The 277852-nt window shown below is 47.6% G+C and overlaps 14 protein-coding genes across 27 annotated transcripts; 9 read left to right on the top strand and 5 right to left on the bottom strand.

Annotated features, from left to right (window-relative positions):
• Positions 1-21443: 21443 nt before the first annotated feature.
• On the bottom strand, positions 21444-37119 carry NUF2 (NUF2 component of NDC80 kinetochore complex). The gene is made up of 13 exons (XM_071564953.1): positions 36961-37119; positions 35956-36033; positions 34501-34577; positions 33774-33835; positions 32772-32869; positions 32267-32340; positions 30973-31069; positions 29986-30048; positions 28697-28834; positions 27572-27712; positions 26613-26788; positions 24085-24220; positions 21444-23091 (listed from the first exon to the last, which is right to left on the bottom strand). Exons 1-13 carry the CDS (start codon positions 37081-37083, stop codon positions 22942-22944), a joined length of 1413 nt encoding a protein of 470 aa, XP_071421054.1. The 5' UTR covers positions 37084-37119; the 3' UTR covers positions 21444-22941.
• A 1243-nt stretch (positions 37120-38362) lies between these two features.
• On the top strand, positions 38363-41519 carry LRRC52 (leucine rich repeat containing 52). The gene is made up of 2 exons (XM_071565551.1): positions 38363-39002; positions 41263-41519. Exons 1-2 carry the CDS (start codon positions 38366-38368, stop codon positions 41517-41519), a joined length of 894 nt encoding a protein of 297 aa, XP_071421652.1. The 5' UTR covers positions 38363-38365.
• Positions 41520-42700: 1181 nt separating this feature from the next.
• MGST3 (microsomal glutathione S-transferase 3) lies at positions 42701-48589 on the top strand. Of its 2 annotated transcripts, XM_071565884.1 has the most exons (7): positions 43267-43535; positions 43621-43725; positions 45354-45477; positions 46524-46597; positions 47242-47299; positions 47948-48020; positions 48376-48589. In XM_071565884.1, exons 3-7 carry the CDS (start codon positions 45361-45363, stop codon positions 48501-48503), a joined length of 450 nt encoding a protein of 149 aa, XP_071421985.1. In that variant the 5' UTR covers positions 43267-43535; positions 43621-43725; positions 45354-45360; the 3' UTR covers positions 48504-48589. The 2 variants fall into 2 exon arrangements, with proteins under 2 accessions (XP_071421984.1, XP_071421985.1); XM_071565883.1 differs by lacking the exons at positions 43267-43535; positions 43621-43725 and adding an exon at positions 42701-42808.
• Positions 48590-48800: 211 nt separating this feature from the next.
• ALDH9A1 (aldehyde dehydrogenase 9 family member A1) lies at positions 48801-56715 on the bottom strand. The gene is made up of 11 exons (XM_071565881.1): positions 56495-56715; positions 55643-55788; positions 54436-54565; positions 54006-54140; positions 53336-53532; positions 52427-52567; positions 51527-51715; positions 50905-50992; positions 50408-50549; positions 49783-49895; positions 48801-49678 (listed from the first exon to the last, which is right to left on the bottom strand). The coding sequence occupies exons 1-11, from the start codon at positions 56673-56675 to the stop codon at positions 49584-49586; spliced, it is 1557 nt and encodes a 518-aa protein (XP_071421982.1). The 5' UTR covers positions 56676-56715; the 3' UTR covers positions 48801-49583.
• A 125-nt stretch (positions 56716-56840) lies between these two features.
• On the bottom strand, positions 56841-76461 carry TMCO1 (transmembrane and coiled-coil domains 1). Its single transcript, XM_071565882.1, has 7 exons — positions 76324-76461; positions 74592-74669; positions 70824-70883; positions 67411-67457; positions 66770-66837; positions 62991-63135; positions 56841-57167 (listed from the first exon to the last, which is right to left on the bottom strand). The coding sequence occupies exons 1-7, from the start codon at positions 76391-76393 to the stop codon at positions 57069-57071; spliced, it is 567 nt and encodes a 188-aa protein (XP_071421983.1). The 5' UTR covers positions 76394-76461; the 3' UTR covers positions 56841-57068.
• Positions 76462-82035: 5574 nt separating this feature from the next.
• On the top strand, positions 82036-101916 carry UCK2 (uridine-cytidine kinase 2). Of its 2 annotated transcripts, none has more exons than XM_071565331.1 (7): positions 82036-82305; positions 92379-92538; positions 93525-93621; positions 94596-94738; positions 98927-99024; positions 100911-100959; positions 101472-101916. In XM_071565331.1, exons 1-7 carry the CDS (start codon positions 82207-82209, stop codon positions 101609-101611), a joined length of 786 nt encoding a protein of 261 aa, XP_071421432.1. In that variant the 5' UTR covers positions 82036-82206; the 3' UTR covers positions 101612-101916. The 2 variants fall into 2 exon arrangements, with proteins under 2 accessions (XP_071421432.1, XP_071421431.1); XM_071565330.1 differs by lacking the exon at positions 82036-82305 and adding an exon at positions 82441-82641.
• Positions 101917-108677: 6761 nt separating this feature from the next.
• KLHL20 (kelch like family member 20) lies at positions 108678-137202 on the top strand. Of its 6 annotated transcripts, none has more exons than XM_071564630.1 (13): positions 108678-108778; positions 110988-111048; positions 119092-119665; positions 124766-124924; positions 126485-126579; positions 127779-127894; positions 128729-128912; positions 130567-130710; positions 130962-131095; positions 131694-131902; positions 133508-133614; positions 135320-135400; positions 135485-137202. In XM_071564630.1, the coding sequence occupies exons 2-13, from the start codon at positions 111026-111028 to the stop codon at positions 135513-135515; spliced, it is 1857 nt and encodes a 618-aa protein (XP_071420731.1). In that variant the 5' UTR covers positions 108678-108778; positions 110988-111025; the 3' UTR covers positions 135516-137202. The 6 variants fall into 6 exon arrangements, with proteins under 6 accessions (XP_071420731.1, XP_071420730.1, XP_071420732.1 ...); XM_071564629.1 differs by having other exon boundaries at positions 108678-108782; XM_071564631.1 differs by having other exon boundaries at positions 108678-108786.
• Positions 136716-142137, bottom strand: CENPL (centromere protein L). Its single transcript, XM_071564635.1, has 4 exons — positions 141924-142137; positions 141563-141814; positions 139877-140419; positions 136716-139053 (listed from the first exon to the last, which is right to left on the bottom strand). The coding sequence occupies exons 1-4, from the start codon at positions 142077-142079 to the stop codon at positions 138982-138984; spliced, it is 1023 nt and encodes a 340-aa protein (XP_071420736.1). The 5' UTR covers positions 142080-142137; the 3' UTR covers positions 136716-138981.
• A 79-nt stretch (positions 142138-142216) lies between these two features.
• On the top strand, positions 142217-159288 carry DARS2 (aspartyl-tRNA synthetase 2, mitochondrial). Its single transcript, XM_071565568.1, has 17 exons — positions 142217-142375; positions 144556-144655; positions 145836-145902; positions 146551-146652; positions 147847-147942; positions 148633-148756; positions 149758-149804; positions 150497-150603; positions 151269-151338; positions 151819-151998; positions 152377-152484; positions 153699-153761; positions 153932-154084; positions 154929-155147; positions 156077-156187; positions 156402-156477; positions 157550-159288. The coding sequence occupies exons 1-17, from the start codon at positions 142306-142308 to the stop codon at positions 157735-157737; spliced, it is 1881 nt and encodes a 626-aa protein (XP_071421669.1). The 5' UTR covers positions 142217-142305; the 3' UTR covers positions 157738-159288.
• Positions 159289-160555: 1267 nt separating this feature from the next.
• RGS8 (regulator of G protein signaling 8) lies at positions 160556-204089 on the top strand. 2 transcript variants are annotated; one of them, XM_071565477.1, is made up of 6 exons: positions 160556-160835; positions 180759-180817; positions 184699-184800; positions 185716-185780; positions 195477-195643; positions 197344-204089. In XM_071565477.1, the coding sequence occupies exons 1-6, from the start codon at positions 160725-160727 to the stop codon at positions 197524-197526; spliced, it is 687 nt and encodes a 228-aa protein (XP_071421578.1). In that variant the 5' UTR covers positions 160556-160724; the 3' UTR covers positions 197527-204089. The 2 variants fall into 2 exon arrangements, with proteins under 2 accessions (XP_071421578.1, XP_071421580.1); XM_071565479.1 differs by lacking the exon at positions 160556-160835 and adding an exon at positions 180421-180511.
• Positions 204090-210657: 6568 nt separating this feature from the next.
• On the top strand, positions 210658-216955 carry LOC139676219 (regulator of G-protein signaling 16-like). 3 transcript variants are annotated; one of them, XM_071564956.1, is made up of 5 exons: positions 210658-210802; positions 212040-212141; positions 212786-212847; positions 214105-214271; positions 214545-216955. In XM_071564956.1, exons 1-5 carry the CDS (start codon positions 210723-210725, stop codon positions 214743-214745), a joined length of 612 nt encoding a protein of 203 aa, XP_071421057.1. In that variant the 5' UTR covers positions 210658-210722; the 3' UTR covers positions 214746-216955. The 3 variants fall into 3 exon arrangements, with proteins under 3 accessions (XP_071421057.1, XP_071421058.1, XP_071421059.1); XM_071564957.1 differs by lacking the exon at positions 210658-210802 and adding an exon at positions 211418-211461; XM_071564958.1 differs by lacking the exons at positions 210658-210802; positions 212040-212141 and adding an exon at positions 212531-212645.
• Positions 216956-222117: 5162 nt separating this feature from the next.
• On the top strand, positions 222118-228881 carry RNASEL (ribonuclease L). 4 transcript variants are annotated; one of them, XM_071564908.1, is made up of 8 exons: positions 222118-222464; positions 222761-222880; positions 223273-224743; positions 225118-225206; positions 225589-225779; positions 225886-226003; positions 226725-226885; positions 227618-228881. In XM_071564908.1, the coding sequence occupies exons 3-8, from the start codon at positions 223306-223308 to the stop codon at positions 227751-227753; spliced, it is 2133 nt and encodes a 710-aa protein (XP_071421009.1). In that variant the 5' UTR covers positions 222118-222464; positions 222761-222880; positions 223273-223305; the 3' UTR covers positions 227754-228881. The 4 variants fall into 4 exon arrangements, with proteins under 4 accessions (XP_071421009.1, XP_071421010.1, XP_071421011.1 ...); XM_071564909.1 differs by lacking the exon at positions 222118-222464 and having other exon boundaries at positions 222750-222880; positions 223276-224743; XM_071564910.1 differs by lacking the exon at positions 222118-222464 and having other exon boundaries at positions 222750-222880; positions 225889-226003.
• A 2738-nt stretch (positions 228882-231619) lies between these two features.
• RGSL1 (regulator of G protein signaling like 1) lies at positions 231620-256074 on the bottom strand. The gene is given in 24 exon segments (XM_071565658.1): positions 231620-231672; positions 231799-231861; positions 232180-232238; positions 234373-234497; positions 235100-235238; positions 235459-235624; positions 236582-236711; positions 237084-237297; positions 238162-238237; positions 238595-238741; positions 239331-239562; positions 241243-241305; positions 241876-242220; positions 242222-242838; positions 242998-243116; positions 243118-243151; positions 243462-243566; positions 244466-244595; positions 245338-245412; positions 245695-245777; positions 250974-251060; positions 253268-253410; positions 254365-254442; positions 255332-256074. Coding segments are annotated over 24 exon segments (4026 nt in total).
• On the top strand, positions 255471-262261 carry GLUL (glutamate-ammonia ligase). The gene is made up of 7 exons (XM_071564789.1): positions 255471-255577; positions 256705-256895; positions 258079-258240; positions 258516-258662; positions 259081-259208; positions 259380-259579; positions 260573-262261. Exons 2-7 carry the CDS (start codon positions 256730-256732, stop codon positions 260889-260891), a joined length of 1122 nt encoding a protein of 373 aa, XP_071420890.1. The 5' UTR covers positions 255471-255577; positions 256705-256729; the 3' UTR covers positions 260892-262261.
• The last annotated feature ends 15591 nt before the right edge of the window (positions 262262-277852 follow it).

Raw genomic sequence — 277852 nt, 5'->3', positions numbered from 1 at the left:
GAGGGCCCTCGGCCCCAGCCCGGGGGAGGACCACACGTTCTACATATCCCCACTGAACTGTAACACATTTCTGCTGTGTTCCTTCGACAGAGGACTCTGCTACCAGCGAGCGGGAGAGAAGCTGCCATCTGGGACCGCATGTGCTTTCCAGACAGATGGCTGACTATTCTAGTCGTGTTTTATTTCTAGCAATGGTTCATACAGCAACAGCGCTAGTGTGAAAATGGGATGTGACAAGATGTGTATTGCTTACACCTTCTGTAAAGTTCAGATAAAACCAAGATGTACAGAATGTAAAAAATCAATATAATTAGGTAATTAAGAGAAGTGAAGCCCCCTGATTTAATGCTGCATTGTGTTCACGTATATTACAGATTGTGTATATGTGTGGGATATGGAACATAACATATGTATGTTTCCACATTTACGCATGTACAAAATGCAAAATGAGGGGAAAATAATGGTTGTATACATCTAGCCATTAAAATAAACACAGCTACCTGTTCCAGCAGGCATTGCAGACAGAATTCCCAACAACCACCCACTGTTTCACCCTTTACCCTGAAGCTCTGCAGGGCAGGAAATTCCCTTTGTTTTGCTGGAGTGGGACACAGTGCAAGGTCCTGGTTCTGCCCATGTTCTTTAAACATTTTTTCCTGCATTCTGCATTGCAGAACAACAGCATCTAGAAAGGTTAGTAGTGAGAGCAGCATCACATGAACAAGTTCTTATTGGTTAAATTAGGATCATTGCCTTGCTTTCTGCAGAGACAAGACTTAGCTCTGAGCACTATAGGGTTCCACATCCACAGAGAACTTGATACATTCCAATGCAAAAGTGGTGAAACCCAGATATAAAACCCATTTCCAAGTTTTTTTGCTGCTCAGGTTGGAATGAAGGCCTGAACTGAATGTGTCAAAAGCCAGTGGTCACACATTTGGAGCCAACTAGAAGCAGGCTTCCCTCCCACATTGAAGCCCTCAGCAGCTCAGCTCAAGAATTCACATATCCCACACAGAGGTCTTCATACAAGCCCAAAAAGAGGGCAAGAAAAGTATTCAGGATGTAAATACCTGTCCTCTGGCTGCCCAAAGGAGCCAGGTCAGATGTAAGGAACTTCTGAAAGGGGCTGCTGCTGCACTCAGGTATGCCCAAGGTTGGTCCTTCCATTGTGTCCTGCTTCTTCAACCTCTAGAGCAGTGAGGGTCTGTCTCATTTGCACCATATGAGACACTGGGGGGCCAGACAGATCATCAAGTGAAAGAAAGCTATTAATGGCACACATCTCAACATACAAATGCCACCTAGCAAAGTCCTGTGCTCATGACCTCACAGCGCACCTCCTGATGGGCTGAAGAAAAGCAGAGAAGTCCTCTGAAACAGCAATGAGGAGCTGTTCCTATAATCAAAGATTTGTTATAACCAGCTAATGGTAAGAGATCCAAATGCAGTGTAGCATTCTGGGGTTATCAGCATATGAAGTCCCTGTCCTTGCAAAGTTATTATCAGGCAAGCAGAAGAAAAGTATGCAGCTCTCCTAACATTAAACTGCAGGTTTGTGGCTCAGTAAGAGGTGTGTGCCAGCTAACACAGCATCCTGGGCCTTGTGTGCACAAGCATCCTATGCAGGGACATAAAATTATATTCAATGATAAGCTTGGGCATGCAGAAAAGGGTAAATTCACTGGAAAAGTAAGAGATGAGCCAGACAGGTCAAATCATTTGCTACAGGCAGGGTTCCAAGCACAGTCAGACAGTCAAGTGAGAAACTGCCACCTCTACACCCCTCATGACTAACTCTGACTCAGCAAACAGAAGGGTTTGGGGTTTTTTTTTGCACTTTCAGGCCCCAAAGTAGAGTGAAAAGGACATTGCATAGACAGCAGACCGTATTTGGGGAGTTTTGGCAACTCTGTCTTTTTGTCACTTTTCAGCTCCCTGGATGTCACTCAAATTGCAAACCTTCAGTCCGGTTCCCGTTAGGTGTAGATGTGTTTTCACACTTTTGCCTAGCCAGGTACTTTTTGTACTGCTGATGGTTAATTACTAGAGGATGAATCACACTGCTCAGCAGGGAGGTGGGGCAGGCAGAGTTAGCTGAGCAAGTCATGGAGTGGGGTGGCAGGGAAGAAAACATCTCTGCATCAGGAGGGTGGGCACACGTGTACAGGATTTGAGAGGAATAAATTCAGAGAGGAATCTCAATAAATCTCCCAGCCTGGCCACTGGGGTGGGAGTTTCTTTCCCCCCTCCCCGCAACAGGGAAATTCTGTTCTTTCCGTAGGGGGTGGGAAGTGGCGCAGGGCTGCATTGAAATGTAAATTCACTCAAATTATTAAGCACAAGAGAGCAGCTCCTGCCAGCCCTTTGTTCCGCAGTCAGAATGTGTAATCTAGAAGAATAAATATAGTCAGATATCAGCTAAACAAAGAGACCCGGGGCCATGCATATTCAGCGACCCTCTCCCCCAGGACATCCCTTCCCCCTTTATCAGGGAGGTTCTTTCTGCAGTCAACAATTGTAGATCAAAATGCCCTCATTAACCAGGGCTGAGCTGGAAACCTCTTGCTGCTTCGTACTGAGAGGTGGGTTCCTTTATTTCTGCCCAGGAGCAGAGATCTCCCTAGCCCCTTGTTTTCTCCTCTGCCCCCTTTCCATCCTGGGAGGACAGGGCAGGGGTGTCCCTGAAGCCCATCGGTGTTGTACTTTCATTAGACAGGTGGGACAAGACAAGGTCCTGGAGTCCAGCAGCTCTTGTTGCTCCAAAACTGCCCTTCACGGCGATGTCCTTGCCTGTTCCAGCAAGTGGAACTTCCCCAGGAGAGGGCAGGCAGACCATACAAGAGCCCTAAAGAAGGCAGAAGATACTAAATATACCCCCTCTGCCCCCTCAGAATGTATTAGCTGGACAGATTGTTTAGCTGGAGACTCCTAGAGATGCTTAGAAAAAAGACCACCCAGAGAAACCATTCCAAATGTTTTTCCCTACAAGCTACTGACCTCCCACTGCCAGGGGGGAGCTGAAGCCACCATAGGAGCTCTGGGTCCAACAGGCTTTGCAGAGGTGCAAGTTCACACTGTGCTGTGATGACCAAGCATGTCTTACTACCTCCCCTGTCCAGTTATATGGGAGCAGGTGACCACACTGGCATGAAGCTGTGCTGGAAACTGGGTGAAAGGGACAGGCCCTCCCACAGCCATTCCAGCAGAAGGGAACAGAATATCAAGCAGGCAGCCAAGGATTGCCTCTGCCCCAAGCCACAAGAAGAGGTGGCTGGAGGGGAAGAAAGCACCAGGTGAAGAGAAGAGGATGCTCTCCCCACCCACGGCTGGGGTCGTTACCTAAGCACAGCTTCTCATCTCCAGTGCTGTCAGTCTCACACCTGTCACTACCACTAAGCCTGCTGCAGGATTTAAAAATGAGGTGGAGGAGGAGAGGGGGGGAAGAAAAAAAATCAATTTGGCTGGTTTTGAGTTATATGAATATAATAAACCCTGAGTGTCCTGCTTTTGGATGCAGTTTGCACTTCCAATAACTCAGCAATATATTCATTAAACAAAGAGAGGTAAAAGCAGCAAGCCATTAAAAATAAAGCACAAGGAGAGGGAAGGCCATTCAGGCTGTAAATATCTTGGACTCATTTTCAACCTCCATTTTCTTATCCCTGCTCATTCACTAATTGACTTCTGGATCCTGCTTTTCGGAACTGTTTCCATCACTGCACTTTGTCCTTCAACCACAGATGCAAAAAGGGATCTCAGATACTCTCTAAATGCAGAATAACTCTGATTATAGACCTCCAAAGCAGGGACAGAGTTCATTTTCCTCATCACCCTAGTGCTGTGATGCAACACCTCTTGCACAGGGCTACAAAAACTACAGCATCAAAGAGCAGGTGTTTCAGGTGAAAAAACACGTCCAGTTTTAGCCTCTTTATACACTGTGCACAGACCCTCTATACCAAACATAAGAAATTCCTACCTTCTGGTATTTCAGCTTCACTGCATGAAGTCCACCCATAGCTATAGAGACAGACTCTTCTTTCTCATCCATATGGAGGCATTCTGGCCACAGGGCACTGCTCCCTTGCCTGATCCAGGCAGGACTCTTAACTCCAGGTGGCAGCCACCACAGCCTCATATGCTGATCCAGACTGAGGACCAGCATGCATCAGCACTGAGCCATCTGACAAGGAGGGTGCCCCAGTCCTTGGGTTTCAGCACAACTCTACAAATCCTGTAAAGGTTGATCCTATCACATGGAGACCCTCCAAACCTACCTATGGGATCTCCAGCTTGCCAGCATGGCTGCTACAAGGTTGTCTCTGATCCAACATCTGCAGTGGAGCCTACCTTGCCCAATCTGAAGGACCACCCCAGTACCAGGTGTTTTAAATCCTAAATTGAATGCTAATTGCAATCACCTGCTACAGCAGTGATTCAGAAGACAGCACCTGGCTGGCTCAGCACCCTCCAAAAGTCCCCCTAACAGCTGGGATCCATCTCATGCTGATATGGAGGGAAGTGGTTACTCAGCAGGAGGCTCAACTCCATCTCTGCAGCATCTGGTTCTTCTTTGGAGCTCATCATCCTCTGCATGGCCTCATTTCTTCCAAGTTTTAGAAACATCTCAGAGCATCACACAACATGACAAAAAATAAAAAAAGAAACAGCAAGTGAGGCTTCCCTCACATTTCCTCTGATTAGCAAAAATGCTTGCTGAGGGAGGCAGTCTTCAATTTGGTAAGGGCACACAGGTTTTTTCTGCCCCAAAACCAAAGTGATGAGATTCCTCTATTCCTTGCCTGCAGGCATTCAAAATGCCATGTTTCCTCCTTTCCATGGGATTTAAAAGAGCAGCCTTCTCATGTTCTTAATCCCTCCCAAAGCTCACAGCATATGGCAGTTTTGAAGGAAATTGGGTTAAGAGCATAAAGGCTATTAGAGGAGTTTTGCTAAGTACTGGCTCTGCAAGGAAAGCTACAGGCTAAGGGACAGCCTGAGGATGTCACAGACCTTACTGAGCCTTGGAGAACAGAAAGTAAAGCCAGGAGCTCTATATTATTGCCCCTCTGACAAGTTACCTACATCCAGCCCCTGCCAATACTGAGCAGCAGAACAAAGAGATCAGACAAGCTCATCTCTCTGTTGTCTCTGAAAAAAGACATGTTTGGTGTGAGGAGGAAGGAAGGACAGTGCATCCTTCAGGTTCAAAAAGACTAGGTGCTGGATCCTGCACTTGAATCAGAGCAAGTCCCTACAGTGTTCCAGGATGGGGGCAGAGTGGCTGGATGAAAAGGACCCTAGATCCTGGACTAAAGCAGGTGAATATGAGCCCAGGTGTGTCCAGGTGACCAATGGCATCCTGGCCTGTATCAGCAATGGTGTGGCCAGCAGGACCAGAGCAGTGATTGCCCTCTCCATCCTGGAGTCAGTGAAAGACAGTGGGGTGTTGGAATGTGTCCAGAACTGGGGAAGAGTCTGGAGCACAAGTCTGATGAGGAGCAGCTGAGAGAGCTGGAGGGACTCAGCCTGGAGAAAAGAAGGCCTGGGGAGGATTCTCACTCTACAACTACCTGAAAGGAAGGTGCAGCCAGGTGGGGGTCAGTCTCTTCTCCCAGGTCAGAAGCAACAGGACAAGAGGAAACAGCCTTGAGTCACACCAGGGGAGGTTCAGATTGGTTATTAGGAGAAATTTCTTCACCCAAAGGGCGGTCAAGCACTGGAACAGGCTGTCCAGGAAAGTGATGGAATCAGCATCCATGGAATTATTATAAAAACATGTGGATGTGACACTTGTGGAAATGGTTTAGTGGTGACCACAGCAGTGTTGGTTTAACAGCTGGACTGGGTCTTAAGAACCTTTTCAAATCTTAATAATTCTATGATCCCCGAAGATCTTTAATCCCCCACATGGCCCCAGTCTGATGGGGAACTGTTCATGCAACCTCTCCCCTCAGAATATTAGTCAGTTCAACCCAGCCTGAGGAAGGAGAAAACCAATAAAAGCAGAGATGTCCAAAGTCATCCAGGTATCAAGGAACTGCTCTCAGCCATCCAACACCCATCTGTGTATCAAGCAGGTGATTAACACTACTGTTCTTTGGGTTAAATACAGAGTTTGAGTAGCCACCTCTGACTACCAATGTGCAGCAGGGAGGGGACATGCCACAGCCAGCAGCTTTCACTGAGCAAACCTCTTTTTAACTATAAATCAGTTAATTTAAAGAAAAGTGCCACCATTTTCCCCTATAACCACAGCTTTTCTCTTACTCTGATCTTGCAATGGTACAAGCTCAGCTGAATGTAAATGAGAAGCAAAAGAGCAGGATCTGGCCACAGCTACTTATATTTTGCCCCCTAAACAAAGCCATATTTGAGCAGGAATCTCCTTTTCCACCTGCTCATCACTGGTACTAGAAGACATTCTCAGAGCACAGTACTTGGATCATTTCACACATTTCTTACACTGCATTTTGCAGGAGAGTCCAAAAGTTCATCAAATGCTCCTTATCCCCAGATATCCCCTGATCCATACACAGGTATAAGAACTCACTCACAGATTTGACACAAAACCATTCAAGAGGAAAAAATAATTCAAGGCCTCTCAGTTTGGCTCATCAGTGAATATTAATTTCTATTGTCATGCAGTTGACTTGTATATCAACTGGATCATTAACTCAGACCTTTTGAGCAGTAACATTACATGATGTTGCGAGTTACTTAGACACCGCAGTGCTTCCTACACTCCCACGGTATGAATGCAGAATTCTGCTCCCAAGAGAAGGAGGGGCACAACTCAAGTCCACCCAAATACAGGTAATGTTCCATGTGACTGTCCTGCCTATCCCCCTGGAGTCTGCCAAAATAACCACACCATGCTAATCTTTCTAGCAAAATAGTGCCTTCGTCTAGATAGCTTATTCCCACATGTACTGGAATTGCTGGACTAATGGAACTCCTATTTCTGCCAAGACAAAGGTATCCACAATAAGTTTACAGGTCTAGGCAAAAGACTGAAGTTTTAACTAAGGATTTGTGGCCCTGCAGGGAATAGACTATAGTTTCAGGGGCTGAACAGATCTATATCGATTTACAACATCAAAAGGCTCAGACCTTGTCTCTTTCATATCTATAAATAATAAGTATTGACTATAATAAACCAATTGAGAACATAGTGCTGGATCTCAGGCTGCTGTGCATACTGAATTAGTGATGTGAAGCACAGCTTGTTTACTTCCCAGGCTGTTGCTGCCATGTATGTCCCATCTTGCCAAGCATTCCTGATCATCCTCCTGAAGAAAAGCACAAGCATCCATAGTCTCTGCTGGAAGCTCTCATTCACTTTTTCTTGGGAGAGAAGCAATGAAGTTAAAAGCCAAAGTGGTTTCAAGCAGTAAGGAATGCTGGCATAAGATGTGAATTCACCTGGGCAACTTGCAACAAGTTGAGACCTATGGGATTTTATGGAGATTCATAAAAGGACAGCTGAGCATTTCCATCCAGCTCTCCTTGTCTGGGAATGGTCTCAGTGCAGACATACCCACAGCCAGGTCAGGATCAATTGGGCTCCGTAGTTCAGCTCTGCACCTCCTGCCAGAGCCCTGCCCAGGAGAGAATGATACCCCACTGCAGGAACACACATGAGTGTAGCAGCAGTAGTTTAACCTCCAGAAAAGCCAAAAGGGGCTGAATTAGCCCATAAAAATGGGTTTCCCTGCAGTGCTGCTTCTGAGATCAAGTTTTATCCAGGACCCACACAACCATCATTTGCCCACTTAACAAGGCCTGCCTGAGGTGCTGCTGATCCAGCGGAACGTGGCTGAGATGAACTCACCTGCAGAGTCCATATGCAGGGAGGGTTCTGAGCCTCACCAAATCTCCTGCTTCGGGAGTCAGTTAAGTTCAGTTATGCCATACAGAAGGGCCATGGCAGAGCCTTCTGTACACCACTGTACGTCCCACCTGAACTCATACACTGAGTCTTGCTCCTGCGTGTGCTCCCCTCTCACAGCACCCCCTTGCCATGTGTGGCATCCCACCCTGAAATGGAAGGCAGCACACAGATGTGCAGATACTTGAGGTTGAACAGGAACAAGAAAAGTCAGTCTCCTGCACTTCTATACCACGTTACCCAAAGACCTGACTAGTTCTGACCAGCCTCTTTCCTCCAGATGTGCAGAGAGGGGGGAGATCAAACCCCCTACAAATCCATGGCTCTCTCATCCTTACACCAGCCCTATCACACTGCCTTGGCTGCTTTTCTCCTTTCACAGACAGTCACCAGGGCTAAAAGAAGAGAAGTCTGCTATGGACAAGGCTATGGCAGGAACCAGGAATAAAAGTAATAGGGGAGCTGCAGATTAAGGATATTTGCAGGACATGTTGGCAGGTGTGCAGGGCACAAGTGCAGAAAAACAAAGCTCGACCATACTGTCTTACACTCTCCTCCAGCTGCACCTCTTCAGCCCCTAGAGCTGTGCTTTTGAGAGTACAGTCTTTTTTGGGGGGGTTGGGGGGAAGCAGCCTGAGGTATTACAGAGCTTCGTGGGAGCTGGACACAATAGGAAGGTGGCCCTGGAGAGGCACAGGGGCTCCATTTACAGTTCAACAGCGACCTCTGCTCTCAGCAGCCTGAAGCACGGATGTCTCAGCTCATAGCTCAGTTTAGGGACACTTTCAGATAGATCATTTTGGTCTGTTTTATCTATGGGGAGTGAGGATACATCTTTCACACGTGGGCAACCACCGTGACCTTCAAATCCCATCAGATGGAGCCCAGGGCTTCACAGCCCCAGCAGTTGTTAAAGTATCCTAGGATTTACCTTCTCCTACTTGGCTGATATTTAACCAGATGCCAAGAGAGACAAGGACACCTGGTTTCTAAATGGATTGTTTTCAGCATGCCCCAAGAGGGAATATAGATATATGTGCGCTCACACACACATACAAGACTTACACAGAATCTCTTGAATAGAGCTGTGTAACCAAGACAAACCAAAAGGAGGGTGCAGCTCCTAAACCTACCAACTGCCCCTTGAAGGCTGGGGGCATTAGCAAGTGTGGTGGGAGAGCTGCAATTCCATAACACAGCACTCAGATACTCCATTCAGCAAATCAGTTTGAACTCTCCAGCCTGCAAAACCATTCCCAATATTCCAAGGCTAAAATATCTGCCTCAGCTCCTCAAAGCAGGGTATCCATCTCCGTCCTCTGTTGGTTTCAACTCACACTTCCACATCACAAACTGTGGGAAGCCTAGGACTCTCCCAATACTCCAAAAATATCAAGCCAGATCATAACTCCTCAGCTACTGGAGTTTCCACTCTCACAGCAGCTGAGAGGGGGAAGTTCCATAGGAAATCTAACCTATGACATGTACCAGGAGTCCAGCATTAAGATCCTCTGTCAGGCTGCAGAAATCAGTGATAGTTCTCACTTTAACAAATCACTCACAGACACAGGACCCTTGTGAATCTGGCACACTGCAAAATATCTGTGTGCCCTGCGTGGGAATGATCCACAGGAACTGGGATTCAAGAAGAATGGGATTTCTTGATCTTCTGAGGATGAGACTGAATGGTTTCTTCTCATTGGAAACTGAAGGATAAATGTGCCCCTGGTAGCCCCTCCCTGGGGCCACCCGTGGCTCTCCACACACCGCAGCAAATCCACCTCAGCCACTTTAAACACTGCAGTGCCCAGGAAGAAAAAGAACTGTTGCAAAAAGCCCCAAGCACTGGAAGACAAGTTTTGGCCTAAGGTAAGACAGCAAAGTGAGAATCCACACCTTGCAAACTCCAGAGAGACTTTTACAGCCCCTCAAAATATTAATAATAAGCTAAATATCCTAATGTATAACAGCTTTAAGGACTGCTGTCCTCTACATGGGAAAGCTCTACTCTGCTCTTCCTTTCTCCAGGCTCACTCACACAGTTGTAGTGCAAGTCATTGTGATAATTCTTAGGAAAAGCAGCAAAGAAAATGAAGGTCAGTTTAAAATACCTTCTGTGTTGTAGATTAAAAGAAAAAAAAAAGAAAGAAAGAAAAATCAAGCTAAAATAACTATTTTCAGTAAGACAGATCTATTAAGTGACTTTAAAATTGCTGCAGCCAGGAGTGTCCAAAGCTTGGACAGAAGCTGTCAGAAAACAGAGAAAAACGTCTCTGCAGTTTCTAAAGATTATATGTGATCACCCCACATATAGCTATAGCTATATATATTTAAGAAAAAAACCCAAAACATGTACAAACACCACTTTAACTCTGAATCATTGTTTGTACTGGTGTTTCTAGGAAGTACTTATACCAACTTTAACGAATACCTTGCAGGTTTGTCCCTTCTTTTTTTCTTCACAACTTTATGTGGCTTAATCACTGCTCTGTTTGTATTATCAGTGTAATCTCAGCTGTGTCCACAGGACTGCACTTGCATTGACAACCCCAATCACACAGAGCTCCAAACAAACATCGAGGTCAGAGCCCAAACAAGAGACCTGCAACAGATGAAGCTGCAGTTCACCCCAAAATGTTTATGTACAGACTCCTGTGCAAGTCTATATACCTGCCTATCTGAAGATCTTACATAAACAAAGTCATAGAATCATAGAATGGATTAGGTTGGAAAAGACCTCTGAGATCATCAAGTCCAACCCTTGGTCCAACTCCAGTCCCTTTACCAGATCATGGCACTCAGTGCCACGGCCAAGCTCAGTTGAAAAACCTCCAGGGATGGGGAATCCACCCCCTCTCTGGGCAGCCCATTCCAATGCCTGATTACTCTCTCTGCAAAGAAGTTTTTTCTCCTATCCAACTTCAGTTTCCCCAGGCAGAGCTTGAGCCTGTGCCCCTTGTCCTATTGCTGAGTGCCTGGGAGAAGAGACCAACCCCCACCTGGCCAGAACTTCCCTTCAGGCAGTTCTAGACAGTGCTGAGGTCACCTCTGAGCCTCCTCTTCTCCAGGCTAAACACCCCCAGCTCCCTCAGCCTCTCCCCACAGCACTTGTGCTCCAGTCCCTTCTCCAGCCTTGTTGCTCTTCTCTGGCCCCGCTCCAGCCCCTCAATCTCTTTCCTGAACTGAGGGGCCCAGAACTGAACACAACACTCAAGGTGTGGCCTCACCAATGCAGAGTACAGGGGAAGGGTCACTGCCCTGGACCTGCTGGCCACGCTATTTTTGACCAGACCAGGATCCCATTGGCCTTCTTGGCCACCTGGGCACACTGTTGGCTCATGTTGAGCTTCCTCTCAATTAGTACCCCCAGGTCCCTTTGTGCCTGGCTGCTCTCCAGCCACTCTGTGCTCAGCCTGGAGCACTGCAGGGTGTTGTGGCCAAAGTGCAGGACCTGGAAGTCCTTAAAGATGGGTATATTACTAAAAATTAGGACATTTAGCTTCTCTCCTGTTTTGTCTAAGAGATGATTTACCTTTCAGAGCTCCATAGCTAAGGTAGGATGTTCTGCTTCACCACAACCAAGAGCAGCCCGAGGTGGTTGTGCCCTTGTCTCAACAGCCCTCAAAGTCCCTAATGGGAACAGGTATAGGTGCATCAGCATCCATTCAATTTTCAGCACTTAGACTTCATAACTCTTCCTATTTTGTCACCCTTAATATTTTAAGGCATCTAGAAAATGATTGATTTTCCTTCGGACCCCTTGTCATTCACAGTTGCTTATCTCCTGTGTGTAGGGGGCACTCAACAGATTTATAACAGCACATAAAAGTTGTTACCAAAAGTACAGTTTCTTTGTGTGTGATAATTTCTAATAACTCTCAGGCATGATAGCAATTACTGACAAAAGTCAGCCTCTGTTAATAGAGTTTATCTCAGTTCATCATATATCCTTTGTCAGTGGAAGCATTTTGACAAGCCTGGGGTTAATTAAAACCAAGAAGACAATAAAACACACCTAATCAAACATTACAGGTACAGAAATCAATTAGCAGATTTATGGCACTTCAGAGCCCTCTATAACGTGCAAAATTCAAAGAAACTGTCAGTTCCATCCCCCCCAAGACAGTGTAATTGAATTTCTAATTGAAACTATTTTTCAATAGGTAACACAATCCACAAAGTTTGATTTGCATTAAAGTGGCATCTGCAGAGGACAGAGAAATCTTAAAAAAAAAAAGGAAATCCCTTGCTGGTCCTTTTATTACCAGCAATAATTATTACAATAATTATTATTATTATTTGCATATTTAAAATTTTGCTAAAGGCCTTTAGAATCAACAGAGTGTCCAGGTCTTTGCCAAGAGAGCTCTGGACACCAAGAATTCTCTAGGAAGAGTTCATTTGGATCAAAAAGGGAAAGAATAAAATTCAGGGTGGGCAGAAATAAGATGGGCATAAAATCATTTGGGCCTGGTGACCAGCAGAACAAAGTCCAAGCGATGGTCTGTTACCAGTGGCATCCCTAAGGGATGGACTTTGGGATCAGTGTGAGCATCTCAGCAGAAAGGGAGCGCCCAAACAGCAGGGCAGGCTGTGTGCTGGAGGGTGGCTGACAGGAACCCGATGACATTCAGAGACAAATACACTCACTGAGCTGTTTTATTTCTGTCTTTCGCACAAGCAGTACAGGTATTGCCAATTTAGGCACAATGGCCACACAGATCTTCATAGAGGCAGCACATTTCAGGTTAGAAAGGACCTTTAAGAACATCATCCAGCTCCAAACTAGTCCTTGACAAGAATAACAAAACAGATTATAAAAGGCCAGAGTGTCAAACCCCTGAGCTTGTTGTTTCACAGCGTTTCTCTCCGAAATGCGATGAGACAGAGCACAGACATGCACAGCTATACAGTCTAATTACATACAGGACTGCTCAGTATATATTATCTATATTTTACACTGCTTCATTTCTTCTGCTGCTCGTCAGATACAGCTAGGAGCTATCTCTCAGTAATTTACTGGGAAATAGGAAAGGCTAGAAATGAAAAGTCAGGGGAAATGAAGATACAAGGTCAACATAAAGCTTTCCAAGTACTTGCATCTCATTCAGTGTAGTGAACCAGATTAACTTCTGAGTTCAGCATTTAGATATCTAGACTCTGATGCCAACAAAATTATGTTGTTTAAAACTCAGTATTAACCGTTTGCTTAATTCCTATTAATATAGTCATTAAAGTTTTAATGCTATACAATGAAGAAAAAAACACATGAAAATTGGGCTTATTCAAATTGATGAAAGCAGGTCCAAATCATCTCACTGGGTCCTGTTTCATGAGAATCTCAGCAGAAATAAAAGATGATATTAGATTTGAAAAACAAAATTCTGGGCAAAACAACAGCAAAAAGAAAAATAAGAAGCAGTAGCAAAATGGGCCTTTCTAGTGATTTTCTCCTATTTTATGGAAAATGTGGGCAAATGGACAAAGCTCTCAAATTCCACCCAGTTTGCTACTCTCTCAGCAGCATCTCATCTGGAAGAAAAGCACCTGCAGAAAACACATCTACAGTAGCTTCATAAAGCACTGCACATTAACCCAGAGAGGAAGGGCATTCCCAGAGAGCCAGTTCTGTAGGATAAATCAACAAGCAAGGCACAGGGGCAGGATCTTCTCACAAGGACAACAGCCACCTGTAATAGAGATCTACTTTACAGAAGGAGCGATTCCCCACGTTAAAGACAGCTTTTCATCTGGATATCACTCGCTGTGAAATTAAATCCTGGCACATTTGGGAAATAGTCCATGGAGAGGTGATTAATTCTATTAGAGGATGTGGAGGGAACTCATCCTTATTTCCTCTGTTAAGGAACATAGAGTCCAGAATTAAGATTGTAGCAGTTTCTTCTGGAGCAGCTCAGTGAAACTGTCACAAAAATGATTAGTGTTGCCTTAACCTCCTCATTTTCCAAAATTTTGGAAATTTGAAGGCTTTACATTGGCTCTCCCTCCCCCCTCCAATAGTGACTCCATGAAGACATACCGGCAACTGGACATTTCCTGGTACTGCAGTCCTCACCTCTTATTTCAACAGGATAAAGCAAAGGGCTGGACTGGTTCTGCAACTTACTCTGCCCACCATTTAAAGTGTTCTAGTGTCCCAGTATGCCCTTTGTAAGAGAATTGATCCAAGATGCCATCAGCTATAGGAAAACAGATGATTTCTGCTTTGCTTAAGGTTTTTTTTCCACAATTGTGATTGTTTTGTGTGTTGTTGTTTTATATTTTATTTCCCTTCCTCATCTTCCATTGCCTTCTACAACAAGCACATCTTTTTGCTTCTTGTGTTCCTTGTGTGGTTACACACACTGCTTGTTCCAAAAGGATTTCTGGCATTGAGAAGTCAAACCTTTCCCTTTGTCATCATTAGAAGCAACTTTCAGTACCAGCCCCTGAAATCTGCTGCCAAAGTTGAATGAAACAGGTAGTAGGGAATAGGAGCTTAACAGGAGTTATAAGAGTAAAAACAGGTGGAGTTGGGAGGCCAAAGACACATCCAGGGGGTCCAAGGTCTTTTTCTGACAGGCTGATAGGTGAGCAGTGAAAGTTATGGTTAATGTTTTCCTGGTATCAGCTTAATTTTCTCCCTCTGTAAGACTTGTCATTACTTTTCCCACAGATCATGATTTCCCAGTTCCTCCCCAATTCAGGCTTCTGCAATGCAGCCTGCAAAGCTGGTTGCATTCTTCCAGCCTTCAGCAAGTAACAGAGAAGTAGTCATATCTCTCCTCCAACCCCACAACTTGCTCATGACACTCCTATTAATGCTTCCAGGAAAAAGATTTCTTTTTAAAGGCACATCCCTGACTCACTTATCTGTGATTCACTGTGAACCCAAACCCTTCTCTGCAGTACTGCTTGCCTAGGCAGCTGTTTCTCATTTTTTTAATCAGATGTTTCCTCCCTAAAGGTAGCATTTGTCATGAATTTCATCTTATTGATTTCTAACCATTCCTACAGTGTAGATAATATTGAACTCAAAGCCTTCTCTACAGACTGCTGGTAAACTCACACCCCACAGCATCTTCCTCAGGCGTTGTAAGGGATTCTTTCCTGTATGAGCCAAGGTATTCACAGAGGAGAACTGAGCCCAGCACAGAGTTTGAAGGGTTTTTTTGAGGGGGTGAATAATAATAAATTTAACCAAAAAAATCACTCTTCAACAGTAAGTCAAGAGCAACTGTTCCTTGAGAAAGGTCCTTCTAATAAGTGTGATCCCACTTTCTAAGCAAATTCAGTTTGTGCTAATTTAACAGGGGTGTCCTCAAGGATAATAACAACTGCAGTCAATAGGTATTGCATCAACTACCCTTCACTCACCCACCCAGCAGCCACACAGCCCAGAAGAAAGGGAATCTTTCTCCAAATGCTTCCTTGTCCCACTCAAATCATCATAAGCTTGATCCTTTCTATCCAGCATTTTAAAAGCTTTCAGAATCCCTATGGCACAGACCTTCCCCCACACTCAAATCACTCAGACAAAAACTCATTTTATTTCATAGAATCCCAGAGTGGTTTGGGTTGGAAGGGACACTAAAAATCATCCTGTTCCAACTCACCTGCCATGGGCAGGGACACCTTCCACTAAACCAGGTTGCTCAAGAGATCCATCCAACCTGGCCTTGGACACTTCAGGGATGGGGCAGCCACAGCTTCTTTGGGCAACCTGTACCAGGGCCTCACCACCCTCACAGGGAAGAATTTCTTTCTAAAATCCAACCTAAACCTACTTTCATTCAGTTTAAAGCCATCTGATAGCAGCATTAAGAGTGCCAACACAGCAAACCCTGACCAGCTGACACATCTCCACTGATACAGGGCAGGACAGCTCAGACAGAGCCAACACGTGCTCTGCAATATGTTCACTGCTGGTTTAAAGCAGCAGATTACACCAATGCCCCATTCAGAGGATGTCAGGCTGTGTTGGCACATGGTCACAATGTGTTGTTACATGGTAATTTTCCCCTCAGCCCAAATATAACTCCCTAACATTCTGGCCAGCCACTGCAAGGTAATCCCAGGCAAAAATAAAATCCCAAATTCCTTCTGTATTAAGTCTATGTGCAACATAAATCTATCCTTTTTTTTTACCCTTGTGTTCAGCTTTTTGCCTGGATGCAAGAAGGCAGATGTTTAAGAGAAATACATTAAGAAATGCTTTCTTAACACTAACTGTAAATTCACCTGTCTCCTCGGTGCTGATACATTTTCCTTCACAAGTTTGCATCCTTTGACATCTTTGCAGTCCCTCCATGTTCCTGCTGCTGTTTCTCAGCAATAGATAAGAAAACTTCAAAACCTTGCTCTGCAATAATGAGATTCAAAAGAAAAGATTTTTTCCCAATCTTTCTACATAAAAAGGCCTGAATCAGAGCCCAGCAGTGCACAAATATTACTCATGTCATTGACACGAAGAAAAGGGGAGCTATGAATAAAAAATGTTAAAAATGAACACAAGGAGCATTGTTTGCATATCAGAAAAATTAATCTACATAGAGAAGTGTAAGAGCCTGCAATTCAGAAAGCAAAGAATTAGGACAGCCCAGCTGAGAATAATTTTCTAGCCAGTTAATTTAATTGCATAAATCATTCCTTTGTTAGCAATAAAGAGATATAATTAAAATGAGATTGCTTCTCATTTCTATTCTCTGGAAACTAAAGGAATTGATTTTGGGGAAAGCATTCTTCCAAATACCAGATCGGCAAATTACATTTACCTTTTTAGAAAGGCTAAATTATTTTGCGCTAATATCATGGAGGGTTTAATTAATTATAGATCTGCCATATGATCTTAAAGAAATAATTTACTTAATGCCCACAGAACAGAAGTTTGTAAGTGCGTGTATCCCTCTGATAGATGGTGTGCAGATTTTTACAAACAGGTCACAAGTTGAACAGGTGGCTGTCAGGAGAAATAGGAGGAAATATAATAAATGTTGAAAGATGGGGGCGGTTTGTCAAGAGATATTAAAGCACTGCTTCCTATTTATTGGCACATACCTGCACTACTGTTCTTTGAACACCTCCAAATTGGTTTTCTTTTAAATATTGTAATGATGGTTGTTTTCTATCCACAAATCTTCAGGGCTCAATAACAGGTTAATAAGAGAACAAATCAGAGAGAAAAAAAAACAAACATGAAGCCCACCAATTAAAACAGAATATTGCTTTGCTGAATACTGCAGTTTGGCCACTGACAGGGCTTTAAGGCTGTAACACAGATCTAGATACAGAAATTTAGTGTACAACACACTCAGTAGGCTTCAGTCTCCACCCAAAGCCATCAGGCAGCACAGAACAAGGGAGATCACACAGGTTTGGATTCTATCTGCTGCACTTAGGGCCAGCCAAGCAATGGGTCTAAGAAAAGGGACTGAAAATAGCCCCCTCTGAACACCGAGCACACACCCCAGCACTGCACCCAAAGTCCTAAGACCTGTAGTAAAAACAAATGCCATAAAATGTGACAAAGCATCACTAGCACTCCAGCTTTCACCAACAGAAATGTAAGAGTGTTCCCAGAAATAAGTAAAGTCTCCCCAAATCTTCGCATGCCCTCAATGTTTGTACTGTGCTAGCAAGGGGTAAAACAGCAGCTTGCAAGCTGGTATCCAGATTACACTCCTTTAGAAGTTAAGAGCTCCATTAAACCCCAGCTACCATTAAACATATATAAACAATTTCATCAGGGATTGTAGTGATAGGACAAGGAGTAACAGGTTCAAGCTGACAGAGGTGAAATTTAGGTTGGATATACAGAAGAATTTCTTCCCAGTGAGGGCGGGCAGGCCCTGGCACAGGTTGTACAGAGAAGCTGTGACTGCCCCATCCCTCCAAGTGTCCAAGGCCAGGCTGGATGGGGCTTGGAGCAACCTGGTCTAGTGGGAGGTGTCCCTGCCCATCATGGCAGAGGCTTGGATCAAGGTGATCTTTAATGTCCCTTCCAACCCAAACCATTCCATGATTCTATGATAAGATACTCAGCATCATTTGGGATTCTCTTACCACCTTCTCTGTAAATACTTACTATGCAGCGGACCTCAGGTACAAAGGGGAAAAAATTCTCCTTCTTCCACTACCCCTCCAAGAACAGCCCCTCTTGAAGGCCTGCTCTGCCCTTCCTGCCAGGGGCTACACCTGAGACAGAGAGCAAAGGGTGGTGCTGCTATGGGCAGAAAGCAGGGAACAGAATCCATTCCCTCTCTGTTGCACCAGGACAGGTTCTTTCATGTCCATTCTCTCTGCTTCTCTCCTCAAAGGAAGAACAGACACTCCTTCCTACATATTTAAGACCAATAGCAATCTCATGGAGCTTTGTCACTCTGCCCACTCTCTCACTTGTCCTTTTTGTGACGTCAAAGCTGCCACTCTTCCACCTTCCTCCACAAGAAACCTCCACTGCCATCAAGGATTCCCATTCCCCAAATCTGAGGCTTTTCAACAGGCACAACACTAGCTGCAAATTTAAGTAAGGTACAAATTTAAAACAGGGCACTTCAATGAACTCTCCAAGTAGTTACAAGAGTTTTCTGCAGAACTCAGACATTAAGCTGTGTCTTTTCCAAGGAGAACACATCCTTATGCAACAAACCCTGCAGGCTATGGAACATCTCAGCAACAAACCTGCCTGGCAGGTACCAATTCTCAGTACCAGCTTAGCCCATCCCCTCTGGGATCTACAGGGAACTGAAGCTCCCCAGGATCAGCACACCTGGTAAGTCATTCCCACACACAGGTCATCACACACAAGCTGCCTCATAAGGTTTTCCTTTTCTATGTGCTTTGGAACAGGGGAACAGAATAGAAACAGCTGTGTCCCAGGGACATCATTCCCTATGGAGACCACTATGACACAGTGACAACACTAGAGAGGATGCTGTGGAGAACAGGTAAGTCAAGAAAGGAGAGAGCTCTGCATGCAAGAGTTAAATTGCAGATAGATTAGATCTCATCATTTGAGTTTTCCAGGAAAAGTATTGTGTTGCTATGGAAACCTCAACATAACCTGGGTTTTCCCTCCTTTTGTTTGTTCATTTTCTGCAAACACTGGCCTCTCCCAGTCCTCTCCATTTGGACTTACAGCTTGCAAAAACAACTTTTTTTTCTCCTCTAATGCCCATTTCTCTTTGTAAGCACATTTTTCAGTGCATGGCCTTGCATAGTATCACTGTCCCAACCTCCAAAGTTTTCTTTTGCAGTAAGTACCCATTTGGAAGCTGTACTCCTAAACACCTTTCTGCTTGGGAAAAAGAGAGATAAAAGCCTCATGGTAATAAAACTGATGCTTTTTTTTCAGTCAGAAACCACATGTACAACCTCCCTTCTCCCAGAATCAACAACATGCACCTCTGTTGATTGTGTTTTGGTACTTGTAAGGACCTGTCTCAACCCAAGGCATTGCCTGGAGTGCCTCCAAATTTCAACAGCTCTGCCCATGAATCTTCCATGTAGCAAGTGAGACCAACCCCAAAAAGCAGCACTGCAGGGCAGAGATCATCAGAGACTGTTATACAACACACAGCACTGCCAGAGCCCCTTGGCACTACAAAAACAAGAGTGACACAGGGGGATAAAAAATGAGAACAAACCTGACCCAATTCCCATCAAATCATGCTTTGTATTGCACCTCAACCTCGTGATTTGCACTCACTTTGCCCCAACACCCAAACACAGCCCTGTGCACATGAGCCTTTCACACTCACTCCTTCCTAACTTCTCTGCACAAACTACAGGAAGAGACAACCAAGTGCAGGCTCCATCTCTCTTCTCCAGAATAGCTCCTACTTTGGCAGCATAAATGGTCATATTCTTAGATACAAACATCTGTCAGTAAGTTTTAACTTCTAGTTTACCTGATCCTGGCTAGTCCTAGAATATAAGAGTGTCAAGCTGCAAAGCTGTATCCTGAAGCCGCAGATTCAGCAAGTTTCCTTTGGCTTTTGTGGCAGAAATGGAACATGAATCTACGGCCACTCTCTGTGCCAACATCCCCACCAAGTGGCCAACACAACAGTTCCTCTTCCAGCTCATCCCACTGCCACAGCAGGAGGGTCTCAGGTGAAAATACAGACCTTGCTCATCTAACTCAGCCCTACTCAGGCTTCAGAGACAGAGCATTGAAGATCTTTCCAGCCATGCTCTGGAGTAAAGGCAAAACAGGAGTGATAACGAGGCCTCTTTCCCTCCCAAGGAAAGCAGCAGCACACTGGGGAAAAGGTGTCACATGGCCTCTTAAAGTTTTGTGTTCATTTGCTGTGCTAAGCCATAATCTAAGCTGCATTTCTCCCATTTTACTCATTACTACTTTTTCTACTTGCAGAGATGCCAACGTTGGCAATTCTTGAAAAAAGCTGCTTACAGAATATTGTCAGTAACTCAACATATTTCAAACAAGTGTGACCAGCCCAAGCAAAACAATACAAATTTGATTGCTATTTATGTCATATTATATATTATACTTATGTCATATTATATATTATACTTAAACATATGCAAAAAAAAATGAACAGCACATTTAAACAGAACTAAAAAAAAAAGCCAAACACCAAGAAAGTTTTGGCTAACACTGCCCTCTTGAGGGGAACTGAGCTGTATTGCCATAGCAAAGCCATCCTCCCTTCACTGCTCTTCAGGTCACACTAAACTACTGCCACTGCCATATAGATCAAGGTGGGTAGAAGTTTTTGAAAAGCAGTAGACTCACACCTAGGAAACAACTATCTCTAGATAGAAATAAAACATAACCAAAACACATTTTAAGAATTTTAGGTACAAATACACAGGCAACTGTGAAGGCACTAGAACCTATAGGAAATACAAAAATTTGTCCCTGGAAATAAAGTTTTCTTTCTTCATGAATTGCAGCCTTTTATTTTACCCAACGGCCAGGGTTGCAAAACCCCTGAGGGCAGGAACCAGAATCCAGCTTTTCCTTTGTGCTGCAAATTCCTAATCACTGGGCTACACAAGCATCATTTCTCTAGCCTAAGAATCTTGATCTGCTGGCTTGAATAATCCCTTGCAATAGCTATTGGAAGCTTTTGGGAATCTTTTTCCCAAGAGCTGCTGCAATATCCAGGCTGTGGAGTGCAGCCTCCAGCCAGTCTTTATGTGAAAGGAGATATTACTGCAATATTTATACAATACCAAAACACTTTGAATCTTTGTAGCATCAGACAAGTCACACCCCAGGATTCTCAGAGAAGTTAAAAGAAGGAATGGTTGGCCTCCAGCAACTTGTCAAGCTGGGGTATAACTAGACTGACACAAGAAGCAGGGATATCACAAGAAAGTTCAGGTAAAAATTCACACAAGTCATCTGTCTTCAAATGTCATAGTATTCTAAGGCTGGAAATACCTAGAAATTACCACATCATTTTGCACAGGCATCAATCAAGTTCATAAGTACTGCAATGAGAAGCCATATCTTCCCAAACAGTATCAATGTTCCACTAGAATCCATGTTATGACAAAGGAGTAGAGCACACCTGCATGTGAAGAATAATGTTTTAATACATAGGATGTGAGGAGAAATTAATTTAAAACTCACTTATGACGTACAATACCCAAAATATCATAATTATTCCACATGTGGCCTAGACCATGAAACCTAAAAAGAACTTTTCTGTACCTTGTATGCACTCAACATCTTCAGCTCTTGGAAGAAAACAACCACCTTAGCAGTTAGACTTTACCTAATCTCTGCACCAGCTGCTTCTACAGAGCTGTTGGGATGAAAAGTACATTCACTTAAAAACAGACTATACTCAGTGGAAATGGGAAAACTATGAGAAGCTTTGTACTAGGCTGAAATTTGCAGGGTAACACTAACTTTGTCTGAAAAGTCAGGAAAAGTGGTAAGGTTCCTCATCCCTGCAGGTATTTAAAAGTATAGTTGTGGCACTTGGGGACATGGTTGAGTGCTGGGTTAATGGTTAGACTTGATCTTGGAGGTCTTTTCCAGCCTGAACAATTCTATGCTACAGTGCAAGAAAAACCTCAAAAGCAAAACCTTAGAAGGGTTTGATGCCTCAGTAAAAGCTTTAGAAGCAACAATAACCTGCTGTTTCTGTCTGACTTGCAAGCATCTCTAGTCAATAAGGGATTTAGAACAATTAAAACTAAGGCGGCTTGAATCCTCCTTTCACTATAAAAAAAACAGTGTAGCACATATTCCTACAAATGCATAAAGCAAAATTTTTCAGTTGAAATGTTATGCCAAGTCAGTTAGGGGAGTAGAGAGGGAAAAAGACACACGAGAAAAGGGGGTTAAATATATCAGCTACTGTAAAAATGAGCATTTTATTTTTCAGAACAATTAAAACCACTGTGGCACACTGGGTGCCATCACAACTTTAGGTACAAAATATCAATCTATAATTTTTTAAGAGGACCAAGCACCCTAATATAGACCTTTTAATAAACACAGATTGGGGTTCTGTAACCCACAGAGCAGAGATAATAAATTCAAGGATTGAGAGGAACTGTACTGTTAACTAAAATTGCACTCCTGAGTGTTTAGAGTTACCAATATTGGCAATGAGAGTAACTTGGCATTTACAAAGATGCTACTGCTCTGTCATAATAATGATAGTGGAGTATCACCTGTTACTGACTTAGCCTGAACAGTCTGTACATTCAGGCCAGACCAAGGCACCAGGTCTTCCCAGATCAAGGGCTGCAGAACAGTTTCTACAAAAAAAAAAAGCAAGATTCTGTCTAAAATGTTGAGCAATTTGGAGTTAGCAAAAATTGCAATATTACCACTAAAACCAAGTACTGACTGAAAAAATAGAAACTGAGTGCTTTCTCATCCATGTCAGTGAGCTGATGACATCAGGATCTGCCTAGAAAGCTAAACATGTTCTGACATGGTTTTTGAGAGCACTGGCTTTTGCCTGGAATCATTATCCATCCCACACAAAGCACAAGCTCTTGAGTTCAGGTATGAGGACAAACATAATGAAAGTGGAACACAAGTGCAAACAGGCTTAAGAACTACTTCCAGGAGACTGAACGCTAAGCAGCCATTTCTTTAGTTCAGCAGTTATTTCTTCTCTTGAGGCTGCATAACTCTTTCCTGACTTCATGAGAAATTCATGACACCTCTCCAATGCAGCCTTCAAAATTAAGTTTATTTCCTAGAAAGAGAAGAAAAAAGAAATCCATCAGCAAAGTTAAATCCTTATCAAGCATGTTAAGTGAGTGTCTTGTGGACTCAAGTGACTTCAAAAGTATCTCTCCATGGCTTAAGAAGCAGCACTCACAAATAACATGGGGAGTTACAAAACATCAGAAAAATAAGAGCAACCATAAACTGAAAGACTAGTGGTTACAACACTAAGTTGGTCAAGGAACCAGCACTAGCCCAGCAGTCACACCACTCCTGCCCCACTCGGTATTAACCTGTGTCACCAAGGTCTCTGCCACAGGGACTGCTACCATTGCCCTCCCAGCATGGACAGTACTTGAATAATGAACAGATGAGATGTGACAGGGAAACTGTGATCCCTCAGGCTCAATCCATCAGGATTTCTGCCTCTTTCCAAAGCTGAGTTGGACAGTCATCTTTACAAAACCCTTAAACTATTTGTGATATGGTAAGTAGGCCCTGGGTTTGAGGGATGCTGTTGAGAGGATTATTGCATTGCCCATGCTACAGCAGGAATGCAAAGCCTCACAGGTCAGGTCCCAGGGGCCAAACAAACAAAAGAAACAGACAAAAATCCAACTGCTTAGAACTGGAATGATAATCATGTTAAAACAGACAACACGGAACTAGCATAGTACAGGAACAGGTGGGAAGACAAGCTTAATTTCACCTCCCAAAATACTGGGCTGTCACACCATTCCAGAGTCTTTTCTCTCAGGCTTGCAAAGTTCACTTCTCCTGTGGGTCACCTGCCCAGCCTGCACAGAGCAGAGCAAGCCCTACCAACCCAGTGGACCTACAAGTACACAGTGTACTCCCATCTACCACCCACCCAAACCACCACTTGCAGAGCACACTTGTCTTAAGGGCCAAAAACTGTTCCTTTATCTACACAGTTCAAGTCAAAAATAAGTTCTGAGTTTTAACCAAACAGGATTCCCTTACGGGGGGATGGGGTGGGGGTGTAAAAAAACCACCTCACCGTCATTTTCATTGCTTCTTCTTTAGCATTCCCCTCCAGGTGATCAATTGTGGACCTTGTTTGTTGGATTTCCTTGTGAATGGCCTTCACTTTATCATATACAGCACCTCTCTTCTCTTGGACTTTATTAAAATATCTAAAGGTGAGAGAAAAAAGTTACTACTGAGCCATTGACTAATTCCATATTAACCTCAACCCCACCACAAGCAAAGCTTGCATTTTATGAGCATGAAACCAGCATCTTCCAGAAACAATGATGTATAGAATTTACTTGCTCAGAAAACAATCCAATTTTTAAACGAGAACAACTTATGTACAAGAAGTAAAATTCAAAGTGGAGCTAGAGGAGCACTTTGAAGATCCTCAGTTGCTGCCAATCAAGGCAACTCCAGTTGCCTCAGTGGAGCCAACCCAACAGACAGATGGGCATTGTCTTCCTGCCTTTGAGTGATGCAGGTTAAAAGCAATACAGATGCACTTGACGTTTCAGCATAACTGAATGTCACACGTTTTCCTTAGCCCTAGATCACATCCCACCAAGTTAAAGCTCTAATCCCATATATCTACATCTGTTATCTACAACTTCCATGCAAGTCCTATGGGAAGAGGCTGAGGGAGCTGGGGGTGTTTAGCCTGGAGAAGAGGAGGCTCAGAGGTGACCTCAGCACTGTCTGGAACTCCCGGAAGGGAAGTTCTAGCTAGGTGGGGGTTGGTCTCTTCTCCCAGGCACTCAGCAATAGGACAAGGGGACACAGGCTCAAGCTCTGCCAGGGGAAATTGGAGAGCAGAAAAAAATTCTTTCCAGAGAGAGGAATCAGGCATTGGAATGGGCTGCCCAGAGAAGGGGGTGGATTCCCCATCCCTGGAGGTTTTTAAACTGAGACTGGACATGGCACTGAGTGCCATGATCTGGTAAAGGGACTGGAGTTGGACCAAGGGTTGGACTTGATGATCTCGGAGGTCTTTTCCAACCCAATCCATTCTATGATTCTATGATTCCAGTACATCATTTCACTGCATCCCAAGGACCAAGTATTTCCCCAGCTTGCAGGTAAATCCAGATAGCTCCAGCTGTGAGCTGCCATGGCATCAGCAAAGGGCAAGAGTGGGAACAGAGGATCTACTCTGACTTCTAGTGCAAAAACACCTACTGGTTTATATTAAGCATTTGTACAATTATAGCTGGAATTGTAGCAGCAGCTTTCTGTAAAGAATGGCTGAAATACCTCACACTTAGCAAAAGCCCATTTACACCTTCCTGCCTCAAGGGAACAGTCAGGACACATGCTCATTCACCAGCAAAAACTCATCTTCAAACCAAGGCTACCTCCCTTCCGCTCTTGCTTATCAAAGCATCTAGTTTTATTACAAAGGGAAATACCCAACACATTAAAATCAGGAAGCAGCACCAACTTCTGACTAAAAGGAACATTAGATTATAATATTTTCATTCTTTAGTTAAAAGCTACTTTTCACAGAATGACAGAATCCATTAGGTTTAGTAAGACCTCTGAAATAATCAAGCTCAACCTGTGACCCAACACCACTTTGTCTACTAGACCATGGCCCTGAGTGTCACATCCAGTCTTTCCTTAAAGACCTACAGGGATGGTGACTCCACCACCTTCCTGGGAAGCTCCTTCCAATGTCTTATCAGCCTTTACATGAAGAAATTCACCCTAATGTCCAACCTATTTTTCTTCCAAATAATCTCCTTTAGCTGCTACAATGCACTAAATGGGAAGCAAAGGTAGCCAGGGAAACTTGCTGCCATCCTACAGACCACAAACCCTAAGCATGACCAAATCTTCCTCAGCTCTGTGCAAGAAGCTCTCTTCTGTCATAGTTAATTTACTCAGCCAATAATTTCCCACATTTTCTTTCCTATCCATGTTCAAAAAAATTTGTTATTAGTAAATTCTCTATAACAGTCCAGCTCTTCTAATCTGAGAGTGAAGCCACAACTTACAAGGCTGCAGGACTGCCTGACATGCTGCAAACACAGTCGTGCAACCCGCCTTTAGCATATGGTGGGAAGGAAAAGGGGCTGAGAGGCTTTGATCAAATGACACTTTTCCTTTTGTTTTAGAAGCCTCATGTCAGGAAAATGCTCCTTTGAGATGAGAGCCCCATTTCCCCATGGGTCTTGAACATCTTTGATAATGAGCAAAAGTGGCAAGGGAAATGATGAAAAATTCATGAAAGGCAAATGGGGCTTTGTTGGAAGTCTGATAAGTTGGAAAATTATCCCAATGTGACATTCTCTTTAAGAAGATAAAAGAATCAGGAATAAGCATTATAAATTAAATTAGTGCTCCAATAAAAGAACTGCTGTCAAGTCACATTGCAATTATTGATTTGAGACCCCAAGTCCCTGCCTGCAGCATTACTGGTCTTCATACAAAGCTGTCCCACACTGCTTATTTTCTTCTTACTGCTAAGCTGTGTGTTTGTACCAGACATGAACTTTGGCAGTGCATAACAAAGACATAAAGCAGCATAAGGCAGAAACATCAACTCATTCTTACTGAAGCTCAGTACTCTTATGCTGCTGAATCTCTTCACGCATCTTTTGCAGCCTCATCTCCAATGTAGGCAGCTTTTCACATTTTGCAGTGACCAGTCTCTTCAGGGATATTTCATCCGACGTCACCTTTTTCAGCTCTATCTGAGCACTCTCAGACTGGTCCTCCAGATTTCTGATCTAGAGTACATCAGTATAGAAATAAATTAAATGAGGGAAAAAAAAATCAAGACATTACCTGTTAGTGTACCAAGATTAGAACTAGGTTGCTAGTTTTTGGAGATCTGATTGCTAACGCATTCTCCCAGTGAAATAGCAGTTCTTTATCTGGTTATAAATACATCCAAAAGGACAAGATTCCATTACTTAGAATGGCTTTCAAAAGTTACTACGATTTCTGTTATAGGTCTTTGCCAAGGGTAATTTGAACACATGGTTTACAAATCCAAAAAAAGACTCCACAGCATTTTTCAAATGCTTCTAACAATTGCATTCTCCAAAAACCAAGCACCAAATAGCAATGTATTGTCTTGTGACAAACATTGCACAACAGAATGTCTGGCTTAGTAATATTAATAAAGTTAAAGGCAATTAGACATGACTCTCCCTGAAGTAGCAATATTTTGCTCTTAGTTCCCACTCTTGAGGCAGAAAAAACTTGATTTCACTTTTCTTCCATCATTTCCTACCAACAACCCCAAGACAGTTCAAATTATTTTAGGTCAGGTTTCTATGGCAACAAGGGCTTTGACTATTCCAAGTGGTCAATAGCTAGTGCCACACAGAAAAGCAGCAGCAATGTTTTACTGACATTTTAAAGAACAACATTTTGAAGTTACCCAAATTCTTTCTTTATAGGGAAGAGGAGATATGGAAACATTCACAGTACAGACATTTATTGATTATCACCTGTATTAGACATTAAATTCCCCCATTACCAGATATAATTTGGACAAGACAAACCTCTGATAATATACTGGCCAGTCTCCCCACATTTACTTCCTGTGTTTCCATCTTGTTTTGAAAGAACTGCAACTGCAACTGGAATGATGGCAGAACCCCAACTAGATCTCTGTAACCCTCATGTTTCCGAGTAATTTCTTCCTTTAAAGAGAAAATACTTTTAATAAACAGCTTTGGAGTTATTTTATATAGGATTAAAGCATATTGACTTTTGTACCCATTACCTCATTGTTTAACAAACACTTGAAAGTCTTATTTAACAGTTACTAAAATGAGATCTTCGGTTTGTAAAATAAAAATGGGAATTTATTTGGAAGCACAGAAGTGACTTGCAAGTGTTTTACACTGAACTAACCAGCTTTTTCCAAGAGCTTTCAGGACAGGAAAAGAAAAAGGCTGTACAGTGAAGAAATCCTGTACTGGTAAAACAAGTTTCATAAAGCATCAGAAAAGCAGGTACTTGGAATTGCAGCAATAAAGTGTACAACTTTGGAACAAAAAAAATACCTGTAGAGGCCAAGTTATGCAGACTTCTCTGATATATGAGCAATCATGAACCACAAAAATTTAAAGACTGGACATTCAATTAAAAAAAAAATAGAAAAAACCTAAAACTGCCCATAAAACTAGGACTGGAACTCAGTGATTAGCATATTAGTGGAGAGAGCCATCAATTCCAGAAATAGTGAATGACAGCAGAACAACTACTAAGCACGTGTTCTAAATCCAAAGGCATTTGGAAGCTGCCAGATTGTCACCTCTTGAGAACAACCAGCCAGACAGGTACAGTATAGATTCAAGACCTCTACAGCCAGCTTCACAAAAAAACAGTTACTCATGGAGGAAAAAGCAGCAGTGACTGCAATCCTGCCTAAAAAAACCCAAAACACAAGCACAAACAAAAAAAACCACCAAAACCCAACCAAACAAAAACCAAAAATAAACCACTAACTCTCTCCTGAGGCTTCAGTTTTCTCTGAAGCTGAGATTTCATTTCAGACTAACTACTGTTCTGTTGATGTTTTACTACATGTCATTCAAGAAGCATTTGTAGATGATGACAGTTCAGTAAAAGATGTGCTTTATCTAAGAATACCCCCTTGTGTGGACAGAGGAAGGTCTCACCTTGGTATTTTTCAGTTTCTTAACAGTCTCTTTCATCTGTTCATGGTAATGTATCAGTTGCTCTGGACTCTCCAGAGTTTTTGATTTCAGCTGCTCTTGTTCTTCTTTCAAAGTAGTCATAGCCACTTTAAGGTCATTCTGGTTAACAAGACAAACATTTTCAATATTAGCAATTAGGTGAACAAAAATTGTGTAGCATTGTTTGCCAGCATCTTATAACTAGACAAAATCTTTTCTCTGCAGTCACTTCTCATTAGGAAGCTTTAAAAATTAATTCCTCTAAACAGCATTAACATTTCAAATCAAAGCCATTAACAGTCCATTCTGCTCTCCTAACTTGCTTATATTAAATCACAAGAACCGCAGTTAACTAGTTCTCCACAAAGCCTGTCAGCTAATCCTAGAAGGGGTTGGGTTGGGAGGGACCTTAAAGATCACCGTTCCAACCCCCTGCCATGGGCAGGGACGCCTTCACAGATCAGGGTGCTCAGAGCCCCATCCAGCAACTCTCACCGTCAGGACACCTCACTTAGGAAAACCAAGGCAGTCACTGCAGGATTTCAGAGCCAGTTCTATCAGGCTGGTAAAAGAGCAACAAGTTTCCTGTGCAACTTCTCATAACCTTCAGTTTTGTCCCCACTGGGTCAGAGCTGCCTCATTAGCCCACTTTGTGCACTTAAAGTAAGCCCATGGCATCTCAGAAGTCCAAATTTCTTTATCAGTTTCCTGAACACACAGAGCTTGACATTAGAGATCATAGAATTGATGGGGTTGGAAAAGAACTCCGAGATCATCAAGTCCAACCCTTGGTCCAACTCCAGTCCCTTTACCACATCATGGCACTCAGTGCCATGCCCAGTCTCAGTTTAAAAACTTGCAGGGATAGGGAATCCACCCCCTCCCTGGGCAGGCCATTCCAATGCCCGATTACTCTCTCTGGAAAGAAGTTTTTTCTGCTCTCCAACTTCAATTTCCCCTGGCAGAGATTGAGCCCGTGCCCCCTTGTCCTATTGCTGAGTGCCTGGGAGAAGAGACCAACCCCCACCTGGCTAGAACTTCCCTTCAGGGAGTCATAGAGATGTGTATTTAAAATTAACAACAAAACAAGCTACTACAGTAAAGGTTCCGAGGGGAAAAAAATGAAGCCACGGAATTTTTTTCAGAATATTGATAATCACCACTTGAAAGTTAGCCATTTCCAGGAGTAATATGATCCTATAAGGAGAGATGATCTATTAGTTGATCTGAGATGGAAGCTACAACCTGCAGCTACACAGGGGTGCACTCACCAGTTTTCGGGTACACTCAGCAATAACTGTCTTCTTTTGTGAAATCACATCTTGCAGAGCTGTCTAAAAAAGCAAAAAGCTTTAAATAAGCATCTCTCCAACTGCTACCTGCTTTACCCTTCTATCAGATCTGTCTACAGTAGAAATCCCCTTTATGGGTCCTTTGGAATGCCATTACCAGAAGACAAAATTGCAATCTGTAAGATTCCAAAGTCAAGAAAGGAGAATGCTGTTGCAAAAGCCACTGGGAGCACTAGGGATGCAGCCAGCAGTGGGTAACTAGGAACAGGGATAAGAGGCTGACTGCCTCTATTCTTACTGACCCTGGCAGTATTATAAGCCCACAACCTTCTTTGTCAAAGGCTCTGTTCTTCAGGAAAAAAAATTAATTTAATGTAAAGTCACAAATAATATAGAAGTCAAGCACATGGTTAACAATATTAATAGTAGAGGCATGACTTGACAGAACCAAAAAGCCTAACCAAATTTTAGGGTTTTTTTTTCTCCCAAAGGAGATGAAAAGGTTACCTATGAGACCTTAGAGACAAGTTTCCATTGCTGAAAAGTTACCCCTCCAATTAACCCCACTCTTTTTGCCAGATATTCCTTTGGGTGCCCCTTCTTAGGCCTCATTTCTTGCCATGGCTCACCTCCAGTTCCAATTTTCTGAATTCAGATGGAAACAAAGGGAAACACACCCATCACACTTCCAAACAGTAACACAGGTATTTGCCAAGTAATTTCAAAAAGAGAGTCAAATATACTTTTGTATTCCCGATGTCTGATTTCATATGTGTTTCACACTCCTTACAGTGAAATGAAGATGGGTCAAACACAGCATTGTGTTGCAATGGCCTTTGTTTTAAGTCAGAAATGTCCCCTTTAATCTCTCTATTAGAGGGAAGGGAACAAAATCAACACAAGTGAGAAACAGCCACGATCAGAAGCAATAGCAGCATTTCAGAGAAATATGTAACAAGATCATACTTGTTTCTTATGATAGTCTTCTCTTAGCAGCTGCTCCAGTTCCTGAATGCTCTCTGTCAGCTGCTTGATCTCTTCCTGATGTTCAACTGGAACAGCGCTAAGTAAAAAACAAAGATATTGGACAGTTTCAGCATCATTACAGTCAAGTCAAAGTACAGTAGATACAACAATCACTCTTTTCAAAGAGTTTACAGCCAGTAACTTTATTCAGAACAAGAGAGTCTCAAATTAACACATCTTATTTTTCTTTGCTTGCAAGATTTTGAAGCATAATCTAAAGGGCTATTTTGGCAAGAAGGGGTACAAGCATAACAGAGGACTAAGTTTAAAGATCATGTTAAGCAAAGCACAATAGAACAACACTCCTACCAGTTTTAGTGGTGATTTTTATTTACGACATTTGCATAATATTACCTGTCATCGAAACAGTTTGTATCAAGGTAGATCTATATTAGCTAGAGAACCTCCCCTATGTAGCACACACTCAGAGCAGCTGTCTGAAAAAACTCTTTGTTTTGAAAGCTATCTGGAAACTAGCCATGTCTTCACCCTATTACCCACAAGCAAAAACAAAACTTAATGGTGCAAAGACACAGGCAGTAGGACTAAATGGTCTGAAACAGATTGTGGCAAACGTGTCAAATAACCAAGGAAGATGACTTCACCCATCTATTAAATTAAAAATGGGTTTCCTACAGCTATTGAAGAGATAGAGCCACATCACTAAAAACTAACTGTAACAGCCAAAACTTTCACCCTGGTCCCCAGTATACAAATACAGGATTCTCTCAAAGCAACCATATATCCCTAAGTCATTTTTATTCTCTGCTAGCAGAGAATAAGCACCCACAGCTCCTTCAGCTGGTCCTTATTAGTCTTGTGCTCCAGACCCTTCAGCAGCTCCATTGCCCTTACCTGGACAAGCTCCAGCCCTTCAATGTCTTTATTTGTGAGGGGCCCAAAACTGAACCCAGGATTTGAGGTGTGGCCTCACAGGGGAACAACCATTGCCCTGGTCCTGCTGGCCACACTTTTGCTGACACAAGCCAGGTACCATTGGCCTTCTTGCCTACCTGGGCTCATATTCAGCTGCTGTTGGCCAGCACCCCCAGGTGTCCTTTTCTGCCCAGCAGCTTTCCAGCCCCTCTTCCCCAAGCCTGTAGGATTGCACTGAGCTATTATGTCCCAAAAGCAGGACTCCACACTTGGCCTTGTTGAGCCTCACACAGCTGGCCCTGGCCCATTGATCCAGCCTGAACAGGCAACTCAAGCAGCGCTTACTCCTCATACTCACTTCAGTTCCTCCAGCTTCATTGCTGCCTCCTGATTCGCAGCCTCCAGTTGTTGGTGTTTCTCCATAGCTGCTTTCTGCAAATTAAATATTCAAATATTTTTTATTTTAGAGCAATATGGTTTTGCTTTGGGTTTCTGGTAGAGCCCTGCTCATCATTATTTCACATGAAATGCATCTCAGAACTACTGAGATATTCAGAAGAGAAGCCACCTACAAGTCAAGCTTCAGCTTCGCTGACTGTTGCATCCATCTTTTCTCAAAAGGATGTAAAGTGTCAATCTTTCACTTACCAGGCTAAAGCATCAAATAAGCTACTGAGAAAAAAAACCAACCTTCCAATAATAGCCTAAGTAATAATTGCTCCCTTTCTATATTATTTGGCTGCATTTAAGATTCCAACATTTTACAGAAACAAAGTTAAACCACAACCTTTATGCTCCCAGTTTTAGGTTAATATTAATTATAGCGAAATAAGTGTCTGGAGTAACACATCACCCAGTCTTACATAGCTCAGTTGTAACTCCAAGTAGATCTCCCGCCGGAATTCCTTGAAGTTTATGAAGTTGAGAATGCCACTCAGGAAGCGAATAGTCCTCTTTGTTTCTGAAAAAGGAATTGCAAGACATCACTGTGCTGGTTTCCATATGCTTTGCAATTGCTTGTGAAAAGTTGGGCAAAATATAATTCAGAGAAGAGGCAGAAATTACAAACAATTCAAATTAGTCCTCCCCTTGCACATCTTGGAAAGATTTCAGACTACACCAAAACTAGCACCAGGTTAGTTACAAGCTCTTAGCAATTCTGTGCCCTTGAGCAAATGAATAATGACATCTGGAAGAAAGACTGTTAACACAGCCTCCCACTAAAACTGAAGTCAGGGAGAAGGAGTGTCAATCTTGAACTAGAACTCTGAAGAGAGAACCTCTCTAACTGAAGGCAGCAATTTGAACTGCAGGGACTTTCTGGCTTTATTCCAAGCAAACTTCTTGAAAGATTATTTCAAAAGCTTGAATGTTTTATTCAAGACAGGTCCAGAAGTTAAAGAGTTCTTCAGAAAAACATTTTCCAAGTTGTTTGTGTTGTAGCAGAGTCACCACATCTGGGTATTGAAAAAGGTGAAGCAAAACCTCAATTGCTTCCTACACAGGCATCAGCATAAGAAAGCCTATAGAGTTCCAGAGTTGTCAGGGTAGTTCTCATTACCATCTATTCTTATGTTATTTAAAGTATGTCATAGTCCATTCACCAGACAGCAGTTCAGCAGACACACAGCATCCAGAACTGCCCTCCTCAGTTACTGACCTGGATCAGCTACATAAGGAATAAGAACTGCTCACTAGAACAACTTGTCTAAGGGTCACAGCAATGGTCAGAAGAGGAGCTGGAACCCAGGGACCACTGTCCATACCAGATGTCCACCTGGTTATGCCAAATAAGAAAAAAGCACTGGATATCAAGCTGCATCCACCACCTCAGGAAACCCGAGACTTACAATGCACTTGCTTACTTGGTTTTAAAATATCAGCGATTTGGAAATCATTAATCCGGCACCCTGGCAGCAGGCGCTCCCTGCAAGGAAAACAAAACAATCTTTTCTGTGATGACCATTACTCAGTTTTTGTGCTGCATCCATTTAACACAAAACAGATGTTGTCCTCTCATCCCAGGGCATTTGTACAGCAAGCACAAGACAAGTCAGTCTCAGGAGAGTAACACAGCAGAACTCCACACACTGATCAGCATTAACAGTTCGTATTCTTAGAGCATCTCAGATATTTCTATTGACAAAATACTTGTCTGTTGAACAACTTTTCAGCTTAATTAGGGAACTGCTACACCTCTTAATCAATACTTCCCTTACAACAGAAAAGGAGCTTAAAGTCTAACACTCACCTGATTCCAACAGACATCTACACAGAATTCAGACAGCAGATTTACATAACAGGAACATAAGATCCCTCTTCTAGGTGTAATGATGACCCTCCAGCCATTCCAAGTATGGATTTCTGCTCCATCTCGGTGAGGCTGTTTTATTTAAACACATTCATTTTGACAAGAGAGGAATTTTACTCTACTAAATATTGCTGCTCCCTGTTCATCTGCAAATTTCACTTTGTTTAAGCCAGCAAACAATGGAACCATCACCAGTACAAAGGCAGAAAAAAACAAAGCTTTTAGAAAATCAGACTTTTACAAGAAATAGCAACTGAGCAGATGCAGCATCTTCTACTTACATGTGACTATGCAAGTTGCAGACAGGTAGAAAACCGTCATATATCTGCGGATACATTATGTCAACCTTGACTGGCATCTAAAGAGTAAACAGTCAGTGCATAAGTAGAGAACACTGAAAACAAATTACACAGGTTTCCACAGCACAATTCCAATAGGTTAAACACACTGATGGTCTTCCCATGCACAGGGAACACATATTAAAGGCTGAGAAGTATCCTCAAGTTAATCAGCAGACTATTTTAAGTGTCAGTTTTGTCTGGAAAATATATAAGGCAATAATAACTAAAGCAGCAACATTACAAACTCTGGAATTCAACCTAAACTGTTTTAATTTGTTCAAAACTGGTGCAGGACAACAGTAGGTATTGCACACCTTACAGCAGGCAGCTTTTTCTTTTAAAACCTCAAAACTGACACACACAAGTGTTTTATGAGGAAGTCAAAAAGAGAAAGTAGTGTACACTGTCACCTTTTTCTTATATTTTAGATCTCATGATACACTATCCCAGCTAATGTCATGGCCCATGAAGAACAGTTACCTTGTGCACATAAACTGAAAGGGAAGAACATACCCAAAAAAGGCCACAAGACAACACTATTTACTGTTTCAAGGATCAGTTCTTGTCTAACAGACACAGAACACCAAGTAACTGTTAGTGAACAAGGTATCAGCCTCTCCTTACTTTCCTCTCAGTTGATGGAGAGGTGGAGATAATCATATATCAAAAGTAACATTTACTTTCCCTCTAGATCAGTCCAGCCCACTCCAGCCATGGCCAAAAGCAAATGCCCAAGGACACAGGATGTATTTCAAGGCTGGACATGGTGTCCCTTCATAAGCTTGTCCAGTCCTTCCTGAACCTTACAGACATTTCTGGCACCCTCAGCATGTCAGATAACAAAATTCACAGCTTAACCACAGAAAGAGAGGGCTCTCCAAAGCCTTTCCTCACAGCCTACAGAGGTAAGTGAGGTCCTCTTCACACCCACTAGTTCCTATAGTGAAGCAGGCAGTCCTCTTTCCATGGTAAAAGGAAAAACAAAAACAAAACTAGAGGCAGCACAGCCACAAAACCTTGAGCTGAAATTAATTTCCAGATGAGGAGCAATGACCAAAGCAACTTCTGAAGGCCTCATCAACAGCCCACAGCTGATGCTCCCAGGTTCATTTAGGTGGGTTAACGACCCGTGACAGTGGCTGTGCTGCAGTCCTGCACTCCCACTGCTGTCTAAGAAACTGCGCTGCACAGACTCACATGCCCGTGGCACCTCACAAACCATTTTTCTGCAGCAGAGGCAGAATTTCTAAGCTCCCGTTGCTGCAATTATAACACACAAACCAGCAGGCTGCTTGCCATTTGCTAGTGAGAAGGCAAGAGTGAGATACTTCAACATTTGTTAAGTGCAATATTCTTTTCCTTTCACATTCCATTACTCTGCCTCGGCAGCTGTACCATGTAGAAATGCTCCAGGCGGATCCCACTGCACAGTTTCTGCAGGACTCTCGAGTAAATCCGGTGTAAAACGTCAACCTGCAGGACAAAAGGACATGAATCAGTATTGCATGTGTTTCATTATTCAGGGCTTCCAGGACAGGCCACAAAATTAGCTCAAACTTTAACACACAGAGGCCAAATTCACTGAGACACCAAGACAAGTTTCACTTGCCAGTATTTTGTAGTTCAAGCATTAATTGTTCATAATTCAGTTTTAAGGAACAGCAGACAGCTCAGACAAGTACAGCCCTGCCTGTATATGTTAGGCATTGGTTTTCATTACGTTGCTGCTCACTGAACAGTTTTCAAAACAAGCAACACCAAAAACCTGAAACAAAGCCACAGAAATTAGAAACTTACAGCAATCTGCATCACAATATTAAAACGAAGGGAGAAAAACACCTATAAGCCCAAGAGTTTTTCATTTACAGCTCTAATCCACAATCAGTTTTGCTTCTTACAAACCATCATCCTGTCATTTCCTAAGCAATCAGGGCCAGACCTCCCTCCTTCTACAGGTACAAACACAAGAAATAGCGGCACAAGGAATCACTCCCAGGTATCAATTCGACTTTAAAGCCACTTTCCTTCCGCTGTGGACACTCACTAACAGTAACATTAATGGTCAGACTGCCACAGGAAGAAAAGCGGTGAAGCCGGGAGGGGTTTAAAAGGAGGGTTTGGTTTAAAGCACTAATTGATCAGCCAAAGTGCTGAAACTATGACACTTTACCAAACGCTGTGGCTATTTTAGCCTACAGAACCGGGAAGACGGGCCAGGTACTGTGATGACACCACCCCCTTTTCCTGGCAAGGCCCGAGAAGAGGGGAGAGCCACGGAACGTCGCAGCCCAACCCACCCAGCACGACGCACCCCGCGGTTACACGGGTCGGGCAGTGCCGCCTCACACACAGCGAGGGCTGCGGGGGGGACACGGAGCCGCCCCGCGCCCCCTCACTCACCTTGGGGTTGCCGAACACGTCGCCCTTGACCAGGTTTCGGGCCTCGGCCTCCGTCAGGACGCGCGTGCGGAGGTAACCGATGATGTCGTCGGTGCTGTAGAGGGGGAATGTCATCGCCTCCATGGCGGCGGCGGCAGGGGCGACCCTAACGGAACGCAACAGCCCGCCCGCCGCGCGCCCGCCGCTTAAATGCGCCGCGCGCCCCGCCGGCCTATCAGCGGCCGTGTCGTCACGAAGAAGGCGGAGTTTTGGGAAGTCCCGGCCTATCGGCGGCCTCGCCCGCGAGGGGGCGTGGTTTGGTGAGGCCCCGCCCCGCCGCGACCGTTGGGCGGGAGGGGCCGCACCGTGGGCGGGGCCGCGGCTGTCGCGGGCAGTGGAGGGTTACACACCCAGCACAGAGCGGTTTGGGTTGGCACGGACTTTAAAGACCATCTCATTCCACCCCCCTGCCATGGGCAGGGACACCTTCTACTATCCCAGGTTGCTCCGAGCCCCGTCCAACCGGGCCTTGGACACTTCCAAGGTTGGGGCACACACAGCTTCTCTGGGCAACCTGTGCCAGGGCCTGCCCACCCTCATGGGTGTGAGAAATGATCACATTTTACCAATAAAATTTAGAGGGGACAAAGTTGCCAAAGCAAAACTAAATTTTCATTTAACAAATTCAGCTGAATCGGGTGTGTCCCCCCTGGCCTAGGAGACAGACCCAGAACAAAACCAACTTTTTATACCCTTTCCTGGCCGAAAGGTCCCTGCCCCCTCTTCCTCTTGGCTGAGAAGGTTCTGGGGAAGGTTCTGGGCCCCAACTCCCTCACTCTGTTCCCTTTACCAGAGTTGCTCCAGCCCTCTGGCATCTTCATGGCCCCTCTTAGCCAGCTCCAACAGGTCCACATCTTCCTTGTGCCCAGGACCTCAGACCTGGACACAGTACGGGGCAAGAACCTCCTGGCTCCTGCAAGGAGATGATGCCAATCCAGCACAGAACTGCACGGGGCTCTTTCCTAATCAGTACCAGTGAGCACCTCGTGCAGCGTGACACCCTTTCTGACAAAATTTGGACTGTTCATGCTCTCCCTACACAGTTCCCATACTCTTATCCCACACACAGCTTCCCACACCTCCACTCAGCTGGAAGCAGGTCAGCGAGGTCACGGTGCTGTCCCTGAAACCAGGCAGCTTCTGCAAGCCACTGACATCACGGAGGTGTCACCTGGCAGGGATGCTCCAGCCACTGTTCCACACTTGCTGATGTAAAAACCAGGCTCGGTTTCCAGCTGGGCACTCTGCCAAGGGGTCAGATGAGCCACAGACACAAAGTGCTTCTCGACTTGTAGCTGGGCACCTCCTCAGCACAGCTTCCATAGGGCTGCTTGCAGTCAGTCCCCAAAGGACTGAGCTGCCTGGAATGTTTCAAACCATGTCTCCTCCCAGGAGACCGTGGCCCCTGAGCCTCCTGTTTCTTTTGGGGATGGGCATGGCATCAAAGAGGATCAACTGCCCAAGCAGGTGTAGCTGTGAGTACCTGGAAGTGAACTGCACCAGGCAGCAGTTGCTGGAGTTCCCTGCAGACATCCCTCTGGACACCAGGCAGCTGATTCTGGTGGCAAACAACATCTCATATCTGCCAGCAGTGGAATTGAGCTTCCTGGCTGATTTGGTGTACCTGGACTGCAGCAAGAACCTCTTGGGGGATGACTTGGATTTCACTTTCATTGGCGTGGCCAAGCTTGTCTATCTGGATCTCAGCTTCAACAACCTCACACAGGTCACCTTCAGCACCTTCTCACACCTCCTCAGCCTGGTGGTGCTGAAGATCTCAGACAATCCCTACCTTGTGGCCATTGAGAAGGATGCTTTCACCAACAACACCTGGCTGAGGCACCTGGATGTGAGCCGGACAGGCTTAACATTCCTGGACACCAGCACCGTCCAGGACCTGCCCAACCTGAGATTTCTGGGGCTCAGTGACAACCTGTGGCACTGCAACTGTTCCTTTTTGGACTTCATCACCTGGATGACAGAGAGCAACGTTCATTTTCCAGGTGAGAGCTCTGTGAGCAGGATCTCCCAGCTCCACAGATCTGTATTGAATGGAGTGAGTGCTGTTTTCTCTCCCAAAAGTTCAGCTTATGGGGCTGTACCACTGCATGTCATCTGTGGGTTCCATCTTCTGCTGTTGCACAAACCAGGGATGGGAGAAGTCCACACATGGACAGTCATACTTGCTCACATGCTCAGGGCAGTCAGGGAGGTGTAGCCTGTAGCTGGGAAATTGCTGCTGCTCTAAAACACCTGGATCCAACCTCAGGTGTCCCTGTGCCTGCAAGTCACTGCCCCCCATGGCTGCAGTGCCAAGAATGAGGATCCCAACACAGCCCTGGTGAGATATGCACTGGGAAAACTGCTGCTCTGAATTTCCTGCCTTGTCTCCATTCCAAAATCAGCTATTTCCCATCTTGAGTGATTCTACAACTGGGCTGTGGACACATCAAGGTAGGGTGATCACAAATTCCCTTTCACAGAAAAATGCTGGTCCCAAGGGCAAAGCTTTGTTCTGCAGCTGCAGCACGTGAACTTGTTTTTTCTAAATTGGAAAGAAACAACACAGCATGTAGAAAAGAGGAAAGCTTTGGTTTCAGTAATGCAGAACATGATGGTGAGAGGCAGCTGCAAGAGAGAAATTGTTTAAGAAAGTCTGTCCATTGAAAAAGAAAAGGCCACAAAAGAACGCAAGGGGAGAAAAGGGAAGGGCAAGTGGAAGCTGGTGGTAAGGAAGAACAAAATTAAAGATATCTTTGTGTCTTGATTAGATGCAGTAAGCTCCCTACACACAGTAAAATGGGTTTTCCTACATAGAGGTTACAGGCAGTTATGGAACAGTGTAATAAAGTACAGCTCTTTGCAATGAGATTAGAGATAACCCACTGAACCCTGCAACAGGAGATTAAAGCTCATTGCAGGCAGTTGGGTAGGGCAGGAGCAGCAAAAGGAAGTGGCAGCAAAGACTGGAGGTGTAAGTCTGGATCCCTACCCTTTGCTCTGGAAAATGTAAAAGCCAAAGAAACCAGGGAGCCCACAGAGGCTGTTTCTGCCATGTTCAGCTTTGCTGTGTCCCAGTGAGATGCTGTGGGACAGTCCACAGGAGGCTGTGTGTCTGGAGGGCTGCTGGAAAGTGTGCATAGGCTGGACACCCTGTATTGCAAACATCCATCTGCCTTGGGCAGAGAAAGGAAACTCCTTCTTCATCAGGATAGGCAGCCCTAAACTGAGGGTTGTTCTAGGGGCTGATAGCTCCAGTGCAAAGGGACAATGGGACAGAGCCCTGGAATTTGCTGCAAGCAGATCCCCACCCTGGCCTTCAAAAAACTACTGATGCTTCATGAGGGGCTGACACGAAGTTGCTTAAGTTTGGATGGATTTGGATAATAGAGAGATACAAGATCTCAAGTTTTACTCAGAACCATTAGACAGATCAGTGTGAACAGCAGTGACATCTCTCACATGCAATACAAAGTCATGTAATATAAATCTCCCCTCCTCTGCTCCCTTTTCCCCAGGCCCTTCCATCCTGAGCACCAAGCAGTGCCCAGCCTGTGTCCAGCACAGTGTCTGGGGGGTTCCAAGCCTGAAAATGAAGGAGAGGGCCATGGCTGAGGGCACACTCAGCTTCCACAGGCACCACACTCATCCCTCACTTACTTGAGGGGAAACGGCCAGCGTGTTTTATTACTTCAAGTATTCAATATGACAGGGTATAGTTGTTATTTCAGTGAAACTGAATCACTGATGAGTTGCCTCTGCCTCTCTCACACAGCAGGTAAGGCTGTGCCGAACTGCAAACCACCCTAGTTGTCAAATGAGCAGCAGCCTCATTATTCCAGAATAATTTAGACTGTATCACTTCAGAAGGTGCTTGAGAATAAGAAAACCAACACACACAGGTGTTCTTACATGAAGATGAAAGTGCTCAATCAGCAGAGATGAGCAGTGCAGGGGCAGCAGTTTGCCGCAGTGGCATAATCTAGTGGGAAGTATTTTCTGTGGAAGCAACACCACAGAAATCGTTCTGGCAACCTGGGAATTATGTTTTGGCATAGGTTTAGCATGGGTTTGGGACGGGTTTGGCTGTCAGATTTTACCCAAGCCATGGAGACAGTGGAGTGTGAAGACTTTTTTCAATCATTTAGCAAACTCCCCCACCATTTTTTCTATCAGGACTCGTGTTCACTAAAGCTTTAGACACAGGCTAGAGAGGCTTTAGACACAGGCTACAGAGTCTTACTTTTGCTTCTGCCTCTGCAGATGCTGACAACATCACCTGCTACAGCCCAGAAGGCCTGCGAGCCCTGAGGATGCCAGCAGTGGAGGCACAGCTTCACTTCAGCTGCCTGACCCAGCTGTACAAGCAAGACTATGTCTTTCTGTGCCTCATTGGCTTCTGCATATTCCTTGCTGGCACCATGACAGCCTGGCTGGCTGGCATCTGTGCTGTTACCTATGAAGTCCATTTTTCAAAGGGAGGGGAAGAGGAAGAGGAGGAGGAAGACACAGCCTCTTAGGATCAGCTCTTCTGAAGTCTCATTGTGGGAATCAAAGGCAGGCCCCTCCTGCCTGATTTCCCACATTCCAGATGCTATTTTTTAATTTTTTTTTTTGGAAGTGAAATAAAACTGCAAGGGGAGGAAGTCTCTGTGCTCCACTTTCACTTGCTGTGCTACTACCCCTACTTTTCTTCTGCCAGTGGGACTCAGGACATTGGCAAAATATTCATGGTGGGGGCGGGAGGGGTGTGAGAGGTGTGCACAGTGCCAGACATTTCCATTCCTGCTTTACCTTGAGACCACAGAAAAGCAGGGACATATGGACTGGCTTGACTGAAATACTGGTAAGGCCCTGGCACTGTGTTGTAGCCAGAGAGTTCACTAGGCTCTTTGTGGCCAGAAAGCCCATCAGAGCTTACTGGGACCAGCCTAGAGAGCTTACTGGAGTCCCAGGAAAGCCAAGAACTTTCTGCTGTGGAAAGGCAATGAAATCAAACCCAGGACTTTTATGGCCTGGGATCCCACTAGTTCTTGCTTTCTTCCCCATTACACCAGCAACAGCAGAAAAACCCTCTGTCTCTCTGCAGCTGGACCCGCTTTACCTTCTTCACCTATTTATGTGCATTTATGGAACTGGAAAGTTCAGGTCTGATTTTGTGTCACATAACCTAAAACTGGATTTTTTTTAAGTAAAAACTACTGCTTACACACTCTCCAAGTATTCGTGGAAATGGCTCGTGCGTCCATCCCAAAGTGCCAGATCTGAATCTACAGACTAGAATAAAGGGAGATGCAAATAAGCTCCTTCTTACCACTAGCACTAGAATTGCCAAGGGAAGTATCTGCTTACACGACCATGCACATTCTCTCCACACTTGAAACATTGGCTGCTTCATCTGTCCCTAACAGGGTCTGGTGAAGTAAAAGGGAAAAGCAGGAGATTGCAGCAAGCACGGAACAAATTACCAAACTTAGAGCCATTAAACTGCAGACTGCGAACGAGAGCTGAGATCTATCAAATCTATAACAGCTATGACAAAAAGGACGAGGAGCGGGCAGGGAAGTGCTGCGGGATAACGATGTTTGTGTCCTGGGGATACGTGCAGAGCTGGCGGAGAAGACCAGCAGGGAGGGAAAACGCGTCTTACAGATACTCTTCTCTCGCAGTGAGACTGATCGTGCCTGGCCGAGCCCCGGGGCCCCGCCTGCGGGCGGTGCTGCGGGCGGGCCGGCCCCGCTGCCGCTCCTGCTCCTGCTCCGTCCTCGGCTCCGTCCCCGACTCCAACTCCGTCCCGCAGCGCGCCGAGGTGAGTGCGAGACGGGGCACCCCGGGAGCGGGGTCGTGGGGGACGAGGGGATGCTTCCAGGGCTTGGTTACGCAGGTTGTCCCGATGAGCTGTGTGGAAAATGGAGGAAGCACCGCGGACATCCTCCCACCGGAGGGAGGCTCCGGGGGAAGGTGGTGCGGGACGAGCAGGGCGCGGGGCTCTGTCTGCCCCCCGAACCAGCGGCTTAGGCGGAGCCTGTCCCCGCCTGACTTGGGAGGGCTCTGCCCTGGGAGCGAACGGGAGGGGGACGGGACGACGAAGGGTTTTCCTGTCGCGAGAGAAAGGCTGAGATCAAATCGGGTAATCCTGTCAGAATCCGCGCGTGGGTCTGCTCGAGGAGCCTTAATGCGCTTTGCTGACTCACAGTAGCTGCAGTGTTATGGCAAACTTGGGAAGAACTCTTTTTCTGCAGCAAAAGCACCTCCGGGAGCACTTCTGCTCTGGCTCTGTGCAATGTCGTGCTCCAGTCTCTTATTCGTGTGGCTCCAGCCTGAAATATCGCTGCGTGGAAAGTAGAAATTGAGTCTTGTGCCCTAGACTGTTCTTGTCAGCAAACCCCTTGCAGCTGGGGACAAAGGTTGCTGAAATCCTCGGGGCATCAGCATCCGGAAACGACCTCGAGGCATGTCGTGGGAGAGAGGCAGAAAGTCCTGGCTGACTTTGCAGTGCTTCATACGGCTCCCAATTAGTAGAGCAAAGGCTTGAGGTATACTTTTTTATGCCATTAGTGTACGAGTTGCAACTTTGTAACTCAATTGTGTTAACGCTTTGCTGTGCTCTTTGCTCCCAAGTTAAACCCCCAGGTTATAATCTAGTACTGGAAGATAAAATGCCTGGTTCTCCAACAACCTTGTAATTTGAAGGGGGGAAATGTGACCATCGACCTGCTCTGCTGGGTAGGAACATGTTCTGTTTTCAGTATGTCATCTGTCAAGTGCTAACCTCAATTACAGGTGCATGCATTTGACTTTTATTACTTTTTTAATGTTCTTATTGATAATTGTTTACCAGACTTGGTGTGGACAAAGCCAGTTGTTGTCTTCACCTTGCTCCATCAATAATAATCCCTTTGCAAATGAGAAATAAAGCCCCCTAGTCCTCGAAGGTCCCTTGTGAGGGGAAGGCTGTTTGCACTGCTTCTGTGAGATGGCCTCTTTTTCCCTCCAGTGACAGATTGTGCTGGTGGGAGAGCAGTAGACACCAAAACCTTGCTATATCATGGAGCCACCATCTGGAGACAGGCGGCAGCTGGGTTTGGTTTGGAGAGGGAATTATCTTGGTGCTGGAGGGAGGTCTCTGCTGTCTTCTGCTCTGCTGTGTCACGCACCTCCCTCTTGGGTAACCCAGACAACTTCTGAGGCTTGGGATTGCGCATGATGATTGTGGGGAAGGACCCTTGAGTGCTCTTGCAGCTGGGAGGGAGTGAGAGCGCTCTGTGTTGAGCAGGGCAGGCTGATGGGAGGTCTGGAAGGTGGGGAACAGGAAAGAGGGAGAATGTGCAATGCAGGGCAGCATGGCAGAGGCTGCAGGATGTGCCTTCTGCTCTGTGCTTCTGTCCCAGGCTGCCTGAGGAAGCACAGAACTGTTAAACAAAAGCCACGCAGGCCCTGGTGTCCCCTGCCACAGACTTGCTTGTGCAGATGTTGGTAAATACCAGCAGCTGTGTGTTGTTGGGGCTGTTCACTGCTTTGTGACTGAGAGGACGCCTGGGAGCTGTGGGGCCGAGCATCGCTCATCTGGCCAGTGCCTCTTTACCCAAAAGGTTTGGTTACTATGGCCATTGTGGTGACTTTTATTGGTATTCACCCTAGCAATACAAACTAACCATTCATGTAGCCCAGCTCTTGTCAATTCATGGGATTTTAGAGCCAGTTTGTATTTCTCTGTATTATAATTCCCAATTTACCTCTTATTCCAAGAGCTTGCACAGTTTCCTGTTGAGTTCATGAGAACCACCTGCCTTCACAGTGTCCCTTAGCACAGAGTTCCACAGGTCTGGTTCGCACTGCATGAAAAAACACCTTTCTTGGCTTGTTTCCAGTTTATTCCCTAACTTCATTTGGTGGCCCCTAGCTCTGGGGTTGGAAGGGGCCATGAGCAATCAGTTTTTTGTCCATGTCTCCAGAGCATCCCTGCAGCACAGTGCTACATGAGCTGATGGGACACAACTAGCACAGTGCTGCATGAGCTGATGGGACCCACTGCTGGTTTTTGTCCTGCTCAGAGCCACAGGCTGGACTAGTGCCCTCCAGACACCACCTCCCACCAGCGCTTAGGTGATTTTAAGGCTTGCTTGACAGGAGCTATGCAGAGACCTCTTGCTTTGTGCTGCTTAATACTCAGCAGGCTCCAAAAGCTGAAAATTCCCCCTCTCACCATTTCTCTCTTCCTTCAGCCAGTCGCCATGCTGGGAGGCCTCAGGTCCACACTCAGCAATTCTTCCTTGCACACATAGCCATGCTCAGCGTGCTGCCACTTCCCCAGTCACACCCCAAAATATTAACCTGCTCCCTTTCTCTGACAGCATCAAGATGGCTGTTCTCTCCAAGGAGTATGGCTACGTCATGCTGACCGGGGCTGCCAGCTTTGTCCTGGTCATGCACCTTGCTGTGAAGGTGGGCAAGGCCCGCAAGAAGTACAATGTGGAGGTGAGTGCTCAGGACAAGGGGATGGGAAGGCTGGAGCCTGTCTGCTGGGAGTATTGCAGACAAACCAGGTGACACCTTGGTTATTTTGGGGTGACTTGCTGGCATTTCCTGTTCTACCACACGGATGCAGAAGGGATAAAGCTGCCGTGGCTCTCCAGAACCCATGAGAGAGCTCAGGATCTGGGACATCAGGCACTTGGCACCAAGCTGAGACAGTCTGGCAACACCAATGGGCAAGAAACCACATGGCTGCAAATATGGCTGATGCAGCATTGGGGGCAAAGGGGTTGTAGTGGAACAGACCATGAGATTAGCTCAGTTGGTTGAAATTTGGTTGTAATAAGGCCAAGGTCATGGGTTCAATCCCCTGTGTGGGTGATTGACTTAAGAGTTGGACTCGATGATCTTTGTGGGTCCCTTCCAACTCAGAATAGTCTGTGATAATTAGGCCTGGATATCAGTGGAAGTGAAAGGGGTGTTTCTTGAACTCAGGAGCATGTGAGTCCTGTCACAGGAAGTCTTTCAAGGTGACCTTCCCTCAGCATCCATTGAGGAACCTTTAAGCCAGGCAGGGCTGTGGGCTGGGTGGGGTCAGCCGGTCCTGTTGTGAGTCAGGGCGATGGCATGCAGAGGCTGCTGTGCCACTTGGCTCCAGCACAATACCTCGAGCTCCTCTGCCCTTCGACACGGAAGTGACAAGCAGGGTTGGGCACAGGAACAGCCCTGGGTGCCTGTTGGGGTAATCCCACTCCTACTGTGTCAAGTTAGGATTGTACCAAATGTACCCAACGTGTATGGTGCACCAAGGGCTGGCTTTGAGGCTCAGGGAAGCCTCTGCAGCAGGTCCAGCAGTGAGGAAGGCAGTGACCTTGAACACTGCTTTTGTGGGCCATGAGCAAGGCTCTAACCTGTCATTGCAATCAGTCTTGCAAGCACCCAGGCAGCCCTGGGGAGAGGTGTTGCAGGGCATACTTCCTGTGCAGAACAGGCTCCCAAGGTCTAACTGTGCTTGCTCATGTTTTGCTGCTGGTTCATTTTTTTGGCAGTATCCAACCATGTACAGCACAGACCCTGAACATGGACGCATCTTCAACTGCATCCAGCGTGCACACCAGAACACGTGAGTAACATGTATGAACACAGGCCTTGAGACACACAGGGCCGTGGAGCAGCACCTACAGGTAGAGAGGTGCTGCTGCCATGTGCTTTGGTTTAGAACCAGTGCTTGTGGACAAAACACAGCCCCTGTAATGCTTAGCAGGAAGGCTGTGCTGGCTCTTCCCCAGGCCTTAAACCATGAGATGGGGCTGTGAAGCAGCCTTCTCTTTCCCAGTTCCCAGAAAGTTGCTTCCATGGGTGTATCTTAGGACACAAGGAGTCTTGTTTCCAGCCTGTCTGGGGGCTGCTGATCTGTTGCACTGGGTCTTCCTGGGTAAAGGCCAAAGTTGACCCAGCTCCTGTGGGCAGGCTGCAACATCAGAGGAGTGCTGAAGGCACAACTCCTGCATAGTGTTTAGATGTGGCTTAGGGCACAAAATGGAAAGAGTGAGTAGGTGGCCTTGGAGAGAGACACAGGCTAGGGAAAGTCCCTGAAAATCTGTGCATGCTCAGATCCCTTCTTTCCTCAGCTACAGCATTGAGCTCAGAGACTCATAACAGGCCCAAAGAGCCCTTGGGAGGGGATGCTCACAGTGTCTGCCCTTCTGGAGTTTCCTCTTTGTAAGCAACTTGAGCACAACACAACCTCCTCACTTTTATTTTCAGATTGGAAGCTTACCCTGCCTTCCTGTTCTTTTTAACCACTGGTGGAATCTACCACCCGGTAAGTGACACTGGTGCAGGTCTGAGTGACAGAACTCTGCTCTTGCTGCCTGAGTTGGGCAGGAGGCCAAGGTAGCCCCTTCACTAGCCATAGCACAGCAGTGGCCCTTCTAAAAATCCAGTTGTGCAGAGGATTTCACAGGTATTTATTAAACTCATTACTGCTGTTTCACCTATTAAACCCCTTTCCTTCCCCTAAGAGTGCCTTGTTAGACAAAGCAAAGCATTCACAGTCCACAAGTGTGAAAGGTCCCTCCATCCTTCTCTGCCTGATTCTTCCAAGCCCTACCAAAGGGGGTCAAAAAAACCTGGAGTATTTTTAACTGAAAGACACAGACAACTCAGGAGGAAGCAGGTGTGTGTGGGAGAGGTCAAAACCTTTGCCACGAAAAGACAAAGCAGGTCCTTCCTTAATACTGGAGAGGGAAGGAAGCAGCATAGGCACATCTGGAAAATGGGAGCCAGGTTGCAGCAAGCTATAAATTAAGAGGCAAGGGGAAAGAAAGTCTGGAACACCTCCTGACTTGGGGCAGCAGCTGCCCTTGGTCTGGCTCACCAACTGAACAGTTGTGAAATGAAATTTGGCACCTGCCGCCTGCATGACTTTGCTCAAGTCTCCAAAGTTTTAATGCTTCTCCTTTCTCTCCAGAGGGTTGCCACAGGGCTTGGCATCACCTGGATCATTGGGAGACTCCTTTATGCCTATGGCTACTACACAGGAGGTAGGTCATTACCCTGCAGCACACAGCGGGTACACGGAAACTCAAGTCTCCTACAGTGACCTTGAGGCTCTTTGCTCCAGCTCACCTTGAGGAGGCAGCATAAAACTTCCAGTGGGGTGTGGAGGAAAGGGTACAGGTCCATAGGCTGCTAATGCTGCAGCACACTCTTCCTGCTGATAGGAAGAGCAGTCATCCAATAGGGATAGCTCTGCTATGAGGGTAGGTACATGCCCTGGGCCGGTGCCTACTGTTTCACTTTGGGATTTATCCAGTTCCTTCTCCCCCTTTAATTTCCAGGATGGGCAAGTCTTTTAGTGATGGGCTGCTGAACTGACAAAACCTGCCTTTTTTCCAGATCCCAAAAACCGAAGGAGAGGGGCCATTGGCTCAGTGGCACTCCTTGGGCTACTGGGCACTGGAGTGTATTCAGCCTGCCAGCACCTGGGCTGGGTCTGCCAGGGGAACGGCTGCCCAAGAAGCTAAAGAGAGTTTTGTTCCATTTTCTTTTAGAATACTTCATGTGTTTTTTTTTGACTTTTCTCATTCAATAAAAAGTTGTTGATTCTGTATTTTCATTCTAAAGTTATGGAGCCTTTTGTTTAAGCTCTGCAGAATTCCAGAGTAACTTTGTTTTTTCAGGACTACAGAAATCTGCCTGTCAGGCAAAGAGGGTTTTTCTAGATTTTATGATTTTAGTGACTGAAAAGCAACCTTTCAACTTGTTTAACCCACAGAGCAGAAGCCCCAGTTCTGGACCCCTCAATTCTTGTCACTCTGTGCTAAGATGTTCCAGAGTTAGTATTTATTTGATTGTTAAAAAAGGATGTAGGCAAACATTTAGGGTTGTGTCTTCATTATGTGTAAAAAGAACAGTAAGTTTACAGGAAGGAAGCAAAATAACTTTCATTATACAGTGTTGGAGCTTGCTACCACTGCTCTGTGGAGGTGATTCTCAGGGCCATGCCCGTCCCAGGGAAAATCAGCCAACTCTCCCCACAATATTTTGTCCCACTTGTAAGTAAGGTACAGATAGGAAAAACAAAACTCATGGTTATAAGGGGGCTAGAGGGAATAAACAATCCCTTAAGGCTTTCATGTGCTCAAAGAATAGACAGAGCCTATAGCTACAGGGTATCAATGTGTCCAAGAGCTTACATGTGCACTGAGTAGAGCCCTACCTGTTAAGAAGCCAAAACTGAGTTGACCAAGGGTGGAAGGAAATGGGAATCAAGGCACACAGCACAGGAAGCAACCTGGGCCAGACCTTGGCCATTGACAAGCTTCTGGTAACACCTACTTAGCTGCAAGAGCTGCCAAAAGCCATAGTGGTGGCTCCTGCTTTGAGGTTCCCCTTGTCCACCAGACAGAACAGAGCAGGCCCATGGGACTGAGCCCTATGTGTACGTTCCCCCCTTGCAGGAGTAGGGTCGCTGGATGCTGCTCCAGCACTGTTCCCCCCAGGCACTGACAATTTTAGAGTACTCTAGTGCTGATCTACATGATCTACATCCCTTGCTGACAGACAGGAGCTGGCTGATGCTCCCTGAGCAGGACTTAGGGCCTCTAAAACACAGACTCCACATCACCCATCTCCACGCACACAGTCTTCAGCTGCGAGTAGTACTCAATGGCTGCCCGTCCGTTCTCCCTGCCGAATCCTGCCGGGAAGAGCCAGAAGTGAGAACACAGCTCCGGGCAGTGCCAGGTGCCACTCATACCCCCTATAACTGGCATGTACCAGGGAAGGTCAGACAGAGCTCACCTGATGATTTGTATCCTCCAAAAGGCAGTTCCACAGGGCTGGCATTGTAGTTGTTAATGAAGCACATTCCAGCCTTGAGAGCAGCCACTACCCTGTGAGCCTTCTGGATATCCCTGCAGGAAAAGGGCAATTCAGTTGGATCCCTTCCAATTCATCCACTCCTTCCCTGCCAGGTGACATCTCACTAAAGACAGGCCAGTGGGGCCTGGTCATTTTTGGAGCCCAACCTGCCCTACTCGGTCTGCTCCAAGGATGGAGCACCTATTCCCAAGGACACTAAAACTTGGTTTGATTTGTGAGGGCAGGACAAGGACACCAGCAATGTGGATTAGGGCAAGTGGCCAAAAGCAGCATGGCAGGCTCCTGGTGCATCCTGGAGACGCAGGAAGGCTGGCAGCAGGCCAGCACAGGCTGGGAGGAGTCCAAAGACAGCTGGTCCCACCCATCACTTCAGGAAAAACTAGGAGATATAGAGTAATTTACAGATTTCCCTTTTGGCACTCTGTTGCTCCGGCTTTTCTAGAAGATGCCCATGCTAAGACACTGCAAGAGGAGCATCAAGTTGTTGCAGTATTTCCCATCTCCCCTCCCTTAGAACATTTCCAGCAATGCTATGCAGTCATACCTGGTGAAGACACCCCCTGCCAGGCCGTATTTGGTGGCATTGGCTCTCTCCAAAACCTCCTCTTCTGTGTCAAAAGGCAGGATGGACATGACAGGCCCAAAGATCTCTTCCTTCACACACGTCATGTCATCTTTGCAGTTCCCTGAAAGCATGGCAGAGCACATGTGCTTCAGGAGGAAGAGCTATCAGCACAGCCTGTGCATTTAGCAACCCACACAGCCTTTGAAACAGTGCTCAGTGTCCACTGCACAGCCTCCCTGCAGAGGTGCAAGCCCCATCCTGTATCTCAAAAGCTACTAACTGCACAATTCCTGTGAGACACTCCAACAGCACAGATTTCTTTGGATGCAGTTCTTGGCAGCCTCGAGTACATCCGAGTGCTTGTCCACATGGTGGACACACACAGAGCCAGGTTATCCTGAACAAAGTTTTCTCTGGAAGAAACTCAGCAACATCCACATCCAAGTCCAGAGTACCATGAGCAGGAGGGATCATACCTAACACACAGGGTCGCATGTAGTAGCCGTTCTTCAGCTTCGGGTCATCTGGCACATACAGGTCCCCACCACACAGAACCTCTGCCCCCTGAAAAAGAGCCAAGCAGAAGGTAGGCAGGCACATCCAGGTGCATCCCCACCCAGCTGCTGCAGCTCTGCCTGGCCCTCATCCTATCCCAACAGGCCCTGCTAAAAAGTTTGTCCCTGTTTTTCTTATAAACCCATTTTATGTACTGAAATGCTGCAATCAGGTGTCCCTGGAGCCTTCTATTCTCCAGGCTGAACAACCCCAAGACTCAGCCTTTCCTCACAGGTGAGGTGCTCCAGCCTTCTGATAATTTTTGTGGCACTCCTCTGGATCTGACTCCATGACTTTTCAAGTACCATGGAGAGTGGCTTGGCAACTATATCAACTAATTCCCTCAGGACCCTGGGATGCACCCCATCAGGTCCCACAGACTTATATGTCCAGTGGCCCAAAACACCCATCAAGTAATTCAATCATAACAAAAAACCCAGCTTAACTGGGAAGGCACATGGCAGGAAAGCAGCTGCCAATCTGTTTGTCTCACAAGAGAGAGAGACACTTCAGAGCAGTCACAAGGCAGCATTACAGTCTCACCTGCTCCTTCGCCTGCTTGATAAAGCCCTGGACACGGTCCAGGTGGGGCCGGTTGATGAGGGCTCCCATCCGTGTGTCTTCCAAAAGTGGGTCTCCAATTTTGATTTTCTGGGTGCGTTTCACCACCTCCTTTGTGAAGGTATCCAAGATCTTCCTCTCCACAAACACCCGTGTGCCGTTGCAGCACACCTGAGACACAGGACAGGCTGATCAGAATAGGAAACACAGCACTCCACAGTCCTTCCCTGCCTGGATCCTACTACAGAGGTGCTCAGAATAGCCTCTCCACAGCTGCTACAACAGCTAACTAGTCCCTGAGGACAAGGAACATGAGATTACCCTGTGGCCCATGGCTGCACTGAACATAGTGGTTGCTGGACACAGTGGTTCTGATGCCACCAGGTGGCAAAAACACATCAGGTTAGCAGCAGCAGAGACCTTGAACTGACTTCTCAGTTCCCAGAAATGACACCGCTGAGCAAATTTGCCAACAGAATTACACAAAACTTGCAGCATTTGTGGATATCCCAAATTTTGACAGGCAAAGGTCCACAGTGCTGCAGCTCAGCACACTAGAATGGAAACTGCTGCCCCTCCAGAGGACACCAGCAGTGCCAGACTGGATCCCAGGACGCAGGAGCAGCTGTGCTGAGCTGAGTACTAGGTGTAAGGGAAGCTCCAGGTCTGGGAAGGACCAGGCATTGGCTAAGACACACTCTGCTGGGACACCCCGCCCTGGCTTCTGCAAGGGCACCTCTTCTAATCCTTCTTGACACGCATGTCAAGATGGGAGCTCCAGGGCATCTCTCACTAGGAAAGGCCACAGGCTGGCTCCACTGCCCAATTCTGAAACCTCCCTGCCTCTCTGGGAAGGACCGTTCATGCCCCACGGACACACACCTCGCCCTGAGTAAGAAAGTTGGCCATGAGGGCTCCATTCACAGCATTATCCAGGGAACAGTCCGAGAAGATGATAAGGGGGGATTTGCCTCCCAGCTCCAGGGTGACTGGCTTGATCCCTTTAGCTGCCATCTCCATGATCTGAGGAAAACAAGGACAGAAGAAACAAGTGACACACTGGCTAAGAGGGGGCTGATGGAGAGAGGCGAGAGCAACCCAAAGGGAGAGTTCATGAAGGGCCCTTCGCCAAGAGAAGCAGCAGGAAGGGCAAGCTGGGTTTCCCAGATGAGCTTAGTTCAGACTCAGGACAGCCTGAGAGAGTCTGGGGTTTGTTCATTTTTAAAGATAAAACCAACAGAAACTAGGGAGTCATTTGCAGAAGTCTCATGCTCAGTGTAAGCTGAGGACTACTGTAGCTGCATCTGTCACTGTACCCCACAAGTACACATATTAGGGAGCATTCAAGGGACAACATTTCTCCTCCTTCAAATCAGAATTTATTTCCAAAATATTTTAATATAAAATTTAAAGTGAGAAATTCACAGAAACCAACCTCTTGCTTAAAAACAGTAGGTTGTATACAGCTGAAGTGAATTATTACTGCCAGAAACACTTGCATATTTTCCCAGTGCTGCTGTTTTACATACCCTTCTCCCCATGTCAACACCCACTTAGGCAGCTCAGAGACTTCACTGCAACCAGGGGCTAAAGAATTGAAGATGACCAAGGGGTTCCTCTGAAAGGAACAAGTACCCAAGCACAGCAGGCTAACTGGATCCCCAGTGGCATCTCCTTCCTCAGCCCCAAAAATGCCAACTCACATCCTGTTTTTACAAGCCTCATGCAGAAAAGCTCAAGGAGGTATCGATAACAGACCCCTTCTGTCTTGAAGTGCAATAGTGTCTTTACCTTCATGCCAGTTGGCACACTGCCAGTGAAGGAGATTTTGGCCACATCTGGGTGATGACAGAGGAACTGGCCTGTGGTTGCCCCACCCTGCACCACATTGAAGAGCCCCTTGGGCACTCCAGCCTCTGTGAAGATCTCTGCCAACCTCACCACAGAAACAGGCGTGAAGGGAGAAGGCTTGAAGACCATTGCATTGCCTAAGGGAAACCAGACAGAGCCAAGGTGGGATTAACACCCAAACTGCTTTAGGGAAAAAACAAAACAAATCCTCACCTGACACAATGAGTTTGACTCAACAGATCCCAAAAGTTTCCCCCAAAAGAGAGGAAAAGGCTTTCAGCTGATCACTGCCAACTAGGAAAAGGGTGCACTTCCTCTTGGGAAGGGCTGGGGAAGATGGGGCTGCTGCTCCTGCCCCGTAGACATTTCCAGAGGCTTTCCTCTTCTGGTACAAAGCCAAGCTATCATCATTTTTCATGATGCACTCCTGCCCTCAGCATCTGAGATATTCCTGCTTTCATTTCCTTTCCCTTCCTGCCAGAGCAACAGCCTGAAGGTTCTGCTGATCCTTCAACACTTCAAGGTAACCTTAGACTTTATACCCCAAATCATTCTCCCCCACAGGACTGTTTGGTTTGAAAAGATATTTGTGTGGGCAGGACTCCATTACCGCAAGCCAAGGCTGGGCCAGCCTTCCAGCAGGCAATCTGGAAAGGGTAATTCCAGGCTCCAATCCCAACACACACCCCGAGTGGTTCTCTCCGAGTGTACCCAAAGCATCCCCCAGGAAGCTGGATATGTTCACCTGCAAAGAAACAGTCAGAAGGTAAAAAAGAGCAAAGCCCCTTCCTCTTCCAGGGGTCAGATCTGGCTTTGCTTGGGAACAGAGTTTTACCCCAACAAGCTCACAGAAAAGGTGTGGGAGTGCCTACAGAGCATGGCAGAATCAGGTAGAGAACTCTCAAAATCCTTCCAAGATATTCAGAAAAAGGAATGGTTCATCTCTTAGAGAAATCATCAGCAAAGACAGCCTTGTGCCATTGGAGTTACCAGGGAATGCAGGACAGAAAGCAAAGAGGAAACTCCAGTAACATCCTCACCAGCCAGAGATCCTGCCAGCCCTGCATAATACTCCAGGCACTGCCAGGATATGTCGATGTCCACTCTGGCTTCAAAGATGGACTTCCCATTGTTGATGGTTTCCATGGTAGCAATTTCTTCTCTCTGCTCCTGTGAGAGGTACAGGACAGAGACAACACATTAAAGAAGCCCACAGCAGAACTCCACAAGGAGACAGCCGCTTCACAAGCATGTAAGTCCCAAATATGACTCTGACATGAGAAATTGTCATCTCCAAAAGGGACCTTCTCAATTCCTATATATCAATATCCCAGTGGTGACTGAATGCAGGGGAATGTCAAAGAGAAAGGTGCTGGGGTTCATTGCTAGTCCAGTCTTGCTTAACATCCCTGTTTATCTAAGACATGAACAAACATGAACTTAGAAGCTGGCTGGCAAACAATAATTAGAATTCACAGAACTAAATTGGGAAGAAGAGCAAACAGCAAGATCAGGATGGAACCAGATTTAGTGAAGGACAGACAAAGCAACATAGCTAGTGACAAGCCAGCTCCCAGGCAGAAATATTATCCTCCTGTGGAAGTCTGGCAGGAACAGGAAATTGGCAGAAAGAAAACAGTTTTCTCATGACATATACACACTGGGGAAAAAAATTCTGAGTTCTCACAAATATGTGCCTTTATGGAGACTAATTTTGATGCCCAAGCACATGTTATCCCACAGAGGAGTTTGTGATAAAGCTCATTTATGTGTATCCTCTCCCATGGTATTATCTGATAAAAACCAGTATTCCTACTTTCTCATATTACCAAGACACACTTCAGTCACATGACAACAGCCTCCAACAAGCCAAAAGTTCAACAATGCATGTTATGCAACTTCAGCTTTGAAATCATGTGCAGTTAATCTTTGGAGTTATTAAAAGAAGCACAAGCCCTGTAAGATGTCAACTTGATGGCTTCAGTTTTATGTCTTCTAACAGAATTAAGCTGAGAAGGCACACACTGGCCTTGAATCCAGTGATAAGACTGAAGTCACACAAATGGGTGCTGAATCCAGTGATAAGAGCAAAGCCCTGCCCAAGCAGTCTCCTGTCTCTTCTGGCCAAAGGTGGATTTTAACTCCTGAGCTCCTTTTGGAAGCCCCCAACAGCCACAATAACTCACAAGGAAGCTCACAGGCAGAATCCCTCCTCCTTAAAAGATGTGGAGAGCTCTCACAACATACCCGGATAATTCTGGCAGCCTCCAGCATCACCCTGCATCGCTCCATGCCAGACATCTGACTCCATATTTTAAAGGCAGCCTTTGCACTCTGCACAGCCAGATCAACTTCCTTCTCCCCAGAGCAGGGCAGCTTGCATAGCACACGACCTGGGCACATTTTAAACATGGAATAAGTAAGATGGAAGTCTCAGAAAAAGGGCTCAGAACGTGGTTTATCTTGTACCAAACTCCAAATACTTCAGTCCAGCCACCCATACGAGCTGCAGAACTTCCCCCATGGTTCCCACTAAACCCCAGTGATTTTTAATTTGCTATAAAAATGCTGCAATTCAGCTTGTCTGAATTAAAAGAGAGGGGCCATTTTCCGCAGCCCAGCTCTAGTTACTAATTAGCTCCAATTGTTACAAAATTCCTGTATTTCCCCGTGGAGTTTGTTACACTTCTACCACCATCTTCAGGACTCCGTTACACATTCCTTAGTGCGGTAAACACTCGAAGTGATCCCGCTGAACCCTACATACTAATAACTAAAAATAAATAACTTTAGAGATACATAATTCCTGGGGTTTTGCCAAGCTCAAGGCACCACTGGATTTTTTTGCCTGACCGACAATGAGAGCTAATTTCTGCTGTTAAAAGACTAACGATGGCCAAACGCTGCCGGCAGCGAAGCCACCAAAGCACGGTGGCTCAGGCGCAGCAGGGCGTGCAGGACACCTGCACAGGTGGCACCCAGGTGAGCTGTGCAAAGCAGAGCGCACCCAGCCCTCGCAGAGAGGTACCACGGAGGCTCCCCCGTGCACCGGCCCCTCAGCGCAGGGTTTCCCCCACTCCAGGCGGCTGCGGGCGGTACCTGTGGCCGGCTCATACACCTCCTCCACCTGGCCGCCGTCGGCGGGCTGGACGCGGGCGCCCGCCCGGTAGTTGAGGGGCTGCTGGATGGTGACGGTGCCGGTCGCGCTGCTCATGGCGAGGCTGGGAGCGAGTGCGCAGAGCCGGGGGAGGAGGGTGGGCAGCCGGGTCTGTGCCAACATCGATGGGATCCCGAGAGGCGCCGCGGCGAGAGGCACCGCCTCCTCCACCGACGCTTTTTCACCGTCAGGGCCGCGGGTCCCGCCCCATCCCGGGGCGTGTCCGCCAGGATGGAGCCGAACGCGCGTACCCGGGCGGCACTCCATCACCCAATTAAGACACATTAATTAACATGCCCATGCCGTTTATTTCTCAGAAACAAAAGGTCGAGTTATCTTCTGAGAGGTTTCTTGCTTTGATGAGCGAATAACTGCTGGTGGAATACTCCAAATGGATGATGATTTCAATACTGCATAGCCTGGTTTCGTACAGGTGATGCCTGGTGCAGAATCCCATCTTGTTGCCTCCCAAAGGCAGTCCCGTGCACAGGTCAGGCCTTCCATGAAGGCTGTGCTTTAGGAGAACTTCCCTGCCTGAGGTGGGGGGCCAAGGAAGCCTCCTGCCTGCTTGGTGGCAGCCCGGGAAGGAGCAAGACCGAGCATCTTCTGGATATTCTGCAAAAACAACAACAAAGAGCAGGATAGTGTCAGACCACAAAGAGGGAGACAAAGAGGAAGAAACCCCAATTCTTGCTTACAGAATCACAGAATTGGTAGGGTTGGAAGGGACTTCTGGAGATCAACCATTCCGACATCCATGTCAAGGCAGGGACCTGAAGCAGGTGACACAGGGCTGCCTCCAGGTGGGTTTGGAATGTTTCTAGAGAGGGAGACTGGGCAACCTGTTCCAGTGCTCTGCCACTCTCAAGGTAAAGTTCTTCCTCCACCTGATGAGGTGAAACTTCTCCTGTTTCACTTTATGGCCTTTGCTCCTCATCCTGTTTCTGGGCACCACTGAACAGAGTCTGGCACCATCCTCTTGGCACCCACTTTTAAAGTATTTATATGCATTAATGAGATCTTCTCTGTCTTCTCTTCTCCAGACTAAACAGGCCCACCTCTCACAGTCTCTCCTCATAAACGAGATGCTCCAGACCTGAAATCATCTTTGTGGCCTCTGCTGGACCCTCTCAAGTAGTCCAAGGAAAACCTCACCACCAGTTTCAACACGTTCAGGTTCTCACACACATAGCCTCATCCACCTAGCAGAGAGCCAACCATCCACAACAGCTACATTTAGAGCTAGGCCACTCTTCCCCACCTCAAAAAAAGCCTCTGATTACCAAATTTACATTTTGGCTGAGGGTTCTTTTCCACCTCCAGCTACACACCCCACAGTCATCTGGCAGGTTAATGTCTTTACACATGTGATGGTTTAAAATCAACTTAAAATATCTATGCAATTCAACTGCAGTCCACGCTCAGGAGCAGGTTCCCAACAGCTGCTCACTGGCAGAACCACACAGCCCTTGGTTTTCCCAAGTTCCAGAAAGCACTGTTGATGGCAGCCCTCAGAGCCGGAGGGTCTGCAAGCTGGCAAGGAAGGCTCTCTCCTAATGCAGCCGGAATTTGGGTCAGCAGCATGGCAACCAGAGTGTGTGCCAAGTCCAAGTCAGGAGCTTAGGCACAGAATTAGCATGAATGCTGGTGCTGCAGACAGAACAATGGGGTGGTGGAGACATGCAGGATAACACAACATATGTAGCAAACCCCAAAACCTGACTATTGAGATGACCTCATCTGCATCCGAGCAGGGTGTTTCAGTGGAAAACAACAGGGAAAGAATTAATTAGCAGAGCCAGGCACAAGCTAAAAAAAAAAAGAAAATCACAGCAAAATATTTAAATTTGATGTTTTTCTTGATTTTTGTGACATTTCTTTTAAATTTTGCAACAGTGCAACTACAAAGAGCCACCAGTTGTTTGGGTTTCATGCTTCACTGCAAGGGAACTCCAGCTCAAGAAGCTGCTCCTGCAGTGCTGGCAGAACAGGGACATCTGATGCAAGGGAAAGAAGAAAACAACTGTGTCCTCTTCATGTCACCAGCTGAGTCCTGGCTATTGAGACAACAAAAGGAGGAAGGAGGATTCTCTTCAAACCTGAGTGTCCTCTCCAAAGTAACTGTCAGGATAGGTCAGACAGCAAGGTCATAAGCTCTTGAACTTTTTTTTCATAGAAGGAGAATAAAGCAAGTAAAACAAACAAAAAAAAGGCAGATAGTTCTGTAATTCCACAGTGGCTAAATTAAAATAAAACCAACCAAGGAATATTCCAGGTAGAGACTATGAAAATGAAGGTTTCAGTCCACATACAAGCATGACAGTAAAGGAGGGGAACACTTGAACAAGAATTACATGAGGTTTAGTCCATGGCCTATGTAAACCAGCCACTGGCTGATGTTCAGCAGCTAAATATACATGAGGGCATTTAACTCCTTCATGAAGTTCCTCTTCTTGGTGCTTCCTTATTCAAGCCACGGACAGAAAGGAGGAAACAGGAGCAGCCAAGGGACAGATCCAGTAACACCAGAGGGTGCTCCAGAGCCAGCAGCAGGCGGGAACAGTGTCCTGTCAGCTTGCTACCGGCTCACCCGTGGAGCAAGATCCTAGCAGAGCACGCATGGAACCAATGAAGTGTGCTCTGCCTCCAACCTGTACCTTTTAGCATGGAGAGAGAGAACTGTGGTGCTTGAACAGTTCTAAGAGGAAGGGAGATGACAGTCCGTATGTGAATTCCAGACTATAGTCAGTCTCCAGCATTATCCTTCCATGTAGTCCCCTCCACACTGTGGAAGGCAGACAGAATCATGCACTAGCATGCAAGTTTTTCTGGACAGCAATCATGAAGTCTGCACAGCTGGAAATACCAAGGATGGGGCAAGGTTCAGCAGAAACCTTGTCCTGTCTGCCGTGGGCCACCTTGTACAAAGAAATCTGCAGGGTTTACTTCCAACAGAAACATGACTATTACCTTCAGGAGCACGGAGGAAAGACTAAAAATCCAAATTTCTCATCTGAGCTCTTCTGATCTTCCCTCAAATGACTGTAGGAAGAACAGGAGCTGCTTCTGCTTTTGTCTTCCAACCCAAACGAGGCCTCAAGGCAGGGGGAGGATAGCTAAGGTGTTAATTATTCACTGGCTGCTTGAGATTGTGATGGCTGTTCCTAAGAATAAGCTTATGATGAAGAATAATTTGGCTTGGAGGTTCATTAGAAGGGGAAGGGGCTAAACCATCGTTTTCAGGGTATGGGCCTGATAGCTGTTTTAGCTGAGACTACTTGGGTAGAAAATAATATAAGGAAAGTATGAAGGGGTTTGATCCCTTTTGTGCAGGTTCGATTCCTGCTTTTCTAAGTATAGGAAATAAGAGCATTGGCATACCTCTATGTTCACTTTATCACAGTGATCCTTGGGATTCAGGCACAGACCAGGCTCTGTGGGAAAGTGCACTCCTGGCAGTAGGGTAATTGCTGGCTCCCCTTCCCACTGGGAGCACATTTCAGTGAGAAGCAGCCTAATCTACAGTTCAGATGCGTGTGAAAAGGAAATGAAGACCAGCAAACACCCAAGCAACAGCAGCATATCCCTCTTCCCAAAGAGCACAGGTGAAGCCTGGGAGCTCAGAACCAGGAGCAGGGACACAGGATGTAACCCTGACATTAAACCTCCCACCCAACCCAACAGCAGACTTTCCCAGCTGAAATCCAGCAGCTCAAGGACCCTTGGAAGGCCTCTCCCAGCAGCCCTCCTCTCTCCAAACAGGAAGGCAGGAGGAACTAGGAGACAGGATTTACGTGCCAGGGAGAGCTGGGAACAGCGCAAAGGAAGTTACTCACTGTGAGGTGACTATTTTGGGAGATGCTGGCCAGGTCACAGCAAGCTTCCCAGTGAGTGTTTGAAGAGTTTATCACCCCCACAGGCCTGAGGGCCCCATGAAGAGACTGCCTGATGCTGCTCTTGCCTGTCCCACTAATGTCATTTTAATCACCATCCAGTTAAGTCTCCCACCCTCTTGTGCTCCCCTGCATTTCCCATCAGGTTTTTCACACACACAGCAGTTCCTCCACCTCTGAGCTCCACAGGAACATCTCTTCCCTGCCTTTGATCCCTTCACAGGCAACTCCAGGGAAGGCTGAAGGATGATAATCTCCTTAGTTTGTTTGCAACCTGTTCCCTGACTTTTGGTACATCTCCAGTCCTTCTCCATGTCAGCAGTATCAAGCCAGACACAAACTCCCACACCAATTCTCCTCCCTTGGGCTAGCAGCTGTTTTGAAGTCAACACGGTAAGATTTCCCCTTCTGAACACAGTGAAATACAAAGGATCACAAAACTTTCACCTCCAAGGTCATTGAATGCACTAACTGCAAGTCTTTGGCACCATTTTAAGCCCTTAATTACTTTCATGCCCTTTCCACTGGCCTCTCATCGGGCTTCAAAGTCCTCTTCCCAATGCTGTTATCACCTAGGTTCTTTCCAATAGCAATGAAGTCAGGAGCAGGATGCCAGCAGCAATCACAACTTTGGTTCCCATTTTTTGAGCAAACTGAAGTGTCCCTGCCCTTTGCTCCAGGTAGCAAGGAGGAGGAAACTGCCTGGCGGCTGGAGAACTGCAGGAATCGTTAACCGTGATCACATAGATAAGGCAGGACTGTGCAGCCTGCAGCAAACTTTGGAGAAAAATACCCTTCTCCAAAGCAATAAACTAACTTCTCTCCTCCACACAGCCTCCAGCATGAATTCTCAAGCAGAAGGACAATTTTTTCCCCAAAATTTCTCTCGAAAGCCCAACCCACTGCAAACAGCTTGGCATTTCTGCCCCTCAGTTCATGCCGTCCAATAATTTCACCATATGAAACACCAGGAAATACCCAGGACTAGAATTATATTTTTGGACAAAAATGGGGGATTTTTCAGTAAGGGAGTTCCCCAATCAACACAATGAGTGCAGAAAAATCTTGCTGGCAGTGGAAATGTTGCAAAATCCATGTAACAGGTGAGTAGCACAGAGCAGAATCAGAGAAGACTGCTTGAAGGAACAGCATCAGACCGTGGCATTCCAGAAATTCTGGAAGGTGATCTTAAGAGCTAAAAAAGCCTCGTGTCATTCAAAGCAGCAAACACTGCTCCAGTTCCTGAGTTACTGGGAAGTGAAAATTTGTCTTGCAGCAAACAGTGAGGAAACCCCTGGCCTTTGGTACTCTGAAGCTGTGCCTGCCTCGAGTGAGGGCTGGGCCAATGACCTCCAAGTGATCATTTCAAAATAAATTATTCTATGATTCATTACCTGCTTTTGCATAGGACCAGACACAGATCCATTTCAACACAAGCACCCAGTACAAAAGGCTATGGAGAATTCCACTCACTATTATGCACTTTGTGACTAAAGAAGTCTCTGTTATGGAGCTGCTCCATGAAGCTCATCCCAGCCTCTGGCAGCAGCTGGCATAACACATCACTTCCCTTTGCTGATCTGCTTTAAGTCTTTTTAAGTCCCTTGGCACCCTACAAAGTAAAAGCAACAAGTGGGTCAAGGAGAAAAGCAGCAAGAATTCAGGAAGCAAATCAAAGGAAATATAAATACAGAAGGCAATTTGCAGCTAGTTGCACCAGCATTCATCCAGTCCGCAGAATCTATTAACTGTTCCCAAGCACTCTGGGGAAATTTGGAAAACAAAGTAAATTTCTGGTTGCACTGAGAAGGCCCTCTTGTCCTCACCAGCCATTCTGCCACTTAAGCTGCCAGAGAACCTTCAGGAACAGGCACTTCTCTTATCCTCACTGATATCCTCACCCTCTTTCAAAAGATGGGACTACAAGCTTATCTGGAGAGCAATGTGGAGCCTACTCTTGGCTTATCATACCAAACCTCCCTCTCTGTGTCACGTCCCTGACACGGAGAGACTTGAAACCAAAGGTAAAGTTCTTCAGACTCTGGAAAAAAAATCAGGCAACCAGCAAGAACAGGAAGGATAAACCCAAAAGAGCAGGTTTAACTTTCCTCACTTTTCCAGCAACTTTATGGACTGATGAAAACTTTACAGAACTGCAAGTCACCAAGGAAGTTTCCCCCCAAATGCTATTGTTTGTGAAGAGCTACACATTACTGTAAAAGTCATAATTACTAAAAAGTAGGATTTAGATTGGCTTCTGATGGAGAAGTGTCTCGTTACGGCAATCCAAAAAGTTATCACACAAGTCAGGAATCCATTTCTGCCAACTCTGTCCTAGAGTCCTGGTGCAAGTCTTCAGTTTCTCCAAGCTAGGCCAGGATAGAGACTGTTTTTATGATCCCAACCTAGAATTGCTTTGAATATGTGGTCTGGGAATAAAGGCAAACACAGGAACCACAAGTGGATCAAAGATTATATGTGCAATACTGGATGTAGATGCGCTTTCTCTGCTCCTGGAACGCAAGAGAGACAGCAATGTGCTCACCTGTCTGATTGACATTGTGCAGAGAATGTAGAGGAAGATGAAGGAGCAGTCAGTGTAATCCTCACCCAGCAGGTTGCGGTGGGAGAGACCTTGGATGTACGAGAGGGGGATAAACGGAAGCTTTGCCACCACTCGGCCATCAAATCTGGAAAAGAGAGCACTGGATCACAACTGGGGACAGTAAAAGAGCATTCAGATATGGAAAGAACAAGTGAGCATCTTCAACAAGCCACCAGGGCAGATGAGACCATGTAGGAGGCCGAAAAGCCTTGCAGCTTTCTCCAGCCCACCTCTCCCTACACTCCACCAAGGAGACTAAATACACATCTCTCACCCAAACCTCCACAGAGAAAGAAGGCTTCTGTCAATAACAGTTTTGCCAGAGTCAAATTGGTTCATTAGTGATTTAAGTGATGGACTGGACAAGCTATTGTTTCATAAAATCTTAGCTGGTATTCTGCAGTTTTCTGGTGCATTTTATTTAACAGTCAAATTTAGCAGATCAGTTCCCAGAACAGTCAGCTCTTCAATAAAAGATGGATGACTGTCACCCTGCTGTGTTGCAATTACTGCAACAAACAGACTCTTCGCTTTAAGCAAAAGAGCATTTTTTAAGCAGAGAATAAATCAAAAGACACCTTCTTCTTTCCTGGAGCAACCATGGCCCTCAGCACAAGAACCCTGCATAAGAGGGCCATGAACAGAACACTTGTAATACCCACAGTCTTCTCTGCATTAGCTCTGAAGACGAGGCAGTGCAGAGGCAGGATGATAGTGCATAATCCAAGCAGCATGTCCTGCTCCTGGAATTCCTCAAGGTCCACATTCCAGGGCATCAGGCAGAGCGTGAATTCTGGCCAGTTTGCAAAGATTTCTCCCAAGCCAGACAGTCAACCCAATCTTTTGAAGTAAGTGTGTATGATGCCTCATCAGCATGTGCATATTTGGATGTTATTTTCTCTGCATGTGCTGATTTTCGAACAGGTGTTTCTTGTTTCAAGAGATCCTAAATGAGCCTTCTTTCCTGTGGAGATGCATTCACACAGCTACAGCTCAAACACACGCCAACTTTGTTTACATCTCACAGGCAGTTTGGCAAAAGAGCTTGGAACGGATGTTTATCTCCCTGTAACATCCCCCAGTGGCTTAAGATTCTGCGTTATTCCTGCTGTGAGAATGACAAGTACTTCAGCAGTACCACCCCGAGCTACCTGCTTTTAATTCCAGCAGGTTTCACAGTATGAAAAGGTACTGAAATGCACAACTCCTAGAGAAAGGCAGAGAATTGACTGCATTAAAAAGTTTCTGGCAATAGAGAATTGAGACACAGAGCACCTAATTTCTCTCCCAGAAGAAATGCCCAGTGGCTTGGAGGCAATCACTGCTACATATCTTGCTACCTTTTAAGCCACTACAGTCATTCAGCTGCTTGTCTTAAGCACAGAATTCTGCTATTCAGGTTTAAAACAGATTTCTTGACACTTCCTTCTAGCACCATCCAACCCGCTGCCGCAGTACTACTCACACTAAAAACAAGAGCAGGTCATCCCAGTAACTCCCATTCTGGCTAAGTTGGCACTTGGCAAACATGAGGTGCCCAGCCACAGAGTAGTGGCAGTTGCATAGCACTTGTCCAAAGGGTGGCACAACGTGATGCTTTCACATAATTCCTCCTCCTTTTGTCCCTTGTAGCCATGACCTCACTCAAGAACAGGAAATGCAGCAAAGATGGCTGCAGCCACTGGAGGCCTCAGCCACCCTTTTTCTCCTTTTCATGCCACGCCCACAGTGCCTCCATGGATGAACCAGCAGTAGGGAGAAGAAGAATTCCAGGAGCCTCCTGAATCCATAACTGAGCTACATTTCGTGCAACAAGCAGCTGCTCTTTACACTATGTCAGGGGATGGACAGTACATGAGAACCAGCTCCATCAAACCACTGCCAGCCTCAGACAGTGCAGGTACCACCCACCAAAATCACAGAATCAATTGGGTTGGAAAAGACCTCCAAGATCATCAAGTCCAACCCTTGGTCCAACTCCACTCCCTTTACCAGATCATGGCACTCAGTGCTACGGCCAACCTCAGTTGAAAAACCTCCATTTGATTCAGGGCCACTGGCTACTTTGTACTGACCTGGAGCAAAGATTTAATTATGCAACCTCAAAGGCCAGACAGCCAAATCTTTATATTTTAATTCCACAGCCTCAGCTATTAGCAAGAAAGCTATTTGAGCTCTAATAATCAGTGAGCTCTCTGGATACTCCTGCTGGTAATGCTCCCTCTAAAGAAAGAGGCAGTTAAAGGAAGGATATGCCCAAAGGTTCACATCCAGTCCCTGGCAGCATGATCTTTGTGGGCAGGAATGCTCAAAAGAGGAACAAGGCAAGTAAATGTGGTGGGTTTTAAGTTTACTGGTTACTTATTTTTATTTTTTTAGGTTAGTATCTATGGAAGGAAGAGACATATAGGATTTAACCCAAATAAATTCCTTCCTCAAGCTCTTAATAAACTCACAGCTCTGTAACACTTGTTAGGCACAAGTGCCTAACTCAAGAACTGCCTCTTCCCACTCCAGGAAAGTGGGCAGAGCAGAGTAAAGCCTTTCCATTTTGTTTTTCGGTTTGTTTCAGAGGCAGGGGTGGTGTTGATGTTTGTATTGCACCCAAATAGCAAGGCGAGCACTTGAAGGCCTCGAGTGGAGCACTGTAAATGCCACCTCAGACACTTTGTTGCTGGGATGTGACTCATGATGCACCTCCCGCCCTGCTCAGGGCTGCAGTGACATGAGACATCAGTGACTCAAGACTGTACCCAAATTTTAGAGTCCTTCAATGCTGTGCTGCTCTGCTCAGTTTCCCAGCACTCAAAGAATGCAGAAGTCTGACTGAATAAATAAAAATCCACACAGGGGCACTTCTGTTATTATGTTGCCCAAGGTTTGCAATTGATCCACCCACAGATCTCCAGTAAAATAATAACTGAGTGTATCCTGAGGACTGCCAGCACAGAGGCCAAAGGCTTTGGTGCCCAACAATGCACACTTCTACTTGGAGGTCAAGTATATTGCCCAGATATCAAGCAGCCTCCTACAGGTTATGCTAATCACATTCATGTCATCTTCAGATTTAACAGCCAACAGTTCACATTTAAGTGAATCAAGTTTTAAAAGTCAAGCACAAGTCTTTCAGATTTGCATATCTGAAACAAAGCTGTCTATAACCACGTAAACCAGTTTGGGATTTTTTTAAATTAGAACTATCCCAGGTCACTTTTAAGACAAAGAAAGATTGAAGCCCATATCTGGACCTGTTAATATCTGGACTCTGATCTCCTTATGTAAGGCAACAATAAACTCTGCAATTACAGCTCATTTCTAACGGCAAGGGAGCTGACTCAGTTTAGCTTGCAAGAGCATTCTTTGGTCACACTGTTACAGTAAAACCAAAGCAGCTGAAGACTGAAGCTGCTTGCCTGACACTTACCAAACCTGCCCTAATCAGGATGTTCCCAAGCAGAAAGTGTATTAGAGGTGTGTCTAGACTGAATGCCATTCGTTCAATTTGATTGTCTTCAGTATCCAATGTTCCCTCCGGAGCAGAATGTGTGTGTGGTGACCAAACCATCCCATCTTCATATGAAATATTGATCCATTTTATACAGATTAGTTATGGCTCTTGGCTGGACTCCATCACTGCAACACTTCAGGTGATAAAGGGAAGGTGGGGAAAATATTCACCATAAAAATTTAAGAAAAAAATCCAGGAAGCTGAAACTTACATGGAGTTAAACATTCCCATCAAGGCAGTGAAGCAGAAGCCAATGGCAAACATGGATTTCATTCGAACCTGCAAGCAGAAAGGTCAGAGATCACCAAAACAACAGGCCTACACTGAGGTCTTATGAGCTCACACTCCCATGAATAAGCTTTGTACAGATCACTGAAAGGTAAAATGATGACCCAGAAGGCAGAGGGATTATGAAAGCAACTGAAGAATTCCGAGAGATAAGTTTGGTCAACAGAGTTGGGCCACTGATGTGAGGAGTTGCTTCAAGGGGACAAAATCAGAAAGTGCTCAAGAATTGTCCTGTTACCTTTTACAGGCTCTTTTTTTCCCTTATAAAACCAATCAGCAGGGGATCATTACAATGACTAAAGTTACAGGAAGTCAGACAAATTAATTCTACTTTGAAAACATCATGGAAACTTATAAAGCTGAAAATGGCTAAGGTTTGGCATGAGATGAGGCAGTAAGTTCTGGAGAACTCTGAGGCTTGCACTAAAATCTGTAGCTATCAGAGAAAATCCAGAAGGACCTTCCGGGAGGAAAAGAAGCCATGTCTGCCATTTGAACAAAGTCTTTCTGCTGGAAAACTGACTGAAATCTTTAACAGTTTGAAACTGGGTTTAACTTTCGTACCATTGATAAGTCCCTGTTGTTATTCTTCAGCTTCTCTTCTTGTCTCTCTGCAAAGACAAAAACAACAGTTATAATCAGTTCTGTCAACCTAGAAACCACAGTGTTTTCATTTCCAGGAAGACTTAACCTTTTTGGCTCTGCAAACAAGTAACACTTCCAAAATCAACTCCAGCTCACTCTGGCAGACAGTAGAAAGTGAAAAACTGTACATAGCCAACCATTTCTCCACCACAGCAACGTGCAGCAAGGCTGGCACAAAAAGAGGAGGTGTCTGGAATCACACATTCAGCACTTTTGAAAGAAATGCACCGAATGTCAGATTTGCTAACTCAACCAACTAACACAGTAGCATGAACACTGTTGCCAGAAAACAGAGACACTGCCCCTATATCCCAGTTCCCAAAGAAAGCAGTCTCAGTTTGCTGCACACCACTGTATAAATGTTGTATAAGTAAAGATTTAATTTTGGAGGGACTTCAAAACCATACATGGAGCTGGAAGCAGCAACACCAACATCCTCCTGGTCTCAGTAACAAATTTGGGACCTTTGTCACATCTAGGAGATTCCCAAAGATGAAAGAGATTTCCTATATGAAATTCAGTAATGTGTGTATTACTGTGCTTTACAGAAAATACTTTAAAATACTGCTTTGGAAATTTAGTCTGTTCTTAAGTCACCACAAACTTCAAAGATACTCAGAGATCTGAGAGGGTGTTTTCCATGCCCTGATTGGGGCACTGCTCTGCCCTCAAGCATTATCCACCACCTGTCACCTTTCTTGTCCCTTGTTCCCTTGTGCTCCTCTCAGACTGAGGATCCAGAGGGACAGGCAGGGCTTGGAAGCAACAGCCAGCTAAAGTAAAGATGTGCATGATGAAGTAATATCCAAAGAATAGCATGAGTGAAGATTTGGGGATGCAGAAGAACTGTCAAGGGCTATTCAGCATGCGAGTTTCCAGGGATTCCACTCAAGTTTCAGTACAAGAGGCTCACAACACAGAAGCTCCACAATTCTCAAGTCCCTGCTATAAGCACAGAGACTCACAGTAAGAGTTATGGAAAGCAACAGCAACCCAATTTCTTAGAATCCTCTTTGCTGTTTTCAACCACTCCTAGCTACAAACCATCCACTCTGGCAGGAACTTTCCAGACACCTGCTTCCTGACCCAGGTGGAGAGTTTTGTTCTGGGACATTTCAGCAACCTCAGGCCAGTTCTTCAGGAATCACATTTGGCACAAATACTTGTTTTTTCCCCTCTGCTACACAACTAACCATCTTTTTAGGTAGGCTAAAGGTTACACAGTGAAAAGTACACAGCCCTGATCCCCCTGTCTCTCACCTATTTCTACAAATTCCAAACAAACTCTGGGTGTCCTACCACCTCACAGGAATAGCCTATTCCTGCCCAAGTCATACATAGATGGCCTGTTAAGTTCTTTGCTGTACACCTGGGTAATAGCACAGAGAAAGAGAACTGGGGCAACAAGCACCACCCCAGAGTCCAAAATCTTATTTTGCTCATTGGCACACAAACCATGAGGATCCAGATTTGCCAGCATTGTGGGTGTTTGTGCTTTCTTTCAGTTTTGCTGTTCATCCAGCACTCATGTGGATTCCTGGTAATGTCATTTTCCTTCATGGACACCGAAAGCAGTAGCAAAGTTTAAGCTCACAAATTGATTTCTTAAGATGAAGTGACAAAAAGCTACACCACCATGCTAAAGGTGTCGTGTTTCAGCAGTGTCAAAGGTGATTAAGACAGAATGTGACTGAATTTTTTAAGTGTAAATTGAACCAAAGTTTCATAAGCACCAAATTAAGCCTTCTCCTGTAACTTTCACCCTACCTCCTTGTGCACATGAATGATTCACCCCTTATGAAACCAAGAAATAACATCCACACACCTCCTATCTTATTCTGTGCACGGAACAGATGGCAACTGAGGCAGGTCTGCACCACGGCTGCTACTTAACCATAAAGCCTCAGTCAATATTTATTTTTTTGTTAAGTAAAATGGTAGAATTTAGAGGAACTCCAGCACAAGTCAATTTGCTGTTACAACAATGCCACATCTTGCAGAATGCTTTGACATCCAGTGCAGTTATTGAGATCAGAAGCAGTTAACAGCTGTGAGTCATTTTCTGGAAGTCCAGCTTGACATTAAGGCCTGATTTTTCAGAAACATCAAGAATTTGGCTTTGCCTGAAAACAAATGAGACACTGAGGTTACACAGCATTGGAAACATAAAAAAAATCAGTCTCAGTATCTTAGGCTTGGCCAGCAAGCATCACAGCAAACAAAATCAGTGGTCACTTCCTAAGTTCTGATCTCAGTCCCTTTGTGCTTTGTTCTTCATCTGCAAAACAAGATTATTTCACTGTATAAAAAAATTGGTGGAGCATCTGAGTTCCTCAGATTCTACTGTTTATTAGTTTAGTCCAAGCACAAGTAAAATATTGTCTGCTAGGAACACAGCTTGGATGGTGCCCTGCAAAAAAAGTCACTGTCACATATTTTAATATTATGTGCAGTTGTTACATAGGGCCACTTTCAAAGCTGCCTTGTCCACCAAGCAGAATTCATCCCACACAGGGATTATTCAAGATTAAGAACTGAAAATGCACAAGAGGAAGCATTTTGGCTCCTGTCCCTTCAGGAATCTAATGACAACAGGTTTTCTACCTAGGAAGAACTGTTTGAAGATGTGTTTATAATTCCCAAGCTTTGTACAGATCAAATGACTAATCCAGCTACCTGGAGTTACAGAGGAATGAGGAAACCAACTCCCAGGAGCTCTCAGAAGTGTTCCTGCCATGATTTCTGTAAGCACTTAACTGAGCTTTGCTGCACGTTGCAAGTCCTGCAGATAACAGAACTTCATAAAGTTCACATCCCTTAAACATCTATTTACCTTGTTACTGCTTAGTTCAGTACTTAAAGAGTTACCTTTACCCAGAAAGGCTTCAGCTTATTGACAATGAAAAAGAACAGAAAAATAAATCACTGCCTAAAATTGAGCAAAACTAGTTTATCAAACTTGAAATAAATCCAAGCACAGTTACAGTCAACATAAACACCTTCAGCTCTGAAGTGTTCAAATGAGGAAAATAAAAGATCCAAAAATGACAATCACAGAATCCTAAGGCTTGAAAGTTGGCAGTGCATTGCAAAGAGCTTTGACAACAGAAATTAATAACAATTATGGCTAAAATGAGAGAGAAGGTCAATGAGTTCAGCAAGAGGTGTTGCTTCTCTCAGTGATCTGCCCACGTAACCAACACCATCGGAAGGCTGGATGGCTCCTGCCTTGGAAGAGCAAGGCAAATGAATAAATAGTTCTGAAAGGAAGGAAAGGATCATCACTTCATTAGTTTCTCAGCTTTCCCCCATTCCTGAGGCACCAGTCTTACCTATCTTCTTTTTCTGCTGTCGGCCTGCTGATTCAGTTATCGTTTCCTTCTTCTTTTCCACTGTCAAATGAAAAGATATTTCACCATTTCTGCACAGTGACACCATCACTGCTTTTCCACACACCAAATAAAACATTTTGTTCCTATAGAGAAGAGGGGCACAAAGCACCTTGGTATGACTAAGAACATACTCAGAATCAAAAACTATCAGGGATGATGACACAAATCAATTAAAAATGATAATTAAAAAATTCAAAACCTGGATATCAACATATTTAAAGGGTTAATTCTGAACTCTGTCAAGAGCCCATTACACTGTAGACTGAGCAGTCTGGGGACAATTCTGGCTCAAGTAACCCTTGCTGATTTGTCATTAGTACTAGACAGTACTTTTGATTCAGCAAGTGCAATGAAAAAAGCTTTGTGGCAAGCTCTGCTCACGATTATCTGCAGTGGGAGGCAGAACACAGGAAAGGCTGTGCTCTCACACATCCCTTCTCAGGGGAAACACTGTCCAAGCTGTCAGCCACAGCCTCTCCATTCTTCAACTAATTAGTACTGAAGCATCTGCAATATTTTAAAGGAGAAGCCTAAGCTCAAAGGTATAAAATCCCAAAGACACTCACCAAGCATCTGTACTCAACCACCACTGCAGTGAGCAAGGCTAACACAGACCCAGCACAGTGACCTTGTAACAGGGTCAGTGTGCTGCTCATCTGCAAATCACAGAATCATGGAATGGATTGGGTTGGAAAAGACCTCCAAGATCATCAAATCCAACCCTTGGTCCAACTCCAGTCCCTTTACCAGATCATGGCACTCAGTGCCACGGCCAATCTCAGTTGAAAAACCTCCAGGGATGGGGAATCCACCCCCTCTCTGGGCAGCCCATTCCAATGCCTGAGCACTCTCTCTGGAAAGAATGTTCTTCTGCTGACAGAAAGAAAGGGTTTCCAGGAAATAAGAGGCATTTTAATTTAGGAACTATAACAAAAGTACTACAAGAAGTGAGGATGATAAAGTATGACCACAGTCCAACAACAGATAGCAGCCCTTTTTTACTCTATGTATCTATGCAAACTGCATGTACCCGGCACTCAGCAATAGGACAAGGGGGCACGATGGGCTCAAGCTCTCCCAGGGGAAATTGAAGTTGGAGAGTAGAAAAAACTTCTTTCCAGAAAGAGTAATCAGGCATTGGAATGGGCTGCCCAGAGAGGGGGTGGATTCCCCATCCCTGGAGGTTTTTCAACTGAGATTGGCCGTGGCCCTGAGTGCCACGTTCTGGTAAAGGGACTGGAGTTGGACCAAGGGTTGGACTTGATGACCTCAGAGGTCTTTTCCAACCCGACCAATTCTGTGATTCTGTGATATCTACTCCACCAACAAAGAGATTTGGCTCATTGTTAGCTCAGATACCTGAGCACTAGAACTGCCCTGCTATATAAAGTACCAGCTCAGCACAGACCTTCTAGCCCTGATTTCAAAGCACAGAAGAAATAAAAGACACCAGCCTTCCAAGCCACACAAGGATTTGTTGTGCTGCCTTCCACAATGCCTGTGAGTCAGTCACAACTGCCAAGAAAACACTGGCCCAGAGAAGTTACCAGGACATCATCTCTTCCATGGCAATGCAGTGAGACGGAACTGCTTTTTCCTAAGAACAAGCCTGTCTCTGAGGGGCAGGTTAGCACAAGGGGGAAAACAGGGAGCTTGGACCCCTAGGGAATACTGGAAAGAGGTGCCAGATGACACAATGCACCCAATGCTCACAAAATGCTCTCTCCATAACTTTCCTTATGCCAAACCCAGCTGAGAAAACCTGACCAGTCCACTCCTACCCTGGTCCACATAACCCCATGGCCTCCAGCTCTAAACTCTACACAACCTCATGACAACCCCAAGGAATAGCCCCAGTCCCCTTATGGTTCAAGCAGAACAAACAGTTGTCAGGGAGTCTCTACAGCCTGTCCATGGGAACATACAGGTCAACACAGCAGGAATTCCAGGGATAGCCTTCAGCCTTGCACATTTACCCCTACATTCACCCAGAACACTTACTACAATCTCTGCAGCAGCCTCGGAAAACTGTGCCTCTCCCTAGGAAGCAGAGCACAGGAAGAGATGAAACTGAGGAGTAACAATGTCTGCTTAAGCGCATTGCTTGGCCCCTTTGTTTTTGTAAATCCTAAGGATCACTAGGGCTCTCATGGGAGAGCTTAAAGACCTCGAATGTGTTTTTTCCTGTTTCAGATGTGTTAGATAACAGCTGAAAGGTGTGGCTCAAGTAGTCCACTTAGCAAGTTGTAAGCCATCAGGTCAGCCAGCTTTCCTCAGCACAGCAGGGGAAGGAAAAAAAAAGCAAAGTTGAATTTTTAGCCACTCCATATTTAGCTTTACCTTTTTTTGTTGGGGGTGGGGAATCAAACAAGGAGATGAGAAACTAATTGAGATGCATGAACCTCAGCTTCTTCCCCTTCATAGATGATAGCCCAGATACCAGGAGGGCCATAAAAACAAAAGCTCTTAAAGTGCTCATTAAGCCCCAGAGATCAAGCCCTGCTAACTGCTCTCGAAATTTAACCGCACAAACACACAAGGACACTAAGCTTTCAGCTGGGTTCCAACCAGTTCCCTAACTTGCTCTTTTGGGGCTAATTCCATTCTACACATAGGACAAGGAGGATTAAAGGGAGGCAGGCAGAGATGCAATCAACATCTGCTGCTGCTGTGGTGACAAAAGCCCCTAATACAGGAGCTGTGACACCAACATGACTGTACTTGAACTCCTCAGTTTATTTTGCCCAGGGGAAGACTGGAATGAGCTGGGCCGGCAAGAGCAATATGTGATAATATTGTTCTCTCATGCACTAGGAGCACTGACACCACGATGAAAGATTTTTAAGGTAAAACCAGTTCTGTGTTGGCTCCAGTTGTCCTGCAGTGTCTCTTTCTGCTGTAACCTGTGTAGGGTGTATCGAGTTGAGTCTGAAAGGTCAGATGAATTTCTCCTCTGCTCCTTGGCTTCCAATACAGAAACAATCCATGCTCAGCTCCTCTCCTTTACCATTCCTCTTAACACCCAATGCACATCTTCTGACTGCTCACCCTCAGCTCCCTCTCGCCTTCCTCCCTCATCCTTTGCTCAGCCCCTCCCAGGCCTCTCCAATCTCCTCTCTATGGAATGAGCCTGAGACTTATTTTCCTAATCAATACTATTAGTTTTCAGTTTACATTAGGATGATTTATTTTACATCAGCTGAAAGCTCACACCTTTCTACAATGACTTTGTCTTTACTCACCTCCCACCATTAATCACCACTTTTAATCTTCACATATAATGCTTCCCTCTCATATTATTCATTATTCACCCCCAGAACTTTCTTACAACAGACCTCAAATTCACCTTTTCACCCTTGAAAGGCAGAAACTGCATCTGTGAACATATTACAGGCATTTATTTCAGACACCAGCTACTCCTGTTCAATAAAAAAAAAGATGCCAGTACCAACCTTTCACTCCCTTCTGTGCTCCAGTAACAGGAAGGGCAATTCAGACAAGGCAAGAGGTCTTTGTGCTGAGCAGACAAGAATTAAGGACAGAGAGAAGTCCTCTCACTATAAATTTATGTAACTTGTAAGATTTGGTTTCTATGAAGTCCAAGCTGCAGCAATTTCTCAGAGCAGACATTCCCCACTGTGGCACCTGCTAAAGCAGGAGGTGGCAGGAGCAGCAGGAAAAGTTCTCTGATGTCTCCAAAGTACTTACATTTCTTGCTCTGCTTTTCCACTTCAGCCTTTAATCTCTTGTATTTGTCTGTCCGGTAAACCAGCACCCAAGTGATACCTGAAACAAACACTCAGCAAGTAAAGACCTCCTGCAACAGCCCTGATACAAGTGAGCAAATGCACACACAGAAATGGAACAGCTTGTCTCCAAAACCACGTTACAGCAGAGCCAAGGCAGCACAAAGCACCAGCAAGATGCAGCATCACTTTCCTTCAAATGGTCTTTTCATGTTCCTTGTAAAATGGGACTATTAAAAACCCCAATTAAATAAACTACATATAGAACAAAAAAAAAATTAATTTTTAATTTTATATATAAAACATACATCAAGTAAATGTCTTCAGAAGAGTCCAGCTTTGGCTCCTTCATGTTCATATTTACTAACTGTTGGTGACTTTAAACACCAAAGGTTGATTAAGACAATGAACATCCTTCTGTTCTGTATTTTCACAGCACCTAATTAAGGCCTGAGGAATAATTCCTGCTCCTACCAGGACCTGTCCATCAGTAGTATCACATTTTGAAAAGGCAAATTAAGATATTAGGGTAGAAGAGACCTCAAGAGCTTCTGCAGTCTAAATCCTTGCACTTAAACAAAAACAAGTGGTGTCACAAGTGCAGGACCACTGGTTTGTGAGCAGGTCAATGTCAGCCCCTAGAAAAAGATTTTGGCCCTTTTCTTTTGGCTCTTTTCCTTTTGGCTTTGTCTTTGACAGCAGGGCAGCTGCATCCCTGGAATCAGCAGCTGCAGGGAAGGGAATCCTGCAAACACTTCCAAGGTCCACACAGGTTTGTGCTGTGAAAGGCAAAGACTGTGAACACAAAATGACCCCAAATATCAGGAGGTGTCCCAGAAGGCAAGTGTCATATTCCTCCAGGGACTTTCCCTTGGATGCACAAAGATGGTGACCTCAGCACTGTCTGGAACTCCCTCAAGGGAAGTTCTGGCCAGGTGGGGGTTGGTCTCTTCTCCCAGGCACTCAGCAATAGGACAAGGGGGCACGATGGGCTCAAGCTCTGCCAGGGGAAATTGAAGTTGGAGAGCAGAAAAAAATTCTTTCCAGAGAGAGTGCTCAGGCATTGGAATGGGCTGCCCAGAGAGGGGGTGGATTCCCCATCCCTGGAGGTTTTTAAACTGAGCTTGGCCGTGGCACTGAGTGCCATGATCTGGTAAAGGGACTGGAGTTGGACCAAGGGTTGGACTTGATGATCTCGGAGGCCTTTTCCAACCCAATCCATTCTATGATTCTGACTTGCAGCTCTGGGATGAAGGTTTGGGGGCAGAGAGGATAAAGGGATTCAGGGATACAGCTCAGGAATAGGGCCTGTGACTTGTGACTACTCCCAGAAAGCATCTAGCCAAACCATCCTTTAAAAGCTGCACCTATTTCAATCACTTAAAAATAAAAAGCCTTTTCAAGCAGCCTAAGCCACCATCGTTGCAAGTTCAGGCAGTTTCTTCACATCCTTCCCGCAACAGCTACGGTGGAAAACCACCATGTCCTCCTCCCTCTTCCCCCCTCCTTCTGGAAGGCACAAACCCAGTTCCTCTGCACCACACTCGGTGCTGCCCGCGGTTTATTCGCGCTGCCCCCCGGGGTGCCCGTGAGGTTCAAGCGGCCCAAGTTACTGGGACCCGGTGCCCCCAGTCCCGCCCGCTCCCTCCCGGCGCTCGGGCAGCCGCCGCCGCACCCCCCCCCCCGCGGCTCACCCTCGGCCAGCAGCGCGGTGCAGACGGAGATGAACACGATAAGGAGGGTATCGGCGAACATGGTGCTCATGGTGGTGCCCCCGCCCCAGCAACGCCGCCGCGTACCCGGAAGTGGACCCGACACCCGGAAGCTGACTCTCCGCGTTGCTTAGCAACTACCGGAAGTGACCATCCACCCTTTCCGCCTGGAGGGGTCGGATGGGAGAGCCGCGGCGGGCGGGCAGGGGGCGGGGAATGCGCGGCTGACGCTGTTTGATTGGACGAGATGGCCGCCAATCGGAATTCACGCTGTTTGATTGGGCGATGCGGCTGTCAATCGCCTCGGGGCCACGCCCCCGGCTGGGCTGAGGGAGCGCCCCGGTGATGGCGGCGGGGCCGGGTGTGCGTGTGTTGCTGCCTCGGCATCCCCGAGTCCCGCGGGGTTTACAGCATCGCAGAATCAGTTTGGTTGGAAAAGACCGCCGAGTTCAGCCTGTGACCCAACACCACTTTGTCAACTGGTCTATGCCCAGTCTGAGCTTAAACGCCTCTGGAGAGGGTGATTCCGCTGCCTCCCCGGCATACCCTTCCAGTGTCTATTCGCCCTTTCTGTGAAGAAATCCCTCCTAATGTCCAGCCTCAGCGTCCCCTGGTGCAGGCTGGGACTATGAAGTCCCAGCACTGCCCTCCCTGCGCCCCGCTGGGATGTGGTGCCTGAAGCCACCCGGGGGGAAGATACCCAAGGTTTGCTTTTGTTCAACGTACCCCTCGGAGAGTTGAGCTTGGAACTGCCTTCCTGCTTTCTAAAACTCTGCTCTGGGTTAATTTGCCAGTGGCCTGAGTGGAAGTGTCCAAGGCCAGGCTGGATGGGCTTTGGAGCAACCTGGTCTAGGGGAAGGTGTCCCTGCCCATGGCAGGGGTTGGAACAAGGTGATCTTTAATTAGTCTCTTCAAACCCAAACCATCCTATGATTCTATGAATATCCTGTTAGGGAATCCCACCGGGAGGCATTTTTTGTGATCAAATCCTTAGGAATATTGCCTGCCCTTTCCCAGGGGCTGTTGCTGCCCCACACACTCCTTGTGCACCCAGCAGTGGAATACAGCATTCCCTGATTCACAGGGCTGGAAGCAGGGAATTAAATCTTCCATTGCTCTGTGTGCATAAAATATTCATGGTAGGATGAGACTAAGAAGAACATTAATGAGGACAGTGCAGTAACGGCGAGGATTTGGCAGAGACTGATTGACCTTTATTGAGGTTCCAGCGGTCACACCTGGAGCAGCAGAACTAGACCATGGGTCCTAAAGGGGTGAGGAGACCTAGAAAGCAGGAATACAGAAAAGGAAACAGGGCAGGTTTGTGCCTGTCCTTATGTAACAGAGGAATCTGCTGTCGGTGACAATGATGTGCTGTGGGATTTTACATGGGCAGAGCTGAGTGAAAAACAGGGAAGGTAAAAAGCCTTAAATGAAACATTTCATTCAGAAAGAGGGTGAGAAACTGCAGTTCAGAGAAGACAGTGCAGGCAATAAGTGAGATGATGAGATTGACAGCAAACAACCCCTCTGGAGTCTGGTGACGTGCACGTGAGGAAACAGGAGAGCCACATGTGTGCAGGTGGCTGCCAGTGAGTCAGTCACTGAAAGCTGTAGATAAACACCCAAGGAAAGTCCTGGTGCTGTCTCCAGGCACAATGAGCTTTCTGCAGCATCACGGGAGAACTGAGAACTGAACCTCGGCAACGGGAGTCCAGTGGGACTAAGAGCCATCAAGGAGATGGGGATGAAATTAAGGACAGATATTTCAATTTAGGGTGAGCAGTGGGAAGACTTTGACAGCTGATGATGTGGCAGGACTTGTAATATACAGAAAAAATTCTTTACTGCAAAGGTGATGAGGCACTGGAACGTGCTGCCCAAAGAAGTTGTGGATGCCCCTTCCCTGGAAGTGTTCAAGGCCAAGCTGGATGGGGCTTGGAGCAACCTGGTCTAGTGGAAGATGTTCCTGACAATTGCATGGGGTGGAATGATATGAGCTTTAAGGTCTCTTCCAACATAGGCCATTCTGTGATTCTCTATTCCAGAGAAGAGCAACAAGGCTGGTGAAGGGACTGGAGCACAAGTGCTATGGGGAGAGGCTGAGGGAGCTGGGGGTGTTTAGCCTGGAGAAGAGGAGGCTCAGAGGTGACCTCAGCACTGTCTAGAACTCCCTCAAGGGAAGTTCTGGCCAGGTGGGGGTTGGTCTCTTCTCCCAGGCACTCAGCAATAGGACAAGGGGGCACGGGCTCAAGCTCTGCCAGGGGAAATTGAAGTTGGAGATCAGAAAGAAATTCTTTGCAGAGAGAGTGCTCAGGCATTGGAATGGGCTGCCCAGAGAGGGGGTGGATTCCCCATCCTTGGAGGTTTTTAAAGTGAGCTTGGCTGTGGCACTGAGTGCCATGATCTGGTAAAGGGACTGGAGTTGGACCAAGGGTTGGACTTGATGATCTCGGAGGTCTTTTCCAACCCAATCCATTCTGTGATTCTATGAAGGTGTTCCTGCCCATGGCAGGGAGTGGAGTGATATGAACTTTAAGGCCTCTTCCAACATAGGCCATTCTATGATTCTCTATTATTTTGTGCCCTCCTGTGTGCCACCTCGTGCACTTCCCTTTGCTGTATGCCATCCTCCGCCCTTTCTCTGTTTAGACCTCCCAGGCTTTCTGGGCTGTGAGATGTATCAACATCAATGGAAGGCGTATTTTTTAATAATTTCTCATTGTGCTGTGGCAAATTATTCACACAGTATCAGTTATTGATACTAAACGTGGTGTACATGAACTTCTTTCCTCTCCTGTGCCCCTGCTTTGAACTGGAGGTAGAGGTGACACGGTCTCTTTGTAATTTCATCCTGTCATTCTGAATCACACCAGGATCCTTATCAGCAGAGTTTTATCAGACAACAGACAGCATATTACTCGCAATGGCATTTCCTTTTTAAAACAGCATTCTGTGCTTTGATCAACTTGTAAAGGACAGATGAGAGTTTGGTGCAGTTTGATTCAATGTAACAGCCTAGGATACAAGAAAAAGAAAAGTATTGGCATAATACACAGTTCTGGACCCATGAGTTAAAGGGCCAGCACAGTCTATAAACATTCTAGATACAGCAGAGGTATTTATGGAGGTAACCTTGAAACCAGATTAGAGAGGCGCATGTCCCAGTAGAGTTCATGTACTAAACTCTCCAGACTTAAACTGAACAAAAGATTCAGTTGCTTTGCACAGTGTCTTAGTGACCAGCAGTAGGAAAAAGAGTATGTAAAATTCACAATTTTGAGGAAAGGTGCCATCCAAAAGTAACTGGGACTAGGATTTGATTCACTTTCAGTTTATGGTCCTGGCCTGGTTTTGAAAGAGCTGTTGTAAATTCTTCTTGTGTTCCATATAAATAAGCCTTGGATATCCTTAGCTTGTGCCCCTCCAGGACCCACCAAAAGGTATTTACTCATCTTTCTCCTTGCAGGTGTGTCTGCTTCTGCCACTTGTCAAGCAATAAGAGGACCTGGAGGTTAAATGCCACAATGGGCATCCTACAGAGATGTTTGGGATGGACAGCACAGCTTGAGACAGCTGCAGCACAGCAGAGGGTTTGGTCTGTCCCCAAGCAGGGCAGCAGTGAGTGTAGATACAAGGAGGACCAAAGAACCTGGAGGTCTCACTGTTCTGAGGGGGTTTTGCCATTCAGACACGACCGTCTCAGTGCAGGGGTAAGAAAAATTGCTGTGAATAACTGCCACTGCCCAGTGGTGTGTGCAGGAGCTGTGCCCATGTTCGGCGCTTGGAAACTGGCATGGAGCCATGGGAATCCACTGGAGCTCATCCCTGCAGGAAGTTCTCATCCACATATAGCACTTCCTCCCCCGGCAGTGGCTGGCAGTGACACGCTCCCATGGCACAAGCCACAGTCTGCAGGGCACTGTTGGAGAGGTATTAGGAGTGCTGGGCAGAGAGGGGCCATGTCTTCCTAGGAGATCCTCTCTCGTATCCTCCGTGATGAGGGCTGGGATGTGGGACCTGTCTGGCAAACATTTCCACACCTGTTTCACTCAACTGAAGTGGAAAGTTATAAACCTAAATGAAAGTTCTGATCCTGTGAGCAGCACTGGGAGGAACCTTGGGGCATTCTTGGGCCATCTCCTGCCTCGCTGCAGGATCAGCTCTAATAGCTTTCCACACTGGAGCTTGCCTAAAGCTTTTTTTTATTAAATCCTCTGTGGTAGAGAGTTCTTACTCTCCCTAAACATGTTCTGGGATTTAACCATTCTCACACTTAGACAATGTCCCTGAATGACTATCCTGAATTGCCCTCTTACAGTGTTGAGCTGGCAACATTTTGTTCTAATCCCCGTGGGCAAGATAAAGGTATTCCCTTCCTGTTTGTGGAAGCCTTTTATGTATTTGGAAATGGTTATCATGTCGCTGCAGCCTTACAGCCCTGCAGAGACCTTCCCCAAACTAAACATGGATGGTTCCTGCAGTCCTTCTGCACAGCCAGACCCCCAGCAATCTCTCCATCAGGCCTCACCTTTCTCAAAACATGGTACCTGCCAACGTTTATATGCCCCAGTGAGATGTTTGCCTTTTTCACAGCACCATGAATTAACCCTTTGATCCACGTATTCTGCATCTCTATCTGTGAAAGGCCTGCATAGCCAGTAGGTTCCCATCTCGCATTTTACCAGATTGTTATCCCTACCTAAGTATAGTACTTCGTACTTGTCTGCATGGACTTGCACCCTGTATTTTGCCAAGCCTTTTTCCATTTTGTGGGGAGCATTCTGACTTTGAATCCTGGCCTCCAGACCACTCACAGCTCTTCCCAGATCCGTTTGACAAAGCCATGCATAATTTTTATTCCTTGTTTTGGGTCATTAATAAACATTTCTAAGTGTTCACAGGACCAGGGCCCAGGTGGGGTGGGAGAATCACAGGATCATTAAGGCTTGAAAAGATCTCTAAGATCATTGGGTCCAACTTTTAACCCAGCACTGCTGTGTTCACCACTTAACTGTATCCCCAAGTGCCACATCTGTGCAGTTCTTGAACACTTCCAGGGATGGTGATTCCACCATTTCCCTGGGCAGTCTGTTCCAGTGCCCAGCCACCCTTTGGTGAAGAAATTTTTCCAAATACTCAATCTGAATATTTAGAAAAACACCCCCCAGAACAATTTGAGGCTAATTCCTTTTGTTCTGTCTCTTGTTACCTGGGGAAAAAGGCGAATCCCCATCTGACCAGAAGCTCCTTTCAGGGAGTTGTAGAGCGACAAGGTCCCTTTGGTCCCCCCCCCTGCTGCTCATCAGACTTGTGCTCCAGACGCTTCCCTGGACTAGTTCCAGTACCTCAATGTCTTTCTTGTCGTGACTGGCCCAAAACTGATTCAAGGTGCCTCACCAGTGCCCAGTTCAGGGGGACGGTCACTGCCCTGTTCCCGCTGGCCACACCATTGCTGACAGAAGCCAGCATGTCCTTGGCCTTTTCGGCCAGCGTGGGGGACATACAATGGAGGTTCTGATGGGGACTACCGTGGTGAGCTCGCAGCGCTCCCTGGGATGATGGCGAGTGGTCACAGAGGCAAAGGGAGCGGGTGGGGACACAGAGCAGGGTCTGGCGCGCGGTGCGACCGCATCGCCTTTGTCCGGGGGCGGGGAGGGCGCGGCGCGGTGCGGGCCCGTGCGGCCGCAGTGCCGCCCGCCGGCGGGCTGGGCCGGAGCATGTGCAGCTGCGGCAGGCACCTGGCAGGGAGCCGCAGCGCCGGGGATGTGAACCAGGCGGGGAGGAAGGCCCTTGACTCATCAGATAAATCCAGCCCCGCACGGCGAGCGAAGGCGGAGGAGGCGCGGCGGCGAGCAGGGGAGGATGGCGGGGGATAGCGAGCAGCGGCTGGAGGAGCAGGGGCAGCCCAGCGGCGGCGAGCCCTTCCTCATCGGGGTCAGCGGCGGCACGGCCAGCGGCAAGGTGCGGGGGGCTGGCGGGGAGCCCCGCGGGGGCCGGGACAGCCCCGCAGTGCAGCACCCCCAGCGCCGGCCACATGGCAGCGCGGCGGGTCCGAGCGGCCGCCCCGCCACGTGCGCTCCCCGCGGCCCCGCCGCGCCGGCCGGCCTGGGGATGCGGGGCCGAGGGGGGACACGGGGATGGACGTGGGAATGGAGGTGGGGATGGGGGTGTGAATGGAGCCGCGTGGGCTCGCCGGCTGCCCGGGCAAGGGACGAGCTGGCGGAGGGAGCGCGGCCGCCGAGGCCTCTGTCCGGGCGGCGGCCGGAGCGCCGCGGACACGTGGATGGAGGGTGCGGGGTAGGTAAGGGATTTACCCGCTTCTTCCCGGCCGGGACACTGCGCCCCTCCGCCTCACCGGGGAGGGAAGGGGGGTCCAGCCGGAGGGGACAGCGAGCCGAGCTCGGGGCCGTTCTGGATGAGGGTGGCCCCGGCTCAACCGTGGGGGAGGCGGCATCCCCCTGCAGAATCCTCCCGCCCGTGGCTGTGGTCAGCGTTTCCGCGTCCCCCTTCACCTGGGTCTGGTCCCTGAGGGTTGCACGCCTCACAGGGGCGATGCAATTCTTTAACTTATTTTTTTTCATTATTATTTTTTTCAATGGTGTCGGTCGTTCATGGGGGTGCCCTTCCCTGCCTAACTTTGGGGTAGCGGGGATTCTGCAGCAAATGCTGACTCACAGCGGCAGAACGACCTCCTGGCTGCTGTGCCGGGAGGGGCTGGCCCTTGGCAGCGCAGGTGGGAGCAGAGTGGGGCGAGGGCTGCGGGGCCGGGGCAGCGTCCCCGCCGGGGCAATGCGGGTGTTCCCGGGAGGCTGCTACACCCAAACTGCAGCGCAGGGCAGCCTCACGGCTTCTTAGCATTTCATCTGAGTTATTTCACACTGTGGGGTTTATTTTATTTGTGTAACTTGAGCTAGAGCTAGGTCGTTTTCTCGCCCAATATGAAAAGAAAATTACTTTTTTTTTTTGTTTTATTTAAGAGCGGTAAAACCAGCTCCACAGCTCATCAGCCTTTCTGTGATGGGCGGCACGTTCCACCTCCGTTTTTAAGAGGTGTTTCGGAGAGCATGAATACATTTGGAAGTAGCCATACCTTTGAAATATTTCTTGCTAAGGAAACTGAATGTGGGCCGGCACAGAAGGAGGATGAGCCTTACATCTCTGTTTTGTTTCATGTTTAGAAGAGGGACCCCTTTTTTCCCCTTGCAGGATGGCACAACCAAACTGCTGTATCTCAGCCTGGTGTTTAAGCATGTGCCTCTGAGTACCCTATTGATTCTTGGACTGCTGTTGCTGCTGCAAGGGGGAAAAATCCAGCTATAACAGGGGAGAGATGGCGAGGGAGGATGCAAGCTTCTCCAGTGGGAACCGATGCTGGATTGTTCCTGCAGAACAGCTCGTGGTGACTCAAACACACTGGGTTTGTCTGTTCTCTGATGCGTGGGTCTGCCTCTCTGTAGTTGTCCCAATAACATCGTGTCTGGCGCTGCTGAACTGTTATGTCTCCGAACACGGTGTCTCAGGCTCACAAGGTAAAAGCAGTGATTACAGTACAATATGCTACAGTGGCTCTCAACTTCAAAGAGAAAATGCTTAATAGCAGCAGGCTGCCTTAGTAAAAAAATAGGGAAGTGGCTCTTTCTAGCAAGGGAGATGTTACTAACTGGCTTTTCCTGTCTCTCAGCTTTGGTTTTTGCCCCCCTCCAGTGATTGCTGGCTGCTAAAAACCTCTGGGCAGTGTTGCCCACTGAAGGGATCCTGCAGAACATTACAAAGTTGGTGGGGAAAGACTGCAAGAAATATTCTGGTGAAAAGAAAAAAAGCTTTCACAAGGAGAAGCAACAGGAAAAAAAGGACCAGGTGTAGATGCAAGGCAGGGATGCAGAGGGGCTGTACCCCACCTGTCCCTATGCTGGGCACCACAGCACACTCTGGGAGAGCAGTGGTGGGGCTGGATGTGCTTAGCCAAGGGCTTGCCTGCAGCTCAAATCCAGCCCAGGGACTACTGTGGGAGTGCGCTGTCTCTGGGTGAAAACAAAAGACTAGCAGGAAAGTGAAGCAGGCACCTTTCCCCCTGGGAAAGTGACAAATCCCTCCGACTGGCCTTGACACCAATTGAGGGTTGTTGTCACAACACGCCCCTTTGGCACCACACCAGCCCAAAGATAACGGGAGGGAATTTGCCTTCCAAGGGCCCCCCCCACCTCCTCCCACTGTTGCTTTTAAGTTTGAGATGGGGGCAGAAAAGGCTCCACAGCCCCCCTTTCGATGCACCAGCATGGTCAGGCTCTGGAAGGACAGCATCGTGCTTGTAGCTTGCCATGACTTGTGTCCTGTGGTGCCCTGGGGACGCTGGTGTTGGAAGCAGCTGGGCCTTCCCACGGAGCTGGATGGTGTTTGGCTGGTATTCCTTAAAGGCAAATCTTTGAGAACTCGAGCTCAAAGGCTGAGTGCTGTTCCCCAGTGAACTAAAGAGGCTTGAACAACTTTGGCCACTAAAATAGGAGGTGGAATCCTCAGTGCTCTCCTGGGTTTTGGCTCTGAAGAGAAATCTGGACTGTGTTGGGAGTAAAATGGAAAGCTGCAGAGGTCGTGGGCAGGCTGGGATGCCACAGCCTCTGTGAGGGCAGTGCCAGCTGCACTGTACCTGTTTTGAGTTAACTCTGTTGGGACAGCTCTTCACAAAAGCTTGCTGGGAGGCAGCATTTCTTGCACTGTCCTCTGAAATCCAAGCACTGTGCAGCCTGGACAAAGCTCACTGCTGTTCCCTGGGGTGAAGGAGATGACATGACGTTAAGACCTCTCCTTCTGAGTCAAAGCTGGAGATGACTGCAACTGCCTCATTTTCTCAGAGGGACTCTGAAGGCTGGTTGCAGCATTTTTTTTTCATCCAATGCACTTTCAAGTGCTCTGCTACAGTTCTTGTTTCCCTCTTACACCTTTGGTCTTGGTGCTAACAGCTTCTTCCTTCCCTCCTGCAAGAGATTCCTGACTACCTGGACTGCAGTATGTGAGGCAGGCAGCCAGGCTGTGGCCTGGAGGAAAGTTCAGAGAACTGACTACTGAGTTGAGATAGGAAGTGTTGGGATACCTCCTTCAGTTCTCCCTGTGTCCTCACTTCAGCTGCTGGGACCTTGCAGCTCTGCTGGTGGTGCTGGGGTGGCTGCAGGGGTGGGAAGAGCTCTTTCAGCTCAGGCTGAAGCATTAATTGCTGTCCCCGCATGAAGTGAGGTGCTGATTGCTTCCTTCTAACAGGAGCTTGTAAGAAAAGACAGATTTCTAAGGGGCTGCACGCTTTTGTTGGGTGTTCATCCCTCATACTAGTGAGGGCTGAATATGGATGCCACTGCAGCCCTGTGGTTGCATCATTTGGGTCTTGAGTTAGTACATCAAGTTACCAATGTCTGTTTGAACATGCAGCCTCAGAGTTTCCAGACTGCAGAGCACCAAGATTGCAGCCCGTGTTCAGCCGGGTGTGTTCTTCACTGTTACTCCACCAGGCACTTTGCTTTAAACACCAAAAAGGCTGGCTGAGGCTGAGCTGCCTGCCTAGAAGAGTGAGCCAGCCTGGAGGCTGAAGAAGGCTGGTATTGCCCAGCCAGGGTGGGACAGCCAGTGTGTTGGTCCCCAGAGAAGCAGTGTCCTGAGTTGGATGAGGCAGTTCCATCTGCATGAGGCTTTTTTGGTGATACATCTCAGTCCCCACCCCAGCAAGGCCTGAGGTCCCTCACAGCAGCCTGGGGGTCACTGCCACTATGTCACCACCTGGATGGCTGACAGAGAAGCCCAGGGGAGACCTGGGAGTGATCCAGGGGTACTAGCAGGAATTTCAGCAGCCCTGTGCCAGTTCAGCACCATTTCCTGGTGACGTTTGTTCTGTGGCTGGCAGGAGCCCTGTATCACAAGGTCTGACTTGTTAAACACTGGTGTCAATGTGTGCTGGAGACTCATCAAACTTTCTAGCAGAATGTTGTTCTGTGCCAGCCCCGATCAGACTGATACACAGGACGTTTTGATGGGTCAGCCCTTTCCTGTTACTGATGGAATATGTGTGAATTGGTTATGGAGCCTGGTTACCATAGTCTCGTGGGCTCAGCCAGCACTGGGCTATGGAGTTTGCAGCAGGGGCTTGAGAAAAATATCCTGTGCCTAAAACCAGAGGATTGGAAGGGATTGTGTTAGAGGGTTTATTTGCCTCCCCATGCGTAATCTGTGTTTAGAGCCTCTGTGTTTGTGCCTGTTTATGCTCCAGTCTGGGATTGCTGATCACATGCAGTGTGTCCCAGGAGGAGTGAACAGAAACCTGGCTATCCCACTCCCAGGCTGGTTGGCCTATGGCTCACAAAGGGAAAGGCAGGAATGGTGAACCTGCCTGGGAAAGCACTGGGTGGAGGCTCAGCCTTTTGGTACGAGAATAGCAAGTTTCCAGTCTCAGTGTTGCCATACGGATGTGCTCCTTTAGGACTGGAAAGGATTGCGTGGGTCATGAACTGTGGCAGACATTTGATAGATACTCTGGGACCCTTTCCAATTTGGTATCTGTTGTGTGTGTCACCCCAGTCCACTGAGAACTTCCTGGTACTCTATAATTACCATAACCTTCAGGAAGATACCAAAATCTGTAACTCGTGTGCTGCTGGAGAGTAGGGAAGCATCACCACAGCTCCTCATTTCAGGAATATAACTGAGTAATAGCCCCCTGTGATGCCTGGAAAGGGTACATTGGAGAAATGAAACAAGTAATTACAGTGGTCCCTGATGTTTGATCTTAGGGAAAAAAACCCCTGCTAGATCCCAAAACTGGTGACTGTCTTATATCCTCAAGGATGTGATGAGGACACCCCAACCAGGCTGCTGCGGATGCAGAGCCGTCAATAGCCCCTGCCAAGCCTGCTCGCATCCCAATCCTACAGGAAGGGCATTATGGCAGTGGTGCCCCTGGAGATAACCTCTGGGCTCCTCTCCCTGGTGGACTGTGACTGCTGCAGTCTGTCTTTGCTCACAGCTTTAGCTTTTGTCATGGGCCAAGGGCATTCCTCTGCTGAGGAGAACTGTCCTCATGAGCAGCAGCTTGGCTCAGGGCAAGCAGCCTGCAGTGGTGGCAGGAGGCTGTGCTTCTCCTTCTGCAATGGAGCCCAACACATGCCTCTCCTGGTAGGTCTTGTTTCTGGCACAGCTCTTCTTCACCTGCTCCTGAGGGGTCTGGCAGCTTTCAGTCAGTGTTTCTTAAGGGCTTGAAATGACTTGATCTTGGTAAGTCACTTCTGATGGGTGTCACATCTAGAGTCCCTGGGAAGATGTGAGTTTCAAGCTGCGGCTGTAGTGGGAACTCGGACACCCCTCTGCAGCGCCAGGCTCCCTGGGGATGGACAGACTGTTCCCAGCGAGGGTGTTTTAGCATATCTGCCTGCACAATGCTTAGGAGTTCCTGTCAGCCAAGGACAGGCCTTATCCCCCTACAGGCAGGAGTACTTATGTTGCCCTGTCTGCTGCAGCAAACCTGGGGCTGAAAGCATCGGCTGTGTGTCCTGCCTGGCACCTTCACATGGTGGTTCACAGTGGTTGACTGTGGCACTGTCCATCAGCTTTCTCCCTAATACCCATCTGAAGTCATAATTCAATGCCTGATGAGAGCTACCCAAGAGGGATTGTGGGATAATCTGCATAATAATGTTGGGGAATTAGTCAACTCCTGAAGAATATCTGAGCAGCTGGCTATAGGCCATGAATTAAATAGGTGATTAATGTGTTCCAAATAAATGTCAGGGGTAGGCCTCTGAACACCCATCTAAGTTTCTTCCTCTGTGTACCTTTTGGGAAAATATTCTGTATTTCTCCCCCAGGTGCCCTCTGCGTCTTCCCTCCCAGCAGAATAAAGCTGCACTTCTTCTTTGAACACTGTCTATTTGTGTGCTTGGTTCAGAGGACGAGTCCTGCAAGGGGAGCTGCAGCTGCTTCTGTTCAGGAATACCATCTCCAAGCTTGCTGCCTGTGCTGTGCAGATGCCGCCCTCCCCACCGTCTGTGTGTGGTGTGGGCTGGTTGGCACAGCTTTCCCAAGGAGCAGCTCGAACACAAAGCCTGGGGGAGTACAGCTCCGGGGGCTGCAGCCAGTTTGCTCAAACAAGGAGCCAAGTTCCCCTCTGTGCACCATGTGGGAAATCATTACTGATGGCAGGGGCCAGGGCTCCCTCCCTCCCTCCCTCCCTGCTTGGAAAGTCGTGCATTGGGTTTTTTGTGGTTAACCTGGAAAGGTCTGCTTGGCAACCGTGGAGGCTGCTGGGTCCTGGCTATATTTAGTTTAAACCAAGTTCTGGAGGAGGGGCAGGCTTTTGCTCAAGTAAGGTATCCTGTTGCCAGGAGTGCACTGTGGCTGAATTACTGTCAGTGTTCACCTTGGGTTGTGGTGAGGTGTGCATGGATGATGTGGGTATGGAAAAGCAGAGCCAAGGAAACCTGACATGGCTGTCATCTGCAGATGAGATGTCATGTAGGGCAGAGCTAGGGATGGGACACAAATCCTGGAGTTTCACTGTTGGGATTCATCTGTAGCATCATGTCATCTTCCTCAAGTCATCCCTTGCAGTTCTGGGCTTCTCAGAGAAGAAACAACTGTCTTTTCCCCTGGGAGAAGCAGATAGGAATTGTCAAAGGAAGGAATCTGAGGCCAGGTTGTCCATTAAATGGGTGCTGAGTGTATGTCAGCATATGTGTCAGCACATGTCACTCTGAATCCAGGCTGGTTACACCCTGGCATGGTACTTTGGAGTCCTCCTCTAGTCTTGGTCTTTCTGTGCATCTGCCAGCCTCCCCAGAGCCTGGATGTGGCCGTTTCCAGTTATTGGTGGATTTTTCAGTCATCTATGTATGCTGTGCTGCTTTGGGAGAAGAGAGTGTAAGCAGGGGAACATGCCAGTCATTTGGGGGAACACTTCCTGAGGCCAGGAGTTTCTGTTCCTGTTCTGTAGGGGAATTTCCAAGCTACATATTTTTGGGTTTTCTTCCTCCTCAACAGAAAGTGTTTATCAACCAAGGGGAAAAACTGCCTGTCCAGATGTGAGAGGTATTCAGCTGGCATCAGAGAATGTCCCTCATGAGCCATTGTTTCCATCACAAATGATAGTGAGAAAAGGAAAAACCATCACTTGGACCTTGCTGAGGTTTGCTGCACCACTAAGGCAAGCTGAACTCAGCTCTGGGATTGGAGGAACATGCCCTGTTCCCTGTTATCCCTCTGTCCTGCTGCACTTAATGTAAGTGTAATGTGTGAGCAGTGCCCTGGCCCACACCTGTAGGACCAAGGTGACATGTGTGCCTCTTCACAGAGCCCAGAGGTGACATCCCTGTTCACTCAGGTGATATGGTATGCTGAACCTGAGCATGGTCCTGAGAGCAGGGTGTTGTCTTGGGTTGAGCTGGCAAACCCAAGACAGGTGTTCTCATAGTCATCTTTCTCCACCACTTCTGCCAGCTCTCCAAAGCCCACCACGGAAAAGGGAAGAGTCTGTAGTATCTGTCTGGATGCTTTTGCAAGAAGCACCGTCCACCCCAGAGCCCTGATGGCAAATGCAGCTAGAATATGCCCTGATTCTCATCCTGGAACCCCAGAGGAGGGTGTGTTCCAGTCTCCAGTTGCTGAGGGATATTTTCTCCTTGGGTTTTTCTCACCATTGGGTGTCTTGAGTTGTGAGGCGTGAGACAGAGAGGTGATTTTTCAGGGCTGGTGGAGACTCTTCTTTGCTTTCCAGGATCCGTAAAATAGAGATTAGTGTGCCTAAGGCAGAAGAAAGAGTGGCAGGAACTCTTTGATGCTCTCAAATGATTTTATTGCCCATTTACATGCTGAGGTCCAGGGGGAGAGGGTGAATGCAATTGGTGTGTTGTTTTCACTGATCCAAAGTAAAGGTGTCCTGTTCATTCTCCTGGGCTGGGGAAAGCAGTTTCTGGTGCAAATCCACATGGAGCCTGCGAATCTACAGGCTGGGAAGCTGTGTGGCTGTGCTGAAAGGTGGTTTATTTCTAATGGCAAAGGGCCTGGGAAGTTTGGTGTCCTGGGCAGCTGTGGCCAAGGCTGAACCCTGCTGTGCTGCCTCTCCTCACTGCATGGGAAGGCAGCGGTGTCTGGGGGAGAGAGCGGGCAGGAAAAGTGGAGGAGAGGCACTGTGCATGCCCTGGCTTTGCGAAACCTGCGGGATACAGCTGCATAAGCACTAGAGCTGACCCAGGCTGCAGGAGGATATGGGGAGTGAGCAAACAGAGGAAACAGTGGGCCCTGGCTTTGTGCCTGTGTGTGCCAGGGGGTAGGTGACTGGCACTGACTTGCAGGGCTTTGCTCTGTGTGATAGCAGCTTGCTGCAGGGCAGGGCTGCCTGTGTGGGTTGGGAAGCACACCTTGCCAGCTGTGAGAAGCTGGAGAAGAAGGTGGGATGCTCAGGGAGACCCCATTCCTGACCTGAAACCTGGAGTGGTGCCCCAGACTGCCCGGGCTGCTGTTGGGCAGCCTGAGCCAGTTTGCTCCGCAGCAGTGCTGAGTGGAGGCTCTCCAGCAGGGCTGGGGCTGACTCACAGCCCAGCGTTCACAGCCAAGTCAGGTCAGCCTGGCCTGGAGGGGAAGAGACGGTCTCTGGAGACAGGAATGCCGTCAAATATTCCAGCTTCTCAGGCAAACAGCCTTTCCCTCTGCCTGCTGGGGAGACCTTCTCTGCCAAGCGTGTGTTCCCCTCCCTGCTTGCTCTCACCAGCACTGTTTTCAGCTCTGCAGCTGGAGGTTGCCAGCCAGGTATGGAGCAAATGGTTGAACCAGCCAGGGGGTGGGAGCATGGAAAAAGCCACTGGCAAGCTGGGAAAGGCAGGTTGGGGCAAGCAAGCCTCTCTTTGTAGAGTACAGGGTTCAGCAGAGTATTTGTTGTGACTGGGGCCAGGAGTGGCTCAGCTGGGCATCTGCAACCAGCGTGGAGGTGAAGCAGCTCAGTTTGGCTTCAGGAGCACCCTCTTTGCCCTGAACAGTGGATGCTGTGGGGCAGGAGCAGGCAGGACAAACAGGGCTCCTGCAGGCAGCATAGTACTCCCTAGGCAGCCTGACCTTGGCTCTTGCTGGCCAGGGCAGTGCCAGCTGCCAGGCAGTGCTGCAGTTATCACTGCTGTGTTACACAGTGGCCAAGGACTCCTGTGATTGAGGAGAAGGGACTAGAGTAGGCATTGGGATTTGTCCCCCAAGCTGTGCTTTGAGTTGTGTTGCAATGGCAGGGTCCAGTGTGACCCTGCCTTGTGTGATGCCAGCAGAATCAATGCTGGACACCCTCACCCAGCCCACTCTGTGTGGTGAGAGGTGCCAGTCCTGGTGCCAGCAGCGCTCATGGGGATCTTGCACCCACAGCCAGAGCCACGTGGCTCCCTAACCACTGACTTTGCAGTGCACTTAGGCTTGCTGTGCCAAGAGGCACCAGGATATGCTTGCACCTACTCCTCCCAACCCTGGGAGCTGTGGCAGAGATCCCTGATAAAGTCCCAGAACTCTCTTCGTGGTGTCTTTTCATCCTGGATTTTGTTGGCTCTCCTTTTGAGGCCTCTCTCCTCCCCTTGTCAGTGCTGTGGTGGGGTCTCTGGGTTGGGTCAGGACTGGGGGAGACAAGGCATTGGGCTGCCTCCCAAGAAGGAGGTTCAGCCTCAGTGCCTTATGCAGCTCTGCTCCATAGGGAGCTGCCTCGCAGGCTGGAGTGGCTGGGGCCCCTTGCCATGTAGCTGAACCCAGGCAGGAGCTGACTGTATTCTGCTGCCACTTGTACCCAGAAGAGGAGCTGTGGGCAGGCCATAGGGGTGGAGGAGAGGGAGGCAGGCAGCAAGCTTGGTGCTGCTGTCACACTAAAAGGCACCACAGTGATGCCTCTAGAGAACTTTTCCCTGGGCTGTGCCTTCAAGACGACCACAAACTGTTGGCTGGACATCCAGCAAGGAGTGCATCTTACTTGGGGACATCCTCTCTGTGCCTCTTAGATACCACTTGCCACTGACTTGCTCCCTTTGCTGTTCTTTTCCCAGTCCTCAGTATGCTCCAAGATTGTCCAGCTGCTGGGCCAGAATGAGGTGGACTACCGCCAGAAGCAGGTGGTGATTGTGAGCCAGGACAGCTTCTACAGAGTCCTCACCTCAGAGCAGAAATCCAAAGCACTCAAAGGCCAGTTCAATTTTGACCACCCAGGTGAATGGAGAACAGCACTGATGGTCTGTCACACAGTGTGGGGCGAGGGCTGGAGTGGGACCCCCAGCTCCACCAGCAAAGAGCCTGCATGGACACTGAGGCTCTGTCTCTGCACAGGGCTGAGTTGGCCAACTGTGTGCCTCCAGTACAGCCTCTTTCTCTCTTGGGAAAGAAACTGCTCCTGGGGTAGAGTGTTTGGGATGAGAAAGGGCAGGTTGTGAACCCTCAAACTCTTAAGATGCTTCTCTCGCTGCAAAAACACTCCCCAGTTTCAACATATTTTTTCATAGAGTAATGAAATAGTTTGGGTTGGAAGGGACATTAAAACTCATCTTGTTCCACCCCGCCTGCCGTGGCAGGGACACCCTTCACTAGACTAAGCTGCAAATTGGTGCAGCTGGTTCAGAGCCAGGGAGATCTGGCCTGGCACAGCCCTCTGGAGCCAGCAGCTCCATGTCCCTCTCTCAAGGAGGGAACCGTCTTTGCAGCTGCTCTGCAAACCCCTTGAGGGGGCCGTGCCCTGTTACTACAACAGGGGCTCTTTGAACTGTCTCCAGGCTTGGTGGGGAAATTCCAGAGCCACTGTCCCTTCGTCCCCATGAGCACAATGGCTGGAGGCAGCGAGCACTGAGCAAACAGAGCCCTGTCTGTCCAGCAGCTCAAGGCTGGAACACTGTTCCAGTCTCTCCAAGGGCTGGAGCCCTGGAGGAGATGCCCTTCTGCGCCTGGGCTGTCAGTGCTGCTGTACAAGGGTGGTATTGATCCCTGTGGGCTGCATCCCAGCCTGCTGCAGAGCCATGAAGACTCCTGGCTCCAGGAGAGCTGGGCCTTGCTATGCCCATGGGGAGGTGCAGGACTTTTCTCCCAAGCCTGTGTGTCTGTCTGTGCCCAGTGCAGGATGCCAGTGACTGGCTGGGCTAAGCTCAGCATCTGGTGGGTGGGAGAGGTTGTGAAGCTGCCTCCCGTAATGTTTTCTCTCTCCTCAGATGCCTTTGACAACGAGCTGATCGTGAAAACACTCAAAGAGATCACAGAAGGGAAGACGGTCCAGATTCCTGTCTATGACTTTGTCTCCCACTCCAGGTCTAACAGCTGCTCCTGCCTTGCCATGCCTCCGCTAACGCCCTGCGGTGCAGCAACCAGCCCAATCCGCCTGCCCTGCTCGTGCCTTCTCTTAGGCACCTAACCTGCCAGCCAAAAGTTCCCATCCTAACTGCTCCAGCCCCTTGGTTAGAGGATCAGGCAGATACAGGCACTGTCTGAGAGTCTGGAAAACTGCATAGCCATGCAGTGACATCCAGCAACATACAGGCATCAGTGCAGGGGGGTTAAGGCCCGCCTTTTTTTTCCCCTCATCCGCACTTCCTCTACCTAGAAACTTTGCAGCTTTAACAAGGATTCCAGGCTCAAACAGCTCAGCAGTGCCACTTGTACCCAGAAGAGAAGCTGTGGGCAGGCCACAGGCTTGGAGGAGAGGGAGGCAGGCAGCAAGCTTGGTGCTGCTGTCACACTAAAGGGCACCACAGTGATGCTTTGAGCACTTTTCCCCCAGTGGCTTTGGGAGGAAAGGAGGAGATTTCTTGCTCTTGTAACACTTCCCTCGCATGTGTTCAGCTTGTTTCTGCATGCCTGTGTTGGTCATTGATGGTGTGACCCTGCTCTGTTTCCCGCAAAAGTGCTGTGCAGTCAGGAAAGTACTACCTTGTTCCCAGGGAAGCAGAACTGGCTTTGCAGGTTCCCCTGAGTCAAGCTCCATGCATAGGCTTTCCTGGGCTTTATGGCTTGGCACGTAACACCTACAAGCAGCAGCTGGCTGAGGTGGGGGGAGCAGGGCTAGTGTGCTTCCTGCTCTGCCATTTATCCTTCCAGGAAGCGTACGTATGCCTTGGATTCCCTTCACGGCGGTGGGGTAGGTCTGCCCTCTCCTTGGTCACCCCCCTGGTGCAGCAGTGATGTCCCAGGGTTGGAGCAGTGCCTAGGAGCACCGCTGTTTTCCCCCCACCTCTCTTTAGTTTCCCACCCCACCAGCATGTTTTGACTCTCTTTCCCTCTGCCAGGAAAGAGGAGACGGTGACCGTGTACCCTGCCGATGTGGTGCTCTTCGAAGGCATTCTGGCCTTCTACAGCCAGGAGGTGCGGGACCTCTTCCGCATGAAGCTCTTTGTGGACACGGATGCAGACACTCGGCTGTCCCGCAGAGGTGAGACCTGAGTGTGCCTCGGGCAGCAGGGACAGAAATATCCCTTAACTGATCCGGGCAGCTGGTCACAGAGGCAGGTGACAGTGACCAGAGCAGAACTGGAGTTGGCACAAAGCTGTGCTGCTCCTGGTGGAGAGCACCTTGCTCCATGTCTCCTGGGATTTTTGCTGCCTTGTCTGGGATTCCTGCTGTGATGCATGCAGCAGTGTGACTACTGAGCCTGCCATGTCCTCACATGGCCTTGTGGCACCATCCCTGTGCCAGCAGCTGAGTGGCAGCTGCTGCCAGTCAGCAGTACCAGCAGGGAAGGGTGTGGTGGGCAAGGTAGAGCATCTGGACAGTTCAGTCAGAAGACAGTGCCTCACAGATCCCCTCAGGACCTGGGGTATGGGTCTCCTGGGGGAAGAGAATTGCAAGGGTAAAAGAAAGTTTGTGGGTTGAGATAAAGACAACTTAATAGGTAACATGCTTCAAGGATGGCATTTGGGTGTGAGAATGTCCATTGTGGACAGTGCAGATGGAGAGTCTGGTTGTACATGTTATTCTGTGCAATGCATCATAGAGCCTCTTTGTGGTACTTGGCACTGGGGTGATGGTTTGGGGGCAAAGACCCTTGGGAACCAGAAGATCCCTCTCTAGGATTCCCTGTGTCCAGCTGGCTTGGCTATGGGTTGCCAGCTGACATAGGAGGGACTCCAGCTATGCAGGGACTGCATGACTTGAGGTGCTGTTCGTTTCAAAGCAGCCTTTAGGAGTGGATCATTGATATAGCGACTCCTGGCTGACTAAAAATGCATTTGAGGACTCTTGAGGCAGAATCCACTTCTGTCTGAACTGTCCCTACTTCTGCCTGGCTCCAACAGGCTGCACAGGGTGTCTGGGGATGCAGAAGGAGTGGTTCCTTCCAGAGCTCGCTGCTGTGACGTGAGGAGCGTGTCTCAGTGCGTCAGTCTGGGAGTGTTGTGTGCATGGGACTGTTCCCCTCTGCAATGGAGCTGGTCTTGCCTGCCCTCCTGCTGTCAGACAGATACACAATCTCCTCAGCTGCTGGGATGTCATCAACAGAAATTAAAATCTCTTTATGCGTTCCTCTTGACCCTGCCCACTGTTCTGGCATGACTCATCCAGGGAGGTGACAGCACAGTCATTGCAGGGAGACGTATTAGCAGGTCACACTTTCAAGATCCTGAAATATGAGTCTTAATCCCTTAAACAGACTGTGCTGTGCAGGAACTTGGGTCGACACCCAGCCCTGGGGTAGCATGTCGTGGTGCAACGCCAGCCAGCAGCTCAGCCCCACGCAGCTGCTCATTCAGCCTCCCTTGGTGGAGTAGGGGAGAGAATCAGAAGGGTAGAAGTGAGAAAACTTGTGGGTTGACATAAAGGCTGTTCAGTAGGTAAAGCAAAAGCCACAAGCAAAGCAAGATGAGGAATTTATCACCACTTCCTGTGGGCAGGCAGGTGTTCAGTCATCCCTGGGAAAGCAGGGCTCTATCATGTGTAACGGTTATGTGGGAAGACAAGCACCATCACTGTGAAAGTCTCCCCTTCCTCCTTCTCCCAGCTCCTTGTCATCATATATATGATGAGGAGCATCCCTTGGGTCAGTTGGGATCAGCCGTCCCAGCTGTGTACCCTCCCCTTGCTGGTGGCGTGGGGTGAGGAGCAGAAAAGGCCTTGGAATTGTTTAAGCACTGCTGAGCAATAATGAAAACATCTTTGTGTTATATCAACACTGTTTTTAGCACAAATCCAAAACACAGCCCCATACCAGCCACTGTGAAGAAAATTAATTCTAGCATGGCAAAAACCAGTACGTTCTTATTCCAAACCACTTCGTCATGCTCATGTCCCACACTATCTGATACATTCTCTTTACCCACCACCACTCTACCCATCCTTTGATGTAACACACAGATATCATTCCCCAGTTTATGGACCACCCCTGTAAAATATGCCTCAAGTGTCCACTGAGTTAGTTTAGTCCATGACCTTGGGCTCCATCTATTATGGTGGTCACTCAGGACAGGAGAGGTGGTGTGTTATGTGGAGTTATTGGGCACCAAAGTCAGCTCAGGTCGGGTCACTGCTGTGCCCATGCTGCTTCTTGTAAGGCTTTTACTTCTTCCACTCACCATCAGTAGCTTGCAAGGGGGCACCTCAGCTGATTGAGGTATTGGTGTCTCATAGTTAGGGCAACTTCTTGTTCTGATAGGAATCTGGCTATTTTCCTGCTCTCAGCAGCTGGTAGGACCACTGCAGCATCAAATCTGTTTACTGTATATCTCCCTGGCTTTTCTGGGAAAGCATAGCCTGTGCATGAGGCACCAAAGGTATAATCATGTCCGTGGAACATAGCTGGAGGCAGCTTGTAGCAAAAGTTGGGATCTTACATTGTGATGTGGCCCTGAGTCATCTTTCTGTCCCAGAAGTCCTAAAGGGTTGCATCAATGGGCTTTTCAGCTGGTCAGCAGCAGGAAATGAGGTTCCTGGAAACCATGCTGACAGCTTAGTTGATCAGTAGCTGGGGTTCATATGTGCAACTTGCACTGTCCCCATCCCAGCTCCTCTCCCAAGAAAAATGCTGCTAGCAGAGTGCAAGGGGCAAGGTCTGTGAGGTACCTCAAACAGCCTGATCCATGGGGATCAGGGACCTGATTCTGGCTGAGATCCCTCGCTGCCCTGTCCTTGACCAGTTTCTGTAAAACAAAGGGCCAGGTCCAGTGTCACATGCATGTTTTGGGCCTGATTTGAGTGATGCCTGCTAGCTCCAAATGAGTGCTGATCTGTCCTTGTGATATTTGCCTGCCCTGTGAGTGATCTCTCCAGATACGGTGCATGGTTTTAGCCACCGCTGTGGGGACCTGTTGCTTTGGGGTCAGGTGCAAGACAGTGGATATTTTTGTGGGGGACAGTTCCTGCTTTGGTCTGCCCTGAGACCAGGCAGGAGAGCTTTGCCTGTCAGAACTGGCCCCTGCACCCTGGAGCAGCTCTTGGGCCTCCTGCACATGCTGTAAGCACACCATTCCCTGCCCTGGCACAGAGAACAAATAGGATGTGGGCCCTGGGAAACAAAAGCCTGTTGTATTTTCACTGCCTCTTTTCTTGTATTGTTTGAGCTGGGGCTTACTCCTGCTCTGTGGAGCAGCCTGGTTCCTGGAGCAGGCAAGAAGCTGGCACGCATCCTTTTCCCCTCCCTATCACTTCCCCTGTGCAGGGCTGTGAAAGAACAGCCTGTGAAGCTGCTGGCCAAGGGCAAAGAGAGCCCTGGGGACGGTGCCAGACCAGCACTGTCCTGGCCCTGCGAGCACACGAGCACTGGCTGCCGAGCAGGTCATGCAGGCTGGCAGTGCCATGCCTTGGCTCTGCTTTAGACATGAGGGAAGGCTGACTCCTAACCCAGTGCCAGGCTGGGGAGAAGCCAGACAGCCCCTTGGGGAGAGCCAAGAGCCATCTGCTTGGCCACAGGGCTCTTTTGGCTCTTGCCAGTGAATTGAATTCCTGCTGAACTGGGGCACTTGTCCACACTGAAGTGGCTTCAAACTGGAGATGGCAGTGGCCCAAGTAGCCCAAGCAAACAGGGTGTAAGGCCTGAGTGGCAGAACAAGCAGGAGGCCAGCTTGCTCTCCTGCCTTTTGGCTTCCTCCTGAGCTCAGCTCCTCCATGCACCCACTCAGCCTGCTTCGCCTTCCCGTCCCACTCAGGTGAGGGTATACCATGAGGAGCCTGGCAGAGCTGAGCAGGGTGTTGAGTTTTACTCTCCTCACCTCCGTAGACTGGAATTAAACTGCACCTTAATGTGTATGGGTGAACCCCACTGCTTTTCTATTCCTTGGGCACATCTGCACTGGGATGGGCAGAGCAACAAGAGGGAGGAAGGAGATGCAGCTGGGAATATACAGGACTGGGGTGGCACTGGTTACAGCTGGAGTGTGCTTGCAGAGCTGAGAAGGGTGGGAGGCCAAGAAAAGCTCTTGATCAGGTCAGCCAGCCCTTGGCTTGCAGGAAATCTTGGTAGCAGGTTAAAAGCCTGTAGCTGGGCTGGGATGTGCTCGGACACAGCAACAGCTTCCAGGAACAGAGAACTTGGGCAAAATACTTCAGTGGCAGGTCAAAGGCTGTACTGAAGGGAAGGGAGGTGGAAAGATTGTTGTCTCAGCTCCTGACTGTCTTACATCTTCCCCACAGTGCTAAGAGACATCAGTGAGCGAGGCAGGGACCTCGAGCAGATCTTATCTCAGTATATCACCTTTGTCAAGCCTGCCTTTGAGGAGTTCTGTTTGCCGGTAAGTTGAGGGATTGACACACACAGAAGTCTGCCAAAAATACCCCATAACCTGCCTACCTCCTCAGGCAGGGGCATTTTGTGCCTAGAGTTCAGACCAGCTTTCTGTGCCTTGCTCCCTCCCTGCAAGATCTGGCCAAAACATGGGTGCCAGTGCTGGCAGGGTGAAATGGGGACACTGCCTTCCTGATAAGATCACCATTCCCTAGGGGAAGGTGACGTGGCAAGAGAAACCCCTTCCTGCACAGGGCCTGACAAAGCACTGGTCAGCTCAGCAGGTGCCAGCCTGGGAGAGATCCTTGTCTGCATTTAGCCAGGAAAGGGGAGATCACTGTTTGCTGTGGCTGCCTCCACTTTTGGACTGTTCTGCCTGCCCTTTTCACCCTTCAATGCTGCTGGCTTTATGCTTGGGAGAGCAGGGAAGCTTCCTTCTCTCTGTGCCTTGGGATGTGGCCTTGCAGGTTTCATTTCCTGACTGATCGGTGGCCAGGGTGGCTCAGGGTTGCAAGGTCTGCCCGTAGCAAGGAAACTCCTCCTGATAATGAAGGCAAGGCTTCCTAGCAGACAGGGACACTGCATGTGGGAGACCCCTGCAGTCCTGCAGAACTTGCAGGGGAAATAGCACATTTGCAGGATTAGCCATTGTACACCTTTCCTGGCCCTCATGGAGAGGACCCTGTGCCTTGGTTCTCATGGCTCTTCAGGCAGATGTAGTTGTATGAGGAATTTTTTCTTACTCTGGAGGAGCTGAGCCAGTGGAGTCCTGCAGCCTGGGAACTGCTGGCCAGTACCACAGGCAGAAATTAAACCTGTGCCTGCAGCCTCAGGAGCATCTCTGTGCTTGTCTATCTGACCAGCTCTGCTCTTTCCCATGAGAGGGCCTAATTCTTTCTGTGCTACAAGATCTTTTCCTGGCTCATGTACAGCTCCTTTTTCTCAGTCTCACTAGATTGTGGCTCTGGGGGCCAATTCCAGTATAATCCCTGAAAGGCTTTTCCCAAGAGGGAGGTCCAGCTTGCAAGGCTCCCCACCTTGGAAGTCCCCAGCCAGCTAAAGCAGCAGACACTGCTTTGTCACTGTCTTCTGATGAAGAGTCTGTAGGAGGATGGAATGTGAAACAAGGAGGGCAGAAAGCTGCTTTGTCCCTACCCACTTTGCAGTGATCTCTTCCCACTTCCAACCTGGTGCTCAGCTGCAGAGCAATTACATGCAGATACTAAGCAGGCTCAGCATCCAGTGTTGCTGTTATTTGACCCCTAAACCAGCTCTTGGCCAAGTGGTCCAGCACTGAAATGGTCCAACATATCCTGGTGACTTTTGATATGTCTGGAAGCACTTGGAGGTGTCAGGTGACACCCATCACCCAGCTAGCTTGGTGCAGCTTGGCTGTCAGCTGTAAAACTGACACAAATGGGGAAGGGAAACCGAGACTGGCATCTGCAGGTGAAACTGGGTCAGAACTGGTGTCCTGAATCACACCTTCTTTGTAAGCGATGTGGTAGGGAATTCTCCCCTCATCCCAAGTAGATCATATGGCTGTGCCCAGGCATGCCAGCTCTTGCTCTTGGAGCAAGTCTGGATGCATTCAGCAGGAAGAATGTTCCCAAAAGCATCAGCTGCTGGAGTCTTGTGATCATGAGGCTTCTTAATTCCAGGTTTTGTTAAGAGTGCCTCTTACTGGCATGAGCTCATGCAAATGGAGTCAGGGCACAAAGCATGGCCCTTGAAACAGAGCAGAACACAAAAAAGAGCATCCAAAATGTATTGTCGGCAATCAGTGGGTTCGAGTTTGGCTTGGGGAAAGCAAGGTCATGCCCCAGGAAGCAGGGATGATGTTCCAGTGTGGTGTCTTTCCAATTTCCCTGTAACTGTGCTCTCTTCTCCCAGACCAAGAAATATGCTGACGTGATCATTCCCAGAGGAGCAGATAATGAAGGTAAGTGGGCCCATACCCCTGGCAGCTGGCTTTGGGCTGTTGCTGTTGCAGTGGAGTTAGGTAGGAGGTAGCAGAACCTGCCACGGAGGTGACCCAGGCCACTGCCACCTGAGATAGTGCTGTTACCAAATGTGTGCTGAAATGAGCCTGTTCCCTCTGCTCCTACCTGGAGTGTTAGTGACTGGGAGTTTTTGTTTCTCTGATCAAACCTGAGAGACCATTTATGTGCAGTGCTGCCAGGCAAACTTCTGGTTCATCTCGCACAAAGCGGTATGCACTTCTTCAAGGCTAGACATGCAGCTGGGACCTGTCTGGAATCACCCTGACCGTACTGGCTTTAGTGCTGGGCTCAGCTCAGGCAAGGGGAAGAAGTGCCAGTGCGGCAGCTCTTCCCCACAAGGCTGGGATGGGAGAGGATGGGAGCAGGAGAGAGACAACAGGGGCACGAGCTCTGCCTTGGCTCTGGTTGATTGCAGTGATCCTAATACAATCTCTCCCCCTTTTACTCACAGTGGCCATAAACCTGATAGTGCAGCACATCCAGGACATTCTTAACGGAGGACTCAGCAAACGCCAGAGCAACGGCTACCTGAATGGCTACACTCCTCCCCGCCAGCGGCAGCCCTCAGAGTCCAGCAGCCGGCCCCACTGACCCCGGGCGGAGGCGTGAGGCTGGGGCCAGGGCACCAGGCCCTGCCACTGCCCCTCTGTACATACTGTCCGTTCAATCCCCCCTTATCTATTTAAGAAACCAGACGGAGACGAATGCCTTTAATTTTGTATGTTCGAAATGCCGAATGAGAAGCAGCCGGTTGCTCGGGAGCCCGGACCGCCCACAGCTCCTGGCCTTGCTCAATAGCTCTTCCAGCACGGAACCGGCTATAAATCTCTATAAATATAGAATTGCTCTATTTTTGTGTAAATGCAGATTAACGTAAAATTACTTGCCGTAAGGTATTTGCCAGGCTTGGTGTTGCTGGGAGGGGCTGGGAAAAGGGTCTGGGAGATGCTGGTGTTGGGATCTTCACCTCAAAGGTGGCAAGGAAGGAAGAGTTTTCAACAACTGCTTTAGTACCACAGGTCTCGATCCGGAGGAGGGGCTGGGCTGTGGTGGAGGTGGTAGCTTGAGTGTGGCACGAGTGTTATAACTGGGCTGGGGTTGCCTCCTCCTGCCATTGTTGTTCATGTCCGAGCAGCCTGGTGTTGGCTGGCAGGACTGGACAATGCCACTGGGAGCTGGGAGAACAATGTGGAAATACCTCCCCTTCATTGTCTCTGCACCTCCAAGTCTCAATCCCTCAACAGCATCCCATGTGTTTGACACCCCTTTCCACCACAGGTGCGAGGGCTGCTGTCACACCTTCCAGCAAGGACCTGGTAGGTCACGCTGGGAATGTGGTTATATAGACATGGCATCTTGCATCTTCAGCAGTCTCACTGCCTGCCTTGTGTGGGGACAGCATGTGGATACCTCCAGTCCCTCTGGAGCTTGGTGGCCATGTCTGTGGTGGCACTGGGCTCAACCCTGAGCCTGGATGTTGGCTTTCAGAGATGAGTGTGTCATTTCTCACTCAGAATCGTTTAGCTCTTGTATGGGGGATTTGGGGTCTGTGACATATAGTTAAGGGAGAACCAGCCTCTTCTAAAGGAAAGGGACAATAGAGGATAAAAGGCAGCTGCTGAGCTGCCTATCTGAGGAGGTCAGCAGTGTGTAGTGGTCCCTGAGCTGCTTAGCATCCCCATGTGGGACATCCACAGGCCCCAGCTGGGTAGCATGAAACAGGGTGCCCAGGCATCTGCTGCTCCCCTTTTTCAGAGCGTGCTCTTGCCTGGCCTGTGTCCTGGTGGAGAACACTGTCCATGCAGTATGTTGTCCTGAGGGCTGCCCAGGCAGTGCCCTCCCTTGCCTAGGGTGAGAATTAGTGTCCTCTAATGTGGTAGTCCTACAACAGTTCGGCCTAGGGGGCCTGGTGGGGTTGTACTGGAGATCTGGGAATGCCTGGGAAGCAAGGTGGGGCAGTTGGGCTGGGGCAGGGACTTGATGGGAGCCAATGAAAGGGCTGGGGTGGGATAGTAGCCAGAAAAGATCCTTTCCCCCATGTTCCTGAGACTGCCTTGCCCTATCAGAAACAAAATTTCATGGACATCCATCCCACAAAGTCTGGAGCAGGGACTTTTTGCCTTGCTCCCTCTGATGATTTTCCAGTGTATTGGTTTTACTCTTCAGGGTTAAAAGTTTAAGACCTTAGACCATGCTCTATTGCTCTCCAGCCTGGTACGAGCTGAGACAAGCTTTGGTCTTTGTTACAGAGAACAAGAAAGGAAACACTTCCCCCCAGTGACTGGTGCTGGGGCAAAATCACTCCCTCTTGGTTTGTGATGGGGACCATGACAGCCCCTTATCCCCCTCCCTATCTGCCAGCACTCCCTGAAGCATGTCAGCTTTACCATAACCAAGGGCTGGCACTGGCTAATTCCACATATTGCTGTAGGTAACGGGGACCACAGCTCTGCAGAACTGGTGAGGCTTCTCAGGGCTTAAGCAGCCAAGACAGCTCTCAAGATAAAATACTGGCCTCCTCTCCCTGGTGAATAAAGACAGAACAAATGGATGCTGGGTGTTCACTGTCTCCTGTTTGGTGCTGTATGTTGCTGACTTCAGTCCCAGTATGGAAGCAGACTTGGCAAACGTTGTCTTTAGTTGTGCAAATCAAAGCCAAACCTGGATCTGCTGGCACAGACTGCTGCTTTGGTGGAGAAGGAGGTGCTGAAGGCAGTGGCTCTGGCTTTTGGCTGGCCAGCCAGCTCTCAGCAAGTCCTGGTGCACATGTAGCTTGGGGTGCTCTTGTGGAACCCCTCTGTTCTCAGGCCTGCAAAGAGGTGGACAAGTTTAGCCTTTCCCAGTAAGTATCTTGAAGAGATGAGAGTCAAATGGATTTCATCAAAAGACCTCACAGGCAGGGTGGCATTAGCCCTAGTGGGGTGTCAGGCAAGGGTGAGCACAGGGGTAAATCATTTCCTGGTGAACCACTTGATGCCAGTGTGGGTTCACAAAGCCGGGAAGTCCTGCTGAAATGATCTGAGAACTCTGAAGAAATTACTGGCTTGGTAGATTAGGGAAGAGCAGGCCTGATTTGTTTCAGGCTTTTCATATGGTCGGTCCCCTGTAACCTCATCATGAAGCTGTTGATGTATGGGCTGAATGAGCCCAGAGATAGAAGGAAAATGGGCTGAAGCGCTGGTCCCAATAGTGTGATGATCAGTGGTATGAAATCTGGTTGAAGATCAGTCACTTGTGGTGTAAGCAGGGGTCCATGCTAGGTCCAGCCCATTCAACATCTTTGCTAAGATGTGCACGATTGAGAAATTGGTTGACAGAAAGTTTCTGATGTTCAACAAAAGAAAATTGTGAAGTCCTGAACTTGTGGAAGAACAATCCCGTGCACTTGTATATGCTGGGGCCACCTGTCTAGAACACACCTTTCAGAAAAAGGCTGTGAGGGTCCTGGTTAGCAGGAGCCTGCAATGTGCCCTTGCAACAGAGAGTCAAGGGTATCCTGGGCTTTTTTTATGGTTAAGTGTTGCCAGCATGTTGAGGGAGGTGATCCTTCCTCTCTGCTTGGGTGAGGCTATACCTGAGTGCTGCGTCCAGTCCTGGGCTCTCCAGTACAGGAGCTACTGGTGAGAGTCTGTCAGTGGGTCATGAAGATGATGAAGGGATGGGACATCTCTCCTATGAGGAAAGATGAAGAGTTTTGGGATTGTTCAGGCAGGAGGAAGCTGAGGTAGAATCATTAAATAGCAGGAGGGAGGGTGTAAAGAGCCACTGATAGGGCATAGATGTAAACTGAAAATTAAGGGGTTCCCTCTGAATATCAGGAAACATTTATCTGCTGTGAGAGTAACTGAGCAGTGGCACAGCTTGCGGTGTGTAGTCTCTATTCTTGGAGATGTTGAAAGCTGCCTGAAGAAGTTCATGGGCAACTGCTTTGAGACAGCCCCACCTGAGCACAGGACAAACTGAGCTGCCAGGAGCCTTCTGACCTCAGCCAGTCTGTGACTTTTAAAGATTTTTGAATCTCCCTGTTTAGCTGAGAGGGGAGCTGATGCCAGGTTTATCCCTTCTCCAGGGTCCCTGAGCTCAGCTATGAGCCATGTCCCTGTCCCTCCTCAAGGGGACTTCCAGCACCGCTGCCAGTGCAGTTTGCCCCCAGGCGAGAACATGGGGATGTGCTGATGCCAAGGCAGGGAGAGGATTGCCGTGGGCAAGAACTTGTCTCTGGTCTCTGGCAATGACCAAGGATAGGAGCAGGACCCCCCAGTGCCCATTTGAAGGACTAAGGAGCCCAGTGGCCCCCTCTGCCTTACAAGGACGTGGGGAGCAACCAACACACACCTCACCAGGACATGGACACACCCCAGGCATCTCAGTGGGACATAGACACTGACCAGGAGCCTCATGGAGATATGGACACCCTGACAGAATATGGACCCCTCCCCTTGGGAATGTGGTACCCAGGGGTCACCTCATGGCCATGAGTGTCTGTTCTTTCCTGCCTCACATCCCACCCCACATGGACAGCAGCACTCACCTACTCTGCTGCTGATCCTGTTGCCAACATCCAGAATCTGGCTTTAGCTGGAGGTGGGACCAGGGAAGCTGCCATTCTGAAACCTTTCTTCTGCCTTCCTTTGGTGGTACTCCTGCCGGAGCTTTAGCAGGTAAAGGCGATGCACGGACCTGGTGGTCCTGAGCAGCAGCATGGTTTCAGCCCTCATCATCTTGTACATTTGGGCCCAGAGGTCTGCACTCACGGAATGTGAAGCTGCCTGTTCCATTCCCTGGAACTGACAGAGCCAGGGGTACAATGAAGCGTGCAGGGGCTTGGGGGGTCAAGAAGGGTCCTGCTGGCCTTGTCTTTCTCTGGGAGCACTCCAGCCTTGACAGGACTGCACCAGCCAGCATGCTCGGCTGAGGAAACCTCTGGCAGGCTCTGTGTTGTGCTAGGGGCTCCCAGGGAATTTCAGACCCGCAGCTCAGTGTGTCCGCAGGGAAGAGGCAGAGAACCTCTCAGGGCCTGTTGAGGCTCTCTTGCCCCTCTTAGGGTTTGCTTTTTCATAGCCAAGGCTGTTGTGCTTACCTGCACCATCTGGTGATCCTGTCCCTCCCTGTGTGACTGCTCTTGATTGCTTGCCTGTCCCTCCCCATGTGACTGCTCTTGATTGCTTGCCTGTCCCTGGGATTTCTGCACATTTCTGCAGATGCGAAATATAATAGCCACTCCAAGCACCCCCATGATTTTCCAGGACCTGCAGAGTGGCCAGGGCATGTCCAGATGGGCAAGGTAGTCCCAAAGCTGGCCCAGAGGGTAGGGCAGGTCAGAGGCAAGGGGTGGTTTTTTTGGGCCCTTAGGAACGATGGCTATCTTGACCCTCACCCTCTTGGCACTAACAAGTGACAGAGACAGGCTGCAGAGAGCCATGGCCAGGGACAGCACCAGGAGGAGCCTCATCCTGGTCTCATTGAGGAAACAACCTCAACATGCTGCCACCCAGAGCAGAACTCAGGCAGTGAACACCTGGACTGAGAGATCACCCTGCTGGAATGTGTTTGCAGGTGAAGCCAATCTGTTGTCACTGACTGCCATGGTACAAGACTCTGGGATGTCACAGAGGCTCTTTCTGCCTGGCTGGCAGGCAATGAAGGCTGAGGTGGAGCTGGAGAAGACTTGGGTAGGCCTCTTTTTGAAGCCTGCTGCTCCTACTCCTCTGCCTGCTGATGGATACTGAGTCCAGTGAAGCAGGACTGTGTCCCACGTGCTTTTGGCTGTGCCTGGAACTTTTCCCTGACAAGGAGCTGTGGTCAGTGCATTCAGTGCTGTGCCTCAGTTGGGCAGCCGTTTTCCATGCAAAATCCTCAAACAATCTCTGCTGTTTATCTTTGGAGGGGAATATTGAAACTTTCCTCCTGAGAGCATGCACTGGAACCCTCACTGGGACATGGGCATGCTGCTGGGATGTGGGGCCCTCCTCCTGGAATATGGAACCAGCAGGGCCCCTCCCAGCCATGGGTGCCTGCTCTCTCCCACCCCAGTTTTCCCCTGACTCCCAGAGCACCTTCAGACAGCAGCCTGGCTTGCATTCCTTCTTTCCATGTTGCCCCTTCCCTGGATGTCCTTGGTACCAAAAGGACCTGTGCCAGAGGAATGATAAACTTTATTGATATGAACAGTGCAAGAAGATTCTGAAAGTAGGCTGCTCTCAGCAGGGAGTTTTGCAGATGTCTCTGTGCATGGGCATGCTCTGACTGTCATGTTTGGGGAGACAGAGCCTGGCCTTTGGGATGCCATTGGGCCCTGGCAGCACTTTTAGGAGGGCAGCAAAGGGGACCCTCCCCAGAAAGTTGCCATCTGCCCACTGGTGTTGTGCTGTGTGGGTACAGGCATCCCACTCAGGCAGTGGCCACAGCCACTGTGCAGGAACAGGATCACTGGGTCAGTGATACCCTCCAGGCAGCAAAAGAGGTGGTAGGCAGTGGAGGAGCCCTTATAACAGGAGCCTCTGTGGGCTGAGTCATGACCGGACCATCACCTGCAGAAAAGTTGCTGCTATCTGGAAGAAAATACTGCAGTTGGCATTGTCATCCACCCACTTCCAAGCCACTGCCCCTCTTCCAGGTGCAATGCTTGCAATCACACCAGCCTTGGAAGTTCTAAGGACTAAGGAATCCAGTGGGTCAGGAGCAGGCACTGGGCACTGCCACCTTACAGGGACATAAGAAGCAACCACCATGGGCAAAATGGTTCACAGAATCAGAATATCCTCAGGATAGCACAAGGGTCCCTTCAAGGATCCTATTACAGTCCACCTCCTACCCCTGCACTGAATCCCAGAATCATTAACGTTGGAAAGGACCACAGTGGGTGGGTCATCCTTTTTCCCTATTAGGGTGGTCAGACACTGAAATGTGCTGACCAGGAAAGCAGTGGAGTCACCATCCCTGCAGGTGTTTAAGAGGCACCTGTAGCTGCGTGACGTGGTTTAGGGTTTACAAGGCCAGCGGAGAGTCGAGGGTCGGGCTTGACGATCTTAAATGTCCCTTCCAACCTTTACGATTTCATCATCCTACACGACCCACGGAGCCCTGTGCACGCGGCGGCCCCTGCCACCTCCTTGGGACACGGGCTCGGCGACACGGCCAGCGGTCACCACGTGGGACAGCGGGGAGCGGGCGGGGCGGGCACCCCACACCGAACTCGCAGGCCGCCGCTCCAGGGGCGCTGCGGGGCCGGGCGGGGGGCCAGGCGGGCGGTGCGGGGCCGGGCACACCGCAGCGCGTTCCCCGTGTGGCCGCTCCAGGGGCTCTGCGGGCCCGGGCCGGGGGCGGTGCGCCCAGTGGGGGGGGGGGCCGGGTCGGGGACCGGGCGTGCGGTGCGGGGCCAGGCCGGGGGCCGGTGCGGAGCCGAGCACATCGTAGCGTGCTCCCTGTGCGGCCGCTCAAGGGGCGCTGCGGGGCCGGCCGGGCGGTGCACGGCTGGGCCGGGGGTCGAGGCGGGCGGTGCAGGGCCGGGCACGCCCTAGCGCGCTCCCTGTGCGGCCGCTCCAGGGGCGCCGCGGGGCCGGGCCGGGGGCCGGGCCGGGCGCTGGCGGCGCTGGATGCGGCGGGCGGGCGGGCGGGTCCGGGGGCGGAAGGGGCGGGCGCGGCTCGGCGCGCACCGGCGGCGGTTGGCGGGGCCAGGGCCGCTTCCTGCGGCTGAGGACGCTCTCGGGCGGCTCTGCGGGACCGCGGCTCGGCGGTGGCGACGACCCCGCGCCCGGCGTGAGTGAGTGAGCGAGGGAGCGAACGGGGCTCCGCGGGCTGGCCGGGCAGCGGCGGTTCCTCGGGGCTGCCCCTGCCGGGGCGGGGCGGGGCGGGCTCGGGCACGGGCACGCTGCCCTGCCTTGCCTTGCCCTACCCTGCTCTGCCCTGCCCGGGCACTGCCGGGGCCTGGGCCCGCCAGTGCTGGGGCGGCGTGCGCGGCTCGGCTCGACTCGCCTCGGTCCCTGGGCCGGGGTCCCGTCCCTTCTCGCTGCCGTGCCCGTCCCGCAGGAGGTGCCGCCGAGTTCCGAGCGGTGCCCGCGGGTGCCTGGGAGCCGCGGCGAGAACCATCCTCCCTCCCTCCAGCCTGTTGCTGCCCCGCGGGCAGCGTGAAGGACCTCGGCTTAAACGGCTTTCTTTGCTTTTTCTTTTTTCCCCCCTCTTCTTGTTGTTTCCCTCCCCCGGGTTTTAATGTGGGTTTAAGGGGATTAAATCTGATGTAATCGTGGGGTTAAAAATAGCCTGGTCCACGTTGCTTTCCGTGTGCGGAGTGTCCCGGTCCCCGCGTGCTCCTCCCGGGAAGGGGCCGGGACGGCGCGTCCAGCGGCGCATCCCGCGGTGGGATGCGGGAGGCTCCAGGAGCCCCTCGGTGCTGGCCCGGGAGAAGCTGGGCAGCCAGAGCTCGGGTTTGAATTGGTATGCACTGCCCTAACCGGGAGGAATTGCCTTTATTTCCAGGGAAGTATGAACGTGAGTAATTTGCAAGCGCGGCAGACAGCAAGTCTGAGTTTAATCTTCATTAACTGGTGAACTGCTCCGGTTGTGTGTCTGGAATAAAATACATAGAGAATGTTGCATGTGAAATAAGGTGCTTTTTCACATAGCCAAATAAAGCTGTAACCATTTTGTACTTTAATTTAAATTGTGCCCTAAATATTTTGTTTAGTATTGGATATAGGGCTCCAATCAGACAATCTCTGTCTTCCAGAAGTGATCTTATTGTTCCTAAATTTAGGTTTTCTCTTTTAAGTGCTACTTCTGTTTAAGAGTTAATTCATTCTCATGCTGTCATTGCTTTTCCCATATCTTGAATGGTTTCCCTTCTCTCACTCCCTTTTTGGATGGAAATAGGTTTGTGACCATCACTATAGAATCATAGAATCAGTTGAGATCATCAAGTCCAACCCTTAATCCAACCCCCCTTTGATTACCAGATCATGGCACTCAGTGCCACGTCCAGTCTCACCTTAGAAACCTCCAGGGACAGAGAATCCACCCCTCCCTGGGCAGACCATTCCAATGCCTGACCACTCTCTCTGGAAAGAACTTCTTCCTGATATCCAACCTAAACCTCCCCTGACAGAGCTTAAGCCTGTGCCCTCCTGTCTTACTGTTGGTTGCCTGAAGCAGAACACCTTTCTGTTCTTTTAATAGATTTTTTTTGACAAAAAGTTAGGCTTATTGCTTTAAATAAAAATTGAATTAAATTTATTCCTAAGTGAATAGTCGTCAAAAATGGAATTGGGACAAGTGATGCCCTTGTAAAAAGGGTTAATTTACATTAGAATTGAAGTTAGTGGTTGAATATGAAAGGCCTGTGCAGTTTACAACTGTTATTGGTCTCAGAAAATGAATATTTGGAGTGGAAGCGTAGCAAGCGTCAGGCAGCATCATTAATCTTTGCAGATGTAGTACCATTATTAGCATCCCTCCTACCTCTGGGGCACAGTTATCTTCAGTTTCCAGACACAAGTTTTATCTTCTATCAGATTCTGGCTCTGCAGTGGAGCTGCTGTGCAGCTCTGTGCCAGCTTGCCTTAAATCTCTGCTAAATGTGTGAGGGAGAGATACCTCCTGGCTCTGAGCAAGGAGGGAGAGTGAGCACCCTGTTACTTCAGATATTTTTTCCTTTGGTAGAACAGTTTTAAGGATTCAGGGAGGCAGGCAGTTTGCTGGCTTTATGATGTGTGTGTTGCATTTGCCTAAGGAATCTTTATGGAGTTGTGGTGGAAATATTTTTAATGTTGGTGATGTTTTCTTCTGCTTTATTCTCTGCAATCCAGACATCGTTAATCTGGGCTGTGAATTTATAGCTGAATAAGAGCTTGAAGGCACATTAATATGTGGTTGTGGTCAGTTCTGTTGTTTTGTGAGCAGACTGAAGAGGGGAAAGAGGGGTTCTCTTGCTTCAGAAATCACCCTTTTTTCCTATTTTTTTCTTTTGGAACAGGTCTTGAAGCGTAGGGTGAAGGTTTCTCTTCACGGTGCATGGACGGAAAGCCAATGCGCAGGTGAGATACAAAAAACAATTGTTCTTCTCTTATCCAAATAGGATAAATGATTTCACTTGGTTTCATATGTGCTTAGACTGTAAAATGTATGGGTTTAGCTTTTTTTTTTTTTAAAGCCTGGCTAGGAGAATTAGAATATAAATCATCCTTCTTTAGTCCTTACTTAAATTATTTAGTTTTCAAAATTTACAAGACAAGATGCCTTTAAGGGATAAGAGTATGGAACACAAGTTATAGTAATTCTCTGTCTCCCCTCACTACTTCCCCCATTTACTGTCATATTTAAAATTCAGTGTTTAATTACTTAGGTATTCAAATTTTATGAAATAATCTGCCTGGGAATAAATTTAAACTTGTTTTCCAAGAGGCATTACTTTTCCTTTAACTAAGGGAGTTTGCTGGGTGAGGTCTTGGGTGAAGAGGAGATTTCCTTTTCTAATTATGGATACCAGCTGCCTCAGTTCTAATGAGCTGGAGATGCAGCTGAAGCTTAATTCAGGGGAGTTCTTGCTGTGGTTATGTCAAAAACATTATCTGTCACATAGAAAAAAAGTTGCCACAGTAATTTAGCTCGATGACAGGTTTGCAAACAGGGTTTCCTGCTAGTTCTAGTTGCTTTTCACTATTTGATGGCAATCCCACGACAGAACATAACAGCAAATATATTTCTGTACATGATACAGGCTGGGTGGAAGCTGAGGTTCTTCTCTAAATGAAATGAACTCATGCAACTTGCTTAGTCTGTGCTCTTTTCGGATGTCAAAAGAAGGAAAACTTTATTATGAGTAATTCCATAAACAGTCATGTAAGAGAAGGCAAGAATTTAAACCATAGATGAATATACAGAGCATTTTTTTGTTACAGAAACCATTAGTCTCAGTTCTGTGTAAAGAGGAAAGAAATAAATAGTCTTTTAAGCCCTTGAAAAATGGCATGGTGTTGTCTAATTAAATGAACTTCTCAAGCGCAGCAAGAAAAGACTGTGCTGCTGCTGCAGTTGAGCTAATGAGTAAACCCTGGGACATGATCTGGGCATCACTGAGGCTGTTCTGTAGTTTTGCCAGGATAGGAAATGTAGTTTAGACAGTGTGACTGTATGTGACTTTTACAGTGAATTTCTTTTTCCTCCAAGATAGGTTAAATAGCAGGTGAGCTCCCTTCCATTATAGTCTTCTACAATGGAGATTGTTTAAATCTTAACCAACATAAACCTGCAGCTTTTCAGGTTCTTGTGTTGAGCACCATGTAGTCAAAATGTTTTTGCAAAATGACATAGAACTGTTGGCCAGCGTGGCTTGTGTTCTTGTTTTCTCTCTATGTTTTGTGTTCCTCGTGGAGAAATTGGGGTTTTAGATTTATTTGCATGCCTGCTGTTTTCTGCATGTCACATAGAGGCAGAGAATTTATGTGCTGAAGTTCATGTATTGGTTTGTGGTTTTGTGGCCTTGGATCTGCTGTCATGGAAGTTCTGCTTGTCACTCGGACTGGGTAGTTTTAGTGGTGGGCAACAGCACAGGCCTGAAGAAATAGAGGGGTTTTTATTATTGCTGCAGCCTGGTCTGACAAGCATGTCTATGTGTCGTGCTCTATATTCAGTTCTTGAATACTCTTGCATGTTTTAAGGGCCGCTGAGTGGATTGTTAAAATTTCTGTTTGTTCTTCTACTGCATGTCTTAGCAGAAAATGATAAAAGGTTCCTGATTGGATTTTGGACTCAGATCTTCCTATGAAGTCCAGCTAAGCAGATGGCAGAGCACTTCCTTTTATCCTTTGGACTCTCTGGCCATTTAACGTGCCATGGGAGGGTCCTGGGAAGTGGGGAGAGGCTTGGTCACTACTGGATTAGTAAACACAGTGAGATGCTATCAAATGTATGCAGCATTTAGAGGGTGGGAAGTACAGTTTGAGCAGACAAGGAATTCCAGCTATTCCTGTCAAGATTATAGTAGAGAAAACGCTTTGATGCTCAAACAGGATGTGTCTTGCATTAGGAATGAAGGGGTAGTTGGGGCAGGCTGTTCTTGCTCACTGTCAGGGTTTTGCTGAAGGAAAATGCAAGGCCAGGGGAGTTCTCTCCAGTGAAGGGCATGGTCCTACAGCACGCAGGCAAGGACAGTAGAGCAGATCTAATGGTCATGGTCAGCCAAGAATCCTGTACTCCTCAGGCAAGTCTGTAGGGAGTGGGAAGGATGGAGGTGAAGCCAGTTCAGCTGGTCGGTATCAGTGGAGTGCAGAGTCAGGTGCAGACTTGGCTTTAATATGGCTCAGGCATGAGGGCTTGAGGAGCCCCCAAGCAAAGTGGGAGGCTCTCCCAGGTCATTCTCACCCAACTTTTTCCTACCAACCTTTTCCCATGTTTCAGCAGTGCTGTATCAGAGTTGGCTCAAGCACAGGCAGCCAGGCCCTGCTGGAGGAAGGAGGCTTCAAATCCTGATAGTGCACTCAGGTTCTTGTGTGCACTCAGGAAGTTATCCAGCTCCTTGGACATAGCTTTTGCCCCAAACAAACTACAAAAGGCTCAGGAAGGTTTTGGAAAACTCCAGTAACGATCTCATCTTTCGGAATATGGGCATCCTCATTGGTGGAACAGTTTTCTGGGCTTGGTCAGTGAATATCAAACTAATCAATGTAAATAGGGACAAGTACACCAGATCCTTGCTGTTCTCCTTTGTGTAATGTAAAATAATATTGCAGGCAGGTTTATCTGCTTATTTCCATAATTCAACTTTGTTGAGAAACTATACTGAAACCTTGCTGGTAGGCAAGAAAACGAATCAATGGCATTTTTACTAATAATCAAACTTTTAGCTTGCTAATTTCTAGAGTGATGATTGCCACAATAAAGCATTTCCATTTACTTAGTTGGTGGTGCTCTGGTGGTCACTTTTGATGCCAAAGGCTGGGCCAAATCAAAGGTCTTTGTTCTAGCAGTTCTGTACTGAGTATAGGAAATATTTCCTTTGTGTGTGTTAAATTCAAAGCAAGACATTGACAGAAATTGCTACTGGTTTCGTTTGTTATTTTTATTTGCTACTAAAATCTCTTGCTACTGAAACCCACTACAGCAATGAATGATTTTTGGATTTCAGTTGGTGTTCTTAGCCTGAGACTTGTTCTGTTTCATAGGCATTAAGTCAGCCTGTTGTTTTCTGCTGAACTGTGTTAAAGCTGTTTGTAGTGTCATAATAAAACACACATTACCATAAACAAAAAAATGCAGATCTGAAAGTTAAAGTGCTCTATGACAGTATGTGTATTATTTGGTAATTTTTTTACCTTTGTAAGATGCTGCTGTAAGGATGGGTGTCTCATAGATGCCCATGTTAAGGGATGAAGTTTTGGGAACTGGCATAGTGGAATAAAATGGAGGCAGAGCAGCCTGTTTATTTAGCTGACTTAGTGTTGCAGACTGCCTGTGTACTGTTCCCATTTGTACTTCTCAGCAGTGTGCTACAAAAACTGATCCTTTGTCAGCCCTTTCTTAATCCCATTGTATTTGCTGATTTCCCCAGCCCTGCATTTTGGTGGAAGCTAATCCCAGAATATCTGCAGAGCTGGGTGTGAATTTTTTATCCTCGCAGACACGTTTCCTCTCTGATCCTCAGCCCTCCTTAATCACCCCGAGTATTCCGGAGCAGCTCTAAGCTCTGTGTGTGGGGGGAGGCAGCTCCCCTGCCATGTGAGAATCAAGTGCTGCCTTCTGTCTTTCACACCTCTAAGCTACTGACTCATCATTTCATTCTCTATGCATATATATGCATAATGCACACATAATGCAGTGGAATTATTATCCTCGTGGAGCACATGTCAGCAGACATTGTCCTTTAAATTCACACTTCTGTGCCTGTGTATAACAGCAACCCACTGTGCTTAACATCAAGCATCTGAGTTGATCCAGTGTGGAAATTCCTAAGCCCATTGATCACTAGCTTCTGCATTACCCAGACATAAGTTATGGATGAAACAGTAGTTCTGATTTTGGTTATTACTCTTTTTTCCATCCATTCAGTTTTCTTTAATCATTAACCAGCCGTTTCTCTCCTGGAGGAGTGAGGCTGGATACAATGCAGGCTCTCAGATAAATGCTGATGGGAACAATGCAGGAATGGCTCCAGTTCTTACTGACCAGACTCCTTTTCAGTGAGTTAAAGAAGTGTTCAGCAGAGCCTCATTTGGGCAGAACAATCCTGTTCTGTCCTGGCTAGGAAGGTCTAGGCCTACTGCCTAAATCTGGCCAAGTAATCACATGGCATAAGATGGTGCATCCCATTCTGATGACACCAAGTTGAGATGGAGTGTCAACCTGCTGGAAGGCAGGAGGGCTCTGCAGAGGGATCTGGATAGACTTGAGAGATGGGCTGATTCCAATGGGATGAAGTTCAACAAGGCCAAGTGCTGGGTCCTGCCCTTTGGCCACAACAGCCCCCTGCAGCACTCCAGGCTGGGCACAGAGTGGCTGGAGAGCAGCCAGGCAGAAAGGGACTTGGGGGGGACTGATTGACGGGAAGCTCAGCAGGAGTCAACAGTGTGCCCAGGTGGCCAAGAAGGCCAATGGGATCCTGTCCTGGAAAACTAGCGTGGCCAGCAGGCCCAGGGCAGTGACCCTTCCCCTGGACTCTGCGCTGGTGAGGCCACACCTTGAGTGTTGTGTTCAGTTCTGGGCCCCTCAGTTCAGGAAAGAGATTGAGGGGCTGGAGCGGGGGCAGAGAAGAGCAACGAGGCTGGAGAAGGGACTGGAGCACAAGTGCTGTGGGGAGAGGCTGAAGGAGCTGGGGGTGTTTAGCCTGGAGAAGAGGAGGCTCAGAGGTGACCTCAGCACTGTCTAGAACTCCCAGAAGGGAAGTTCTGGCCAGGTGGGGGCTGGTCTCTTCTCCCAGGCACTCAGCAATAGGACAAGGGGGCACGATGGGCTCAAGCTCTGCCAGGGGAAATTGAAGTTGGAGATCAGAAACAAATTCTTTGCAGAGAGAGTGCTCAGGCATTGGAATGGGGTGCCCAGAGAGGGGGTGGATTCCCCATTCCTGGAGGTTTTTAACCTGAGATTGGCTGTGGCATTGAGTGCCATGATGTGGTAAAGGGAGTGGAGTTGGACCAAGGGTTGGACTTGATGATCTCAGAGGTCTTTTCCAACCCAATCCATTCTATGATTCTGCAATCAGTGCATCAGCAGGGAGTCTTGGGTGGTGGGGTTGACAGGGTTTTCTATATTCCTTGCAGCAGCATAGCCTTAATCTAATCTTTCTCTGTTTGGATCCTGTGTCAGTCTAAAAAGCTCTTTGACATCTGCTTTAGGGCCCTTTTTGTCTTTGAGGAAAACCTACAGGGTTTAGGTTAGATAGCAGGAAAAGATTCTTCACCCAGAGGAAGCGTTTGGACAACATTCTTGGGCACCTGGTGGGATTTTTGGGGTGTCCTGTGCAGGGTTAGGAGTTGGACTCAATCCTGATGGGTCCCTTCCAGCTCAGCATATTCTGTGATTCCATGAAAGGATGTCTTGTCCTGAATGTGTCCCGTCTCTTATGATCTGTAATTATGTGAAATAGATTTTATTTGAAGAATGCCTGTTCTGTGGTTAGATGCTTGGACTGACAGCCTGGTCAATACAAACTTTACAAAATTCTAGTAACATGTCTTAATAGAGCTCTTATTTTTTCTTTCTTTTTTTTTTTTCTCCTAGGGGTTGGTTTGACATAGTTTCAAACCCCTAATGCACAATGAAATCCACTTGGCTTGCTTAGCAAGAGCTAAACTCTACAGGGGAGTGTTTGTCACCACCTTGCTCCATCTCTTGGTAGAGGGATTAAATTATTTACCCTCTGGCCTTGGCTGCTAAGGACTATGAAATTAAGTCAATTAGGTAAATTAATCTTCAGCCAAAGTTTCTTGGAGGTTTTTGTAGAGGTACCATTAAATTTGTTTCATGTGTTCTGCTGCTGAGAGGGCTTAGCTGCATTGTTTGTGAGGAACTTGGCAGAGCTTTGAAAATGGTTGTCAAACCGCACAAGGTGAATTTGGGTTGTGAGGGACAAGAGTGGGTGGAGGAGAGTGAGAGCAGTGGAACAGCAGAAGGATTTGTCAGAGGTGTCAGGAAAGGAGAATGGTGATGGGATGTTAAAAAGATGGAGTAGGGATAAAAAACCCAAGGCATTTAAGGTGCAGAGGCTGAGCAGGAGCAAGCACAAAACCCAGAGGGGAGGCCCAGCTGGATCTGTGTAACTAAGATATGAGGGAGAGGTAATGGTCTGAAACATCTGAATATGATGATCCAGGAGAGGGTGTGGAAGGAATGGGAAAACAGGCTAAGATTCAAGTGAATAATTTGAACTGCTGCAAAGAGACTGGTTTCCCTGTGGTTAGAAAGTGCATTTGACATAATAATGAGGGGAAAAGATGCGAGTTTTTTTTTTTAATTCTTTCTTTCAAGCCTGCTGCAAAATACATTTAGCAGTGGCAAAGCCAAGCTACATTTCCTTTTAGTATGAAAAAAGTGAAGCAGTGACAGCTCACAAATGCCAGTGTACCAGAGAAGCTGGTAGCAGACAGCATGTATTGGGTCTTTCAGTGGATCTCCAACAGCCGTAAACCATCAGTATTCTGATATTTTGCTCAATATATTTTTATTTTTCTAAGTGATAGTTTTCCTTTGATGTGGGAAGAGGCAGCAGTTCCCTGATTTTCTTTTGTTTTCCTAGTAATTGATATTTTGCTGGTGCTGGTGCACCTTTTTAAATGATTGTGTATGATATGTGGCAGAAATTCACATATGCTTGGAACATGTAAAATGGCATTTCAGTTCACTGATCTGCTTATTCAGTCTGATTGCTAAAAACAAAGTTGGGTTTAATTCTCCTTGTTTAGCACTGATGTCAGTTGTGACTTGATAGTGAAGCTTGAGGTGTAGGCAGGTGTTTGTGCCAAGTGGGGTCAGAGATGTGCCATCTTGGTTCATCCCTGCAGAAGGGCTCCTGTTTTCTGGAGTTATGGCATACATGTTGTGAAGCATGATCTGTCTGTCAGCATTGGTGTGCTTGGGCAGAAGGATATTGCACTTAAGCTGTGGCAGAGCTGACATCTGTTCAGGGATGTGATGGATAAGGGAAAGGTACCTGAACTTCCATAAAGAATGACAACAGCTAGCTGGCACATTACATATGGAACCAGGAAGATACTATGTTATTCCTACTCCCTGACAGTAAATTAGTTTACCTGTTCTTAAGTCATTCTTCATCTCTAAAGTTACCATCCTGACTTTTTTTTCTTCTTTTGTGGTAGACTTGATAGTGGACACTTGGATTGTTTTGACTATTTGGTCTGATAATCCCATTTGCTCTCTGTAGTCCTTACTCTGCCATTCTTGGGAAAGATTAAGCTTCTTTTGAAACGTGTCAGGGAAGGTGAATGGAGTCAGGAGCCTCCATAATTCAAAAATGACTGAAAAGGTGATGATTAAATGGGTATTCTGTGAACCTGAAAGGTACTCATGGTAGGCTGCAGGCCATCTTAAGTTACTGAAGTCTGTGAGACAGTTTAGTGTTCAGATATGACAGTGATGAGCGACCCTATTAAAAACATAGGTAGAAGAACAGAGAAGTCTGGTTAAATCATGGAGCTGGAATTCTCTGGAGTGAAAATCTATCTCCAGCTCTGTCAAAGAAAACTCAAGCAACAGCAGGCAAGTCAGCTAATCTCTGCTTTGAGTCACTCTCTGAAATGGGGATAATGCCTCTCTACCACACCAGGCTACTGTGAGGTTCAGTTCATAAATATGTAAGTGTAGCTGGATATTACAGTGGTGTGTCATAGAAAGCGTATAAAAATAGGTATAAATAGAAGCCTGTCGCAAGCTGACATTTGTTTACTTCCAAGCAAGCTTTGGTTTGAGATGGATTCTTCTTTCATGTGCTCACGTGCTTGTTTTCCAGCATGAACTTTTGGGCATTGCTGCTTTTGAGCTTGTAACCGGTGCGAGCTGCAGAGCTTTGGTGCACAGCTGGTGGTGGATTTATTGATGATGGTCCTGTATTATTATTTCCTCCGCTGCAGGTGTACCAGTACTCGGCCAGGAGAGACCGGAATGGACGTGACCAGCCGCTGCACACTCGGAGATCCCAACAAGCTGCCCGAGGGGGTGCCCCAGCCCGCTCGCATGCCCTACATCTCCGACAAGCACCCTCGGCAGACGCTGGAAGTCATCAACCTCCTCCGGAAGCACCGGGAGTTGTGCGATGTAGTGCTGGTTGTGGGTGCCAAGAAGATCTACGCCCACAGGGTGATCCTGTCAGCCTGCAGCCCCTACTTCCGAGCCATGTTCACCGGGGAGCTGGCAGAGTCTCGGCAGACAGAGGTCGTGATCAGAGACATCGACGAGAGGGCCATGGAACTGCTGATCGACTTTGCCTACACCTCTCAGATCACTGTAGAAGAGGGGAATGTCCAGACCTTATTGCCAGCTGCTTGCCTTCTCCAGCTGGCCGAGATCCAGGAGGCCTGCTGTGAGTTCCTTAAGAGACAGTTGGACCCTTCCAATTGCCTGGGCATCCGAGCTTTTGCTGACACTCACTCATGCCGTGAACTGCTGAGGATTGCTGATAAGTTCACACAGCATAACTTCCAGGAGGTAAGAAGCTGGTGTGCTGGAGTTGTGTGTACTGCACTTTGGCCACAACAACCCCCTGCAGCGCTCCAGGCTGGGCACAGAGTGGCTGGAGAGCAGCCAGGCAAAAAGGGACCTGGAGGTACCAATTGACAGGAAGCTCAACAGGAGCCAACAGCCTGCCCAGGTGGCCAAGAAGGCCAGTGGGATCCTGTCCTGGACCAAAATTAGCGTGGCCAGCAGGACCAGGGCAGTGATCCTTCCCCTGGATTCTGCGTTGGGGAGGCCACACCTTGAGTGTTGTGTTCAGTTCTGGGCCCCTCAGTTCAGGAAAGAGATTGAGGGGCTGGAGCAGGGCCAGAGAAGAGCAATGAGGCTGGAGAAGGGACTGGAGCACAAGTGCTATGGGGAGAGGCTGAGGGAGCTGGGGGTGTTTAGCCTGGAGAAGAGGAGGCTCAGAGGTGACCTCCTCACTGTCTGCAACTCCCTGAAGGGAAGTTCTGGCCAGGTGGGGGTTGGTCTCTTCTCCCAGGCACTCAGCAATAGGACAAGGGGGCACGATGGGCTCAAGCTCTGCCTGGGGAAATTGAAGTTGCAGATCAGAAAAAACTTCTTTCCAGAGAGAGTGCTCAGGGATTGGAATGGGGTGCCCAGAGAGGTGGTGGATTCCCCATCCCTAGAGGTTTTACAAGTGAGATTGGCCGTGGCACTGAGTGCCATGATCTGGTAAAGGGACTGGAGTTGGACCAAGGGTTGGACTTGATGATCTCGGAGGTCTTTTCCAACCCAGTCCATTCTGTGGTTCTGTACAATATCTCAATGTGTCCTATGAGAGCTTTGAGCAACTCTCACTTTGTCCTTGTTTCCAAATCCTGCCTTTATGTCCGCTGTGTGCCCTGGTCATGATGAGTGCCACATGTTAAGTGGGGCAGAGGTACTGGTAGGACTGTGTTGTATTGGTGGTTTGTATATGACCCACAGCATTTCTCCTCTGAAAGTTGTGTGGTGAGTGCTAAATGGGAGGCAGGATCCTGGGTGTAGTTGGATTTGGCATTGAATCTGACGTGGCAGCACAGTGGTATGACATTCCACTCCTCTTTCAGGAATGTTCTGGATTCTACATGATCAGAGGGCAGACAGGTGTTAAAGTAAGGGCAACACATCAATAGAACCAAAAAAATTGATGTTAGGATTGGAAAAGTGGGTGTATGGGGGAGCACACAGTTGCCTCAGTGGAGCCCTCAACTCCCTTCCTGTAGCAGAACTAGAGTTTTGCATCTGTTATTCATCAGAAAACGTCTGAAAGTAATTCAGGTGTGTAATATTGTAGCTGACCTTTATATACTCAAATCTCATCCTTTGTTAATTCTGCCTAGATGATTTTCTGGGGAGAAAAAATGCCAGCAGCTGGTTCAGGGAAGGATCAGCATAATAATTAAGGATTCTGTGAGCAATAGGCAGAGAAGAGTGGGTCTTTACTGAACTATTACACCCAAGGAGCCTTTCCCTCAAGAAGTGGCTTTCCTGAGCCCTCGTTGGAAGAGCAGGAATTTGTATATATTTTGAAAGCACCTACTCTGTAGGAGCTCAGCATGAAGGTCTGGTCCTCTGCTGGAGAATGCCTATCTTGCCTCTTCCAGAAACTGTGCTTTGCTATCCCTTGAAACATGTAGCTTGTGGAAGAATCTCTTCTTCCCACCAGCTTCATGGGTAGATCCTTTCCAAAGGGAATAACTCCATATCGACTCCTGATGCTACTTTAGTTTCCTCAGAGAAGCAACAGTGTGTAAGTGCTGTGAGTGATTGCAGCTTGCTGTCTTTTTTTTCTTTCGACATACAGGAAGCCAATTGGAATTGTATTAATTTCAGTCAGGAAGAACTTAAGAAAAATCTGAGCAGAATCAAACACCACAAAACGTGATTGCTGGACACAATGAACACAATACATGGTGGACAGAATATCAATTTACTGTAAAAGTTGCAATTAAATATATCTTTTCTAACCAAATAGAATTTGCTGTTTGAGTTTGTTTTTTGTAGAACTTGGTGATTTCCCAAAACTCTACATTTTTAGATGGCCATTTCCTGTGCTCTGTGCTTGCTCTGCACTTCTATTCTTCTGCATTTTTTTTGGAGAGCAAGATGGTAACCAGATGGCCATTTATTTTCATTGTTTGGTTGTTTTAATGATGTTATTACATGAGCAGGGCATGCTTACAAGCCTCTAAATAACTTCTTAACGGCTTAACAGTTTTGTTTTAAAATGTTTTAGCATTAATACACACAACTGGCTTTTAAGAGCTGCTTGCTGTGAGCTGCTTTTCTTTTACAGTCCCTTGAAGACAATTTTGTCTTCCTTATCACTGTTAAAGCACACAAAGGCAAAAGTTTTGGATTCAAGAGAACACTTTTCAGAGACTATTCTGAGTTGGAAGGGACCCACAAGTATCATCGAGTCCAACTCTTAAGTCAATGGCCCACAGAGGGGTTTGAACCCACGACCTTGGCCTTATTACAACCAAGTTTTGACCAACTGAGCTAATCTCATAGATTCTCATAGATGATGCAAATTATAATTGACTTAACTGAATTGTGGCCTCTGGGAAACAATTGCTTGGATTAGAGCACTATTTATTTGGCCTGTGCAGATTTTGGTGTCCCTTTCAGTGCCTCAGGAGTTTTGCAGCTCTTCAACCCTAATGATCACTTCTTTTGCTTCCAGTGTTTCTCTGCATAAAATGTTAGTGGTGCTGCCTGTTTGAATTGTGTGTTCTGCCAATGCTTTCCATCTGAAGAGTGGTTTGGTAATCCCTGTTGGAAGCTAAGGCTTTGGCTACTTAATCATCCTCCACTGTGGAGGCTGAGAACTGATAAAAAAATGTGCCATCTTCTGCAGAGGTGTATGGTTGTGGTTCCCCCAAGCTGGTTCCTCCAAATAGAAACGTGAGATGGGAATTTCCTGGATGGCACTGTGAAATATTAAGCACTAGGCATCAGGCCAACCCATGCAGTTACTGCGAATGCAGTTTGAATTGCTTCATGTCCTCTGCTGTCCTAACCTCTGGTTCTATTAATTTTTATGTGTATTGCTGCATTACATCATTAACTTCTTGGTAAAATGTTTTTCCAATTTTTCCATTCCCTCCAATTTAATTTCTTGCCTAAAACCCCCTAGTGAATCTTGGGCATGTAATGTGAAATGGTTCTATTAACAACTCTTCTGTACAACAACAGCCTTTTTTTTTTTTGTTTTGTTTGGTCTCTTGACATCTGTGTGAAGGGAGGAATACACTTAAGGATGAACAACTTGTGCTTTTATTAAGAGGCAAAAATTGCATTCCATATTGTATAGTCTGACATTTATTCTATCTGTAAAAACAGTGATGCACATGAATATTGTAGAGGAAATGAAACCCATCCAATTCATGTTCAGTAAGCAAGTCAGTCAAATGGACCATTAATATTAGTCAGGTAATTATGAGTGTCCTTATAATTAAGCCAAAATAAGCCTAAGCATTTTAAATAATGATTTGTTTTACTATGTAAACTAACAAGTTGTGTAGTGGTAATAACTCGGTTTAAAGTGCTTCCAGTGCTTTGAGTTTTGTGAGTCCATGGATGCAGCTGGGTTTTGTGAGAGTGGAAGAGCTTGGATGACCATCCTTAACTCCTAAACTTGCAGAGCTGCTGTTTTCAGAGTCTAAGGCTGAATTTACAAACTGCCAGAGTAAAGTTTATATGTAAACTTATCTCTGTGGGAGGGAGACTGTGGAAAAATGATGATAAAGATCTTTAATGACCAACCAAGTAAGGCCTGAGCAGTGTGTGGGCCAACCTTGTTGTGGCCGTTGCTGGCCCTGGAAGCCCAAGGGGTCCAAACACCAAGTCTGGTAACTCATCTTGTTGTCTGCTGTGTTCTTTTTTAAAAATATTTTCTTTAGTCAGTAACTTGGCAATTCCTGCATGTTTGTTCAATGCCCTTAAATGACTTCTTTAGGTAATTAAAAGGACTGCACAGCTGACTGCTGTTGAGATGATTGTGGCAAAGAATGTTTTTCTTTAATTTATGCAGCAAATCATGAAATAGGTTGTGGAATTCTAATGTGGTTGCAAACGATAAGGACAAGCCAATATTCAGTTATTTTCTGTCACTGAACCTCTCAGAGATCACAAGCCATAGGCTGGGGATGGTTGTAGGGAAGCCAAGCTGGCAGTTATCAGTCAAGCCATTTCTGCAGTTTTTATTTTGATTGTTGCATCTTTCCCATCTACCTGGTGCCTGTGCAGGAGCTGTGGTTGTGTGTGAGCTCTCAAGGCAGTGTGAGTGGCTCACGTGTGCTCTGTGCTGTGCTGTGTGAGTCCTCCAGCAGCAGCCAAGGCCTCCTGAGAAACTTGGTTGCTATCTTGGATGCCGAAGGAATTAATGTGTTTGCAGATTGTCAGTGGCTTGAATTTCACAAGAGATCAGTCCTTAGGGGCTCAGGAGGCTCTGATTCCCTCTTTAGTGCATCTCCACTTGTGCATACTCCATGTATATATTTAGAGCAAATCAAAGAGGCAGGATCAAATGAGTCCCTCTCTTGAAATGTTTTCTGGTCTGCCACAAATCATCATTCAGGCTCTCCATGTTCTCTGCAATGCCTCTGGTAACTTGTCTGACACTCTCCTATCTGTGCTGTTTTGGTTTCCTTATGAATCTCTCTACTCCAACACAGCTTTTGAGTCATGTATTTATCACAGTATTATTTCTGCCTTATATGTTAGACATGGCAAATGAGGGGACTGATTTTAAAGATGGGCTTTTTTTTCCCCTGAATTTTGAAACCTGATGTTTCAAAATGTGTTCTGTGTGTTCTGTGTGTTCTGTGGTTTAACCCTTTAGAAGTGTCCTATAAAAAAACCTGGTGTAAAATTCCCTGTCACTTGCATCTCCATCAAAAAGTGCCTTTGTTGTGTTGGTAGGGATTGACTGCAGCGTTCTCTGGGCAGCAAACCCTTCATGGGTTGATGCTGAAACTGATGGATATTTGGCATTTTAATGGGTCAGTCCATGAAGTGCTGGCGGTGAATGACTCTGGTGCTTTGGCCACTGTTGTTACTTTCTTCTTGTTTTTCCTTTCCCAGGTGATGGAGAGTGAGGAGTTCATGCTGCTTCCTGCCAATCAGCTCATAGACATTATATCCAGTGACGAGTTAAACGTGCGCAGCGAAGAGCAGGTGTTCAATGCCGTGATGGCCTGGGTGAAGTACAGCATTCAGGAAAGAAGACCCCAGCTGCCACAGGTAATCCTGAGCATAGTAACATTCCAGGCTGCTTTATCCGTAGGGAGGCTGAGGAGGGGTCACAGGATGGTGCCACAGCAATTCTGAATGCACACAGAGCCACTAAAATTCTCTCCGACTCCCACCTGTGTTAGGTGACTTGCACTGTCCCTTCATCCAGGCTGGAAGCTGCACTGGCTAGACCCTTAAATAGGGAATTTGTTGGATTGTTTCCAGGTAGGACTTGCCAAACAAGCTGACTTCAGCAGTCTGTCCAGACAAACCTGCCTGGGCTGCTTTGAGTGTTGTATCAAAAACACAGTGGAGAAGAAAAAGCTTGTCTCAGTTTGCAGTGCATCTTTAAGCTCTGCTTCTTGATTTGTGCCTCAGCCTTCGTGGAGCTTGTCAGAATGGTTTTGTTGGAATGCAGTGCTTCATCTAAGCCAAGGCATTTCACGGAGCAGTCCCCATTCTGACAAAGCTGTCAGCCCAAAGCCTCTGAAGTCTCGGGCTGGCTGATCAAAAGAGGTGTACGTCTGCCTGCCTCATTGTTTCTGCTTTGGAAGTAGACATTAAATGCAACTTTATTTACTGGAAAGCTTTTGAAAAAGGTTTTAAGTAAACAAACCAAACTGGAAAAACCTGCTGTTCTCAAGGCAGTTCTTAATGCTTTTATAACTGTCTGTACCTGCTTATACCTCCAAATTCTAAACCATTGTGAGAGGAGTGTTATTACTTATTGTTCATTTACTCTGCAGTACCACTCAGGTTTAAGAGGGCTAAGTGGTTGATAAAACTTCTCACTGAAACAGTGTTCAGGCAGATGTATTGACATCTATAATTTTTTGAAAGTTTCCAACCATGACCTTGTTTTTAATAGATCCAGTAGGTTGTCCCCTTTCAAAGACCTATTTTCTTCTGGGTATTTAAATTGGTATATTGAAAAGGCAAAAGTGCTGTAAGATGAGCTGCATTTAACTGAAATGTCGAGGTTGGGATGTGCAACTGACTGTGTATGTTTGCCAGAGGAATTATTAACTCTTTATCAAAATTTGTTAGCCACTGTGGAGCGAGTCCAGAGAAGGCCATCAAGATGATTAGATGGATAGAGCACCTCTCCTGTAAGGAGAGGCTGAGAAAATTGGCATTTTCTAGCCTGGAAAAGGGGAGGCTTTAAGGTGACCTAATTGTTGCCCTCCAGAGGAAAGATAGAGAGAGGCTATTTACAGGGGCCAGGAGAAACAGAGCTAGGGGTGAATGGCTTCAAACAGACAGAGGGCAGGGGTTGGATTGGATAGTAGGACGAAATTCTTTATTGTGAGCATGGTGAGGCACTGGAAGATACTCCCCAGAGAAGCTGTGGCTGCCCCGTTCCTGGAAGTGTCCAAGGCCAGGTTGGATGAGGCTTGGAGCAACCTGGCCTAGTGAAGGATTCCCTGCCTCTGGCAGGGGAATTGGAACCAGATGATGTTTAAATCCCTCCAGCCCAAACCATTCTATGATTCTGTTGTTTTCTATTTGGCTTCTTGCGTCTCTGTGGGTATATGTGGTTCACCACTTATGTTGTGTTTTGTGTTTCAGGTCCTGCAGCATGTCCGTCTGCCACTGCTGAGTCCCAAGTTTCTTGTGGGTACAGTGGGTTCTGATCCGCTAATTAAGAGTGATGAGGAATGCCGGTAAATCTCCTCAGTGATTCACGGAGTTGGACTGTGTTGTTCTCTGAAACTGTGCTAATTTGTCGGTGCTAAGTGGGGGATGCCTCAGGAGTTCGTCTTTTGCAACTGGGAAGAGAAGAAAAGCAAGAAAAAGTGTTTTCTGTTTTCATAATAGTCAGTGATGTGCCCTAGAAGTGTTTTTGTTCTTTCTAGTTTTCAGTGAAATAGCAAACTTTGAGTGTGCAGTTTGGCTGTTGGTAAAAGACCTTTTAGTGTATTGATTTCCATTTTACCTTTTTATTTCCCCCTCTAGTCATGGCCTTTTATTGCAGTTTAGCTTTTGCATGGCTTTCATGATCTCAGTAAGAGTTAAAGTAGTTTTTCTTTGTAAAATGTCTGCACTTTGATAACTGAATTGGACTCTGGGATTAGAGTCTATTCTTTCCCACAGTACTAATGCAGGAAAGTTGTCATTTCCTCCTCCTGTAGTACGAGTCTCACCCTCCTGGCTCTACAAAGTTTTTGTCATCCATAAAACGCACAATTTATCTTGTGCTTGTTGTAAAGAAAGTTTAGGGGATAGGCTGAACTGTACTTTTCCTGAATAAGCGTTCATGCTGGGGGAATTCCACATTCGTAGAGGGAAGGAGGACTTTTTTGTTCTTTTTTTGTTTCATTCAAGGGTTTGGAATATTAGGATTAGTCCAGGTGGCAATTCATGAATGGATGGACAGTATGAGCTGGCCAGAGCTGATGGAGAAAATATTCATCAAAGGGTACTATCTCCATCTATTGGTTGTGTGTGTATTATGTATTTGTGTACTTTCCAACGCCTATTCTTATTTGAGGCAAAACAACTGACTGTTAAGTTTTAGATTGAGACAGCCTGGGGTTTTTCTTTTCAGCACAGCAAGCCTGACAAATACCTTGTCATAGTTTTTTATCAGTCTTTTTATAGCAAGTGGTATCTATTATTAACTCTGGCCAAATATTGGTATTGGTTTACTCCTGTCACTGGGTAAATGGCTTGTAAACAACTGATGAGTATTTAGGTGACAGTGAGGGTTTTTACTAGAGCTATTCATGCATTTGTGTGATCTGTGAATACCTGAAGAGCATGACTAGTGCTGGCTGCTCATCCCATCAGTTCTGATTCATACCTTCTCCTGAGACTGGTATCAGGTGAGCTTTGGGGATTCATATTTTCCTGTCTTGCACAGGGATCTAGTGGATGAAGCCAAAAATTACCTGCTGTTGCCCCAAGAGCGGCCACTGATGCAGGGACCAAGGACCAGGCCACGCAAACCCATCCGCTGTGGAGAGGTGCTCTTTGCAGGTGTGCATCGTTGCAGGGGTCTATGTTATGTCTCCAAAGAAGAGCTGCAAAGGTGGTCAAGGGTCTGGAGGGACCATACCAGGAGTGTCTGAGGTCACTTGGTTTGTTCAGCCTGGAAAGAAGAGACTGAGAACAGACCTCATCCTGAGGTCATCTTCCTCACGAGGGGAATCAGAGGGGCAGACACTGATCTCTGCTCTCTGGTGACCAGCAATAGAACCTGAGGGAAGGGCATGAAGCTGTGTCAGGGAGGGTACAGGTTAGGTTTTAGGAAAAGGTTTTCCACCCAGAGCATGGTCTAGCACTGGAACAGGCTCTCCAAGGTAACAGCCCCAAGCCTGCCAGAGCTCAAGGAGCATTTGGAAAACCCTTTCAGGCACATGGTGTCCTGTCCTGTGCAGGGTGAGAAATTGGACTTAGATGATCCTTGTGGGTCCCTTCCATCTCAGGATATTCTGTGATTTCCATGTGTCATCCCTCGTGGCTTAGACCAGGAGACTCCAAGCAGGATTTTCTGGTGCTGGTATTCCCATAATGCCAACCTTAACATATTTCTCAAGTGACCTGTGCATTAATATTTGGAGGCTTGATTTAACTTACACTATCTTAACTTGTGTGATTTCTTTGGTGCTGTGAATGCCACAGTTTTCCCAAACTTAAGTAATGCTCTTGAAAATCACATTCTGTTTCCTAATTATAAACCTTGGAATGACTCAGAGATGGGGCTACTGGGTGAAGGCTGGCAGCATCCAAAGGGATTGTTTGTCCCAGGAGCACATGCAGTACGTGATCTCAGGGTGTTTCAAAGACACTGTTCCTTGTGTTTGGTTGCAGTGGGGGGCTGGTGTAGCGGGGACGCGATTTCCAGTGTGGAGCGCTACGACCCTCAGACCAACGAGTGGAGGATGGTGGCTTCCATGAGCAAGAGGCGCTGTGGTGTTGGAGTCAGTGTTCTGGATGATCTCCTCTATGCTGTGGGAGGCCATGATGGTTCCTCCTACCTTAACAGCGTAGAAAGGTAGGTCTCCATGAGGCCACTGTGCAGAATATTAACTCTGAATGTTTAAACCTGGGTGCAGCCTCTTAGAAATGAGGGAAGTAACTTCCCTTCCTGAAGGGACTGGAGCACAAGTCCTATGGGGAGAGGCTGAGGGATGTGGGGGTGTTTAGCCTGGAGGAGGCTCAGAAGTGACCTCAGCACTGTCTGGAACTCCCTGAAGGGAAGTTCTGGCCAGGTGGGGGTTGGTCTCTTCTCCCAGGCACTCAGCAATAGGACAAGGGGGCACGATGGGCTCAAGCTCTGCCAGGGGAAACTGAAGTTGGAGAGCAGAAAAACATTCTTTGCAGAGAGAGTGCTCAGGCACTGGAATGGCCTGCCCAGAGAGGGGGTGGATTCCCCATCCCTGGAGGTTTTTAAACTGAGATTGGCCATGGCACTGAATGCAATGTTGTAGTAAAGGGAGTGGAGTTGGACCAAGGGTTGGACTTGGTGATCTCAGAGGTCTTTTCCAACCCAATCGATTCTATGATTCTATGATTTTGCTAAGTGTATACTTGTTCCGCTGAAAACCTGAAATTAATATTACACAGTATCTACATTTTCTCCTCCCTTGCATACTCCTTCAGTATTGTGTTGGTTTGCTGCTGAACTAGGACTCCAGATATAGCAGCTTGTGTCATGTTAGCCCCAGTTTAATGGGACGAGCCATAGCTTTTGGAATAGGGAAGGAATCTTTAAGACATGGGTCTGGGTATAATTGTTGGGAGGAGCAATGATCCTGGTTAACCTCCTTTGGAATTGCTGGTTTGTTTTTAGTGTTGTTGAGGAAGGTGAGGTTACAATAAGCGTTTTGTAGATGTTGAGGGAAAGATCCTAGAATTTAATTGTGGAGTGGCAAGTAGAGAATTAAAGAACCTTGGCACTTAGACAGAAAAAGGAAAACAGGTCACTTTTAGACCAGTGAAAGACTTAAGTCAAACATGTTTTACCAAGCTTCCTGTTTCTGGGAGATGGATATGGCAATTCCCATGCCTAAAAGCCACATGACTCAAATTGTATACTCAAATCATGACTCAAATCTTCTAATACTCTAAATCTTGTCTGCATAACAAATCCAATGAGCTATACAAATATCTCCTTCCTCCTCAGGCCTCCCCATCTTCCTACCAATCTCCTTGTGTACTCCCATATTCCCGAATCATGTCTTTAGTCTTACATCTCCCACGTCCTGCACTGTCCTGCTATGCACCATGTTTCCTTGTCTCTGGATTCCCAAGTGCATCTGGTTCCTTCATCTTTTATCTGGACGTGCAGGTCCCAGTGCTGGCTGAGTTCTCCTGTGAACTGCAGAGAACACAGAGAAGAGTAACTGGCTGCTGCTCTTTGCATAGCTGCAAGTTACCACATGCCAGCCAGTCCTTGCTAGCTAACCTGCTGTCTCAGGAACCTGACCCTTTGATCTTCAGCTTGAATCATCTCAAGCCGCAGTTTGAACATCCCTGGAATTAACACGTGCTGGATGCATTATATCACTTCAGGGGTTTTATCCAACTTAGAAAGAGCTATGTTGCAGTTTAAGCTCAAGATAGGCAGGTTTCACAGCCTTCGTAGCTCCTGAGCATGGAAAAGTCTAAAGGAGACCTAGACAGGTAATTTGTGCTGTTTTTTCCAGGTATGATCCGAAGACCAATCAGTGGAGCAGTGACGTGGCCCCCACCAGCACCTGCAGGACCAGTGTTGGAGTAGCAGTTCTGGGGGGGTACCTCTATGCTGTGGGTGGCCAGGATGGTGTCTCTTGTCTCAACATTGTAGAAAGGTACTTTTTATTAAAAGAAAAAAGTGGGGTACAGGGGAAAAGAGGATCTGTTGAAAGGTGTGGTTGATGTAGACAAGCTGGAGAGGAGGTAGAAAACTATACAAATCTTACAGGGATCCTGTTTGGAGAAAATTACAAAACATCCTGAGTTGGAAGGGACCCACAGGGTTCATTGAGTCCAGGCCAGTCTTGCTGCCACTTTGCGAAGATATCAACACCCCACTAAGCTCTGGTGTTTATTCTTTTGCCAGGTATGATCCCAAAGAAAACAAATGGACTCGAGTGGCTTCCATGAGCACCAGGCGCCTGGGAGTTGCAGTGGCCGTGCTAGGAGGCTTCCTCTATGCTGTGGGAGGCTCTGATGGAACATCTCCTCTCAATACTGGTATGCCTTGTGCTGTCTCTTAATTCCAGTCAGCACTTGTCAAGGTTCTCTTTGTCCTTAGTGTCCCCAGGTGGCTGTTGAATATTTTAGTAATCAGTTTGATGTGTTTTTTCTTCTTTAAATATTATTTTGCCACACAGTAATTCACTCTTCAGGCTTGTGAGCCCCTATTACCTAGTTGTTTATGTCATACTTTTCTTTCTCAGTGCTGCATTTGGCAGTGTGTTCTGAATGCAATGCTTTAATCATTTGCATAACAGTTGCAAGCACATCTTTTTTCCTTCAGCAGCCCTTTTCTCCTGTAGGAAGAAAGGTGCCAGAGGTAAAACTGCTGCAGGATGGTCATGCAGGTCAGTTTGTAGCATTGTCAGCTCCCTCGAGTGAAGATCTGAATGTGATTTATTCTGTAGGGCTGGAGACAGGAGAGAGAATAGCAAGTATTCTGTGGAAGAAAAGACATAACACACTGGTTCCTCATGTTCTTGATGTGTGGAAATTGTAGTGTCTTCACAGCAAGACTGGATGAGGGTTCAAAAGTGCAAAAATCCCCCACTGCCTGCCGACCCTGTTGTCCAAAGATGTGTCATTTCCTCCGCAGTGGAACGCTACAACCCCCAGGAGAACCGCTGGCACACCATCGCACCCATGGGGACGAGGAGGAAACACCTGGGCTGTGCAGTGTACCAGGACATGATCTATGCTGTGGGAGGCAGGGATGATACAACAGAGCTCAGCAGTGCTGAGAGATACAACCCTCGGACCAACCAGTGGTCTCCTGTTGTGGCCATGACATCCCGCCGGAGCGGGGTGAGTTTGACTTGGTTTGCTTGTCCATACCACACATAAGCATGTGGTGAGAGCACAGGGCAGACTGTCAGCTTGTGGGGCTTCTTTTGTCTGATTTGTCTGTGTCTGATTTGTCTGTGTCTGAGCCTTCTGTGAGTGGAACAGTTTGCAAAAAGCTCTCTAGCAAGACTAGTGAACGAAGTGGTAGTCATGTCTTGCCCTAGACAGCTGTTTAAAGTGCCTGAGGATGGAAAAATGGAGTCACTTGAGGGTCTTTTTAAATATTTTTGGTCTATTTTATGGAATAGACTACTGAGGTTTGAAGCAGAGGTGTTTTTAGGTTTTTACTTGGTACCATAGCCATACTTGGTATGAGATGCTCTTAAAGAACACTATCAAAATTAGTATCTGAGTCTCTCTGAATTAATTAGGAGGGCAGCTTCCACTTGCCAGAGGAAAAAGCTGGGAAACTGGGTAAGCATGTGTTATACAGAAATTTCCAGCCTTCAAAGGGTTTTCATTGCTGTGAGGTAGGTGTGGGAACAGGGTTTCTGGGCTTTCACTTACTTTGTTTCCTCTCTTTACTGAATCGTGTGAGTCTGGGGAGTGACAGCATGTTCTCATCAACTGCTAATCTTGGTTCTTCCTGTAGACTTGTGAACAAAAGATTAACACAGTGTTTTAAGTAGTCATCATGTTTGGGCAGATGAAAATTTTATGAATATTTATCACTGGATATTGGATTGCATAGTAAAGAGTGGCTTAGTTCTACCTGTATGTTAGTATTTTGGTGTCTGTTGAGGAACATATGAATCATGATTTGGGCAACTACTCGTTCTGCAGGTAGAGAGCATGTTTCTATTTGTTGTCAAAGCACATGGTGTGCTGTCCAACACTGTTTGTTTTAGTTACTGATTAGACATTGACTTTTTATCAGCTGCTTCTATATTTGCTTTCTGTAGAAACTGCTAAACAGATGGATCTGTATCTACAGCTCTCCTGAGTCTTCTGACTTCCTCAAAGCCAGAACAAGAACCATTTTACATTGTGTTCCTGCTTTTTCTCTGTTATATTACATGTTTTCCAGGGGAAATTATTGTCTATTTGACACTTCAGTGATTTTGTGCTTCTACAGAAAGGCTGGAGGCCAAGGTGCTTGCAGATGGTCCAAGGCCCAGCCTGAGAGGTTTGGGACCAGGGGCTTACCTGTGTTTCTGCTGCTTTAAGCAAGCATTCCAGACTGTGGGCTGGTAGATCTTCTGGTGCATGTGTCCCACTTAGGGAAGAATTTCGGTCCAGAACCTCAGTTTTGGATGAAAAAGGTTTAGATTCTCGTGTATCTATTACCATTCAAATGGTTGTACTTCTTGTAGCTGGCAATAAGGGGAACTTTCTCCTTTTTCTTTAAGAGATTGTCTAGTTTGAGATACATGTTTAACTCTCCATGTCTCATTTTTAGGGTATTTTATTTCTGCCATGCACTAAAGAAAAATAGCCCAACACTCTCCTGCAGACTGCCTTTCACCAAACATGTTTATTAAATCCTTTTATTAATATTTTTATTTTAACCCTTGTTTTCAGGACATCCCAGCTAAGTAGTTACTGTCTGTGATGGCTGTTTTCCAGGTTGGCCTCGCGGTGGTGAATGGACAGCTGATGGCAGTGGGGGGTTTTGATGGCACAACATACTTGAAGACCATTGAGGTGTTTGATCCAGATGCTAACACGTGGAGGTAACTGTTGACATTGGGAGACAATCCAGTAGTGAAATCCAGCTGGATCTGCTGCCACCCAGCTGGAGCTGTCCCAGGCAGGTTAGAAAAGTGATGCACACCACAGTGAAGAATTCAAGTGTGGTAGGGCCAGCACAACACTCACATTGAAGCTGTTGCCTTGCATGGATTTGTAAGAAAGGATCACATTTTGAAAAATATCCCAATATGCCACCACTTCTGTTTGATTTGGGCTGTGTCTCTGCTGCTTCCCAGTAAAACTAAGCTTGCCCTTAGCAGAAGGAACTGACAGCCATGATGTAGAATCTGGCCTACTAATTTTTTACTTAGGCTGTTGATTTCCAAATCCTTTTGGAGGAGCTGAAACAGAACACTTGAAGTTCTGATGTTCATCACCTTAAATCTGCAAGACAGCAATTGGAAGAATTTTATCTGGTGTACAAGCTGAGAGAAATACAACTAAATTGCTGATCCAAAATATGTACTGAGCAGAACAGAAATAGGGAGAATAGCCTGTGTAGTCATAACTGTACTTGACAATCGCTTGTGTATTTATTCCCAAAGCTAATTAGTTTCAAGCTTATATGGGTATTCTTGCTGCTGTAGTAATCTGGCAGGAGTGGGGAATAGAAAGAAATTAATGTCCTTATTCCTACCAGTTATAGTAGCAGTTTAACCCTTTCCTATTCCTGCTGGTATTAGTAGTAGATTAACAGCTTGTGAAAGGCTGTCACAAGGAGCAGTGGAGTAATTTCCCCTTGTTTGTTGTGCCATGGAGAGTGATAAGTGATAAGATTCCTTAGCTGAATGGTTTTAGCTACGCCCACCGGCAGTGACAGTAATGGGATGTCTATAGAGTTAGGAGTTACTGCCTGGGCAGGCATTCAGAGAAGTTTGGGAGATTGTTCAGAGCACTTCCTTGTGTTTTTTGGATTTGCTGAATTCATTATACCGATCAACTTCTGTGGACTTCCTTTTGTTTCCTGAGCTTCTTGCCCTGTGAAGGTATTTTTTAATTTGTGTAGCCTGACAGAGGAATGATTCTGATGCAGTTTGGCTTTAACAAATTGCATTGGTAGAAGTTGTTTGGGGAACTTGTTTCTCATGTTTCTGCCAGCAGACTCCAGTGGCACAGAGGGGAATATGCAGCTGAAATGAGGAGGATGCTGGAATCTATAGGGATCAGATGTCCATATGAAATGCAGGCACCATTTCGGTAAACAGATGGTGCTTGGGATGTGTTCTTTCTTGGCTGGATCAGCTGTATTTGGGGCGTTAGATTATAAAATTAATAAAATTATAAATATAAATTAAATTAGTTGAATTGTGAGGAGCAAACCTATACTTGCTTCTGTGTTACCCAAAATGTAGTCCAAGGTCAGCTACAGCCTGGAAAGTTCTTTTCTTGCATTTTCAGACAGGGAGAAAGTAACACAGATCTGGTGTCAAAAGGAGAAGCAGTTTCTGTTTTGAGAGAGAAAGGCTTGAGAAAATAGAGCTGTTTACCTTGGAAGTATGTAAGATGTGCTACTCAACTTCCTCATAGTCTGCTTTGAACAGGCATTAACGATGGTCTAGTTGTGCTCATCAGAACTGGTTGGGTTTTTTCCCATGATAGCTCCAAATTATGCTCCCAAGGGCTGGTTCCCACCATGTCTCCATGAGGGATCTGAACTGGTGTGACCCCAAAACCTTGTCTTTGCAGGTTGTATGGTGGGATGAACTACCGGCGGCTGGGAGGAGGTGTAGGAGTTATCAAAATGACACACTGTGAATCCCATATATGGTAAGCATCCAGCGGGAGGGAGTCCCCTTGGTTCTCATTCCTAGAAAAACTGAAGAGACTTGTTGACACTGGACCTCTTTGCAGCTCTAGTATGCACGGTCTAGATCCAATGTAACTCTTTGAGCCGGTGACTCTTTCTATGGAATTACAAAAATGACTTCTGTGAGAGTGTGCCCAACGGGAGACCACGTTGTCAGACTCCAGGGAACCACTGGACACAAGTAGAAGTGTTGCTTATGTCCGTATCTTTTCTAAATAGTTTTCATTTTTTGAATAAACCAAACTGTAACAGTTACTGTAGCGTAAACAGATGCTGATGTAGAGACTACATGCTATACTGGGAGTCTGGTGAGGAGGAGGAGGAGGGTTTCCTGTTTTCCCTCCAGCTGTGTGAGCAGTGGATGTGGCAGCTGTTTGGTGGGCGAAAGAGAAAAGTGATACAGAAAACATTGCTTTTGCCTTATTTACAGAGAGCTTCAAAAAAAGTACTTGACCTGCAAGGTGCCACCTTTGCACAGAAGCTTTTCTGTGCACAGAGTATATTTATTTTTTCATTTAATTTGTATCATGTATTTTCTTTGTGTCACTCACAGCGATAATTCCAGCTTTTTATATACATATATATGTGTGCATATATATATATGTATTTTATATATGTATATATATATGTGTGTGTGTGTGATTTGCGTTTCGACCAGCTGGTGGTTTGGGCAGGGCCATGTCCTGCCAGTTGTAGTTCCAACCCTTGTGGTGTGATTTAGGGTCTCTTAGAATACAGGAGAGCTGTGAGGATGGGTGCCCTGAGTATCTTTTCAGTCTTGCTGGAGACAAGAAGTAGAACTGGAACTCTCATCTGTCAACTGAATCAGTGCCCAAAAACAGTGAGAGGGAAAAGGATTTAAAATCATGCCTTTTTACTGTACAGTGTATGGTACAAAAGTTCATCTTTTGTCTCTCCTCTCCCCTGTATGTGAACCTTGAAACAACTAGTTGTTGCTCACCTACAAAAGCCTTTGTCGTCCCATTGCCTGCTGGCTATCAGTTCTTGTCTGAAGCTGGGGTGCAGGTATCTGTTCATTGACATTCACTTCTTGTCTTCTTGCTAGAAGGGCAGGCCTGCAGCCAGCTCCTTCCTGCTGAAAAAGGCTTAGACCAGCATCACCTCAGCTGCCCTCTTGTCTGTCTTTAGAATTCCAGACCATGATGAGATGGTGCCCTCCCTTATAATGATTTTTGTGCACTTTGCCTGTGTATATTGAGAGCAGGTAAATGTATGAGGCTTATAAGATTTTTGAGGGGCGGGACTGTTTGTTTGGTGGCACTGTGAGTAACTGGAGGCACCCAGGGGTGGGGGAAGAGGAAGAACTCAAGACTCAGTGGTTCTGTTTGTACTGTAATTTCTGTTGAGTATGAAAGAATGACCTTTTGCACCTGATCTAAGTGTGGACCTTACTAAATCTGGTTTTAAAACAGTAGTAGTGTAAATTCCTGAGATGGAAAAAGGCAGTGCTGACACCTTAAGTTTTTTAACTTTATAGTTTGATTCATGTAATTCAGACTTTAATGTGCTTGAATATAGTAAAAATTACACTACAGTCATAAATGGGTCATTAAACCTTTTTTAAAAGCCCCCTTCCCCCTAAAGGTTGGTATTCTTGTGTTTACATTTGAAGATCATTTGCACCTTTAAAAGGAAAACAAGTATTCTGTAAACAAATGTTTACATGTATCATTTATGCTTTTTTCTAGCATGAGTAACTTGTATAAATAGTGCTATCTTAATAAATTTCTTCTATGCTGTTCTTGGTTTGTTCCTTGGGGTGAAAGCAGTGGGGTATGGTTTATGTGGACACAGATGCTAGCGAGTTTTTTTCCAAGTACCAGTCCAAGTAAAATGGCATTAAACCTCTGCTCTTTAGTGTTACCTTTCACTTAGAAGCACATCACTCAGAACCAGCTTTGTTCTGGAAGGAAGCATCTGTGCTATCTGGCTAAATCTGTCTCTGCTCACTTAACTGCAGTTATCCATGAGGACAAGACAAGGAAGAGGTTAAAGCAGAGGATTTCACTTTGTAGAGCTTGTTTATGCAAAATTGTTGGAAAGAGCTGAGCCTTAGATTGAAAACTAAACCTTGGGTGTAACAGTCCTGTTTTCAAAGGAAATACAGGTGCCATTTATTGTGACACCTTGTACTCCTTTGTCCAGTGCTCTTCTGACTCCAGATAGCAAACTTTGTCTAAGATACTTCATAAAAAGGAAACTAAAGCACCAGAAGGATTAGCTGTCAAGACCTTCAGATCACTGAGCAGCTTCTACCAGGGTAAGAGCTACCACAGATTGCAACCTTGACATGCAAAAATAATCCATATTCCTTAGTAAGGAATCTAAAAACAAGCACATTGTTCTTTGCCCAGTTCTGGAAATAGGTTAAGAACAAGGCATGGAGGTATGTCATGTCAGGAGTCTTACACTGGGAAAAGGAAACTTGCATCCCTGTTTCGGGGGAAAGTCACAGCACAAATCATCAGCCCCTAGAGATGCTGCGCAAGTGGGAATCAAGAAACCAGTTCAAAATTTTTGTGTTCACAAAATTATTTAATAGGTAACAAATGGTGATTTAGTCAGCTAAGCTATAGTTGGAAAGCAGCACCATGCAAGGATATGTTTAATTAGGCATAGGTAGTCTTTGCTTAAGACCAGTCTATTGGCAAAAGATGAAAAATATTTTTTCTTTAGTACTGTATTACAAAAATCCTAAGACTTAGCAGGTACTACTTCCTTTCTGCCTCTTTAATCTCTAGTCAGGCCCTGTGCTTTAGCCCTCTGAACCTCTAGAAGGGAGGGATCTAACACAGAATTGTGGCACCTAGTGCCAACCCTGAGAGCTCTCTGGCCTACAGGATCAAAGCCCAGTAACTATCTAACATCCACAGACCTCTTTCCTATCTATTAATTCATGTGATAGGGCCAACAGGCTGGACACAAGACAGCTGTCAGTGTCATGCCACTCACCTTAGCCCAACTGGAATGCAGATGAACATTGTCACCATTACCAAGTGGCCTTAGCAGGCCACAAAGGGAGCTGGAAACCTGGATTTTTCTGTCCTGGATTGTAGAGCACTCATCCTTTTCCAGGTATGCTGAACTTTGCATTTATACTAGCCTGAGTAGTCACAGTTTAGCTAAGGCTAAGGTCTGTGTAGCTTAGGCTGTCTCATTAAGTGAAAACCAGCTTGTTCTTTGAAACAACACAAATACTCTGTACATTGCATCAAGCATTTGCAGAGCTTGTCTCCTAAGCATAAATGAACAGAGTGACTCTGATAAAATAAAGATGCTCAGGAAGGATCACAAGCTTGTACTGCAGCCCTTTAGGGCAAAATGTCTGCTTGTCTTTGCTGTGCATGACATGGAGTTACATCTTGTTCTGGAGCCAAGTGCAGGAGTTACAGTCCAGCTTTGGACAAGCACGTTGAGAGGAAAGAAGATGCTGCAGGAGTGAGTTTCCTGTTGGTTTGCCAGCATTCTTCATTGTTCAACAGGAAGCCTTTTTAGCACAAAAGAGTTGCTGAAATGGTTCTCACTGTATCTGAGAGATTGCGAGTTCTGTCAGTAGCATCAGCACTCCAAAGAGGGATTGGCTGTGTAGAATCTGCAACAAAGAAAAAAATGCTTTGACAAAAACATTGCAGTTGCAATTTCCACACCCTTTAAGGCTTGGAAGCCAACCCTGTGCTCTGTTGATGTTTGCAAGCCTGTGTTTTCCCTGAATATCTGACTTCAACTCTATCCCCATCATGAAAAGCCGTGACTGAATGCACTCAACACCCATTCCCCAAGAGCACCCTATTTAGAAAGCATAAGGTATCTTGTGTTTACCTACCTGCAAGTTGTTCCAGCCACTTTTAAGCAACTAGAGATAAAAACAAGCAATATAACACTAGCATGTAGTGGTTTGCAGTAGCCCTAGCAAAGGCACATCACAGACAGGCTTAAATTGAAGTAACTGCATTTACACAAGCTGCTCTTTACTTCAGAAGAAAATACTGTACTGCTTGAAGGACTTGCCCTCCACGGTCTGAAGGTCATTATACAGATACCCCTACAGGAAGACCAGCATCTTTATGAAGAGGGTTACATGTAAAGAGTCTTCTGCCCATGTCTTAATAACTACAATCTTAGAAAGCTAGTAAGTTTTAAAGGTTTTTGATTAAATTTCTTAAGTCTAAAAAAAGTTCTTTATGGCCAAAGAAACTTTCCTGTTCATACCACAGCTAATACACCTATTTCTGGTCCAAGACTAGTAGTTTGCTGCAACACAGTAGTAAAATACTGTGCTGGCAGCTGCCCCAACTCCAGAACTAAGTATGACCAATAAAAGCTGAGCGTTTAACAACTTCTTGTAGGAAATCATGCAAAAGAAACATGAAACCTTCAGGTACAGCTATTTTATTTGGGCAGCATTAGGACCTCACCTTTACAATCCCATCACAGTGTGCCTGGGCAATCGCTGTAGAAACCTTCACCAGTGTTGTAGCTGACAAGTGGATCTTAAAGTGCCTGTGGAAGTGAGAGTAAAGGCAGTCCATGAAGACATCCACCTCTTCCTGAGTGATCTCCCCCGGAGTTTTTTGGACAGTGTCCCACAGAGCTTTAGCATCCTCTGGGTGGATGGCATATGAAATATCCAGAGGGTGGGACAGGCGGGGGACAGAGAAGACGAGTTCCACGGCAGAGGCAGCTCTGTCCACTTTGCACCCAGCCCACATGGCCACCATCCAGCTGAGGCTGAGGGGGCTGATGGCCAGACGGCGGAAACTACAGTCAAAAGTCTTCTGGAACCACCTTCCTACAATGGATGTGTAAGTCTCTGCCCCGTTGGCCAGGAGCAGAGGTAAACAAGTGAAGTCCTCTGGTGTGTTCACGGAAAGGTCATCTCCATACACACAGCAGAAACAGCCTGACCACACCACCTTGTCTTCTGAGTTTTTGGAGGAAGCTTGTGACTTTGAAGAAAGCTGAGATAGGGAGAAGAAACGTTTCAATGCTATGCAGTAAGTATGACTTTTTTTAGCCAAAAATTGTTTTTGAGATTCAAGTGTTTGGTAAAAGTTTTTTTTTCTCAGGACCTTGGATGCAGCATTTTTCTGTAAAACACATGCAGTTATTAGTCTATCCATTGCATCCCTAAAAGTTGTCTGCAATTCTGTTGAAAACAGTGGAAAAAGCACTAATTACAGAAGAGCCAATTCATGGTACATTCTACAGCCACTGCCACAATGAACTTGACATTTCAGTAGCACATTTCACTTGAGGCAAAGCATTTCAGAAATACTAGTTAGACTTGAGCTCTGGCTAGGAGGGATTACACCAACTTTATCCAGGAAACTAAACAACTTGAGTTCTGGCAATAAATTGACTGCTGAACGAAAACATTAGACAGAGATCGTTCTTTATAGTCTTACTCTGATCCTACTGAAAAGTTGAATTGAAAAATGCAATTAATTGAAGATCACAGAACTGCAGGATCACTTGAGTTGGAAAAGACCTCTGAGATCACTGAGTCCAACCTATGACCCAACAACACCTTTTCAACTGAGTGTTACATCCAGCCTTTCCTTAAACACCTCCAGGGATTATGAATCCACCAGCTCTCTGGGCAGGCCATTCCAATGCCTGATTCCTCTCTCTGGAAACAATTTTTTTCTGCTCTCTAACTTCAATTTCCTCTGGTAGAGCTTGAGCCCATCGTGCCCCCTTGTCCTATTGCTGAGTGCCTGGGAGAAGAGACCAACCCCCACCTGGCCAGAACGTCCCTTCAGGCAGTTCCAGACAGTGCTGAGGTCACCTCTGAGCCTCCTCTTCTCCAGGCTAAACACCCCCAGCTCCCTCAGCCTCTCCCCATAGCACTTGTGCTCCAGTCCCTTCTCCAGCCTCGTTGCTCTTTTCTGGCCCCGCTCCAGCCCCTCAATCTCTTTCCTCAACTGAGGGGCCCAGAACTGAACACAACACTCAAGGTGTGGCCTCCCCAACGCAGAGTACAGGGGAAGAGTCACTGCCCTGGTCCTGCTGGCCACGCTATTTTTGATCCAGGCCAGGATCCCACTGGCCTTCTTGATCTCAGAGCTCTCCTCCAACGCAACTGATTCTATGCCTCTTACCTGCACGAGGAGGGCGGGCGGGTCCTGCTCGCTGCCCTGGAGGTCGGGGAGGCTGGTCAGAGCCACCCTGGTGTCCAGCTCTTCGCCCACCTGCACGGCCAGCCCCCTGTGCCTCTCAGCGGCCATGGCCGCGCTCAGCAGCCGCGCGTAGTCCTTGAGGCGGCCGCGGCTGAAGCGGTACAGGGGGGTCACGCTGTACAGAGTCCAGCCTTTGCGCAGCAGGAACGCCGTTCTCTGCGGGTCGCCGCTTTCCTAAAAGCGGAAAAAAAAAGAGAATAATGTTCAAGCCCGCGGGACAGCGCGCCTGAGGGAGCAGGGCGGGGAAACGGGAGGAGACAAGGAGACAAGGCCCGGCCCGTACCTGAGAGAGCGGCCACGGCAGGATGAGGCGGCCGCTGGGGCTGACGCCGAGGCGGCCGTGGGACCGTCCGAAAGGCAGCCCGCGGGAGAGGCGCCCGAGGCTGGACAGGGTCCGCGTCGCGCCGTCCTCTGCAATCTCCGCCGCTGTTGCCGCCATAGCCGCCGTTCGAACCTCCGTCCCGTCGGTCCCCGCGCGGGCGGCGCGCGCCCTCGCCGCCATCTTTGAGGCGGGCAGTGGGGAGGGGCAGTGGGGAGGGGAGGGGCAGTGGGGAGGGGAGGGGGCGGTGCTTCTGAGCGGGTTTCCTGTTCTGTGTCCTTATATTTAACGTCCCTCCGTTTTGTGGCCGTGCTTCCCGTGTTTGTGGCTCAGGTGCAGCCGCGGAATGGCCCTTCCCCGGCTACTGACGCGGGCGCTACACCGGGCGGCCGCTACCTCCGCACCCGTGGCTCCAGGTGAGGAAGGAGCGCTTCTCATCCCGGGGGTTTGGGGTGCCCTTCCCTCCCTCCCCCCCCCCCCCCCGGGGGTTTGGGGTGCCCTTCTCTTCCCCCCCCCCCCCTCGGGGGTTTGGGGTGCCCTTCTCTCCCCCCCCCCCTCCCCCCCCGGGGGTTTGGGGTGCCCTTCTCTTCCCTCCCCCCCCCGGGGGTTTGGGGTGCCCTTCTTCCCCCCCCGGGGGTTTGGGGTGCCCTTCTTCCCCCCCCGGGGTTTGGGGTGCCCTTCTCTCCCCCTCCCCCGCCCCCGGGGGTTTGGGGTGCCCTTCTCTCCCCCCCCCGCCCCCGGGGGTTTGGGGTGCCCTTCTCTCCCCCCCCGCCCCCGGGGGTTTGGGGTGCCCTTCTCTCCCCCCCCCCCCGGGGGTTTGGGGTGCCCTTCTCTCCCCCCCCCCCCCTCCCCGGGGGTTTGGGGTGCCCTTCTCTCCCCCCCCCACCGCCCCCGGGGGTTTGGGGTGCCCTTCTCTCCCCCCCCCACCGCCCCCGGGGGTTTGGGGTGCCCTTCTCTCCCCCCCCCCACCGCCCCCGGGGGTTTGGGGTGCCCTTCTCTCCCCCCCCCACCGCCCCCGGGGGTTTGGGGTGCCCTTCTCTCTCCCCCCCCCCCCCCGGGGGTTTGGGGTGCCCTTCTCTCTCCCCCCCCCCCCCCCCCCCCCCGGGGGTTTGGGGTGCCCTTCTCTCTCCCCCCCCCCCCCCGGGGGTTTGGGGTGCCCTTCTCTCTCCCCCCCCCCCCCCGGGGGTTTGGGGTGCCCTTCTCTCCCAGGGACACAGGTCAGGGTGGTCCACTCAGTTCATTGACAGCACACTAGCGATAAGTTGTTTTCCCTGTATCCTTTTATTAAATGTCTTCTCTAACTCGTGTTTTTATTTGACTTTTGGCGATTCAAAACATATCAAAGCCAGTTAGTCTAGTTGTTTTTTTCTGAGGTTTTACTTTGTTTTTTGACCCCCTTTTCTGGTTAGCACTCAAGCTGTAAAGAACAGGAGTAGCTGAATGCCTGAGGTAATACTTGGAAAACAAACCCTCTTTTACTGTTATTTGTAAAGGCTCTGATAAAGGTATTGAGATTGGCTCATATAATTATTTATATTTGTCCGGGTAATGGCATCCTTCAGACTTCTCCTTACAAGCTGGACTTATTACACATTCTGTAAAGAGAATGCCTGGTTTTATAACTTAAGCCATGGTTACAGGCACGCAGAGGACTGTGCAAAGTCTTCTGTAATCCTGGCTCAGGCCTTTCCCCAGTAATTGTAGGCAGGAAGCTTCAATCTACACGGGCACGGTGGATGTTTGGTTCATGCATAGTATCATAGAATGGATTGGGTTGGAAAAGACCTCCGAGATCATCAAGTCCAACTCCAGTCCCTTTACCAGATCATGGCACTCAGTGCCATGGCCAATCTCAGTTGAAAAACCTCCAGGGATGGGGAATCCACCCCCTCTCTGGGCAGGCCATTCCAATGCCTGAAAAGAATTTTTTTCTGATCTCCAACTTCAATTTCCCCTGGCAGAGCTTAAGCCCGTGCCCCCTTGTTTCAGTCTTGGCTTGTTGAGACCCATTTGTGCTTTGTCTTCTCTTCATAAGGAACTGCAGTGTCAGGAGAAGGAGGAATGGCTTCAAACTGAAGGACAGGAATTTTAGATTAGATGTTAGGAAGACATTCTTCCCTGTGAAGCTGTGGCTGCCCCATCCCTGTAATCCAAGGCCAGGTTGGATGGAGCTCTGAGCAACCTGGTTTAGTGAAAAGTGTCCCTGCCCATGGCAGGGTTTGAAGCAAGATGATCTTTAAGGTCCTTTCCAACCCAAGCCATTCTGCGATTCTAGATCTGAATGTGGATTGTCAGCATCCCTCAGGACTGATCTGAGGCTTTTCCTTCACTTGCTCCTGAAGTTTGCAGGGCAACAGTTTGCAGCAAGGCTGTGTTCAGATTTTCTGTGTGAAAGTTTGAGGGGAGAAGCATAAATAAAAGATGTTTAAAATATGTTTAGACTATCTTAATTTCATAGTTATGTCATAGTATCTTATTGCAGATGTATATATGAAGTAATTTCTCTGTATAATGTCTGAATTGGAGGGGAAACTCTTAACTATTCTGTCTCGCTCATCTGCAAAAGCCATGAGAGGTTTTATTATTCTCATTCAAGACCTCAACAGTTTTGTCGTTCGGACCAACACGTGTGGAGAGCTGCGTTCTGCTCATGTGGGACAGAAGGTGACCCTGTATGGATGGATTCAGTATCAAAGGTAAATGCAATCCACAGTGAAAATGGAGATGGTTATTTGTCAGATCCAGTATATGCTCTAGGGCTGGATTCAGACCCTTTTTTTATGCTTCAATTTGTCTTTTCATGTCCTACAGTGTTCTTTTTGAAGTGATTAAATCAGTTGACAAACAAATCAGATCAGTATTTAAATTTTTGGAGTTACATACAAAGCTTAATTGATCCTCAGTGCAACATTGTAAAGCAGTTAAGAATTATCACTGTTGTTGTATAGGAGAGAAATCAAGAAATAGCATATTTATAACAATTCCTACTGCTGTGAGCAAATAACTTCCCTGTGAGGGTGGGGAGGCCCTGGCATGAATTGCCCAGGGGAGCTGTGGCTGCCCCAGCCCTAGAAGTGTCTAACACTGCTTGAAAAATGGGAGATGCATTCTTCAGCTTGGATGAAGTTAATTTGTACCAAAAGTTGTCCTTTTGCATTTTACAGCCCAGAGAGGCTGGTTTTTATCCAGAATTATTCTCTGGTGGTATTCTGCATGGTTTATTTTTTTTATTTTGGGAGGTTCCGAGCATCTCATATTTGAACAATTGTGGATGGAGATCCAGGAAACAGAATTAAAATTACTGCAATGTGATTGTTGTGATCTTGTTTTTAAAGACAGCCAGAGCATTTTCCATTTGAGTTTTTTGATGGGTAAAGTACAATAGCAGCTGTCTCTGATGCAGCTGAAGAGATCAATATTTATAATTCAGGGTCTAGCAGTGTGGATTGTTCATGTGAAGCTTTTTATGGGACCAGTGTTCTCCTTCTTGCCTTATGATTAGATTTTTAATTTTTTTTTTAATCCATGTGAACTGAAGTTTTATTGCTCATTTAATTGTGTTAAGCTAAACGATGTTTCCCAGCAGGAAAATGCACGTGCTTCAAATCCCTGCTCTGTGTGGGTTAATGTTCAAGTTAAAATCCTGCTTCTCCTGGTTATTGGCATGTTGTTTGTCTGTGGCTGGTCACAGTCTGAAACAAATTGTTCGTGTTGGGTTCAGGTGTGGGAAAAGTGTCTGTACATTCAGTGACTGGAAGTGTTTTGAGTAAGACAGAAGATTCAGAAAGTAGGCAGTTGCAATGTGCTTTTAAAAGAAGTAGAAACTACTAAATTTGTGAAAAAACTCTTTTTCCTGTTATATTTTTCATGGGTCAGGCAAGACCTGTTTCTCATTTTGAGGGATTTCCAGGGACTGACCCAGATCATCATTCCACAGGACGAGGTAAGTGCTACCAAAATATCACAGAATCAATTGGGTTGAAAAAGACCTCCGAGATCATAAAGTCCAACCCTTGGTCCAACTCCAGTCCCTTTACCAGATCATGGCACTCAGTGCCATGTCCAATCTCAGTATAAAAACCTCCAGGGATGGGGAATCCACCCCCTCTCTGGGCAGCCCATTCCAATGCCTGAGCACTCTCTCTGCAAAGAAGTTTTTTCTGCTCTCCAACTTCAATTTCCCCAGGCAGAGCTTGAGCCCATCGTGCCCCCTTGTCCTATTGCTGAGTGCCTGGGAGAAGAGACCAACCCCCACCTGGCTAGAACTTCCCTTCAGGGAGTTCTAGACAGTGCTGAGGTCACCTCTGAGCCTCCTCTTCTCCAGGCTAAACCCGTGTTTTTATTTTTCATTTGGTAGCTTGAGTCCAGCAGACATGGAGAGCAGAACCAAGTGCTTGACTGGGTCAGACTGAGTGCTCTGACTCACAGGTAGATTTAAGTGTTATCGGAGCTCTGACCTGACACTGCAACTGAAACATTAGTGCTGTTCCTCTGCATTAAGAGTGATTTTGGATTCAAATGGGCTGTTAAGAAACGAGGTGCATTTGTCCTGTCCTTTGAGTTTCTGTGAGACTTTGTCATCTACTTGCAGGCACATTCCCATGTGAAGAAGCTCCTGTCTAATGCCCCAGTGGAGTCTGTGGTGCGAGTGACTGGAATAGTGTCCCCTCGGCCCCCAGGGCAGGAGAATCCGGTGAGGATAGTGGGGGCTCTCAGGGGTTTTATTCCGTGTGAAAAAGAACACTGGACAGTAGGATTATGGTGGTGTTTGTGTCGTAGCATTGCCATGGATTGTGGGTGTGTGGCAGGCTGTCCTCAGACAGTGTGAGGTGAGATAGATGCTATGACATGGAACTTAGGAGACCCTCAAAGCACATTGCAGGCACCCACAAATCAAGCTGTGTCCCGGCCCTTTGCAGGGATAATGGTTGGCTTTTTCAGGCTTTCTTTTTCTTGCAACTAAATATTGTCATTCCACGTTCCACAGCATGTGATGACCCGTTTCTTAGTTAGAATAGAATTTACTGTTCTCATTAAAGCTCAGCAGAGGCTGATGAATTTTTTAATGTTCTGTATTCCTCATCTTTTATTGTAATGAGCTGTAGATTATTCTGTCAGGATTATACATATCACTGGCGGGTCTAAAAAGAGAACCTGGATTTATGATCATAACTTTTTGCTCTGACCACTTGTAGATGTCCATAAAGCCCCCAGGCTTCAAGCAATGCCTCTTATTCATGTATCATTTTGTTGGAAGATTATTTGTACTTTTTGGAAGATCATTTGTACTTTTCCGTGGTAAATAGCAAGAGTTCTGCAGCATCAAATGAACTTTGCTGTGCCTCAGTGCTGCATGAGGCAAAGCTGCCTGCTCTCCCTTGGGATCAAAGGAAAAGAAGACTAGTTCTGAGAACTGGTGTTCAGAACTGGAAGTTCAGAGAAGTTCCTCACAATTTGCCTTTTTTTGACTTGTGTTAAAGGCTGTGCTAATGCACACTGAAATGTACACTGTGTGGTTCTGCTGAAGCTGCTGGTACTAATGGTAGTATTTTGTTCAAATGTGTGTACCCTAGAAGGGCTGTGCCTGAGTTTCCTCTGCTCAGCATGTCCTTTGAGGAGAAGGCAGAGGAAGAGTAATTGTGTTTCTTGTAGAGATCAGTATGGTTCTGGGAAATAATCTGCCATCTTTGGTGAGGTGACTTGTGTTTTTCTGAACAGAGAGAAATCTAGGAGAAATGTGTCCTTGAGAGAAGCTCTCTGAGTTATATGCTGGTATTAGAAGTCAGGGAGGATAATCACATGGTTTCTTTTTTCCCTTTTACCCTCTGTGAAACACCTTTGTCCAATTGTTTTGAATTTATTTTTTTTTCTTGCATTTTTGCTTCAGAAAATGCCAACAGGGGATATTGAAGTGAAGGCAGAGACTGCAGAGATCCTGAACTCCTGCAAGAAGCTGCCTTTTGAAATCAAGGATTTTATCAAGGTGTCTGTGTTTCGTGGCTTTTAAATAGATTGGGAATTTGCCCAGGGTGATGGCAAAAAATCTCAGAGCTTAGTCTGGTTCTCCTTGCTTCGTTTTGGGGGAATGATGGTATTTAAAATAGGGATGCTGCTTGTTTCCTTTGAGGATGTATTTCTAATTAGAGCTGAGCAGAAAACAAGGCTTGAATGATTTCAAATATCAAAGTAAGAACGAATGGTTCAGGGAAGAGCAAAAGAAAAGGGGCTGTACTGGCTTTTTTGAGTGTGAAACAAGAGGCAGCTCTTATCACAGTAAATGTCTGTTTTGCTTGAATCATGGAATCACAGACTTGTTTGGGTTGGAACGGACCTTAAAGATCATCTTATTCCATCCTCCTGCTATGGGCAGAGACACCTTCCACTAGACCAAGTGGCTCAGAGCCCCATGCAACCTGGCCATGAACACTTCTAGGAATGGGGCAGCCACACCTTCTCCGGGCAGTTTGTTTTGGTTTGTTTTTTTTAAGTGATTGTCATGCATGAAACCACTCTGTAGCTGATGTTTGTGTAGGTTTTGGATAATGGGTGAGTCGTGGCAATTGAGCAGTGTCCCTTTTTAGCTTCTCCCTTTCTTCCTGTGTCTTTAGAAGCAGCTTAATTGAACATTCAATGTGAATTTCATCTCTAAATCCCAGTTTTCTCCCCTCTCCAGAAATCAGAGGCCTTACGGATGCAGTATCGCTACCTGGACTTGCGGAGCTTCCAACTGCAGCACAACCTGCGGCTGAGGTCACGGGTGGTGATGAGGATGAGGGAGTATCTGTGCAACCTCCATGGTGAGACACGTGCTTGAACAGCAGTGGGCAGCAAACAACGTTTTAGCTCTCCCTTCTGCTGCTGGGAGAGATTCCCAACCAGCCTCTCTATTGGGGCCACCATTTATTGGAGTCCCCTTATCCCGAGTAAGGGGGCAGCGTGAATGACGGTCAGAAGAGCTCAGGCACAGCAGGCATCAGAAGGCTTACAAGAGTTTATTCAAGATAGTTTCACAGACAGTTTCCTCATAGCTCATAGTAGTTCATAGTTGTTAGTAGTAGTAGTAGTTCATAGTCGTTGGTTCTATTCTCAGTAACATCCACACCTTTTATGTCTTCTCACATCCAACATAGCATGACATTATTGGCTGGCCCATTCACCAAAGCATCTCATTGGTCACAGGACCCCACACACACTCCAGGTAGCTCTCTTCTCTTTAAGGGAGAACTCTAAACTGCTTTCCTTAAGGGATGCACTTACAGTCACCCCTACACCTCTCCAAACTAGTCCCACTTAGTAAGGACATGTCTGCTTGTGCTGGAGTTTTTAGGGGTTGTTGGCAGGCCTGAAGAACAGTATTGAAATCTTCAAGCAGGCTGCAAGCCAGTTGTTTCAAATTAGCTGATTCTAGTGAGAAAAGGCCCTTTGCAAGTAGTTTCCCTCTTTTGGTCCCTCAGTTGAGGCATGTCAGAGGGATGGATTTCTTTTAGGGCTTTTGCTTATCTTGAAAGCAAATTTTTGGAAAAGCAATGCTTGATTCAGAATGCATAAAGCAGTAACAATTTTCAGCCTGTTTGGAGTCCTGTGTCATCAGTAGTTCTGGCAGGACATCAGGGTAGCTCAGAGCCTTTAAATCTGACATTACAGGAATTATTCTTAGAAGCAGCAAAGTCTGTAGATTTTGGAGAAGCTCCATGATGTGCTAGATGACTTATTTGGCTGACTAACCCTGCTCTAGCTTACTCTGTCAACTCCCTGCTCTCAGCATATTCTGTGTCTGAAGCATGTGTTTGTTCCCCAGGGTTCGTGGATGTAGAAACTCCAACGCTCTTTAAAAGAACCCCTGGGGTATGTATGAGATGCTTTTTGGCCACCTGCAGCTGCTCAGGCAGTTCATGGTGCAATTGTCAGTTGCCACTCAGCCTTCATTGCTGTTCCCTTGCTAAGAAACAGCTCTTGTAACTTCTGATATGATCCATGAATTGTTTTAAAAGTGAAGGGAGAGAAAGGGGAGAGGTGAAAACTTATGTCTTAATTTTGAACCTTCAGATGAATAAAGCTTCTGTCTTGTTGAGTGTATGTTGGATTCTGTCCTGGGATTATTAAAACCAAAAAACTTCCTCCAACCAATGTCTTCCCAGCATTTATCTCTTAACCAGTAGGTTATTGCAGTTGTTATATTCAAATAAATTTAATTTCTGAGTTTATATTCCTTTCTTTCACTTCAAAAATAGTCACAGAGAAGAGAGCTGTAGCTGAGGAATTGTTGATGCAGTAAGTTCTTGGATTTAAACCCCTGTGTTGGATGGTGTGTTACACGTTAGTCTTTCAGAGCAGAAAGTGGAGAATTCTCCTTTGAGATACTTTGGACCAAGCTGGTTAACAGATTTTAAGTGTAATGTACAAACAGCCATTTCTTCACAAGTGGGATTTCATAATGGGGAAATAGGTCCTTTCCTCTTGTGTGTCCAGCCTGTGCTCTGTCGAGAAGTGAGGCCACTTACATGTTGAATTCTGTCAATTTTCTTCCTGATGCTTAGGGAGCCAAAGAATTCCTTGTGCCCTCGAGGGAAGCAGGCAAGTTCTATTCTCTGCCACAGAGTCCTCAGCAGTTCAAGCAGCTCCTCATGGTTGGAGGCCTGGACAGGTAAAAGTTTTTCAGAGTCCTGTTCTCTGTATGTTCTTTGCAGGGTTTACTTTGATCTGTGAAGTTTTAGATACTTTCACAAAAAACTTACTGCCATGGGGTTTATGTTTTAAAGAGGAGTCTCTGTGTGATAAAAGCCTCTCCAAGAGTAACCTACAGAATTGTTTGGGATGAGACTGGGCTGCTGAGCATGACTGAGACAGGGAAAGCATGTTCTTAGGGTGCACGAGTGCAAAGCTTGTAACTGGGCTTGCTTCTCCAAATAAAAGTGAAGGAGAGTAAGATTATTGTCACACAAGTGAACTGCAGGCCAGGTCTTGTCTGTGAATTTTGCATGGCTGTTAGTGGAGTTCACAAGTGTAGTGGAATGTGGGAAAGAGTTAAGTTTGCTGCTACTGGGGGACAAGTCACCTGGCAGCCTCCACATGCCTCTGGAAGACAAGGTTTGAGATGGATACAGCTGCTGATACAGTTGCTTTCACTCAAGATTTCATGCTTTTGAAGGGATGGGAACAAAGGTTGTCTGCTGCAAAGGGAACAGAGTGCTGTTTTCCTTTTTTTTTTTTTCTTTCTCATTTTTATGATCAATTCTATAGCCACCATATTGACTGTGGCTATAATTTAGGGTACTTGAAATCATTATCTAAGTAACAGTCCTGTTGCAGGTACTTCCAGGTTGCTCGCTGCTATCGAGATGAAGGTTCACGGCCTGACAGGCAGCCTGAATTCACACAGGTAACACCTCGTGCTGTCTTTTACCTCCCTCAACCCAAATGGCTTTTAGCTGCTTCCCTTTCTGAAGGCTTGGTTTGGGCTAGTCTGGTGCTGCTTCTGGGGTACAGAGTTGTTTGTTGTGTGTTTCACAGACACAGCCCTTTATGCTTGATGATGCAATCTCCTCCTGTCCTACTTGGTCAGGCATCCCATTCCTCAGCCTTGAGATCCCAGGCAGAGTTAGCCTGGTTCATTCAAGGCTGCTTGTTATGTCCTTGTCATCATTACCTCATTTGGCTCCCTGAGGAGGTTGTTGTGTGAGTCATCAGGCTGTAGGGAGATCATAACCACAACCCCAGCTTCATGCAATTGTGCTGTGATGTGATGTCATATATTGCTTCTTGTTTTGCTGTCTTTGTGTTCAGGAGCTTCTACAAGTTTCAGTGTGAAACCAAAACCTTTGGCTAATTTGGAATTTCCCCTCTTGTTTCCTGTTTTAAGATAGATATAGAGATGTCATTTGTAGATCAATCTGGGATCCAGCGACTCATAGAGGGCCTCCTGCAATATTCCTGGCCTGAGGAAAAAGGTTCCGTTACTACTCCTTTCCCTTCCATGACATACGAGGAGGCACTGGCTGAGTATGGGACTGATAAACCAGACACCCGCTTTGGGATGAAGGTGAGGGTTTGTGTGCTGGAAACTTGCAGCTTTTCCTTTCTGTTAGTCTTCTATTAACCTTTGGGTCATGTGTACATGATTGGCTGGAGTTCTGAGTGCTGTAATTTAGCCAAGGGGTCTGTCCCATTACTGCTGCTTTCTTTGTATGGGTAATCTCCTCTTGGAGAGGAGAGGGTTTGATTAGTTGGCTGTGGAAAATGTATAGTCTAACAAAATTTTATTTTAAAGGTACTGTAGTGTTAGAGAGCAATGCATCTTGACTGTTTTAGGAGCAAAAGCTCCTAAAAGGGAGTTATTGTTGAAGGTGTTAAGACACAGGTATAGGATTTTTGCTCCATGTTTCTACTACCACTGCTTTTTCCCATCTCTGTTTCTCAGATCGTGGATGTCAGTGATGCTTTACGACAGTCAGACATTCAGTTTGTACAAAATGCACTCAGTTACCCACGTGGCACCATCAGAGCCATTTGTATCCCTCAGGGAGTGGTAAGTGATGCTTTTACATCCTGCTTGCAGTTTATGTGAAATAAATAAAATGCCAATTTGAATGCCATTGCTGGTATGCAAATGTTCCTTGCTGTTACTGGGAAAGAGGTCTCCTTCAGGGAACCTTAGGATTGGTTGTAATCAATCAGGTTGTGTTGAGTGATGTGAGAGTGGAGGTGATCAGGAGATGGAAAGAATGTATTATTTGAAGGCAGGGGAGGAAGAGAAAAGAGTGCAATATCTCTTGAGGATAGGGAATAGTCTTGGGGTTTCACCTTGCTGTTTGTTACCCTTTTGACGTGCATCTCAATAATAAATTTTGCCTTGTGGTAAGAGATTGAAACAGGGCTGGGTGTGCTGGGCTAGGCAGAGAAAGGTCAGGGGATTACATGTCCTTCTCATGTTTGCTTTAGCTGTGTTGGTGAGCATAATTCATGTCTTGTATTGAGAATGTCACAGACCAAATCCAAGGCTGACAGTAGATGCAGAAGATTGTTTGACACAGCCAGGTATTTTGGTAGGGCAAGAGATTTAATTCTGGCTATGGGCATCTTTGTAGCTTGGACACTATGGAAAAAATAAACTCAACTAAATACTGAGTTTTACTTTGGGCTTTCTGACCATGGTTTCTCTTGGGCTCTTGGGATTCCTTTCTTTTTGGCACAAAGTGCAAGTTAGTGGCTTCCCACGAGAGGGCACTGAGGTTTTGAGCAATACAAAAGTGGAATCTTGAGCCTCTCTAAACACTGGAGTAGATGAAAACAATTAAGATCCGGATTCAGGTCCTCATTTACTGTGTTTCATTGCATGCAAGAGTCAACCCAGTTGTTCTCTCTCTATTGTTCCTCCAAATTGAACTCTGCCTCCCCCATCAGCAGTGTGGTGGTGTAATCTGGTTTCTGCAGGCTGGAGGCAGTTAGTTGGTGTGATCTGACCCTGATGACCAGAGGCATTTATCTGTGAGTGGGGAAAAAACCTGCAACCAGGTGTACACCTAGAAGGGTCTCTTCCTGAAAGGAGTCCTTGCAGAAGACACACAGCTACAGCCCAGTGCTGTGGGCCCTGTCCTGTTCCACAGCCCTCATAAGAACTTGTGCTAGAAACAAAAGAATTCGAGACGTTTGGAAACAGCTTAGTCAGCAGATTTGAATCCTAGTCAAGCTTTCCATGGATTTTGCAGATCTTAGCTGTGTCTTCTCTTGTTCTTTCCCCAGAGGTATCTTAAAAATAAAGACTTGGAGTCGTTAAAGGAGTCTGCAAAATTCCAGTTTAATCAGGTGAGATAGAAATGCTGCTGAGTTACTGGAATGGGTGGATGACAAAATGTGTTTAAAGACAGAGGAAAGAAAAAGAGCAGTTTTTAAAAGCTGAGTCAATGCCTGAGCATATGATGCTTCAAGGCAATAGAGGGCAGCACTGCACTGAACACACTCTTATGTTTCTTAAGGAAATCATGGAAATTATCCGCAGGCCTGATGGAAGCTTGAAGTCTCTGCTTACCAAGTTTCTTGGTGAGAAGCAGCAGTCAGAGCTTATCCAAACACTGAATATGCAGGTGGAGGATGTGGTGCTGCTGGCAGCTGGGGAACACAAGCAAGTGGTAGGAGGCATTTCTTGGATGGCTGTGTGAGTTGAATGTTGCTGATGATGGTTTTGATGTTATCTGACCTCAGTCTGATTCATGTTATTATTAAAATAGGTCATTGTCTAATTTTCTGTTTCTCTGGAGCAGAAGCTATAGCAACAGCAATTAAAGCATGAAATGTACCTATTATTTTTACTGCCCCCAGTCAAATTCTGGGAAGGAATTGTAACTGAAGTGGAAGCTGAAATATAAAAAAAACATGCAACAAGTCAGTGCCTCCTTTTCTCTCACTTTAACTCAATTTTTTAAAGCATCAAGCAGATTGGAAAACAAGGTCAACTAGGTAATTTTGTCTCCCATAAGTGAATTACTTCCTAGCAGCACTGGTGGGAGATTCTGTCCCTTCCCTTCTCTGTATTCTTGCCACTAGATGTTGCCTTCCAAGCACTGATTTATTACAAGGTGTCCTGCTTTGCTTGATAGCCAGAATTTTGTTGTATGCTCTGTGCCTTTGTTTCTCTGTCTGCAAAATGTAGAACTTAGATCTGCTCCTCCAGTTAATTCACATGTATGGGGCTTGAGGTTAGTCTAAAAATGTTCTTTGAAAAAGTGAGAGTTGGAAGACTGTGGATTTTCAGGCTCCTTACTTGGTCTTTGTCAAACCCTGGAGCTGCTGCTCCCTTGGCAGAAAGGGGATATATTTCAGGATACAAGACAAAAATGTTTAAGTCAACAATGCATTACAGCTGATGCTCTCTGTGATACTGCCTTTATAGAACACACTTTCCCTGGTCAGTGTTTGAGTGACTTCCCTGATTGTAAAATTGCCCTGTCTCATGCTCTCCCTTCTATGTTGCAGTGCTCTGCATTAGGAAGCCTCCGGTTGTTGAGTGCCAACCTCCTTGAGGCAGCTGGGCTGGCACTCCGTGATCCTGCAGATTTTCACTTCCTGTGGGTGGTGGACTTCCCCCTTTTCCTCCCAAAGGCCGAGAATCCCGCAGAACTGGAATCTGCTCATCACCCCTTCACTGCTCCACATCCTTCAGATGCCAGTCTACTCTCTTCTGATCCTGTCAAGGTAACTTCATGCCTGCCATGCTGGGTCTTTTACAGCAACTCAGATGGAAAACTAGTCACATATCAGCTGGTTTTAATTTGTTTCATGGGACTGACTGCACAAGAAAGATGTGGATCTGTTGGAATGAGCCCAGAGGAGGCCACTAAGATGATCACAGGGTTGGGGCACCTCTGCTTTGAAGAGAGGCTGAGGGAGCTGGGGTGGTCCATGGAGAATAGAAGGCTGTGTGGAGACATTAGAGCCCTTGCCAGTGCCTAAATGGGCTACAGGAGAGCAGGAGATGGATGTTATGTAAGGGCAAGCTGTGATAGGATGAGAGAAAATGGCTTTAAGCTGAAAGAGGGTAGATTTAAATTAGATGTTAGGAAGAAAGTCTTCCCTATGAGGGCAGTGAGGCACTGGGACAAGTTGCCCAGGAAAGCTGTGACTGCGCCATCCCTGGAAGTTTAAAGCCAGGTTGGATGGGGCTTGGAGCAACCTGGTCTAGTGGAATGTGTCCTCTGCCCATGGCAGTTGGTGTTGGAACAAGATGGCCTTTAAGGTCCCTTCCAACCCAAGCCACTCTGTGATCTTGTACGTGTCTGTTTGGAAGAGATGGCTTCCCAATTGCTCTGAGTGGCAGTATCCATGTGAGCCCCTGACAAAAGGAGCTTATAGGAAACAGTTGCCTAAGGTGAGAAGTCTTAGATTCTCACCCATCCATTTTGCTTCAAGTTTTGCTCAACTTTACAAAAGGATTTGTACTGTTCCCATGTGTGTGAGAGGCAGTCCATGCCTCCAGCATGACTGGTACCTGAACCGCACCATACCCCTGAGAGAAGAGTGCTGTTCATGGCTTCATTCCCAGCATGTTTTCCCTTTGTGCAGGTTGTTGCTGGATGCAGCTGTGCCCCAGCCTCACTAAGGTGCTTCTTCATTTCTCTCTGCAGGTCCGTAGCCAGCACTACGACCTCGTGCTGAATGGCAATGAGGTTGGAGGTGGCTCCATCAGAATTCATAGTGCAGAACAACAGCGTTTTGTGCTGGAGAAAGTGCTGAAGGTAACACCTACAGATGTCTCTGATGTTCTCTTGGAGATTTAAAGGACTAATTAGTTTAAATATTAATTTAATATTCTGAAAGAAACACTTGTGCTTCTCAGATAAAGAGACATAACTCTTAGCCCTGAGCAATGGATGTCTTAAGTATACCTTCACCTTGTCTTGCTAATAGGAAGAGCACTGCTTCTCCAGTGACACTTCTGTAATTTTGCAGGAGGATTCTGAGGTGCTTTCCCATCTTCTTGAGGCTTTGGAATTTGGAGCTCCACCTCATGGAGGAATTGCGTTAGGTAAGTCTCCAGTTGCAGGTGTGTTTGTGATCTTTTTTAGGCATACTGGATCCCAGGAACAACATTGTTACGAAAAGCCTTGTCTCCTCCTGATGGCGGTGACTGTTCAGATACTGAGATGTGGCACACCAACCTGGTAGCACTCTGTGGGCTTCCATGGTGCTTCCATCTCTGCAGCAGCTTTGAGGAAGGAAACAGGTCTTGTCACCAAGTGCAGAAAGTTTGGGTGTTCCTTTCCAGAGCCACATGTGCTTTAGTTCTTATGCAAGGATCAAATCACACTTTGGTGGCTCTGAGGATGGTCCTCATCTGCTGTTCTACAAAACATATATTTATTACAATTATGTCATCCTTGTTCTCACTGCTGTGCCGGCAGAGCAGGATCCCTGTGCTGCATGTCTGGAGGTGTGGGACAGTGTGGTACTTTGTTTTTCACACCCTTGCCCTCTGCTTCAGTCTCACTTCCCTTGTCCCTTGTCTGTTTTTCTCCCTAATTCAGATAATGTTGGGGGTTTTTTTCCTAGAACTCTGCAAGTTTGTGGTGTATAAAAAGAGGAAAGAAACCCCAACCAACCAGCAGCACCCTCCCTGCACACACCAAAACAAACAAAAAAGCCTACAAAAAACAAAGGTTGCATTTTAATCTGTGGTCTTTCAGTGTGACTTCCCTCTATCCAGTCACCCAGAGGTTCTTGTTCTTCTTGAATTCCTCTTGTTGTAATGCTTTTGAACTGGTTGAGCAAGAGCTCTGAGTGGTCAAGCAGAGCCCTGACAGTGTCCTGCCACTTAGCTGTCCCAACTTAGTTATGCTGTGTTTGCAAAGGCACCGTCTCTGTCACTGCAGAACTTTGTGTAATACTGGAAAGCTTTATATGGGTTGGCATTTCTGCTCTTGAGCCAAGTCTGTTTCTCTGCTACTGGTTGAGATTAATTTTTCCCCCCTTACTTGCTTCACTCTTTTTTCCTGGAGCTCAGTAATATTACCTACTCAATCTTTCTGATTTTTCTGACTCAGAGGAAGTAATACAGAGCCATAACTCAAGTGGTTCAACAATTTTTTTTCTGCTTGTAGGACTTGACAGGCTGATCTCTCTCATTGTTGATGCTCCAAGTATCCGAGATGTCATTGCATTTCCAAAATCCTTCAGGGGACGAGACCTGATGGCCAACGCTCCAGACTATGTCACTCCAGAAGAACTAGAGCCATATCATATCCAGGTTTCCTGGCCTTTTGAAGAAAAAGAAGCAAAGAAAAACTGACTTAAAGGCAGTGACATAAGCTGATCTGTTTAACCAAAGATGGTTACAGCTCTTAAATGCTAGGATTCAGTTCAGAAAGTATCAGCTGTTGTGGCAGAACGGGGGACAATCCAACCCCACTGTACTATGGCAGTTTCAGAATTGAATGGGAAGTAGGTATGAGGGCTCCCTGATAGGAATGCACCTTTGGTTGGTAACTGGAAGGAGAAGTAGAAAAGCAAAAGAAAATAACATAGTTTTAGCATAAGATACTGAGACTGTTTGATTTAGGGTGTCCTTGGAGGGAAGATGGGATCTGGTTTTTTTCCACCTCCCACTTTTTACATGTCCCGTGTAAAGTATTTGTCCTCCCATCTGGAGGAGATAGTCAGCTTCCCTGGCAGAATGGTTTGTATTCCTGATAATCACTAAATCATGCCAGCTGAGGACCGTGACAGTAAAGCTGTGCTGGGCCAAGAGGTCTGGACACTGCTCAGCGAAACTTCAGTGCTGCCAGAAGCTTGTCTTATGTTGGAGGATACAAAATCATGCAGGACTTTGCCACAGGGAGTTCATATTCAGCTGTGTTCTCCCTTCAGAGGAGAGGGAGAGAAGCATCAATAATGTTTGCAACAGTTGTCCTCATAATACTTGTCAAAAAGGGGATGGTCTGTCTTTGGGGCCTGTGGTCCCTGTGCTTTTCAGCACAGTAATTCATGAGTTTGTATGTTTATAAATAAAGTTTACCTGGCACTGTGGGTTTGGCTGAGCATAGCTTTGGGCTTTCTGTACAAGAGTAAGCTGCCAATTTTATTTTGGGACTTGTGATCCCTCCAGGAGATCACAAGAAATCTGTGGCAGCATAGCAGGGTTGCCAGTCTTCTGTGAGTTCTGCCTGGTCCTGCAAACCTGCTGCTGTGGTGGTGAGTGATGCAGCAACACATTCCTTCCAAGTACTGCACATCCCTATCCCATACCAGAGCATCCCAAGTGCAAGAGTGACTCTACTGAGTAGTGTGAGCAGCATCCCACGTGGCCAGGCCACTCAGCTCTGCTCTGCAGTGTGTATACAGCAAGCAGAGGCACTCCAGTGGTGTTCTCCACTCTGTGTTCAGGCTGGAGAAAGCAGAAAATTGGTGGGAGGAAAGGAGGAGGGTGAAGAAGCTGAGAAAAAGCGAAGGAAGAGATTACTTGATTAAGATCAGAAGATGTTGTGCAGGAAGAAAACCAAGAACTACTGTGCCCCAGCTGGGAAGGATGGCAGGAGGGCAGGAGGAAGACCGCAATTCTTGTCTGAACTGATACTGAGCTCTAGCCTTCTGCTGGAGAGCCTGTCCAGTAGAATCTGTCAGATCCTAGCCTGCTCCAAGGGTTATCTGCCAATTGTGGGGTAGCATGGAATGGTGATGCATGTTTTAGGCACTGGACTGTCCTGTTGATAAGAATCAGTAAGGAAGGTAACTCTTGCTTAAGTTTGGGTTTTGGGGTTTTTTTGAGTGCCATCCATAGGCAAGTGACAGTTGAGCTGACTTGCTGCTGCTTTGCAGATAATAAAAATGATGGAGTTATGTGTGTAACAGAAAAATCCTTTCTTTTCTCATGGAATGATTGTTTTCAGTCTCAAAGCATGGTTAGGTGTTACTTAAAACAAGAAAGTCCTGAATTTGTGTTCACATCATTCTAGCCTAATGCTGAATTCCTTCATTTTTAGCTTGTATGAGCTATTAATTTTTATCTTGGAATCTTGGAAGTTCACTCACCTTTAGGTTACCTTTTTTTTTCCCCTCCCTTTCACTGAATAGAAGCTGTCAGTAATGGAGTGAGGAGGATCAATTTTCAGAGAGAAATTGATTCCTAAGCAGATCCATGTTCAACTGTGATCCTTGTGGATTCCTTCCAATTGAGGATATTCTATGATTCTAAAAAGAATTAATTTTTGTTACTGCTTTTGCAAAGAGGAGACTCACCCTGTGACAGTTATACCAGACATTTTCATTCCCTTAACTTGTCAGTGGTGATATGGAATGAAGCCACTACACGCTATGTCTTATATTCAGAGTGCTGCCTTAAAAGATGCTGGATTTTGTTATTTAGTTTCTTTACTGGTAGTGGAATTAAGATTTGCATGGAATTTGCTTGTGGATCATCTGTGTTCCCAAAGCAGGGATGTCGGAAACTTGTTTAAGGTCATGGGATACAGAAAATAAGTTACTCCGGAAAGTTCTTCACTCCCCTCAGATTCTTATTAATAATAACTGTGAACATAATGTGCTGAACTTTGCTTTTTAATTGTGAAATGAGGGGTACTGTGTCACTTGGTTAGTACCTATTTGCAAAGGCAAATGCTGTTTACCTCTGATGAGTCCCAAATTAGGATTATCAAGTGCTCAAAGGGAAACTGATGCTCTAAGAGGCTTAGGCAGAAATGTAGCACTGCCTGGAATGTTCTTTTTGAAAGCACTTGTTAAAACATGTGAGCGAGCTGTCTCCGAGCCATCCACGTCCCTCTTGTGCAAGCTGCTTTGTGTGGTGTTTGTTTACCCACTGCTATATTAAGGACTCACTGCATTTATAAGTGTGTGACACAGCTACAGGGGGAGAAAGAATTGCAACAAAACACGTTGTCTGAGCTGCTGCTGTCCTGCCACAATTAGGTCAGTGGAAAAGATGTGTCCCAAATCCATGCAAGTGATGTGTGAATGAAGGTGGCTTACAAGACAAATGTATGAGTTTGCCAGTGTTGTGTGAATTTTGCCACAGAGAGGATATTAATTTTCTTTTGTTTTATAGGGCATTGTGAAAGGTTTTGCTTGGGCTTGTGGCAACCTGATCTACAGAAAATCACTGAACCACAATCTGGTTGGTACACTTAGCTGCATATTTTGGTAGAAGCAAGAGTAGACAGACCTTACAAAGAAATCCATGGAAACTGGGGGTGGTCCTACTGCAGACCAGTATCACCTGCTTGATGATTTCCTTCTGCTGGATCTGAACAAAACACTGATAAAATGGAGACAGTCTATTCCCCACCTGTTGGAGAACTGACTCTGGCATGTTCCAGTAACTTTGACTGGAACAACCCTTTAGTAAATTTATACTATCCCTTTGTAACAGCAAAGGTAAGGTTTTTGTGTTTCAATGTATTTTTTCCCCCTCCAGAACAAGAATGTAGCATGCTGGGTCGATTCTCAGTGGCCAAAGTGTTACATTTAATTTTATTTTATTTTTTATGTTTTATTTTATTTTGTTTTTATATTTTATTTTATTTTTTTATATTTTATTTTATATATTTTTATATTTTATTTTATATTTTTTTATATTTTATTTTATATATTTTTATATTTTATTTTTATATTTTATTTTTATTTTAATTTTAATTTAATTTTAATTTATTTTTCTTAAAGGTTTCCAAGCCTATCCGGAATATTTCAGGTTAAGCCAACTTGGATAAAGATTGTAGCCTTTGGTACAGGGCAGTTTGTGTGAATTTGACTGCAAGGGTTTTATACAAACTGCCCTAAAGACAGGAAGTGTTTTCAGAACTCAAGCTGGAGTTTAATCCTGTATTGTGCTGGTATCTCTCTGTAGAGAGCTAAATTACAATATAATTTACTAAATTACAATGTAACACAGCAGCTTTGTGTAATCCCGTGCTGCAGATATCCAGAGGTTCAGGGTGCTGATTAATTCCGACTTCTGTTGTAAACAGACCACTGCTATATGAAAATATCACTCTTAACAAGTCAGCTTGAAATAACTCAAAGAATGGTTTCAGCTGTTTGCAGCTGGATTTGTACCCACTATTTTATCCCATGGGAAAAGGGGGAAAAACTGCTCTGTACTGTTACTCTCCTGTAGTTGGGGTCTGACAGGACAGTGATGTATATTGTTCTGTCTTGGACAGCACAGTGACCTTAGTTCAGAGCTGATGCAAAGGACACAGTGTGGTGGAAGCCAGAGGACATTACTTGGGTGTACAAAGCTATTCCTGGACCCAGTGCTGCTGGGTGTGAGCAGGGGGTGTTGCTTTGCATGTTCCCAACCCCAGGAAGGCATGACTACTGCTCTGGATTTCACCAGCATCTCTCCCAGTGGGAGGAATGGAGCAGGTTTGGCATTGGTGATGCCCAGCGTCTGGTGAATGTGGGCAGCCCCAGAAAATGAGTCTCCATTGGGAAGAGCAGAGGATAAAGACAGCTTATGCTCTCAAATGTAAGGATTTTTATTTTTTCCCCAGTTATTTTTACCTTTAGTCACTTGCAGGGTGGTTTGTTTGGACCATGGCTGCTGTTGTAACCACTGCTCTGGTGAGGCTGGTCGCTGCTCTCTTTGGCCTGTGTAACAGCAGCAGGAAAGGCACAGACAACAACAGCCACCTAAATGGTACCAGATGGAAATCCCCCATGTTAGCTTCACATGACTTCACCTCTAAACGTTTGGGCTCTGATTCTAGGCTTGTGTTCTAATTTGTTGTGGGTTTTTTGAAAGCATTGTTTTATGTAATTAAAAAATGATGATTACATGCAGCCACCAGCTGTGCCAGCCACAATCTACAGCAAGCAGAGCTCTGTGACAGATACATTCAGATGGGTTGGTTACATTTGCCTCTAATAACCCATTAGGTGCCAGCTTGCTTGATGTGTTTTGGTCATCTTTGTGTTCATTGTAGAGCTGAAGAAAAGTGTTGTGGATGGTTCTCCCATTATTTTGGTAATACTTTAAATATATTTGTATTTCGTAGAACCATAAAATCCTAGAATGGTTTGGGTTGGAAGGGACAGTAAAGACCATCTAGTTTGAAACCCCTGCCATGAGCAGGGACACCTTCCACTAGACCAGGTTGTTCCAAACCCCATCCAACCTGGCCTTGGACACGTCCAGGGATGGGGGAGCCTCAGCTTCTCAGGGCAACCTGTGCCAGTGCCTCACCACTCTCACAGGGAAGAATTTCTCCCTAATATCTAATCTAAACCTACTGTCTTTGAGTCTAAAACTATTCTCCTTTGTCTTGTCACTATGTGGCCTTGCAAAATCTTACCTTTTTCTTGTAGGCTCCCTTCTATATTTCTGTAGCCATGAAACCTCTCATCTGATAGTTCCACAAGGCACTTTCCCATGTAGTTCATAGAAGGAATGATATGTAAATTGCTTCTGAGTTTTCATTCTGCTTATCACCTAATGAATCAATATGCTCTTTTTTCAATCACACCTGTTTTAAGCTGTACAGTTATAGTCAATTTCACCTGCCTTCCTGAGGAAATCCCTTCATACCTCCTGTGCTACTGGCACTGACCTTCTCTGCACCATTGACAGCTGGATGGTCAAAGGTGGATGTTGCCTTTGGCTGTTTTGGCCTTTTTATCCCCCTCACATGTGTTGCTTTTAATATTTATCAACCTTCAGTTTCAGTGACTAGGTACCTTTTTTGGTGCAAAAACTAGTGTTAAGCATGTACTTACATATTTTTTTTTAGATATTAACTGCTTAAAAAGATCACAAAGTACCTGAAAAAGCAAGCACCAAGCTTTGGCAACATTTTCTACTTGCCCAAGTAGCAGGTGTATACCAAACAATGATACAAAAACAGTTCTGAGAACATTTGGTACAAGGGGCATGTTTGATGGCAGTTTACTCTGGAACAACAATCATAGTGTACTATTGGATTTTTTTTTAATGTTATCCTCTATTTGGGGAGTGATTTAAAACACTCTCAGTCCTGAGAATTTGACTTGTTTACTGAGCAATTTGAAGAGAATTGTAGTTGAAGGCTTCAGCTCTTTGACTGTGTCCCTTGAAATGCAGACTCCTTGTTTGTCATCTATTCAATTTTTCTTGTCATTAGATTTATATTTGTATGTAAAGGAAAAAAGATGTCCAGTATGTTTCTGTAAAAGAAAAGCCTAAAGTATATTTTTCTTGTGGCATGAACAGAACTAATTTGACAGCAATTACAGGGCTAGGGCTCTGAGGAGGACCAAGTGACTCCCATCCTTTCACACAGCATCATTTCACTTGAAGTGGCAAAACAACAGTGTGCAGAGCAAAAGAGATGTGAGATTTCTCGGGGGTGATTCAGCCCCCAATAAGTGTAGAATTGATGGTGTTTTGCAGCTCTGTACAAACCTACCAGAGAACCATGAGGAGATGTGGTGGGTGTTGGGCTTATTAGCTCAAGGTTGCACAGGGTTTTGTCTCAGAGGGAGCATCCCAGGATCAGCCTGGGGAAACCTAATTGTGGCCTTCCAGTACCGGAAGAGAGCCTACAAGGAAGATGGAGAGATTGTTTGCAAAGGTCTGCAGTGACAGGGCAAGGGGGAATGGCTTCTAACTGACAGAGTAGGTTTAGATTAGATTCCAGGAAGAAATTCTTCCCACTGAGGGTGGGCAGACCCTGGCAGGGGTTGCCCAGAGAAGCTGTGGCTGCCCCATCCCTGGAAGTGTCCAAGGCCAGGTTGGACAGGGCTTGGAGCAACCTGGTCTAGTGGAAAGTGTCCCTGGCCATGGCATGGGGATTGCAGCAAGATGACTTTTAAGGTCCCTTCCAGCTCAGAATCACAGAATCACAGACTATTCTGAGTTGGAAGGGACCCACAAGGATCATCGAGTCCAACTCTTAAGTCAATGGCCCACACAGGGGATTGAACCCATGACCTTGGCATTATTACAACCAAGTTTTAACCAACTGAGCTAATCTCAAAACATTTTGTGATTCTGTGAATACTACACAGCTCACATAGGAAGCTCATTCATCTCTCACCTCTCATGCTTCTATACAAGGAAAGAATTCTGGAGTTTAAATTAAAAGTACCATATCGTATTCATAGTAAAAGATTAAAAAAGCAGCTATGGAAAGCAAGAGCTTGTTTTGGATATTTAAGATGTCTTGTAAAAATCCTAAGAATACTTGAAATAGAATTTAAACTGAAAGCATATGCAGTCATGAATTCTCATTTCCTATTTTCACTGTTAATATTGTATAACTAAAGCCAGATCCAGCAAAAAAAGGATTCTTTTATTGGGAGGAGCATAATTTTAGCACAGCTGCCACAGAAGCACGCAGGGCCATGCTCTGCCCACAGTTGCCGCTGGAGATGGCTTGCTGTGTTTAATGTATTTGCAGGAGCCATGTGAAGAAAATATCTGGCATGCTGTTACTAATTTCATTTGTGGAAGATGAGATAAATATTAATGAATATAAACATCTATTAAATGTAGGCTCACCAATTAAGTAACTATGCTGACTGAATTAATATACAGAGAAGTAGTCAGGATGATGTTCAGCTCGAACAATGCTTTCTGAAAAGCAATTTATGTGAGTTTATCATTTTATTAATGCTACCTGAAAAATCTGTTTAAGTTGGGAGCCTGCAGACCTTTTTTCTTCACATCAAGGTCATTTCCATCCCTTTTTTTCGGCTCCTCACTGCTTCGTTGGCAGTGCTGATCAAAGCATTTGGGGGATGCCTGGTGAGCAGCCCTTCATTATTTCAACTAGGACCAGACTTTTGGATCCAGCACACTGCATGACCTCCTAAACAGCTGCTGCAGCTCCAGTGGGGAATAGGAGTAAGTGACAGAGGTTTGGAGGATATAGGAATTAGCTGACAGAAATAAAATAATGTGCAGTTAATTCTTGCTGCCTCCCCATAGCTCCTGCTTAAAAAGATTTAAAAATACTGAAAAGTGTCAAAATAATCAGAATCTATTATGCAACAGTAGGAAATACTGAATCTGTTCTTTAAATAGCCAGTGACACAGACAGGAGATTTTTGTGTGTTTTCCTAGGGGTTACTGTTCCCTTTGAAATGATAAAGTAGGTTGCTGCTTTATTCCTTAGCCTTTCACAGAAGTGGGAACTGAAAGCTGGAGGTGCACATTGTGTGTTGATATATAAATTCTATGATACTATGCATCTTATTATGGAGAACAGACATCATGTAGTTACAGAAAATTGTAGGCATTTTAACAAATTCATAAGCAGAAAATGTCATTTAACATAGAATCATAGAATCACAGAATCGATTGGGTTGGAAAAGACCTTCGAGATCATCAAGTCCAACCCTTGGTCCAACTCCAGTCCCTTTACCACATCATGGCACTCAGTGCCACGGCCAATCTCAGGTTAAAAACCTCCAGGGATGGGGAATCCAGCCCCTCTCTGGGCACCCCATTCCAATCCCTGAGCACTCTCTCTGGAAAGAAGTTTTTTCTGATCTGCAACTTCAATTTCCCCAGGCAGAGCTTGAGCCCATCGTGCCCCCTTGTCCTATTGCTGAGTGCCTGGGAGAAGAGACCAACCCCCACCTGGCCAGAACTTCCCTTCAGGGAGTTCTAGACAGTGCTGAGGTCACCTCTGAGCCTCCTCTTCTCCAGGCTAAACACCCCCAGCTCCCTCAGCCTCTCCCCACAGCACTTGTGCTCCAGTCCCTTCTCCAGCCTTGTTGCTCTTTTCTGGCCCCGCTCCAGCCCCTCAATCTCTTTCCTCAACTGAGGGGCCCAGAACTGAACACAACACTCAAGGTGTGGCCTCACCAACGCAGAGTACAGGAGAAGGGTCACTTCAACATGGAAGTTGATTTATAGTTTATTAAGTATAGCTGGAGGATAAGGAAAATTGAGGATGAGAAGTCTCACCAGAGTCTGCTGAATGCTGTGTCCATCATAAAAGATTTTCTGTGAGGGTGCTTAGGAGAGTGAGTTGCTTAACTCACCTTGCTCTCAGCAGTCAGGACTTGAACGTGATGCTGTGAACAGTGGGATGTTTCTAATTGAGCTGAGTGCTTAAATGACCTCTTTGGCAGCTCTTGCATTTCACCTGACTTTGCTTTTGAACTGCTGTGGGTTTGTTTTGGGTTTTTCCCCCTCCCTGGAGATGGGATTGTTCATGCTAATGTCTGACTGTGGATGACTCCAAATTCCTTTAGTCACTGTGGTCCCTATTGCAGGGGCTTCTGGGGCCAATGCCTCCCCACACCTCCATGTTCTTATCCACATCTTTTCTCAGGGCACTCTGAGACTACACAAATGTTACCACTTACCAGTTGCCATTTATAACATTTCACGCATTGTTTGATAGATGGAGTGTTGGGACTGTTGGGAATAAGCTTTTGGTGGCAGTGGCCTAAAATGCCCCTACTAAATGAATAACAACACTTTTGCTGTTGTAACTATGGGCTCAGTTTATTCCCTAAACCTGCAGGAAAAATGCATTTTGCTTCATGATCCCTTAGTGTAGGAAATACTTGTTCTGACTGTGACAACCCTTCCTTTCAGTAGTCCTGGTAAGCACGACAAATGAGGTCAGCACTTGCCTTGGTCCTCTTCACACACATATTAAGGTACATGTGGATAATTGTGGGAACAGAAAAACCTATTGAAAAAATGTCAAGAGGCCAAAATGTTTATTTTTCATAGTTGTCAATGTTAGGATGTTCAAGAGAAAGAAGTGCTGACTAGCACTGCTGGTAATAATGACAAATAGTGAGGTCTCTGCTTAGAATAGAAGAAAAACATTAGATTCAAGAGGGCTCTTGGGAAATCAGGTAGTCTCAAGCTGCCTGGGTGTCAAGAATTTTAATAGAGTTAGCTGTGAAGTGATTTCAGAATAATTTGTAGCGATTTTTGACAAATTTGGGTGGATAGGTGAGGACTTGGGTGATTACAGATCAGTTTCATTTTCATTTGCAGGAGGAAAAAAATCTGAAACAAAAGCACAGGTTTGGAAGATGTTGGACAGGTAAACCATATGGTTGTTTGGAGGAGAGTCATCTCAAAACAAAGTAATATCATCCTATGACAAACTATAAGGTCTTATTGCTAAGGGAGAGGCAGTACATGACAAATACTGAGTCTTTTTGGCATAGTCATGCTATGTCAGACTCAGAATGAAACTGGGTACAGAGTGGTTGGATGATCATAGAATCATGGAATGGTTTGTGTTGGAAGGGACCTTAAAAATCATCTCATTCCCCCTGCCATGGGCAGGGACGCCCCTCACAAGACCAGGTTGCTCCAAGCCCCATCCAACCTGGCCTTGGACACTTCCAGGGATGGGGCAGCCACAGCTTCTCTGGGCAACCTGTGCCAGGGCCTGCCCGCCCTCACACGGAAGAATTTCTTCTAATATCTAAATCTAACTACCTTTCCTTAAGGCCCTTGTTCCTTGTCCTGTCACTACATGTCCTTGTGAAAAGTACCTCTGGCCTTTTGTAAAGCCCCTTTAGCAACTGGAAAGCTGTTACAAGGTAAATTAAATATGTATTTTTAGATGCTTTTCCCAGGAACATTTCGTTCAATCTGGGATGGTGACCAGAAAATGTAATTTCCTGTGTTTGTTAGCAAACTAGTACAAGTTTGGAGAATCTGTAGACTAGTGGGAGAAGGATATGACTGGGTTTCAAGCCTTGATAAATTGAGAAAGAGTCATGGAAAACCTAGGAATTTGCCATGCAATCAGATCAGTGGGAGATGCTGTATTTAGGAGAAGCCAGCTCTAGTCAGCAGCAGACACCGGCTGTTCTGACAGCAGAAGCTGCTGGTGTTTATACTGGGTCACACGCTAAACATGAGTCAACAAACTTGTCCTATTGTGCACAGGCAAATACCATGCTGGGGTGTAAACTGTCATGCAGACAGCAAAACACACATTGCCATCTCTTCCTCCTATTCAGCATGGTGTGCTTTCACCTAGAATACCTAATTTTGGGGTTTGGAGCTGTGCTCCTGAGGAGACCCTGTGTGTTGCCACAATCCCCAGTCTGTGCTGCTGGGCCAGCCAAGAGCAGTGCTGTTTGCTCAGTGCCTTGTGACTGGGGTGTTGAATGATCCTATTTGATACAGAAAAGCTGTTTTGTCCTGTCTGTGAGCAGGGAAGGCAGAGACTGATGTGAGAGAGCTGATGGGGTGAATAAATCAGGTTCTCTTCTTGGTGTCATGCATGCTGCTGCCCTAAAGCTCCACTCTTGGCCCACTCTGAGCTGACCTGTTATGCCAGCGTGTTGGGACAGTTTGTTTTACACGTGGTCACTCCATCTTCTTAGCAGGTGTCAATGTTTTCCAAAAGAGAGAGGTACTGATATTCAGGCAGTTGTGAAAGTCCTTTTTTTTCTTTTTAATCTTGATCTCATTGCATATTTCTCTCAGTTTTAACCTCACAATCCCTGAGGCTGATTATGTTCCCAATGCTAGATTTTTTTAAGGGCAGAGGGGCTATTTACATTAGTACCTTTGCATACTGTGGGTGCTGCCTGAAGTCCACAGGACTCTAGGACTTGCACCCATGACGCCTTTGTGGTCAGCCTGAGCTCAGAATCATATGGATTTGGATCAGCTTTATGCCATGCAGCTGTGGGGACTCAGAAACATCTTGCCTGCCTGCTGTTGGGAAAACAGTGTCTGTGCAAAGACAGGTGATGGAAAATCCTGAAACATAACCCCCTATCTGGATGTCTCCTTGCTTCGATGTCTTGAGTCACTGCATAAGGAATATGCAAGCAGGATATACACAATTTGGCTACTAAATAATTTTACGGCATTAACACATGTTAGAATGCTTCTACATTCCTTTTCCTAAGACTTCTAGAGAGTCTTTGCTGGCCCTGTAGGCATTGCCAGGAGCAAAAGGGTTGGTCTCCAATGCTCCCTGTAGCAGATCCTTAATGGTGCTCAGTTGCAGTTTCTGCCTCTGTATTTCCTATAGAATTTTCAAACCTTTCCAACTCATGGCTATTTATAAGGGATGTTCTGCTGACTCACAATGTGGCTCTGGGTTTTGCTGGACTGCACTGATAGAAATCTGAAAGATTAATTAATCTGAAGGTGCGTAGTCAGAGCTGGCACGTGGCTTTCAAGGCATGGGAGCCAATTCTCAGGGTCAAGGTGGCTGGACTGCGTTTGCCAAGTGTCTGGACTGTGGCCAGTGTCACGAGAGCACCTAATTGCAGCAGTCTGGGCAGTGGAGAGGGATGAGTGAGTTCTCAGGCCTCTTGTTCTTTGCCAAATGATGCTTGGGTCAATCCATCTTCCACAGAGGGTAGAGACACACATGTCTCTTCTCCAAGTGCGCTAATTTTTAAACAGAGGCTCAGCAGTGTTCCCAGATGTTAGTTCAGCAATGCAAGGGCTAAACAAACAGCAACAGATGGGATATCCCCTGTTGTTGTGCTCCACAAAGCCAGAATGCGACTCCAAAGCACGTTTTGTGGAGTTGCTGCTCACAGCGGGTTAGTTTGAGTGATTGGTGAACGACGGTCAGAGGAAATGAGAGAGCAGCAGGATCACTGTTATATCCTTCTCAGTTCTGATTAGGAAGGAGCACTAGAAGATGATGGCTCACCTCTGAGCTCTGTGTGTTGCTGCTGCAGCAAGGGTAAATGCAGAATCAATAGCAGGTTTTATAAGACTGTTTTTCCCCCAGAAACACTTTGCTAAGAGTGTTGATCCCAGGGGCATTTACTTTAGGAGAGAGACAGGTTAACTCAAAGTCCTTTCTCAAGAGAATTCTCTGTTATTTGATGTTTTAACAAGAAAGACCTTCTCCAGAGACTATGCTTTCTCTCAGGTAATTAATCTGTTTTGCAGAGCTTTTCCTTGCATGTTTCAAGAGACTAATTTCTGTCCCCTTTTATTTGAAAACAACACCTAATATCAGTTGTAGCCTTTGGTCTGTTGGTCTCCAGTGATATGGTGGGTTCTCTCACCTCCTAGGCTGGACTTCAAACACACAGAAGTTCCAATACAGCTGTCTGCAGTCAGTGCCTTTGTTCAGTGCTGTCACTGACTTGGACTCTGCTACAGGTAGTCAAATCTCTGCATCACCATCCTTTCTGGAAGTCTCATCCCTTGCTGCTTTCAGATAAGTGTCCAGAAATATGGCCCCAGGATCAGGGACTAGTGGAACCAGAGGTGACAAGCATCCACAATTTAGTCCTCTTTTCCTCTTGGTTTCCCCATAGGAGTTTGCCTTTGCTGTCATTTGCAAGCCCAGTTTAGCCAATAAAAGGCTTTCCCACAGTCCTAGGGTCACAAGTTCCAAACGAGACAAGTAGCAGTATCATGCTGTTTCCCACCAGTGCCAGCATTGCCACATGGTAATTTCTGGAGCTGAAAGGCCTCTTAAGTGTGGAATGTCTGAAAAACCCTGGAGTGACTAGCTCTGGGGTTTCCATTTCCAAGGCTGGGAATTGCTGGATTCATGACCTGGTTTAAGTAGGGCAGAGAATGTTTGTGTGTGAATGGAAGGGGAAAGAAATGTCATGGGCCAGTGGGAAGCTGTCTGCCCCTGCAAGGGACTGGGGTTCCTAAAGTGGATCCAAGCCATCAGACTTCACAGCCAGGATGAGCTGCTAATTTTGGTTATGGCACTGCCCCAGCTGCCTGCTTGGAAAGATGCTTGGGTTTTGTTTGTGCACAAGGGAGTCGTGTCTTGCGGGTGCCCCATCCACCACGGGGGATGGCTCTGTGAGCAAAGGGCCAGCACTAATGCTGTCCTGTGTGGCTGTGGATGAATTCGCCCTTTATTCTGTGCTCTCCATCCCTGCTGAGCCCGGAGCCCTGCCCTGCTCACAGCCCAGCATAGATGCTGCCATTTGCAGTGCCATTCAGCCAGGCTTCCACACCCTGGTGCCTCTAATCCCGAACAAAACCCAAGCCATGGAGCAGCAAACACAAGACCTCTATTCTCAGCCTGGAAAGCCTCAAAGCTGGTTCTTTGGGGCGTGGGGTGATGAATATGCAGTTGCTGGAGCTCTCAACAAAGCAGTTAGCTCGGAGCACACACTCCTCTCCCATTGGATCCGTAGTCTTTGCTGCAGATTTTCACAGTTACATAAATATGGCCTATTTTCCTCTCACAAATTAACATCTTGCTTGCTAAGTTTAGGCATTTGCATGCATACAAAACAAACCTGATTTTTCACACGCAGCTGGAAATCCTGGATCACCCAGGGAGAAGCCATCCCTGTCCCTGTAAAGCCTTCACAGCAGTGACAGACAGTGGCACTGACAGTGTCCCCTTGCGAGTCCTGGATCCCACACTGCAAATCGTCCAAGGTACCTTGGCCTTTTTTTTCCTCTGGGAAAGTCAGACCCAAGTAGAGTAATTGCGAGGATGCTGGAGGGTCTGTCTTCCTGGAGACTGGAAAGTTGGCTTCATGCTTTAGGGCACGGAGCAGATGGCTCCTCACTCCCCAGAAGACACTGATGTGGGTATTGTTTTCCCCAAAGATGGTTTGTGCCCACCCCCCCAAATGTACTGGGAGATGGCACTGCAGTATATCTGTATTAAAAACAGCCCCGTGGAGAATGGATGTCACTTGGAAATCTCCCAGCCCTGGGGTGTAAGAAAGCTGACGTGCATCTGCAGAGACTCTGGGCAGCTTTATCAGTGATGTAAGTAATACAGATGCAGAGAGCTGGAAGGAGTTGCCTGCGCCCCACTTTGCAGGGATATTGCTCCCTTCTTCAGCATGCTAGAGAGATCCAGCTCCACAGCACCACTGGCATCTCTCTGTAGTGGGGAAACAATCATAGCATCAAACCTCAGCTTCTTGCTTCTCCTGTGGAGGGAATAAGGATGGGATACCTGGTTATAGGTACTGAAGTGATCATCCCTTTGGCCTTGTATGGGCTGCTACAGGCAGAGAAGCCATCCACAGCTATGGATCCACAGTAAGACCTTTCTATTGCAGGGCTAATGGAATGCTGGGACTTGAAATATGTTCTGACAGCTCCTGGCAGAGTGACCCATGAGGGGGAACATTTCCTGGAGCTGGGTGCCAATGTCCTGAGGCCAGTGGAGCAGGCAGGCTGTCAGGAGTGCTGGATTTTGGCTTGGTAGGACTGATCCTCTCCTGCTCTGCTGTAGAAGCGTGTGTGCCTGTGGAGCTGGATCTCAGGTGGGTCTTGAAGGTGTGTTACTGGACAGAGTCACTTAGAGATGGACCTGGCACTCTCAGATTAACTGCTTTGGAGGATATTGACTTGGAAACTCTGTGATTGTAATTCTGTGCATCAGCCATTGATTTCTATTAACGGCAGCCCTGTGGCTAGAGATCTATGTGTCTGCAAACACCAGTGAGAAACCTTGGAGCAGGGAGCTGCCATAAATGAGTACTGTGGGTTTCAAGCATTTGACTTGGCTTTTGTTTTAATTCTTCTGACCAAACTGGGCCCCCCAGGTGAGATCCAGACCTTCTGAGTGGTAAAGCACTAGGACAGAGGAGGGGAAGGGGTATGGGAGCTTTCATAAACATGTAAAAGGCATTAGGCACAAAGCTCTTCCTTCCAGAGGGGCACACACTTATAAGCATGTGATGCTTTATAAAAGCACATTGTAAAAACCTGTGGAGTGAGGAATTAGTGTTCCTTTGGGGAGGATTACAATTGGATTTCTGAATTCCCATGTTTTGGATCTGTCATTGCAGCAAATCAGCAGTGTCAGGGACTACTGGCAGCTCTGTATGCAGCTTCCTCACAGCATCCAAAGGGGAGGTGTCAGGGCTGGAGTGTCTTTCCACCCTTTCCAACAACCCTGCCAGGCCTTTGTATCTGCATTGGCACAACCTAGATAATAGGAATGAGAAGGGAAGGCTGAGCTTTGTGCTGGTTCTTTGGGTATGTGCAACCCACTTTCTGTCTGCCTCAATGCAATGCCATCTTTAAAAGCCCTGGGTCAGGCCAGCCCTATGCCATCCCTCTGCATTTCTGAGAAGGTCTAGGCTTGGAAATTAGTTTTATGTTCAAAAGGAGAAAGGAGTCACCCATGAAATATGAATTTTGTATCACTGCAATCTCTTCCTGCCCTCTAGCACAGCTCTTCCCCTCCCAGGTAAAAGCAAACAAAGACAACGAAGTCCCCTGTGCCCAGGCGGTAGTTTTCCTTGCTCCGATGGTCCATGAGGTCCTAATCTCTTCCCTGTCCCTTTCCCCCACTATGCCCCCAGTCAGCAGTGGATTCTGGCAAGTTCTCCATGGGCAGCAGCCAGCCTGCGGCAATAATGAGAGCAAGTCAGGCAGTGCCATCCTATACAAGCCTCTGTCTGCTCTGTGTGTGTGCATCTGCGAGAGCGCGCTCCCGCTCTCCCTTCTCCCCCTTCCCTCTCTTTCCTAACCCCCCTCCTTCCACCAGCTCTTGTTCTTTTCACGAGATGCAGGGCTGGGGAGCCAGGAAAAGTGGCACATTGCTACTGCTCCTGCAGAGATAACTGTGGCCAGGTCCCTTGCCCTCCCCGATGCACCGGGAGTCTACAGACACTGTTCCTCAGGGCCCCAACCAGCCATGTCCATCAAGCACCAAAAGCCACGTAGCTGCAAGACAGGTAAGACCTAGGAGGGCCAAAGGCTCTGTGGTCCTTCACTTGGCTACAAACCCCTGGGGGAGGGATTTTTACTTGCTCCTGTCCCACTTTCCTGCAGGAAAGGACATCTCTGCAGGCAAAGTGGGAGGAGAAGGGTGCTGCTCAGATGTCACCACTATTAATGGCATGGCAGCGCTTCTCCCTGTGCATTAATCTTCCCGTGGCATCTTATGAATGGTCAAAGGGACACAGACACTGCTTGTAATTAGCAGGCGGAGAAAGAGCAGTGTGTTTCTTACACTCAGCCCAACCCAGCCCTGGCTGGGCTGATGGAGGAGCAGGACTGGTTCTGGGGTGATCTCCATTGCAATGGGATTAGCGCTGGGCCTTTGATGCTGGGAGGAAACATTAGCCTGTGCTGGTGCCTGCACCTCTGAGATCTTCACCATCTTTGCATTTTTCCCCCTCTGCTTCACTATTATTGTGATTTTAAAATGGTGGATTTTATTTCCTTTGAATATTTGGATATCTGTGACATTGTGACTAACACCCAGGCTGAATGCTGGGGCTGAGCTGATTAAAAATAAGACTAATTGGAGCAAAAGGAGACCATGTTGGAGGCAAGAGAATGCATTGAGCTGAGACTGTAGTGAAAATTTGCAGATGGCAGAGGCATGTGTGCTCTTTGGGAGAAGAGCAAGCAGCTCAGCTGCGGGGGGCTCATTTTCCTGCTGCCTGGACTGCAGGGCTGCTGTAACTAATGGAGACCCCTTCAGCAGTGAGGGTCATCTCTTTGCTGTTTGATGATGGGGGAAATAAGCTGGTTATTTGGCACAGCTAACAAATACAAGGCACTCGTTCTGTTGGCATGCTCTCCCTGTGGCTGCTTCTGTCTGTGCCCCATCCCAGTTGAATGCCGTTGCATCCTCCCATCTGGGGAGTGTACAGGTTGCATAATGAATGGGCTGAGCATTTTCTGTCCTGTTGTGCTGCCCTTCTCTGGTCCCTGAAGCCCCAGGCTCCTCCAAAGCAGCACTGGGACAAGCCTGGCCTTTTGCCCTGCTGTCCTTCCATGTGGCTCTGGGGACGTTGCCCGGGCCTTAGGGCTTGACTTGTGCAGGCTTTGGCAGAGCATCTCTATCCAGCCTGGCAGGATATGGGCACTGATTGCAGCCAGTTTCCCGAGGAGAGATCAGTGCTGGATGCAGCAGACATTTTTATGAAAGAACTACCGTCTGCTGCAGAAAGAGAACAAGCCCATCTCACTCACCTCATTTATATTTTAGTTAAGGCTGAAGCAGCAGCCTCCAGACATAAAAGACAAATCCCAGCTCACCCATGTGTCTAACTCTGTTTGTACTTCCTCCTACAAAATACCCATTCAGCTGCTCATGTGTTTAAAGTGAAGCACGTGCTCAGGTGTTTTGCTGTGGTGGGAATGACCTCCCAGTTCCACGCTGTGTATCCATACAGTGGTTAATAGCCCCAGTAAATCCTTGTTGTGGGACCTGGGTGCCCTGTAAGCCTGAGTCTTTGAAATAACAGTGATAAGAGCAGAGCAGCACAGACCTTGTCCATCGTAAATGGATTTGGGACTGCAACCCTGAGGTCTTGAGGCTGATTTTTAACATTCAACAAACAGCTAGTTTGCAGTATTCGGCTCACAAAATGCAGGTTGCTTGCAAGCACCTCGGATGATCTCTCTCAGCAGAAAATTAACCCCATGGGGCAGCAAGCCTTGCTCCCTGGCCTGTGCTGAGCATCAGATCTCAATCAAAACTTAGGAGGGACGGAGAATCTGTGGCAGGGGATCATTGTGGAGCTCTGTCTGTTGGGGTAGATCTGCCTTGGCTTCCCAGCCACACACACCGACTGTGTTACAGCCGCTGCCATATTGACAGCAGCAGCGATGCTGAAATCTGGGAGGGCTCCAAGGCTGCACAGAGCAGCTCTGTGTCAACTCCAATCCTTTCTGCCTCCCTGCTCCACACTAACAGCATCCTCTCCAATGCACACACAGAGGCACGACGCGCTTCTCTACACAGAGCTGCTCCTGGGCATGGCAGTGTGTTTCCTCAGAGAACAATTATGAAATTGTAATAAAGTGCTTTAAAGGGGAAAGTCTTCCTTTGATTCCTGTCTGCCCCTCTCAGCCCGGAGCCTCCCACCCTGCCTTGTTGTTGGTTTTGTGTCCTACCTGCCTGGAGGAATTGGGGAGGGAGTGTGGAGTGCAGGCAGGGGCCAGGAGCCATCTCGCAGTGGAAGCATCTGTTCTGCTGCGGCAATCACAATGCCCGAGAGCCACAAACATGTCCAGGAGACACTTTTATCATTGACACAGGGGAGAATTTAAATAGCTGCCATGCTCTCAAGCTAAGCCAGAGACAGAACTGTAGATCACAGTTTATGTAACTCATTTTTATTTTTAAACGTATTTCATTTTCAAGGGGAGTTTGACTTGGTGGGTGTCTCCAGTCTCCTTGTTAGCACATGTGAGGTGGTTTCTTTGATCAACCCACTATCCAGTATAGCAGCTGCTTGGTTTCCTCACCTGTCCCTGAAACTCAAGCTCTCCTTGTTTCACCTTCCAGGATTTCCTCCCTGCCTGGGCTGGTGTGGAGAATGATTTGAGGTTTAAGGTGAATAGATAAATTAACCCCTTAAAAGCATTCTGAGCTGCATCTGTGAATATTTCCTATGCTACTGGAGATCTTTTTGAGAAGGGGATATGTTCTGATGGCTCTTCACAAGTAAGAGAAGTGTGTGGTTTTGCAGTTTAGCAAATGATCTGTGTAAGTCATAATTCCTTCCTTCCAAGGAAGGCATCTTGAGCTGGGCCAAAGTGTTTTCCCCTCGACACTCAGGTAAGCTGTCAGGCAGCTTTGGCACAGTGAGCAGAGTTGGATGTCAGTTACTAACAATTACATTCCAGTTTTAATTGCTAACAGTGGTGGAGAACAGAAAGCTCTAGAGATAAATTAGTTACTCATGTGAATTCCTTTGGGGTTGGGCCCATATAGGTACCAGTCTGGATAAATTCTGAGTGACCATGGAGGAGATCAAATGACACTTTGCATTACTAGAGAGTTGCTGGGAGTGTCACTCCAGGCCAAGGGTGGCTGTTCCTTCTAGTCCTCCTGCAAAAGACCAACAGCCCCCTTGGGTTACAGCAGAAAGGGACAGTAGCTACAGGTTTGTCATTGAACCAAAGACAGGCTTTGCAGCATGCAGCTCACCTGAATTCCCAAAGGCAGGACTGCTGTGGGAGGAAACTGGCCTCGTGTAATTGGCAATTTGTGGTCACAGAGCTTACATGGAAATACAGAATGGTTTGGACTAGAAGGGACCTTAAAGCTCATCTTGTTTCAAGCCCTGCCATGGGCAGCGACACCTTCTACTACATCAGGTTGTTGAGCATCTTCTGGAGAGATCTGAGATAACAAGATCTCATGAAAACATACCAAGGAATGAATTCACTTATGGGGAGGTAGCTGCCCAATAGCATAGTAGAGTGAAGAAGCACTTTTCTTGACTCTATGGAAAATCCTCTTGGACTAGCAGGTTGTGAAACCCCACCCCTCAAACGAGCTCCTTGCAGCACTGAACCAGAAAAGAGAGATGCTGCTGTAGGCCCAAGAAAATTTGCAAAGTAAGAGCAAACACAACCCAAAGAAGTTCAAAGCCCTCGTGGCAGAGATCACTGTAAATATGACAAGGCTACAAAGTAAAAAATGAGAAATGGAAGCAACAGTGGCAGGCTCAGCATGATGTCTCGTTAAACAAAAAATAATGGCATTCTAGAGCGGCAGCAGACCCCTGAGGACACAGAACAAGAGTGAGAAGATAGGGAGAAGTCTGCTTAAATGTCAAGGTGAAGGGGTTTATTTGAGGCAAAACCACAGCCAAGTAAATGAGCCAGTCAGTGAAGGCATCCTCTGCTCTTCCAGCTCCAAATGGAGAAGGAGAGTTGGCTGCCAGCCCCAGGAGGAGCATCCCTGTACCTGGAGAAGCAAAAGCCACATGACAGCCAGCCAAAGCTGCCTTCCTGGTCTTGCTGGATGTGTCAGGCCAGCCATGCTGGAAGGCAGAGGTGTCTTCAGGTATATAATTTTATCTCTCATTTGAGTGGCAGAAACTGAGATCAATCAAAGCTGGCAGAGCTGTTTGGTCTGGAAGAAGTTTTTGGGTAAAAAACATTTAAGTGATGTTCAATGGTTAAAACACATGGAATAGCTGAGGAGGCATTGAAAACAACAGGGAGGGTGAAAAGAACCCTGAAGAGGGAGAAGATTAACATCCAGGGAACAGGCTGACAAATTCCCTTCCTTCCTCCCCAGTGACAGCCAACAATCCCAGTGCTGCACGTGTTCACTGCTTGTGTGTTTGCTGTTAGCAGGTCAGGAGGAAATTACTTTAGAGTAATTTTTGGAGAGATTTAAAATTTTGGATGAGATTCAAGCCTAATATCAAAATGAGTTATTTTATTAAAAGCATTTAAATAGAAGCTACAGAGTAGTCAGAAGCAGGAGGGCTATTTTAGAAGGAATTTGCTATAAACCTGCCGCTCAGAAGCTTTCTAAAATATTACACTATAAAAACCCCATAATTCTCTTTATCTGCAATTTAATTACATTTCCCATAGTGCCTGTGCCATAACAGTTCACTTATTCTTGTTCCATATTAACTCACACCTGCCCCAGGAAATTTTTAGAAGAAAAAAGTGTTGATATTCAGAGCCATTTGTGTATTGCTCAGGATTTCAATGAGGCCACAAAAAGGTTCTAATGATGCACTGAAAAAATAGGAATTGAGTGTCTAATAATGGTATTGGCTGTGAGATGGTAATATATAAAACTGCTGTAAAAACAGGGGGAGGAGTTGGAGCACTCTTGTGATCCATTGATCCATCCCATCTAGAATTACTGGATCAGAGTTTTTGATCTGTTTGGAACTGCAGCAAAGTCTTAAAAGTATCTGAATAATGGACCAGAATTATCTAGAGCTTTCTTGATTGAATATTTTGCTGACCTCCACCCCACAAAGTCAGTGGTGTAAATGAGATCTGAGGGAAGTCCTGGAAGTACTATGAAAACATTGTCATTCGTGACACCCTGCAGTGCCCAGAGAGAACCTGGGAGCACGGAAATATGTATTAAAACAAAATCAACACCTTAGAAGTTAAACCATTGGTGATGTTGTGTTAAATTTGGCTTGGGTTTAGGCAAGGGCTGCAGCTGACCGTTATTTAACTTGAACAAACCAGCCTTTGGGAGCAGAGGCATAAGTTGAACCTCAACCTTTGACTGTGGTGTAGAGATTTTGCCAGCCACAGCATTTTCTTCAGTGCTTGTCTTCTGATAACTGGAGACTTGAATAATCCCAGTCAGGATGACCTGGGTTTTGTGATGGAGGGTGAGAAGAAGGCAAATAATTCCTTGTCATGTTGAGCCATGAAGGAGAGAATCCAAGATGATGGAGAGCTGAGGTCATTGCTGCAGTGCTGCTAATCCCTGTGTTTTTGTAGGAGGTTTTGCAGGACTCTGTCTCTCCCCAGGCATGGTGGGGAGAGATAATGTGATAATGTGCTGTCTCAAGATATGTTTCCTGTTAGTAGCACCAGGATGCCCAGGCCAGCAGTGTTTTATCAGAGAGGAAGGTGATTAAAAATTTCCAGGCAAAAGGCTTATTTAACTGCAGTAGATTATTTATTTATTTATTTATTTGGTTTTTATTTTTACTTTTTCAGTCAATCAACTTTGTCAGGATCAAAAAGGCAATGGAGATCCCACAGCTTGAGCTTTCAATGAGCCAGTGACTCCCATCAGTGCCTGCACAGCCTGTGTGACACCCCAATGTTGTCACTGGTGGTGGAGCTGAGCCCAGAGCTGGGGGGCTGTGGTGCAGCCCCACCCCATGTCGGTGCTATGGTTGTTTTTAGACTCATTGGTTGTTGTTAGACTCACTGGGGTGCACTGGACATCCCATACACATCCCCTGGAGGATGGAGGTGGGTGTAGGAGAAAAAAATGGGACTGGAACTTATATGGTGGGGTGAGGGCACTGAGAGAAGTTGCACGGAGTGAGCAGGACTGCACACACCAGGTGAGACAAGGGGTCTGTCACATCACTGACTTGCCAGGTGCATTTTTCTTTCTGTCATCCCATGCCTGGCAATAAGGTCCTCCTTTGCTTTGTGCTACAATCTCATTTGGCCCCACTGACACCTGGGCTCCTTAATTAAACCTTCCCATCCCCTCTGTCTGTGGCAACTCCTGGTGATCTCTGATTCTGAGAACAGCAACCTTTCCAAAACCTCCGAGGAGCCGGTTAAAACGATGTAGGCGGGTACTTTATTCCAACATACCGAGGGTGACAACAACGCTTTCGCAGGCGTCCCCCCTCCCCGCCCCCAGATGCTCCCCGCCAGCCTTTGGTGTCCGCCGCCCGTGCGCGGCGGTGCCCCATCCCCGCCCGGGGACAAGCTGGGTTTGTGCTGCCAGGTGGGTGAGGCGGGGATGCGGCGGTGCGTGAGGATGCGGGGGGCTCCTCAGCAGAGCCGCTGATGAGCGCTGGGAGCCGGCTGCGCAGCCGGGCTGGGGCTGCTGGAGGGTTTGGCTGGATGCGAGAGCGGCTCTGAGCTGCGCTGCTGCTGCCCGGAGAGAGGTGGGGAGGGGAGGGGTGTCGAGGTGTGACTCTCAGCCCGAGCAGGGGGCTGTCTCTGAAGAAGGCGCTCTGCTCTCTCCCCAGAGCCTCTCTGACCACGCTGTCGGCACAGACCCACCAGCAGAGAGGACAGGTCAAAGGCAGTGAGTATCTTTATCCCTGTGTCTGTCTGTCTGCAGTGTCTCAGTGCTCGTTTTCTTCTGGCTTTCTCTGCATGTGAATGGATGGATGGTCTTAATCTCCTGAAGCCCCTGAGATCTCATGGTTTGGGTTTGTTGTTTTTATTTTTTCAACCTTTGTGCTGCTGTTTTTCTATTTGGGATGGCTTCTTTATCTTTGCTCAGGTGGTTCGATAACCTGAATGTCCTAATCACACCCCTCCCTTTGTGTCTCCCAAGGAGAAACCCCCAAAACACATCCATGAGACTGGCAATTCTCCTTGACCAGGGTCCTTTCATAGGAGGGGGAGATAGGATGAATGATGGAGTAGGAGGTAAAAACCCTCACCAAGACCTCTATTGCAATGCCTTTACCAGACACTACAGATAATATTTTAAAGTAATAACTTACTGGCTTTATTTGCAATCAGAGGAAATATTTGTGGGTATGTCAGTTGAGCAGTGGGACTGCCTTCATGGGAAATGTAGGTCTCAGCATCCATGAAGTCAGACAGACTTTGGGATTGCAGGGAAGTTGGGTGCTGCTCAGCAGTGCAGGTGGCTGCTGCGGGGGCTGGTGAGTGGGTGGGAGTGGGGGTGAGCAGAAGGTTGTTTCATAACAGTACCCCAAAAATTGGGCAGCTATAGGAGGCTGCAAGGGAGAGGATACCCTGCTCTGCTTCCAGCTTCAGAGCAGCAATGGGAAAGAGGAGCAGGGGTTGCTGGACTCTAGGAAATCATGTGCTGTGGGCCCACATGCGTGTGAGGCTGTTAATGAGGAAATTTAAAGGGGCTTAAGGAATTACAAGGATTGATTTCAGTTAAAGCGCATCGAAGCAGCCGGTCAGGGTAGGGATTAAGGGAATGCACTCAGTGGCATGTAGTGCAATCCCAGTTCCATTAATTCAGTGGGGAAGAAGCTTTGTGCATTTTTAATGTAATCAGATTTTAAGAGGGATGTTGTGTTGGGCAGCCCAAGCTCTGGGATCATCCCATGCCCTAGCAGAGCAGGGTCCTGATTCCCTGCACACCCTCTCCGCTCTTGTCAGTCCCTTGGTCTCCTCCTCAGTTGTTCCCAGTGGGCAAGACGACAGGACATGGAGGTTACCTGGAGCTTGGCCCTGTCCTGACAAATCAGAAACCTTTACCCTGTGCTCACTGTACAGTCCTGCTCTCTGTCCCCTTGGTCTCCTGGCTGGTGGATCTCACGTTCACTTCCTGTGAGATTTGTTCAACCAGTTGCCTGCATGCCAAGGCTCATGGGGACCCCACCATCCTTAGTCTCCCTTTCTCCTTTCCTCCTTCCCTCCCCTTTGCAGACTGTGCATCTCCTTGGTGGCTCCCCACAGGCTCCCACCATCCCAAAGAGGAGTTTCTTGCCTTCAGTTATTTTTGTGTGAGTGCTTGAGCCTGTGATGGTGAAAGGACTAGCATGTGCAGATGCGTGAAGTCCTCCTGTTGTTTTATTTGCAGTGCCAGCTTTTCCATGATGCCTGGCCAGTAACACCAGCCATGACCTGGAGGGACAGGGACAAGAGGTAGTTTGGCCTTCTTAGAGAGGTCAGCCTGGAGCTCTGCCCATTGAGGAGAGACCTTCAGAGGTGTTGAATGATGACTGTGATAATGCCAACTCCTGCTGCTCCGTGGTGAGCTGTGTCGCCAAACTCAGATCAATTTAGACCTGAAGCTGGACTTTACCTGCAGTCCTGGTCTTAGAAGGAAATGCTGTCTGTCCTCTGTGATCATCCCTCAACTTGGAACATCTTCCATTGAAAAACTGACCTGCGCTAGGAGGCAAGGATCCAATGGGTTGAGAACAACTGGCCCTCCTTGTTTTTGGCAAAGAGGATTCTTTGATATATTTTTAAGTGCCAGGACATGAGACAGTAAATCCCTCCTTCCTGCACTCCTGCCTCCTGCAAACAGCCCGACTGCGGTCCAAGCCAGCCAGTTAAAGGGTTAACCATAACTGGATGCCTGAATGGCTGCCTTACTGATCCCACGGAGGTAACTGGAAAGACACGATGCATCCCTCACCCCTGCCCTATCCTGTTGCTGTTTATCTCGTCCAGCAATCCCTTCAGTTCGCTGCAGTGTCCCCTTTTTCCTCCTGCCCTTCCCTTGTCTCTCCACCTCCTGCAGATGCAGTTTCTTTCCCTTTCTTTCTCCTGTGTCCTGTCTTGAAAGTCCTCACCAAGGGAAGAGTATTCCATGAGGACTACTCCTTGACCATGGCACAGCTTCTCTGCACCCATATGCTCTGATTCCCTGCTGCAGCCCCTTGATCTCAGGCATCAGAGGGAATTCTGAGCAGCATTGCGGTAACATGTATCACACCTTTTGCTGGGAAATTCGTGAGCAAACAGAGCAGGAAAAAGAAAGGCTGGGGATAGGAGGCATCAGGAAAGGTACCAGAAGGATCCTGCAGGGGACTTGGTGTCCGTTTGAGCATGGAAGGTCCAGCATGCTCAGCTGGGAATGTGACATTCCCTGTGCTGAAGTTTGGGGATTATGGAGTGCAACATCCTGGTCCCACAGCCATGGGTTTATAGTTGTAGGCTGTGCAACAATTCCCGCTACTGAAGATCTCCTGGGTTTTGTGCGTGTTAAATGCTGTGAGCTGCCTGTTCTGCACTAGGGAGACACTCAGTGCATTTAATTAACATTTAATTTGCTTTAAGATTACATTAAAATGTGCAATAATAGAAGCTCTCTAAAGGGCGGGAGGAGAAGGGGGAAACAGGAGCACTACAGATTGGCTCAGGCACTGGTGCTGAAGTGTTCTGCAAGGATTGCATATTGAAGGGAAAAAATACTGTACTCCTGCAGCCACAGAAAGTATTTGGCATCTGTTTGACATCTGGGCTTGGAGAAGCACTTTCTCCAGCTCAAAAGCTGAGAAGTGGAGACTGGGTCACTAAATCTTCCTCCCATGGTCCAGAGGAGAGAATGGCCTAGTTTGATGTCCAGGGAATCTGGTAGAAGAGATGTCCTTGGGCTGAAGAGGCAAATCACAGGCTCTGGCCTTCTAGAGCCCACGTAAACCCATTAACCAGCCCCTATATGTTTTGGAATGGAGATGATGCCAGTCCCGTACGATGCATGCATGTGTTCAGTTCCCCTCTCCCTTTGTGCTCCTCCCCATCCCGGATTATGTAATGAAGGATGCTGCGGCTGCTGTCCCAGGAAGGGGCTGGCAAGGACGTGAGGGGCTGGCGGAGGACCGAAGGCTCTGGGGCTGGTTTGAAATTCAGAGGAAAAAAAGCAATAAAGCCATTTTCTGCCTGGGTAAGCGTGTCAGGGAAGAGGCAGTTTTATCCTGCTTATGTAACCCTGAATCTAAATGAGCCACTTGGGATCGATCCTGGCCGGGGACTTGCAGCTCTGCAGCACAGGCTCACCTTGCAGGTGCCTTACTCCCACTTTTCTTCTTCCAGCCCCCTCCTGTCCTCCAGCCCTGGGATTTGTACTGTTTCTGGTGCTGCTGGAACATGGTGACTGATTCTTGTATTGCTGTCCATTGCTTTCCTCCCACACCTGACCAGAGCAGGATTTTCCAAGAAACCATCCCAAAGCGCAGCCTTTAAAAGCCCTTTTGCTATTCAGAACAGTTGAATGACTGGTGTGGGTGAGCCTTCAGCTACACTGGTGCTGTGTCCATCCTTGGCATCTGCCTGGCATCCTACTGGAGATGGGTCCCTCCCACAGATGAGGGAGTCGAGGACACAGGTCTGATGAGGCACAGAGCCACTGGGTTTGTTTGTTTTTTTGTTTTGTTTTGTTTCTGCCACTTTGGCTAGACTGATAATCATCGTCTTCTTTGGTTTTCCCCTGCTAACACCCCTGCTCCCTCACACCGACCACAGGAACAGAGGGATGAGGACTCGCCTGGGCTGCCTGTCTCACAAATCAGACTCATATAATGATTTCACAGCTATTCTTCCGGACAAGCCCAACCGGGCTTTGAAGTGAGTATAGCTGCAGCATCCCTCCCCAACCCATATCTGTCCTTCCCCCCTCCCTGCCCACCACCCTCTCCAGTATTGTCTTCCTTTTGTTGTGCTTTGTATAAGCTGTGACTGGTTCTTTTAGCCACAAGGACGGAGGAAAACAAAACGGCACCAGCAGGACCAGCTTCAGGAAATACCTGGATCATTGACAGTTCTCCCATGAGACAGGACATGTGCACAGTCCCCACTGCTGTATGTGGGGCATGTCTGCACCTATTTGAGGATGTAATTTACACCTCTGTCATCACAAATCAAAGCCTGAGTAGCTGCCTTGGTAAAGAGGTGATCAGCGATTTCAGGTCACAATCATCTTCAGCTGAGCCCTGTTACTAAACAGTGCCAAAATTTGGATGATAGTTTGCACCATGCTTGAGGTAGATGCTTCAGACCATCCTGAGTCCTGACTTGAGATGAGATGGGACTCATCTGATCACAAGTCACTGCTTACACCTGAGCTAAGATCTAATCTTCGCCTGAAAGACAAGCAAGAGAAATAAATATTTCTGCAGCGATGGGTTTCATTTCACTTGACTTTTGGCTTTTACAATGTAAATGTCTGCTTCTGAGCTTGTTCTCTGGGCCTCTGCTTAGAGTCAATAAGGAAAAATTTGGGTGTGATTCTTCTGGTCTATTTTAACTGCCTGCCTGGGGATGTGAAATGAACAGGGTTGAGTCTCTGCAAGTCCCTTGGTATCTCCTCACTGGTTCTAAAGCAAGCCCAGCATCACTTGGCTCACCTGGAGACTTCTACATTGTATACCTCCAAAGTTAGGTGAGAAGAATTCCAGCCTTCCTTCATGTCCTGAACAAACAGCTCCAGAGGGGGTCAGGAGCTATGGGTTGTCTCTAACTTACCTCTTCCTTTCTTTACAGAAGACTGTCAACAGAAGAAGCAACAAGATGGGCAGACTCTTTTGATGTCCTTTTGTCCCATAAATGTGAGTAGAGATCAAATTCTACTTTTTTTTTTCCTCTTGCGACCTTAATACCTGTTGTAGTTAGGTCAAAGTACATGTTGAGGAGCAGGGCAAGGGTCCCCTGGACACCTGCTCGCTACTCAGCAGTCACCATCCTTTATAGGCAGGACTTGCCCTCTGGTTAAAAGGTTTTTGTGTGTTTCCTTCCTGGCTCTGCTCCTGATTGCAAACCAACAACTGCTAAAATCATCAGCCCAAGCCTTCTCCAGCCCCTGGGGATGGACTGAAGGCAGGACCCCAAGGCTGCAGCCCTGCAGATCGTCCTGTGGCACGTGCCTCTTGGTTCAGCCTTCCCACTCAGCCAAATGGCAGGTTCCCAGCTCACTAAATCCCACTGAGATCCATGAGGGAGCTTGTTCCCCTCTCCCTCCAGCTGCTCTCTGAGCTGCAGTGCAGCCACATTGTGTGGAAGTGCAGCCTTTGCTGGGAGAGCTGCGACACAACACCCTGCGTGGTTCAGTAACCTTGAACAGCTTGCTCTGTTGCAGAGAAATCATCCGTGGTCACCCTGAGCAGAATCTAATTTACAGTTATCAATGCAAACCTGAAAATTTCCCATCCAGAAACCTCATACCAACCTATAATAAGTGCACCTCGCTCTGTTCAATAGATCAATTGTATCAGTTCTGTTCAGCAAATATTATTCTGCTTTGCCAATGTTTTCACACTGAGAAATTATAAACAAGAAAACGAAGTTCACAGTATGGGTTCATTCATGTGTTTCTATTGGAGAATAAAATCCGAGCGAGTCAAGGTTGGAGAAAAGTCAATGTGGGCGGTGAACTGTTTTATTGCAATAAGGAGCTGTCTGGCTTGCTTAGAGATTCAGGTTTTTCTGCACTTACATCTTACATTCTAAAATATAAGTGTAGAATTATATTATTAAGAAAAGTGAAATTTTGCTGTATTTCTACTGAGTTGACAACAGTTTTGGCAGGGAATTAAGTGACAACTTTAAACAGGCTGGCTGACCAAGGCAGGAAAAGAAGTATATAATTTTAGCAGCAGTATCTGGTTGAGATCATTGCTCTTGCAGCCAATAGGGAAAAAAATATATGGTGAAGCTGGATATGGCTAAGAGGGAACATTTCTTTTGTGGAAATTCAGAACAAGAAGGGAAAAAATGCACCAAGAGACTATGGGATGCCTGGGGGATTAAGAGGGGGAGGACAGGATATTCACATTACTGTTACTATCCAAACTCAAGTCCTTGCTCCTCCCTCACTATGTAAAAGTTGAAATTTTCCTTATTAGATACAGACTGCAGCAAAAGTGCTTTGGTTAGAGAACCCAGCGAATTTATCCATCTATATCCTGACTTTATACAGATTATTCCCTCTTCAGCTGACTGCTGCAAATGCTAAATCAAACCTTAGTTCAATTATTTTGTCCAACAGCCTCCCCAAGAGTGTCTGGTTTTTATTAATAAATTAGCCTTATAGAGTGATAAATGAATTATCAGGATTTTTCCTGTCTTTGGAATGGAAAGTAATTCTGATAACTCTCTGGCACTAATGAAAAATATTCAGTTCCTAATAGCAACAGAAGGTGATCTTTAGAATTCAAATTAATCTTTTTTTATCAGCAGTCACGGTGACATTGCCTGGTGATTGGTGACAAAGAAATTTGTTGTTTAATAAACTATTTTCTAAAGGAATACATTATAACTGCTCTGCACCTGAAGTTTCTGGAATTGCCAGCTTGGCAGCCAAGGGTTATAATGATGCAAATACAAGAAGCTCTGTTGAAACAGAAATGTTATTTTAGTTACACTGGCTTAAAGGAGAAAAGAGCATATATTAATAAAATTTATTATATTGTATGAGTTGCATTTTCACTGTTAGAGATGTGCTGATATTAGACAGGTAAGGGAGCCTTTTGCCCTAGCTGGCCACAATTTGGGAGTAAAAAAAGAACCATGCCTGGCGTGCTGGCATCTGTCTGTAGTGAAGCTGCCAGCTAATATTCTGCTTTAAGTGCCAAGAGAAGGACAGAGCTGTCTCCTAATTTCTCTGTGACTGCAATATTAGCCAGGGAAAATCTGAATTCATGCTTGGGGGCATGGACTAAGCACCAGCTGGGCTCAGGGAGAATTTCCCCCGAGGCTCACAGCATCCACAGGTAGATCACTTCTGCTTGACACATCTGTCATAAACTCTGGCTTCACTAGGTGGACAGTTTATTTATTTTGGAAAGGAGATTGCTATGCTTATTTCAAGGGGTTGTGTGGTGCTTTCTGATGCAGTTATGGTGGTTTTGGGTCCCTTCCAGCCCTCCTGTTCTTTGGGGAAAATACATCTTAGAGTGCTCAAACAGAGCTCAGGAGCTGGATGTAGCATCTGAAAATGGGGAAGACCTCATAGACAATATTGCAAGGGTTTGGACAGGTACAGAAATGCTCCAAGGAGCAAGAAAGTGGTTCAGAGCTCCCTAAAAGACTCTCCAAAGTGCCAAGGTGAGCTGGTTGCCCTTGTACTCAGAGGAGGCTCACAAGGCTGCTGTATTCTGTGAGACAGGCAAACCCCTTCTTCCCCTTCCTACTTTCATGAGTATCCAAACGGTTTCTAAATGGAAGTTACCTGAACAGGCATCGTGCATTATACAGACTCTACAGAGAGTGTCATTTTGGCAGGCTGGATGGGAATTTGAGCAGCCTGCTCTAGTGGAAGATGTCCCTGCCCACAGCAGGGGGGTTGGAACTAGATAGTCTTCAAGATCCCTTCCAAACAAACCATTCTGTGACTCTATGCTCACTTTTGCCAAATATCTCATGAAATGTGATGGCCCTGTGGAGCTCCCTCCTTCTCTCTCCTCACATTGTTTTAATGAATGATCTGTGTTTGATCCTGACCTGCTGCTGTCTGGCAGCACCTTGAGTGGAGGACTGAAATCCCCTGGGATCTGAAGCAGTTGCTTGTCTGTGGAGATTCCCAGGCTGGTTAATGCCCATCTTCATAGAATGATCTGATTTGGATTAATTCCCTAGTCATTTAAAGGATAATTTGTGTTGATGTTTGCAAGAGATTGTGAGTAGGAAAGGCAGGAAGGCTCTCCCTGTTGCACCCCCACCTTCGTTTTGCGCTGGCACTGAGATCCAGCATCCCTCAGCCCTCCTGGGGTAAGCAGTGCTGAGCAGCTCCATTTCACTGACAGCCCCAGATGGATAGGTCAGTGCAATGATATCCTAATTGTTTTTGCTAATGGGTAAAGAAAATCAACTCGAAACCCTGGGGTCAGCCAGACAATCCCTATTTTACATCAAGAGCCTTGTCTGAGGTCACTGCCAGACGCAAGCACAGTGTAGCAGCGTTCCCTGGGGTCAGGGCTTCTGAGTAAGCAACAGGAGAGAGGAGTCTGATCCTGCTCTTCTCGGGGAATTGAGAGAGTAAGAGACAGATTGTATGCAGCATGTTTCCTCGAGTGCCCAGGGAGCAAAAGCAATGGCTTAAACGTGCTAGATTTTGGCATCTTTTCCCATTTTGTGCCAGAGCTACCAGGGAAGAGGAGCTCAGTGTGGTCCCCAGAGTGTGTGTGTATGCATGTGAGTAACTGAGGAGTAATCCTCCCTCTGTACCCATGCCCAGGAGGTACATCCTGGTTAGCCAGATGAGGATTTCTTTTGACAGGCTGCTGGAGAGAAATACAAGCAATAGCATGTTTCATTCTGCATCCCTTGCGGGGTTGGACACATGGCTTGTCATTTGTCCAGAATCCAGCAGGACAGTCTGTCCTCAACCCTTATCCACTTTTCAACGAAGCATCAGACACTGAGAACCTTTGCACTGAATTTTCACTTTTATTTCAAGGGTGAGTTTTTTCTCCCCTTGCTCCAGATTTTTTGTCATCTCTGTGCTCTTCTGCCTAAACTTTATTGTTGTTCTCCTAGTTCTGTTGTCTACACATTCCTCCTCTTCCTACACAGCACAGGAATATCCCAACCTACTCCTAGTTCTTTCTAAGCCAGAACAGCATTAGCATTAGCATTGTGCTGGTGACAGGCAGCTAAGATTAAACGAGGCACTGCTCAGCAGCAGTGAGAGCACGTACATGTGCGACCTTGCCTTTCCAGCCCTGACTCCAACATGCTCCATGGAGCTAATTCATTCATCCAGCAGCCACAGGGACTCTACCTTTACTCCCTACACGAAGTCTGATTGCTGATGAAGTGAAACACAGGCATTAAATAAATGATTGTTGATTGCTTTCTTACTCTGACATTGGCAGGTGCCTTGTTATTAAGCTGCCTGCCTGAGTGCTTTAGGCCACCAATCTTGGCCCTTCCTCATGCTGCTGAAGCTCACCTTAGTTAAGATCTGTCTTCTGTGTCCTGCTCACCACTTCAGTCCCTTCCTCCACAGCTCTTCTTGCTGGAAAGAATCCACTCTCTAGGTCCTGAAGAACAACATTTGAGCAGGATTTTAGGAGCACCTGAGTCTCTGTCCTCACATGGTCCTCGAACTGCCTGGCACTGCCCATTTATAAAACACAAATTCCTGTCATTGTCTGATTTCACAGGTGATCTGCAACGTCTTGGGATGGGGTAATGTACCAGCATTTGCACAATCCTTCCTGTCAATCCTCTTGCATGTTCCTCAGTCTGTTTGAATGGAGAGCAGGGCATTTTGAAGCTTCTGTTTACGCTGCAAAAGTAAAAACTCAACTGTCTTTGGCTTCTCTATGAGACTTGACACTCAGTAAAGAGCTCCATTTCTTTGCCTTCAACTTCTCTGCTCCATCAGTACTGATTTCCTCCTTTGGCTTTCAGCAAATCTCTTGAGTCAAATTCCTGAATAATTGTCCAGCAGCTCTATGCACCTCTGCCAGTACATCCTGTCCTCTTGATTGGCCATACCTTTAGGCTATGAGTTAGGGATATCTTGTGCTGCTGCATATGAAGACTTCTAATCCTGCTTTTAATTTCTATGCTTTGTCTGTAAAACATCCCTTTGGAATCACACTCCAGGATATTTGAGGAGGGGATGTTCTCCTGCTCATATCACACTTGGAAATGCTGATCATTCATGAGTGACCCTTCCTTGACAGCTTTCATGTGCAGGAGGAAATTAAAATAAACATCCAGGTCAAATTCCAGCTCAGGAGGTAGCAGTTCCCCACACCTCATTGTCCTCCTGCCCTTTCAGTCAGATTTGTCATTGTTCCATGATATACTTGTGGAGAGTGATTTACCATCCAGTCCTCTGGGCTCCCATTCCCAAACCTGGCTGTCAGGCACAGCTGTAAATGCTGGCAGGCAGTCAAGGACTGAAGAAGAAAGCCAAGGCAGCCTGGAGTCAAGGATGACCTCTCCAGCATCCAAAGCCTCTGCAAGGTCCTCACAGGTTCAGCTTCATCATTTCCAGCTCCTCGAAGGCTGTGAGGAGTGTATGACAGGAATTTATGGAAAAGCAGAGAACAGCCAGACACTATTATTTATCCATTCACTGTCTAAACTTACTTCAAGATAAAAAGATGTTGATTGACATGAGAGCAGGAGGCAGAGCACATGGAAACCTCCTGGTCCCAGGGGGGACCTGCTGCGGCTGCTCTCTGGGGCAGGGCTGAAGCAAACGCCTTTCTCTCCTTGTCAATCATGACATTCCCTTCTTTTAGCAGAAGTTATATTTTTCAGCTATTATATTTTTCAGCTACTTTTCAGATATTATATTTTTCTGATACTATATTTTGCAGAGATGATACTTCCACACAACACTAATATTCCTGAAAATGATCCTCTGTCAGTGTTGGGACTCTGGGTGGTTGTAGAGGAAAGGGTGAGGGGGAAAAAAAGACCAAGACAGAGACAGGTGAGCAAGACCTCTTCAGGGACACACAACAGAGACTGTCTAGGCATAGCAATGTGCTTTGGTGCTGGAATATTTAATGTCAAGCTGATGATATATAAAATGACATAGATCTTGAGGAACTGCAACTTTCTCCCTTTTTTGCTTTCTTCATTATGAAACCTGTCAGCCTGTCATTATATCCTCTCCTTTCCCTCCTGCAAAGACTTCCTGCTCTATTCTCCAGTCCCCCACTTGTTCCCACACAGGCCTTGTGAATTGTATAGGCATTAAGGGGGACACAGGTTTTGGAAAATGTTTTTGTGTCCCAGATTTCAGGAAGGGGGGCAGCCCTAAAACATCGCTCTCTGCCTCCATATTTATCTACCCACGGAGGTGTTCAAAGCAGCCACAGGCAGCATGATCCTGACAGGTGCCTTGCTCTTTTGGCACTCTGCTCTGCTTCTCGGGGTTGTCATGTTGTTGCCTCAGGCTTGGACCCACAATTTGCACTTGTAATTTCTCTGCAGTGGTCCTGAACAAGAGCCCTGGTTTTGTCCACTGTAGCAGTGCAAAACCCTGATCTATTCCTGAAAGAGCTTTAATTAAGAAATGACAGGATGAGTTGGAATAATACAGCTATATCTGGGGCTGACAGAAGGAGGAAGCACAGCTGAGATGGGATATATCCATTTTTGTTGCCAATCCCAGACTGCTGATGGAGCAGTTACTGTGCAGAGCCCTTTAACGAAGGAGCTTTGAGAAACCCAGAACGGAGGGTTTTAGCCTCTAATTTGGTCTTGTCTGAACTAATATCTTTTCTGCCTTTCCCTTGGAGAATCTGGGCACTCAGATATCTCTTCTGACTGATGTGCAGCCAGAAATAGGATTGTTTGTTGCTGTCCAATACCCAGGGCCATTTCTAGGAGCCATTTCTTAGGCCCTGAGGCTTCAGCAGGAGCTGAAAAATATCTGCATGCCCTTAGCTATTACCAGAAACGAGAGAAGCAGGAATAAGATTAGTACACATGAGGGAGAAACAGGGCAGTGTTACATTGCTATAGATCTATAACATATATCATGGCTAGGCTTCGTGAACGAAGATTTATGAAGGGCTCTACCCTCGTGGGTGTGTCCTTCCAGCCTGCACAGTGGATTTTTTAGATGAGGCAGAGTGTGTGTGAAACTGGCCCCACTCTTTGCTCCTAAAGTTCATCTGCCACGGCTGAGTGAGCTTGGATAGTGACAGTGAAGTCCTCAGGACTAGAACCTACAGCACCTGGTATTCCCAGGAGATCTCCCATCCAAGTACTAACTGGACCTGACCCTGCTTTAGCTTCTGAGATCTGACAGGATCGGGTGTCAGGGTGGCATTTAACTGTCTATAACATATACATATATATAGCATGGGAATAGCATATATATTATATAAAGCATATAGATAGCATATGCAGCATATAGAAGGAACTATCTGAATAGCTGAAAGATTTTAGGATTATCCAGAGGAATCTGGACAAGCTTGAGAAATGGACCCATGGAAACCTCATGAGGTTTAGTAAGACCAAGTGCTGCACCTGGGTCAGGGCAACTTCTTTTATCAATGCAGACCGGGGATGAAAAGACAAGAGCGGCCCTGCCAAGAACTTGGAGGGTGTCAATAATGTGCACACACAGCCCAGGAAGTCAGTTGTGTCCTGGGATGATGCTACAGCATGGGCAGCAGGTGAGGGAGGGATTCTGCCCCTCTGCTCTGCTCTGGTGAGACCCCCACCTGCAGTGTTGCCTCCAGCTCTGGGGCCCCAGCACAGGAAGGACATGGCCCTGTTGGAGTGAGCCCAGAGGAGGCCACCAAGTTGATTAGAGGGATGGAGCATCTCTGCCATGAGGAAAGGCTGAGAGAACTGGGATTGTTCAGCCTGGAAAAGAGAAGGCTTTGGGGTTACCTAATTGCAGCCTTCCAGTACCCAAAGGGAGATGCAAGGATTGAAAAGGACCTTTTACAAGGTCATGAAGTGACCGGACAAGAGGGAATGGCTTCAAACTGACAGAGAGTAGGTTTAGATTGGATATTATTAAGAAATTCTTCCTTGTGAGGGTACTGGGCCCTGACATAGGTTGCCCAGAGAAGCTGTGGCTGCCCATCCTTGGAAGTGTTCAAGGCCAGGTTGGATGGAGCTCTGAGCAAACTGGTGTAGTGAAAGGTGTTGTTGCCCATGGCAGGGGAGTTGGAACAAGATGATCTTTAAGATCCCTTCCAACGAAACCGTTCTGTGATTCTGTTGTTCTATGACTTGATTTGTATGTAGCAAGAATGTGAGAGCAAACAACTTTGCAAAGTTATAGGCTGTCTGCTTTTTTTTTTTAGCTGTTTCTAGATCTGTGATAAATTCTTTGGCTTACTACCAAATATTTGTACTATCTGTAGTTGGGTGCACAATTTTTGGCTGGCACTTTTAATGTAAAGAACATTTCCCTGCCCATGACAAGAGAGAGTTGGAACTAGATGATATTTAAAGTCCCTTCAAACCCAAACTCTTTTAGGATTCTATGGTTGCTGTTTCTCCTCACATACCTCGTACAGGCAAATTAAAAAGGACAAAGCTGTGAGGGAGTTCATGATGGATCCTGTGAGGTGGCCAGTCCCTGTCCCTGGTAGGCCTGGGCTGGCTGTGGGTGTGTAAAAATGATCCTTACCAAGCATCAAGCATTGTCCCTTGGGCTCCACTGCAGCTTCCATGTCCCTACCATGGGGGAAAGCAGGGAAGGCAGCACTGCCAAGGTCTCCCCACAGCAGAAGAGGAGTAGGTGGAGTCCCCAACCCACAGCATTGCAGGAGTTCAGGTCCTACAAACCCTCATCAGTCTTTGGCAGACCCTGTACAACCCTGGTCCCCTCATCCTTTCGAGGACTCTGATCTTACTGAGTGATTCCCTATTCCAGCAATATTTTTAGACACTTGCTGGGAAGTAGCCAATGCTGACTCAAGAGCTTTCCAGTCATAAACTACAAAAACTCAGACACTATAGAAAAAGACTGGGAAGAGTTAGAAACATGTTACTGGGAAAAAAATTAGGAGATAAATTTAGCCCAGGGAGAAAGGATATGTATGAAACCTTCAGCTACTTCAACTCTGCTGGTGCTGTTCAGGGAAAGGAAATAAAAAACAATAGCTGTGTCCATAAATAGGCCCAGGCAGGGGTTTAAGAGGACACAGATTGCCTAATAAATCTTTCCATATTTCTAATCTGCCCCGGCTGACTCAGATTACATTACTGAAATGTCACAATTGCTGAGCATTAGCAAGTGATAAGAACACTTTTACCACCGACTAGACAAGTTGTAATTAGGCCGTGTCCTTTTCCTCTCCCATTTATTGTAGCTCTAACAGACTCTCCAAGATCCTTCCTCTGTTTAAATAAGAACTAAAAATGGCACAAGGCAAATAAAGCAAAGTGACAGAAAACATAGGAGACAAGTTCACAGCCACCATGTTTTATTAAAGGGTTTTCTTAATGATGGGATGTTACAAAGTGCTGCATTAACATGCACAAAATGCAAAGAGATGGTACCTTTGAAGCTTGATAATTTCAGGAGGAACTTTTCAAAAGTTCAGTGTCCCAGTCTCAAGGAAAGCCTTTTGCCGTTTTAGCAGGGAAAGACTTTTCCAGAGTTACATCAAATGACATTTAGCTTCATGACAGCTTGTAAGAGCTCACCTGATGCAGTGGTGTAAGTTATGGACATCCTGGATTGCAGACCTTAGGAGGAAAATCAAATGGTCTTTGGTAGGCAGGGGTGGATGGAAGGATTTCTGTTAAAGAGGCAGCTTCCTGCCTTCTTTCTCCTCCCATTGTAACTCCCCACATCTCTCTTTCAGATGGACTGGCCGCTTTCCGTGCTTTCCTGAAGACTGAGTTCAGTGAAGAAAACCTGGAGTTCTGGCTCGCCTGTGAGGACTTCAAGAAGACCCGCTCAGCAGCCAAGCTGGCCTCCAAGGCCCAGCGGATCTTCGAGGAGTTCATTGATGTGCAGGCTCCTCGAGAGGTGGGTGTTCCAGCAGCCTGGGCTGGCACAGCATTCCTGCGCTGCAGGGAGCAGGTCCATCTCCCCTGGATGGGACTTGTGGGGTGCTGGGGAGCCCTCCCTCCTTCTCCTCCCAGAGGTGATGGTGAGGAGTGGATAAGGAGGGTGGGAATGCCATCCTGGCTGCTACAGCTGCCTCTGTGTATGGTGACTCATCCCCATGGAGGGCAACTACTTTGAGGATGCTAAATTAGTCACAGCCAGTGAGTTCACAGGCAACCTCAACCTACATTTCCTAACCTCTATGTGCTTCCTAGAAGCATTCAACCTTGCTCCTCTCATTTACTATCAATTCTCAAGCGGGCTATTGGGCTCATTCCTTGTAGGACATTTTGCATAAAATAATCCCAGGAATGACTAACGTGTTGACTCTCCAGGGAGGGGTGTTTATCTGCTGACTAACTCCAAACTCGATTAGACTCCTGAAAGATGCGAACAGTAACTCTGAGCTGAACAAATAATGCAGTCACTATGCAGAGCCTGGAATTGTTAAGTCCTTTTTCAAGTGCTGACAAGCTGATGCAGCTGTCAGATCCTGGGTCGTGATGCTGGGTTGTGTTATTGTATTCATAACACAACCCGGAGGGCCTTGCTGCACCCGCCCTCCCACAGTGGTGCCTCTGATGATACAGGTGCCTGTGAGGGGAGCCCCCTAAAAGGACTCGATTTACTCTATTTTTGGGCTAGGAAGGCTATTGCAAGGTCACTGAGAAGGAGCCAGATTTACACCAAGGTGTATGGGTGTCTCAGGGAACGCTTTGATGCCCACTGTTCTCCATGAGCATCTTCCTGCTGTTATTCATGAAGCTGGGTGAGATTTTAAGGACTGGAGGGCTGAATCTGGACTAGAAATGTGACTGCAGGTAGGATAGGGTCTTTCCTGAGATTTGGTCCTGTTGTGAAGTTTTCTTAACATTATTATAATTTTGGCACTCTAGAATGTGAAATGACACAGAGAGTTAATCTGTATTGCTGTCATCTAAGGCAGACAGCTTTACTTTCTAGGCTCCTTTAAGTTTGGACACTGGGTTAATAACAACAAATAACAACTTTTCAGCCATTTTCTCCCAAACAATAACCCTAAGAAATGCTGATTACTTTGCTAGGGAAAGAAAACAGGAAAACTCCATTAGCTGGCTTTACAAACAAACGGTAGTCATAACATTAGGGTGGTTTATTTTTTCAAGCCTCTCCTCGAGGTATTGTAACACTAAGCTGTTATGGGAAAAATTGAACAATTTATTTTAGATGAACAGAGTTTAAAAACATTTAATAAGAATGTATTAATAATTTAAGCCCAGTTAAAAGTTCATTCAGCTGTATATTGGGCATGTAGTGAAGAATAAAGGGAATAGAGGTTGGGAGGAGAGAGGTTAGGCTGAGTCTCTGCAGTTTTAGATGATGTGCTGTGTAAGAATTTGAATAAAAGTAATTTGATTTCAGAAATGCTGAGATCACTATAAATCCAGCTCAACTTTTCCAGGCTTGGGACAGGATTCATACCACTGGATCACCAAACTCCACAGAGTTGTGGAGGCACAGATGAGGGTAGGACTTTGGGTCTGCTGCTGTTTTACAGCCATGGCTGAGAGGGTATGTGCCATTGGAAGGAGGCAAACTGGTCACTCAGTACCAAACTCTCTTCTGCTACTTTTTCCCAGGTGAACATAGACTTCCAGACACGGGAGCTGACAAGAAGAAATGTGCAGGAGCCCTCCCTCTCTTGCTTTGACCAAGCCCAGGGGAAGGTGCACAGCCTGATGGAGAAAGACTCGTATCCCAGGTTCCTGAGATCCAAAATTTACACAGACCTTCTGTCTCAAACCCAGAGGAGGCTCAGCTAGAGCAATGATGGTGTCCTCAGAAACCATGTGCTTCCCACAACAGCCAAACCCCATGTCTAAATGTGAAAATTTCTTCATGTTAAACACAGTGGAAATGAGAAAAGAGGAAGAAGGGGAAGAGGAGGAATCCAGATCGTACTTCAGGCGTGGTATTAAGACTCTTTGACTTTCTGTGCTTTATTTTGGTTAGCAGTAGCACCTTGCAGTTTTTGCCTCTCTCTAGCACAAACCCACAATCCTCTCTGGTCATATGGTTGGGAAGGCAGGTTTCCTTTAAAATTCCTGCATTGGTTTTTTTGTAAATAACACCACGGCACCATTTCATCCTTCCAGACATCTCCCTGGCTCTCACGTCTCCCCTGTGCCTGGAAAGGGTTTAAAAGCCAGTTCTGACTCCTGTGACGCCATGTCCAGCCCAAAGCAGTGTCTCCCACACTGGCTGCTGGGGTCTGGACCCAGAGACCAAGGGAGGGAGAGAGAAGGAGACACATGATTAATGCTGCTTCCCAGTGCAGAAACCATCAGCAAACTCAGCTCACCTTTCCATTTTAGTTGTGCATCTTACGACACCAGCTGCTACCCTGTCACAGCCCCTTACCTTTCAAGGATGGAGACTGAGAGTTCTTTTCCATAGGACTGCCAAGGAGCTGAGTTTTTCTCATGGGGAAGGTAATCCCAAAAGCTCTCGCTAGACATGGTCAGGCAAGTCTTCTAGTGCGAATGATTGTTTTTCATTAATATTATTTATTTGTGCTGTAGTTCAGCCTCAGGACCCCAGCTGTGGTTCAGGCTTCGTTGTGTTAGGCACTGTACCAAAACCTAACACAAAGAGGCTCCTGGGTGCCACAGGCATTAACAGGCTTGGTGGCTTCTCAGGAATGACCTGTCAGCTGTTGGGAGAGAGTCAAGAGAACGAATGTCCCCTCTGCCCCTTGAGGAGATGTAAGAAAAGCACAAGACCTGTCTGCTACAGCAGACAGCATTTTTCATGTAGTACCTGACCAGTGCATGACAACATGAAAAATCATAATTATATTTTTGTTATTCACTGATTATTGACTGTTGCTACCTACCGATTGTCCACTGTGGATTCAATGCCATGTAAAGAACTACTAAAGACACAGACCCTGCTGCATGGTGCTTGTTTCAAACAGGATACTGGGAAGCATGAATTGAGCAAGATGGGTGTCTGGGTTTGGAGTGGCGTGTAAGGTGTCCTTTGGCCCTACTCCCATAGCCTGGATAGCCACTGCAGGACAAGACTGTGCAGATGTCAGTGGTGTAGCACCTCCCCTGTGCTGTCCAATAATCCCTACCATCTGATGGCCCAATTTCCATGGCATCACTGTTCCAGCTTGTCAGATTCTTGCAATATTTTGTAGTGGAGAAGCAGACAGCCTGTCTGTGGATTTGAGCCTACAGACCAGAGGTCTGTTTTCTTAATTTTATGAAGGCCTGGAAAGTGACCCCATGGATCTTTTCCTTCTCTCTGTCGTTGACAGATCAGAGTCTGTAAACCCCTGCTCTGTCTGAGGGTGGTGGGTAGGTTTGATATATCAGAAAGCTGCTGATAAAGATTTAGTGTAATGTGTAAACTAAGTAGAGTGAATTCTAAAGCTAAGCATGATGTGTTTGGAACGAGATACAAAAAGCCTGCTTGGATATTAAAACGTACTGTCCATGAACTAGGTAGGAAACAGTTTTTGAAGCTTTTTGTAAGGATGCTGTGTAGGACGTTAGGACAAACAGCTTTAGGACCAAGATAGAGATGGTAAGCATGTTTGTTTTATTTTGGAGGTATATTTCTGTGGTCTCTAAGACACTAAAGTCCAAATATGGTATAAAAATTTACCTTCAGTAGGGAAACCTGTTTAATCAGCAACAGAATTCTCCAGGCCTTTGGTAGGCAAATATAATCTCTAATTAACTTTTTCTGCAGACTGGCCAGAAAGAGCAGCATGCTCTGGCATCCTGACTCAGTGTTCTAGGCTGTCCTCTGGCCCTGCAAGGACTCCTCTGAGAAGCAGGGCCTGGAGTGTGGTGAGAGATGTGATATGCTGCAGTCACATTCTGGCACAGTGGCACAATTTTTGGAATTGAGGTACATGATGTCCTTAATGTTACATGTCCAGAGAGAAAACACTCAAGGTCTGGATGTTGCTTTGCAAATTTCGCTGTGGTGGCTTCACTCAAACTTCTGTGCTGCTTGTTTGAAAGTGGTAGCAAAGAGACATGTTTGAAAAATGCCCTGGATTTGCCATGATTCATTCAAGGGCTCCATGTCATGCAGTAGTTCAATAGCCCAAAGCTTTATAGACAAACAAGGTACCTGGCAAAGAAGGTGTAGTGGCACAGGTGTCTGGGGAAACCTGTGCAATGCTGTCCATGGAAGGAATCAAAGATGGAAGCAAAAGATACAGAGCTGTGCATCCAGTGGCTGTCCTTGGTGGTATCTGGGCTATAGGAAGTGGAGCAGAGTCACATCACCTATACAGCCACCTCCTGCTATAGGGCATAGGGGAGGATGAGGGCAAAAAAAACATGTTGTGGTGAAACACTTTCGGTGTTTGACCTGCAAGGGAGGATGTAAAGCTTCCCTCACTGACCAAGAGGACAGGCTGGAAGAACTCTCCTTTCCAAGAAACACTAATACACCTGTATAACACAGGATGGACTGAGGTCTCTCAGGGGCACAGGCTGCTTTGGCTGAAATAGTTCCCCTTGAGATGGCCTGTGGTCCCAATTGTACCCAGTGTCACTGCAACTGGTGATCTCACTGCTGCCAAATAGCAGCTCAGCTTCCTAACACTATGGCATAAAACAAGAGTTGCAAGGGGTGAAGGGAGGCCACCTTGTCTGGCCCTGCCATCCTCACTTTCAGCCTCCTCTTGCCTGCACATGCAGAAAACATCCCAGTGTTGCCCAGAATGTGAGAGCCAGCAGCAGGAGGCTTATGCAGTCATAACTTTCAAAGAGAAGGCAGAAGACCATGCTAGTTGGACTAGATGATCCTTATGGGTCCCTTCCAACTCAGAATAGTCTGTGATTCTCTACAAGACCCCCGACAGACCTCCTGAGTGGACTTGGATGGTGCTGACCTCTAGTGCCAGCTGCTGCATCCCAGACAAGGCTCTGCAGCAAAGCACCCCTCGGTGGGGAGGGTCACAGACACAGCCAAGCAAGGAGGACACAGGAGAAACAAGATGTTTGTGTCAAGAAATGGGAGTGAGGACAATTCCCAGGCTTTCCTTATGGCTAGGAAGGCTGGTCCTGTTCAGAGTGTGACCCCAGGACATAACATCTCTCCACAAGCTCCTTCAGCATTGGTGCTGTTGTTCTTTCAGTTTATGTGAGAACTCATGAAGAAACTTCAAAGTAGCCAATACTCTGTAAATCCAAGCTCTCCACCCTCCTCCATCAGCCTGGGAAATTCCCTTGAGTGGGCACATCCGGAGGTGCCATTGCTGCAGTGGTGACAGGAGCTGTAATCACACTGGCTGATGTAGGAGAAGTGTTTTGCCCATTAAAGTTGTGCCAGATAACATCCTCCACAAGGAACATCATCCTAGAGCACAGAGTGGAGCAAAAGTATTGTCTGAGGCATATGAGTCTATCATAGTTATTTTTGTTGCTGCTCTTACAGTTTGTCTTTCTTGAAGGAAAGCAGAGTAGTTATTTAAAGTAAAATTATATTTTTCTTAAACAAAAAATTGGCACCAGCTGCTTCTTTTATGCCAAATGTCACTCTGAAGTGAATTAAAATAGACAGCTTATAGCTTTACCCCTTGAACCAGGGGATGATCAAGGAAATAATGACTGAGCCAAAGCGTCAGGAAGAACTAGGTGATGACTAATCCCTATCAAGGACAAATATCCTATCTTTTATTCATCTCTTCCTGATGTGAAAGGGATAGTCATAACTCACAAACCCTATTTCTCTTCTCCACAAGCACACAGCTTCAAAATTTTCCTCCTGTTTCTAGTGATGTCAGAATGTGCCATCACATGAAGACAGTAAAAAATTAGTTCACTCAGCACATTTTATTGTTTGCTGGCACATATCCAGTCAGCTCCCAAGTCCTTTGACAATAAAAGCGAAGAAGAGTTTACAAATTTCCTTTCCCTCTTCTGTAAGCTTCAGGTGGTGTTAACTCCAGAATGCAGATACAGAACCCCAGTCTGCTTTAGTTTTCTCCTGCTTTGATCCATCAGCCAGGCTTGGGATGATTTCCATCACTTTTAGTGGACTCATTACCATACCAAAGGGTCCCTATCCTGACACTGGGGAGGTGTGAAGGGCAAAGTCTCGCTGGTCTAAGCAGGGTCGGAAAACCGGTGTGTGTGTCTGTGGGTGTGGGTGGGTGAGAGTGCATGTGACTTCGTCTGTGTCTTATTTAGTGTCCTCTACTACAGAAGCTTTTCTGAGACATAGATGTGCATGTTAAAATAGGAGAATTAGGCACAAATGACATAAAATGAGATTTTTTTAGCCAGTGTTGTGTTTGCCTTGTGTGTAAGTTTGACTAGTAGTAAGAGATGTAAAACTCTGCTAGGCTTCCAGTTACCCATAAGAGCACATGTATCAAACTGAACTGAATGTTCACTGATAGACACAAAACCAAAATGTTTACAGCATTCAGAGCAATAGCAAAGCATACCTCATGCCAGTCCTGGAGTGCCTCTCACCTGTCAGTGCAAGCTCTCCCCTTCCTCGGGGTCTCTTGCTTCTCCCTCCAGATCCCTCTCTCCTTCTCTGTCCTGGCCTGGTGATCTTCTCTCCTCCTTATGCTTCCCTCCCTTCCTCTTTCCCAGCACTATTTGTCCCCATATATCTGAGCCCGGGTGTCCCATAAGTCCTCCCATGCCCTCCTGTTTGCCTGCTTTCCCTCCCCATCTATCCGTTATCTCTTCTTTGCCTTTTTCTTCTCTGGACACTTGTCTCTGGTCATGCCATCTCCCTCCTACACACTTCTGACTGTCACTATAAATCTCCTAGTAGCCATCCCTTGCGCATTTTATAAGTACAAAACATTTCACATAATTTCTGCATTATCTTTAATTCCTGGGGCTGCCACTGTTGTCTTTTCCCTTGGTGCTGTGTTCTCTCCGGCATCGTAGCATTATATCCCAGAACTGGAAGTAAAGTCCATTTTGCTGCTAGAACAGAACACTTTTCTCTACCACCCACTCCTTGGGCTTTGCAGAGGCTTGTCTTGTTCCCAGTATTTTGTCTTCCTTCTTCTTCCATCCATGCTCCATGTGCTGTGCTTGTGGCAGGGGCTGGCTAGTGGAGAGGGGCAGCCATGCTGTGTGGAGGCAGTGGCTGCGTCTGCAGGGTCACAGCTGGGCTTCCCCTTGGCTTTCTGGTACATAAAAATGCTGTCAATAAAGGTGTGTGTGTGGTATTTCCTTGTTAAAGTCAGTAGTTCTGCTCTGTGCCTCCTCTTGGTTTTAGTGGAGGGATGTATCTCCTGTTTGAGACTACTCCCTGAACTCAACGGGAGTTCAGGTAACTGAGGGCATCAGAGGGAGGTGGAAGAAGGCAATGAGTTTGCTATCAAAACCCCCCAACATTTCTGGCACAAAAGTACGGAAGAAAAGGTGGTGCCGCCTTCTGGAGAGACTTGGTGTACCAGGGAGCTATGGGGACCAGCTGTGATGTGAATTGTCTCAAATAGCCCCTCAATTCCCAGTTTGCATCATGTGCTGTGTGCCCCAGGCTGGATCTAAAACATGACGGATGAGGAGCTGCTCGGCTTTGCATTTACAGCATAGATAACAGTGTTATCCTAAAAGAAATGTCTTCATGTTGCTCTATCAGTGCCTGTAGCCACCAGCTAAAAAGCAATGAGGGAAAGGAGGCACCTTCTGTTGTGTTACTCATGCAGACCTCTGCGGGATTACTGGCAATGAAGCAAGCAGGGTACAAGTACACCCTGGGGTAGATTTCCCTTCCTTAAAAACCGCAATTGAAGACCTCTTCCTCTTACAACCTCTCTCCCCACTCCTCTACAAGCAACCCAAATGGGACATACAGAGTTCAGATATGTCTTGAAGTTCTCTGGCACCCCCATCTTCGGTGGGGTGGCAGTGTCCCACCAGCAGGAAGGGGCCTTGAGGACCAGACTCCAGACCCAAGTGTCAAATAAGACTGTTTTAGGTAATAAAGATATCTTGGTCCTGTGGACACATGCTTATGGGTGGCTTAGATGAGGATGGCACTCCTGTACAGAGTGAACTCAGAAGTGAGCCACCAGGTAGAAAGACCAGCTCAGAAGAGCTTCCCTATGCCATGATTTCATTTTAATGAGATCCTAATGCTGTAGCTGCCTCCGCAGTGTCTGGCTGCTGCTGGTGTGGGTAGATAGCAGCAGGAGCTGTTTAGGCAGGCCACGCAGGCTGTTCAGTCTGATTCTTTCCCACTCAGGGAAAGGCATGGGCTCGGGTTCCATCTGACCTTCCCTCTGCATTAGCTGCTTGTTTGCTAGGCTCACCTTCCCAGTGAGGCTGGAGAAGCTCCTTGTGTCACCACATTGTAAAGTGTTATTCACCTGTACTGTATAGAGACCATAAGGACATAATAAACAGCCTGACACTATTTGTTCTCTGCCTGAGTGTCTGAAAAAGTGTGAGTCAATCATGTTGTCCTGGGTGAAAAGAGGGAACTGTGAGCCCAGGGATGGAGAGAGGTGTCTGCAGCACAACTGCTGAGGAGGAAAGGGATGGGAGAAGCAGGTGTCTCCTCACACTCTGGTTTCACTGGTGCAGACATTCTGGATGGGGCAGTGAAGAGGGGACATGTTCACACCAAGCAATCAGTCGGCTCTGTTGAAGCAATTTAGAATGAGGCTCCCTGGAGGTACTGTTTGGATAGATGAGTCATAAATGTGTCAGTAGGACCTGGGAGACTAACAGGAAGGAATATCTGAAAAGCCTTCCACCATTGCTGTCCTTTTCTGGGTACAGCAGCCTGTGATGGATTGCCTACCCCAAACCTCAAAACCAATCTCCAGGACCTCCCAGAAGGGGATGGGCTCTTTCTCAGCTGGGAACATGTCAGAGGGACACAGAGCTGCAGAGGCAGCTGGTCAGGAGAGCCCTGACCATCTCCAATACACACCCTGCCTTCAGGCAAGGAGAAGAGGTGATGGCTCCAGAGCAAACACTCTATCGGCCCGTTAAACACACAGGCAAGCAATCAGAAGTGGCCATGGTTAAAGCAGCAGAGTTAGAGCATCAGCTGCTCTGTGGCGGCACAGCTCCAACCTGCCCCTCTGTCAGCCTTTCTATCACACTGTCTCTTTCCCAGACATAGCAACAACTGCCAATCTGCTCCCTGCACCAGGACCAGCAGTGGGGGATGCAAAAGCAAGGTTTCCTAGAAAAGGAAACAGTGCAGATGGATCAAGCATGATCAGGTCATGAAGAACAAATACTGAATGAAGAGCTTTCTTCAGTCCATAGAAAGCAGCCCTGGGCTCCAGGAGGCAGCTCATACCCAGGCCTCAGCTTGATTCATCCTTAAGGGCTAAACCGGGGAGACTTAAGCAAGAACAGGCTGGGAGGTACTGGCCAGTCACAGGCCAGTTTAGGGAGTCTGGAAAAGCCTGGGCTTGCTGGGGAAGGGTCAGGAAGCAGCTGAGGGCAATCTCAGGTAATAAAAGGGGAAGGGGAGGGCATTAGCGGGGGCAGAGCAGTTGGGGGGAGATTGGGTGTTAGCAGACAATTGCCTGGTGAGACATCTGCTGCAGAAGCCCCATGGGACTTTAGTGGGGAAGGGCTGAAACCACACAGAGCAACTTCTGAGCAGGTCTGGCCAGCAAGGAAAAGCAGTGACCTGGACCCCACTTGGCCCTAGACACACTGAAGGCACTCCTTGCCTGCTGCACAACCCACCCTGCCTGCAAAAGGTGAGTGTTTGCTCCATGTCTGCACAGGGTTGCATTTAAAAACAAAGATTAACTGAGCTTGTTGTTAATCTGGATAAAGGTGTAGTGGAATTTATCAGTCCCTCTGGCTTCATTCTATCCTGCTTCCTTTTCCCCCTAAATCCCTTCTTTTATTGTTTTTCCTTTTCATCTGCTGTTTCTTCCCTCTAATCCTGTCTCTGAGCCAAACCAATTTGAATGCATCCAAGGAAGGATCTGCCATTAGTACCACTCTGTCTCTCCTCTTAGTTGGGATATATTTAGCCATCATATTTAGCTTTTTTTCTTGGCTGTTCAGTGGCTTTAAAAAGCAGGTGCCAGGAATGGAAAGAGAAGATTAAAAGTACCTGCTGTCAGCTACCTCTCCCTGTGCAGCTGTGCAAAGTGAGCACGTGAGCAGAGTGGATAACAGCTGCCCCTTGAAAACCTCATTTGTAATTCTAATTTATTTTTTTATTTCAATAATCTCTTTCCGCACTGCTACAAGTTTCCAGAGCAGCTATTTCCTCTCATGTGCTGCATGTGAACACGTGTGCATTTGTTGGGAATCAATTAAACACCCTGTGGCTTTGGGGTGAGGGATGCTGAGGGACATGGGGTGCTGCCTGCATGGACGGCTGCCTGTCCCCTGATGGGGAAGGCATGGATGGAGCCAGGCTCACCTGCAAGCACACAGATGTAATGTCCCACAGCAGCCCCTGCCTGTCCCTGTCTCATAAGCTGTGCCCATGGCCAGTGCAGTTCCTTGAAGACCCCTTGCAAACATTCTGCTGCTGTCTCAGCCACTGGAACTTCCCCACTCCTCCCTGGCACCATCACAGAATTGTTTAGGTTGGAAAAGACTTCTAAAATCCCCAAGTCTAACCATTAACTCAGCGCTGCTAAGCCCACCACTAAACCATGTCCCCCTCACCAGCTTCTGAGTGATGCTGCATTCCTGCTTGCACAGCAGCAATTTCCATGACAGGCAATCCCCTGCCAGCAACTCATTCCCTATTTCCTTTGCCTGCATCTCTCCTTAAACACATCCAGAGCTTAACAACAGCCTGCAGGTGGAAAAAGGGGCTTTAAGCCTCCCATTTCTCTTTTCATGCAGTATCTCCCTGATTTCATGCAGGCTCATCAGGCTTCTGACAGGCTCTGCTGAAGGGATGCAGGGAGTGTGCAGCACTCCTTCTTCAGGTTTTCCCCATTCATTCCTAATTGCCACTTCTCTGGTTCCCCACCAGTTTAGGAGAAATTGGGTGTCGGGCTCCCTGGTGAGCCTGCTTGGCTCACACTTTCTGTGATGCGGTGAGACCACAGCAGCATGGCTTACCCTGGCTCTTCCTTTCCTCCTCCTTCCTCCCTGCCTTCACTTCCCATCCATTTCTGTATCTTCCCCTTCTTATTCTGCTCAAACAATATAAAAATAGAAAAATACCTTGTACTGGAAACTCTCTTCAGAGCTTGACATGTGCAAGGGTGCTCTGAACCCTGTCACCATTCCCTCCTTGTTTTCCTATTACCCACCTTAATTGTGTAGTTTTGGGGCCGAAACATTTGTTTTCCTATTTTTTGAGTTTGCTGGCGCTTTCCAAATACAATAGCTGGGGCTGAGAGGTTGGGTGGTTTATTTCTGAGGGTGAAGCCAGTAGCTGCAGTCCCCACCCAAACACTGGTGCTGGCAAAGGGCAGCTGTGGATGCAGCTCTCCCACTATAGGTGCCCTCACAGTCCAGCCATCTCCCAACCCCAGCATGCAGGTCCCCCCAGAGCACCCCCTGGTTTTCCACGACCTCCCTAGTGGAAATAAACCCTAAGAGGGCTGGCCCCCACGGATGAGAGGTGGGCTTTGTTCTGGCAAGGCTGTGGCACAGTTGTGTGAAGGGAGACTGGCCCCAGGCATTGCGACACAGATGAGTTTTTTGTGTTCCCAAACAAGGACTGATAATACAGGCAACTGAGCTGGAGCTGCGGGACACTGCTAAGCTAAATGAGACAGGAAGGACGTAATTAAATTAGATAGAGAGCAGCATAGAGACATCTGAGCACGCATACATCGCTGGGCTGAGAGGCTATTGCATAACCCTGCTGAAGAGCTCTGCAATATGAAATATCTCACCTAATACATCTCATGCTGGTGAGCTGCCTGTCCTGGAGTAGCATCTCCCAACCCATCGAAGGGGAGAGGCAAAAAGCTGCCCTGAGGGAGCAGAGGTGCCAGGTGCTGGCTTGTGCAGGGGGCTGGTGGCTATGGCAGAGAAGGTGGAGGGTTGTCCTGGCCTCCAGGGGAGGGAGGACATTGCTGTAACAGCCCAATCCCTCTCCCATGCCTGGGCTCAGACCTGTGCACATGGTTCTGGCACTGTGTCGCATCCCAGAGCCAAACACCACAGCGTGGAACTTCCATTGTGTATGTGGCATTTCCTATGGCTTTGTGCATCTTTTGGCTCATCCACTGTGGGGCCTAAAAACACACAGCCTTCGACTGGCTCTTTCCTTCCCACTGAGGTTTTACAGGGCTCGCTCTCTCTCTCCTATGGGAGCTTGCAGGAACCAAGCTCTCACCACAGACAGTTCCTCACCTCTACATTGTCACAGGATTTGCTTTACCTCAGCCAAGCCTTCAAAAGCTGCTACAAGGGACAAGCTAAAACTACACACACAGTTGTCCAATGCACTTTATGAGAAAATGCAGTGGAGACATGTGGACTGTAGCAAAATAGAGTTTTGACATGCTGTAGTCTCAAGGCAGATATGTGCAGTTTCTCCTCTCTGCCTCACATACCTCATGCTCCTTTCCCATTATTGTTGCCATCCTGGCTGTGGTTTTGCCAGACTGCCCTGGCTGCTTCAATCAACACGTGGCTCCCAGCACAGTGGCTCTGCTGGGCACCATGGAGTTGCTGCCAGAAATCATCTGTCCTGTGTGCCTGTAACACGTGTGCAGCCTCCTGAAGGTTTTCCTCTGGCATAACCCGCTCAGAGGATGCCTCAAACACCAGGAAGAGTTACCAGGGCATCCTGTGACTGTGCAAATCTGCAGGTGTGAGATTGGGCTGCAATTTTAAAGGGGAAAAGGACAGAGATGAGGTCCTGCTTTAACACTAGGCATGCCCCAAAGTGATGAGACAGAGCAACACCAGGGCATTGCTGAGTGCTGCATTATTGTGTGGAAAAACAGGGAGGAGATGGAGATTCAGGTGATGAAGAAGGGACATTGTGACCCCAAACCCACAACCCTTGGTCCCCTATTCCTGCTGCTTTAGCAGGGGGTTGGACTGGATAATCTCCAGTGGTCCCTTCCAACTCGACCATTATGTGGTTCTGTGAAACACCTGGGTGTGACCCTCTCCTGTGCCACTGCAACACCAGTGCTCCCAGAGTGTTGGTGAGCTGGAATGAAACACCATGCTGATGTGGCCAAGCACTTCCAAAACCCATGGTAGGTCAAGTGACATTCACGCTGTGGGCATGCACAGACCTTCTCCTGGTCTATACAAGCAAAGGCAATCTTACAACCCTCTTGCCTTTTCTCTTGCTCTTCTTTCCTTAAATCCACAGCAAGGTTCACAACTCTAATTATGGTTTTAAGGCACAGCGAAGACATGAATAAGAGTTTTGTGTAGCTCCAATCATTAATCTGTAGCTGAATATCTGCTTAAGGCTTAAACTCGATTATTCAAGGGGGAAAAAACCACACAGATTTATTGGAAAAGAGGCTGCTCTTGCTTTAAAGCTGAGAGCAGAGCTAAAAATGTGCGTTCAGTCATTAGTCCTGATGAATTTTTCATGGCTGGCCATGGGCATAATAATTCTGTGTTTTTTCCTAAGTGGTGGGAGAAAGACAAGACTCCCCTTTACAGCTAAAGGGAGCTGAGGTGCCTTGTGCTCCACTGATAGTCTTCCATACTGATATCTTCATGTTCTGGTTCCCTGAAGGCAACTTGAGAGAAGCCTTTCTCCCTGACACAGGGCCAAGATGTGCTGCCACTCTCCCAGCACAGCTCATGTCCCACGGGAAAGATGCTCTGGCCATGTGCTGTGTGTGATGAATGCAGGCAACAAGGGCAGAAGACAACCTGAGCTTTAGAAAAATGTCTGTGCTAGCTGTGAAGCTTGGAATAATGGGAAGGGAGAGGAGGAGTGGAAGTGGCAGGTCTTGTTCTTGCCCTGGGATGGCTGTGAGCAGGGGGATTTAAAGTCACTCCCTGTACTATGGTAAGCTCCCTTCCAAGAGCCACTGAGTTAGGGAATTTCAGCTCTCTGGGATCCTGTGTGAGCCTGACCTTGGCATGGAGGACCTGTTGGCAGTTGTGGATCTCCCTTGGGGTTTGCTGGTGTGCAGTGTGTGGCACTAATTTAAACCTTTATCTTTCTGTTTTGCTGGTTCTAACCTTCCATTTCAGTTTCCCTCCAGTTTCTAATCTCTCCCCTGCTTTTGGTCTCCTTTCCATCTTCAAGTCTCCTGAAGATCAACCTTTATGCTTTCCCAGGCTTCACTCAGACTTTCTTTGATGTGCATCCCCTCCCCTCTGCTTTTTCCACTATACACTCAGAGGAGAATTTGTGATGAATAAATGCAACTTCAGCCAACTTACGGGGCCAAGTATCGATCTTTATCTATTCCAGCTGCGGACTGGCAGTGTAATTCGTGGGGAAGTGGAAACAGTACACCCTTCTGCTCTTTGTGGATTGCATTGCCGCAGGAAGCACAAACCGATCTGCCCCTGGGATGCTGCAAATCAGCCTGACTCTGCTGGGGACCTGGCATCCCCTACTTAAACCACTTGGGAAAGGCCAGCTGCTGCGATGCCACCACGGAAGTGCTGGAAGGATTGGAAGTTCTTGGGTGGCATGAGGGAGCTGACGACTTGCTGTGCACTACAGCGTCTGTCCTGTCCCTCTCTCTCTCCCCATCCGCGTTCCCACCCGCTGGCAGTTACTCAGCAGGCTCCACACGTCGGTGGAAACAAGCCTGTTTTTTCCTGTTATCGAGGAAGCAGCTATGACTGTGATGCTCAAGGACAAGCCTGGGCCTCCCACACCCCTCTCCCTTAGCAGCGCATACTAATTTACCTAAGCTGCTATCTTGAGGGGCGCTGCCAGAGCAGCTTTTGGTTGGCTGAAGGCTGGAGCGATGCTGGTCCCCCTCCCAGCTCTCCCGCCTCCCACCCGATATAAAGCACAGCTCCTCGCCGCTTTTCCAGCCGACAGCACACGACTGCGGGCACAGGTGGTGCTGCAGCCACCTGTTGCACACCCCTGCCAGCACCGTAAGGACCGGATGAGTTGCTGGATGCCTGGGTGTCCAGCTCTCAGCATGTGCCGGGGGTTAGCCACGTTCCCCATCACTTGCCTGGAAAGGTAAGGGGCCTTGCCACACTGCAGTTCTGGGGTGCAGAGGGTTAGCTGGAAAAGGTGCACCTGGACCAGCCTCTGCTGCTGTGGCCGTGATGTTTTGTTAGAAACTGGGGTGCAGACTGCAAGGAAACACGCAGCGAAGTGACTCATTTTGGCTGTGTCCATTTTGTTCCCCGGGAGGGGAACACGGAGGTAAAACGTGGAGGGAGAGGAGGCTGGACGGGCCTACCCGGCACGTGTCCAGGTGTACAAACACGCCAGGGCTTCTCCGGCTCCGGCTCTGCAGAACTTGTTTCAAGTTGACAGCAGCAGGAGTATTTTTGTCAACACGGTTGAACTGTTAGGTGACATGTTGCTCCTCCTGCCAAACACGGCTATAGAACCCCACACTGGCGGCTTGACATTTAAACACTTATTTTTGTATGGGCGCCTTGGGACGCCTGAACGAGCTGCAGCACACAAATAGCAGCGGGGCCGCACGATGCCCCGAGGGGACCCTGGGGAGAGGAGCCGATTCTTCTGCCGTGCTGCCGCAGAGATTTCTCGGTAGGGAGGTGCCTCCGTGCCCTCGCCGCAGAGCCGCAGTGACAGGCAGTAGCATCCCAGCCTTCGGCACAGGAACATCGCGCTGCCGCCGGGCTCGCTGGCTTTGAAGGCATGGGGTAGGTGGATGGTGTCACCGGGAAGCACAGCCCTCTCCGTGGCGTGGTGACAGGCTCCTGGAGACTCAGGGGTACCCCAAAAAGAACGCAGGGGAGCAGCAGCCTGGCAGCAGGGACATGGTCCCACTCCAGCGACCAGAAAGCAACAGCTGTGTTTTTCCAGTGGTTTGGGAGAAGTGTAGTGCTGCTGGGCGAGTGGGATGGCAAAAGGAGCCAGGTTAGCTCCGGGGAGCTGGGAGGGCTGCAGGGGCTCCAGCTGGGCATTCAGCAGCTGCTCTGCTACCTGCCCCAAAGGAAAAAGCTCGTCGTGCTTTATATTTCGTGCTGTTCTACCTGGGAAACGAGCGGGAGAAAACAGTCCCGCAGGCTTAATGCGCTGCTGAACGCGGTTGCCAGGGAGCAGACAAAGCAAGTGGGGAGCGTTTTTTTCATATATCAGAGAAAGCAAAGAAGCGGCTGAAGCTGGGGAGTGAGGGCTGTTCCCCCCGAACCCGTGGGGTGCAGCCCCTGTGAGGTGAGGGGGTGGCGGCAGCAACCCAATGGTCCAGCAATCTCACCTCTCCCCTCCTCCCTTCCAGAGCCAAGGATCTGAAGACCCGCTTAGGGATTCTGCTTCATAAACCTGAGCTGGGACATGGGATCGGAACCTCCAGCAAGCTGCAGCTGGGCTCCAGGAGGAGGTAAGTCAAGCAGTGCCATGTCCCAGGTTCAGCCCGGGACAGGTCCCCATGGACCAGGCTATCCCGGGGGATGCGCCTGCCCATCTGCCCGGCAGAGAGCACAGAGCGCAGCTCCCCCTCCCCATAGTCCCACCCAGGCAGGCTGGGAAGGCGGATCACTTCCGAGCTCCACCGGTTATAAAATCAGACGGGGGGAACTGATGCTCTGGCATTAGGCACAGAGAGCAGGGCCTTAGCAATAGTCAAGAAACCCAAAGGGCTTCACAGTTCCTGGTGTCTCAGACCAGTGCCTGTGATCCCTGGGGAATGCAGGCAGCATTACAAGCAAAATATTGCTGCTGAGGGCTGAGTGTTTTTCTGCAGAGGAGGCTCTGCTGGGCTTGTATAGGCAGAAAAAGGCTCTTTTGAGCACCTACAGAACCATCAGGCCAGCACTATGGAGCTGAGGTCTGGTGAGCCATCAGGGAAGGTAAAAGAGAGAGAGAAGGGAAAGAGAGCCCACAGGTAATAGATATTGGCCTCTCGATTTGGTTTCCTGCCGGGTGCTGCTGCCTCTCGGCTTGCACTGTCTCCCATCAATGGAGACACACAACTGAAGTCCTTCACCATGGGCAGTGAGCCTTATGCCCTTTTGTCTTTTCCAGAGACTCCTCGCGAGAGGTACTGGAATGGAGGGAGTCCTTTGACCAGCTCCTGAAGAGCAAAAGTGAGTAGCATCTTGTTTTCTTCTCTTATTTGAGAGCATGTAGGACAAAATACAGCCCTCCCAGTGAGCTGTATGCCTGGTTTTGCCTCCTCCTCAAATGAGACTGTTTAGGTTTTAGAAGAGGTCCCTTTCCTGCCCAGACAGAGTTGATGAATGGGGCTCGTTGCCTGACTTGTGAAGCTGTACCCTTTTCTTCTGGCTGGGTGCTTTTGGGGGGCTCAAATGCTGCCTTGCAATGCCTCACTGCTGCCTCAGGACAGGAACATCATTATAGGCATCCCATGTCATGGCATTCTCGGACCATTCCTTTCTCCACCCTCAGGAGAAGGCAGTGTTCGCAACATCCTCCTTTGCACAGCGATGCAGCCACCTCCCCACAGGCTTGCTCACAAAACGGCGTTGCTGCCCTCTGTCTGTCTGCCCTGTGCCTCCGGGGATGGCTGTTCCACAGGGAGGAGGAATTCAGCTGCTTTGCCGAGTTACCGTAACCATTTTCCCCTTCAATATTAGCTGTGTGTATGTGATGCACAGGGCTCCTGTGAGGTTCTGTCTTCTCCTCCACGCAGATAGCACCTTCAGACCCAGAGAGGGGACCTGTTTTTGAGTTCCACATGCAATCCCTTCCTTACAGCAGGCACACAATGGCAGAAGGGCCAAATTTTAATACAGAAGTAGTTGTCTGCCTAAAAAGATATTCCACAGCAAGACAAAATCCTTACACAATCATAGTTCAGGGCTAAACATATTTTTTTCCAGCCTTCATCATGTGCTGTGATGGTCAAGGAGCATCTCCAGCTTTGTAACTTAATACATCCTCCCAGCATGGTTCTGAAATCCTTGCTGTAATTACTCTCCCATCCTCAGCATCTCATTCCCCCAAGATCTCAGCTGAGAAAGAAAAATAAAGGCATTGCTGCTTGGTTCCTGCAGATGCACCGATGCGTCAGTGGATTTCTCCTTAGGTAGAATTAGCTCTTTTCCGAAGCTGTAAAGAAAATACTCTGAAGCCTCATTACACAAAGGTCAGATAAATAAAACCAGAGGATTACTTGTCTCTGGGAAAGGATTTTATTGGAGTCTAGAGGCCAATTAGCAGTGTCTCAGAGGGTGGAATTTGCCTGGAGGGAAAGGAAATCTGCACATGTCATGATCTGAGCTCCCAGGGTGATATTCGTCGTGCAGTGCCATGTCTGGTGGTGGTCCTCCTTTTTCTCCCTGCCTTCTGCCCCATTAACTGCTCTTCTCTTGCCTCCCCAGGTGGGGTGACTGCTTTCCACACCTTCCTGAAGACAGAGTTCAGTGAAGAGAACCTGGACTTCTGGCTGGCATGTGAGGACTTCAAAAAGACCCGGTCGAAAACCAAGCTGGCCTCCAAAGCCAACAGGATCTTTGAGGAGTTTGTCCAAAGTGAGGCGCCCAGAGAGGTGAGAGCATTTTCTACCTCTGTCCTGTGGAAACAAAATATCCTGGTGGGTTTTATTGAAGTGCTCTTGGATCAGCGGGAAGATGTGCTCTTGTGCATGAGAGCTTTCATTTGTAACATTGTGTGGTCTATCACCATTGAATCATTAATGTTGGAACAGGGATAGAAAAGCTTGTAAGCTTCACCTTCAACTGAAAATGCAAAGAACAGTTTTTGCCCCCACAGGAGAGGAGTTAATGCCCAGCTAATGTTTGTGGATGCTGCTTCCTTGCAGGTGAATATTGACCACGAAACCAGGGAGATCACCCGCAAGAACCTCTCAGGTGCCACCTCCGCTTGCTTCAACGAAGCCCAAGCCAAGACCCGCACTTTGATGGAGAAGGACTCCTACCCCCGGTTCCTGAAGTCTGCCTCCTACCAGGACATGACCAAGCAGGCCACCAGCCGTGGCATCAGCAAGAGGTCGCATACCTGACCTGAGCCTGAATTCGCCGCAGGGAGACAAGCCGGGGGACCAGGCGGAGGCTGGGACATGGTTTGCAGGGTCTGAGGTCTGTGTGGTGGGGTTTCAGCTGAAGTTCTGGAATTTCAGCAGGATCCCCAGGACCTCAAGTGCTTCCCACTGCCCACTGAGCCTCTGGGAAGAGCAGTGTTCCCTCCCTGGAGGAATGGAGCGGGTGGGACGCTGGTACCTCCCCTTGCCACTCAACTGGAGACCTGCACCACTGCAGAGACTGAGAGAAATCAGGTTTGAACAAGTCCTGGAAAAAGCAATTGGATTCCCCTGAGCATCCATAACCAGAGAGCTCCCACCTGCTCTCAGGACACTGTCTCTGACCTACAGCACCAACCACTGGCTGTGGGGCCAGCATGGGAGCCTGCCATTCCCTCATGTAGAGCTCTTTCTATGAGGGAATGGCTAGAATAAAAACCCAAAGACTACATGGCATTTTCAGCTGGAGGGATCCTGCATCTGCCTTCTCCTGATCCCGAGATCCTTCTGCTGTTTCCTGTGCATGCTCTGCCTCAAAGCTTTATAGTGCAGTGCATCCTGAGCAGTGACGTTTTGTCCCTCGCTTGAGCTCCATGACCTTTAGATTGCACAGAATCTTAGGTCACATGCGTAACCTTTTATTACTATTACTGTTATTTATTTTATCATTATTGTTACTCTTATTGTATATATATTTAACAGAAGAGCACTGCTGAAAGTGTACACACAGTCCTTGCTCTGAGGAGCTTGTGAATTAAATTATTTTAGCCTTTGTAGCACTTGGCATGTGTCCCACCTTTTCTGTATGATAATTTGAGTTGACCAGACACATCTGTAATGCAGACGTGGAACCAGATATGCTGATAGTAGCAGGAATTGCTGCTAGAGGAGTCTCAGGAGGCAGGTTTTCCATCAGCTCAGAGAACTGTGGATGGCAGTACAAGGATGTTTTGCAGTCCATGTTGTTTCCTTTTTCCCTTTAAAGATGTGGATGGCAGCTTGTCCTATACAGAGAACAGTGATGTAAAAATGTCACTCGGGTGAGTGACCCTATGGAAAACATAATTTTCAGATATGGGAGAGAAAACCTGGGCTTTGTCTTGGTTTATAATTGGGCTTGGTATTCCCTTGGCTGGTGAAACCAGTCTGCAGTCATAGCACTTTACCAGAAATTGCTGGTGTGAGCAAAATGGTGACACATACTGTGAATTCAGTGTCTTAGAAGGTTGGCAGGACATATAATCAGCTCAGACCTGGAGGGAGCTCTTCAGAAAGTCCCTCTCAGCAGGAATTTCTGGGTCCTGCAGCCACCTGGAAAGCTGTAGATCCCATTTGGCAGCAATAGTGCCAGAAGCTGTGTGGGTGGGTGGTGGGGATCCCACCAGTGTCCTGTGCTGGCTGATGGGGACCGTGCCACCAGCATAATTTCCTACTGAGAAAGCCTGGGACTACTTCATGTGGCTCCATTTATCCCTAGAACACAAACCTGGATGTCCTTACCCACTGGTACTCATGCCTTGCCAAGGGAACTATCTTTTGTACCCCCACCCCAGCAACAGCTGGAGCACAGGATCACTTCGGCTTCTCACAGCTGTTTGAGCAGAGCAAGAGAATGAGGACCAATTTGGGGATGTTATTGTAAGTCCTCTTCCACTGTCCCCATCCTGGTCCTATCTCTGAGCCTCTGTGGGTCCCAACTCCATTTACAGGAAGATATTTGCTGCTTTCTTATTTATTTTTACAACTGGAACCCCCTTCTCTGTGTTACTGAAGTGAACGATGCACAATGCTGTGTTTTCATTACTGACGTAATGTTGTCATTATAAAACAAAAAGTAAAGAGGAAAATACCGTGACAGCATGGATTGGTTTTTTTTTTCATTGTGGGCTTTCAATTAAATTTTACATTCTAATTTTGGATGCTTTGCAAAGCCTGCAAAAGTACTTGCGTTGGGTGACTCAAGCAGTATTTCCAGTTGCTTTAAAAGTGGCAATGTCAGGAGCAGAAAAGGAAGGGGGTAGATTTGTGAAGGGTAAACTTTTTGATATTTGGCTTATTGAAGAATACTGAACAGTTCACATCAAGAATGAAAGCAGGAGTTAAGTTTTGAATATATGAATTGCTTGGACAGGAGCATCTGAGTGTAGCTTGAAGATATTAATGCTCTGAATAAAAACCTAACAAAAACATGATTTTTAAGCTACCTTCTTTCTATTTAGTGTGTGTTTTGGAAGCCAAAATTAACTGTCCTGTGTCGGGGGGAGAGCATGTAGGGACTGCCAAGGAGGAGCTGGAATCACAGGGAAATAACTCAGGAGTGTGTATATTCCAAGGTTTAACTGGGAGCACAATCCACCCTCTGCCATTAAAGTGTCCTTTACAAACACCTGCAGCTATAACAGAACCCTATGTTCCTCCTAATACAGCCATGCAGAGTCCAAGGATCACCACTGATTGTAAAATACATTGACTCTGCTCCACCCCTACTCCCCACCTAGCCCAGGGAAGGCAGATTGAACTTCCCTTTGTCTTTTATTCCCTTCTTAATTAAGCATGGCCTTGTCTTACAAGCCAGGTGATTTGGAATCACAGCAGTTTGCATGTACACCTGATCTTCATGCATGTCATAGGGAAGGAATGAGCTGAAAGGTGTCCAGGGAAGTGTTTAAATTACTTGTCAAGAAAGAATTAGAACAGTAAAGCAGTCTAGAAGCAGCTAGAAGCAAAAAAAAAGTTGTTTTTTTTTAACTGCAGCCTCTAAATGAAAAGTATTAATATTTTGTCTTGTAGACCTTGAAGTTAATTTAAAACTGATTCTCCATTAAAATATTTAAATAGGCAACCATAAAAGTAAGAAAAATATACAATTAAAATATTTCTGAGCTTTCTTTAGAACAAAATTTACGTTCATTTATGTCCATTCTTGATGCATCATACATGGCCCAAGCTGAGTCTTAGCACTGGTGGTAGCACTCAGACCCCACTGCTGATGCTGGAGGATCCCATTTGCAGCATAGTTTTAGATTTTTGAGCCTGAGTGCTTCCCAGAGAGACAATTCAGTCACTAAAAGCAAGTTTGCATCCTGCGCATCCTTCACAATTGCTCGCAAAACCCAGTGGTAGCATAAGAAAACCTTAAAGCCTTGGGGGGGGATAAAAAACTCCAACCCACAAAACCACGTTGAGAAAGAGGAGCCAAAGCTTCCCAGGACTCCCTTTGGGCATGGCCAGCAGCAATCGCTTCCAATAAACCACAACCCAAGTTTCCCAGGGTGGAGGCTGCAAATTTGGAAGCAGAAGAGAAGAGCTGAGCTCCAGGCAGCAAATGTGGGGGCTGGCACTGCCCCCCCCCCCGGGGTGTGAACACATGCTTGCTCCAGGGCCAGGTTTCCATGAGCCAGGATGGGGGATGGATTTATTGGTGGAAAAAACCACCCGTTTCCCTCTGTCCTGGGACCCAGCGTGCTCCCAGCAGTGGCTCAGTGGGGTGGCATCGTCACTCAAGGGGTCCCTGCTGTGGTGGGACAAAGCAGCTTTGGGGTCGCCTTAGGACATGGACACAGGTGCACTAGTGGCCCCTGAAAGACAAGTATTTAGGCAGGTGGATGTGCATATACAAGTGTATGGATGCTGAGCTTTCATCTTTCATCAACTGTGGGTCAACACACATGCACAAGCAAACTCATGTTTGCATGTGTGTACACCCATGATTTATTTTTTTAAAAGAAAGGCTGCAAAGAAATGCTATGTTATTTAAGTATGTTTTTGAAGGGAGCTCAGCAGCAAAGGGGATGCACTGAGCCATTTCAAACACAGCAAATGCCTTACCCCGTGTTCTGCAGTGCTCTGACAGCCCCTGGGCCAGCTGACAGGGAGGGAGCAGCTGTATGGCACTGCTTCCCACTCGGCAGCTTCCACTTCGAAGCCTTTGCCTGAATAAAGTGCCAGAAATCACAGCTGATGTGTTTCCATATGCCTCACCCTCCTCGCAGGCAGCTAAATGCCAAGGTTGCCAATCTGCTCCAGCTGCATACAGGGATTCTTATCCCCAGGGTACCTTGGGATCTGAGAAAAAATTAAATCTAATTTTCATGCTTTCTGATGCTGCTGAGACACCAAGGGCCGTGTTGGGTTCTGCAGCCCTCCTGTCTCCCTGGGGCTGGGAACAGCTGGGACATGGTGCAGCCACAACCTGGGCTCGGCCTGGGGGGAAGATGGGAATGAGAAACAGCTGGGAGGAACATTGCTGGGGAGCCACCTACACTGGATTTAAGCTCAGGTGCTCAGCCTAGCTCCTTTTCTGACCTACTGTGGCTGATGTGGGATGTTTTCAATGGACCTGCTTTGCTCTGCTTGTTCAGGAGCTGGGATGCACTGCCCTACTTGGTGAGATCCCTGCCTTTCTCGCTGTTGCCCTCATCTCTCCATCCCTGCTGCCAAATATTTTAGGTTTTTTATTTTATTGTGGTGATGAGGATCGAGCAGCAGTCTGGAAAACTAGCAAATGCAGTCAAAAAATGTAAAAATACTCCATGGTACAATGTGGAGATGTGGGACTGGGGGACATGGCTCAGTGCTGGGCAGGGCAATGCTGGGTAATGGTTGGACTCAATGATCTTGGAAGTCTTTTCAAACCTAAATGATTCTATGAAATGTGGTTGATGCTCCTATTTGGATAGCATCACCTGCCAGTGTTTAAATCACATCCTTCTGTGGACTATTTTCCAGGGCTGCGTTCCAGCACTGAGAGTCACATCAGCATGGCCAAGTATATAAAACCTGGGATATTCCCATTTGGAAATAAGAAAGCACATGCAAGGAACATGAAGAAAAAACCTCATCCTACTATTCATAGCTCCTTTAAAAATTATTTTGCCTTTGGCAAGCAGTTCCTGTTGCCACATTTTGCTTCATGTTTATTTGTGGCTGGTGGCCAGGACATGGATTCTCGGAGATGTTATCTCAGGGGAAGGGTTGCAAAAATGGATGCAAGTCCATCAGGATGGACAAAAAGGCAGATCTGCTTAACTGTGCCCTTGATTTCCCTGCTGACTGTGTCTCTGCAGCTCATCTCCTGAGGCCCTGTATTCATGGGGCCAAATAATGACTCTGAAGATGTGCAAATACAGCAGGAACTATAGAGCCCAGGGCTACAAAAATGGTTGTGGAGAGGAGCTCTCTGACTCCCACGTGTTAGAAAACCTTTGAGGCTTTTCTATTCCCCATAAACTGCCTGTCACATGAACTCAGTTTAAACTTATGATTGTGGAAAGCAATTTGCATCAGGGTTGTAAGATAAGGAAAGTGTTATCAGCAAATCCTTCTTTGCTGAGGTACAGGCATAGGATATTTCTGCCACAGCCCTGCTGGCTGCAAACACCTTGTTCCCACTGTCCTAGGGTTTGGGTTCCCACCATTCTAGAGTTTATCTTCCCACCACAAGATAATGAATGACTTTAATTAAATCAGCAAGTTGAAGAAGGCTTTTGTACTTGGGTGGGTGGTGTGATATTGTTATATGCTGTAATGCTGACTTTTTTGGGATGTTTTTGGATCTGATCCTGGGATGTGCCCTTGCTCTGATTGTTTTCCAGCCTGCAAATGGGTAGTGAAACAGGCAGCTACAGCCCCAGCTCTGGTTAAACTGGGAGTGATTCTTTCTGTGAATTAAAATGAGATCTTGACAGCCTTGAGAGTGATTTGAGATTGTTCCCCGAGTTTTCACAGTCTTTGTCCCTATGCGGCTATGTCAAGGTCTCCTGTGGCAACACAAACTCTGTTAAATTCCACCCAGAGATCGTGGGATGTTCCCAGACCTTGCGGATGCAGTGCATGCCGTGGGAAGCAGGATGCCAAATACGGCACTAAGGTACAAAGATGTGAGACTGCATAGGCAGAGTTTTGTGAAAGCTGGTGGGCAGATATGAGCCAGCACTGCAGGCATCCATCAGGAGTGGGATATACACATCAAACATGTGCAGGACTGCATCCAGGTAGCCCTTTCAGGTGGGTTTTCTGCATTTGTGAACACATGCAGGCTCCCAGTTTGTGCATGTACCATAGCACCATGGAAAGCCAGGCATGATTTTATTGACAATTTCAACCCTGTTTCATATATGAGCTGAATCTTGCAGCTGGTACAGCTCACTGGAGGTGGCTGGGGAGGCCACATGGGCCCTGCTGAGCATCCCTTACATTACAGGGCAGTGGGGGAAACTGGGTGGGATGTCACAGCCTGGGTTCCTTCAGGTATTTCCTGCACACACTTGCAGGCATGTGGCGTGAGCTGGAGGACCAGGCTCCTCGGGCAGCACTGTTTCCACAGAGCTGCCTCCAAGGAGGAGGGTGCCTGGGCACCGGGAGCTGCCTGTCAGTGCCGTGAGGAAACTGCAGATCTGGAGCTCAGTGGTTCCCTGGGTGCAATTTAGCAGCACAGCTAGTTTCCTCATGTGGGTGGATTTACCAAAAGGTGAGGAAAAGCTTGAAATAAAAACCAAACCCATCCCAAACTCCCCCAAACCCCAGCACCGATGCATTTAATGTCTCCGTGCCTTCAGCTCCTGAACCACGTTTGTAAACATTTATATGTATGTATATAGCCAGACTTCTGAACGAAGATTTGGGCAGGGCTCTCCCAGCCTGCACAGTGGATTTTTTAGCCGAGGTACAGCGTGAGCAGAACTGGCCCCATAAGCCCTAAGGTCCATCTGCCATGGCCGAGCGAGCTTGGACAGTGACAGTGAAGTCCTTGGGGCTGTCACAGCAGCCGGTACTGACCGGCGCTGACCCTGCTGAGCATCCAAGATCTGACGGGATGGGATTGCAGGGAGGCATTGAACTGCCAGGGACGGTCCCCACTGAGACTGGAACTCAGGACCTTGGGATTCAGAGTCCAGAGTGCTCTCCTATACACCACGGGACCGCCCTTGTTTGTAAACAGCGTCTGTGTGTGTGGAGCTGTATGGGCAGCGCACTTTGCTCATGACCTCTCTGCTACGTGCAGAAAACAAATCGCCGAACACTCTCCCCCAAACCCCAACATCTTTCCGCAAATGGATAAAATGCACCCAGGGCTTCTCCTTCCTGGGATGGGATAGTCGCCTACAGAGTTGCTGGGAAACAAACGCCACGTGGGAACGCCTGCTGGGAAGCGGCAGTGAAGAGCAGCTGCTGAGAAAAGCTGCTATGCGGCTTTGAAAGCATTTCAAGCAGCGTCTCTGTTTCTGGATGGGCAGTAGGAGCCCTTCGCGGGGTGGGTGGTGACGGGTGACGGCAGGCAGGGCTGTGTGACGTTGCACATCAGCACATCGCGATACACAGACGCGAACCTCTCGTGGTCAAAAGTCAGGGGGGCGAGACAGAAATGTTTAAACACTTCCTAGGGTACTGAGCTTGTGACTCTGCTGCTCGGAGGAGGAGGGTGCTCAGCCCCTGCCTCCCCCGTCCCCAAGCTTCTGCCTTCCTCAGAGGGACAAGGAACTGGAGCCCCACTGTGCCCAGGGAATGCTATGATGCTTTTCCAGCCAGGAAAGTAACACGTTTTTTTCTTTTCTTTTTTTTTTTTCCCTATGTAGTGAAAGGCATAGAAATTACTACAAGGAAATGAAATGCATCTAAATGAAATAGGGTGTTCATTTCCTGCTGGGTGGGGAGAAAAACCATTTCAAAAATGATCTTTGGCTTTCCTGAGAGTAAATTCATGTGAGTTGATACTTTGCTTTTATACCTTTAGGCTTTTCTGTCCCTTTTGTGATTTGCTTAGTTCAGCTTGTCAGACAGTGATTCCTGACAGGGCTGGTCACTTGAACCAGCCTTCACAGGCAGGAAGGTGGGTATGGGAGTTTGAGCTTTTCTAGCTGCTATATAGATAGATCAGGTCCTACTTGATTAAGCTCTTAATGTCATAAAAAGCTTAGAAAAAGCTTCCTGCCAGGTAGGATCTCTTAATTGCCTGTGGAAGCAGAAGGGATTAAGGTTGGTTTTCCATCTCATTCCAGGTATCGCATCAGGGACATTTAGGACTCTGTGTGGCTGCCATACAAAACTGAAGGGGAAGGCAAATTTCTGCCTGCCTGCTGTGTTCTCCACCTGAAACCTGCTGGGAGATGGCCTATTAGGTAAACTATGATAAGTCTGAGGTAACATTTGTAGCAAGAACAGCCTGGGTTCTCCCCTGTCCCCTCACCCTGATGCCCCAGGGGACACCTGCCTGGGCTGTGAGAGGTTCTAAGGCCAGGCAAGTAAACAAAGTGAATCCTTAAGTGCTTAAGTTGTGTTTCTTGCCAGGCCTTGCCTCTCCTGGCTGGCACTGGTGTTGCTGTCCTTAATTGCCCCTCACACAGAGCTGCAGGACATCAAGTGTAAATGGTGAGGTTTTGCAGGCTAATAAAACAGGATTTTCTGTTTATTAATGAAGTGAAAAAGTTGTTAACTAGCATGTTTCATCAACCAAACCCAGAGCATCCCTCACAACGAAGGCACTGACCATTGCACCTCTCCCATCCTTCAGCAGGATTCCTGGTATGGAGCCCTTCTGACCATCATGGAGCCCGTAGCTCACAGAGAGCAGGAGGTCTCTACCCCTTCTGGTGTGAAGACAGCAGAAGTCCTTGCCTCTGAGTTAAATGCAGCTGTGAAGAACAGAAATAGAGAACTTGTGCTGGAGCTGCTGGATAAAGGGGCAGATGTGAACTCCAAAGTAGTAGGTGGCTGGACACCACTGCAGACTGCCGTGCAATCTGGTGAGGAGGACCTGGTCCGGCTTCTGCTGGAAAAGGGTGCTTGTCTGCATGCCAGGAAGGACAATGGTGGCACTGCATTTACTGAGGCAGGGATCATGGGAAACGTGAATATACTAAAGCTCCTCCTGGACCATGGGTCAAATATCAATGATCCTGACAGCAATGGCTTCACAGCTTTCATGGAGGCTGCATGGTATGGGAGGGAGGAAGCCTTGAAATTCCTGTATAGCAAAGGAGCAGATGTGAATTTGAGGAGGGTAACTAGTGAGGAGAAAGCCAAACTGCATAAAGGAGGTGCGACAGCACTGATGGATGCTTGTAGGGAGAGCCACTTGTCAGCTGTAAAACTCCTTGTCCAAGAGATGGGGGCTGATGTGAACATTCGTGACAACAAAGATAGGAATGCCTTGATTCACGCTCTAAAGAAAGGTACAAAGAAAAAAAGACCCAAGACAGCCCTCTCCATAGTTCGCATCCTGCTGGACCACGGTGTTGATGTGAAGAGCAAAGATGAATGTGGGAAAAGTGCCCTCATCCTTGCTGCTGAAATGGAGAGCCCAGAGCTGGTCACAGCTTTGTTGGAGAAGGATGAAATAGATATTGATGATGCAGATGAGGAGGGCAATACAGCACTGATGGTGGCTGTAGAGAGAGAGGATCACAGTACAGCAGAGTTGTTGTGTGAAAAAGGGGCAAGGACCGATGTTGGGAACCTTATCGCAGTTGCGAACAGAAACCGTTCTCTCAGCATGGAAAACCTTCTTCGTGAGTATAATGCCACATTTGTCCCAGAAACCCCCAGAGACTGGGAGCCAAAGAGCAAACGCTGGAGGGACCAGCTGAAAAAGCTTGATCAAATATATCGCCCTATGATTGGCAAACTGAAGACATTTCATTACATCGAGCAGAGAATTCAGGAAGGCATCTACCTTGGGTTCCATGGAGGGACAGAGGTAGCAGTAAAAGTAACTCGCAGTAGACAGGGTGAGGAAGAGAAAAGGTTCTTTGAACAATGTTGTCACTGTGAACATTTACTGAAGCTCTTCCAGTCTGAGAAGGAAAAAGGCTGCATGTACTTGTGCTTCCCACTCTGGGAGAAAAACCTCCAAGAACATCTGCAGGACCCAGAAGACCAAAAGGATTACAAAGCTGCTCTGAAGATCATCTTCCAGGCACTGAGAGAGCTGCACTCCCTTGGATTTACTCACCAGGATCTGCAGCCCAGGAACTTTGTAATAGGTTATCTTTTGCTTTCTTTATGCTTTCATTTCACTTTCCCATTGCCTGTAGTTAAGAGATGTTTCATAGCTGCCTGTAAAAATACAGATGGCTTTATGCCAAATGGAATGTCTGTGGCATTGGATCTCCTCTTTGAATAACTATAGATATAATCACAGACAGCCACTGAGGAGTGAAAAGAACAACCTTACATGTCTCATTATCTTTACCTTCCTTTCCAGGGCTGTGAAGACTGATCAGTCCATGACATATCAGCCCACAACAAATCTCTTCATAAAATTGTTTTCAAGAGGAAGTGCCATCCAGAAGTTAGTGATGGGCTGTATCAAGTTTTGCCACCATTGTTTGTTAAAAATTTCTCTTTATTTCCTCAGATTTAGGTGGCAAAATTTACTTGGCAGACTTTGATAATAAAAGAACATTGATTGAAGGCCAAGAAGAACTTGTAAACTCAGACTTAGAGGTAAGTTTTCTGCAAATCAACCCATGGTTTAAAATTTTGGGTTCTCGCTGACATTTTCTGTTGCTGTGAGTCCTATGGAAAGTCTTTCTGCATTCTCAGCTATAAAACACTTTGATTTGTGGGAAAGTCCATGTAATGGTAGATGCTGCATCAGAATTATAGTGATTATGATACAAGACTGTGCCTGGTCCTGGAATATCCAGAGATCCCCTGAAAGGAAGGTTACCATGCCTGTCTCCTCTGTCTTTGTACATAACAGCTTGTAAGTTTGTGTTGGTGTGTATTTGCATACATCTGGGCACCTACAGGGTTTAGGAATACAAGTCGTCTTCCAGGAAGTTCTGTGCACCTGGCATGTGAGCAGTGATGTGTCTCTTTGCAGGCCCTTGGCAGGCTCGTGCTGTATGTTTTAACAGGGGGTAAGAAACCCCTGGAGCAAATCAGAACCGAGGATTTAGCTGCTGATTCCCCAGATTACACGGAGGCTCTGGACCTTGTAAGAAGCCTGTCGTCTCATGACGAACGAGGCTTGGAAGGTTTGAGCAAACATCCCTATTTCTGGAGCAAACAGATGTAAGTCCTGGCAGTATACAAAGGGAAAGCTCTCGGTATAGGAATTGGCTGTAATGCTGGGAAAAGCCATGTCCTGTTGCGGCTGACAAAGCTTCTCATTCCACAGCAGGTTCAACTTCCTGAAGAGTATATGGAATCAAATCAAAGACATCCCCAACCGAAAAACTATTTTTCAAGATTCTAATGTTACTGAAACTTTTCCTTATCCACAGTGGACCAATGAGGTAATCCTCTTCTCTTTGGACTGATAGGAGGTTTGAGCTAGACACTCAGGCAGAAGCTTCTCCCAAGTGTTCCATAGGTTCTGCTTAAAAAGTCTCACACAAATAGAGACAATAGGGAGAAACAATTAAATCTAAGGCACGAAGTCAAAAGATATTGATGCTAAAGGGAGCTCTGTTGACTGGAGTGATAGAAGGTGGTGGTCATTATAGATTAGCTTCAAAGGATTTTTTTTGTGATCACTTATGACAAGGACCTCTGGTCCTTGTTGCCAGCAAAATTCTGGCAAAAATGTTTTGTTGTTTGTCTCAAAAGCAGCAAGACCAGGCCTGCTTTTGCAGGTAACATCATACCACATCATTTGGAATCTGACGGTCTCAGTTCAGTATGGCAGCCCACATGGTTCTCAGTGGCACAGTTGGATCAAGACTCTCGAGTCCCTCCTGCCCTCCAGGCATGCATGAAAATCTCCTGTGCCATGTTTACAGTCCTAATATAAATGCCACACCTTGGCAAAGCAGGAGAGAAAACCCTTAGTGGAGTCAGGGGGGCTGCATGGTGCATTCCTGGCAGAGTGGACTCTTCTGCCCCTGTTGGGAAATAGGCTTTTAAGGGTCAGGAGACTTTCCCATGCAAGATGATGTCCTTGAGGAAAGGCAGTGGTGGTAGATGTGCTGCTGTGGTGTTTGAAAGGCAGAGAATAATCTATGTCTTCTCTTTCAGATTGACAAATATATTCTGGATGTCATGGAAAATCCTAGGAATGTAAACCCATTCAAACCTAAAAAATATAGCAATCAGGCCACCAAACCCTTCAAATACAGCAATGATGTCGTTGACCTCCTGAGGCTCATGAGAAATCTGGATGAACACAAAGATAAAGGGTACATGTTCTCATCCTTGCCCCTGTCACAGTTGCATAGAATCACAGAATACCCTAAATTGGAAGGGACCGTAAGAATCATTGAGTCCAGCTCCTGACCCTGCACAGGACACCCCAACAATCCCATCATGTGCCTGAGAGCATTGTCTGAACATTTCTTAAGCTCTGTCAGGTTTGGTGCTGTGACCACTGCCCTAGGGAGCTGTTCCAGTGCTCAACCACCTTCTGTGAACAACATTCTAACAACCAACCTAAACCTCCCCTGACACAGCTCCATGCTGTTCCCTCAGGTCCTGTCACTGGTCACAGAGAGCAGAGGTACCTTCCTTTGTGAGGAAGCTGCAGGCCCTGCTGAGGTTTCCCCTCGAGTCTCCTCTTCTCCAGGCTGAACAAACACAGTGACCTTAGCCACTCTTCAACCTTCTCTAGTCACATGTGAGGTTAGAGGGGGTGTTGGCTCCTCGTGATGGTTTCACTGAGGCCACCAGTGCCCTTCAGGGAAGATGTAGGTGGGATTAGGCAGATGGAGGTGCTGGAGGAATAGCAAAAGAAAAAAAAGAAGTTTAGGGAAGGTAGAGAATAGTCACAGCTTTGGGATTTTTAGGAAATGTTCGTGTGTTATCAGAAAGCCGCTGGAATGGCTTTTTCCCTGCAAGGGAGGAAACAGGACATCCTGGACTATTGACTCCTTGGACAAGCTTTAAAAATCCTTATTGTTTTTGTTCTCTTTCAGAATCAGTGACAAAATAGGAGACTATGCTGAGTATTTTCTGAAGGTTTTTCCAGCACTTACCATTTATGTCTACAACAGTTTACGCCAGAATCCCAGATACAGTCACTTTGCAAACATCCAGAACCCTTCTCTGTAGGATGTCATTGCCTCCTGTCCCATGTCTGACCCCACCATCACTGCCTCCTTTCATTCCTTATTTATTCATCTGCAAAAGAGATGAAGAAGTGGGTAAGGAGAAGGGAGAGACCACATACAGGGACAGAATATAGAGGACTTAAACTAAGAGATGAAAGATGCTTCAGAAGTGTTTGGTGTAACGACCACGAGCTTCGGAGAGAGGAACCAAGTTGGGTGCCAGTCCATGTTCCCCTTGATGACCTGCCTCTGTTCCTCTGGGCCTGTCTGTCTCTCAGATGTGGAGGTCCAGGCCCTGGTCCTTATGGAGAGCAGGGAGATGTGGGACAGCCCCCATATATCCAGCACATTTGGGAGGCGGGAGCACAGGCATTGCCAGACAACATGGGACCCTCTGATAAAGAAAAAGGAGTTTGAGCTCCTTGATAGGGCCAATATTCCCTACAGCTTGCACTGATGAATTGCTCATATACCCTTAGAAAGACATTGATTCTCTCTTTTCAGTCTTTTGGAAACTCAGCAGCCAAAAAAAGGTATGTCTGGCTGCAGAGTTGCCCTTGGCCATTAGCCCTTTGATGCAGTAGAGGAACTCTTTGTCCAGCCTGCTGGGACTGAAGGACCTATTTGGAGAATGCAGGAGATGCTTCCACAAGGAACAGATGCAATGAGCACGATCCCACAAAACTTTGCTCCTGTGAGTAGTCCTGACCTACCTGAAAATGGTCACTGACATCAAAGGGACCTTTTACTCCTGCAAAGGACAAGCTCTGCCATGGCAGGGCTGGGCACAAGTATTCCCTGTCTTCAAAACAGCTGGTGTGTCACTGTCCTCCTGCCAGGCTCAGCTCCCTTGCATGTGCAGCCAGCTTGGAGCTTTGATAATGGAAGCTGGGTGGCACAAACCCCTTTCTGAGATCCCACAGCATGTGACATGGGCCTGGTTGCCCAAGGGCTTGCTTATTTCTCTGCTATTGCTTCAGTTTGCACAACAATTATATGTTGCTCATGGAAATATTTTTCAAGTGTTGTAAGCTCTTTGATTTTTTTTCTTTTTTTCACACTAATACTGTTATTCTTTCAGTCAGCCTATGGGAAAACAAACTTGAAATAAACTTGCCTGGAAAACTGACCATACATCAATTAGGAATGAGGTTCCCCCATTCCCTCTGCACAGAAAGAGATACTGTGCAGCATAATCAAAGGACCACCTGCATTAGGGGTCTTGGCTCAGAGCAAAGGTCCTCCTGATTGTCTTGAGAACCTTTAAAATACATCATGGGCGTTTGACTATGTGACTGTCAATGAGGTACCATTAGAGAAAATGCAAGCAGGAGAATGCTGTGTCAATAATTATTTTTTCTTTCCTCCCTGCTCTTTTTTTTTCTTGCTCATTGTTTCTGTCTCATTCCCAGAGGGCAGGAGGACACCCAGAGATGTGTGCCCAGGTCTCAGCAGTGTGGGTAGCAGGGGTGCTGTGGGAACCATGGTGCCCTTGTCCCACAGCAGCATTTCTGCTCTTGCACAAGTAATTATAAGGCCATGGGCTGGGCCCCTTCAACCTCTTGTAAAATGCCACATTTCCAGCTTTCTTGGACCTTTTCATCTTCTTCCATCATTCTCCTGTTTCACTAAAGGGCTGTGACTCAGCAGCCTTAAAAGGCATGCCCAAAAGAGAGCAATGATTGAATCCAGGGAGGCTGGGACCTCTCTGGGGCAATCTGGCTTCTGGGAAGAACTTCCAGAGAAGGCTTGTGTCCTGCATTCCAAGCTAGAGGTACCAGCAGGCTGGTGTCAGAGAAAAAAATAGGATCCATGCACAGCATCTGCAAAGCAGATTGCCCCCAGAGCATCAGGTTGTGGGAGGAGGAAGGAATTCAGGATGGGGAGCAAGGCTGGGGAAAATGCAAGGCTGCTTCTCCCAGGGCAATGGACAAGTGCTCAGTGAGAGCAGGTCAGTCAGGACGGGAAACTGGTGACAAGGGCAGCTGGATAATATTGCAGCTGGGTGGTGTGGCAATGTCTGATGGCACAGCCTGGGGATGGGTGTCCTGGGGAGCCAAGGGCAGAGCCAGCTGCCAAAATTGTGGGATGTGCCGAGGGCTGCCAGCATCAGTGCCCATGTGGGAGGTGCTGCCTGTCTTTGCCCCATACAGTCAGGCTTGCAGGCCATGGATGGTGCCCAAGAACATTCTGATTTGGCCCTACATGCTTTATTCTCCTGCTGTCCTGCCTGGACATTGTCTATTTGCTGCGCCTCTGCTCCTGCTGGGTGACCCCGGGACAGCAGGCTCAGCCCACTGTGATGGGATCAGGTGCTCCCTATCCTGGCACTTGTGTGCTGAGGACATGCTTTTGTGCACTGGGATGCTCCCAGATCACTGTGGCTCATCTGCCGTGCTAGAAAACAAATCCACACACAGTCCACAGAAGCAGTGGAGCGGCGTTTGCTCTTAGCTGTGGTTTTGCTGTGTTGAGCTTCAGGCACATCTGTGAAGCCTTTAAGGGACTGTGCTCAGCTGGGCTCAGGAATGTTAGTGCAAAGCTTACAAAAATGCAGGAAGCTTTTGGGGCTGAAATCTTCTGGGGCAAAATCAGCTTATAGCACAAGGGCAATTTTGAGGAGCTGGTCACATTTCATGTTGTAGAAGTGGCACCAGCTCGCCAAGCCCTTCATTTAAATATGTGTTCTTGGCCTTTTTGTTTGTTTGGGTGTTTTTGATCCTCTGGATGCAAAGTGTTGATAATTATAACTGATAAATATGAAACATGTTGTCATCTGCCTTAAATGTAGCTGTGCTATTCCCCAGGATGCAGTCTTCTAGGACCTGAGGGAATAAAAATTGGTTAAAAATAGCTCAAAATGACAAAGCTGACAGCTTGCCTCTGACAGAGACCAACTGATAAAGGTTGTGGTCTTTTCTTCATAGGTCCAAAGAACATTTGGGATTTCTGCAACTTCCTGCTGACTTGGAAAAGGCACTCTGACTCAGTTTAACATGGGGAAAATGAAGGCCTTTGATATTATTTGGTTAATGCTTGGTAAACATAATGGCTTAAAAAACCCTCACAAAAGCATGCTGAAGCCTTAGTCAGGCATGAGCTGATTTTGATTGGAAAATCAGAAAGGCTTTAGCAACGCAGGCACCATTTCAGCACCCAGGGGCAGTTGAGTGGTGAACCAGGTGGGGTCTATCAGCCTTGCCACCACAGGAAGTAATTCATTTGTGTGGGAGGTGTGGAGAAGTGAGGAGCTGAGATACATTTTACAGATTCCTGTGAGGAAGGGGACTTGTGCGGATGAGGGTGTATCTTTGGAAATGTGTTGTGGCATGTTCCTGCCATGGCTGCAGGTTACTGTGCTTTGGGACCAGGTAAGCTGGAGTATGCTGTGAGTTGCTTTATTTTTAGGTCTTACTGCTGATTAAGTCCAAACTATTCAGAGAAGTGTCCGGATTGCTGGCTGAGCTTCCTGGGATCACACCCCTATCCTGCTCCCTAATGGGAGGGTTGTTGTTGAAGCGAGGGCTGTCCTTTCCCTGGTGCCTGCAGGAAGGGAGAGATGTCACATCAGTGGCTGTTGCTGGAGGAAGGGTGAGGGTGGTCAGGGATGAGCTGTGTGCTCCTGGGGAGGGGTTTAGGGCATGGAGACGTGCAGCAGCTGGGAGTTTTCTGTGAATATTACTGGTGATGGTGGGAGTGACCATCATCCCGCATGAACCTTTGGTTTTTCATAGAATCGACTGGGTTGGAAAAGACCTCCGATATCAAGTCCAACCCTTAGTTCAACTCCAGTCCAATAGGGGGAGTTGTAGCTTGTGCTACTGTGGTTTGGGGAAGGTAGAACATGTCTGTGATCACCTACCTGCTCTATGGAGCAGAGTTGTTGAGGGAGGGCCTCTTCTCAAGACTTTTATCTGGATCTGAGAAAAAACAACAGACACAAACTTTCCACCATGGACTGATGCAGAGAGCCCTAAATCCCAGCTCCCATCTCAGCAGCTGAGTGCCCCTCAGGAGCAGGAGTGATCCTCTCAGTGCTAGCTCACCTTCTTGCTCCTCCAAAGGCTCAGTTTTCTTCTTTGGCTGTGGCAGCAGGATCTGGAAGCCTTCTGAGAGTGAAAAGACAAGCACAGCGCCCTCCCCTGGTGGGGGATAAGAGATGGAATGCCACTGTGCACCGACTGCTCCGATGGCAACAGAGAGGACAGCAGTGTAGTCCCCCTTGAGTAACATGGGGCTTGTCCAGAGTGCAGGGATGGGTGGTTGAGTGGGAACCTGAGTTACCCAAAACTGCAAAACAATTTGGTGGCTGGAGGATGGCGTTGTTATATCTAACCTGACTCTCTGGGGGATCCTGTGTGGCAGATGTGGGAGAAAATGGAATATGGGGAGATGTGGACCTGGCTGTGTGCCTGCCTGGGCAGCACCTCCGTGCTGATGGCCGTGCAGGGGTTCAGGCAGGGTTTCCAGTCTCACAAGACCGTCCCTGTGCCGAGCACAGGCACAGACAGTGCCACAGTGACGCCTGGTGATGGGAGATGGATCCCTGTCTGCCACCTCCCAGTCCTGCATATACCGCGTCTGTGCAACCCTCAGAGTGAGGGAAAAGCAAGGTTTGGGTGAGAGGAGGTTTTCTCTCGAATTACAGGTATTTTCACCAGCAATTTTAGTGTTTTTTAAAGGCAACAAAATAATTTTTTTCCCCAGATGAAAAGCAAGCTTTTTATCTAAAGGTCAGGATAGCAAGACCCTTAGATAAAGGTCATTGGTGAAAGCATGATAAAGTACAGAAAAGTGTCCCAAGAAAAGGTGGCCTGGACATCAGCACAGTCAGAAACAGCAGCTACTTTTGGGGCACACATCTATTCCCAGGACATGCCACCCAAGCTGAAGGATTTTTTTCTGCCTGGCTCCTGTTAATTCATCCCTGCTACAAGATGCTACAAGGAGCTGTCGCTTGGGGACAGTTGTCCCAGCAGCAGTCCCTGCAGGATTAATGCTCATGTGAGGGTCATCACATTGTTTTCCACATGTCCAGAGCAGCATCTCAGTGCCCTCACTCTCTGTGGCTCTGGGTAGTTAAACATGGGCTGTGCCACTTGGGCAGCAGTGGAACATTCCTAACCCTTGCAACAGTTGGTATTGATTAAATCAAACAATAATTTGTGTTGGAAGGGACCTTTAAAGGCCATCTAGTCCAACCCCCTGCCATAAGCAGGGACACCTTCCACTAGATCAGGTTGCTCAAAGACCTGTCCAACCTGACCTTGAATGTTTCCAGTGATGGGGCAGGCATAGCTTCTCTGGGCAACATGTGCCAGTGTTTTACCACCCTCTAGTGTAAAAACCTACATCCTTACATCTAATCTAAATTAACCCTCTTAGTTTAAATCTCTCTCTCTCCCCTCCAGTTCCCTGAAGTTCCTGGCAAACACATCCTTGGCCAGGATAACACAGCAGGCAGCTCCTGTGTAACACAAGGCTTCTGGCTTGTCTCTGGCTTGGAAAAAAACCCTTGATTAGTTATTTTCTGTTTGTTTTTTGTTTGTTTGGGGGGGGTTGGTGTTTTTTTTCTTTTTTCCTTTTTTTTTGTGGCAGTAAGGTTTTGCATTAAGACAGCTATGTCTGAGAAGGTCCTTGAAGTGCAGTGAGGCTCTGTAAGAAGGTGGAGATCTGAGATGAACCCTGCATGTTAACCATGGGAGTACCCAAGGTGTGAGGTGGCCTGGCAGTCCTGGAGCACAGGGGTCTGTTACCCCAGCTTGGTTGTGGAGCTGTAGCTCGAACACCTGCCTATAGGTATCAAAATCCTCTAACTCTGCTACTTTTTAACCAGAATTTGACAGTGATAAATGACAGGGAGCAGAACATCAGCTTGCTGACGCCCACTCAAACATCAAAGCAAGATTATTATGTGCCTATTTTGGTTTGCCCTGTAATTAAACATCAATTAGACAATTTCCAAATGAATATTCAGCCAAGGAGCATGTTGTCAGGCAAACTGACAGTGCTCAGCACCACTTTCTTTGTGTTTTCCAGTTTAGAATTATTCATTATATTAAAACTAAACAAGTGAATGAGGAAGGAAAAATCTCTTTCTTTTCCTGGAGAGGTCACCTCAAATCCTAATGAACTACTTCTCTATTCCAGATATTCAAAGCATTCTCCATTGAATACACCCGAGCCTGTTGTTTGGCTGCACGGTGTTCTTTTTTTCTGCTCCCACCTGACTTGCAATCTAAAAAATTAGTTGTTTTATTTCTGGTTTTGGCTGTTTGCCTGAGTATTTTTAACTTGGTTATTGAAGTAAATAGGAATTATGCAACAGCTCTTTTCTTGTGAAGTCTTTGCACTCACTTCCCTATTCACCAAAGAAATTTCTAAAATCCCACTGGGCAATTCTGACTGATTTGACAGGAAAAAAATATTCCATTCCTTTTTCCAGCAGGCCTGCACCACATACATCCTCAAAGCTGTATGAAGGAGGGGATCTGGCCCTGTTAAGGGTGACTCCCTGAGATCCCAGATCTGGATGTCTGTGCAGTGGAAGAACAAACCTGGAGAAAACTGTGAAGCAGAGGGAATGGGCTTTAGCTGACGGGGAGGGGGTGGATAGGTACCTTCTCCAGAAGTACATCAGGATGTGGACAATGGTGACCTTGGCGTTATGGAAGATGGCACATGTCAGTGGCCCACGGGAAGATAAACGGCAGATAACATCTCTCTCTTTTTCTGAGATGTTTACCTGAGCACAGAAGAGACCAAAGCAGTTTGCAGCACTCCTGATGGGCCCTAGGGGCAGGTTTCTCTCCCTGACCCCACCTTGCATTTCTGCAGTCTCTAAGAATAGAGACACTGGTTACATCCTGACTGCCCCAGACACAAGGGCAGGATCACGCCTGGGTTTCTGTGGAAAGCTGTGCTGTCCAAAAGGGAAATAGGCAGAGCTGTGGCTACTGCAAGGGGAAGGGGTGGGTGCAGTGGGGAGGGGATGATGGTGATGACCTCTGGAGAGTGAAAGGAGAGGATTGCTGGTGTGCAGCATCCAGCCCTGGCATTTCCTCAGCAGGTAAAGGATATCTCCATCTCCTTGTCCACATGCTTGTTCTCAATCTATCTGTGTCAAGTGCTAGCTTGGGTCTGGTTAGGGTCTTACACCCACCCCTTGCAGCCCACGTGGAAGTCCCAAGCTCCAGAGCATACCCTGAAGCCTCACAGCATGCCTTGCTGGAGCAGACCATGACCTCTCCCTGGTTCCTCTTTCCCCATAACCCTTCCCAGCTGCAATGCAATGGTCTTAAGCAATGAGCAGCCTTCAGCCTTCCTGGGTGGGGCCCAGGGTCTTACCCGCAGCTTTGGGGGCATATTGGAGTTCAGGAGGAGATCATTGATGATGGCAAGTTTCCTCTGAAGAAAATCAACTTGCTTTTCTGATTGTATGTTGCAGGCTGCCAGAGCTTCCACTGCATCAGCCATCCCAGAAAACCTGCAAAGGTGTGTGGAGTCTTGCTCTGAGAAAAGTGCTGGTAACTGCTTAGGCTACACAGTCATGTTCTTGTTTAATTTAGTATTTGCCAGGCCAGAAAAAGCAATCCACAAGGTGTGGGCAGGGGATTGGAACAAGATGATCTTTAATGTCCCTTCCAACCCAAACTGTTCTGGGATTCTGTGGTGCTACCTGACTACCTGGTGGAAAGGGAACTTACTTGTCCATCTCCAGGTAAAAGTGGAGGTCGTCGATGAGGAAGTTCATGACAATGACCTGTTTGTCCAATATGCAGCGTTTCACCAGTACCAGCTTTTCTGGCTGGGCTTTGCCCTTGTGGGAGGTACTCGCAGGGCTCCTGCTCTGCTTCGAGCTGACAGGCATGTCTGAGAGAGGGGAAGGGCCATTGTGTCCTGCTTCTGGGTGTGAGGCAAGTGACCATCTGCTGCTGAGCTATACCCTGCTCCTTCACCTCACCTGTGCTTTCTTTGCCTTCATGCAATTAATTTGCTAAGGGTCTTTCTACCTAGGTGGACTACAGCCTTCCTGCAGCCAGGCTTTCCATGGAATTCAGTCGATCCAGTGTGCAGCCTTCCCTCTACCTTAATAACCTCCTCCATCCACCCTCCTCTTTGCACCCAGAGTGTTTATGTTCATTCTTTCCCCAGGGAATGGCTGCAGTCCATCAGATCTAAAGTGTGCTGGTCTGTGTAGCTGTTACCCTGGTTCTGACAGAGGCTATAAGCATTTAAAAAGGCAAAAAGAAAGGTAAAAAATCTGTGTTACTTCCCCCATAGACAAAATTCACTTGATCTAGATGGGGTTTCTGTGTGTTGAGCAATTTCTGTGGTTTTCTTTTCTGACTGCTTTTCCAGCCTCCTTTCAAACCCATGTGTAAACTTTCAAGGTCTATGTCCTTTGGCAAAACACTGTAGGTCAGTTCACTGTTGCCTAGAAAACAATTTCTTCCTGTCTCACCTTAGTTCCATTTAGTGTTTCCTGTTTTTTGGGGTTTTTTTTGTGGAAGGGATGCAAACCTGCATATACAATATTGTTTGAGACAGATGAAACAGCACGATGGGGCACCTACATCAGAAAACCAGATATTGCATTAAAGTGTGTGTGTGCATGTTGTCTGTGCAAAATTCTCCACATCTAAATGTGCACTGCAATATCTACCATCCTGAGATACTCAATTTTATGGCTCTTTATGTAATTCCATCAGAGAAAAATAAGTCATGGGCATGGGGGATAAGCCACAGCTTTTCCCCATTTACTTCTCTACCTAAACCTAGCACTGTCTTGGGGAGGGAGGATAAGGGGTGGCAGGAGTGTAGACATACTTTCCCTGTGGTTTCTTCGCTCCCAACGGAGAAAGTCCTCAAACTCCGCACGGCATTGGTCGTTTTCCATCTCCCTCCGGAACTTGCAGAAGCTCCTGACGAATTCACGAATGGCATCCCAGGCCCACTGCTGCAGGGACAAGGCACAGCTGGCATCAGCCAGGGAGCTGCAGCATTAGGGTTGCTTGCAAACAGAGCCCTCCTGTTTGGACCTGAGCTGGAGCAGCAGAGCCCAGCCCTGGCAGTGAGATTTATGATCTGTCCATAATTTTTGCTTTCCAGTATTTGTTGGTTTCACTGGTGGCCACAGGTGACAGTGTGAATTGCTCGTTCACTCGTGGCCAAATTTGGTGAAGTCTGCACAGACAGAGCAGGACTCCAGAGCCTGTCACCCTTTTGCAGCTCTGATGCCCTCACCCAATTTATGTGACACCACTTGACCAACAGCATCTCTTTCTTGTCTGGAAAACATCCCCAGCCAGCAGACAGAATATTTCCTTACCATCTTGTCTGTCTCGAGGTTCTCTGTCTCGAGGTTCTCTGTCTCGAGGTTCTCTGTCTTGAGATTCACTGCCTTACGCTGGACAGTGGTGGTTCTTGGCACACGTTGCCTAGACTTAGGCTTTTTGTTCCAGGGAAGTAACTCCTGCTGCTGCAGTTCCTCCTGCTGCTGGTCCTTCAGGACCTGGTCCTGCTGCTGCTGCTGCTGCTTAACCCTGCCAGATGGGAGAGCATAGGGAGAGCATCAAGGGCAGCCAGATGCATAAGGAAGGCACTGGTTTGGTGGAATGGTGATTAAGGCAGGGACCAGACAATGGGGATAGCCCTGGAGTTGAGGTCCCACTGGATTTCTGGAAGAGGTTGGACAATGGTGCAGGGTGCTAGATCTCCTCCCCTAGGCTCTGTTCTTGCATGTAGCAGCCCTGAGGATGTCCTGCTTATCTACAGTGTTTCATCCTCCAGTCCAGCACCCTGCAAGCCCAGAGGTCATTTGGTAGTTGTGCTGGGTGTGAGGGTCTGGACAGTGTTTCAATGTACTGGCTGATAGTTCATAGGAAAAGGAATTTTTGGCAGTTGTTCCACCCCTTGGGGTGGGATGGATTTGGAAAGGGTGCATTTGCAGAACCACTGGGCTTAAGGAACCAGCTCAGCTTAGGCGTTCACCATCATTTTTCCATTTGTTTTAAATCCCAGAGTGGAGCTGTGAGGACTCATGGTTGGAGTATTCCCAGGAGGCAAGACATGAGTACAGAGATTTAAGTGTGGCTACAGGGTGATTTTAAGTGATTTCTCTAGGAATCTGAGTGCTGCCCACATAGCATTCCAGGGACTGATTGAGGATGAAGTATATGAGATATGCATAAGACACAAGGAGTCAATCTGAACTATAGGGGTGTTAATTTTGATCCTTTCCCTAGTAACTCTGAGGTTCAGACTCACAGGCCACCCATGCCTGTATCTGAGAGGGCTGAATGACAAAACAGGGAGCAATGGCACTGAAGGAAAGCACTGGGAAAAATCTTCCCGAAAGAGTGGAAGCAGCAAAACCCAACAAAACCCTGTGCTGCAAAGTGCCTGACCTGCGTTTTTCAGATCGCTTCTTTACTGCAGCAGTAGGGGACTTCATCGCTCTAGCACTCCCCTTGGGTCCAGCAGCTGTGGGAACAGAACATAGTTGGTTTCTTCCTCAGGTGAGAACCAGCGCCTGCTGCAAGCTGTCCTCAGCATGAAGGACCTGGAGCTTCCATGCTGGTGTTTGAGAGGTGAGTTCAGCTCAGGAGACACTGGGTATTGTGGGGACTCCTCACCTCTCATAGTTTGACCTCCTTGGCATCTGCTTCAGAGAATTCCCTCCACCCCCACCTGCCCTGGCTGCATTAATGCCCCAAAACACATAGCTATCCACAAGGGTGGATAGGCCCTTCTCTTCTTCTGGAGATGTTTTACTGGGTGATGGGATGCAAGCAGGGAAGACCCTTGCTTGTCCAGTCCTCTCACAGCATTTTGGAGCACCTGCAAGGATGTGATGGTTGGGAGCCCATCCTGCTTCTTGTCTGCTTGGACTGGATTCAGCAAGTAATGCACTTAGGAGACGCACAAGCTCATCATCCTTGCTTGGGCTATCCACAGCCAGCTCATCCGACATCATCTTCTGGAAGTCTGTATCAGAGAGAGAAGTGGGTACAGATCCCACGGCAATTACTTCTGGCTATGACAGCCCTTCAGCACCGACTCTGAGTGCTATATTTTTATTACCTTCCCTATCCCCTTGTGTGTTGTGTTCCATGATCTACTCATGACATTGCATTTCTTGGGTACGACTGAGGCCCCACAAGCTGCCTAAGTGTTGCTGCAGGTGACTGCTGTCACCCTCAGTACACTGCAGCTGTGCAGAAACTTGATGTCACTCTCAAAAGGTTATGTGAGAAAACAAAACTGAGGTATTACACCAGTATCACCAGCATGGCCAGTTCCAGCATCCTCAGGAGAAGGCTAAGATGTGGAAGTGGGGTGGCAATAGCCCTCGCTGGTTTGGGGTTTCAGTCACTTTGCTGCAGTCTCCATTTGAGTTTGTGACTCAGGCCAGTGCAGGGATGTGGCATTTGGGAATTTTGGCCTATAGGTCACAGCCAAAGGTCCCAACTCACAGCATAGTGGCAAGGCTCACTAGTCACTGATGGTGCCTAAAATATGCTTTACCAGACTGAGCCAACATGAGCCACAGCAGAAATTCAGAGCCTCCTCTCACCGGTGCTGCACAGGAGAAGTTCCATCTCTGCCTGAGTGGAGCCCCCTTTCTGGAGGTCCTGAGCAGCAAGTAATTGCCAGTACTCAGAGGAGACACCTTCCAAGTTCCTCGTGCCATGCAAGGCCTGGCTGAGTGTCAAGGTCTGGTTTATCCTCTGGGACAAGAGGAAACATTCACCTCTGTCAGCTGTGCAACCTTGATTGTCGAGCATTGGGACATCATTCCCTGGAGACTATGGGAAGGCTGATTGCACAGAGCATGTTCTGAATCTCCCACACTGTGCCTGCATCATTTACTGTGTCTTAGAGTACAGACCTACCCAATTTAGATGTCTGCTTTAGCTTCAAACAGTCTAGAAGAAATCTATGTGAGCATGAAGCTCAGCATAGACCTTAAACTACCCATGCAGCTGCTTAAAGCTGGTTCACATCTGCCTGCAGCTGGGATGTACTGGGGACATGCAGCAGATCCCATGGGGTAGTCCAGACAAGAGCTTGCAACTTTCCTGAAGAGTCCAGCATCCACCCAGGAGGGCTGAAAACAGCTCTGAAGCTATTCCCAGCAGACTGTTAGCCTCATGTACCATTTTGCTGGCTGTTGTCCCCGGGGCTGGCTCTAGCTGGTGCCCTGGGAGTGCCTTCCTCATCCCCCTGGAGACGCTCCTACAGGTTTTGTCTCTCCCCACAGGCAAGCAGTTTGCACAACTCGCCAAGCAGCAGGCTCATAGTGGCTGGTTTCTGGCTGAGATAAACACTGCTGAGAGCAAGCACCAAAAATAACCCTGCTAAGCCCCCAGCAGTTCCCCTGACACCAGTGCAGTGAGACCCAGGAGGAGTTTGGCTCAGGGGATGGTGTCTGTGTCTGCACAGCCTTGATGCCTGCTGAAGTGCTAATTGCACTCCCAGACCAGGTCTGTCCTCCGAGGGGTAATTTCCTTGACAAGAGATGCTTAAAAACCTGGACAGCTAATTAACTTCCAACCAGGAGTACTTAATGAATCAGCAGCTGCCAGCTGACTTTTCAAAAATGCTCAGCTCTCACTGAGACTCTGTGAGCCAGGTCTTTAAGGACAACAGCCCTGACAGCCTCTCCATAACATTTCCAGGATCAGCTGCTGATTTTATGTTTCATTTTAGAGAAAACGGTTTGTTTGAAGAACACAATCTGTAGCAAGAGAAATTGCCTGCACAGGTTGTGCAGGTACCCAAGCAGGTGGGATTCCTAGGGGCTGCTGTCTGCAAGGTTTCTGGGTGTAAGGTTAGCATTTGGAGTAGGTACTAGTGGGATTTCCACTGCCAGGAGGAATAATAGTCTCGGATGAGAGTTGTGTGACTCTGGCTTCATAAATCATCCCTTTACACAGTGGAAAAAGTATGTGGAAAACTTGAGGGTGGTTGAATCATAGGCTAAAAGGCTGCATGCCCTCTTCCCCCCTGTGCTGGCCCAGACACTGGTGCTGGGACAGGGTCACTGTGTGTGTGTCTGCACATGAGTCACATTAATAGCAGTAATTACTGTGGGCAAGAAAAAAAAGGAGGAGGAATTAATTCCCAGAAGTGCTGGTCTCACCCCTGCTTACCCTAAGAGACTGTGATTATGTTTCTCCCTGCTTTTAGGCTGGGTCACAGCCTGTCTCAGGGGAGCTCTTGTAGGGTGTGCCTGCAGTGCTACTGACTTAAGGGATGCTGTGCTGGAACAGCTGAGGATCATTGCTCCAGGCAGCTGGAACAGGGCAGAATCTGCTGCATCACACTGAGGCAGCATTGGCTGGGGACATTGTGGGATGCTAGACAACTGCAGCTAATTCTGGGCTTCTCCTTCCTCTCTCTCTCTCTCTCTCCAACTTTTTACATCCTCACTGATGCCTGCACACCCCACAAGGATGCCCATGTGCCCTGTGCAGCGCCCTTACCATAAACTGAAGAAATGTTCTATCATCATCAGCCAGAAACTCCTCATAGAAGCGGCAGAGCACCTAAGGAGAAGCAAAGGTGGCTTGACCTCAGTCAGTGTTCCTGTAGCAACCACCATCCCCCAGCCCCACTGCACCCCAAGGTCACCATGGTGGTGCCATGGGTGGGTTACACCTTGCTGAGGTGCCCAGGACAGGTCTGCAAGGAACTGTACCCCCACGTTGGTCCACTGGGCTGCTCAGGGGCTGCCAAAAAGGGCTTGGGTTCTAAATGTGTTTTACCTGGGTTGTGCTGGATTCTGTGACTCAGATGTGAAAGGATGGCCACTGCCCTGTCATTCTCTGGCCCTTGGTGTGTGCCTCTAACAACCAGTCACCAGAGATACTCAGTGACTGCTCACCTCTGCTCTGCTGCCTGGCAAACCAGTGAGGATGCTCCTCTGCACTGGCATCTTGCTCACTGATTTCACTGCCAGCTGACTAGTGACTGTAAGTTTTTCCTTTCTAATGTCTCTTCCTCTTAATTTGCCAAATACCTCATCTCTTACACATTCTCACAGTCCTCACACCACCGCAGGGGTGCCAATGCCAGCTGTACCTCCCAGCCTGACCACTGCCAGCACCCCTCTGTACCTTGCAAATCTCTTTCTGGGCTCTGAATATCCAGGGGGAGAATTCTCCAAACATCAGACGGTTCCACAAACCCGTGAGAGTCCTGGTCTCCAAGGGAAGCTTCTCAGTGCTGTCCTCCTCCAGGTATGTCTTGCATATCTTATCCCCAGTCAAATGACGGAGGAAGAAGCTGTTTTCTCTCCTGGAATCCAGCACCATGGGCAGAAATTCCTCCAGGTCATGCCACAGGTCCAAGAGATGAGTCTCCATGGACCGGTCCCGGTGCTTCAAGAAGTCTCTAAAGGGCCGTCCTGCACAGGTCTCTGCACTAAGGGCCCAGTGAAGGAAACTCAGGGTCTTGACTGGCTCTTTCAGGGATGGCAGCTGGACAAAGAGGTGCAGAGGAAGGCAGGTTTGAGAGGATTTTTTCCTTACAGAGGTCTGCCAGATGAATGACCTGCTCTGCACTGGGTCTAGGTCTTCTGGGAGAAGTTACTCCTTTGCTATGAAAGGCAGTATTTGCAGGACGCTCTGACTGCTGAGGAACTGATCCCAAAGCATCCTTCTCCAGATGTGATTCCCTTGTGCTCCCAGCTGACCCTGGCTGCCTTTCTGGTTTCATGTGAAAACTGGGCATCTTCATTTCTTGAATACATCTTCCTTCCTTGACCAGAGCCCAGATCTTTGCTTTGGCCTTTTGGCTGCAGTAGGGCCCTGACAAGCCCTGACCCCTTTTGATATGCATTGTGGGGAGGGTCTCTGAAAAGCCTGAGGGCTCCTGCCAGTTGGCCTGTAATAAACGTTCCTGATATTTCTGCAGCAAAAGCTGGCATGATTCCTCTTCCTCTATGCCTGTCTTGCAGTGAGTGAAGAATTTAGGAAGCCAGTAGCTCTGAAGCATAAAAAGGGCCTGTTCCTGCATCTTTCTTAGGATGTCTCGCCTATTGCTGAGGGACTGGATGTGCTTGGCTTTTGGCAATGATCCTGAAATGGATGTGGGGAATTAGGATGGGGAGATGGCTCCATGCAGACTGTTCCCCAGCCAAACAAAGCTGGTGATGGTATCTCATCTCCTTGGGAGCATCCAGGAAAGACTATCTCTCTGGAAAGGCATGGCTCATCCCCAGCACTGATGTTTCTTACCAGCGATGGTTGTGCAGAGAGTGACAAAACTGGAGCCTTCACGCAGGTGAGTGGCTTTCAGCCTGTGGATTAAGGACAGGTGGAGGTCCCTCTGACTTGTATCTGATTCATCCAGGCCTTTCAGTGGTGAGCCAGAAGTCGATTAGTTCTTCCCCTATGGATCAGACAAGAGTTGGGAATTGGAGGGAGTCCCCAAAAGCCCCAAGGATGGGTGGAGCAGTGTATGATTTTTAAAAAAGAGAAGGAAAAATCTGGATGAACTGAGAGAACAGGGTAGAGAGGAGACAGGTTTACACATCCCCCTTCCAGCTTTGCTGATGGCTCACCTTGTAAAACCCTTTCTGGGACTGCAGTGTCTCCTGCCCCACTGGTGCCTACCCATATCCCCAGCTCTGTGCCAGTGTCCTGCCAGACAGGTGACCCATGGCTGGTTGACAAGGGGCTGTGGAGCATTCCATGCCCACCTGCTGTTCCTTGGACAAAGGCCCGGAAGTGCAGCATGCCCTGGCTCCCACTAATGCACTTCTCCAGCAGCCACTGGTCAGCACTTTGCCAGTTCAGGAGTTCTGCTGTTGGAGAGATTGCACAGCATGGCATCAGGGGCTGCATGCAGGAGTGATCCCAAGAAAGTCCTCCAATCCCCACCAGCACCCACAGCCTCCCTGACAGAGGCTGCAGGAGGGCAGGAGTGCTGTGAGCCAGGAGAACCAGCACATCACCCTGAACTGGGAGTTTCAGACAGGCTGTGGGAGGCACATGTGGTGCTTGTAAGGACGACCCACTCCTGTCTGGTACAGTCTGCCCAGCTATGGTGCCTCTTCCCCTTGCAAATATCCATCTTTTTGGCTTGAGTTTTGAGCTTGCCCTCAACTTCCTCCAGCTTTGAGTTTCAACCTGACTAGAGAAACAGCAGGAATATAGTCAAGAAAAGCCTTGATAAATTCCTTATTTTTTGAAATAAGAATCTGCATTTCTGCTGCCATAGCTTTCTTTCCAGTGGCAGTTGACACACAGCCTGACAGAATATTTGCATAGACTGAGATGACTCATTTTAGGGGTAAAGTGAGCACAATTCAGACTTGTTGCTGGTAAGAGACACCACAACCTGTTTTCCCGGAGCACCCTGCACAGCAGCAAACCTGAAAATCTGCACTTCAGGTTGCATGCCCCAGGATGCTCTCCATCCCTGCTCCACCCATGGACCCCATGGTAAACCTTGCTAAGCAGCCAATTCAGCTCAACTCCACAGCGAACCTGTATTAACCGGGTGGTGGAGTAAAACCCTGTGCATCCCATGGAAACCCCGGGATCTGCTGCATCCCTAAAAATGGGATGTGCAACGCCTTTTTAACCCGGAGCAGAGGCACGACCCACTGGGCAGGCACCAGGCAGTGACAGCCCTGGAAGGAGGAACCCCAGCTGCGCCAGCGAAGCCCGATCCGATTTCCTCCGTGCCGCGATGACTCACCTGCTTCCCCCGAGCGAATGAAACCCAGGAGCTTCTGGCAGAGGACGAGGTGGAGGCACAGGCTGGATTTGCAGAAGTGAGGCAACCGGTGCTTTTCCAACCAAGCCAGGAAAGCCGTAGGGCTGGGATCCTGCGTTGCAAGCCCCGTGGCCAAGGAGAGAATTAGCTGTGAGCAAGGAGCGTCTCCTGCCTGGGGATTAGGGTGAGTAACGGGTCCCTGCTATAGGGGGAGGAGGTGGGGAAGGCACCCTGTTGCTATACGGCAAGAAATGCCATCCTGGAGCTGAAGAAGAAGGGGGATACTCGAGTTACAGCCCCTGCTTGTCCACACGAGCTCTGCCTGCAGACCTGGGAGCCCCAGTGCTGCGTGGCTGCCTCCAAGGTTGCCTCTCCTCGCAGCCAGCCTGCCCTCCCAGAGCCCAGGCAGAGAGGCACGGCAGCTTTCCGGCAGCTGTGAGAGGAGTAGGTTCTCTTTCGCTTACGGGATTTGAGCGCTGCAAACGGCGCTCGTGGATGTGGGGAAGGGGGATGCCCGTGGGGAGGGCTAAGCCAGTTTGATGATCAACAGGGCTTCAGTCCTGTTGAATTCAGGAGGACAAGGGGCTGATATTTATGTCCTCCTTCTCTGCCACCACACATGCTCTCCTTAACTCCAGCTATCACTGTTTACCGAGGGCTGGGTAGACCTCAGAAGCTGCAGCAGGACTTTAAATGGCTTGTGCTCCTCCCAGGGCTTAAAAGCAAAATGACACCCGAGTTTGAAATAATCCCCCAGCTGCAAGAACGGGAGAGGTGCCTTGGCAATGACAGACTGGGTCCTTCCTTCTCCTGCCCTGTGCCCTTTCTACCTCCTCCTCAGAAGATGTTCTCACCAAGTGGTTCGGCAGCTCTGGCCAGAGGTCCCACTGGCCTGTGCCACTTATGTAAAGGGGGGTCTGGCCAAAAACCTGTATCAAAACAAAACTGAAGAGCTAAAAGAGATGGAGAATGGCAGGGAAGCCCAGAGCCCAGCTGTTCTAGTTAGTTCCCACTACAGAGAAGGGCACCAAATTCCCTTTTAGACATGTATCTCCATATTGAGATTCTCAGATTTCCCTCATTTTCCAGCCTATGTGTGATCCATTCCCAGTTCTCCTGGGGTCTTGAACACTACAGAGGCTGAAAGTTCACCTGGAGAGAGCTCAGAAAGGTCCCAAGGTCCCAGGCTTTATCGTGCAGAGTGGACTTACAGGAAGATTCAGAAATGTGTTGAAAAACTCAACAGAAACATCATCTTTCAGCAGAAGCCCAATCTCCGTGGAGGCTATGGCTGCTACAGAGGGAAAAGAGAAAGTTACCTGAGCCTTGTGTTGCCAGGTGTGATATCAATGTGGTATCACAGGATGAGTTCTGAGTGGGTCAGCTTTAGGGGTATGTGATGCAACTTGTACTGTGCACACATGGAGGATTTGGACCTGGGGCAGTCCATGAAATTTGGGTCCCAGTGCACCCATGTGCTCTGGGATGGTGGTACAGGCTGTTTGCAAAGCACCAGGTTCAGCAGCATGCAGGAGCTGGGAAGTTTGAATGGCAGCTTCCTAAATTGCAAAGGTACATGGTCTTAGAGTCTGGGTACAAATATGGTGGCATCTGTAGGGCAGGAGTAGGGAGGTGCAATGTCTGGAGGGGACAAGCTGTGCTCCTCTGCCTTACCCAGACAATGGGCATAACCGTGCTATCATAAAGAGGAACTGTATTCTGTGCTCTGGTGCTGCTGCTCCACCCCAATGCCTTGGTGCTCTCTCAGTCCTCTTGCTCCAGTTCTTGGAGTGAATTCTTCCAAATTAGCAGGCACCACCAGGCTGGGGGCAGGTTATGGCTCTGGACAGAGTGTCAATCACTGCAGGCCACCACCCCATCCATCCAAGACATCAAAGCACATGTCAGTTAGTGCCAAACACTTCCCACTATCCTGTGAAGTTTTATTCATGTCTGAAAGATCTGGATGCAAGGGAGTGGGCTGATGGCTGGATACCCTTGGAAATGCTCATTTTTGTGAAGGCTGTGTTACAGGGAGAGCTCTTATTTCAGAAGCCTAATACTGTCCCCTTTGGAGTGAGATTAGAGGGGCTGAAGCCTCCAGCAAAAGTAACTCACCAGTGGTCATCATCCTGGTGTGTTCCAGGAGTGTGTTCCAAAGTGTCATTCTCATTGTGACACCTTTGTCCTGGTGACTCCTTGAGGGGGCTGCAGGCTCTCAGGTACGCCAGAGCCCTCAGCATCTCCCTCTTAATTGTACTCCAGGCCTGCTTAGCATGGAGAGGAAAAGACTGAGAAGGGATCTTATCAATGCCTGTATGTGCCTGAAGGGAGGATGATAAGAGGATGGAGCCAGGCTCTTCTTAGTGATGCTGAGCAATAGGATAAGCAAAAACTGGGACAGAGGAAAAACTTCTTTACTGTGATGGTGACTGAGCATTGGAACAGCTTGCCTGGAGAGGCTGTGGAGTCTCCCTCACTGGAGATATTCAAGAAACATCTGGACACAATCCTGAGTACTGTGCTCTGCTTGAGCACAGGTTGGATGAGAAGACCTCTGGTGGTCCCTTTTGTGATTTCTATGTTCACCCATTCTGTGATTCTGTGAAATGTCACTTTTTTAATCCCCAGCCTTGAAAATATACTTGGGCAGTCCTGAAATGGAACCCATCCCCTCTCTCTGCTGGGCAAACTTCTTGCCTTCAAACCAGGTTCTTGGTAGCACTTTGGTGCTATCTGTGGTTGCTGTCAGTGCATCTGTTTAGGTTGTGATAAAAATTTTACAGGAGACTCTACTATGTCTGCCTGGGCAAACCAGCCCCAGATTTCTTATCAGTTACCTTGCTTCATCAGGTCTGGGACTGAGACCCAACCTTGGAGACCCTCCACTGGGAAGAGGAGAAGGAAAGAAGGAACCCCTTTTGCAGCGGCAGTGGCAAGTTTCCCTGGCAGGAAAAGGAATCTGCTCCCCAGGTGGGTATTTGATCCTGCTGTCCATAATGCCGTGGTGTCAGACTTGGCAGGGCTGCTGCTACCCTCCAGGTTTTGGGCACTGTTGTGCCTGGGGTCTCTGATGTGCCCTGTAGCAGAGAAGTGAATCTGCTGGTCTATGGCTCTGTGCTGTCAGTGGGAGTGGGGAGGGTTCTGTGCCTGTGAAGTGTGTGGAGCAGAGGTTTTGTGGCCTCTCCTGCACTAGGATAGACTCTGCCATTAACAAAACACAGTTGTGTTATGTCGAGCATCATGTCCCCTTCTGTCACTGTGGCTGCAATCCCTGTTACTGTCACCTCCATGGGCAGGTTAAAGCACACGTAAGGGTGTGCAGCCTCCCTGGAGTCACCTCTGTGCAGGGGAGGGTATCTGCAGTGGGCACAGGCAGCGGTGGGGCAGGACAGTGTCCCACAGTGTCCCTAAGAGCAGGGCCACCTCACGAGGTGGCGCTGTCAAATCAAGAATGGGAAGCTGTTCCCAGCAGCAGCAGCAGGGCTCTGCATGTCAGCATCGGGTTTGTGACTCCACAGCGGCAATTACTACAGGGACAACTCCAAATTAATTGTGGGGCTGCTTCTGGGTATCCCAGGGGGACAGCCTTGGGCTACTGGCATCAGCACACTCTGTCACCCTGAGCAAGGGAGCTCATTCCTTTGTCCATGGCTGGGCTGCCCTGCGTGAGGAGGATAACTGGTAATATACCAAGACAGGAGGGACCCAGAGATACATGAAAGTGTGTTAAAGATCACACATGAACTACCCATACACACACATGTGCCTTGGGAGGGTCATGTCCTGCCATGCTGCATTAGTTTATAGAATCCTAGAATAGTTTGGGTTGGAAGGTACCTTAAAGCTCAGCTCATTCCACCCACCCCTGCTGTAGGCAGGGACATTTTCCACTAGAACAGATAGCTCAGGGCTTTGCTCAACCTGGCCTTGAACACTGCCAGGGATGGGACATCCACAGCTTCTCTGGGCAAACTGTTCCAGTGTCTCATCACCCTTGGAGTGAAGAATTTCTTCCTAATACCTATTCTAACCCTGCCATCTTTCAGTTTGAAGCCATTCCCCCTTGTCCTGTCCCTCCATAGTTGAAGCTGTTGGGTTGAACAGCAGTGGATGGTGTGCTCATCCTCATGGTGCATGTGGGATGCACATCCTTCTGGTGACAAAGAAGAGATGTTGTCCTTTGGGTGATGCTTTGCTTTTGGCATATGTGGACTTGTGCCCTGCTGCAGAATGGCTGGCAATGTCTGTCCTGTGTCAGCTCCTGCAGGGATGGCTCTGGGATAGAGCCAAGCACAGACCCTTGGGATGCACACTCACTATCCTTTAGTCACAGCCTGGGCACTCTGGCTGGTCCCTATGCTAAAACCCAAACTGATATGGGGAAGAAGTAGCCATGAGCCACAAAATAGCTGCTTGCCCTAATGGTGACAGGCAGAGCTGTGAGAAGCAGTTATGGGAGACCCTGGGGAGGAATAGCTCCAATCATGAATTCATAAAGATTTGTGCTGTTAAGCCCAAGAGATGAAAGGAGGGGTTAGGGAGGAGCTGGTGTGGTGGCTGCCTCACACATGAAAGGCTCCTAAGTCCTTAGGGAAAGGCTGAAACTGTAAAAAAAAGGTAAATATTTTGCAGTTGGTAACTGAGCAGATGCCCAGTGAGATCCTCAGAGGCTGGGGTAGCTCCTTGGGTGTTCACCTGGCTCTAGACTGACCTCAGCCAGTAATGGCTTCTGCCATGAAAGGATCAAGGCTGTGAGCAGGAACAGGCCAACATGGTTACTGTGGGAAGTGGCAAGGCCATTTCCATGGTGGTTTTCCCCAAGAGGAGACCTCAAGAGGTCTGGCAGGATGGAGCTCTGCTCAGCCTGACTGCAGCTTCCTGGGATTTGCTCAGTGCATGCATGGGCAGATTCACTCTGTTTATCTCCTCACAAAAGGAGCGCACGTAAGCTGTTTGGCTATTTAGGAGAAAAAAGAAAAAAGGTTAAAAAAAAAAGGAGGCTTAAAAAAATAGGTGGACACATGAGCACAGCCCAGATTTAGTAGAAGGCCTGGAGAGGAGCACAAAGTGGCTGGACTCCATACAAAGATAAGGGCAGGGTTGCAAAATCAAACACGTCAGGAGCTGTGCCCAAACCTGAATTATCCACGTCCTCTGTCCTGGTGTGGTAAGCAGCCCACCTTTGGCAGACCTGATGCCGCCAGTGGCAGAGCCTCACGTTCCTGGGGCATCCAAGGGGATGGGGTTGGGTTCTTTAACCTTGCCCAACATCAGCTGGCACAGCTTCCCATGGTGGCAAAGTCCAAGGCTGCCTGACCGCAGGGTCAGCATCACCACCTGGGGTCACTGGCCACTCACAGCTTCCCCCAGCAGCCCAGCCTGTCCCTTGCAGTGCCATATGGAGTGTGGGGGTTGTTTCCCTGCCAGCTGTGGTCAGTACCTAACCCTGAACACCTCAACATTGCTTCTGGTCTCAGGTGATGGTCTGGAGTCCCAGTAATCTGGGAAACTCCGTTTTGAGTGCACAAACCAGCTCTCCTTCTAGCATAAGTATTATATTCCCAGAGTGAGGTTTTGGGGGAAGATTTGGGATTTTTTCCCCCTATAAAGCCTCATCCTGTTCTCATGTAAGTAGTTTAGGACACCTCAAAGACTGTCAGCAATGGGTGTGACCCTTTTGGGCAAATAGCACTGTAAAACTGGAGTTGCCTGAGGTCTGAGGTCTGTCGGTTCAGCTTTAAATATTAATTGCTTTCTTGAACATATTATGATTACTTTTTATATGTGATTTTCATGTTTGGTCTCCTGGGTGCACAAGACTTGTTTGCTCAGCAAGGACATCACTGGTATTTCCTTACATTAATTATAAATATTTTTGAGCCTGTCTGTGGTATCCTGGGTCTGACCATGAAGGCTGGGCTCTGTCCCTTACACCTGACAGCCGCTACAGCAGGCTCTGCCTTCACTTGCCTCTTTCCAGCTGAAGCAAAATCAGTGGTGTAACCTTATACGAGCGTCTGGGACTGCTGACTTCATCAGCCTGAGTTAAGCATGTGTTGTGGCAGGACAGAGACCTAATTCAGCCACAAGGGAGGGACATGGAAAACGGCACTTGCTATTACCTTTTATAATTCACAATGTCAGGCCCAGATTCACCATTTAATCCACTTAGGTAGTGCTTTGAGGATTTCTGTACTCTCACTTATGGAGCTGTAAGGTGTATTAGACTGAAATTAATCTGTCAGCCACAGTTAACACAGCCCCAGCCTAGCTGGGAGTGCATTTAACAGTGTGAACAGCGCTAATAAAAGAAAAAAAGAAAGGAAAGAGAAAAGAAAACAAAAAACAAAACCAACCCTGCTGATGCACACTGTGACCAATTTCCAACTGCAGGGAAAGGCATGTGCTGAGCGCTCCCTGGGATATTCTCCACCCTTGTACAGAACAAACTGAGCCAAGCAATTTCTAGGTCTCAAATCCCGCCTGCCCCTGACGTTCTCATCTTCCAGCTTCCCCTGGTCACTGTTGAGGGCGAGCACGTGCTCGCAGAAGACGCTCAGCCCCTGCACAAGGTCTGAGGAGCAGAGCCGGCAGCAGGTAGGTGCTGCCTGCCGGGATCACTGCTGGATTGTCCCAGAGTGGGCAGTAGCGATGCCCCCTCCATGGGGGGAGTTGGGGAAGGGGCTGCTGGGGGATGAAGCAATACCATGGCTTCCTGTGAGGGGCGGCATGGTGGGGAGTGGGCAAGGGGCTGGCACCCAGGTGACTGAGAAAGAGGTGGAGAGGGAGGTGTGAGCACCTGGGAGGGTTGCATGAGGCTCTCCCAGGTGCTGTGTCCCTGGGTCACTCTCCCCTACATGCATCATGAGCACATGGTACAGGTGGGCTGCATAGAGAAGGTGCATTTTTTTTTTGACTTGGCTTGTGCCTCTGCACGTTTTCATTTATTAATCTGCTTTCCTAAATTGCCCTTCTGTGCAGCTCAGGTGATCTGCTCTGCCTCTGAAATCCCTCTGGTCACCAGCCTGTGGATACCCTTGACCCTGGCAGCATCTTCAAAGGGAGCATGGGCCTGCTGCGGAGTGTGCAATGTTTGCTCACGTACAGGGCCAGCAGCTATGGCCCCCCTGCCTTGGGGGGTTTCATCAGCCTCCTGCAGCGCTCCAGGGGAGACCAGTCGGCCACTGCTGTTTGCACAAGGTCAGTTCCCCCCAGTGTACTCGTTTTCCCCCAGGTGAGCTCCCTGTCCTCAGTCAGTGACTGCTGTGCCACTCTGAGCTGGGCAACTTCTGAATTGAGCGCTTGCTCAGGCATTAGGTTTGTTTTTCCAGCCCTTGTGTTGCTAGTCATGGGTAAAAGGGGCTGCATTTCCAGTTCCTCCACCTATGAACCTCTCTAGAGTCCATGGCTCAGAGCCAGTGGTGGGCACACTGTTGTGGGTCCAAGCAGAGGCATCTGTGCCCAGCGGTGGGCAGAGCTGGAGTCAGTGCAGCATCAGAACACACAGCCTATGTCTGGTCTTACTTGGGTGCATTTCAGTTCTGTATGTAGGACCTCACAGCCCAAAGCTTCCCTGGAAGGGTCTGAAAGTAATATAGATGAATTTGGGAAAGCCTCAGCGGCTGGGCACAGGGAGAGGAGATAGGCTGAAGATGTCCCTGCTCATTGCAGGGTGGCTTAGACTAGATTACTTTTAGGTCCCTTCCAATCCAAACCATCCTGTGATTCCATCCAAACCGTTCTATGATGCTATGCTCATCCCTCCTCCATCCCAGCTGTGCCATTGCTGGAGGCTGGGGCATTTTGGGTGCATCAGGCCTCCTCCTGGGATCTAACCATCACAACAAAATGGGCTGTCACATCACAATTCCTGTACCTGTGTGACATCCCTGGTTGAAAAAAAAAATAAGGCACTCCTTTCTATTTAAGAAATTCTTTTTTAGTGCTGGTGAAAGACAAATGGGTACCTGGGTTTAGGATTCTGGGTCTGCAGTTGTTGGAATTGAGATCCCAGGATCTGTGGTGAGGGGCCACCCTTGAAGATGGCCCCTGTGGTGCTGGGAAAGAGTCCCAGCTCTGTAGGACCAAAGCCACCAGCCACCTGCCCCAGAGCCTGAGCCACGGGGACATTTCGTGTCCTACCTTTTTAACCCTTGAATTGTTATCCTCCTCTTTTTCTCCCACTCTGTGTTGTGACATTTCTGCATTTTAAGGCAACCCCAAGTTTATGAGGCTGCACTTTCAGGTGGTCCCTGCAACCAGGCCTTTCTGCTAAGAGCAAATTGCTCAGGGCAGCTGTGGGGGGACATGAGGATAGGGATGAAGTGGGGCACATGGACAAGGGATGGATCACAGCAGGCCCAGCAAGGCACAGTGGAGAGGGAAGCCATGATCCTTTACTGCTTGTCTGCTGGCTGGAATTGGAAAAGAGAAAGAATGTCTCATGCTACCTGTGAGAGGCTCATCATTGTGCCCAAACCTCTCCTGGAGAGTGCAGGGACCTGGCTGTGTCCTGTCCCTGAGGGTTTGCACAGCTGCCTTGGAGGCAGGAGGCTGCAAAGTCCAGCCTGCCCAGCCCTCCCGGCTCACCAGCCGCTTTCCAACCTTGGCACTTCTCTCAGGATATAAACCACACCAGCGGGAAGTCCTGGGGCAGGCGAATAAAGGTGTTCCCGTGAATTAATAGGAGGAAGAAACATGTGCCAGTTGGGACTTGCCCCTGGAGCGAGACATTGTGTCTGGCTATGCATGTGGAGCGGGGCCCTTTGAAGGCAGATTTACATCCACTCGTGGGACATGTCACCTGTTGGCGTCGCGCCCTCCCCGGCTCCCCGAGGAGGTTTTTGTCAGCGACAATGAGGGTCACTGGAGCACGCAGCTGGGCGAAGGCACAGCCTGAGCCGGCTTTCCCAAAGAAACACAGGCTGGAAGGGGAGGAGAGGAAGGAAGGCTGGCGGTAAACAAGCCGGGTGAGCCCTGCCAGGCGTTCGGGAGCGCTCCCCTCCCCCGCCGTCCGTCGGTTCCCGGGAGAGGGCGCTGGACCCGCGGCTGCCGCTTCTCCGCGGGCTCGTAAACATGTTGTGCAGGGCGAGGGCCGGGGCTTGGACATGAGCCAGCCAGCAAACCCCGCCGGGGCCGACAGCTACGTCCTGCCACCCCTGCCATCACACACTCGCCCACCCTGCAGGTCTCTCCCAGGCTGGGGTTTGCTGCTCGGCAGGGATTTCTGGGATGGAGAGGACATGTTTATATAGCAAGATGCCTTTGCTCCTCGCTTCCCTTCAGGGTTATTTGGAGCTGCCCAGCGCAAATAGGGGTTTGTACAGCACGGGGGTCACCCCACTCGGCAGAGACTTCCACCTGTGAACACCTGGGCTTGTTTGCAGGAAGCTCTGGTGCACAAAGTTACGAGGAAATTAGCAGGTAGCAAACATGTTTCCAAGAATTTGGAGCTATCAGAGCTCTCAGTGTCCCGATTACAGAAACACTGCAAACCTAGGGAAGACGGCTGGACACTGCTTTATATTTTTCATGGCTTGACAGCTCCCCTTTATGGGAGCTATTTTGGGCCTCGGCAGCAGCTCCTACCTACTTCCTTTTGCTTCAGCTGAGCTGTTACATTTGGGTGACCACAGCTGAACTTGGGCTGAACGTGAGATACTGAGCTCATTTCTGTGGGTAAAACACTGCGTTTCTTTTCTGTGTTGAAACCATTTCTCTGTGCACAGGAACTGAGGTGCTGGGAGGAGGCAGTTTCTGGGGTCTTGAGGGGGGCAGGGGCTGTTTAAATGGTTGATGGCTCTGCCTTGGCCAAGCAATTCCAGGAGGGGAAAAGTACCTGAATTTCACCTCCCTTCTGGACAGCCTCAGGGGATTACCACACACTGATGGCTGCTGCAAGGTGGTGGCGAGGAATGAGCCAGGTTGTCCCCGGAGGCAGGGTGGGGATCTGGCTCCTGAGACGGGCAATAAATCAAGGCTAGGTTTTAGCCAGCACTCCTCCTCCTCCCTGAGGATCTGGCTCTCCTTGGCCATTTTCCCTCTGGATTCTGGCTGTACAGTGGCTGTGTCTGCGGTAGGGTGGCTGTGGATGGTCAGGAGGCTCCAGTTTCTCGAGGAATAACGATTTTGGTGCCATTTCCCCGAGGCTGGCATGGGGCAGCCCAAGAGCCTGTCGCCCCGGGGCAGGCGTGTGGGTGGCGTGTGCTTGGCCTGGGACCCGCGTGTACGCGTAGCGTGTGCACACGGGTGGCAGCTCCGTCTGCTCGTGCTAGCGTTGCTCTCCTGCCCCTTGGATCCGGGTTGGGAGGTGCAGAGGGCTGGACAGGAGATGGGACAACAAGCGAGCCGAGGGGATGGAAAAATACTGGGCAGTGCGTGCAGTTTCCTGGGTGCTACGTAGGTGCTCTCGTGGTGGGGCTGGGGGACTTTTCCTCCCTCGATTGACAGCGACCGTGATCCTTTATGCCTTGGAGTGAGGGTCTGCGAAGCCAGGTGCTGGAGGCTTTTACCTGCTCCAAGGAGAAAAAGCGAGGCGTTGAGGCTGTTTCCCTGCTCCCAAACGTGGTGACCGAGCCAGAGCCTGTGCCCAGGGCTTGGTGGGGCTGCGGTCCCTCCCTCTGTCCCCGCGTTTACCCAGGGCGGCTGGTTTCCATCCCTGCGAGTTATGCCAAGGCAGCCGCTAATGTAAACGCTGCGGAAAGCCCTGGATCCGCTCCCGCCTGCCCGGGGACGAGAGGTTGTTTTTCCGTGCGGGAGGCTTGTTCAAAGGACTTAACCCCTCTACAAACTCACCCTCCCTCTGCTTTCTGCCCTCTCTTCTCTGTGCTTTGCGCACCCACCCACCGCCTCCCCCGGGTGCAGGGCGAAGCGCGGGTGCTTCCCCCCCTTCGCCGGGGGAGGCCGCAGGAGGAGGAGGAGGGAGGCGGGGTGGTGGCCTGTCCCCCCTCCTCCCGTGTCCCCCCCGTCCCGCCCCGCTGCCCAATCCGTGCGGCGGGGCCGGCGCTGCTCCGCCATAAAGGGGCGGCGGGCGCGGCCCGGGGAGCCGAGCGTGGGAGCCCCGCGCCCGCCCGTAGCCGCCGCCGAGCCCAGGTACCGGCCCGGGGCAGGGAGAGAGGGAGGGGGTCCCGCCGGCCGACACCCCCCACAGCCCTCCTTGGACAGGAGGCCAGCGGGGGCAGCCCCGGGGCTCCCGGCGGCCAGACCTTCCAGGGAGAAAATGCCTCCTTTGGGGGAAGGAGGGGTGGTGGTGGTGGAGGAGGAAGTCGCTGCTCGAGTTTGCTGTTGAAAACATTCGCTTTGCAGTTTGTGGGGTTTTTTCCCTCCACGAGGCTCTTCAGCTGCTCGCTGCAAACGTGGGGATATCGCCTCCCTGCTAGGAGATGCACGTGTGGGTGATGCTTCTGGCAGGGGAGTGGGGCGATGGGGGCCCTCCGGGGCTCCCCTGCGGAGGGGTGGTCTAGGGAGGGCTCAGCCCGAGCCCCCCTGCAGGTGAACAGGGTGTTGGAGCGACTTCTCAGGTCACTCCACATTTCCAAACTGTTGGCATTTCCAAGCTCCTGAAAACACGCGTGGAGCCCGACTGCCATGGGTCTGACACAACCGGGCTGGCTGGCACTGTGAGCCCAGCTCCAGGATGTGCTGGGCTGTGGGGATGCTGCAGCTCCCACCAGCTGGGACCAGAGACCCTCTGGCCTCCCCATCACTGCTTCGGGTGCTTAGGGCTTGCTTGTGCTGCCTGTTGCTTGTTCTCCTGCCCTGGGACCAGGTTTGGACAACCTCATCTGGGCTGAGAAGGCAGCTGGGGTGTCTAAGCCCTCCTCAATGAATCAGATTTATTAAGAAAGCCCCAGCTAAGCTTTCTTTGCATTAGCCTTGCTCTGGAGCAGTGGTGAGTGTGGAGGTGAAAAGTTCACTCAGGGCTGAGGAGCACTTTGGAAGTCTGTTGCACAGAGGATGAGACCTAGTTTATTGGCAGGAGTTTGGGTATAAATAGGACTCTTTGAAGGGATCGTTCCTGTAGCAGGGCTTTCCTGGCTGCCAGCATCTGCATGAGCTGCTGTGTGTTCTTCCTGAGGAATGACATGGAACCGCTGGAGATGGCAGCCAGCCCTGTGGCCAAGCTGTCTCCTGCTCCTCCCTGGCTGGGGGTGTGTGTGAAAAATTTGGGATCGCAGGAAGGGCTCAAAGTTAGAGTTGTTTCTGATTTCTCCCTGCAGGAACCCCCTTGTCAGGACTGCAGCCATGGCCACCTCGGCGAGCTCCCACCTGAGCAAAGCCATCAAGCACATGTACATGAAGCTGCCACAAGGGGAGAAGGTCCAAGCCATGTACATCTGGATTGATGGGACAGGGGAGCACCTCCGCTGCAAAACCCGCACACTGGACCACGAGCCCAAGAGCCTTGAAGGTGAGAGGACACGTGCAGGACTCACAGCCTCTCACTGGGTGGAGAAAGGATGCTATTTTCTCTTTCTGTGGAAGAAGGATAGTATTTAGGGAAGACATTCCTCCTCACCCTCTTCTGGCTACCTCTTTCCCCAGAAACCCCAGGGGAATGTTCCCAGCTCTCCAGATGTGGAGTTTCAGTTGGATGCCTGAGGGCTGGGAGTCTGTCCTTGGTGCTGTCCCCACTGTGGAGGGGGCTGTTGGCAAGGGCTGGGGGCTGTTGGCAAGGGCTCGATGGCCCATTGACTCCCGAGTACTCGCTTTGGCCGGAAGTAGTTTGGCAGAAGAAAGTGGAGGGGAAAGAATGGAGCTATCCGGTGTAATTAAGAGCTTGTGTCCCTCAGAACAAACAGTCCCAGCTTACACAATAATAGCATTAGGATTTTCCCCAGGTTGCCATGGTGCTGGCTGGAGACAGTTATGAAATGAAAATACTGTGTGTGACTGAGCAGAATTATCTTTTTTTTTTTAATGTTCCCCCCCCCCCCTCCTTTCCCCTTTTCCCTGCAAGGGAGTGGTTGGCACAGCTCCTTTGAAATCATTGTGCTTCCCATCCTCCCGCTTTCCCCTTGGGATGTGGAGGAGATAACATTGCCCGGGTGGAGTTCACTGCTGCTCCCGCTGTGCTTTGACCTGGAGGGCAGCACAGAGCCCAGAGGGGTGGGCGAGTGTGCCCCCACCATGAGATTGCACCTATATATGGTTTACTTTCCCACCTTCTTCAGGTCATGTAACATGGATAAGGGTATTCCATAGCTTCCCTCATTCCCATAGCTTGAATATGTCATGCTCTGCCCTCCCCCAGCTTGCTTAGCCGAGGAGACTGGGTACTCTGCTCATCCCCATGGTTGTTGTGACATGGGAAATGTCCTCAGTGCTGCTCAGTTCACTCAGGCTTGGCCAGCAGCCCAGCAACTTGTTATTTCCCAGGGTGGCTGGGGAGTTACACTCCTCTGTTTTTGCTTATTTTGGGCTTTTTTGCTTCCCCCATTTGGAACAAAATCAGCTGAGCTGGGATTAAACTCTTTGTAGGCCTGCTCTCTATAAGCATCTTCACCTCTGTCTTACTGGAAGGCAGCAGGGAGCTCATCCTCTGGTGACCAGGTACCCTGGATCAGTGTGACTTGTTCCTCTCTCTGCTCCAGATCTGCCTGAGTGGAATTTCGATGGCTCCAGCACCTTCCAGTCTGAAGGCTCCAACAGCGATATGTACCTGCGACCTGCTGCCATGTTTCGGGACCCTTTTCGTAAGGATCCCAATAAACTAGTTCTCTGTGAGGTCTTCAAATACAACCGCCAGTCTGCAGGTGAATGGACCTTCTCCCTTTCCCTGATGGAGATGGTGGGTCTGGGGAGGGGAAGGGAAGAGCGATCCAAATGCTGTCCATGCCCTTATCATCACTCATGACACAAAAATAATCCCTGCACTGAAAGTAAAGGGCAAACAAAGTGTTGGCAGTGGAGAAAGGGCTGGGCCTGGGATTCTTCACCAGTGCTGCTGGGACTCAAAACTGTAAATAAAATGGAAATGGGAAGTAGAGGTGTAGGTGCTCATAAGCCTTGTGACACTTCTCCATTCTAGAGTCAAATCTCCGACACACCTGCAGGAGGATTATGGACATGGTGTCCAACCAGCACCCCTGGTTTGGGATGGAGCAAGAATACACTCTCCTTGGGACAGATGGACATCCATTTGGCTGGCCTTCCAATGGCTTCCCTGGACCCCAAGGTAACCTTCTGGGAGCCTGTGCTGGACCAAGTTAGGAGCATTTACACTGTAACCTGTGTGACACAGCTTCAGGCGAGCTGAAAGATTTGAGGTGTTTCTAGAGCCAATGGTGGACAATAGCAAGTGGGATATTGGCAAAAATTAACCATGAGATTGAGATTGTTACAGAAGGGCCGAGGTGGGGATTGGCCACATCCAAATTTGCTGCAAAGTTTGTTAGTCTGCGGGGGACTTAAACCTTTGGGGGACTTGCTCTCCATCAATGTTCTACTCTGCTAATCCTTCCATGAAAAGCAGATTTTGGGGCTTTTCTACACCCCCAAGCCTTTGGAGAGTTCTTCCTCCCTGTGTGTTCATGGTCTTCACTGAATTAAAGTGATTCCCTCATGGAAGCTGATGTTCACCTGTGCTGTTGCAGGTCCATACTACTGTGGTGTAGGTGCAGACAAAGCCTATGGCAGAGACATTGTGGAGGCTCACTACCGAGCATGCCTTTATGCTGGCGTGAAAATTGGAGGAACCAATGCAGAAGTGATGCCAGCCCAGGTAAAATGTTTTAGATGTCTCATGGAACGAGATAGTAGTATGGAAAAATCCCAGGCAGCGAGAGCTCTGGCTGCCTGCACTGAGTTGTGTAGTTGCATGAAGGATGAGGGAATGGGAGGTGCCTCACAGCGAGTGTTTCTGCACCACTGAGCCTGTGACTCCTCCTTACAGTGGGAGTTCCAGGTGGGACCATGCGAAGGGATTGAGATGGGGGATCACCTCTGGATCGCACGCTTCATTCTCCATCGGGTGTGTGAAGACTTCGGTGTCATTGTGTCCTTCGATCCCAAACCCATCCCTGGGAACTGGAACGGTGCTGGCTGTCACACCAACTTCAGCACCAAGAGCATGAGGGAAGACGGAGGTCTCAAGTAAGTGTTCTGAGATGGGCCAGTGGCATCTGTGTATGAGGCAGCAAGATTTTGCAAAGCTTGTGATGACACAGAAGATGTTGCTCTGGTGTTTGGGGTTATCCTTAAGCCTTTCTTCCAGATGATTTTTTTTGGTTGCTTTATTGGTTTGGGTTTTTTTATATATATATTTTATATAACAATACACTCTCATCTTGATGCTGGGTGGGCAACTGAGCCAGCAGTACAGTTCCATCAGTGCTGACGGAAGCACAAGTGCCAAGATGCAACTGCTCCTAACAGCCTGCCCAGCTCTTAATCTGCCGGTGCTGGAAACAAATAAATTCAGCATAAGTTTTTTTAAAAGTTTTTTTAATTAATTTTTAATAATTTTTTTATAACTATGATGAAAGAGAAAGACCATAGGCAAGGCTGTGGAAACAGATGCCATGTTTTCTTAAAGATGAAGATCCTGTAAATGGAAACACTGAGTTCCTGTATGGGACTGGTATGCTGAGTGCTGGCAGGGACCCTACGGCACTGGGTTGCAGTGGAGCTCTGTGAAGGGATTCCTCCTGGCAACCCTGTTTTCTTGCCTTAATCCTGGTGATGCCCTGAGCCAACGTGTGTCTGTGTGAACTTCACAAATAGAAACTTCAGTATTGAGGAATCTCCCCTCTGAGAGCAGGTTCTCCAGTGGTAGTGTGCCTGGGAGGTTTGGCTGTGGGTTGAACTGAAGTGTCTCACAGACAGCACTCCCAAGGGATCCTGTGGGATTTGGCCATGAAGATGCTTTCCCAAGAAGCAGGCTGGGTCAGTAGCAGAAGTGCAGAGAAGCCCAGTGTAGGGATGATGAGCAGAGTGCGTTGTAGGGGGCATAAGGCATCATCGTGAAGTGGCTTGGGGACAGCACTGAATCTCATGTTGCTTTGACACAACAGCCCAGAGAGGCTCAGCCCATCCTGTCCCTCAGACACTCACTGTGCCTTCCCCTCTCCCTCCCTCCCTCCACAGGCACATTGAAGAGGCCATTGAGAAGCTGAGCAAGCGTCACCAGTACCACATCCGTGCCTATGACCCCAAGGGGGGGCTGGACAATGCCAGGCGCCTGACGGGTTTCCATGAGACATCCAACATCAACGAGTTCTCCGCTGGCGTGGCCAACCGCGGCGCCAGCATCCGCATCCCCAGGAACGTGGGCCATGAGAAGAAGGGCTACTTCGAGGACCGCCGGCCCTCTGCCAACTGTGATCCTTATGCTGTGACAGAGGCCCTCGTCCGCACGTGTCTCCTCAACGAAACCGGAGATGAGCCTTTTGAGTACAAGAACTAAGCAGACTGCGCCCACAGACACCGCCTTCTCCCCACGCTTCCCGCACCCCTAAACTTCCCTTCTAGATTTAGTCCCAAGGGTACAAGATAACATGTTTTGTGTCTCAGTAACTCTTGTTGTCTTGAGGTGGGGAGGAGGGCAAATTTAGTTTTATCGATGTCTGTTTGTCGTTGACTCTTCAGAAGACGAGAGGAGGAGAGGATGTTAGAGAACTTTTAACCACTGTTTTATTTTTTTTGTCTAATTCATGTGTACATCTGATGGGATCCAGTGGCTTCCAGGGATAGACTGCACACGCAGAAAGCCAGTAGGAGAGTGGAAAGCTTAAAACTGTAGCTGACTTCCCTGACAGTCAGATTTGGGCTGTCCGTCCTCCACTGCTGGCTCTCTGCAGACTGACAGTTCTCTGAGGCTGGTGCCTTTCTGTGGAGAAGGAAGATGGGAGCTGTGATGGAGCCCCATGTGCTCCTGCCCATATAGGGAGATGATGAGGAGTTCATCACCCTTTGGTCACTCTGAAGTTTCTGGGAATCTTCTGGCATTGAGCTCGGCTTAAGAGCATTGAGGAGAACTCCTGGTTCTGTCACTGGAAGTCAACTGATCTCTGGCTCATAACACAGAGTGAAGTAGTATTTTTCTATTTAAATATAAAAACAGCAAAAAAATATATATGAAAGTGTTTTTTTTAAAAAGAGATGACGTTCCAATGCCTCATCCAGCTGGAGCAGGCAGAGCTCTTGCGGATGCTGTTGGAGGGCCTCCAGGTGGGACTGAGGGTGAGCTTGGAGGGCTCAGTGGAGGAGACTCAGATGAGATTTGTTTCAGCATGAAGTGGAGTTTGCAGGATGCAGCTCCCAGAATTGGTTGCCCGTAGAAGCATTGTTGTAACTTGAGTGGCCACAATGCACTCACAAGTGTGTAGATCAAGAGGAGGAAGGTGTCCTGAATTAAGAGTTGACCGGTCAACTTCCCCGTGTTTCGGGCAGAGCTGTGGGTGTGTTATCTTTCCAGCAGGGCTAGCATGTCACTAAAGCAGGGCTTTTGATAAAGGAAAAAAAAAGTTTTAGATTTTTTTCCATAATGTTCTTAGTTTCTCAAACTGACTGGTTTTACAGAGACCGTTGATGCCACTGTTGTGTCCTGGCTCTTGGGCTGCCTGCCATTCAGCCATGAGAGGGCTGGGAGAAGGGAGAGGCCACCTGTGCCTCCCTGCCAGCCCTGGCACCCCCAGCTCATGCTGGGGAGTTCAGACGTTCCGGGATTTTACACTTGGGTATCTTAGATGGTGCCAGTTATATTCCGTTGCATTTGGACTTCTTCCGAATAGTTTTTTTTGTAATAAAAAAAGAAAAAAAGAACAAAACCATAAATCTGACTTCTGTGGCTTTTTTTTTTTGTGTATGTTCCCTTCATCATTTGAAAGGAGTTTGACTCTCACAATGGATAGATGGGGCTTTTCGTTTGGGTGGTGTTTTTTTGGGAGGCAGGGGTCTTCCAATCCATGTGTGCTCTCCAGAAAATGGGGATTTGTCAGTGGTGATTGGGTCTGTGGTGAGTGATGGTCCGGATGTGACTTGAGTGGGATTCTTTTGGGATGGGAAAGGGCCTGGGCTTCTGAGTGTCCATAGAGGGTTGTGGGGTCAGTAGAGGTGTTTGTGTTATCTCTCCAGCCTCCTCCCATACAAGTTCTTTAGGATACAGAATTCCTACAGAAAATAAAATTTCAGCAAACTTCATTTAAAAGGGGGGCTTTGTAGAGAAGATCCTTTCCCACTTTCCCTATTGAGAAAATGCTGCTCATCCACCTTTGGCATAAAACCATCATTTAGAAAAGTAACTAAGGTAGTAGAAATGTGTCACTTTGCTTCTGTGGTCCTTTATTTATCTTGTGATGCTATTCCCCAGCTCCCTGGGATATACTTCCCTCAAGGGTAGATGCTTTGACCATTCCCACCTTTAAATGGGAATTAATGACACGGGAAACCTGCTGGCTGATGAGGCCATTCCTGCTATTGTGTTTTTTGTGGACCAGCTGTTATTTTGCATCTTTTGCATGGGCAACATTAAACACATCACCTTCCTCACCACAGTCCCAAAATTACCCTAACCTTGTGTCTGTGTGGGGTGGAGTGTGACCAGAACAGAAGCAAAGTGAACACCAAGTCCTTTCCTCCCATTGTGACATGTCCACTAGGATTTTTGAGCTGGGGTGATGCAGCCAAAAGAAACTAATGGGAAAAGTTATGAGCCCAGAAATATTGAGGTTTTGTTCTGATTCGGGTGAAGGGGGTGGGCAGCTGCTGTTCTTTTTACCTTCCAAGAAAATGTTGCAGAGGAAAACCTGAATTAAGGAAATTGTAGGAAAGGCATTTGCACAGAAGGAGGAACAAGACATGATAATGCTTTTATTGTTGTTTTTTTTTTGTTTTTACATTCCAGTACTTCCAAGCACTGAATCCTTGAGGCTGGACCCCTTTCCCTCCCTATTCTCCTGGGGAATGAAAAAATTGGGAAAAGGGGGCATGGTTCAGTTTTGGCCACTAAGCATCATCAACGCAATAGCTGATGGGCAGCCAGGTTTTGACACAGAATGATGGAAGGGTTTGGGTTGGGAGAGACCTTAAAGATCATCTCATTCCAAGCCTCCTGCCACAGGCAGGGGCACCTTCCATTAGACCAGGTTCCTTGGGCTGAAGTCCTTAGGATCACCTCTGTGCCTCACAGAGCCTCATAGATGCAGAGCACCATTTCTGTGTCCCTGCACAAGGTGCCATATCCAGCCTGTCCATCAGAGTGGCAAGGGGAGCAGGCATCAGTCCTTTGCTTCTCCAGCTGCCCTGAACATAAATTTAGGTCAGGAGCTTGATGCTTAATGGTTCCTCTTGTTCTCAGCTGAGAAAGCATTTATCCACTCACTGCACAATTACCCGACTGAAAACAAGGTCGAAACAGCGTTGTGCTGCAAAGTGGCTTTTCAGATGATTATTAAAAAATACATGAAAAAACCCACATTATAATGAATTAGAAGGAAAAAATCCCTCCTTGTCTCTAGACATTGTTTTCTGACTTTTTGCCTATAGCCTTCTTTCTGAATCTGCTTTGTAGTTACCTAAACACCATTTTCCAACTCTATAAGGTAAGGAAGCCTCCTCTTAAGGCCATGGGGCTCTTACAAATTGAGCCTGAAATTCTCAGAAGCTGAATTTACAGCTTATGTATTCATAGAAAACATTTTGACTTTTGATCTTAGCCTCTCAGGAGGAAGTGAATCTGTTTTCTCTGTACTCACACATCCTTAAAATGTGAATAATGATATAGTAAGGATCGGTCCCAAAGGGTTTGCTGGGCACATTGAAGCATCAGGAACTGCTCCAAATGAAGCAGACAAAAATAGCACCAGCTTTTTGAAGTGCCTGTTGGTTGTGCTCCCTTTTAATCAAACACCAGCTTGGGAGACAAGGCTGCTCCAAAACGATTAATATATCTGCTCATATGCCAGGCTTTTCCCCATAACTGAGTTTTAAGGCAATCAAAATAAGATTAGCCCCAGCTCCCTTCAAATACAGCCTAGAGCAGATGAGCTAATCAAGATTACACTTGAAGCATCTTATAGTGCCAGGCTGTGCCAGCCCAATTATTGTTAGGACACGAGGGCTTTCCTCTTTCTGCAAAGCCTGGTGCATCAGGTGTGGCTGCTTGGATTTCTCCTAACCTTTCACACTTCCAGGGTGCCCTGATGCTGCTTCAGTATCCATATGCCACTTCCCTTCTTATTTTGGGTGGGTTTTTAGTGCTATTTGGTCTTCCTAGATTTCCATTTTTCGGTAATCAGCCTTCATAGGCTTACACAACCTCTGGCTGAACACACCTCTCCCATCTCTCCCTGAACATGGCTTTTGGAGAAGAAATCAGCCAGCCTTAGGTGGATAAGGATTTGCTGAGCTGGTTTTTGGATGCCCTTACCTGGGGCCAAACAGTCAGAAGAGAGGCACTTCTGGTTGCTAGGTGAAACTGTTTTTATTTCTCCAAGTCTGTGCTTTCCCCTTTTCCTGGGATGTTGATATTGGCCTGTGTGACTGTCCTGCATCTCCTGCCTGTGGAGGTTGGGAAGGGATGGTCCCAGGAAGGGAGCCAGGCACAAACTGCTGAGAGGATGATTTACAAAACTCTGCAAGAGCCTCTGTTTGGGCTAGAAGCTCATGTTATGAGGGCAGCCCTGCTTTGCTATCTTGAAATGCCTTCTAGAGGTCCAGCAGTTAAGGTCCTGGCAGAAATCCATGCACAGGAAAAGTGACTGGAGATCTTTTTCCCCCTTGGAGAGAGGCCAGGGCATGTTCTAGAAGGGTGCTGGAACCCAGCTCAGTGGGAACAGGTCAAGTGTGGCCAGTTGGTAGTTTCTTATGTGACCCAGATGAGAAAGGTGGTGAAGCTGCTGGGAGGGAAATTCTGCCATCAAAGACATCAGTAATTCAGCTTCAGCTGAGCCAAGATTTCATCCCGGTTGTTCAGTTACTGATTAAACTGAGGACAGCTGCTTAGGAAACAAGTGGGAGCTCTTGACAGGGAAGATCTCCTTAGGTCTGCCTGGCTTTCCCAGCCATCTGGATGCAGAGTTGGACCTGGCCTGGCTCATGAGTATATTCTGCACCCACAAGTGGTTCCCCAGGCTATTCAGCTGGGAAGGACAACCTATTTGCAGAGCCTGGTTTCAGCATGCTGTCTCCTGTGGCTTTTAAATTGAACTCTGACTCTTTGCTTGCTGATAAAGGGGCCCACCAGGGCCTGTAGGATCTGCTTTTCCTGAGGCCATGTAAATGATGGGGGCTGTCAGTCACTGAGTGATGACTCATCTGGATGCCTAAAGATGCCACTTGTGAATTGCCTGATTCATGAATGAGGATCTTAGTTTGCTCCTTGTGACTCTGCTCTGAGCCACTGCTGAGTGTTTGGGGACTGTTCCACTCTCTTATTCAATGACCTCGGATGGGAACATGCAGAGAAGGATTCTGGGTAGACCCAATAGTTCTGCTTTTCACACTGAAGCATCTCCAGGGTCTCCATTCCCAGTGGGACACGATGTGGATCAAAGCATCTCCCAGCTGCCTCTGAAGATATCTGGCCTGTGTTTGGAAGGAATGAGATTTGGGTCTGGGCACTTGTGGGTTAGCCCCACACAACCTGCAGTGGCCTTGCACGCAGAGCATGCCTGAGTTGATCTTGATGGTAACCTGCTTGGCTGGGGAGAAACCCAGGATCAGAGGGGCAAATTGGAGGGAAAATCCAATTCTGTAACTCCAGAATGAACACTAGGGCTGAAGCTCTTCACAGTCTTGTAGAAGGGCTGGGTGCTTTGCCTCTCCTAAGCCTCCTCCCTCACTGCTCCCTTCCTTTCCCTGGTGAGATGGTGCAAGGTTGGGGTAGTGGTGCAGGGGGCAGCTAGGCTTTACCTCAGCCAAAAATGTCTTTCTCTTCCTTTATTTCCTCTCCATCCTGGCCTGCCCACAGGCTGGCAAGGCTGGGCTATTTTGCTTTCATAAGCTGCATTATGTAAGCCGTGTCTTGAGTGAGGACACAGTGCCAACTTGGACTCCACAGCGGGAAGGAGCTACATTCCTCAGCACTGGGTTTAATCCCTGCCTCCAGCCACAGTTGGTTTGCTAAAAGGAATCTGAGGGCTGTGATGAGGTTTCTAATCCCTTGCTCCAGGTGGAGCCAGCTCTCCTTTGTCAACAGGTTGTGCCCATGACTCCTCTTAGCAAGCCCTTTCCTTGGCTGTCAGGAGGGTTGGCCCAGGCATGCAGACCACACCTGGGCACCTTCTTCTCCTCCCCTTGTTTGCTGAACACTCCTTGCTTCATGGCTTAGCTCGCACTTTCTCAGAAAGGATGGTGAGGGAGGAAAATGGAAGTGGAAACTTCTACAATTCTAGCCCCAGAAAACAATGGCAGAGGTTGCTTGCCAGTCTGGCATGGAAAACACAGGCTGCAGAGTCCAGGGAAGGACCACACTGGTACCAACATCTTCTCCACCTGTCCTACCACTGACTGCCCTCCCAGGGTGTCCCATCTCTAGGATTCTTGTCCCACCAAGGATCTGGGGGAGCCTTGGAGATCCTGCACCCAGAGGTCCTATGACAGCAGCCTGGCTGGGTGGAGGGTGCAGGGCAGTAATGGATACTTAGCAGGATGTCTGTTGGCTTCCCAGCAGCCTAAGCCCAGTGCCTTAATCCTCTGAGTTTGGAACTGATGATCTTCAGGAGCCCATTTGGCTGGGCATGGGCCATGCAGCTTCAGAAGGAAAGGTCCTCATCCTCCACACAGGTCTTAGATGAAGCTGACAGCAGCAGTGCCTTGTTTTCATTTCCTGTGGGTGGATAAGGCACTAGACTCCACAGTTTTTGCTGGCAGCTTCCTCCAGTGCCAAACATGTTGTTAAAATGAGAATTATTAATCAGATCCAGGGTTAGGCTATTATTTCTCCTCACAGAGCTGGGTGGCTCAAGCCCATCCTTATGGCTTGTGAAGATGCTGAACAGCTGGCTAGATTGCCCAGCTGCTTCTGTCCTGAGTTGGAGCTTGGCCAAAATGCCTAAAATCCTAGGAAACCAAGGGAATAGGAGCCTCCTTCTCTGCTGAGCTGAACCTGTAGGACTCTGGAATCATGATGGCCAGCAGGTATTTGGTAAAATGCTAGGACCAACATTTGCTTCAACCACAAAACCCAACCTACCTAACACCTCTCCTTGTGTAGGGGACCCTGAGCAAGTCCCCAAGTGTGAGGTGGGAATAGCTGTGCCCAAGACTATGTTGTCCAGATGCCATTTCCATTTAGGAAGCTGCCCAGCAATGGCCAGGCTTAGAGATGGGCTTAGTTTGTCTCTGAAACTTGGAGGCCAGGGCTTCAGCTGGCTGAATCACCAAAAACTATGTGCTTGCTCTGAAATACAAGATATTTTCAGAGTATTTTCCATCCAGACATTTAACACATGCTGGGTGATTAACTGGCTCTCTTTTTTCACCTCTCCTTGTGGCTGGCTCTCCTGGCAAGTTCTCCATCCGCTTCTCTAAATGCTTTCACTGTAAAATGGATGCCTTCCCTCCTGGCAAATAACCATGCCAGTGATCAGCGGGTGACGTTGCCACTGTGGGCTGTAGACCTGTGAGGAAGCATTTCATTAAAAGAAGAGTTTGCTTTGGAATGAAAGTTTTTTTATCTGTTATCTCTCTAGGAAAAAGAAAACTGCTTGTGAAGGCTGGCTGGGGAAGGAGAAGGTCTCTAGAGTCTTGTCAGAGCTGTACCCTGCAACAATTTGGGGCTGTGCACAGAGCTGGGGCTGTGCCCTGTCTACCAGGAGACAGGGACACTCCATGGATGGTGGTCTGGGACCAAATCCTAAAGATCTGGTGCATGCTAGCAGTCTGTGCCATGGAAACGTCCTGGTCAGTGAGGTGTTCCCTCTGGGTCATTTGGTCTCTGTTTTCATGGGGAGAGAGAAGAGTTGGCAACTTAAGTGTGATTTGTAGAGGTCATGTGTGGCAACCCCTATTCACACCTCTCTGTGCATGGTAGGGTATGGCTCAGAAACATCCCAGGATACAGAGCAGTATCCAGAACCCCACAAAAGGTGTCTGCCTGGCTTATACTGGCAACAGAGAGCAGTAGGGGTTAAATACAGCGTGAATGGTGCCACTGCAACATTCCTATGTTTATAAGGGTAAGGCTTCAGCATGGCAGGAGCAGAAGAGCCCTGAGTCAGCTGTAAGCCAGAGTGGTGACTGCAAAGCACCCAGGAAGGAATTGGCCATTCAATTTTAGCCTGCAAATGAGTAAGCACGAGTCTACATGATTCCTCTTGAGACAAAACAGCCCTTCTGCATGTTACATTTTGCTGTTGGGCTTGGGCTGGAGAAGGTCATGGAGTCCATAAGATAGGAGCTTCTGCTGGAAGATCTGGTCTTGGCAAGCCAGAAATCTCCATGGAAGGGTTGGGGTGGGGAGATGGTGGTGATACCAACTGAGTTCTGCAGGTCAGTGGGATATCTTGGGTAGGAGCTCGTGACAGCTTTGCCCTAAGAGCTTTCTGACATCCAGCAGCTCCCCCTGCTCATCTCCCCCTCCTCCTGGCCTCCTCCCATCTTACCAGTGGAAACTGCTCCCAGGAAATCTAAAGCAAGCACTGCAGTACTTGTCTTTTTGTTGTGAATAATGTCAGGCCTTTTTTCTGCGAGCGCTATTGAAGCAGCAGCTGTATTTCACCCAGCTGGCAGCGCTCAGGGAAGAGATCAAGTGTTCTCAGCAAAGCTGGGCCAGATCTATGGCTGGGGGAAATTGGTGTGGTTCTGGTTGACCTCAGTATTGAGCTGCTTTACACCAGCTTTGAACTGGGCTCCCAGACTGAGGTTTTGGGGGGTTTTGGGTGGAGGAGAAGTGCTCTTTGGAGAGGTGAAATAGCCATGAGTGCTCTTAGTGGTGTCTGTGAGACCAGGAGGGTGAGGAGCTTGACCACTGCTGGACAGGATTTTGGTTGTGTGGAGAGGTCTCCAAGCACTTACTGTTGGATAGTCCTCTTCTGAAGCATGGAAAAAAAATAGGAGCCTTTCCTGTATCCAGTGCACCTGAAGCTGTGTGTGTGCGTATGCTGCAAGAGCAGAGCACCAGCCCTGCCAAGACATCCAGCACTTCTGGGAAGTGTCCACAGCACTGTGTGCTTTTTCTGCCAGGCCTCCCTCTGCCAGGTACCACAAGGCAGGTGCCAGCCCTTCCTCTGGGCTTGAGAACAGCTTGTTTTGAACATTGATGGCAGGGAAAATAAAGAAGGCAGGAGCAGATGTGCCCATGGTCACTGCTGGCCTGTCTCCCTGGCAGGGCAGGAGTTGTTTCTCTGGCACTGCTGCCTGCAGGCTCCTGTCCCTGTGCTGCTGGACCCCCAGGATGAGTGGGCCCCCCATGTACCGGCAGTGCCCCATGTTCTCAGCCAGACCCCTGTCCTTTGCACAGAAGGGCTTGGGCAGCAAAGCTGCACTAAAATAGTGTCTCCTTTGGATCCTCAGGTCAACCCTCCTGTCCCTCTGCACTGTTTGCCCACTAATGGGTAGCTCAGCGTGACAGTGGGATAAGAAGGATGTGGGGAACTGGAGAAGTCTCAGAGAGGTGGAGGGGAAGGAACATGCTCAGATGAGAGGTTTTGATTTGGTTGTTTTGAATTTTTCTTTGGACCATTTGTCATATTCTGATCATGAGGTAACATGTGATTTCTCTCTGTAAGAAAACCCTGATTTTTTTCTTAAATATATTTTGTAGGGGTTTGTGCTTTCCATGTCCAACCCCTCCTCTCCCTTGCACCAAGATCTATTTCTTAGTCCTGAGGGGACCTTTGCTGTCAGAAGCACTATGTCCATGCTCCTGCTACTATCAGAGGTTTTTCCCTGCTTTGCACCTCCCTCCACCCCTCACTGAATAAACAAATGCTTCTGTCCTGGCCGTGCTGTTCCCAGTACCTGCACTAGCTGGTTCCAGCTTGCCAATCTGCAGGGATTGAGCTGGCTCCTCCAGGGCAACATAGCTGTGCCCTCAACACATGGATGTGCCCTCAACACAGGTGGAAACAGCAGTGATGAGAGCAGTAGGAGTGAGAGGAAAGCACAGAATAAATCATGCCCATGGCTGCCATGCTGGGCTCATGGTTCACTTGCATGGGTCTGCTTTTCCAGTGCTGTTGACACCTGCTGATCTCAGAGTGCTTTCCAACCATTAAACCCTATGTGGCAAGAGAGAATTGAAGCGGGGGAGGAGGGGGGGGAGGGAAGATACCTCATTATTTTTATTCCACTCTGCATCTTTCCCAACCTTTTCCCCTTGCAGAGATTGAGAGGAATATAATTTGGCCTGCTCTTGGGGTAAATGAGATGCCATTTAATTGTCTCTCACCATGTTGGAGTCAGTGGCTAAAGAATGCTGCATTTGGTTGTCAGCACATGGCACTTGAGGCACGATGGTGGTCCCTGAATTGCAGCCAAGCCCATGCTGAGGCTGCAGCTCTGACTGGAGTGGGTGGGATTTGGGCAAGGTGTATTCCTCCTTGCCACCTGGATATGGGATGATTACACAGGCAGCAGGTCCCTGCAGGGGTGGCTGGGCACAGGGAATTTTCCAGAGGAGGAGGACCAGGGCCCACTGAGTAATGAGGTCAGGCAAAGAGTGAGCTCGCTTCTGCAGTCTGTCCTCAGTGGGAGGGATGAAATTATTAACTTGGTAGGAAGTTTGAGGAAGCACAACACCTGGGAGAAATCTCTTTCTCACCACCGGGGTTATTTTTCAGCATTTTGAGTCTGGTGCTATTTTCAGGTGGTGAGGCAGAACAGTGCTTTTCAAAGCAGCTCTGTATTTAGACACAAAAGCGAGGCATGGGATGCACGTTTTTAGCATCCCAAATACATTGGGAACTGTTGTAGTTTAGATTCTTTTGATGAATTTTGCAAGGAAAATGATGGTTATTGCTACTTCTCAGAGTATCGGAGCAGCCTGGGATCATGGTGCATGACCCTGATGGGTCCTGGCTTGGCTCCTGCTGCTCTCCTGGAACAGGGGTAGGGATGTCCAGGAGTTGGGCTACCCTGGAATTGGTGTCACAGTAGGGCTGGAGTGGAAGAGGTGTGAGCTTCCATCCTAGCTCAGCTCACAGTGCCCAAACAATCAGTGCTGAAAGTAGCCGAGCAAGACTCAGGCAGCAAATTCTTCCATGGATGGGCTCTCCTTTCCTTTTCAGTGTTCCCAGATGAAGTTTTATAGGAGCTGCAGCTGTTCAGTATCCACAGGCAATTTTTTTTCCAGTGGGGCTTTTTCTAAAGCAGGGAATTGAGAGCGTGAACAAAGTACATGATACCATTCTGAAAATGGTCATATTTTGCTGTCCCTAAATGTAGGTGCTGTGCCAAATGGAGATTTACTTCTCAATGAGATCATCTGCAGGAACACGGATTGTAGTAACGCTGTTGTGGCTGCTGGGCTGGTTTTGGGTGATGGGCAAGGCAGTGTTTGTCAGGAGAGGTAATGCTTTTAGACACACTGGATCGCTGGGAGACAAACAGGTGACCTGCTGGCACATGGGAAAGAAAACAAGAAATGTGTAAGCAGAGACATGGCCAGCTTAAAACCAAGTGTGCTCCTGGTCTGCCCGTGGTTTGGAGACTTCTTACTCCATCTCAGACCTAAGGTGGATATGTGCCAGCATCTCTTTGGAGTTTTCCCAGCTGTCTCGCTAAAATATAATCCCTTTCCCTACAGACTTTAAGGACTTGACACTTGCAGTTTATCCATCTTAACTTTCCTATGTAAACAAGGCTGAAAGAGAGGTAAGATGCTTTTCAGAGCTCCCCACCCCATGGTGTTGGGAAAGGACATACCGGGTGGAAGACGAGCCTGGCTCTAGGGGAGACGGGCAGAGATGGGGACGGGCCTCTGTTCCAAGCAGGATTAATGAAAACACCTGGGCAAGCAGATAGCGGCGGAATCCTGCCTGGATCGCTCCTGGCTCCCTTGCTCTGCTTCTGGTTTGGCGTCTTCCTCAGGGAAAGGCGGGGGTGATGAACCCGAGCTGGCTGTGGTGACGCAGCATGTGGGAAACGCTGCTGGAGCCTTTCTGTGGAAAGATGACTCCACCTCGTAGGTGTCACAGCAGGGCTGGGGTGAAACAGGGAGCAGGCACAGGAGGAACAAAGACACCTTTGTCAAGGTTTCTCACTTTGCCAGCCCTGCAGAACTACCTGGCCCCGTGCCATTAAGGTGCCTGGCTCTCTCCCGAGGTTTGGGGCAGGCTGGCTGAGCAGCCAAGAGCTTCCCAGAACCGGAACTTGGTGGTAGTTGCTCTCTCACCTGGAAAAGCAGCCTCCCTCCTGGCAGCTGCATAATGGGGCTCAGAAGGGATAACCCTTGAAACTGCGGATGGGGTGGCACTCCCAGCCCACCTTGATTAGGTGGAGATGCTTATGACAGGATGGGTGACCCTTTGGGGTACATCTGGGGTGACCCCAGAGTGCAGGGGGCTGCAGGCATGGCTGTGTAGCATGGAGTGAGTGGGCACAGGCAGGATTCCTACAGGAACAGGGTGAGCGTCACTGCGTGGGCCCGTGGTGGGTGAGCATGGTGCCAGCTTGGTGCTCTGACCTTGGCCAGAGATGCCCTTGGTCCAGCCTGTGCCAAACTAACCTATGCCATGCAGAGCCACCCCCCCAGTGGGATGAAGGGAAAACTTGGGGATCCACACATGTGGGTGTTGGGGCTGTATCCTTTGCTCTGGAAGGGGAGGAGCTGGGTCCTTCCAGGTCAAGGAGACACCCTTAAAAATCCCAAATTCTACCCAGGGGGTGGAAAATATCCCATCCCTTGGGATCTGCCACTGGCTTGTTCCACCAGCATGAAACCCACTTAAAATCCATGCCCTTTTGGGGGGCTGGAGGGGATGCATCCCTCCTCAAGCCCATGTTTGTTCTCTGGTTCATTGCCACAGGGCAGGTGTGAAACAAGATCTGCTGGTACATTCCCCCTTCCCTACAATATCATTCCTGTCACACATCGCTGCTCCTGGTTTGGAAAACCCGTGGGACTGCGAGAGTTAATTCTTCATCCCAGCTGCTTTCCTCCTAGAGCTCAGCAGGAAGAGGGATTGTGCTAGGCAAGGGGCACAACTGCGTAGGGGGAGGAGGGGAGAAAAAAAGCTTCATGTTTAGACCTTTTACCTAATTTCCAAAGTTTCAGACCTGAGGGCCATAGCAACGAGAGTTGCCAGTGGTGTGATTGGAGGCAGCAGGGCTGTGCTGGACTGTCCTCCCAACTGCCCAGGCTGCATCCCCACTGATGGGACAGGGTCAGCATCGAGGCCAGTGTTGGCTTTTTGCCTCCCCTTCCCCAAGGGGAGAGCTCAAGGCATGTGAGGGTGTGTGTGTGTGTGGTTTTTTGGTGTGTCCCCCCCCCCCCCCCCCCAAATTGTTAGTCTTTGCTCATTTTAAATATGCTTTTCCCTCGTTTCTCTGAGTTGTTTAAAAAGTTCTTGGCACTTGTGAAATCAGATGGTGTCCAGAAAGGTTCTCATGAAAACCTACCTAGAAATTGTATAGGGTGGTACAAACCCAGTAAGGTGTTTTGTATATTTATATAACCACACAGAAGTGAGAGGGCATGGCCCTTTGCAGCTACAGAACAGAATTTGGCCCAAAGGAGCTTGAGTCCATTAACAATTCCCTTTTACCAAGGCCAAATAAGCCTTTGCAAAAATCTCAGGGTTTCCTGCAAACCATAAACAAAGATGTGATTTTGGGCAATAAATCTGCAAACTGTTCTTGTTATGCTTATAGCTTACTAATTCTCCTTTGCGGTTTATTAGTGGGGTTCAACCATCATCTCCAAGCACAGCCCATCCTGGAGAAACATAGAATCATAGAATATCCTATGCTGGAAGGGACCTATAAGGATCATGGAGTCCAACTCCTGGGCCTGCACAGGACATCCCCAAGAATCCCACCATGTGCTTGAGAGCATTATCCAAATGCTTTGTGATCTCTGGCAGGCTTGGTGCAGTCTCTACAGGTGAAAAAACCCAGTGAGAGTTGGATGTGCTTCCCATGGGTTTTCTGAGCATCAAACTCCTCCTTTGGTGGCACCATTCCCTATTATCCCTCAGTAGCACTGCAGAGCTGATGCAGCCATGGGCTCAGTTGCTGCAGGTCATTGAGACCACATGACCTCAATACTTCCAGAGCTGCTCTTCAGGCAGAATCCTATTTTAATCCACAGATATGAGGTTTTCTAACAGTACTGAACCTGTCATGGCAGTAAGTGACCAGAAAAAAGAAGGAATAAAAGTGGTTAAAAGAAAAAGCACTTGCTAAGGAGTAGATGGAGATTGTAGGAACAACTGAGTTGGTGTAAATCAAGCTGGCCTGTATTCCTCAGATCTTCAGGATCACTCAAAACTTCAGCAGAACAGCTAAGCTTGATTATACCTGTGCTATGGTTCTCTTGTGCAGCAGGGAGCATCTTCCCTCCATCCTTCCTCAATGAGCCACAAGCTTAGCAAAACATGTTAAGTCACTCACTGAATCCACTTAATTCTCCTTACGCTGGCACCAGGTTGTCTTTGTCATGGGGAAAAGCTTTTCAGCATGGAGCTGGCTGTGTTTCTGCTCTTCCCAGCTTGCATATGGCTGTGTGTGTTTACAGGTCCTTTCCCAGAGAGGAGCACATGTTTCCATGTGTGGTATATATTTATCTTCCAATCAGTATTAGTATATAGGAAAAAAGAAGGATGACATACTCCAGTCAAAACTACCTTTGTGTTTTCTGGAGGCTTGCTGTGCTCAAAGCTTTGTGTGCATCCCTGTAACATTTGAACCCTTCCAAGAGCAGTGAAGCACAGTTCACCCCTAGGGAGTTGTTTGCAGAGAGGATCATCTTTCCCAGCATTTTAATAAGCCATGAAATTGGGTACTGCACTGTTTGCATTATTCCAGTACTCTGTGTATTAAAAAATTTCAATATTTAGTGCATTCATCTTAAAGATCTATTGTGATGTTTCTATCCTTTGAAAGTGCCCTTTGAAAGTCAGGTTGTCTCTTCAGTCACATCCTACTCCAGTTCTTGTCAGCCAGTGATTCCCCATCATCCACTCTGCCTTGCACCTTATGTATGGGGTACTTCTCACACAACCTGGGATTTGTGCAGAAAGGCCTTTAAAGCTTGGAGCAGCACTGTTTTCCCAGGGGTAGGAGGCAGCAGGCATGTTTTCCCTGCAGACACAGAACAGACAACAGCTGGATTGCTCACTTGCATTCAACTTTCTGTTCTTAAGGAATCATTGGAATATGAATAGGATCCTTATCAAACGAGGTTCATCCAAAGGACAAGGCTATATTAATTGTTTGCAGAACTCCAGCAAATAAACAGGATTCCTTCTGATTCCTTATTTTCCCACTTTAACTCCAATGGCCAACTCAAGCAGAGGCCACAGAGCCTGGCAGAGGGTGGGTGACAGCCTTTGGCAAGTACTGAACTGAGTCCAGGTGGTATGATCAAGCACTATGGAAACAACTTCTGGCTGGAGCCTTTAAATTATGGATTTGGGAGGAAAAAACCAGTGCCTATCCCATCTGGGGGTCTAAGTGCAGAGGGGACACCTGCTGTGAGCAAGGTTTTTTTCCTTGAAGCCATTTGCCATGCTCTGGAGCAAGGTGGGGGAAATGGGTTGCAATAGCGGTGATGAAATAAAAGTGGGAGGCTTGACTCCCTTCCCAGACGAGGACTGGCATCCTGAGGCTCAAGAACTGGAGTATGAGAGGCCAAAAGCCACAAGGACTTTCTGTGCTCCAGAAAAAAACTCAGGTGACACAGGACACCCCTGGAGCTCTCACCACCTGACCTCTCCATCACTTCTGGAAAGTTCTCTTTGGTCAAGCTGGTGATCTGCACAACAAGGAGAGAAAAATTTGCAAGCATCTCCCTTTTTCTTGATGCAGTTTGGATGGCCAAAAAAGCCTGTTATTCCAACCAGCCTGCCTTGCCCAGTCATGGCTGCTCTCTGGAGCATGTCTGGATGGTTTCTTTGCCAGGCATCTGCCATGTGAAGCATGTTGTTGCTGGGGCTGGAGGCTTGGAGGCTGAGTTTGCAGGGAAGGAAGGGCAAACTGCATGGCAGAAGTTAATGTTGATGCTGACCAGGCTGCTGGCTCAGGAGAAGGGCTCATGTCTGCAAAACTTCAATCTAGGGCTAAATTTAAACACCAAAATGTAGCATTTAGAAGCCCAGAGAATAGCCCAGCCTTCGTCTCCAGTGGCTTCCTCCAGCCAGCGCTCCCTTTGGCAAGGAAGAAGCTTTTGTTTCCCTTGGAGTCCAGGCCAGCTTGGAATAATAACCCCAGCAAAACCCTCCCTGCCCCAGCACAATGAAGCAGAGCTCTCAATTCCCAGATGTGCAGGAGGGAAATGCCCAGCCTGTCCCCTCCTCATACTTCCCTTCCAGTTGTGCAAGGGCAGGGAGCTGGAGACAGCCCATTGCCAGCCAGGAAGTGGGCTGGGGAGAGGATAGTGGAGTTTTCCCTTGGAAACCCTGTGGATCCCACTGCTTGTGACCAAGGGAAGCGGTTTGGGATGCCCTGCCAGTTATTCAGCTGGTTTGTAACAGCTTGAGTGTGCTCCATGCTGCAGTGACAAAGTGCTACTCCAGCAAAGGTGAGGAGGCCTTCCTTCCCAGGTGTGTCTGCATCCTCAAGGAGCCCTTGGTCCCCAACTTCTTATCCTCAAACTGCTCTTGATCCTCATTATCTCCTCCTGAGCCACACCAGTGGGGCTGGACTCTGTTAAAATTCCTGCAAGCAACTTGATGGGACAGAGACGATGACCGAGAGACCCCACCCTCTGTTCAGTCCTCATGTCCCAAAGACAGGGCTCAACAGAGAACTTTGTGCGTGAAGCCTCATGCCAAGGTCATGCCAAGTGAGTCTCAAGTGAGATGGTGTCCCTGTGGGATGAATTTGGAGATTGGAGTCTGTTCCCCTGGAATGAGGTGGGGGTGTTTCAGGTTCAACTGGCCCATGAAAAGTGACTTTTTTGGGAAATGCTCTGGGCAGAGGGATTTGGACAGCATAGGAAGGGGAGGCACAGCTGCTTCTCACGTTTCCAGTGGGTGACACAAGCCAGGGCACCACATCGCATGACCTGGGTTGGCCGTACCTTCCTGGTGGAAAATTTCTGTCCCTGGACAACATCCTTCTGTCTTTATTTTTAAGCAGTTCGCTAAGTTAACACAGGGAGATAATAGGTGCTGACAGAGACCTGGCTGCTAACTGGGGTTTTGCCAGGGCTTACATGATATTTGTAATTAGAGGAAGGTGGGAGGGGGTTGACAGAGGATGAGGACAACAGCACAGAGATGTGATGGGAGAGATGGAGCTTGCAGAGGAGCTGGAGTTCTC

The sequence above is a fragment of the Pithys albifrons genome, chromosome 10, assembly GCF_047495875.1.
Source record: "Pithys albifrons albifrons isolate INPA30051 chromosome 10, PitAlb_v1, whole genome shotgun sequence".
Classification (NCBI taxonomy): Eukaryota; Metazoa; Chordata; class Aves; order Passeriformes; family Thamnophilidae; genus Pithys; species Pithys albifrons.
Note: the sequence above shows the minus strand (reverse complement) of the source record. Positions and strands in the feature narration are given on the sequence as shown.

What these genes read in the sequence shown, in the direction of transcription:
- NUF2 (XM_071564953.1), bottom strand. Translation starts at nt 37,083, where the DNA reads ATGGAGGCGATGACATTCCCCCTCTACAGCACCGACGACATCATCGGT. An exon ending in CGCTGATATTTTAAAACCAA is followed by an intron (nt 32,870 to 33,773) that starts GTAAGCAAGTGC and finishes TTCCTTTTTCAG; the next exon opens with AAACAAAGAGGACTATTCGC. An exon ending in AAGACTATCATAAGAAACAA is followed by an intron (nt 30,049 to 30,972) that starts GTATGATCTTGT and finishes TTGCTTTTTTAG; the next exon opens with ACAGCTCTGCAAGATGTGAT.
- LRRC52 (XM_071565551.1), top strand. Translation starts at nt 38,366, where the DNA reads ATGTTTCAAACCATGTCTCCTCCCAGGAGACCGTGGCCCCTGAGCCTC. An exon ending in GAGCAACGTTCATTTTCCAG is followed by an intron (nt 39,003 to 41,262) that starts GTGAGAGCTCTG and finishes CTGCCTCTGCAG; the next exon opens with ATGCTGACAACATCACCTGC.
- MGST3 (XM_071565883.1), top strand. Translation starts at nt 45,361, where the DNA reads ATGGCTGTTCTCTCCAAGGAGTATGGCTACGTCATGCTGACCGGGGCT. An exon ending in CAGCGTGCACACCAGAACAC is followed by an intron (nt 46,598 to 47,241) that starts GTGAGTAACATG and finishes TTTTATTTTCAG; the next exon opens with ATTGGAAGCTTACCCTGCCT. An exon ending in CTGGTGGAATCTACCACCCG is followed by an intron (nt 47,300 to 47,947) that starts GTAAGTGACACT and finishes CTTTCTCTCCAG; the next exon opens with AGGGTTGCCACAGGGCTTGG.
- ALDH9A1 (XM_071565881.1), bottom strand. Translation starts at nt 56,675, where the DNA reads ATGTTGGCACAGACCCGGCTGCCCACCCTCCTCCCCCGGCTCTGCGCA. An exon ending in AGGCTGCCAGAATTATCCGG is followed by an intron (nt 54,566 to 55,642) that starts GTATGTTGTGAG and finishes TACCTCTCACAG; the next exon opens with GAGCAGAGAGAAGAAATTGC. An exon ending in GTGTGCCAACTGGCATGAAG is followed by an intron (nt 52,568 to 53,335) that starts GTAAAGACACTA and finishes TGTTTTCCTCAG; the next exon opens with ATCATGGAGATGGCAGCTAA.
- TMCO1 (XM_071565882.1), bottom strand. Translation starts at nt 76,393, where the DNA reads ATGAGCACCATGTTCGCCGATACCCTCCTTATCGTGTTCATCTCCGTC. An exon ending in GGAAAAGCAGAGCAAGAAAT is followed by an intron (nt 70,884 to 74,591) that starts GTAAGTACTTTG and finishes TTCATTTGACAG; the next exon opens with TGGAAAAGAAGAAGGAAACG. An exon ending in GCACAATGTCAATCAGACAG is followed by an intron (nt 57,168 to 62,990) that starts GTGAGCACATTG and finishes TTGTTTTTGCAG; the next exon opens with AATATCCAGAAGATGCTCGG.
- UCK2 (XM_071565330.1), top strand. Translation starts at nt 82,456, where the DNA reads ATGCGGGGCCGAGGGGGGACACGGGGATGGACGTGGGAATGGAGGTGG. An exon ending in ACGTGGATGGAGGGTGCGGG is followed by an intron (nt 82,642 to 92,378) that starts GTAGGTAAGGGA and finishes TTCTTTTCCCAG; the next exon opens with TCCTCAGTATGCTCCAAGAT. An exon ending in TTGAGGAGTTCTGTTTGCCG is followed by an intron (nt 99,025 to 100,910) that starts GTAAGTTGAGGG and finishes CTCTTCTCCCAG; the next exon opens with ACCAAGAAATATGCTGACGT.
- KLHL20 (XM_071564628.1), top strand. Translation starts at nt 119,060, where the DNA reads ATGGTCCTGTATTATTATTTCCTCCGCTGCAGGTGTACCAGTACTCGG. An exon ending in CACAGCATAACTTCCAGGAG is followed by an intron (nt 119,666 to 124,765) that starts GTAAGAAGCTGG and finishes TTCCTTTCCCAG; the next exon opens with GTGATGGAGAGTGAGGAGTT. An exon ending in TACCTTAACAGCGTAGAAAG is followed by an intron (nt 128,913 to 130,566) that starts GTAGGTCTCCAT and finishes TGTTTTTTCCAG; the next exon opens with GTATGATCCGAAGACCAATC.
- CENPL (XM_071564635.1), bottom strand. Translation starts at nt 142,079, where the DNA reads ATGGCGGCAACAGCGGCGGAGATTGCAGAGGACGGCGCGACGCGGACC. An exon ending in TGCCGTGGCCGCTCTCTCAG is followed by an intron (nt 141,815 to 141,923) that starts GTACGGGCCGGG and finishes TTCCGCTTTTAG; the next exon opens with GAAAGCGGCGACCCGCAGAG. An exon ending in ACTGTGATGGGATTGTAAAG is followed by an intron (nt 139,054 to 139,876) that starts GTGAGGTCCTAA and finishes TCTTTGTTGCAG; the next exon opens with ATTCTACACAGCCAATCCCT.
- DARS2 (XM_071565568.1), top strand. Translation starts at nt 142,306, where the DNA reads ATGGCCCTTCCCCGGCTACTGACGCGGGCGCTACACCGGGCGGCCGCT. An exon ending in CTCCGCACCCGTGGCTCCAG is followed by an intron (nt 142,376 to 144,555) that starts GTGAGGAAGGAG and finishes TTCTCATTCAAG; the next exon opens with ACCTCAACAGTTTTGTCGTT. An exon ending in GTATCTGTGCAACCTCCATG is followed by an intron (nt 148,757 to 149,757) that starts GTGAGACACGTG and finishes TTTGTTCCCCAG; the next exon opens with GGTTCGTGGATGTAGAAACT.
- RGS8 (XM_071565477.1), top strand. Translation starts at nt 160,725, where the DNA reads ATGGAGACAGTCTATTCCCCACCTGTTGGAGAACTGACTCTGGCATGT. An exon ending in AAGCCCAACCGGGCTTTGAA is followed by an intron (nt 184,801 to 185,715) that starts GTGAGTATAGCT and finishes CTTTCTTTACAG; the next exon opens with AAGACTGTCAACAGAAGAAG. An exon ending in TGTCCTTTTGTCCCATAAAT is followed by an intron (nt 185,781 to 195,476) that starts GTGAGTAGAGAT and finishes TCTCTCTTTCAG; the next exon opens with ATGGACTGGCCGCTTTCCGT.
- LOC139676219 (XM_071564956.1), top strand. Translation starts at nt 210,723, where the DNA reads ATGAGTTGCTGGATGCCTGGGTGTCCAGCTCTCAGCATGTGCCGGGGG. An exon ending in CCCATCACTTGCCTGGAAAG is followed by an intron (nt 210,803 to 212,039) that starts GTAAGGGGCCTT and finishes CCTCCCTTCCAG; the next exon opens with AGCCAAGGATCTGAAGACCC. An exon ending in CAGCTGGGCTCCAGGAGGAG is followed by an intron (nt 212,142 to 212,785) that starts GTAAGTCAAGCA and finishes TGTCTTTTCCAG; the next exon opens with AGACTCCTCGCGAGAGGTAC.
- RNASEL (XM_071564908.1), top strand. Translation starts at nt 223,306, where the DNA reads ATGGAGCCCGTAGCTCACAGAGAGCAGGAGGTCTCTACCCCTTCTGGT. An exon ending in GCCCAGGAACTTTGTAATAG is followed by an intron (nt 224,744 to 225,117) that starts GTTATCTTTTGC and finishes TTATTTCCTCAG; the next exon opens with ATTTAGGTGGCAAAATTTAC. An exon ending in TATTTCTGGAGCAAACAGAT is followed by an intron (nt 225,780 to 225,885) that starts GTAAGTCCTGGC and finishes CTCATTCCACAG; the next exon opens with CAGGTTCAACTTCCTGAAGA.
- GLUL (XM_071564789.1), top strand. Translation starts at nt 256,730, where the DNA reads ATGGCCACCTCGGCGAGCTCCCACCTGAGCAAAGCCATCAAGCACATG. An exon ending in ATACAACCGCCAGTCTGCAG is followed by an intron (nt 258,241 to 258,515) that starts GTGAATGGACCT and finishes TCTCCATTCTAG; the next exon opens with AGTCAAATCTCCGACACACC. An exon ending in TGGCTTCCCTGGACCCCAAG is followed by an intron (nt 258,663 to 259,080) that starts GTAACCTTCTGG and finishes GTGCTGTTGCAG; the next exon opens with GTCCATACTACTGTGGTGTA.